The sequence below is a fragment of the Armigeres subalbatus genome, chromosome 1 (assembly GCF_024139115.2).
Source record: "Armigeres subalbatus isolate Guangzhou_Male chromosome 1, GZ_Asu_2, whole genome shotgun sequence".
Classification (NCBI taxonomy): domain Eukaryota; kingdom Metazoa; phylum Arthropoda; class Insecta; order Diptera; family Culicidae; genus Armigeres; species Armigeres subalbatus.
The window spans coordinates 212,916,862-213,177,440 of NC_085139.1; the positions used below are offsets into that span (position 1 = coordinate 212,916,862).

The 260,579-nt window shown below is 42.6% G+C and overlaps 6 protein-coding genes across 9 annotated transcripts; 2 read left to right on the plus strand and 4 right to left on the minus strand.

The window, feature by feature from the left end:
* The first annotated feature begins 1,662 nt into the window (after positions 1-1,662).
* LOC134205749 (multifunctional protein r) lies at positions 1,663-99,803 on the plus strand. Its single transcript, XM_062681313.1, has 8 exons — positions 1,663-1,958; positions 2,425-2,843; positions 28,711-32,270; positions 32,332-32,436; positions 96,828-98,846; positions 98,937-99,221; positions 99,283-99,381; positions 99,441-99,803. The coding sequence occupies exons 2-8, from the start codon at positions 2,432-2,434 to the stop codon at positions 99,636-99,638; spliced, it is 6,678 nt and encodes a 2,225-aa protein (XP_062537297.1). The 5' UTR covers positions 1,663-1,958; positions 2,425-2,431; the 3' UTR covers positions 99,639-99,803.
* On the minus strand, positions 18,843-19,885 carry LOC134205751 (uncharacterized). Its single transcript, XM_062681315.1, has 2 exons — positions 19,111-19,885; positions 18,843-19,052 (listed from the first exon to the last, which is right to left on the minus strand). The coding sequence occupies exon 1, from the start codon at positions 19,708-19,710 to the stop codon at positions 19,228-19,230; it is 483 nt and encodes a 160-aa protein (XP_062537299.1). The 5' UTR covers positions 19,711-19,885; the 3' UTR covers positions 18,843-19,052; positions 19,111-19,227.
* Positions 53,318-75,442, minus strand: LOC134210660 (uncharacterized). Of its 2 annotated transcripts, none has more exons than XM_062686850.1 (4): positions 74,914-75,442; positions 56,043-56,180; positions 54,099-55,977; positions 53,318-54,032 (listed from the first exon to the last, which is right to left on the minus strand). In XM_062686850.1, exons 1-4 carry the CDS (start codon positions 75,291-75,293, stop codon positions 53,469-53,471), a joined length of 2,961 nt encoding a protein of 986 aa, XP_062542834.1. In that variant the 5' UTR covers positions 75,294-75,442; the 3' UTR covers positions 53,318-53,468. The 2 variants fall into 2 exon arrangements, with proteins under 2 accessions (XP_062542834.1, XP_062542825.1); XM_062686841.1 differs by having other exon boundaries at positions 53,318-54,050.
* On the minus strand, positions 99,696-200,094 carry LOC134205752 (uncharacterized). Of its 2 annotated transcripts, none has more exons than XM_062681317.1 (3): positions 199,255-200,094; positions 100,160-100,283; positions 99,696-100,098 (listed from the first exon to the last, which is right to left on the minus strand). In XM_062681317.1, exons 1-3 carry the CDS (start codon positions 199,304-199,306, stop codon positions 99,960-99,962), a joined length of 315 nt encoding a protein of 104 aa, XP_062537301.1. In that variant the 5' UTR covers positions 199,307-200,094; the 3' UTR covers positions 99,696-99,959. The 2 variants fall into 2 exon arrangements, with proteins under 2 accessions (XP_062537301.1, XP_062537300.1); XM_062681316.1 differs by lacking the exon at positions 199,255-200,094 and adding an exon at positions 180,910-181,075.
* Positions 200,095-218,917: 18,823 nt separating this feature from the next.
* LOC134210675 (uncharacterized) lies at positions 218,918-221,119 on the plus strand. 2 transcript variants are annotated; one of them, XM_062686872.1, is made up of 3 exons: positions 218,918-219,381; positions 219,460-219,944; positions 220,029-221,119. In XM_062686872.1, the coding sequence occupies exons 1-3, from the start codon at positions 219,036-219,038 to the stop codon at positions 220,713-220,715; spliced, it is 1,518 nt and encodes a 505-aa protein (XP_062542856.1). In that variant the 5' UTR covers positions 218,918-219,035; the 3' UTR covers positions 220,716-221,119. The 2 variants fall into 2 exon arrangements, with proteins under 2 accessions (XP_062542856.1, XP_062542847.1); XM_062686863.1 differs by having other exon boundaries at positions 218,920-219,944.
* A 14,211-nt stretch (positions 221,120-235,330) lies between these two features.
* LOC134210684 (protein singles bar) lies at positions 235,331-249,796 on the minus strand. Its single transcript, XM_062686885.1, has 3 exons — positions 249,249-249,796; positions 235,657-235,809; positions 235,331-235,594 (listed from the first exon to the last, which is right to left on the minus strand). Exons 1-3 carry the CDS (start codon positions 249,606-249,608, stop codon positions 235,517-235,519), a joined length of 591 nt encoding a protein of 196 aa, XP_062542869.1. The 5' UTR covers positions 249,609-249,796; the 3' UTR covers positions 235,331-235,516.
* Between the last annotated feature and the right edge of the window lie 10,783 nt (positions 249,797-260,579).

Sequence of the window (260,579 nt, forward strand, 5' to 3'; positions counted from 1 at the left end):
GGGCTTTGAGCAGGCTGAGCAGGCTTTGAGCAGGCTGAGCTTGAGCTTTGAGCACAAGGCAGCAGGCTGGCTGAGCCGGGGCTGAGCAGCTGGGGCTGGGCTGGGGCAGGCTGGGCAGGCTTTGAGCCAGGCTGAGCAGGCTGAGCCAGGCTGGGGGCTGAGCTGGGGCTGGGCGCAGGCTGACTGGGGCTTTGACGGGCTGGGACTAGCTTTAAGCAGCTTTAGCTTAGCTGGCAAGCTTTAGCTTAGCTTTAACAACACAACAGCTTTAACTTAGCTTTAGCTTAGCTTTAGCTTAAGCTGGCTTAGCTTTAGCTTAGCTTTAGCAACTGCAACAGCTTTAGCTTTAGCAGCTTTAAAGCAGCTTTAGCTTAGCTTTAGCTTAGCTTTAACTTAGCTTTAACAACAGCTTTAGCTTAGCTTTAGCTTAGCTTTAGCTTAGCTTTAAACAGCTTTAGCTTAGCTTTAAGCTTAACAGCTTTAAGCTTAGCTTTAAGCTTAGCTTTAAGCAGCTTTAGCTTAGCTTTAGCTTAGCTTTAGCTTAGCTTTAGCTTAGCTTTAGCTTAGCTTTAGCTTAGCTTTAGCTTAGCTTTAGCTTAGCTTTAGCATAGCTTTAACTTTAGTCGAGTCAAGTACGAGACACTGAAGACGGCCTTACTGTTGAGGTCGAAATACGTATCTGTCAAGGTACAATTAAGTGGTGGAATTAAATGGGATTGTACAAACTCGTCTTATGACAAGTAAAAATTCTTGTTTATTTTGTATGGGACCCCCCTTTCTAAACAGGGGAGGGGTCTCGAACCATCTTACAAACCTTCCCCGGCTCCAAAAACCTCTGCATACAAATTTTTACGCCAATCGGTTCAGTAGTTTTCGAGTCAATAAGGTTCAGACAGACAGAAATTCATTTTTATGTACATAAGATATAGATTGAGAAAGTAATTAGAATAAATTCTTCTACTTACTGGCATTACATTCCCACACTGGGACAGAGCTGCCTCGCAGCTTAGTGTTCATTAAGCACTTCCACAGTTATTAACTGCGAGGTTTCTAAGCCAGGTTACCATTTTTGCATTCGTATATCATGAGGCTAGCACGGTCGATGATACTTTTATGCCCAGGGAGGTCGAGACAATTTTCAATCCGAAAATTGCCTATACCGGCACCGGGAATCGAACCCAGCCACCCTCAGCATGGCCTTGCTTTGTAGCCGCGCGTCTTACCACACGGCTAAGGAGGGCCCCTTATTAGAAACCTAACAATATACAGCCAATGTTCAAAATATTATACCCGTCTTTTCTATTCGTATTTCGTGTAGATATCTTATCATTCAGTTGCTACTCATAGATTTTTAAAGCTACATATCATCAAACAAACATTTTACGTCCTTAATTGCAATACTACCCACACAACCGTTTACATACTTCTTGTCCACAAATCCTCTGATTGCACCGCCAGTTAGATAGGCACAGGCACCGGACCTCGCCTCGAATCCTCGAGCCGAATCACCAACACTTTTTCGATTCTTTCTCCCTGCTGCAGGCTTCTTACCTTCCATCGAATCTAATCAACTCTTGGTCTCCGTTTATCACCTCTCTCTCCAGAGCCGGCATATAATAAAGTGCACGCAGCAACGGGGATACTCGCTTGCTAGACATTGATTCACTGTTCAGTCCGATCACGACTGCCAACCGGTTCGGAACTGTGTTTAGAGACTCTTCTCGTAGAGACGCCAGTGCCACGTGTTTTGCTAGTTTTTGCATTTTTCGTGCCATTCCGTGAAGTTAAGCTACCATTTTTAGTTTGTATCTGAAGCGACTGTTTCTGTGATCCTTATGATATAAGTTTCAGTTCTACAATTGCTACGTGTTTCCTAAATTTGGAAGAAACATTCCGTGTAAGTGCATAGACATTGAAGGCTAACTAAGTATTCGAAAACCTGTTTTTCACAACCAACGGTAAGTGTAAAGGCGATAATTTCCAATTTTAAACTTCAAAGTTAAATTTTAGTAATTCCGTCTACTTAAAATCTCAACAAGATGTATCGAAGATGCAACACCGCAATAAACTTGATTAGGTTAGCACTATCGTAATAAATTTTCTCATCAAGTTGCTCTAACTTATTTGAATTCACTCGCACCATTGCGATGCACCGGCTTGACTTTGTGTGCGGGAAATACAGCGTTCAGTCGAATGTGTGTGTTATTTGTTTACATTTTTTTTCCGTAATTTGCAAAGAGAAGCACACACAAACCAGCAACGTTTGTTTTCAAACAATTTGGATGAATGGAATCATATGTTTACTATGCGGTTACTATCACACTTGTTGCATCTTGTTTATGGTCATGCGATGTTGTTGACCACGCTGGATGGAGTTTTTCATTTGCAAGTAATTTAACCCTTATATTTATGTTACGCTTTCAGGACCACCATGCCCGCTACACTGGTTCTGGAGGATGGGACCGTAGTGCACGGTGAGAGTTTCGGGGCGGAGGTGGACTCCGATGGGGAGGTCGTCTTCCAGACGGGGATGGTCGGTTATCCGGAATCGATGACCGATCCGTCCTACCATGAGCAAATATTGGTGCTGACCTACCCGTTGATCGGGAACTACGGCATTCCGGATGAAGACCTGGACGAGCGTGGGTTGATGTTGCACTTTGAGTCTAATAACAAGGTCTGGACTTCGGGGCTGGTGGTAGGGGAAATATGCGAGACACCGTCGCACTGGCGGAGTAAGCTGACACTGTCCCAATGGATGAAGAAGCATGGAGTTCCTGGGATCAGTGGAGTCGATACGCGAGCGTTGACCAAGAAGATTCGGGAGAATGGAACGATTTTGGGTAAGTGTTGTTCTTGATAGAACTTCAAATTATTTCTATTCTACACACACACACATTTAACAAATGGTCGCATGAGATGTCTAATGGAACGTACACACGGTCAAGCAGTTTGACCAACATAGACTCCACCTCTCGTTTATTCAAACATCCATCAAGTTTCACTAACAGCGACACGAACAATCATTTTATTCGTCCAACAATATCACACACGAACGACCGAAGCGCCAACTTGAGCACCAACCATCAAAAAATATATGAGGGTTTGTGCAACTTCACTACAAATGCTCAAACATGTTCGGCGAACCTTGACTCCACCCCGACAACTCAAACCAAAATCAAACCGTTTTAATTTTTTCCAACCGAACCGCCAACTGTCAAATGGTTGTTCGAACAACTTCACACACGTTCAAACAAAGCAGCAACCGAAGCGTTTTCTTGGGGGCGGAGTTAATGTTCGTCAAACTGCTTGACTGGTGTGTACGTTGCATAATAGGAGGAGATATACGTGCTTGTCCCTTAGAGTGGGGCACCACCTCACTTCCCCCATTCCTCCATGGTTGGGTTTATCTTCGCTGAACTAATTTATTCTACTTACACTCCCGGCCAATAGTTTAGGTTCACCCTCGAAAAATATAGGCAAAGTTTTTGGTCGTATTTTCGCCGGCTTACATCCGATTTTGGGTATTATTAGCTCGATGCAAAGAATATAAGTAGATCTTGCATCGTAGGTATTTGAAACTAACAATTTTCAATTTTTTATGTACTGAAATATTACATTAAGATACAAATTTTTTTATATTTATGTTGTAAATATTAGAGGATTTTTCTTAGAATTGATCCCACGAAATTCGAAATGAAAAGTGAAATGGAACTCAATTCTAATCATCTTTGAGGGGTATTGATGATTTTTCGGCGGACAAATTTTGATTTATTTAAAAAAATCAAAATGTTTAGTCAAGTCAAGTACGAGACACTGAAGACGACCTGACTGTTTAGGTCGAAATACGTATCTGTCAAGGTACAATTAAGTGGTTTAATTATGTGATTGTACAAGCTCGTCTTATGACAAGCAAAACCAAAAACTTGTTGGTGAACCCAAAGTTTTGGCCGGGAGCGTATATGCAAAAAAAATTGTTTTGTTCTGTCAATCCTGCCGAACTACTTGGAACCAGTGTTCCAAATTTCGTCTCATTCATTTGAACGATGAAAAGAAAATCAACTCAGTAAATGTTTGCCCCTATCGTTTTTCAGACTGTCTCAATACACGGTAACCGTAAAATACTCAGTAATTAGTACAAAATACGCAATATGATAGTCCCAACTGGGACTATCCAATAAATGGGTATAACTCTTTTACTCGTAAATGCGTATTCCAGCTATACGTTAAAAATTGCGTACTTTTAATTACTTCACGAAATACACTCATGAGTGAAATTAACGCATTTTCAGTAAACAAATGCATGCATGGGTGAGTTTTTTGGTTCATCGAAAATATTAAACGTTAAATTTCTTTCAGGCAATTTATTTTAGACGTAAAGAAGGAAAAAACACATTGTATTCTTTATTTAAAAATGGTTAGGATAGGGTTCGTGATTCCTTCATTATACGGTGTACCAACTCCTTCGTCTTCGATCAACGCCCGATCGTGGCTGTAATTTTTTGCATGGCTGTATTCACATTTTAATGTTCTTCAATCGTTTGAAGCATGCAAAGCTCCACAAATCTGCTCATCGTTAACCTTTCCGTCCCCAACGTCTGTTTTTAAGGGCTTTCAAACATCTAAACTGCTGTAAAAATCGCGTTTCTTGACCGATTCTTTCGCAACAAGCTGAATTTCATCCGGATGGATCCCAATTTTCGATGTATACTAGCTTTGAGGTTATCCACAGTACGGTTCAAGAATTATTCCAGATTCCGTTGGGGTCAGCTGTCCCCAGAATAAGTGGCCATTTGCAATTTTAAGTCAAACCAGGTCGTGCGACACATCAAACTTCATGATTTCACAAAGCAATAATGGGAATTATATTATTGGTGTTCCTGGCATCATAGTTCAGCAAGTCAGTTAAATTGTTGAGACGTTCTGAAGTGGTGCATATATGCTTTTTCCGTCTACCGTTCTCGGAAAAGGCGGTTTTCCTCGTATGATCTAGCCTTTCCCATTTTTATTAAATGGAACTCGTTTTCGTACCACTGCTTGAATCGAACTGGATGATGGTTGTATAACTTACAACAAATGATGCACATTGTTGTTTAAATGTTGGTTACTTCTTCTTCTTCTTATTGGCATTACATCCCCACACTGGGACAGAGCCGCCTCGCAGCTTAGTGTTCATTAAGCACTTCCACAGTTATTAACTGCGAGGTTTCTAAGCCAAGTTACCATTTTTGCATTCGTATATCATGAGGCTAGCACGATGATACTTTTATGCCCAGGGAAGTCGAGACAATTTCCAATCCGAAAATTGCCTAGACCGGCACCGGGAATCGAACCCAGCCACCCTCAGCATGGTCTTGCTTTGTAGCCGCGCATCTTACCGCACGGCTAAGGAGGGCCCCTAACTACCTCACTAACTACCCAGTACAAAAAAGGACAAAATTGTTTCAGCGCGGTATTCTATGTTACTAACTATTATCATATCTAATAAAAGCAAAATCATCATACAGATTGTAGTTACTTGTCTGTGATATTTAATATTCATACTTTGGTATGATTAGGAGATTGAAGTGCAATAGTTCTATAATTTGAATACTGTATTTTGGTTGTATTGTCTATTTTGTTATTGATATTAGAACAATGTTATCTCTAACATCCTTTGCTATTTTTTTTTTGAGGTTGCAAATTTCATATTTGATGAAAATTTATTTGGATGTAATCAGGAGGAAATTCACGGTATATATGGTTGCATATTAGTGAAATATCGAACGCAAAAATCATTAAATTTGTAACTGCTATAACTTTCGATTCCCTAGATCAGCGGTTCTCAACCCTTAGAACTTTTGCATTAATTGAATTACCCCAAATTTTTTGGTGTGAATAAAAATGAACGTAACTGAAAATGGACCTGAAAACTAACGGCATATATCCCTAACAGCTCTCCATAAAGTAGGCTGAAATTTTTATTATTCCGTGCAACTTTTCAATTCACATCAAGTTTAACCATCAAGCTTCCTACAGAACTATTGGAGGCTTCTGAGCCCCGAACCCCTTGATAGTAGGCTTCTGTACCTTTTGAAGGGAGGCTTCCGAACCTTTTGAAATGAGACTTCCGATTCTTTTAAAAGAAGGTTTCCGAGCCCTTGGAAAGAAGTTTCCGAGCCTCTTAAAAGGAACCTCCCGAGCCTCTCGAAAAGAACCTTTTGAGCTTTTTGCAAGAAGACTTTCGACCTCTAAAACTAACCTCCAGCCGACCAAGCCTCTTGAAGAAAAGCGGCCAGGCCACTTAAAACGAGGGTTCCGGGCCTCTTGAAAGAAGGCTTCCGGGCCTCATGAAAGTAGACCTGCGGGCTTCTTGAAAGGAGGCTTCCGGACCACTTGGAGAAGGCTTCCGAGCCTCTTGAAGGGAAGATTCCAATCCTCTTGAAGGAAGCCTTCTGAGCATCTTGAAAGGAGGCTTCTTCCGACCATCTTGAAAGGAGACTTTGAAAGGAGGCTTCCAAGCCTTTTGATAGGAGGCGTCCGGGCCCCTTAAAATGAGGCTTCCAGGCCTTTTGAAAGGAGGCTTTCGGGTTTCTTAAAAGGAAGCATCCGGACTCTTGAAAGGAGGCTGTCGGGCTTCTTAAATAGAAGCTTCCGAGCCTATTGAAAGGAGGCTTCTAGAAAGGCCTTCGAGCCTTTTGAAAGGAACCTTCCGAGCCTCTTGAAAGGAGGCCACCATCCCCACACCCCCCCCCCTCCCCGCCCCTTAAAATGATGCTTCCAGACTGTTTGAAAGGAGTCCTCCAGGCATCTTGAAAGGAGTCATCCAAGCCTTTTGAAAGGCGGCCTTCAAGTAGCTTGGAAGAACGCTCCAGAGAAGCGTAGAAAGATGCTGCCAATCTTCTTGCAACAAAAAAAAAACCTTCATGCCCCTCAAACGAAGGCTTCCGAATTCTTGAATTCTGGATTTTAGTTAAGAAGCATAATCCTAATATATTCTTCAACATTTTGTTTCGATTTCGAAGTAGACTACATAGAAGAGTTTTTTAAATTTGTTCATTCGTTCAAGCTTTTGTAACCGTAGCCCTTGGTTGTGGAGGTCAGGATTCAATCGGCTTCGCTTTGCATATTATGTACAAGACAATGTTTCGAAATAAAAAAATACACAATTATCAGAACATTATCAATATTTTGATTGGAATGTACTAAGTCCGCCATTACGCATTTTTGTCCGAGGTACCCCCTGGGGCTAGCAAAGGTACCCCCAGAGGTACATGGACCCCAGGTTGAGAATCGCTGCCCTAGATGAAATATTTTGAAATTTTCATAGCAGACGCCTGGATATTATATATTTCGAAAGGCGAGTTTAGAATGCTTGGACATTTTTTTCGTTAATAACGGTCATAGGCACACCGTGTCAATTGATTCAAAATAGGTCGTACGACACCTCAAACTTCATGATTTTACGAAGCAATGATGGGAATGATATTTTTAGGGTGCCTGTCCCACTCGGATTCAATCCAGCCACATCGGTCACAATCCGGGGACCAACGGAATGGCCATTTTCTAAATTGATTCAAAATAGGTCGTGCGACTAAGGGGCCCTCTTTAGCCGTGTGGTAAGACGCGCGGCTACAAAGCAAGACCATGCTGAGGGTGGCTGGGTTCGATTCCCGGTGCCGGTCTAGGCAATTTTCGGATTGGAAATTGTCTCGACTTCCCTGGGCATAAAAGTATCATTGTGTTAGCCTCATGATATCCGAATTCAAAAATGGTAACTTGGCTTAGAAACCTCGCAGTTAATAACTGTGGAAGTGCTTAATGAACACTAAGCTGCGAGGCGGCTCTGTCCTAGTGTGGGGATGTAATGCCAATAAAAAAAAGAAGAAGAAGAAGAAAGTCGTGCGACAGCTCAAACTTCATGACTTTACAAACCAATGAAGGGAATGATACAAGGGCGTAGCCAGAGGGGGCAGGTTGGGGCAAAACAACTCGAAAAATTTCGGACTCAAGAATTCACACAGCTCCCCTGGGAACTTCAAAATTCGAGAATACAAACGGAATTTCCTCCCAAAAATCCGCTAGAAGTTTCTTCAGAAATTTATGACAGAAATCCTCCGATTTCGCTCCATAATTTCACTTGTAAATCTATAAGAAATTCCTTCGGAAATTCTTTCAGGAACTCTTCCTCCAGGATAACTTTCATGAGTTTTTCCGGGAATACCTCCATAAATTTAGTAGCGAAATCCTCTAGGATTTCATTCTGGAATTTTTCCCGCTATTACTTCAGAATATCCTTCAAGAATTCACCTAAAATTATCTTCGTCCATGTATTTCCTCGGAAATTCTTCCAGATATTTTCCCGGGAATTGCTTCAGGTACTTCTCCAGGGATTCCTTCAGGAATTTCTCCCGAAATTTTTCCGCGGAGTTGTCCTAGAATGCTTTCCGGACTTCACTAGAAATTTACTCCAGAATTTCATTCGGATATTAATTTGAGAGTTCTTCCAAGATATCATTTAAGAGTTCTTCCAGGAATTTATTCAGAACTAACCTCCGGGAATTCATCCGGTAATTTCTTCAGCATTTCATCTGGGAATTTCTGCATTAATTCCTCCTGGTATTTTTCCGGGAATTCCTTTAGATATTTATCCAGAAGTTCCTTCATGAACTTCTTCAAAAATTAGTTCACGACTTCCTTGTAAGAATTCTTCCGGAAGTGCTTGTGGGAGTTCCTCCGGGAGGTCTTCCAGGAGTTTTTCCAAGAGTTCCACCGGGAATCCCTTCAAGAACTCCACAGGGAATTCCTGAAGGATTTATGGCAGGAATTTCATGGGAAATGGGATTTCGGAAGTTCCTTTTGAAATTTAACTCCGAGTATACCAACGGCTGTTCCTCAGAAAATTCCTCCGGGAGTTCCAGCAGTAGCTCCTCCGGGAATTCATTCAGGTTTTGTTTTGGTAATTTGTCTACAAAATACTCCAGAAGTTCCTCGGAGAATTTCTCTGGGAGTTCCTCCGGGAGATCCTTTGAGAATTATTCCAGGAGTTCCTCCTGGAATTCTTACGGAAGTTCATTTGGGAGTTCATCCAAGAGTTCTTACGAGAGTTACTCTAGAAATTCTTCCTGTAGTTCTTTAAGAAATTCCTTCAGAAGTTTCACCGGAAACTCCTCCGAAAATTCCTCTGAAAATTTCTCCGGAAATTCCTCCAGAAATTCCTCCGGGAGCTCCTCTGGAAATTACTCCAGGAATTCCTTCTAAGAGAAACACTCAGATGAACTGCCGTAGAAACTTCCGGAGGAATGCTCATAGAAACTGCCGGTAGATCTCCCGGAGGAATTCCCATAGGAACTGTGGAAGAGCTTTTTTTTATCGAGATTTCGGTAAACTTTACCGAGTCATCGGTAATCATTACCGAGGTCTCGGCAAAAACTCAACTTTGCCGAATTTCGGTAAAATATTGACTGAATTTCGGTAAAGAAATTACAGAATTTCGGTGAAAAAATAAACAAATCTCGGCTGTTGGAAACTCGGCAAACCTTTTGCCGAGGTCTGCAAAATAATTTAAGTGTGTAAATGATCTCCTGAAAAAAGCCTGCATGATTTTCTGGAAGAGCTACTATTGGAACTCCCCGAGGAATTCCCGGATAAACACCCGGATGAATTGCCTTTGGAATTCCCGGAGGAATTCTTGAAATAACTTCCGGGAGAATTTTCAAATGAATGCCAAAAGGAACTGCCAGTGAAACTACCAGAAGAATTATCGGAAAAATTCTTGGATCATTCATCTTATAGACAAATCTCTTCTAGCTGAAACCTTTCTAGGAGTATGTAGCTGGATCATCATCATCATCAGAGGAGCTCCCAGAGAAATTCTCGGTGGAGCTTCTGAAAGAATTTCAATATAAATTTCTGAAGAAGCCTAAATGAATTCCAGGAGGAAATTCTGGAGAAATTCCCGGAAGAATTTTCAGAGGAACCCCCGTAGGATCTGCCGATAGAACTACCGGAATAATTCTCGGAGAAAATCCTGCAGGAACTCTTTGAGGAACTGCCGGTGGAATTCCCGAAGGAACTCCAGGAGGAATTTTCGGACAAACTGCTGGAGGATTTCCCAGTAGATGTCTTGAAGTTTCCACCGGAATTCTTTCAGGATTTCTTTGGGAATTAATCTAGGAATTCCTCAGAAAATTCCATTGTTGATTTCATTTACGGTATAATTTCTATATACATTTTCGGTGGAATTCCTGGGTCCCTGGATTGTGACCGATGTGGCCGGATTGAATCCGAGTGGGCCAGGAACCCTAAAAATATCATTCCCATCATTGCTTCGTAAAATCATGAAGTTTGAGGTGTCGCACAACCTATTTTGAATCAAATTAGAAAATGGCCATTCCATTGGTCCCCGGATTGTGACCGATGTGGACGAATTGAATCCGAGTGGGCCAGGAACCCAAAAATATCATTCCCATCATTGGTTTGTAAAATTATGAAGTTTGAGATGTCGCTCGACCTATTTTGAATCAATTTAGAAATGGACATTCCGTTGGTCTCCGGATTGTGACCGATGTGGCCGGAATGGATCCGAGTGGGCCACGAACCCTAAAAATATTATTCCCATCATTGCTTTGTAAAATCATGAAGTTTGATGTGTCGCACGACCTGTTTTGACTTAAAATTGTAAATAGCCACTTATTCCGGGGACAACTGACCCCAACGGAATCTGGAATAATTCTGGAACCGTACTGTGGATAGCCTCGAAACTAGTATAAATGGAAAATTGGGTTCTATCCGAATCGTTTTTACAGCAGTTTAGATTTTTGAAAGCCCTTAAGGCTCCCCTAGACCCAAGCGATTTCATCGCCGCGACGGCGACAACTAATCGTCGCAATTCCATCGTTAGGTAATGTTCCATTCACGCTTCCATACCAACGGCAACGGAATCGTAGTCGCTAAGCGATAGAATCGCGTCGCGATCGTCGGGTCGCATGTGTTTGGGGGAACCTTTAAAAACAGACGTTGGGGACGGAGAGGTTAATGAACCGGATTTCGCATGCTTGTGTGTGAAACTGCTTGATATTTATTTTCGATTCATTCAGAGTACGAATGTGAGCTGAGCAGCCGGTCACCGGGCAATGGGTTCCTGTTGATGTTACAATGATTATCAAAAAGAGTGGAAAATCCAAATACAAAATCAAAATTCTTACCCGAAATCCTCTCAAATTGCTACAATTTTTTCAATTTTTGATAACTTTCTCCATACGGACGGCACAAATAAATGCAAAATGGCGAGCACATGAATGAAAAACGGCATGGTACTTTTTTACGCATTTTCAGAATGATGATAAATTTATGAAAATGCATATTTTCTACTCCCTATTGAGAAGTTAAAAAGAAGTCATTTTATGACGGATACAGTAAAAGATATTTTAGTTACTAAAATATCTTTTGATACAGTATAATCTAATATTGAGGGAAAAGTACTAAAAAATAAAAAGAGTGTGTTGCGGTTACCGTGTAGAGTATAGTGCCTGTTGTCATTAAGGGCAAGCCACCCGGAATCCAAAACTAATCTCACTTGCGTTTTGAGGGCACCCTACTCAATACGGAAGCAACGCACAACTGTCATTTTTATTATTTCATGCATGCTGCGATGCATGAAAGCTGAAACACGATTGCTTTGTAAACGATTCTTCATGCTAGGTATAACTCAGTTTTTAATGTCTCTTAAGGTCACTCCTGACGGAATCCAAGTTCCAAAGTGCTCGCGTTTTCGGGAGCACACCACTCGATTCCGAGGCGGCGCATAACTGTCATTTTTGTTGATTTAGCTTTGCTGCGTCGCAGCATGCCTAAAATAATAAAAATGACAGTTGTACGTTGCTTCCGTATCGAGTGGTATGCCCCCGAAAACGCGAGCACTTTTAAACTTGGATTCCGTCAGGAGTGACCTTAAGAAAAATATTTATTGCTATTTTGAGTGAACGTCTAATGAACCATTTGCACCATAGTGATTTTCAAGTCCTTTGTTTGGCGCCCTTTTCTACCACGCGGAGTGTTGCTTTGGTTTTTAGGCCGTACACTTTATATCCAGGTTTTTACGCTAGCCATAAATTACCAAGGGGTGAATCAAATTTGACGTATGCCGTGAACTGAATTTTAAAAATGATATCTTGGTAGCCATGAATCAGAGTCTGAAGATCTGTCATGTTTACTTTCACCAAAACATGTTATGAAAATCGAGTCCAAATTTTCGAGGATAGATTTGTATTTCGTATGATTTCAAATATGAAACTAATTTCATTATTTCTAGGGCAATTGCAGAACTAAATATAGAATACGAAGGTTGCGATCTGGAAACTACATTTAGGAAATCCGAGAAAGGAAACTGCGAGGAAATACGAGAAAGGAAGAACGGAACATTGTATCTGTTCCACCGGATGAAAACCGTTAACCAGCACGATATAATGTAGGCTCGATGGTGGAATGAGTTTAAGTTGTTATTGGGTTATGTAATCAATTGTCGCAAGCACTAGACAAATAAAGGTCCAGATTGTTTCGCATTGGCCAATACACTATTATGAGACTTCGGATTTTTCTCTGTTTGATCTGGATGTGAAATGCGAAGTTTTAGTTTTCTTAGAATCACGAATCATGTGATGAGCCATGCCTCTTCTGTGCATGCGTGATTAGTATCCCCATGTGACATTCTCCTTGGTTAATCGTATTTAATATGGCTATCAATTAATACCTAATAGCCCATTTTTCTTGTGTAATTGTTCCCGTACTAACTGTCTCAAATAAATCTCGAATCGCATTCGTTTGAAAGTTTTGGTCATCCGTGAACATAAATAGGGGTGAATTTCAGACCGTTCTTCTTTCCATACGCTTTTTCGCGATCAGTGCATACTGCACCTACTTCACTTAAGAATTCAATTCAATAAAATGAGTGCATCTGCACTAGTTCAATAAATTATGTTCCGGCAATAGAATGATCTTCGCAAACTTGCTATTAATATTGATTACCAATCGATTATCAACAAATCAAATGTAAATAAAATTGTTACAAAATATGCAGTCATCCTGTGAAAACACACAATGAAAGAACAAAACAAATTACGTTAATTTACAATGTTATGAAAACTCATATGTGAATATGTACGTTATGTGGAAGATATTGATTTGGAAAATGTATTGGAGGTAACCACTTTCCCTTCGATGGGACTCGAACCCATGACCCTACAGTACGCTATGCGGTCGGGTCTGAGCTTGACTACCGACTGGCAAATAGCTTACACAACCTCACTTGATCAGTACCGTTGCTGATGAAGAATGTGTATAGCCGCCAGACATTCTAAATACTCACGCTCCTCTAATGTGGACGTGTACAATACACATGTGGAAGTATTGGCTTGATAAATGGATTGCGAGTGATATGACTATGCGTCCAATTTGGGAATCTCGAGCTCGTTCAGTAGCCGCTAGGTTGCGAAGGCCGACGGAAGTCCTTCGTAGCTTAGTTGGTTAAATCACCAGTCTAGCGTACTGTAGGGTCATGGGTTCGAGTCCCATCGAAGGGAAAGTGGTTACCTCCAATACATTTTCCAAATCAATATCTTCCACATAACGTACATATTCACATATGAGTTTTCATAACATTGTAAATTAACGTCCAAGTCGGGTGGTTTAATCCCCGGAAATAAGCAATTACCTTTGATTGAACCAAATTACGTTGTACAAATGATGTAGCAGCAATAGAATGTGATGGTCTTATATTATTGAAATTGTTGCCGAGATGATCAATGATTGAAAAACGTGGGAAAACATTATGATTTTTACTCCAGAAACATGCCAAGTTTATTTTTATGGACACCTAAAAAGAGTAGAAGAATTGAAAATATGTTTTAATGGAACAATTGATTGAAAGATCAAACCATTCTCTGGGATACGTTCAAATTTTGAACAAAATTATGACAGTTGTAATGTTTTCATTGAAAAATTAAACTAGTCACAGATGGCTAAGATCCATTTATAAAAATTATAGTGGACACATCATATGTCAAAAGGGGTGATTCAAAGCATTATGGCACTGTTGCGTAAAAAGCTAGATTATTTATTAAGAAAATCTAGCTTCAAGTTATTTTAAAATGTATATTCTTACTAAGTTTTCAATATACAGCAGAACTGCTCTGGCTAACAAATCTAAACAAATCAGATGATATTACTAGCTGTGAGCAAACGGCTTAAAAACCAGACGTGTTACTGGTAGTGCGAGTAAACGGCTCGATTTTTGTTTTAGCTGATATTTGAATGGTTATTCAATTAACCTGAATTTGCTGTTATAAAATAACCATTTATGTTTAGCATACTGCCGTAATCTGAAAAAGTGACGTATACGCCATTTTCCAAAAATGGTGTTTACGAGTGCTACTCATCGAGCTCTTTAACAGAAAAATGGAAAATATGCATGTTGTAAAATGGCTGTTACGTTACTTTTATAGATTACGGCAGCATAGACATGTTTATGACAATGAAATAAGTTTCTATTTCAATTGATGAATTAAATTAGTCATAGAAAACTTGAACCTTATTTTTCTCGGTTCAGCAGTGCTGGCTTTTCGCCCCTAATCATATGTTGCTCGAGAGTTGTGCGTTGCTTCCGTATTGAGTAGAGTGCCCATTGGAAACACGAGTAAAATTAGTTTTGGATTACGGGAGGCTTGTCCTTATAGAGATTGTATTCTATATCTGATCATTCGAATGACAGGTGTTCAAAAAAAAAATGAAAACATTAATGAGAATATGTAACAGGAGGATATATAATATGAGGATAAAACATACAAAAAACAACAAGAGCGGTTTTCGTGATGTTTTTATAACAATTGGACAATAGAAAGAGGGGTTGTCTCAGTGAGCGTTACGTAAATTAAGGGGGGAGTCTCGTCACGCGTTACTTGCTGTTATATGAGGGGCGAGGGGGTTCAAAATATCGATTTTTAGCGTTACGTAATTCACAAACCTAAACCAAAGTGGATAAGCGTTTTTGGGCATGGCCGGAATGGGTTCGATGATGCACGGGCTTGGTGGTCATATGGCTACCGCTTCTGCCTCATACGCAGGAGGTCGTGGGTTCAATGGTAGGCCCGTTCCATTCTCCTACTTTGTATTTTTTCATATATTTCTCATGTTCTAGCAATCGCTAGGTAACTGTTAGAATTCGAAATGAGCAAAAAAGTTCGTTTCTGCATCCAATTACAATACTACAGCATCCTTTCATTACTATCACATTGGCAACCCGTTAACCAAGACGAACCTCTGCCATAAAACCTAACCCCTAGATTCCAATAAAATTCCGCAGAAACTCGTGGCGAGTGCAGAGGTGTTCTCGGCTTGCAGTGGGCGAATGACTGCATCATCAAATCCTTCCCATTCCCGATGACCGTGAGGACGTGGCCAGCGCCGTTATCGACTTTCCAAAATACTAGAGCTCTCGGACTGTGCACATTGAGGTTGGAGTGCAAATCTCATGCTTCCATCCATTGGTTCCCTGTGCAATTGCGATTGTTCTGGTCGATCACGGAGTAGCAACTACGAAATGCACGGTCATCCTGCTAAAAAAATGGCCAGAATAGGTTCGATGAGTGGAAGCCGGAAATCAATGTTTGGCGCCATTTTTTGAATTCAAGACGGCACACTTCCGGTTAGAGCTGTGCTTCGCCGCCGACGATTTTTTCACCGTTGGCACCGTAGAAAACTAATCGGTGTGCAGCCGTTTGAAAATTGAACAATTATGCAGCATTTATTCTCATTTCCTTAAAATCTATTAATCAAAATCGATGGATGGTTGGTTACATAGTCCCAGCTACAGCATGAAGATGATTTCTAGTTTGAAACAAGCACACAAAAAAAATAATATCAATAACTTTTGGTTATAAGAAGTTTTTCTTGCTTTAATGGAACATTCGAGTTTCAGAGGAATTCCTTTTACTTCTATACGTTTCAGGAATTTGCAGAGGAATTCCTTTGAGGAACTTATGAAGGCATTTCATTGAGAAACACTCGGAAGAATTTCTGGAGGATATTTTTAGTGTTTTTGGGGTTTCAAAATCGGGTCGAAAACGTGATAAAATTGGGGGTAGACAAAATCCGGGAGTGACAAAATCGGGTCAAAATTGAAAGGGTTTCCGATCGTTTTATCAAACCGGCCGTTTTAAATTTCAAAATAACGCCAAACATCGATTTCCGGCTTCTTTTCATCGAGCCCATTCCGGCAATACCCATATTGTATGGAGTTTTGTACTCTGCAAAACGATCGATCCCACATCCATAAATCTATTCTACGTGTTTTCCATTCAAAAACTCAAAGATACAGCCCATTCGGATTGAAGGCATCATCGTTATATACCCAATCCAGTCCAATAGACACATACGCATCATGTAAATCTAATTTTCTCAAATACGAGATGTTCATGGTACTCCAAAACGCTCCCAAGTTCAACTCAAAGTATCCACCGGACAACCAAGGCTTTTTACAAAACGTTCCCAAGTTCAACCTAAAATATCTACCAGACAATCAAGCCTTTTTGCAATGCTCTTATCTTTAGCATATGTTTAATATGTCCAATAGAAATAATGTAAACCCAATTTTCTGGAACACGAGGTGTTCATGGTACTCCAAAACGTTTTCGAGTTCAGTTCAAAGTATTTACTAGATGAATCATGACTTTGGCAATGTCCTCATCGTTAGTGTGTACCAAATTCAGTTCAAATAGCATAGGATCCAATCATTTTAGATTCGTTCAAGTATATAACATGTTCTGAACTCCAAGGCGTTTTGAAGACCTTGAAATAGTTTACGTTTATTCAAAACTCGATCTATTTATGTCTTCTGATCACATCATAGATATTTTTTTACATATATTTCAACTTAGGACATTTTGTTTGTAAACATGTTTCTTGATGCATTCGAGGATATGTACTCCAGAATAGTTTGGACGGCCTAGTTCCGAAAAAGTATTTCAACGATTTTTCAGTTATATCAGAACGCTAGATAACAATGTAATCCTTCGTCCTGAACTAATAAAGACCAAACAAACTCACATCTTGTCACTTTTTTTTTCGATGAGAGGAAGTCGGTGAAGAGAACCCCATCTTGTTAGTTACGGCCTTATTATCGTTAGTGCTCGAAATATTATAGATGTAACATTTGACCAAAAACTATCCCAAGTAAGTTTACTTAAAAATAATTAAATCTCTAAAAAATGATTGAATTTTCTTGTTGATAAAACCAGAATAATTTTGTTGACGAAATCGGAGCGTGATAAAATCGGAACGTGATAAAATCGCAACATAGGGTATCTGTTCCTATATCAATAACAATAAGGCAATGTGCATATGAAATGCATTGATTTCTCATCCAATAATCAAGAAACATGAGAATAATTATGCTCGGCTCATGTAATTTTTTATTGAAAACAATTTGGTAACTTCAAAAATGAAATTTTCATCACATTATAGAAGTATTTAGCTAAAAAACATCATCACCGCCATGCACCTATTTCAATAACATTCAAAAACAGTTAATCCTATGACTGTACCTATATCAATAATACTGTTTCCAACATAAAATACGCACACTATTACTTGTGTGTATACGTTACGATATGATTGCAGTGATGCCGAATTCTTCAATGTTTTGTAATTGAGTTAAAATATAATTACAAAACTGCTGTTTTTGTTGCTGTTTTACATCTTATCAGTTCAATTTTGTGTTTGTCACAATTTATTTTTTCGATATAATTTATTTTACAAACATAAGAGTTGAATTTCACAGTGAAAGTTCAATCAAGCGCTTTGAAATAAAAATCTAGGTCGGCAACCCTTGAGAGTACTGCAAGCCATGTAAACAGTTTGGAATACGGACAAGGATAATTTAGACGTTGTTCGAAATAAACCTATATCAAACTATAGGAAATCGCGTTGGTTTTTAAAATATAATTATGTTCATAGTGAAAATGTGATGTGCTTTATGTGCTGTGAAGTGAATTTTGAAGGGATAGAATTGTTTTAGCTTGAAATTGAGTGGAAAACAACGGCGTGAAAACAGATGAATCTGCTAGTAGCAATCGAGCAGTGCATCAAACCATCAGTTCAGAGGTAGGAAAATGAAAATAAAAGTGCTTTATAATTTTATAATTTTATCTTTTAATAATTTGATTCTTGTGAATTAAATCATTACTTAAACAAAATCTTGAATAATATTCCAAACATTCACGAATGTGTTCCATCCATTATCTTGTACATACGATGTGAGAAAGTGTAATTAAATTGATTTTTTATTTGGTTTATCAACGGTTGGGATTAATATATGTATGTATATTTATCTGAAACGCTTGGTTTTCGCCTGCGATGGAAGCGTACGTGGCAAAGTGAGGAGAATGTCAAGAATTAATTAATGATTTTTCGCTAAGCCTCCATCATTTGGAATACATTTTCAGTCTTATCACTGCACTGCTACCCTCGCATTCGTGCTGCTGTGTCCACTTCACTGCATCAAATTTTGTCGAACCGCTCTTTGCAAAATCCCGACCAAAATGGCTCGGGCGCAGTAAGTAGTAGTAAAATCTATTTTTATTTCCCAAATTTTTGTGAGGAGAGTGTTGAGGATCATCCTCAGGAACTTATTTTGAACTCGTTGGAGTTTCAGATGATGAGTTTTTGCGCAGCTCTCCCTGTTACTTATGTTCTTCGGACCTCCTTACAGAAACGCAGATTTTTCTTGGTTGCGTATCTTAAAGCTATAAATCAATTTTATTAGATGAATATTCGAGTTCTCAGATTACATCTACTCACATTCGGTCGCCTCTACGTATTCAAGCTCAGCTGATTTTTGCGCCTTTTCCAGTAAGGTAATGTACTAGACCTAATTACAACATAGTTATGAGAAACACCGAATTGCTGGTATAGAACAAATCCTACTTACAGTGCCAGTAGTAAGAATACCGGAACCTGACCAATAATATAAGTTTCACTTCTATAAATTCTGGGATGTCGATCTCCTACTTTTAGGTTACCTTGAGGAAACATTAGATTATTTGATTATCGATATAGGCTAAATCCATATAAACTCACAGTATTGCTAACAGGAAAGTAGATCAAGTTCAGAAGCGAAATACCAGTGAAAAATAATATTATTACGTTTATGAATTCAATTTACGAAACTACAATATTCATATAGGAGCCACGTTATCAAAGCATCACTTTGTTATCATCTGTTTTCGCTATTCCATGACATTCGTTTCGCTGCTGTCGAGGTTGACGGTTGACGTTGACGGTATCCCTTTGTTGAGAGAGCCGGATTGCCGGAGGGATATTGGCCGTGCTGCCAGTGGTCGCAACATCCCCCGACCCGTGACGCACTTCCGGTGTACCTACCGACTCTGCGTTACCATTACCTTGCACCTGGAGTACTGCCAGCTTGGAAACTGGTCGCCGGAACACGCCTTCCGTTGTCTGTACCCAAGCCTGACGAATCCGGCCATCGCGTCCAGGGATCGTCGTTATGACCCGGCCTCTCAACCATCCGTTGCGTTGACCTTCGTTTACAATCAGCACGAGATCGTTCTTTTCCAGGTTTTTCGTCTCGCCGAACCACTTGGTCCTATTAGCGAGAGTCGGCAGATATTCGTTCATCCATCGACGCCAGAATTGATCCATAAGCTGCCTAGCCATGTTCCAATTGGTACGGGTCACTCTTGTTGGTTCCGCTAGTGTTGTTGGAGGCTGGATGACACCGTTCGAGCTCAACAGGATAAAGTGATTCGGAGTTAGTGCTTCCTGGCTGGGGCTTTCTAGAGGAATTGAAGTTAACGGTCTAGAATTTACTATAGATTCGGCCTCGGCAATAACCGTTAACAGGGTTTCGTCGTCCGGGTTACGATCGCTACATAAAGAGCCTAAGGCCACCATCGTCGGTACCTGCATGCCAATCACAATACGCCACAGGTTGTTTTCTGCTTTTATCAGCTCTTCTTGTTTCAAATGACCGGTGACCAGAATTTGCTTCTTACTTTTGCGATAGCAATTTCCAACGTAACGGTAAACGTAAGCTGCTACTCTCAACAGCCGTTCCCATTTGGAGAACCGATTGAACCGATAAATATCCTCAATTTGTCGTTGTTGTTGGTGAAGCATACAAGGCCGTATGTCTTCATCTGTCTCCAACGACTTCGTAGAATTTTGCTCTGGCCATTTGGTCTCTAGTTGGTAGAGGAAATCGGGCCCTTGGAGCCATCGAGTGGTGCAATCAGTGCTGGGTCCCCTTCCCCACTTGGTTGCCTCGTCGGCCGGATTAAGCTGAGTAGGAACATATCTCCAATCCTTGGATTCCGTCTTGTTTAAAATTTCCCCTACTCGGAATGCCACAAATTGCCGGTACCGACGTTGCTGGGACTGAATCCAGGCCAGCGTGGTTTTCGAGTCTGTCCACATTACTCGATTGCAGATTGGTAACGTGTGGTACCCCATCACTGCCTTGGAAAGCCTTGCCCCCAGAAGTGCCCCCATCAATTCCAGGCGTGGCACTGACAATGCTTTCAATGGTGCTACTTTCGCCTTCGCCATAGCTAGTGTGACGTACGTTTTTCCTTTAATTATGGCTCGGAAGTAGGCCGCGCAAGCATATGCATCCACGCTCGCATCCGTAAAAACATATAGGTCCACCATACCGATCCCCGTGGATGAGAATTCTGGAAGTAGGCTCGGAAAAGTTTCATCTGACCTACCTTCTTGAACAGCTTTATCCATCGCGACCAGCGCGCATGTACAGCTTCTGCGATCTCTTCATCCCATTTGGTTTGGTCGCGCCAAGTATCCTGGATGATCATTCTTCCCTGGATCGTTATATGTGAAAGGATACCTTGTGAGTCAAATAAACTCATGACGCAACGCAGTACGTTTCTCTTCGTTGGTACAATGCCGTCCAGCTGAAGCTCCGTGGAAAACATAAGGACGTCTTCATCCGGTATCCACAAAAGTCCTAGGACTCGTTCTACTTCACCTTCTGAATCGATTTTGATGATTTGCTGCTGTGGATTTTCGGAATCCCCGACCATTTGCAGAAGTTCATTGCAGTTTGAATGCCAATTTCTAATCTGGAATCCTCCCCTTGCGTGCACCTTTTTAACCTCGAGTGCTACCTTGATTGCTTCCTCTACCGTATCGAAACTGTTGAGATAGTCATCAACATAGTGCTTTTCTATTATTGCCTTCGCAGCCTCTGGAAACTCTGCCTTATGCTCATGCGCGTTGAGGTTCTTAATGGGCTGTGCTTGACAGGGTGAGCAGGTAGTCCCAAAATATCCAACTTCCATCACAAATGTCTTCACAGGTTGCGACAGGTGGTCGCGATAAAGGAATCTTTGGCTGTGCATTCAGATCGCCGCAAACGGCTAGTGGTCTCTCCGAAATTTGCACAACACCGAAGCGAGGGGAGTTAACAAATCTGGCCCCTTTAGCAGCATGCTATTCATGGAGATATCTCCGACCTTCGCCGCGGCATCCCAGACCAGCTATATTTAACTTGGTTTCTTTGGTTTTCTCACGGCGCCCAATGGCAAATACCACACTCCGCGTGGATCGATAAATTCTTCCTCCTGTTTCGTTACTTCGTGATAGTAGTTGCTCTCCAGGTACTCTTTGATCTGCCGCTGTACACTGTCCTTCAGCTCAGGGTCTTTTTTCATCCGCCTTTCAAAGCATTCTAGGCGACGCATTGCCATAGGAAAGCTGTTGGGAAACGCCACGTTGTCATGCCGCCACAATAGACCAGTCTCAAATCTGTCCGAAACACGTTTTGTCGTTTGTTCCAGCATCCATCGAGCCCGTTTGTTTTCTTCCGATTCTGGTCCTTTGTCTGCTGAAATGCCAATACTCTCAATCGTGAAGTGTCGTTTGACCAGGTCGTGCAAATCTTGATCGGTTTGGTATTCTCGTCGGCACTCGCACACGTGCAGCGTGAAGTTCATCGTCTTCTCTTCCTCAGTTGTGTACCCATAGATCGACCAACCGAGACGAGTTTTACAAGCCAGTGGATCGCCTAATTGACCTTCGCGTAGGTTTAGTGTTGCTGTAAGACTGGCGTTATTCGACCCAATCAGAATACCCGGTGTGACCCTTTCGTAGCTACTGATTGGAAGCCCTCGGAGATAAGTGTGCTGTCGCGCTATTTCTTTATAATTGAGCGTTTGCCTAGGCAGATTGAGACTGGCAACTGTTCTTACGTCATTCATAACAAACTTTCCGCTTTTTCCTTCCCCGGAGATCATAAGCTGTACCCGCTGAGAATTCGGTTCCTGTCGAGTCACGTTGCTCGTCCACGTGAGACAAAGGGGTAGAGATTCACCATCGTCTATACCTAATCGCTCTGCAATAGACTGTTCGACCAGTGTCATATCTGATCCGTCATCTAGGAAAGCGTAGGTTTCCAAAGAGTTCCCTTTCCAGAATAGCTTCACGGGAATGATCCGGAATAACGTTGATTGCTTAGTTGCATGATGCGCATTCCAACCATCTCCTGACTGCTCATTCTGCTTAACTGACTTCAAGGCTTCCTTAGGTGAGAGTTGATGTTTACGAGCACCATTGTGCAACAATTGGTGGTGTCGTTGCTGACACCCATCCACACCGCAAACAGTCTGCAACTTACATGGCCGTCGTCCATGTTTCCCTAGACATGTTCGACAAAGATGATGATCTTGAATCGTCTTCCAACGGCTATCAGTTCCCCATTTCTTGAATACGGCGCAATCTTTTACTTTGTGATGAGATCCGTTGCACGCCAGGCAACGAACTTCCTTAATTTCCTTCTTATCCGACTCCTCTTCTTGTTTGTACTCTTTCATTTGCAACTCGCTCATTGCGTGAGTATTAAGAAAGTTCTTGTCTCTACTACGCTCCTGTCGCGCCGATTTCGTCGGCTTGGTATCTGAAGTAAATGTAACGTCGGAAGCAGCGGCTACAAGCATAGACATGAATCCCGCAAACGTGCGTAGATCGACCGCCAGGAACTGTTGCTTGTAAAGCGCCCAGTTTAGACGCTGCTGTGCTGGTATTTTCTCGACTAATTCACGTAGAAGGACTGGGTTACACAGGTGTGCTACTTGACCAGTTGCCTCAATGTGGTCGCATAAATTCTGGACCGCCATTCCAAAAGTGATCAGCGACTCTAACTTATCAGGCTTCGGCGAGGGAGTATCGCGTACCTTGTCCAGAAGCGTTTGAATAATTAGTTCTGGTCGTCCGTATAACATATACAGGGTAGACATTACTTGGGGAACACACGCCGGTAGAAGAAGACGACTCTTCACTGCATCAAAGGCTTTACCCTGTAGTGCACGTTGGAGGCGTGCCAAGTTTTCTACTTCAGAATACCCACACGCATTTGTCGAATTCACATAGGCGCTGTAAAATAACGGCCAATCTTCTGGATCTCCACGAAATGGGGGAAGATCTCTTGACATTACCTGTCTTGCCAGCAGCTGATTTTGCGTAGGGCCCACCGCGACTGGTAGTGGAGGTGCCCTTGCCGCCGCGTTCATGAACGGGAATAGTAGAGCGGGTTTACAGTAGGTTCCCACCCAAATAAGCCTGGGAGAAAAGGGTGCTGGTTCATACCTGGGAACATTGCTGCCACCGACATTCCACCGTAGGATTGTGCTTGCGGAATCGAAGCTGTTGGTACTGTTGGACAGGCTGTCACTACATTTGTCAAGTGAGTGTTTCTTAATCCGTACATCGGAGAAATTTGATTATTAATTGAAAACGTACTATGTTGACGAGTTTGCCCAATAGCAGTTTGCGGATATCCAAGCAGGTGAGTAGATGGCGTCGTGGGAACACTAGCTGAAGACGGAACTGTAGAAATCTCTCGCATTACTCGGAATGCCCAGAATTACTGACGGAAGAGTCTGATCCAATATATTCCGATTTGCTAAGCCCGCAGTTGTCGGAGTAGAACTATTGTTCAGCAGGGCCATATCAGGTGTAGTTACCACTGCTCCCATGCTTACTGGTGTGATAGACAGATTTTCCATCTCGCCTATCATCCTTCCCAGCCAGTTTCCTCCGCTATTTGTACCAACTGCCACGGGTTGCTCCTTAACTGGTGCGCCAGCGATGACTCCTTGCATTGCATTATCCGCAATTTGGGCCAGTATTGCCTTCTGTTTTTCCAACTCCCTTTTGTGGTTTTCCTCCATCTGCAGCTCGAGCGACATTCGCTGTTGCTGAACCCAAAGAAGATTTGCTCTAGCTTCTTCCGTTAGCAATGATTGACCGTAGCTTGTCGCACCTGTCGTGGTGATCGGTTGAAATCCGGGTGGAACCACTGAGATACCAGGAAATAAGCCAGATGAAGCGAACGATGACGCGGCGGCATGCGCTTCGGAAGCGGACAGTGGACTTCCGATGTTCGTTGTCAGCGACACCATGGGAGAAAATGACGCTACGGTCGAGAACGATACAGTGCCTCCAGTCGTTAGCACGTTGGAAACCGAGGCTGACGTGTTAGGGGTCTCAGTCACCGCAATGTCGCTTCCAGTCAACTCGTCGATTCGTGTTGATGAAGGCAGCCCCGAGCACCTTGCACACATCCAGCTAACATTAGCTACAGCCGACGTCACTCCCACGCAGCGGTAATGGTACCACTCTTGGCATACTGCGCAAAATACCATGTCGTCCTCGCTGTTCGATTTCCGGCATATGTTGCAATCGTAGAGCTCCGTTTCAGGCATCTCTTTCTACCGCACTCAGGCGAATCTTTAAGCTTTTGTTACTTATGTTCTTCGGACCTCCTTACAGAAACGCAGATTTTTCTTGGTTGCGTATCTTAAAGCTATAAATCAATTTTATTAGATGAATATTCGAGTTCTCAGATTACATCTACTCACATTCGGTCGCCTCTACGTATTCAAGCTCAGCTGATTTTTGCGCCTTTTCCAGTAAGGTAATGTACTAGACCTAATTACAACATAGTTATGAGAAACACCGAATTGCTGGTATAGAACAAATCCTACTTACAGTGCCAGTAGTAAGAATACCGGAACCTGACCAATAATATAAGTTTCACTTCTATAAATTCTGGGATGTCGATCTCCTACTTTTAGGTTACCTTGAGGAAACATTAGATTATTTGATTATCGATATAGGCTAAATCCATATAAACTCACAGTATTGCTAACAGGAAAGTAGATCAAGTTCAGAAGCGAAATACCAGTGAAAAATAATATTATTACGTTTATGAATTCAATTTACGAAACTACAATATTCATATAGGAGCCACGTTATCAAAGCATCACTTTGTTATCATCTGTTTTCGCTATTCCATGACATTCGTTTCGCTGCTGTCGAGGTTGACGGTTGACGTTGACGGTATCCCTTTGTTGAGAGAGCCGGATTGCCGGAGGGATATTGGCCGTGCTGCCAGTGGTCGCAACACTCCCAGACCGGCATGACGTAATCGATCACAGGGAGGATGATTTGCTTGTAAACAGCAAGCTTATTTTTCAAGGACAATGACGAACGACGGTTGATCAAGGGTACAGCCGTTTCAACAAAACGTTACACTTCGTCACCGTCTTGTCAACCTGTTGCCTGAATATAAGCTTGCTGTCGAGGGTCAAGCCAAGGTAATTGACCTCATTGACCCATTCCACAGTCGTGCCATTGAGGATGATTTTATAGTCCCCAGGCGGAACATGTTTAGGGAATTTAGAGTGGGGGAAAATGATGACCTGGGTCTTCGTCGCGTTGATACAGATCTACCAGCTGGTTAGGTACTCTATCAGGGCATCCAGGCCTCGTTGGAGTTTTACCGTTGTAGACGATGGAGGTGTCATCTGCGACCAGAGACAGAATGCCGCCTTCTGGAGGTTCTGGCATGTCGGAGGTGAACAGATTGAAAAACAGGGGCCCGAGGATACTGCCCTGGGGAACGCCTGCGACGATGTTGTGCGCATTGGAACTCGCTCCGCTGATTGAGACCCGGAATGTCCTTACCGACAGGTAATTGTTAATGATTTTCACCAGGTAGCTGGAAAGATTGTAGCGATGTGGTTTGCACACCAGGCAGTGGCGTAGCCAGATAATTGGCCTGGGGGGGGGATGGTGGTTTCCAAACATTTTTTTTCGGAAAAAAAAATTCTTCTAAAAATTTTGTCTCTGGGGGTTTATGTCCAAAACCACCCCCGTGGCTACGCCACTGACACCAGGCCATAATGCCATAAATTGTCAAATGTCTTCTCGACATCGAGTGAGGCCATGTTGGATGTTTTTGAGACAAACTTGTTCCGTCTGAGGACGTTGGTAACTCGAGTCAGTTGGTGTACGGTTGACCGACCGCGTCGGAAACCAAACTGTTCCTCGAGCAAGATGTTGAGATTTTCGGCAGACTCAAGTAATCGATGATGAATAGCTTTTTCGAATAGCTTGAATAATCCTGAGAGAAGGCTGATGGGACGATCACTTTTGGGGGAGGATCCTTTTCAGGCTTACGGATGGGGATGACTTTCGCTGACTTCCAGGACGATGGAAAGTAGCTGAGTCGGAGGCACTGATTAAAGATCAGCGAGAGGTGCTCAAAGAACGGAGCACTCATGTGTTTGAGCTCAAGATTCAGAATGTTATGGAAACTTGGGGGCTTCATGTTCTTCGATGATTTGATATAAGCCGTCAATTCGCCTGCGGAGATCTCCAACTCCTCCGAGAAGTTGTTGGGAATAAAATGGATGTTGTTAGCATGCTCATGAATGGCTGCTTCGTGTGGACTGATGATGTTCTGTCCAAGTTTGTGCGAGCTGACAAAGTGACGACCTGTTTCAGCGACCTTCCCAGCGGTCGGGTCTGAGTTTGACGACCGACTGGCAAATAGCTTACACAACCTCACTTGATCAGTACAGTTGCTGATGAAGAATGTGTACAGTACAGCCGCCAGACATTCTAAATACTCACGCTCCTCTTATGTGAACGTGTACTATACACATGTGGTAGTGTTGGCTTGAGAAATGGATTGCGAGTTATTTGACTATGCGTCCAATTTGGGAATCTCGAGCTCGTTCAGTAGCCACTAGGTTGCGAAGGCCGACGGAGGTCCTTCGTAGTTTAGTTGGTTAAAGCACCAGTCTAGCGTACTGTAGGGTCATGGGTTCGAGTCCCATCGAAGGGAAAGTGGTTACCTCCAGCTCCAATATATTTTCCAAATCAATATCTTCCAGATAACGTACATATTCACATATGAGTTTTCACAGCAATTTCTTGTTAGACAAAGTTGTAGCCACATTTAAGCGCTATAAGTTCGCCATACTTGATAGTTGATAGCTAACTACTGAAAAAAGTTCTGGGAAAATTATAAAAAAGAATGCAAATGACATTTTACATCACTGTTCGCGTCTTTCACAGGCATCGTTGCATTCATCTTCGCCCCGCTTAAGCGAAGCGAGATATCGTAGAGGAGGCGAATGTCCCCGGTTGCGGCGGCTCTCTCCTTCGTCGGCCAGACAGTCTGCCCACGCTCGCTTGTCCCGTCGACATGAGCGTTTTACTTCCTTCTCAAGAGCCGAGTATCGTTGACGGGCTAAGAATTTGGTTCCTCTGGTTTTTGATCGCTCTATCGCGGCTTTGGCTTCTCTTCGCTCCTCTATCTTTCTCCAGGTTTCATCGGTGATCCATTTTTTTTCTCTGGGTGCGCAGTTCGCCCAGATTGTTCTCGCTGGTGGCGATGAAGGCATTCTTGATGGCGGTCCATTGGTCTTCCACGCTGCCACCTTCCGGAATATCTGCAGCACGCGTATCCAGTTCTTCAACGAAGGACCGTTTCACCGTGGCATCTTCTAGTCGGCGTGTGTTGAACCGTCATCCAACTCTCTCCTCCTGCCGACGAATCCGCGCAATGCGTAGGCGTATTTCGCCGATGAGGAGGTGATGGTCAGATGCGATATCGGGACTACGTTTATTCCGTACATCAAGAAGGCTCCGTTTCCATTTTCCTAGCAGCACTACACAGACCGATTTGGTTGCAGCAACTTAAATACGACCAAATTCAATTGTATGTAACATGTGTGTTGCTCGGGTTGTTGCATGAATGCAAAGCTGACCTTTGGTAGTTCCTTACAGCTCAAATGGTACAGCATAGATTCACTTATAATGACTGTCAGTGTTATGCTGAATCATTGTCAGGCGATAATGATTGCAATTTTCATGTGAAAACTTCTCACGTGAAAACAGTAGCCGGCGACAACTTCTCAGATTATGTACTCAAACGATAATATACACAGAATTTTCATTCAAACATTAATGTTTACTATGATCAGCTAATTGTCAACAGTCCCGTTATATCTTCTATTTGGCGTTATGGTATCATGGTAGTAAGGAAAAAGTGTTCAAAATGTAACGGTAATTGCTTCAAATCAAGATACGATTTTCAAACGATTCTTTATCGCTGGCGAGTTTTTATCACATGATAATTCAAAAGTAAGATCGCGGATGAGTTTGATCATCCTTGATTTTTTGAAAATTTTATTTTTTCCAACACCGGTGACTGTTATCGTCTTTCATGGCAGACTAACTTGATTCACTTCGTATTTCTCTTACACATGAAATCGTTATCAAAGGCTTTTCTATACTAAAACTTATTCTTTTATTCTGAGCATGACTTTCTTTTCCTATCTCCCAAAACAGGCAAAATCGTCCAGGGCCACGTGTTGAGTGCCGCCGGCATCGCATTCCAGAACCAAAACCTACGCAATCTGGTTGCTGAAGTTTCTCTCTCCAGGGCGGTCTCCTACAACGAGTCAGGATCGCCCCGAATTTGTGCCATCGATTGCGGGCTCAAGCTGAATCAGGTCCGATGCTTCATCAGTCGGGGAGCTCGCGTCGACGTTGTCCCGTGGAATGCCCAACTGAATCCGGAGAACTACGATGGTCTGTTCCTGAGCAACGGCCCCGGAGATCCAATCATGTGCAAGGACACCGTTGCCAACATTCGGCAGCTGCTGGGGGAGGGATCGGTAGTGAAACCGATCTTTGGGATATGTTTGGGGCATCAGCTGCTTTCCACGGCTGCGGGATGTAAGACCTACAAGATGAAGTACGGAAATCGGGGTCACAATCTGCCGTGCATTCACAAGGGAACCAAGCGGTGTTTCATGACGTCACAGAATCACGGATTTGCGGTGGATGCGTCGCGACTACCCGCCGGTTGGGAAGAACTGTTTACAAATATAAATGACCATACAAACGAAGGAATCGTTCACACAACCAAACCGTACTATAGTGTTCAGTTCCATCCGGAGCATACAGCAGGACCTGAGGACTTGGAAGTATTGTTTGACGTATTTTTAGACACTGTCAATGCATATAAGGCTTCGGGATCGGATAATCAAACAGTGAAAGAGCGGCTGAACAAAGCATTGGCTTATCAGCCCAAGCAGGAGATCGATACGACTCGTCCGAAGAAAGTGTTGATTCTAGGATCCGGAGGGTTGTCGATTGGTCAAGCAGGCGAATTCGATTATTCTGGGTCACAAGCTATTAAAGCGTTGAAGGAGGAGCGGATTCAAACCGTGTTGATTAATCCGAACATTGCGACCGTGCAGACATCCAAGGGCTTGGCCGATAAGGTTTACTTCTTGCCATTGACGCCGAATTACGTAGAGCAGGTAATCAAGGCTGAGAGACCAGGAGGAGTTCTACTAACGTTCGGTGGTCAAACCGCCTTGAACTGTGGTATTGAACTGCAGAAGGCGAAAATTTTCGAGCGATATAACGTTAAGATCATGGGAACTCCAATCACTTCGATCATTGAAACCGAAGACCGGAAGATTTTTGCGGATCGAGTGGCTGAAATCGGAGAAAAGGTTGCACCATCGGACGCAGTGTATTCGATTCAGGAAGCTCTCGACGCCGCAGAAAAGATTGGCTACCCTGTGATGGCTAGAGCAGCATTTGCTTTGGGGGGTCTCGGGTCTGGTTTTGCCAATAATCGGGAGGAGCTGAAGGTGTTGGCACAGCAGGCGTTAGCCCATTCGACCCAATTGATCATCGATAAATCCCTCAAGGGTTGGAAGGAAGTTGAATATGAAGTGGTACGCGATGCGTACGACAACTGTATTACCGTTTGTAACATGGAGAACGTGGATCCGCTGGGAATCCATACCGGAGAAAGCATCGTGGTTGCTCCCTCGCAAACTCTGTCCAATCGCGAATACAACATGCTTCGTACAACGGCGATTAAGGTTATCCGTCACTTCGGAGTTGTCGGAGAATGCAACATCCAGTACGCGTTGAACCCATTTTCCGAAGAGTACTACATCATCGAGGTAAATGCTCGTCTCTCCAGAAGTTCGGCCCTGGCCAGTAAAGCAACCGGATACCCATTGGCTTATGTGGCGGCGAAGCTCGCTCTATCCATTCCTCTACCGGAGATCAAAAACTCAGTGACGGGAGTTACGACAGCGTGTTTCGAACCCAGCCTGGATTACTGCGTAGTCAAAATGCCGCGATGGGATCTTTCCAAGTTTGCCAGGGTAAGCAAACATATCGGAAGTTCTATGAAAAGTGTTGGCGAAGTTATGGCAATCGGACGGAAGTTCGAAGAAGCTTTTCAGAAGGCATTGCGAATGGTGGACAATGTGAATGGTTTTGACCCGTACTTGATAAAAATGAACGAACAGGAGTTGAAGCAACCGACTGATAAGCGAATGTTTGTACTGGCGGCAGCGTTGAGAAAGGGTTATACGGTTGATCAAATCTACGAGTTGACCCAGATTGACCGATGGTTTCTGGTGAAAATGAAAAATATTATCGATTTTGGACAGCGGCTGGAAAAGTTATCGGCGATACCGGAGAAGGATATGCTTTTGGAAGCCAAAAAGATCGGTTTCTCTGATAAGCAGATCGCGGAGTTGATCAAGAGCACGGAGCTGGCGGTTCGGATGCAGCGTAAAGATACGGGAGTGTTGCCGTTTGTAAAGCAGATAGATACGGTGGCAGGAGAATGGCCAGCGTCTACAAACTATCTATATTTAACGTACAATGCTACCAATGACGACCTTGACTTCCCCGGACAGTACACAATGGTTATCGGATCGGGTGTCTATCGTATTGGAAGCTCGGTAGAATTCGATTGGTGTGCTGTTGGGTGTTTACGAGAGTTGCGGAATCTCGGGAGAAAAACTATTATGGTCAATTACAATCCGGAAACTGTTAGTACGGATTACGACATGTGCGATCGTTTGTACTTTGAGGAGATTTCCTTCGAAGTAGTCATGGATATTTACGATATTGAACAACCGGACGGAATTATTCTTTCAATGGGTGGTCAACTTCCGAATAACATCGCCATGGATTTGCATCGTCAACAGGCAAGAATTCTGGGAACATCGCCCGAATCTGTGGACGGAGCTGAAAATCGATTCAAGTTCTCCCGTATGTTGGACAGAAAAGGCATACTTCAGCCTCGCTGGAAGGAGTTGACTAATCTTCAATCAGCGATTGACTTTTGTGAAGAGGTGGGCTATCCCTGCCTGGTCCGACCATCTTACGTACTATCTGGAGCTGCTATGAATGTTGCCTATTCCAACCAGGACCTGGAAACATATTTGAAGCATGCCTCCGATGTAAGCAAAGAACATCCGGTGGTGATCTCCAAGTTCTTAGTCGAGGCTAAAGAAATCGACGTAGATGCTGTGGCTGCGGATGGTGAGATCCTGTGTATGGCCGTTTCTGAACACGTCGAGAACGCTGGTGTTCACTCCGGTGATGCTACGTTGGTAACTCCACCACAGGACATCAACCACGAAACTTTGGAACGCATCAAACAAATCGCTAGGGATATTGCTGCTCTATTGGACGTAACGGGACCATTCAACATGCAGCTTATTGCGAAGAATAACGAACTTAAGGTGATCGAGTGCAACGTGAGAGTATCGCGATCCTTCCCATTCGTGTCCAAAACGTTGAACCACGATTTTGTAGCGATGGCCACGAGGGTAATCGTCGGGATGAGTGTGGAACCTGTAGATGTGCTGCATGGGTGTGGAAAGGTGGGCGTCAAGGTTCCACAGTTCAGTTTCTCCCGTTTGGCCGGAGCAGATGTGATGTTGGGGGTGGAAATGGCATCGACCGGCGAGGTGGCTTGCTTCGGAGATAATCGATACGAGGCGTACCTCAAAGCAATGATGTCAACCGGTTTCCAGATACCGAAGCGAGCCATTTTGCTTAGCATTGGCAGTTTCAAGGTTAGTCTGAAAGTGGATTGTCTCGATGTAGAAACTGTTCAAAAGGTTCAATATTTTGCAGCACAAAATGGAACTTTTGCCTTGCATCCGTATCCTGCACAAGATGGGATACAAGCTATACGCTTCGATGGGAACCGGAGATTTCTACACCGAACATGGCGTTGACGTAAGTAAAGATTCTATGCTAATTTTTAGTACTGTACTGTGTTGAAATTTAGTTATAATTTTAAAGTTTCCCAGATGTTTTATATAACAGAATTCCTACGGTTATCATGGTGCCTGAAATGGTCCGATGTTTATAATGAAACGCGAAACGAGTAATTATTTACAGGGCCACACAGTATTATACAGTAATTGATCTAATTAGTGAAGTGCGATTTCTCATTCACTCGCGTGAGGAAGTAATGCTAATTTTTTTTTTTGCAATTCCGGATCATAATATCTGGTTTTACAGTTCGTGCAAAAGTGATAAAAAGGCTTTTTTTTTGCCAAAGACATTGGTGCTTTAATGGTCATGGTGCTTAAAATCCATTATAACACATGCTATAATGGAAAACCAAATTTTTTACAGTAGTCACATGACTACATTTTACTCTATTGGCTTAGGCGCGTGTTCAAATAGTGTATTTTTTGCATTGCATAATAAATGAAATAGCACAGACAAACAGACATAACATTCGTAAAATTTCCATCGTTGACTGATTTGCTGGTCATTTCAAATAATCATTAGTTGGCAAATCGATCATTTGTGGCACGCGCATCGTTTTTGCTCGAGTTTGACGTCTGCTCACTATCGTCATCTGGTTCGTGATTTGCCCAACTAACTAAAATCAACAGATGTCGTTAGTGCTTGAACGACGATGAATTTGATGAGTAAATGTTCAATGTGTTATGTCTGTTTGTCTGTGGAAATAGTTTGATGGGCATGACATCAAATTTATCGAAGGCAGGTTCATGTATCGCTTCTTGGTTTGTCGAGCCACGCAATGTGGCACGATATCATGGAATCTGATTGTTTCGCATTTTGTGTGGCATGGCGATGTCTTGTCTTGTCTTGTCTTAGCACATACACAGCCAGTATTGAGAAGCATCCTGAAAATGTCAGTTGTATTTCCAAGCATTTTCTTGTCAGCATCAATATTTTCATCATATCACAAATATGACACAAATATTGATACGGCCAGGCCCACCATGCAGGCTTGAAATTCACAATCAGATTATTTAGTAATGAATAACATGATCAACGAAGAGTTTTGAATTTACGAAAGGAAGAAACGAGGACAGCCGTACCAACCGTTTCACATTTAGGGGGAAAAATGATTGACGAATCGTTGGGAGTGACTTTTCTAAGAATATTAATGTACACTCCTTGGGTCCTCGACGTCTTGGGATGGGACACAGTTTTTAGTCTAGTGCCCTGGCTTATACATTGATGGGCAAAAGTAATCGCATAAATTAAGATAGATTTCTATGAAAACATGACAAATACTTATGTACATCAGTGTACATATAGGCTTACCCAAGTAACATTTTTAGTTTTTTAACGCTCTTGAAGACCATTATTTACTCTACAAGAGTGCCTTAAAACCATTATAAAACCAAAATGTTACTGGGGTAGACTTAAGCGCCATTACTCGCTCTCTGAAACGAGAAAAAGAAACAAAAGCGATGAAAATCAAGCGAAAACTCATTGACGATAAAATTATACCATATTTTTACTCACACTCCATATTTTCCGTCCTTGGAATCGTTTTTTTAACTACTCCCGTCAAAACACAGTTTATTGAAATTGCTTACCACAAATTACCATTTACTTTTTTCGTGAAAACTTGTGGTAAGCATTTTGTGTGGCATGGCGATGGGCGATAAACTCGTGAGCGCCAGCTCGCCAGATAATTCAATTTTGCTCCGCCAATTTATCCAAAGCTGCCTTCATGCAGCGTATCCGCCGAACGAGTGTTGGGAACCAGCAGGACGGGAACTGCTTTAATGCAGCGACCGACGGAACTGCTTTAATGCAGCGACGAATGCCAATCAATAGCCAAGAAAATTACCATTAACTTTTCTTAGCCCTGACAAGGGCCAAAAATTAAAACTTTTGCGGCAGCTGGCGGACCGAGGGAGCTTCTGGCTAGAAACCAAAACACAAACACGAGATTTTTCTAGAACATTTTATTCTTTTATGTTCATACAACAAAACACTTTCTTTAGCCAGTCTTAGCTCACACTGATTATTTATTTATTTATCAAACTAAGGCCGGAGTGGCCTGTGCTGCACATAAAAGTCTTCTCCATTCAGCTCGGTCCATGGCTGCACTTCGCCAGCCACGCAGTCTGCGGAGGGTCCGCAAATCGTCCTCCACCTGATCGATCCACCTTGCCCGCTGTGTACCTCGCCTTCTTGTTCCCGTTGGATCGTTGTCGACATTCTGGCTACGTGCCCGACCCACCGCAGTCTTCCGATTTTCGCGGTGTGAACGATGGATGGTTCTCCCAACAGCTAATGCAACTCGTAGTTCTTTCGCCTCCTCCACGTACCGTCCGCCATCTGCACCCCACCATAGATGGTACCCAACACTTTCCTTTCGAAGACTCCCAGTGCGCATTTGTCCTCTACGAGCATCGTCCAGGTCTCGTGTCCGTAGAGAACTACCGGTCTTATAAGCGTTTTCTAGATAGTCAGTTTGGTACGGCGGCGAACTCTATTCGATCGGAGCGTCTTGCGGAGTCCAAAGTACGTACGATTTCCAGCCACTATGCGTCTCCGAATTTCTCTGCTGGTATCGTTATCGGCGATCACCAGTGAGCCCAAGTACACGAACTCTTCAACCACCTCGATTTCGTCAAGACTGATAGAAACTCGTGGTGGGTGGCTTACATTGATCTCTCTTGAGCCTATTCCTATCATGTACTTCGTCTTCGACGTGTTGATGACTAGTCCAATCCGTTTAGCTTCGCTTTTCAGTCTGATGTAGGCTTCCTCCATCTTCTCAAAGTTACGTGCCATGATATTAATGTCGTCGGCGAAACCAAATAACTGGACGGACTTCGTGAAAATTGTACCACTCGTGTCAATCCCTGCCCTTCGTATTACTCCCTCCAAAGCGATGTTGAATAGCAGACACGAGAGACCATCATCTTGTCGTAACCCTCTACGGGTTTCGAAGGAACTCGAGAATGTCCCTGAAACTCGAACTTCGCACATCACCCTTGATCAACCGTATCAGTTTATCCGGAAATCCGTTTTCGTGCATTAGCTGCCATAGCTGGTCCCGATCGATTGTATCATATGCGGCTTTGAAGTCGATAAATAGATGATGTGTGGGCACGTTGTATTCGCGGCATTTCTGCAATACCTGACGTATGGCGAACACCTGGTCTGTGGTAGAGCGTTCACCCATAAATCCCGCCTGGTACTGCCCCACGAACTCTTTTGCAATTGGTGTTAGTCGACGGCATAAAATTTGGGAGAGTACCTTGTAGGCGGCGTTCAGCAATGTGATTGCGCGGTAGTTGCTACAATCCAGCTTATCGCCCTTTTTGTAGATGGGACACACGACACTTTCCATCCACTCCTGCGGCAGAACCTCATCCTCCCAAACCTTGGTAATCACCCAGTGCAGCGCTCGAGCCAGTGCTTCACCACCGTGTTTAAACAGCTCTCCTGGTAGTTGGTCAACTCCAGGGGCTTTGTTGTTTTCAGCCGGCCGATCTCCTCCTGGATTTCCTGGAGATTCGGAGCCGGAAGTCGCATGTCCTGCGCGCGTGCTCCTAGGTTCATTACCATACCGCCACCGTTGTCTGCCATATCGCCATTCAGGTGCTCTTCGTAGTGCTGCCGCCACCTTTGGATCACCTCACGCTCGTTCGTAAGAAGGTTCCCGTTTATGTCCTTACACATATCGGGCTGTGGCACGTGGCCCTTACGTGAACGGTTCAACTTCTCATAGAACTTTCGTGTGTTATTAGCGCGGTACAGTTCCTCCGTCTCTTCACGGTCTCGATCTTCCTGCTGGCGGTTTTCCTCCGGAAAATCGAATTGTGTCTGTTCCGCGCCCGTTTGTATCGTGCCTCGTTCGCCCTCGTGCGGTGTTGCAGCAATCTCGCCCATGCTGCATTCTTCTCCTCAACTAACTGCTCACATTCGCCGTCATACCAGTCGTTTCTCTGATCCGGAGCCACCGTGCCTAGTGCAGCGGTTGCGGTGCTTCCAATGGCGGATCGAATATCTCTCCAGCCATCTTCGAGAGATGCTGCGCCTAGCTGCTCTTCCGTTGGGAGTGCCACTTCCAGCTGCTGCGCGTAGTCTTGGGCTAGTCTACCGTCTTGTAGCCGCCCAATGTTAAGCCGCGGCGGACGACTCCGACGCGTGTTGATCACCGTCTAGAGTTTTGAGCGCAGACATACTGCGACGAGGTAGTGGTCGGATTCAATATTCGCACTGGGGTAAGTGCATACGTTCGTGATGTCGGAGAAGAATTTACCGTCGATTAGAACGTGGTCGATTTGGTTTTCCGTAACTTGATTAGGTGATTTCCATGTGGCCTTGTGGATATTCTTACGGGGGAAGAAAGTGCTTCGGACTACCATTCCGCGGGAGGCTGCAAAGTTTATGCATCGTTGGCCGTTGTCGTTCGATACGGTGTGCAGACTATCCGGTCCGATGACCGGTCTATACATTCCTCCCTTCCTACCTGAGCGTTCATGTCACCGATGACGATTTTGACGTCCCGCAGTAGGCATCCATCGTATGTCTGCTCCAGCTGCGCATAGAACGCTTCTTTCTCGTCGTCGGATCTCCCTTCGTGTAGGCAGTGCACGTTGATGATGCTATAGTTGAAGAAACGGCCTTTTATCCTCAGCTTGCACATCCTTGCGTTGATTGGCTGCCACCCAATCACGCGTTGGCGCATCTTTCCCAGCACTATGAAGCCGGTTCTCAGCTCGTTGGTGGTGCCACAGCTTTGGTAGAAGGTAGCCGCTCGATGGCCACTTTTCCACACTTTCTGTCCTGTTCAGCAGATTTCCTGCAGCGCTACGATGTCGAAGTTGCGAGGATGTAATTCATCGTAGATTATCCTGTCGCAACCCGCGAAGCCTAGCGACTTGCAGTTCCATGTTCCAAGCTTCCAATCGTGATCCTTTATTCGTCGCCTAGGTCGTTGCCGATTGTATCGAGTCGTATTATCTTCTATGTCGTTCGTAATAGTTGTTTTTAAAGGCGGCTTATTGGGCCTGCGCAAACCTCCTGTCTCGTCGGAGGGCCGTCGTGTCAGGGCTGTTTAGCGTCCCACCTAACACCAGGACTTGGGCTTGTGCGCTTTGGCGGAGCCTACTTGCGGATACATGAAGCTTTTTATAGAGGTGTAACAGGGCCCACTGTCAAACCCCACCACATCCTAGGCAGGCGCCCTTAGTCATAATCCCTGCTGCCCCCAGCAACGTCCCTACTCAAGGCCTTTTCCAAATGGTAGAGCTTAATTAGTGGTGCGTCGTTCGATCTGTCCACCACGTCCTTGAACATGACAATAAACTTTTTCCACTGCACGCCATTTGCCATCAAAACGCGAAATGGCACGAGGAAGCGACTGTTGCACAACCAGCGGTTGCTGATTCTGGAGTGGTTGAGCATTCACGGGAATTTCGTTAAGACTCTCGATCCATGTTTCGAGAGTAAGGCAAATATTGTCGTGCAATCAAATTCGTGGTATCAAATTCGAGGTACTTACAGTCTTGTTCCTTTCTCTTATTTATTTATTTATTTGCTATCAACAGGCTCAATTTGGCCCCAATGATGTTTAACTTATACTATTATAATAATCATACACACAATATATTTTACAAACATTCAAGACAAAAGCAACTTTACCGTTAAATAAGAAATTATGACTTTACATATGTACAAATAATATTAAAAAAACGACACAATTCTGTTCCTACGGCTCCCAGTAATTAAATTCATGATGAACGAATTGCCGAAACTGTAATCCTACAGGCCATGTTGATGCGAGTAGAGCCTTTTCCCTGTATTTCCAATTCACTCCAATCTTGTAGGAGACGTATCGTAGACTTTCGTTGTTAATCCAATGCGGTACTACACAGCAAATAGTTTTGAAAATTCAACGACGTGTAAAATTGTCGCTTACCCCAATAAACGAAATAACATTCGATATTCAATTAAATTTGACTGTATTTTACAAGCAAGCACCGTTTAAATTTATTTCGATTGAAAAGAAAAGTGAGATCGATTGAATGTTACGTTTATTTGCATGCTCCAAATATGTGCATTAAAATACATTTAAAATCACAACATATTTTTATCTGTGTAGTCTAACAATTTGAGGTTGATCTTCTAATTGCAACGAGTTAGATACCATTTGTCGCATAGTATCACTGGAAACGTGTTTTGCCGCTCTCGTAAAAAATCCAAAACGTTCGGGGACTAGTGGAAACTTTCTGCGTTTGATCCCACCATCAGCTGAGATGTATCGTTGAACGAATTATTTCGATTAATGTTTCCTTGCGGTGTGGATGTAGATGGCAGAACAGTGTTATCACTTATCCATTGGCAACCACTGTTAAACGTCCGCGCAGTTTATCGAAGCTCTCTTTAATGCTTGAAATTTCCGCCTGAAGTTCTTGCACAACGAGATCGATTTCGCTGTCATTCGTTTTGTTGTCATTTACTTTTCCTTGCACAATTAGATCAGTTTTTGATGATGCAGATTGTTGCTTGCGAAACGAAGACAGGCATTTATTGCATAGCCAGAGTACGTTGTCGAATTCTAAACAAACTCGTAACTGGTAGGGATTCATCTTCGCGCAACTCAAATGATACTTTTTATAGCATCCATCACAAACAACTCGCTCTTCTAAATTGCCAATGTGAAGAGCACACTCACTGCAACCAAGATTCATTGTGTAGCAGCAATAGGATATTGTTCCACAAATTTCGAGTTTTTAGCTTCTACCAGCGATGTAAGGCAATGGTATTCTGTTGTGTTCTGTTGTAGTTGATAACGGGAATGTTTTAATCGTGATTTTGATCAATATATCAACAGCGTAAAACAAAGCGCACACGCAATTCGTAACACACACTTACACTTCACATTAGGTGAGGTGATCGCCATGATGCGTTCATGGTAATCTGTAAACTCCTTGTAGGCTGCCTTCACCTTCTTCTGATGTACCTTGATCTGCGGCTGCGTGATTTCCTCTTGCACGAGTTGGATCATGATATTTTTCACATCCGTCAGCTTTCCTTTAGCTAAGCCACGCATGCGAACGAGTGTGTCCCATTCTTCCACTGCATCCTCGTTGTTACCACTAAGCATATGCGGTATTTCGAAAAAAATTGTTTCAAGTGGTTCGAAACGAAATTCCGCGGAATTTCGCGAAATTTGAGCATGGCGAAATCTGATTCTATGATTTCGTTTCGTTTCGTTAATTTACATAAATTTCGCCATCAAAAACTAGCTTATAACGAAATTTAACGGAATTTCTAAACTGATTTAAAGTAATATCATACTTCAAATTACTCAAAATTTCGGTTGCGCCACTGAAAAAATCAAAGAGGCTATTTTTAAAGTTATTGAACCAGACTGGTGGCAAGTGAACACTCAAAATAATTGTCACTTTAATTCCACTATTAAAAGTCATGTAAACTTTAAAAATCGAAATATTCATCGGCCTTACTGGAATCAAATAAAACTTACTAAAAGCTCAGGTGCATCTTAAAAACAAATGTAGTGGAATTCATTAGAAAACATTGAAAATAATATGTATATACTCTTCTAGTGAATTCTACTCCAAAATGAATGTATGAAAAATATATGAGTGGGGTTCTCAGAGCAGAAATGTATGTTTATCAACTATCGCTAATGAAACATTTTGCAAAAGCATTATGAGAACGATTTGCGAAGCAAAATGTTTGAGTATGAAATAGTTTTCAACTCCCATTTTTGCTCTCGTCCGTTTCTAGTGGACGGGATACACATCACTAATAGGGATACTATAGAAAAAATTATCAAAGTTTCACTTAAATTTTAAGTAAATGGCCAAACAAAAATTCACTTAAATTTTATTTTATTTTCTAGTGAATTAAGAATAATGAGTGCCATCACTAATAAATCATTTAACTTTTACACACGAAACTACATGGAAAATATCTGCATATGTTTTCAAGTAGCTTCTAAGTGAACATTATTTTGAGTGAACGTTTTTCAATATCTGATGATGGCTGAATGGAGTAAGCCGAAACGTTATTAAAAACAGAAATTGTGTATTTTTCATCACCGATAAAAATCAACAAACCAGAAAATATAAAGTTTTACGGTGACCGAAACCCCACCAAATTTTTAAATTGTGTTTCCTATACAAGTTTTTATTTATATTGTCGCCTACTATTTACGTAACCCCATTCCGAGTCGACAAATAAGATAAACTATCCAATAGTGGAGGAACTAAGCATGTTCCAACAATATTCATTTCCCTAGAATTAAACGAAATTTCATTTCACTTACCTTAGATATACATTCGAAAGCGTTCCCCATCATTTGTACCATTGTTTTCTTACGCACAGATAGAAAAATCCTGAAAAATCCACTGAAATTTACGCTAAAAATCATGCACATAAATGGAACACCAACATTAGCGTAATTCTATACGGGATATAGCCTAAATGTATACAATATTCGACGTGAATCGTCAATATTGCATACAAGTTGTAAGCAATCTTGTTAGCAAGAGGACAATTTCAGCGTAGAATAGCGTAAATTTTCGCATGTCAAGTTTTACGCGCTGTTTATTTTTCATTACTTTTTTCTGTGCGGGGCTCGCAACTATAGGAACACTACCGCAAGTATTGGTGTACATGCGAAAATTTAGTGAGGAATTTTCCAGATATGCATCAGTTTTTGAAGATAATCAATGCTGTTTTCATTTGCTTTGTATATTGAAATGTTTGTATATTGGAAATGTTCAACAGAAAACGAAAAGCATCTTAAACAAAATTTTTAGGTTATCATATTATTAATGAAAATGTAAAAATGTCGTATTGAACGCAATTTTTAGTACGTCAGGTTTAGAGTGAATATGTTCGTAAGGGGCTGTCCACAAACCAAGTAGATCGAAATTTCACATTTTCAAGCCCCCTCCCCCTAGCAGACTTTTGTAGACTTTTCTGAAACTTCGAAAAAAATCATGAAAATTGCAAAGGCTTTCCTACCAAAATTACAAATATTTCTTTTTGTGGAAACTCAAAAAGTGGGAAATTCAAATAATTTCTTGTGCAAATTTTGAACAATTTCTTTGAAGATTCCGTTGATTTTCCATCGTATATTCCAAAGGATTTTCATTAGAACTCCCGAAGAAATTGCCCTGAAATTTACGAAGAAAATCCGAAGATTCGTCGCGAAAATTCCGTAGATTTTCCGAAATTTAAAAAAATCCCGAAGACTTTCCACAAAATCTCCAGTGATAATTGTGAAGGGTTTCTCGCGGAAATTATCCTTACATGTTCCAAAGAATGTCTTTTGAAAATTCCAAAGACTTTTTCTTGGATATTCAAAAATCCTTCCTTTGCAAATTCCAAAAAAAAAAATCCGTTGTAGTACGACACAAATTCGTTCCCTTACAATTTCTAAAAATAACTTGTTGATTTTCAAAAAAGTTCTTGCCGAAAATTTCCAGTAGAATCTGCATTGAAAACTATTTGGAAATTTGGAAAAAAAAAGTTGGAAAGATTTTGAAGAATACTTTGGACAATTTTCCTGCCCAACACAGAAGATCGTGGATTCCTTGCGTCCTTGACGAAGTCTTTTCTCGGGGTCTCTTTCTTACTAAAGGCCTTCACCTGCACTTAAGCAGTAAGCCAGGTTTAAGCGTATGAATAAGCACCGTTCAAAAGCATGAAGAAGGCCCTAAGAAAAACAAAATGTGCAACATTTCACATTCAAACTACAATTTGAATCGTACTTGACTCGACTTATTGTTTGACTATTCACAAAATATGTATGTAACATCGCAGAGTCGTAGGTATTTCTAGATCTTTGTATGGAATTTGCCAAAGTACTGTCCAGAGCAGCTGTTTCTCGCACTTAAGGGGAAACAAAAACTCAAAGGTGCAGCCCAATCGGGTTGTACGCAAAGGTGACGTTGAACTACGTGGCTGTATGTAATGTACAGGTTTTAGATTTTTCTGTTCGATGAGAGAAACCAAAGCAAGCGTTTTTCAAGCCCAGGTTGAATCTGTTTAGCTATATATGTGGACAAAGAATCAGAAGGAATAAATTTTGACTGTTACGCCCTTTTCAAATGTTGGTCTAGATTTATCCTGCGGTCCTGAGATTGAGTGAGCATTACGCACTCTGGTCATAGATATAATTATCAAGATGTTGGGGTCAGAGCAAATTAGTACTCATTTTATGATTTCTCAGTCTAAAACCCCGGTGGCTCTTACAGAAAAACACATCGTGAAAGCTGGGCTGATAATGGCGTTTGGTGGTCTTCCTATGGAGGAAGTCAGAGTAGACGCGATAAATCTCCTCGTTTGTCGGGTGAAGATCACTGCGTCCAGATTTTAGGACTATTGTGATATACCCTTTTACTGTGAAATACGCAAGTTATCTCAGTAACATGTTTGTCACTGAGATACCTTGGTATCGACTGAACTCAAGACCATCTATTATTGATGAATAGAGATCCTGAGTTACAGTATGTGACTCCCCCATTCTGGCGAGACTAGCTTTATGAAGCCAACCACGTCCTTGGGGGATAAGATCCATATGTCAGCAGGCCCTACAAAGGGCTTGCTGAGAACTTTGAACCTACGTTGGGTGAGTGCACTGCAATAGCAGAGGATGTGTTCTGATGTTTCTCTCTCCGCGTCACAGAAGCGGCAATTTGAGGTTTGGATTGCTCCGATCTTTTGTAGATGGTATCTGCAGGGGCAGTGTCCAGTTATTAGACCGGTGTAGATGTTGAGATCCCTTTTGTTGAGACCTAATAGTTGTTGGGTTTTCTTGGGGTTAATCGTTACGAGCCTTTTGGATTGGCTCGTATGGGGAAAGTGCATTCCAGTTTGATGTGATTTGACTGACCATATATTTGTTCAGTTCCATTTTTACAGAGCAGTCTGAGATCCCGCAGAAGGGCTCAGGGCCAATGAACCTTTCATTAGATCCATTCTGGCTAGCTCATCAGCAATCTCGTTTCCCTCTAGACCCGTATGTCCTGGGATCCAATATAGGTAGACTCGATTGCGTATGGATAAGTATTTCAAAGCCAGAATGCATTCCCACACTCAGGTATCAGGTATCAGAAATGTCGGCTCAGGCGGCACGTTCCCCCTAAATGGGAGATTTGTGCCTCGCCATAGTATATAGCCTTATCATCATTTACCTGTCAGGAAAAGGAAAAGGGATGGATAGGGTGGAAAGAATTAGAAAAAGAATAGTGTGTGTGTGTAATAATCAGAACACCTTTAGGAGATGTACTTGAATAACCCGCCATGCGGAAAATTGAGCAATTTAGCTCATAATAGATGGAACCCGTAGTTCAAAATAGTTGCAGTAAGCAACATTCAGAGGCTTTAATTAATGACCTTCATTAATTACGTTTTGTAGAGCTACTTTTAGTAGATAAAGCAGGTTTTCTCTGCAGAAGTACATCTACATGCACTTTGTTGAACCCATAGTTCAAGCGAAAGTTTTGCTTGCGCAAAATATCCAGAGAAGCGTCATCAATACTACAGAATATCAGCTTGTTACTTTCTGTCGTCTTCGTCTTGAAAACCTTCCAGCGATCTGCCGAGAGAAGGGTTTTGAAATTTGATTCTTTTCAAAACATTTGCGTCCCGTAGACCCTCCTTAGAGTCCCAGGGAATATTTATACAGATTTTATTCTGATGTGCAGCAAAGGGTTCAATAGTGAACCTGTATTCTCCAGCTTTGTCGTTGATGGCATGAAGCTTTTCAAGCAGCCAGTTATAGCTGGCTCGTTCTCCGGAGAGAACCAAACCACACCAAACCTCAAGCCAGATCCCCTAAAACTAGGGGTAAACGAAGAGCAGGGTGAAGAATAAAGGAACACATTTAGATCCCTCAGTAGGGCGTTTTTCAACGCAGGTGTATACTGACCTTTCTCAAGCGGAACTTGAAAGCGCCGTTGAGCAATATTGAGGGTTCCATCCGGAACAATAGAGCACGATTCAAAAGATGATTCTGTATTCAAAAACACTATCACCAGAATTAATTACATCGACAGAGGACAAAGCTAGTAAGCCTGTTTTTACGCCACTGCAGTCACCAGTTTTCGGAAACTGGGGCTCGACATCCATAACCTTACCAGACTGTGTAGTTTCGGTGCACTGCAACTGCAGCCAGAAGCGTTGTTGGAAGCCATTTTGATTTTTGAACCGGAAAAAAAATTAGGAAAAAAATCACGAGTTTGCAAACTTAAGGTGTTGTTTCGATGAAAATCACCAAAGCAAAGAAAGAGACTAACACTCAACATTCAATTGCCCCGAAATTAGATGCATTAGTATATAGAAGTATTGTGCTGTCACACACACAATAGCAATAAGCTTAAGAGTATATGAAATGAACTCATAATGTATTACAATACATGTAAGATAATACTTCAACTTATGTTAAGTTACAATATATGATTTACACAAATGACAGAAAAAAAAAATCTAATTGACCAATACTGTAGAACAAGTCTATTGGAACTAACACAAATTGTTGTTTTTCCACTGTAACATTGCTCATACACACATTACTTCATTTGTGAACAATGTTCAAACGTTGTTGAATAATGTCCAACATATGACAACGTAGCCAGTTGTACATCCTATGCATATTACATAACGGTCAGAAGAATAACCTGCTAAGTGTCCATAGCACATTATAAAACTAACATCGATCACTTCGACGTTTGCCAAACGCAAATTGAATATACAAATCACCATTAAGCATACCTGAATTCCATTCCAATACTACAATGATGATAATTTGTTTTATTATAAGCACCAGTGTAGTTACAGCGGTACAAGAGATGTCATCCGATATGACCAAATGGACATCGAGTGAACTTATTTTCTACACACATATCTTCCGTCGCATATGCAACCATGACACAGATACACTGCTCGATACTGTAATAATACAACATCTATAAACACAATAGCATTGTGAACAGATCACTTATTTGTGTAGCATACATGCTATTTTGTTGTGGTTTTTCACAAATACAACTATTTGAACCAGTCGGCAAATGCCATTTGTAATATGGAAAATTTGCTAAAATATTTAACAAAACGGCACTGATTCACCTTTTTTAAGCACTTCAGAAAGCAGGAATAGATATAATTGAATTATAAAACTTTAATCGTCTATTAAACGCACTACAGTCATTGACGAATGCTACAGTTTCGCTTCACTGTAATTATTCCTTCCAAAGGAATAGATAAATACGTCCACTACCCACTATGAGTAAACTACTACACACTAGCTTTGAGTTACAAGTGTAGTTATTAAGCAACTTAAGTGCCGCTTGGCTGTCAGAGAAAATACATATTTTTGCAAATCTATACTTTCTCCTCAGGCATAATAACACGCATTCTAATATTGCATATATTTCCGCCTGAAATACTGTGGGCCACTGTCCTAAGTGGACAGAAATTTTGTTATAGGGCCATAGATTCCGGATCCTGTCAGATTATTCATTTTCGAACCATCTGTGAAGAAATTTATAGAGCCTGTTGGAACGCTGGGTCTACCTCCTTCCCACTCCTGGCGGGAAGGAATGAACACATCGTAAGGTAAGTCATAATTGACTACCGTTTCCATCCAGTCACTACAAATTCCTATTGCGGGATTTATGGCAAATTCATTTAATATGCTGAGGTGACCCGTAAGGTCTCCCGACAGCAGTGTTTTGTTCTCTTTAACCTTAGAGCACTTTTTTCCGCTTCCAGCTTTATGAATTGATCTAACCGGGGCAGGTGAAGCATTGCGTCTAGGGCCAAAGTGGGAGTACTACGAACTGCACCAGTGATGGCTATGCAAGCGGTGCGTTGGATTTTGTTGAGCTTAGCCCTTGCAGCAGCCTCATAAGTTTTAGGCCACCAGACAAGGGAAGCGTAAGTTGTCCTGGGACGGACAATGGTTTTATATATCCACATCATCATACTTGGTTTTAGGCCCCATCTTTTACCAAGGGTTTTTGAACAAACCCAAAGTGTATTGAGACCTTTCTGCACAACTGATTGGAGATGAGAGTTCCAATTAAGCTTTGCGTCGAGTATGACACCTAGATATTTTACTTCACTTGAATAAACTAATTGTGTTTGATTCAAGAAAAGGGGTTTCAGTTGTACCTTTCTCCGTTTGGTGAAAGGGATAATGGAAAGTTTTGTAGGATTTATGCCCTAGTTGATACTTTTGACACCAGGAAAAAGTGTGATTTAGGAACTTGAATTGCATTCTTTCCACGATAACACTTTCGAATTTGCCTCGTACAATAATGACAACGTCATCAGCATATCCAACCACTTCGAAGCCTCTTCTCTCTAAGCTGTCTAGAAGCTCATCCACCACCAGTGACGACAACAAAGGAGAAAGCACTCCGCCTTGCAGACACCCCTTGTTGCTTTAACAGTGATGTATGAACCGCTAAGCTCAGAGGAGATTTTCCGATTAGCTAGCATAGCATGTACCCAGGTAACAATGCATGGGTCGAATTTTCTCCTCAACATTGCTGACCCTATAGACGAATAAGAAGCGTTATCGAATGCGCCCTCAATATCAAGAAATGTTACAAGAGCAATTTCTTTTTGCATTAAGTGTTTTCGATTTTTGAACTACCGTATGTAGTGCCGAGATCGTAGATTTTCCACTTTGATAAGCGAATTGGTTTTTGACAAAGGCATTGCTTTCATAAATTTGTGATTTATGTACTCGCATAGTACCTTTTCCATAATTTTGAGCATTACAGAGGATAAACTTATCGGCCTGAATGCTTTGGGGTTGGTTTAACTCTCTTGCCTGCCTTCGGAATGAAGACAGCCCAGATTTGACGCCAATCGTTAGGTATGTGCCCCAAAATCAGACTCGCCTTAAAAATCTCAACCAAGGGTGGAACCAGTGTTTTCTCCTCTTTTTGGATCAACGCTGGAAATATTCCATCCATGCCAGGAGACTTAAATGGCTCGAAAGATCTCACAGCCCTCTCAACCCTGGCCCGAGTGAAAGCTTCCTTTGCAACCTTTATTGCGTCTTTTTTAGACCCAGAAACCCATGATTGGATCTCTTGTGGATCTGAGACAGCAATTCCAGTGCCTTGGTCGCCGATGCTCGACTCAGGGATTGAATCAGGAAGTGGATCTTTAACAATTCGCTCAGTGTATCGCTAGGCTCTACAGTGAGCGAACCATCCGTCTTTCGGAGGCTACCCACACCATTGGGTGGTCTTTTGAAAGAGTTTTTGGAGTCTGGCCACTACGGGTGTATTCTCTATGCTTTCACATTAGAATCCACGATTTCCGTTTGGCTGACCTTATTTCTTTGTTGTAGTTCGTCAGGGCCTTTCTGTATAGGCTCCAGTCGCCGGTTCGCTTAGCACGATTGAACTCCTACGCGCAGTTTTCCTAAGCTTCTCAAGAGTTTTATTCCACCATGGAACATCTCTACTCGAACTAGTTGATTTAGTTGGACAGCTCTCTTGGTAGGCGTTAAGGATTTTGTTTTTAATGGATTTGGACGCATCTTCCAATTGTGTTATGGACTTGATGTGACTTTCTATGATGTACTCTTCGGATCGTAGGATAGCTGAGTAGGATTCCCAATCAGTTTTCTTAGGATCTTTAAACGTTTTTTCCATCGTTAGACCCCTTCCCATTCGAAGATGATGTGTTTATGGTCTGACATTGATATTTCTTCAGAAACATGCCAGTTTTTATTTTATCAGAGATAGACCGACTACATAGAGTCAAGTCCAAAACTTCCTGACGAATGGAGTTTTCAAACGTGGGCTTGTCACCAACATTACAAATGTCAATGTTCTTGGAAGAGAGAAACTGTAACAGGTACTCACCTCTGGTGTTTATATTGGTACTTCCCCATACGGTGTGATGTGCATTTGCGTCGCACCCTATGACGAAGGGGATGTTGTGTCGGTGGCTGTAGGCTACGAGCGCAGCTATTTCTGGAGGAGGGATTTCGTCCACGTCACCTGGGAAGTATGCCGAGACCACCAAGATCTCTCTACTCCCTCTGGCGGAAGGTACCTCCATCGACCGCTACGATGTCCCTTTTTATGAATTCTGAAATTGGAAAGTATTTACAGTTGTTATGTAATAAAATAGCCGCTATAGGAGAAAGCTGGCTGTCATCATATACCAACTTACATGAGTGTTGTGGAATACCTTGTATTCTGGATTTATTGACGCGTGGCTCTTGAATGAGGGCCACGGTTAAATTCTCTTTGGTGAACCTCCGACAGAGGACACCCGTGGCGCTTCTCAGCATGGTGGAGGTTCACTTGCAGAACTTTAGTCGCCATTTCCGGGGTTCCCGCTTTTTTCCGGACGACGACTGTCCGGCTTTTGGATGTCGCGGATCATCAGGATGTCGTTTGGTATTACAGTCTGGGTTTCTCTCTTCCCTGTAGCAACCTGGCCCGCCAGTTTCGCCTCTGTGGTCAAATTGTCGCTTTTTGGACCCCCTTTGCCCTGTTTAGATACCTTTGGTTTGGTACCACTAGAGCAGGGGGTCGCATGTAAGCTTCGAGCTTTTCCTTTAGAGGCGGACAGACTAGCCTTTATGGTGCTTTTGACGCGATAAATAAGTTTGATAATAATTATTATTCCTTCGTGTGAGTTGCGTCGGACTTTGGACACCTAGGAATCTGCAAAAAAGAACCGAAGAAAGCTTCCCAGAACACATCCACTGCAGCACTGAAAAAGACTCCGAGCTTCTCTACTGGCATCCATAGTCGTGAGCGAGATGCTGCCGTCAAACGCCCCCAAGGTTTTGAGAGAAAACGCGCGTGTAAGTTAGCTGAAACGAACTGCACCAGCTGGTGCAGCCCTATAAGTTGCATTAATTTGACTTCTATGCTTGCTTGAGGTCTCCAGTTAGCCTTGCGAACAAAGGTTCAGAAACCGGAGATGGCGGAGTTTGATTCTCTATCCAATCTATGATATTTTCGGGTGGGAAACATTCTCGACACCCCGAGCATAGTGTATTCATTGTATTTGTCACACAAGATACATACTCAATACTCATGCAATATCGGGCATATAAAGCTTTCATTTAATAACTAAAACAATGCTAATAGATTACTTTGAAAAGCAGGCCAAGTTCCAGTTGAAATGTAGTGCTATGGAAGAAAAAGCTTGTGATACACTTACGAGATTGACTGATTCACCGAAACCTAAACTGCTAAATATTATTATTATTGCTAAACTGTTAGCAAGTTTTCAATACTAAATATTATCATACCTAAATATTGTAACACACTGGAGTCGGTTTTTACGTGGAGGTTGTGAGCCGCGTGAATTAAAACAACGTAAAAAACCACGTAAATCCCAAAATGTGTCTGAATGAGCCATGGAAATCCCGAAATTCTAGTGAAAACAAAATCGCATAATAAGCGAATCGTGTACAACAACCGCGTAAAAAATGACTTCAGTATACATTGGTTATGAAGCGTTGACTCTTTCTTGATCGAATGGTCCAAGAAAATTGAAAATCCATCGAGAAACGGCTGAGATATTAACGATCAAAGTCTATCATATTTTCGTGACGTTTTTGGATTTTTCGAAAACGTAAAGTGTACCCCAATATAGAAAAGACAGACGTAGTTCTACGTCAAAAACCACTACACAAATCTGTATTTTTTGAATGAGTGTTTGTGTTGCACTACTACAATTACAATTTTTCGAAGAACCTAAAGAGATAGACGACACAACGCCGGTGGTAAATCATTCAGAAAGCTCTTTTAATCTCTCAACTTTTCTTGAGCCTTAATTGAAGAAAGCGACGAACTTCATAGAACATCTCAGAAAGGGTGATTTAAAAAACATGACAAATCGTGACAAATCATATCTCGCGCATAGCTTCATAAGGGCGTAACTGCATTGATTGATTTCTCTTCATCGATTTTTTCTTTCGTTAATAACGCACAAGATTCAAAGCTACAACCATGATTGTTGCTTCTGAAGAAAGATGCAATCATCCTTTACCACCTAAAACTATAAAATCCATACCAAACTGTCCAAATTCGCTGCGTTGTTAAAAAGAAAGCGCGAGATAAACAAATTTCAGATGGTTAGCCACGTATGAAGTGGATCGATCGATGATCGGATTCACTATCGAATCTTTGATAGCTCGTGCTGGTTGTATTACGGATACATTTTGCTCATCTGTAGGACGATATGGAGTATGCATCAACATTATCAATTAATAAGAGTAAATAGAAATAAGAGTTTTAACAGAATTATATCCGTTAAGTGCTCATCACATGTTACAGATGTTAATCATCGCCAAGAATGTAAACATTGTGAACATCAGCATCGTAAATACGTAAGCACCCTAAATTTCCTTCCTTTCCTACTGTATTATTGTATTCCCTAACCTCGACCAAACCGCGAGTCTTTCGGTTTCCCAAAACTAACATTATTGTCTTATAATCATGAAAAATTGTATTAAAACATGATTTCGGCTCCGTAGCGCTTCACGACAAATGAGCCTTCCAAATAAACGATAATTTAAAAAAAAGCTCATCACTAGAAGAATTTCAAACTGATATAAACTAATATTATTCGGGGGCGTATGCTTTACGATTAATACCTTTGAAACCGCTTCCATATCCTGCTTCTTCTGTTACTAAAACTCTATTAGTTGCGTAACAGTTAGGCCAATACAAATATTTGAAAACAATTATGTCTCCCCCTCAGATCTTCTTGCCCAAAAATAGTATTTTGAGGGGTGATTTTGAGTATTTTCAAAAGATTCTTTGACAAATCCAGGGAATTTTTTGTTTTTTTTTATTATCCACCGAAAATCCCACCCACCCTCGAGCAGTGGGAAGTAATTTTATTTAAACATTTGTAACGGCCTTTTTCGACTTCCAAAAATTTAATTTAAATTCCTTACATGAGCAATTCAACAAAAATTCTGCGGAAAAAAATAAAATTTCGTTTCGTTTCGAAAAATTTCAAATTAAATAGACCTTGATTTCGTATCGTTTTGTGGTCTCGAAAATGAATCTATATTCCGATTCGTTTCATTTCGAATCAACCTAGACATTTTAAATTTAGTTTCGTTTCGTTTCGCCAGGAAAAAGTGTTCTATCGCATACCCACTACCAGCGGAAGCACCGGTCGCATCACTTTTCTGGGCCTTTATAGGCGTTTTTTTCGTCGGTTTTTTTTTCGCCAGTCATTCCACCCGATCAATCTAGCTGCGTTTGCTTCACCAAGCGATGAATGTGCACCAATTCCAAGCGATGGGCATCCGGTTCGATCGGACCAAAACATGTAGCGTCATGTTGCATTGGACTGTAACTTCTGCTGGGTATTCCGGGGTGGAGCAAGAATCCAAAGCTGCCTCCATGCAGCATATTCGCCGAACGAGTGCTGTTTCCCCATTGGAACCAGCGGGATGGGAACTGCCTTAATGCAGTGACCGACGGTCCAGCGACCAATGTCAATCAATTGCCAAGAAATTTACCATTAACCCTTCTTGGCCGAAAATTAACTCTTTTGCGGCAAGGCTCTGCTGCTGTTGCCGGTCTTAGCTCAGCACTGCTGCGATGTCTTCTAGGCTGGGCTGCTTCTCGATCTTCTCCTTCTGTTGCTTTGGTGCCATGCCGTTTCATTTCGATCCGGACCGTTGCAGTTTGTTCTGTTAAACTATATTTCAATTACAAGATAAAGATTGTTGCTGTCGTCGCTGTCCGGATCCCGAATGACCCAAAGAACAGCCCATGACATAAAGAAAGCAGAATTATGCCAAACGTCCATTATGCCTAACATACGTTATGCCTAACGTCCATTATGCCTAACGTACTTATGCCCAACTTATGCCAAACGCTTTCAACATTCGACTACATTTCCATTTGACTAACTGTCCATTCGACCAAGTGTCCATTCGACTAAATGTTCATCCGACCAAATGTCCTTTCGACTAAATGTCATTTGACCAAACGTCATTCGTCGAACTGTGGCAAAAATGTCTAAGATGCCAGCCCTAGCCCTGTTGATAGGGACCGGAGAAACGAACATAGGGAGTGAGTGCTAGTAATGGACCTTCTGAACCGAATCCCAAATTAAACGCTGGAATCGACTAGTTTCTGCAAACTTCTGTCGGGTCGGCTTCATATAACAGAATAGCAGTTCCATACATTTGTTATGGACAGGGAAGGAGAAATTTAGTTATATTAACTAATTTGTAAATGTAAATTAACTAAAGGGTCTATTACTAGCACACAAGGGGGGGGGGGCTCCATTATAGGCACAAGGAACATGTAAATCAAATGGGGGACCATAAAACATATATAAACAAACTCGACGTCGCGTATTATGGACCCGGGGGGTGGCCATAATAGGCATGCTAGTTACATCATTTTAAAATTCTTTCTCTATTGGTAAAAATGAATGTTTTGGCAAGCTTTATGTACGAAACACGAGCTGGTACTTGTTGCTTGTCATCTGGTGCAGCAGAACTACAATTTGTCAAAAGGCTCGCTCTAACGGAGCGACTGAAGTAAATTTTAGTCGGTAAGAGGTCCATTACTAGAACTCACTCCCTTTTTTTGTAGCCGCCTAATGCATTTTTGCTAATCAGAATGACTTGTGCTGTTTCACGAAAAAAAATTGGGTTTGTCCAAGAGTAGAAAGAATAAAAAACCATCAAAAAAATTGTTTGCGAGCATTTCGTTTTGTGGAGTAGGCAAACCAATTTCCATCACTGTTTGTAAGTTGAAAAATATCACGGAATGTATCATACAAGAAGACACAAGAGGTATAAGTAAATCTACTTTTTATTTAGAGCTGCACAAATCTTCTCATAACTATTCAAAAGTGTTTCAATATAACACAAAGCATTTTCGATATCACAGAAGTTGGTCTAAAAATGTATGTAATCACTCAATCAAGCCAGTTATATAATTCAAAATCTTAGCTCATAGCATTCATGCGCTGATGGTCATGTTCCCCAGAAGCATCGATATGTCCTCCTGCTCGTCGGACGTCGAAGCCTGTGGAGATATCCGTGCCGCATGGTGAACTTGCGCCGTGGTTGCCACCTGGCGTGGCGAACGTTTCCTAACTCTTTCCGGTACTTGCCGAGGGCTGTCCTCTGGTGAAAACGAATCCGGACTCACATTGCTGTACGAGGGGCGGCCTTTGCGTCCAGCCGGCTTAGGTGATGACTTCATCCGCAAGCGTCGCTGCTGGGGACTCTGCACCGAAGAGCTGGCTCTTTTCGGTAATGCAGGACGGTAAGATCCGTTGCTGATCGCCTTTTGGATTTCGTTCCTGAGACTGAAGATCTTCGATAGAAATAGACGGGACTCTTCAATGCCATGATCGTCGGCGAGGAGGCTGCACAGGCGCTCAGCCTGTTTCAAATAAATTAGGCCTTGGTTGAGCGATCTGAAAACGTACGAAACTTGCGCCATCTCGATGAAATGTTGCACGAAAACGTTGTAGATCAGCTGTCGACGCAGGTTCTCCATGTGCTTCAGTGGATTGAACTGAAAATTAAAACGGAACTGAGTTAAATGTTGTTGACACCGCCGTTATGCGCTTTTGATACTAACCATCAAATCAATAGAATCTATCGAAGCCTTCCTCTCATCCAGCTGCTCGATCTTCCTCTTCTCGGCTTCCATGAATCGAACGATTCTCGTTCTCTGCTTTCGGGATTCAACCTCCTGCTTATTAAAGTACGCAATCGATCCGACGGCAACCTCCTTTTCTTGATCTTCCGTTGCGGAGTCTTCAGCAGCCAAATTTTCATCCTCATCTCGGAAGCGAGGATTGATAATTTTCAAAGGATTATCGATTATCATCACCGAGTAGATTCGCTTAATCTTCAGCTTCGGGTAGAATGTCGTCTGACCGGCGGGCAGTTTCATGTTCCTCAAGGCCACCATCAGATGCATGACGGGGTTCTCCGTGATCCGGAATATACGTTTGTGCAACTCCACCAGCACCCGCTCCGGGATGTTTTCGAATAGGTTTCGACTGGGCAGGAAGAAATCCGGAAGCTTGTGAGTTTTAATGCGATCCAAAAGTCCATTCAGAAAGCGAAGCAAAGCTTCTCCAATGTAGTCCTCAGGCCACGCAGCGTAGTTGCTTTCACACTGCCAGAAAAGATGTGCCCGCAGATGTTCGTTGCCAAACATGTTCATATTGGTGATGAGAGTGGGATCAACAAAAGTTTTCAGCAGTAGTTTGGTGAGCATATAGATCTTGACTTGAGTGTTGGTGAGGCAGCTTTCAAGGTAGCGTTCTGCTTCCGGAAAGACGATTTTCCACTCCAGCTGACGATGACGATTGGTGCCCACTTTTGGGGCATACCCTGTGGGAATTACGTGACACCCGAAAGATTTGATTTTCTGAATCATCGGTGCCGTTGGCCATTGGAACTTTTGTTTGGTCAAAGGGTTGACTTTGACTTCTCGTTTACGTTCGATCCATTCCGCGGCTTCCCGAGGCCAAGGACAAACAATTGCCGGGATGATTTCCCATTGGTCACAGTAAATGACGGCACCTCTCCAGGTGGCATTGTCTAGGCTATCCTTTTTGATTCCTAAGTCGTATGCAAGGGTCTCTTGGAAAAGGTTTATGAAATATGCCAAAAATCCCTTTGAGTTCAGATATTGTTTTTGTTCGGTGATGTATTCCGTTTGACTAGACTTCATTGGAAGTCCATTTTTAGCTAGGTATAAAAGTTTATCAGCATCCGATTCATCATCAGAGTAGTACCCTTGATTCAATTCGGAAGAGCAGTTGATCGTTGTTACGCAGTAATCCGGCAGCACAGTCGTACTGACAGGTTGATCATCACTCACACTCTTCATAACGCTAAGTGGTTGATGAGTGTTTATTGCCGTTATGTACGCGTAATCATATTCGCTGCTCGGAGGTGACGTGGAACCCGTAGAAGTTGAAGGATTGAGCAAAAAGTTTGACCCGTAAATTCCTCCTCCATTTGCCAATTTTGGCAATTTCATAGCTATGCTATCTCTAAATTTGAGTTTTCCAAAGTTGACTATCGGTGCATTGTTCTCGTCATCGTCGTCATCATCTTCCTCGTCCATAGTATCGCTGTCGCTGGTGCTACTGGACTTCCCATTCTGTTGCTTCGGTAGATTACTTTTCAATCCACTGGACTCCCCGTATATGCCTGCATTGGCTCGGTCTATGGCATCCAGCGGTGATGGGTTGTTGGGTTTGATGTACTCTACGCTTTTCAGTTTCACATATCCGTAATGGACGTTTGCGCTTCTTCGTTTACTGGATGATCTAATTTTTTCATCTAATCCGTCTTCCAGCTCCAGTTTGTACACCGGAGCATCCGTCAGGATGCTGTAGACCGAAGTCTCCCCAGGATTTGAAATTTCAATGTTTTCGTGAATGACGTAGCAGGTTTGCGTATGTAACGACTGTAGTGAGTTCTTCTGAGGGCCGTGTCTAAAAATAATATTGAGTCAGTGATCATTATTAGTTCTAGGAACAATTGTTTCAAAACCACTTACTTGGCCAAAAATTTGACTCTTTGATCAACTGCGTCCTGAAGTCTATCCGGCAGGATGACCGTTTTGCAGTGGCGGGATATATTGCCATTGCGATTGTTTTCTTCACGTCGGTTCCTTTCCACGGCATCCCACATGTCTCTGTAGAGTAAATGAATAAGAAAGGGCAAATCGATGAGATAGTTGGCAATTAGTGGAACATTGTTAATGGCTGTGATAAGGAACTGCATTGATAAGCAGAAGACGACGCAGGCGACGTCATAGAACTCAGTGACGATATCTTCATGGGTTTGGGTGTTTTTTTACGTGCGATATGTTCATGAATTGGTGACTGTGTTGACATTAGGAACGCGTGGAATTACGAAACCTGCGATAACATGAGATTTTCATTAACTTTGTCGTCAGGCTAACCTTCATAACATGTGTACCATGTGATATTTTACTTAAAGGTATGCTTCTTACGTTTCCCTGTCTAGACGTCGAAAGAATGTGGCACGACGCAATATTATTCAATGGACCGTTATGATTCCATACCCATTGGAGTATTGCTGAAACGAATATGAAGTGTTAAAAGAAATAGTTTGGTGTATCCAGCATTATGATTTGTTTCTCTGTGAACTGATAAGTGCAGTCCTTTGGCCAATCCTTAGAGAACACAGAACGTTATCGTGAAAAATTCTGCTATTCTCTGGCCAGCGAGGTAAACATTATGTTCCTACACTTGTCGTGTAGGACGAGTTCGTACTATCCCATTTAATTCCACCACTTGATTGTACCTTGACAGATACGTATTTCGACCTCAACAGTAAGGCCGTCTTCAGTGTCTCGTGCTTGACACGGCTTGAGTCGGATCGGGGTTATTAATCGTTAATTTATCCTTATCGCCGATAAAGTTGATTGTGTTCAACGTTATCGGTTGCTGAGATAAAGATTAATCAACTCAATAATTACACTGGTCGACGTTGCTCATGTGTTGCATTTGTAGTTTGAAAATTCCGAGATTTTTTGGTCACAAAGTAGGAAGGGGATCATCGCTTTGACGGCGTTGAAGTCACTTCCATGTTTGCATGTTCAGATAAGTCAAAACACTAAGTTATTATGATAATCTAAGTTATTACGATATCTTATTGACTCCATGAGTGTTTTTCAGGCAAAAATGACACTCTTAGGGGAAACGATAGGTATACCTATAGATATTGCAAAAACTGTTTAGCAGCATATAAGCATAAAAGCAATTTTAGATTGTTCTGGAGTTCAGATCATTTGGTCTAGCAGGTCAACTACGCCTGGTATCCAATCGGAATCAACTCAGCATGTTCATACAAGTCCTTTGATTCCTTGCGAATTATGTGCAGCTCAAATTAGTTTGATGCAGATGTTGTAGGCTCTTCAAACTGTTCAGAAAGAACGATTGTCGTATGGCTGCCATTGTGTAGTTTACTGATTATGGATCGACTGTACGTTTAAATTTTATTTATTGAAAAGCTACTTTGTCCTATAATTATTACAACGAGTGTTTATGACAATCCCCGTGTCGAAACGTCGGGTAAATAAACACTCGTTGTAACAATTGCAAGACTGAGTAGTCGTTCAATAAATTAAAAAAAAACTGTTCTACAAGGTCAACAACGCTTACCCAAGTAATCAAAAGTTCCTTTAGGAGTACGTTTTTCGCTCAAGCAGCTCAGTGAAGCTGTTTAAGCGACAAACGTACTCTTAAAGGAACTTTTGGATACTTAGGTAGTTTCAAGGCAAATACATGTCTAAACAAATTCCTATAGCCCTTGCATGTTATGTGCAGTCTAAATTAACTAATTGCATATGTTTTAGGTTCTCCAAATTGTTCTGAAATTCAGATCATTTGGTCTACAAGGCCAACTACGTCTGGTATTAAACCAAAATCAACCCAGCATGTCCATACAAGTCTTTTATGCATTTGCCTATCATATTCAGTTCAAATTAGTTTGATGCAGATGTTCTAGGCTCTCCAAATTGTTCTGAAGTTCAGATCAATTGGTCTACTAGGTCAACTACGCCTGATAATAATCCAAAATCAAACCAACATGTCCATTAAGGTGGCTCAAAAAACACTTTTTCCAATTTTTTGATGGTCCGCCCTGTTATTATTATTTATTCAAACTAAGGCTGAAGTGGCCTGTGCGGTATATAAGAGTCTTCTCCATTCGGCTCGGTCCATGGTTACACGTTGCCAACAACGCAGTCTACGGAGGGTCCGCAAGTCATCTTCCACCTGATCGATCCACCTTGCCCGCTGCGCACCTCGGCTTCTTGTGCCCGTCGGATAGTTGTCGAGAACCATTTTCACCGAGTTACTGTCCGACATTCTGGCTACGTGCCCGGCCCACCGCAGTCGTCCGATTTTGGCGGTGTGAACGATGGATGGTTCTCCCAGCAGCTGATGCAACTCGTGGTTCATTCGCCTCCTCCACATACCGTCCGTCATCTGCACCCCACCATAGATGGTACGCAGCACTTTCCTTTCGAAAACTCCAAGTGCGCGTTGGTCCTCCACGAGCATGGTCCTGGTCTCGTGTCCGTAGAGGACTACCGGTCTAATGAGCGTTTTGTAGATTGTCAGTTTGGTACGGCGACGAACTCTATTCGATCGGAGCGTCTTGCGAAGTCCATAGTACGTACGACTTCCAGCCACTATGCGTCTCCAAAATTCTCTGCTGGTATCATTTTCGGCAGTCACCAGTGAGCCCAAGTACACAAATTCTCGCTTAACTTTTCAAAAGGACCTAAGTAACATTTTTTTCATGAATTAATTTGAATAGCGCAATCAACAAAACAACATGAAAGCTTTCGATTGCGCTATTCAAATTAATTCACGAAAAAATGTTACTTAGGTCCTTTTGAAAAGTTAAGCGGGAATTCTTCTACAACCTCGATTTCGTCACCACCGATACGAACTCGAGGTGGGTGGCTCACATTGTCTTCTCTTGAACCCCTTCCTATCATGTACTTCGTCTTCGACGTGTTGATGACTAGTACGATCCGCTTAGCTTCCCTCTTCAGTCTGATGTAGGCTTCCTCCGTTCTTCTTCTTATTGGCATTACATCCCCACACTGGGGCAGAGCCGTCTCGCAGCTTAGTGTTCATTAAGCACTACCACAGTTATTAACTGCGAGGTTTCTAAGCCAAGTTACCATTTCTGCATTCGTATATCATGAGGCTAACACGATCTATTAGGGTGGTTCAAAAAATCGATTTTGCTCCACAGTGCTCATCTGATTCTTTACCATGTTCTGAGTGTCCTCTGAAAATTTGAGCTCATTTGGATTAAAACTGATTTAACAAGCCGTTTCAAGTTTGCATGCAAATTAGTATGGGGAAATTTATTTTTTCATTATACTGTTAATGATGCTTCCCCATCAAGCGCATGTTAAAAGAAAACCTACATAGTTAAAAGGGATACTCGACAGCTTTTACTCAGTGAAAACCGCATGTTGATTAATCGTCTGCTCACATTCGCCGTCATACCAGTCATTTCTCTGATCCAGGGGCACCGTGTCAAGTGCATCGGTTGAGGTGCTTCCAATGGCAGATCGAATATCTCTCCAGCCATCTTCAAGAGACGCTGCGTCTAGCTGCTCTTTCGTTAGAAGTGCCACTTCCAGCTGCTGCGCGTATCCTTGGGCTAGTCTATCGTCTTATAGCCGCCCAATGTTAAGCCGCGGCGTCCGACTTCAACGCGTGTTGTACACCGTCGAAAACCGCAGACATACTGCAACGAGGTAGTGGTCGGATTCAATATTCGCACTGCATTAAGTGCGGACGTTCGTGATGTCGGTGAAGAATATTCCGTCGATTGAAACGTGGTCGATTTGGTTTTCCGTTTCTTTGTTAGATCCGCCCTATTATTCCAAACTATTTGACGCCTTGATGCTATAGACAAAATTTCAGCAAAATTGGAAAACATCGAAAAACAGTAATGTGTAACTAGCTAGCACCATTTACGATGAAGAGCTATGATACTCATCCAGTTCCTGTAGAATTATATACCGGATGTTATGCCAAAAACCACGAGAAGATTATAGTTTACCCGACGAAGTTATTAGTTTTTTACTGAAGTGATGTACTGCCCATGATCGTATATTTGTAACATTTGCATTTCAGCTGATTTTGTAATTCGTTTGTCAATTTTCAATTTCCAGCCTCCCACAGATAAGCAAGATAGTGAAGCCTATTTTACTGTTGTGGGATTAGATGCAGTAAATTGAGCTTTCTGAACGATTCACAAGCTTTTTTTAATTTATCTATCTGCTGAGGGTAATAAAATGGATATTGGTGTTGAACTCACTCCGTACGAAACTATCAAAGTAAAACAAAGGTGTTATTTTACTTAGATCAAGTCGTACGGAGTGATTTCAACACCAATATTCGTTTTAATACCCTCAGCTGACAGATATAATAGAAAGCTTTCGTCCAAGCGCTAGCTTGATGGAAGAAAGCTCTTTTTCATTGAGTAACAAGCAAATTAAGGAGAAAAACGCCCAAAATGCTGAGCAACACTGTTCTAGGTTCTACAAAATGTTCTGGAATTCAGATCAATTTGTCTACGCCTGATTTTTCTTCTTCTTATTGGCATTACATCACCCACCGGGACATTGCCAACTCGCTTCTAAGTGTTCATTCAGCACTTTCACTGTTATTAACCACGAGGTTTCTAAGCCAAGTTACCATTTTTGCATTCGTATGTCATGAGGCTAACACGATGTCCAGGGAAGTCTAGACAATTTCCAAACCTAAAATTGCTTAGATCAGCACCAGGAATCGAACCCAACCACCCTCAGCATGCTCTTGCTTTATAGCCGCGCATCTTACCGCTAGGCTAAGGAGGATGCACCCAACTACACTTGGTATCAAACCAGAATCAACCCAACATGTCCATACAAATATTTTATGCTTTTGCATATCATATGCAGTTCAAATTAGTTTGGTACAGATGTTCTAGGCTCTCCAAATTGTTCTGGAGTTTAGATCAAGTGGTCCAGCAGATCAACTACGCACTCTTATAGGTTCTCCAAATTGTTCCGGAATTCAAATCATTTATAGTAACAAGTAAAATTTTAAATTTTATAACGCTCCTAATGATTTTAGGCTCACGGGGTCATACATAAAAATAGGTGTATAAAGTCGCACGATGTATAAAAGTGAACACTATCAAAATGCTTGAAATTAACTCTCCTATCAGGGAAAAATATCAGGCATGGGCGATCAAGGCCCTACGACAACCTAGAACGTCATGAACATGGTGAAGTTACGAAGGTGGAAATTTCAGGTGTATTGACTACGGATTGTATTGTTTCAAATTAAGATATTTATTCAAACGATTGTATAACATTTCGCCGAAAACTATTTCGCGGAGTTCATTTTCGCGGTGGAACATTTCGCGGAATAACAATAACGGTTTGTACCTTATCGCCGACTGATTTTGGCGGAATGTACTACTGCGCGGAAAATTAATAATGATAGCCTAGTATTCATTCAGCATTTCCACAATTATTACCCGCGAAGTTTATAAGCCAAGTTACTATTTTTTTTTGCATTCGTATAACACGAGGTTACCACGATGAAACTTTTGACCGGGCCAGAAGTTGAACCCAGCCTCCTTCAGCATAGTCTTTCTTGGCAGCCACACAACTTCCCGCGCGGCTAAGGAAGGCCTCCCAGAATATGTAGAAGAAGGGTTAAATCAAATGTAATTGCCTATTTTCCGGATATTAGGCAACCCGACTTGAACAATAATTTACAATGTTCTGAAAAACTCAGATGTGAATATGTATTTTATGTGGAAGATTATGATTTAAAAAATGTATTGAAGGTAACTACATTCCTTCGATGGCACTCAAACCCACGAGCCTCAGTACTCAACAACTTGGGTTCAAGTCACATCTAAGGATAGTAGTTACCTCCAATACATTTTTCAAATCATAATCTTCCACACAATGTACCTATTGACATCTGAGTTTTTTAGAACAAGTAGAAGAAGTAGATTTCAAAATTCCAATTGCCCCCTCACAAATCCTTTATAATATCTGGCAGACGGACCAGATATAATAAAGGGATTATCTCCTCTGTTTATTTTGTAACGGATAGACGTTTTTATGAATAATCTTTTATTTCTTCCTTTCGTCTTATACCGAGAAAACGAATTCATTTAAATATGGCATTTTATTCTCTCCTTGCTTTGTACCGGACAGGCGCTACCATTTAAAGAAGGCATTACCCTTTTCTTCGCCTTATATCGAGCAGATTCGTGCTTTGAAAGGAGGTTTTATTAATTCCTTTCGCCTGATACCGGGCAGACGCATCCATTCAAAGAAGGCATTACCAGTTCCTTTCTCCTTATACCGGGTAGATGCATCCATTTAAAAAAGGCGTAACTCCTCCCTTCACCTTATACAGGGCAGACGCGTTCTTTTAAAGAAGGCATCATAAGGACAGGACAGGAACACCGTCTTCGACCAGAGGTCGTACAGACTGAGCACTTAACACTCAAACAACGAACAGGACACATAACACCCAGTGGAGAACTTTTCGATCACGAAAAGTTTTCTCCTTACCGGGGCAGGAATCGAACGCACACTTATGATGTCCGATTGACGATTGACGTCCCTAACCGTACGGCCACGAAGCCCACAGACTATTATCAACTCCTTCGCCTTATACCGGGCAGATACATTCATTTAAAAAGGCGTTACTCCTTCCTTCGCTTCATACCGGGCCGACGCGTTCTTTTAACCCTTTATAAGGCAGACGAATCTAAACAATATATCAACAAAAACAACAAGAGGACACAATGTTGACATGGTATTAAACCCAAATGTATGTTTGTTATACATTAAACAGTTCAGAAACATTGAAAAATTGGTGGCAATACAGTTGCCACTGCCCGTCAAGCGAGATAACAGGCAATAAAAAAATAAATAAAAGATTTTTTTAAATTAGGTTTTACGTAAAACCAGTCAAATCAAGGCACGTTACTTTTTTTGGTGAAGAGTCCTAATCGGAAAACGCATTATAAGTGAAAAAGAAAATTTGAAAAAAAAACACAATTTCGTCAAAAATCCAAAAAACCAAATATAAAGAAAGGTAAAGCTTTTTTCACGCTAATCACGTAATAATCTAACACAGGAGATTCAAAATAATTAATACCAACGGGAAAAAATATATGTTTGTCGTCTTTTTAACGAATTATGACTGAAAATCCTTTTTCCACTCGAAACTTACGATTTGTTCGTAAAAAAAACTGTTCTCAAATTGACATTTCAATTTTTTTATGGCTTAAATTTCATCTGGGGTGCAAATAAAGCCACTACATGGGAAATAATAAGTAGAGATTTTGTTGATAAATAGAAAACATATAATTTTGTTGGTGGCAATATAGTTGCCACTGCCTTATAAAGGGCATTATCAATTCTTTTCACCTTATACCGGGCAGATGCATCCATTTAAAGAAAGCGTTATTCCTCTTTTCGCTTTATACCGAGTAAAAGTATTCATTTAAATATGGCATTATATCCTCGCTTCCCTTTGTACCGGGTAGACGCTATTATTTAAAGAAGCCATTACCCCTTCCTTTGCCTAATACCGGGCAAATTCATTCTTTTTAAGAGGGTTTTATTATCTCCTTTCGCCTTCTACCGGGCAGATGCATCAATTCGAAGAAGGCGTTACTCCTCCCTTTGCCTTATATCGGGCAGATGCGTTTTTTAGAAAAGGCATTTTAAACACATTTTGCCTTATACCGGGAAAACTATAGATGGTCGGGTTTCGGGTTTTGAAACTCTTAACCCGACGGGTTCGGGACGGGTTCGGGTTTGAAAAATTAGTACAATATCGGGTTCGGGTCGGGTACGGTTTTTTAATGTCCGTTTTGGGAACGAGTTCAAGAAAAAAAAAAATTTATTCAGTTTAGTTAATTGTCAGGCTAGTTCGTTGTTTGGGATTACATTTTTTTATTAAAAAAATATCTTTGAATTTTGAATTTTTGGGCAAAACTTTAGTGTAGGCTTAAATAATAAAATTTTGTCGGGTTTATGTCGAGTACAGATTTACGAATGCAAAAATTCTCGGGAACGGGTCGGGTTCGAGTTTGATATATTTTTTTATTCCGGGTTCGGGTCAGGTCTGGATTTGAAGGAATAATTTACAATAATTTACAAATCGGGTTTGGGTTCAGGTTTGCAAAATGTGAAACCCGACCATCTCTAGGGCAGACGCATCCATTTAAAGTAGGCATTATCTTTTCCCTTTGCTTTATAACGGGCAGATGCGTTAATTCATAGAAGGGACTACTTCCTTTATTATCTTTATACCGAGCAAACGTGTCCATTTCAAAAAGGCATTGTTTTCTCACTTTGCGTTATACCGACTGGATGCGGTCATTCAAGAAAAGCATTACCTTCTTTCATTATTTAAATCGCAATCCAAAAGAATTTAGCCCAGATTGTATGTAATTGAGCAGAAATCGGTAAATATTTTAATGATAATTATTCGAACTGAATTCCGCCAAATAACATTCCGCGGAATGATTTTCGGTGAAAAGGTACATTCCCCGAAATGTCTTTCGAAGATTTGGTACATTCCGTGGAATGTCGTACCGCGAAAAAAAATTCCGCAAAGTGTTTTTCCGCGAAATAGTATACAACCTATTCAAACGTATGCGTAGAGTTACTGTGATGTGTAGTAAACTATTTTTCAACTTCCTTGGACGTCCTAGGTCATCAAAACATTCCTTGAGTTCAGGACATGAAATCTACAGCTGCAAGAAAATCGTTTTTCAGTACTCAAAGCTTCAATATGCATTCAATTATATCCATAACACCTCCGAGGAGATCAACGGATATCGTAAGATATTTTTGAGATATTCTGGCCAACTCAACCCAAGCAGGAGCGACGACCTTGATAACAGAAATTGGTATGGTATAGACTTGCATAAGAGGTGAAATACCAAACAATAATTCCAAAAATTAATATGCAAAATACTTTAAGCATAATATGCTTAGGTATTTCAATACCAAACGTATGGTGACTCCTATTATTCGGTTCTATTTGATGCTCTGATGCTCTGGACAAAATTTCAGCCAAATCGGTCAACGTTTGGGCAGTTCTAAACTCGTTGGAAGTTTATATGGAAAAATGTATGCAGAAACATCCAAAAACAGTGATTTGCAGTTGGACGGCACAATTTACGATCAAGAACCATGATACTCATTCAGTTCTTGTAAAATAAAATACAGAATGTTATGCTGAGTTTATTACGCAAAGATATTAGCATTTTACTGGAGTGTTGTAGGGGTGAATTTATTTCTTTTCAAAGGTAAAAGAAACGAAATTTGCTCAAACCCCACTGCACTTGAACAAAGTTTTTCCCATACTAATTTGAGCCACCCTAACCAAACGAATAATAATTTGTGATGCGTTTAATATTGTAATAACAGAGTATGCCTAAAGTATTGTGCCTATAAATTTTTTGAATTATTTTTTGGTATTTTACCTCTTTTGCAAGGCTAGTTCATAACAGAGTAAGGTATTATTGAGGTAATTTCTGCTACTCGGGAATCTACCTTTGAGATCAAGATTTAAGATATTCAGCTGGAAGAAAATCGTTTTCTAGTACTGAAAGTTTCAACAATCAACATGCATTCAGTTATATATCCATTACACCTCCCGGGAGGTAAATGGATATCGTAGGATAGTTTTAAGATATTCTGGGCAATCCAAACTATCCTGGATCTCGAGACTTCCCGATCAAGAGAAATTGGCTCAATTATATCTAATTCTGTTATTTATACAATACTCTGTTATGAACTAGCCCTGCATAAGAAGTAAAATACCAAAGGAATAATACCAAAAAATCATATGCACAATACTTGATCCATTACATACTCAGGTATTAAATTGAATTTCAATACCAAATGCATAACCAATTATTATTCGTTTGGTATTGAAATGCCTAAGCATGTTATGCCTTAAGTATCCTGCATGTAAGTTTTTGGTATTTTTTTTGGCATTTTACCTCTTATGCAAGGCTAGTTCATACCAATTTCTGTTATCGAGGTCGTCGCTCCTGCTCGGGTTAAAATCTACAGCCGCGAATGTAGCTCTTTCGTCACTCAAAGTTTCTAAATGAATCATTTGTTTGAGAAACTGCATATATCCATTTTACACAATTTCGAGAAAACAACAATAAACTATTTTTGAACAAATTGAAACCGAATCTTTCGTTTTCTTCGATACAGATCAATAGTTACTCAACACCCTGGGGCACTTCCAGTGCGAAAACTGTAAGCAGTACTCCATTGATTTTCAAAGTGCGTGCAGGCATGTAGTTTCTCAAACAAACGAAAAAAAAATCATACGTTTATGAAAAAAAATACGTAATAAATAAGAATACGTATTCTCGGACCACAATATATAAAAATCTCATTTTGGCCAAAAATGTAACATATGCACTATGCAGTTTTTCAAACAAACGGTTAAAACATATTTAACCATGGACAGTACAGCTCCTGGATGGTTGTTGCGATTGTACGGAGAGCTTGAGAATGCCCGACGTTTGTCTGCTGTAAGCATCGGTTAAAATGCCTCCCGCAACAGATAGTCAATATACATCGTAATATAGTTTTTATATTTTCTTCATCATCTAATTTTTTGAGGGCTATAGCTACTTTAAAGGCTTCTCCTGTTGCCCAAAGTTTCGATATGTTTCCAAAAATGTGCGTCAAATCTCCTGTAAGACCAAAAGATATTGTAAGATAGTTTTTAAATATAAAGCTGTATAAGCCAATATAATATAAACAATAATAAAGCATGTTTGCACTGTGACAGCGTTACGTGCAACTGTACGGATTTTTCAAATGCTTACGGTTACCTGGAAAATCTACTGCTGTGCCTGTAGATCGCAAGTTCTGAACTCAAGGACGGTTTGAATAACCCAGAATGTCCCAAAACCAACCCACCATAAACGAAGAAAAGTGCGAGCTTTCGAATAGAACTAATAGATTGAAAAGCGGTTTGCTTCATTTTGAAATATTTGCATATGAAAAAAAAAAACATATTTTTCATAGAAAAACTCAAATAACTTTTTTGTTAGATAGATCCGTGGTTCTATAACAAAAATGTGCGTCTTCAAAAGTTCTAAAAGTGTTCAGAACTAAGTTTTTGCGAGAAATAGATGTATAAAAAGTTATGGGGAGAAATTTTTAGGGACCGCTGTAACGTATTTATTGAAAAAGCTCATAACTTGTGAACCATAAGTGATAGAAAAATGGTTTCTTCGGCAAAGTTGCTCAACATGAAATGCTCTACAACTTTGTGGAACATTGCACAATTCTATACCGAAAAATTGAAAAGTTGATATTATGAACTTCTGAAATATAGATACCACCCTAATTTCACTACATGGAGAAAAATCGTCAAAAAATATGATTTTTTTTTCCCGAAGACCCTATATATCTAAAACTCATAGTTAAGGCGCAAATATTTTTGTCTTGCTAGATTCAACTCTGGGACCATTGTGCATTGACTCAATACTGCGATGGGTGCTTTTGTGCTTCGTAGACTCCGTTAGCGGTTAGGTTCATAGGCTCCGGTTCCGGATCTCGAGGAATTCCAGGAAGAGATTGGCCGGCTGAAGAACAATAAAGTCCCTGGGGTTGACCATCTAAGGAAGGTTGACATGAAAGGAAGAGGTTCAAGAGAAGTAAACGTGAGCCACTGACTATCTACAACACGCTTATTAGACCGGTAGTTCTCTACGGACTCTCTGCAGACTGCATGGTTGGCGGCGTGCATCCATGAACCGAGCTGAATGGAGAAGACTTTTGTGTACTGTACAGGCCTTAGTCTGAGGATACCGATGGTAGTCAGATCGTTTTTGTTTCTTGCAAATCTGATTAAATTGTTATTTTGCTAAGTTAGATTAATTATTTTAGAATATATCGTCTAGCTCAACCCTTTGTAAGGGTATGTGGCGGGACCATCATCATCAATTCTGTCGACATACTGCATGTAAAGATAATTGTTGAGCGATCTGTATGTATCACTAGTAGCTTGAAAACGACGCTTTTCAAGTGGCGTTCGTAGTCTGCGGTAGTGACGCAGGCATGCATTTTCTCGCGTTTTAGCGAACAGAGTCTACCGTTCCCCCAGGTTGGCTTCGCAGGTAAACGCCTTTTCGGAACGTTCGATGAAAGTCACTTCAAGACAACTTCGGAAAACATTTAAACAACATTGTCAACATCAACATTAGTGAGAATTCTGGTCCAGTCGACATGCTCTAAGAAGTTATGTAGTGAGGCAAAATCGATGCGCTTGAAGTCCAATGGAATAGTGTTTGATCGAATAAAAGCTCACTATCGGTAACGATGAGTGTAATTTCAAGAGGTTAATAAAGCGACAGCAGCTTCAGTTACAACACAGAAATCGACGTTGGTGAACACCAAATCTAATATATTGTTCCAGGGATTAATTTCTTGACAATACTGTTATAAATTCAGCTAGTAAGCAGGCGCTCGCCAAACCAACGCTACTGGGTTCAACAATAACAGAGCTCTGGTCAATCTGTTTCCACACGAGGTTAGCTTGATTGAAATCACCACAAACAATAATCGAATCATCATCGCATGCGCAGTTGAGGGTATCACTATGATAGCATCGGCGAAATGTTTAATGATCAGATAGCTAGAACGGAATTCTTAAGGAATGTATCCGGGACAAATAGAGACGAATCCGCAACTCGAACCCAAAACAAGCTTTAGATCTTTCACCACACGGAATTGGCGATAAGAGAAGCTTCCGATGAACGGCGATGAGGGCACACAAAGTTTCTCTTTTTCGAGCTCGGCAAAATGTAGCTCAGTAAATTAAAAAACTGAATCTCGGCAGAAAATTTTGTTTATTACTGATTTTCAGCAAAATATTTACCGTATCTCAGCAACCGATACGTCACTTTTACTGATATTTCGGCAAAAATCATGTTTGCTGAAACTCGGCGGAGCTCACCTCGGGAAAATGAACAAAAAATGGTGAGATCTCGACGAAAAATATTAAGTGTGTACCACCTCCTGATTTCTTGTGGATATTAGTTGCGTCACGACCGTTTCGGTAGATTGCCTGGTTTTCGCCAAATAGCTGTACTGACGTCACAGTTGCATCGAGATTCGTCTCCACAAGAACGATGATGTCGTACTCGTATCCATTGACGGCTTACATACGCATTACAAATGATCATCATTTGAATTCCAAACCGTTTTTTCCAAAACTATTACAGTCGGCTCTCTACATCCCGATGTTATATATCTCGATATCTCTCCCTATGTCGTTGATTTCCTCAGCCTTTTCAATCTACATACATTTGGGCTTTCTACATCTCGATAACCTCCCTATCTCGATATCTCTCTAACTCGATGTGTTCTGATCATATTGTGTTTAGAATGCACACTCCTTATGCCGCCGTGTTCAACTTTTTAGGCGACTAAACCCAAAAAGGGTGACCTGACTGTATGCGATAACTGGCGAGGCATTTTGTTGCTGTGTACCGTTCTCAAAGTTCTATGCAAAGTAATCCTAGCCCGGATTCAGGAGAAGATCGATGCGACTCTCCGGCGGAAGCATGCCGGATTCCGTGCCGGAAGATCCTGTGTGGACCATATTGTCACGCTCCGTATTATTCTGGAGCAGGCCAACGAATTCCAAGAGTTCCTTTACTTGGTATTCATTGACTACGAAAAAGCTTCCGCCCGTCTCAATCACGAGAATATGTGGGGCACCCTGAGACGCAAGGGGGTTCCTGAGAAAATCATCGGCCTCATCGAAGCACAGTATGAGGCCTTTTTGTAGAGAGCTGCACAATGGGGTCCTGTCCGACCCTATCCGTGTCGTAGCTGGTGTGAGGCAAGGATGTATTTTATCACCGTCACTGTTCCTCATCGTAATCGATGAGATTCTGGTAGGTGCGATTGACCGTGAACCAAACCGCGGGCTGCTATGGCAGCCTATAACCATTCTTCGAATTGGCTGATGACGTTGCACTCCTCGCTCAACGGCGCTCTGATATGCAGAGTAAACAAAACCAAATCGTTGGATGTAAACACGGTGACCACTTCCAGTTTCACAGTAGCCGAGCAACCAGTGGAGAATGTTGAAAGCTTCCAATATCTTGGTAGCCAAATGGCGTCAGACGGCGCTACCAAGATTGACATAGGCGCACGGATCAAGAAGGCAAGTGCTGCCTTTGCGAGTTTAATAAATATTTGGAAAAACAGGCAGATAAGTTAACGCACCAAAATACAAATTTTCAACTCTAACGTGAAATCTGTGCTGTTATACACTAGCGAAACATGGTGTGTATCAGTGGAGAACAGAGGCGCGCCAACCTTTCAAGACGTGGGTAGGACAAAAACTGGAATACTAAATGTATAAAATAGTTCTATGGAATTTCTGAGACTTTCCGGAGATCGTCTCGGATTTCAAGAGATTTTTTCGGACACCCTCAGATAAGTTATAAAACTTCCTATGACTATTAGGAGAATCATTACATTTCCAGCGTTTAGAGAACATTTCAAAAAGCATGTCTTGCAATGCAATGCTTACGAATTTCCAAAAGTGATCATGGATTCCTGTAAATTTTATAAAATATTGGTAGATTTGAAGCAAATATCACTAACTTCTAGGAATTTTAACCTTTAGAAATCTTCAGAAACTTCACTATGATCTACCAGTAAAGCTTATGATCGTCCAAAAATCTTTAAGGGTGCTCAATAATAGTATAGAAGAATGTTACTCCGAATGTCAGACTTTTTTCTTTCTAACTTCTAAGATTTCAATTGTAATTATATACTATATATGTGATTCCTACAGATTACAATAAATTCTAAGAAGCCTTCAGAATTCTGCTTCTCATAGGCCTTCTACCAAACATCCGGATATGCTACAATCATCATTAACTGCTTCATATTCGCATATTTCTGCGATTGTTCTCTCAAATCCTAAATACCAACCTTTATTCATATGGATTGTAGGGTTCTAACCAGTTACGGACAAGCAACCATTGACAAGTAAAAGCAGACTTACCTAAGTTAAGGTAAGCTATATCCTTGTTTAAAAATTCAACATTTGATAATTCACAGTCAGCCCTATACAATTTCAAAAATTCTTTGAGCCTCCTTGAACTAGCAGAAATAATTACGTACTTCCAGAGAGTTTTCAATAATTTTATGAAAGAGCATATTTTATTAGAAACTGCAAGACTTCTTGGAAAATCTCAATACATCATTGAGCACTTTTTGAAATGAAAAGAATTCTTCATATATTCTGAGGAGCCTTACGGATTAGTTTTCTCCTTTACAAGTCCTGGAAACCTTCACGATTGTCAGTTTAACCTCTGATAAACTTTTAATCTTCAGATTAACTGTGAAACGTTTTAATAATATTTTAAAAGATCTGGAAATTAAAATAGGGACACGGCAGGTATTTCCGTCCATCGTCATAGGGGCTAAAACCATCGAAAGGAACGTCCTTTAGCTAGAACTCCACTATAGCAGAACGTATCTCCTGAGCTTACGATTTGATACGGATGAGTTTGTTAAAAAAGTTTCTCTTTTATTGGTTTTCGAGACTATGACGAAAAGACGAAAATACCTGCCTGAACCCTACCTAGTATTGATAGTAATTAGATCTTTTAGTTATCCATATGGTATGTTCTTACCACAATCATGGGTAGGATCAGGGTTTGCAGAAATCGCTCTCAATAGATAAATAACAACGATAAAAAAAAGAGAAAAAGAACTGTTCCGAATCATAACAAGCCATGATAACAAATTTATCAAAGTGCAAAAAAACAGAATCGGATAGGCAGCCCCCACAGAAAAATGGTGATTCTCGCTTTGTTTTCGGTCCTTTCGTGTTGATTACTGTTTCGTGTTGGTGTAGAACAAGTTGAAACGCATCAAAGCCAGTGCTCTCCGCATTTGGAGCTTTCTAAAAGAAATTTATCATGGAGTATAGCATCCCGAATCAGTTCTCTATCATGAAAGCTTGGGAAACAAGTTTCTTGCGGTATGCTACATATCGTATAATAAATAAGATAAGTGATAAGTGAGAGACTTGCTCTTTCTCTTTAGGATTCAATCTCTGGGTAGGACAATGCTTCGACTGTCCTACCCAGGTATTTTCATGCGTAGGACATGTCCTACTTGTCCCACCCACTCCCGGCGCCACCTGGAGAACACTCAACGGCTGCAGGTGTTCATCAACAGATGCCTGCGGTATATAATTCGGGCCTGGTGGCCTCACAACTGGATCTCAAACAGCGAGTTCCATCGTCGTTGTCACCAGAGGCCGATAGCAACAGAAATTCGGGATCGGAAGTGGAGCTGGGTCGGCCACACTCTACGTAGGGGCGGAAACGAAATCTGTAAACAAGCATTAGACTGGAACCCAGCGGGACATCGCAGCAGAGGCAGACCCAGAGGCTCTTGGCGGCGAAGCCTCAATAAAGAAATAAAACGTCGACCGAAATCTAACCTGGGAACAGGTTAAAGCGATAGCTGGGCAACGCTCAGGATGGAAATCTTTCATGTCGGCCCTTTGCACCACCGGAGGTGTACAGGACCCCTAAGTAAGTAAGCTTATTTGAAGCTCTGGGCGCATTTTTGAAAGAAATTTATTTTTAGGGATTGGGGATGAGGGATATTTTTAGGGATCAGCGTTTCAGCTGCAAATCATTAAGTGGAACTTAAGTGAAATTTTTAATAAACTTTTTTAGCCGCATGGAACGTCTGGTGACTGCAGCTCAATTGCAACGATGGCATTGATAGCTGTCACTGCAGCCTAAGATCAACGTCAGTAAACATATTCAGAATTTCAAAGTTAAATAAATTACAGTTCACGTAATCCTACATCCGATTGGCGGTCGTGACTCGTGACCTTTTACTTTTTTTTTTATCAATAATTGTCATAGGATAGAACCTGCATAAAATTTCAAGCTAGGTTTTCTTCGTTATTTTATTCGGTAGACCTTCTACTGAACGTTTTGGTAGTTCTTCCAATCACATGATTCTTATGTAGTTTTTAATTTACAATTTTTCATAAATTACGTGCATGGTTGCAGCACGCTCAAAATAAACTACTCAAAATTGAGTCGAATCCGACTCATTTTCAATAAAATTACTAAACTAAACTAAACTACTAAACTACTAAACTACTAAAAATTTGAGTAAAAAAAAACTGATTCAGTAAAATAATGGTATCAAGAACGGACATAACAGAAAGTCGATGCTCCCTTTCATAGCATCGTGTTGTGAAGGAGGATAGTACAACTACAAAGGTGAGGGTTGTTTTTGCGCCTCGGCTCGAACAGTCTGTCCCTCAACGATGGGTTGCTCGGATTGTGTGTGGCGATTTTCGGAGTTTAAACAAAAGGAAACACAGTCTAGCTATCGAACAGTTACTGTTAAGTATTTCTAACAAAATACTGAATATGTTCTACTCACGACTCGGAATGAATTTATAATGGATTTATAATGATTGACTTTTGATTCTATTCAGCGACGCAGCCAGTTATGCATATCCATCGAGTTTCAGACCTGCTGTACCCGCATATTTAGAGAGTAGGAGGTTGAGGGTTCGAGTCGCTTCAAGACACGAGGATTCTTTTTCGCAAATTCCATATCAATTCGTCCATTTCGAAACATGTGCTGTGCACAGCCAAAATATTTTACAAAAACATGATTTTCGAACGGCCGAGTTGCCGAATAATATGCAATTAATTGTACAATTATTGAGTTTTTTGGCTACATTTTGTTATTTCTCAAGATACAATGTAATAAGAGTTTTGACCAAAGCTACAATCTGAAATGGCCATACGCCATTGTTGGGATTCTGTTTCTTGTTTCTAATCATCTGAAACAAAAAAATGTTCGGAAGACTGTAGTGCTCTTACGAATTGGAATTCCAAATCACCACTGAGCACCACAACATGCTTTTTGGCATCTGAAGAGCTGTAAAGAAATTCAACATAGCCATGATGTCTGTACTCCGTGAGTTTCATGCCAGAGTTCAGCGATTCGATGAGCACTGCGTATCGATTATTCGTCAAGTTAACATGAAGACATTTTCATGACCGTACAATGCCATTGTAACTTAGGTGAATCAATACCACAACTTCTTCATTATGAAAGACCAACAAGAGATCTGAATCACTGAAATTCCTTTTATGTTTTAAAGATGAATCACTTTAGTCGAGTTCACATGCCAAATTTTCGCTATCAATCCAATCATCCAGAATCGGCTACGTTCTATTATTGTTTTCGACACTTGACACTTGTTTGCACAAACTATATTCCGTTATCACACCATTTCCAGCTCATTCGTGATAGCACTTCACAGCGGTGAAGCACTCTACGCTGTTGACCCTCATTGATCTATCAAGCATTAATAACCATAGCACACATGTAACTTGTCAGCGGACCCACACTGATAACGTAGATCTATACTTTCACCGAAAACCCCTTTTGTTGTTGCTGGCATTTATCGGCCATCGAATGTTTAAACTGAACTCCAGCCCCATTCGTTCCTTTTTTTTGCAAAACTCTTGAGAACATCTTGTAGAACACATTGTCGTCAAACAGGCGGAACTGATAACGCGCGTCCTCAGTTTTTGATATTAGTACGTGAGCACACACGCGACACTCATCTTCAGCTTCTTTGCCTGCTGAACTGAGAAAAATCAAACCAAATGTTCATCAATTCGGTTCATTTTTGCACTCGCAATGATTTCATTCCTCCATAAATAACTTTTTCTTCCGTATACCAACTACACTTCCCCAAAATGAGCTCTACCTTTCGAAATTTCCGCAGAACTGCACCCCCAGCAGAAGCTGATTAAGCACGAAGATATCACTATTGAACGCCAGCTGATCCTTCATCCGCCGGATCGCTTCCGAGTCGTAGTCACTCTCCTCCAGCTGTGCTTTCGATTTGCGCACGATCGGCGGCGGTTCGGTGTCCTTGAGCAGATCGAGTTTCGATTTCCGTTTCTTCTTGTTGTTCTTCCGCTGGGCCCGTTTGGCTTCCTTCTCGGACCGTTTCCGTTGCTTTTCCAGCTGTTTCAGCTCGGCAGCTCGCTCCTTGGCATGCTGTTCGCGACGCTTCTTACGGTCGATTTCCGCTTCCCACGGGTTGTTGGGGGTTTTGGGCTCCTTCGACGTGGAATGGCCCATCGCGGCGGATAATCTACGACAATCGGTACAATATCTATGCTGGTAAACGCGAGTGGGGGTCAACACCGACAACGGCGACAGTAGCACGAAGACATGATCACTGGGCGGATAATCGAGGACCGATTCGGACGCTGGATGTGACACGAAGGAGCGAGCTTTACAAACTGAATACGTGGTTTGGTAATTGGTTGCTTCACATTTTCCGTACCGTTCCCGTTATCAGTTGGCAGCTCGGCGGACAAGTGCACAGATATCGTGGTGGGAGGAGGGCTCCGCGTCTGGACGATGGAATGCGATAGCTGATGGAAAAGTGCACCGAGTTGTGTGGGTGATGATGCCATCTTTGTCGCACTGCTTTTCGCTTTTTTTTTCCTTGTCAGGTACTTGGGTGATGTAAGGTTTCAGTTTTGTAGAATTGATGGTTTTCAGATTTACCATATAAAATATGTTTTGAAATAATGAATCTTGCACCTGCATGAAAGCCTGATTTATAAATGTGCATGTGTCTGCAATACTCTGTTTATTCAACTGAAAATATTGAATGATTTTGGGTTTTTATTTCTGTCAATACGAAGTACGATGCTTAATGAGAATAGATAGTTCAATGTTGATCAATGTGATAAACTTGGCAAAATTTTAAGAGTTTTCAGAACTGATTGTTATAAGACAAGGTTAAAAGAATACTAGATGGTTGCCATTCCCTTTGCAGTTTCAAGGGCATTCATTAAACGATGTGTTTAATAGCATTTTGAAAATGTATCTCGAAGCTTACTCACTAGAAGCATTTTCAACTTGAACGATTATTGTGTCAACCTTTCTTCTTTAGTACATCGAGTTAGGGAGGTATCGAGATAAGGAACACATTTATAGTTCAATCAAAGTTAATTGCCTATTTCCGGGGATTAGACATGAGATATGATTGATATTTTTCAAGAGAAAATCCTTAGAATTAAATTGTCTACAACTTTGTAGAATAGTTAGACCTTCTTCTTCTTCTTCTTCTTGGCATTACATCCCCACACTGGGACAGAGCCGCCTCGCAGCTTAGTGTTCATTAAGCACTTCCACAGTTTTTAACTGCGAGGTTTCTTAGCCAGGTTACCATTTTTGCATTCGTATATCATGAGGCTAGCATGATGATACTTTTATGCCCAGGGAAGTCGAGACAATTTTCAATCCGAAAATTGCCTAGACCGGCACCGGGAACCGAACCCAGCCACCCTCAGCATGGTCTTGCTTTGTAGCCGCGCGTCTTACCGCACGGCTAAGGAGGGCCCCAATAGTTAGACCTAGGGGGATCAAAATTTAAAAAAAAAACGGTCACCCTGATAGCAACTTACACCAAAAATAGATCTTTTCTTGTACATAAATTCGTCCCAAGACGACAAAACTCTAACGCTGATGGATTTCGAATTATCGAACTATGTCGTGAAATTCGGCGAATCCGACCATTGCAGAGTGGCGAAAATCATTTTACTATTATTTTTTTTTACAATTTAGCCTAATTGTGTCTTCCAGATAAAAACATTAGTAAATAAATGCGCTTTCAGGAGGTATTCAGCTCTAAATTAAGACGAAATTTTTTTTCGCTTCACAACATTACGAGCTTTATGTTTTCACAAAAGTTGTAGCAAAACTTCTTCTGAAAATCTTTGTCGAAAACGCCAAGTTTGTAATTTCATATTACTGTTTATGCCTACAAGTTTTAATCATGTTCATCATATAAGCATAGATGCATATGGAGACGCATGGTGCATTGTTTCATCAACTCCTTGGGACTAATTTTTTTGTGCGAAAATTAAAGGTTTATAATATTTTGCATACCGGGGAGAGCAAATTTGCTTGAAATTATGTTAAATATCTTTGCTGTGCATATGCATAGCACATGTAGCGAAATGGACAAATTGATATGAAATTTGCGAAATAGAATCCACTCGAACCCCTAACCTCCTACTCTCTAGATAGGCGTGATAACCCCTACACAACAAGGCCACTTAAAGGTGACATTTGCGGAGAAGCCATCTGAATCCGAGTACCAACCTGCTCCGTGGCTAGCTCTTTTTGCAAATTGAATATCATTCGGATGCTTGATTTGTCCAATTGTCACATGTGCTTTACTGCTGTATCCTTGTTCTTTCTTCCTTTATTCGTCTTCTTTTCTCCTGCTTTCTTCTTCCTTTACACATAATGCCTTCTTTCTTCTTTTTCACCATTCTTCCTTTTTCCTCCTTCTTCCTTGCCCTTTCCGCCATCCTTCTTACTTTATTCTTTCCTGCTTCTTTCTTCCATCCTACTCTCTACTTTTTCTTTCTGTTTTCTTTTTTCTTTTCTTTTTCTCCCTTCTTTATTATTTCAACATTTTGATTTCTTGTATTTTCCTTCTTTTTTCATTCTTTTTTCGTTCTATCTTCTATTTTCCGGTTTCTTCCTTATTCTTTATATTTCCTTCCTCCTTCGTCCTTTTTTCTTCTTTCTTTTCTCTTATTTCTGCTTCCTTATTCTTTCCCCTCTCTTCCTTTTTCTTCTTCCATCACGGTTCTCATTTCTTTCTCCCGAGCAGCACACATGTGGCACAGCAGTTTCTGGAACTTATATACAACTGAATTTAGTTACATTTGAGTTGCAACAACCAAATCGGTCCGACTTGTGCTGCTAGGATCTCACTCTCACTTCTCACGTTACCTTTTTCGCTTCACATTCTGCCCAATGACTATTCGGCCTCATGACCTTCGCCCTAATGACCGGCGGGGAAATCATTCGGTAGGAAGCCAACTGGCTGAATGCCACTAGGCCGAAAGATGTTGGGTCGAACAAACCATTAGGCCGAATTTCATCAGACAAAATGGACATATGACCGAATGGGTCAAACGGCGAAAATGTCGTTCCGGTGAGCAAGTCATAAGGCGTCCATGTATGTCATTTGATGGAAATGGTCGTTTGGCCAAACAGGTCTTGTGGCTGAAAATGTCGTTCAGCCGAAAATCTCATTTGGCTGAACAGATCATATGACCAAAAATGTCGTTTAACAGAACGCATTTGGTAAAAAAGTCGTATAACCAAAAATATTACTTGGCCGAAAGGGTCATACGGTTGAAAATGGCGTTTGACTGAATAGATCATTGGGCCGAAAATTTCCTTTGACCGAAAAGATTATTTGATTAAGGGGGGTCCGTAGCGTAGTTGGCTACACGTTCGCCTTATAAGCGAATGGTCATGGGTTCGATTCCCATCATTTCCACCAAACCCTCGTCAGTCGCCGGATCCGCAGCCCATACGGTGGCAATTGGGGTACGCGCCTTACCGTCACGGCTGCCTGATGACGACTGACAACTTGTTCTTCTCGGAGCCATTCCTTCAACGTTACCCGGATAAAATGGCAACGATCATTGGATACTCGACATGGACAAACGGACACAATGGATTCACGACAAGGTGAACTGGCAACGACAACAATAACGAATAATGGATATCTAAAAATAGATTCTCTGTGGATTCTGTACAGCAGAATACCATAGTAGATCACGCCACAGTAGCGGTTAAGAACACAGAGTGCCTACCAAATAAATATACGAATAAACAAAATTATTGGAAGTGGGAATAAAATAAACGGTAAAACGGTGAGAAGCGGTAAATAAAAGTGAATAGTGAGACGTTCTCATTTCGCACTTCTCACTTTTTAAGGAGTGAGAAGTGGAAGTAAGACGTCTCACTCTTCCATTTCCAATTTTTTTGCATCTCATTTCTCACTCATCGCACTTCGCTCGTCTCACATCTCACATGTTTAGCAAAGAGCGAGAACGTAGCATTTCTGAACTCTTTCTGGTTTGTTATGATTTGAAGAGGGTTTTTTTGCCTATCTTTCATTGTTGTTCGTTATCTAGAGCGATTTCTGTAAACCCTGACCAATACTCACTTTTCATTTGCCAGTTAGAATGATAAATAGGTGAAACGTTTTCTCACAAGATGTGCAAATGAAATATGTGATGCCTCACCTCTCACTTCCCTCATCTCATTTATTACTTTTTACTTCTCACTTGATACTTGTGAGATATGGGAATTGAGAAGTTATAAATGAGGAGTCTTATTCGTTACACCATTTTCTCTTTTCTCATTTCATAATTATCATTGTAATTATTCACACTTTTTACATTCACTATTGTTAGGCAAATCAACATTTGGGCTAATTGAATTTATCTCTCTTTTTTTCGTGTTGGGTAATACTGCGACCAGTTTTTACCCCTTTTTGCCTTTCTCGTATACTATGTATGTATACGTAAAGGCTATATATTCGCTCCAAAAAAATACTTTTTATAGTATTCCTGGAGACCCATAGTGTTATATATCAATCGACTCAGTTCGACGAATTGGGGTAATGTCTGTGTGTGTATGTGTATGTATGTGCGCAAAAAGTCTCGCCCATTTTTCAGGCACTTACCCTCAACTGATTTGCTCGCAACTGATTTGCTTGCATTCGACGAGGAATCCTGCCTATTGAAAATTGTCCATATCGAACTATGGACTTGGAAGTTATGGCCAATTTTTTTTATGAAAATGCATGTACCGAAGTCTAGCTAGCAGTCTAGGGCACATATCATTAATTGTTCTGCTCGCAACAAATTGCATTCGACGCGGAATCCTGTCTTATTGCTTCTTATTGAATATTGACCGGATCGGACTATGGGCTCCATTAGGCCAAAATACATTTTCTCAAGACAAAAACAAATGGAAAAGTCTAGATCACTTTTTGCCACTTATCCTTAACCGATTTGTGAACAACAAGTTGCATTCGGCTGAAATTCATGTCTTATTGCTTTCTATTGAAAACTGGGCTGATAGGATCAGAAGCTATGGTCAAAATACATTTTTTACGCAGAAAAGGCGTGAAAAGTCTCAAATTTTCCAAGCTGTTTCCATTAATTCATCAGTCGGCAATAATTGCGTTCGGCGGGGAAACGTGTCCCATTGTGTTCCATTAAAAATTGGGCTGGTCGGATTCTGAACTTTGGAAAATATACTATTTTTCACAAAAAAAAAACAAACTTTTTATAGGAGGCCCGGAGACACATTTTTTTTTCGAAAAATATGGATTGTATTGAAAATGACCATAAGAGTTAAAACCAGAATATTAGGTACTTAAAACTAACTCATTTAATCGATCGAATAGAGATCTGAAAATAGGCAAAGCCGCGTAGTCGATAGCAGTTCTATTCGGCTGTCACGTATTTTTCCAAGAATATTAAAAAATGTGAATTCGTAACTAGTGAAGTCTCAATAGAATATCAAGTGGCATCGACAAATACAGATTGAAAATTTTCTCAAGTCACGTTCCTTTGGCACAGAAATATTCCATCCAGGAGAGGCGGGGCAACTTCAATGTTCATAGAAATGAGCGTTTTTTTGTTGCTTTTATTTTTCTTAATTTCGAATATTATTCATAACTCTTTCAATTCTATTCCCGTGGATATAATTAAAGCCTTGAAATATTATTCAGACAGCCAGTCACCCAGTCACATTTTTGGTGTTCTAAATGGCGATGAAAGTTGTTGCGACAGGTGATGAGATTTCGGACCATCCGTTTAGTAAAACTCTTCTTCTGTTGAGTTGAGTTTGCTTTTAGCTGTAAATTCATTTATTTTAATTAGTTTTAGGTTACATTTTGCATAGGTTTAAGTTTTAGCATATAGTTCATAGGCTCAATAAATTCAACTAGCCGTAAACATTAGTAATTAGCATATAAATCTATGTCTTACATTTTTAGTCTTTTTGCGCACAGATAGAAAAAGTTGTTGAAATTTACACGAAAGTAATGCACGTAAAGGGAATGCCGAAAAGAGCGTAAATTTAAACGATATTATTACCTGAATGTATGCAATTTGTATTGCATTATGTCACTTTTTATACGAATAAGTAGCATAATGCTATGTAATTTGCATACATTTAGGGTGAACTAGTTGGAAAAGATCCCTGTACGCCCAGAATAGTGTAATTTTCCACGTCTTCATTATTTACGCGCTGATTACTTTTCATTATTTTTTTCTGTGCGTCACAATTCCTGTCCAACAAGTGTTTTTCGTGTATTTTTGTCACAAATTGTGTCCAACAAAGTAATTTCACCGTTTTGTCTTTCTACGTCTGCTGTCTAACAATGCTGAATTCTATACTGTTTACGTGTTTCTGCTATTCTTCATATCGACGGTTGTCGACACTCATCAGTTGGTACTTCTGGCCCCAAAGAGACATTTTTGGGTGATAGGATACCGTCCTGAACATTCCCCGACCCGTATTGCTCCGTGTCCTCACGAGCAGTATCCGCCACTTCCAGGACGGCCAATTTCACAACTGGACGCCGTAGAATACCTGTAGATGTTTTGACGTTGGCACTTCGACATCTGCCATCCCTGCCAGGGAACACTCGCAAAATGCGACCTCTGATCCACCCATTACGAAGTCGGTCATCTACGATCTTCACCAAATCTCCGGCCTCCACCGGTTTGGTGTCTGTGAATCATTTGGTTCGTTTGGTAATGGTGGGAAGATATTCCCTTATCCAGCGCGTCCAGAACTGGTCTAAGAGCCGCTGATATAAGAACCAGTTGGAACGCAATGATAGCTTATCGTTGATCAGTTCGGATGAAGGTTGATTCTTGCTTAACAAGAGGAAATAGTTTGGCGTTAGCGACTCGTGTTCCTCAGTCTCGATGGGCATGTAGGTCAATGGCCTCGAGTTCACCACAGATTCTGCTTCGACCAGCAATGTAACCAAAGTTTCTTCGTTTGGCTTACGCTCAACAGACAGCGCAGCTAGAGCACATTTTACGAACCGAACAATACGTTCCCAAGACCGCATGTGTGGTGAAGCTGGTGGGTTGAACCGCCATTGAGTCGTAGTATTGGTGAAAGTTGAGGCCAAATTGTTGTTAATACCTTTTATCTGCTCCCTTAATTCGCCGCTGACTCCGACAAAGTTGGTTCCCCGATCACTATATATCTCCGAAGGTGCCCCTCTCCGTGCTACGAATCTCCGTATCGCCATTTTGCAACATTCTAATGTCAAGCTTGTAACAAGCTCGAGATGTATTGCTCTGATAGTCAAGCAAATGAAGAGCGCGACCCACCGCTTGATTTCCTGTCTGCCTTGTACGATTAACAGCGGACCAAAGTAGTCAATTCCTACGAAACTGAAAAGGTCTCACGTAGGGAGTAGCTCGGGCAGCTGGTAAAGGTGCCATCCTTGGAGCTGCTGGAGTCGCCTTGAACACCCTGCACCAATAACAGCGCTTCCGAGTCCTTCGAAATGCCACCCTCATTTCCGACACGTGGAATTTCTGTCGCATTTCATTAACCGCTGTCTCTGAGTTGGTATGGTTGAACCGCCTATGGTACGAATCAACAATCAATGAAGTTACAATATGGTCCTTTGGCAGCACTACGGGATATTTGTACTCGAAAGATGCTTCAGGATAGCCGGCAATCCGACCCTCCATTCGAACAACTCCGCGGTCGTCTAGAAAAGGCGATGACTTGTACAGTTAGGCTAATCTGCAAATTGTGCGCTCTGCATATTGAAGTTCGTCTCGAGAAAGTATTGGCGATATATTAGTAATCTCATTGCGCCTCTTCCGCTTCAGTTGTTCGACAAATCGGTGAACGTATGCAACCGTGGCACGGCAAATGCTGGGTAAAGCGTACCATTGGTACTTCGCGTACCTGAAGGAATAAAATAGACCCAATCTCGCGGTCCTTAGCCTCTTACCCAGCAACTCCGGGCAGCCGGGATACGAGCAACCTTAGGGAAGATCGGGTAACCAACCCCGGTGGGCACTATGGTCGTATGCTGACAGGGAATGGGGGGTTTGCTCCTCTCCGGAGGTGCAAATCTTATTGAGCGTCTGTTCTCCATGTTAGGGGCGGCTGATCATCGTCCGAATGCCAGCGAGGGACTCTAAGTGAAACTGTGCACCATGGTCCACCGGAAATAAGGAGGAATGGTCCTCCGGAAATTTAGGGGGTTTGGTGTCAGGCCCTGCAAGCCAGCCAAAAAAAAAACACACGCAATGAACAATCAATAAGAGAGTACGGACCGGAACCATCGGCGAAGACCCCACTGCGACGAAAAGGGACTAGCGATTGGAAACTCGGTTCGTGGAACTGCAAATCTCTCAACTTCATCGGGAGCACACGCATACTCGCCGATGTGCTCAAGGACCGTGGATTCGGCATCGTAGCGCTGCAGGAGGTTTGTTGGAAGGGATCAATGGTGCGAACGTTTAGAGGTAATCATACCATCTACCAGAGCTGCGGCAATACACACGAGCTGGGAACAGCTTTCATAGTGATGGGCGATATGCAAAGGCGCGTGATCGGGTGGTGGCCGATCAATGAAAGAATGTGCAGGTTGAGGATCAAAGGCCGGTTCTTCAACTTCAGCATAATCAACGTCCATAGCCCACACTCCGGAAGCACTGATGATGATAAGGACGCATTCTACGCGCAGCTGGAACGTGAGTACGACAGCTGCCCAAGCCACGACGTCAAAATTATCATAGGAGATTTGAACACTCAGGTTGGCCAAGAGGAGGAGTTTAGACCGACTATTGGAAAGTTCAGCGCTCACCGGCTGACGAACGAAAACGGCCTTCGACTAATTGATTTCGCCGCCTCCAAGAATATGGCCATTCGTAGCACCTACTTCCAACACAGCCTCCCGTATCGGTACACCTGGAGATCGCCACTGCAGACAGAATCACAAATCGACCACGTTCTGATTGATGGACGGCACTTCTCCGACATTATCGACGTCAGGACATATCGTGGCGCTAACATCGACTCTGACCACTATCTGGTGATGGTAAAACTGCGCCCAAAACTATCCGTCATCAACAATGTTCGGTACCGACGACCGCCGCGGTACGACCTAGAGCGACTGAAGCAACCTGATGTCGCCACTGCATACGCGCAGCATCTCGAGGCAGCGTTGCCGGAAGAGGGTGAGCTCGATGGGGCCCCTCTTGAGGACTGCTGGAGTACAGTTAAAGCAGCCATTAACGACGCAGCGGAGAACAACGTCGGGTATATGGGTCGAAGTCGACGGAACGATTGGTTCGACGAAGAGTGCAGACAGATTCTGGAGGAGAAGGACGCAGCGCGGGCGGTCGCGCTGCAGCAAGGTACCCGGCAGAACGTGGAACGTTATAGACGGAAGCGGAGACAGCAGACCCGCCTTTTTCAGGAGAAGAAACGCCGCCTGGAAGAAGCGGAGTGCGAGGAAATCGAACAGCTGTGCCGTTCTCAAGATACACGCAAGTTCTATCAGAAGCTCAACGCATCCCACAAAGGCTTCGTGCCGCGAGCCGAAATGTGCCGGGATAAGGATGGGAGCATCTTGACGGACGAACGTGTGGTGATCGAAAGGTGGAAGCAGCACTACGAGGAACATCTGAATGGCGCTGAGAGTACAGGCAGTGAAAGTCAAGGCAGCGGAGGAGATGACTACGTCAATTCAGCGGACGATGGAAGCCAACCAGCCCCCACCTTGAGGGAAGTTAAGGATGCCATTCAACAGCTAAAGACCAATAAAGCAGCTGGTAAGGATGGTATTGGAGCTGAGCTCATCAAGATGGGCCCGGAAAAGCTGGCCATTTGCCTGCACAAACTGATAGTCAGAATCTGGGAAACCGAACAGCTACCGGAGGAGTGGAAGGAAGGGGTTATATGCCCCATCTACAAGAAAGGCGACAAACTGGAGTGTGAGAACTTTCGAGCGATCACCATCCTTAATCCGCCTACAAAGTGATATCCCAGATCATCTTCCGTCGTCTGTCACCATTAGTGAACGAGTTCGTGGGAAGTTATCAAGCCGGCTTCGTTGACGGCCGCTCGACAACGGACCAGATCTTTACTGTACGGCAAATCCTTCAAAAATGCCGTGAATACCAGGTCCCAACGCACCATCTGTTCGTTGATTTCAAGGCGGCATACGACAGTATAGACCGCGTAGAGCTATGGAAAATTATGGACGAGAACAGCTTCCCTGGGAAGCTTACCAGACTGATCAAAGCAACGGTGGATGGTGTGCAAAACTGTGTGAAGATTTCGGGCGAACACTCCAGTTCGTTCGAATCGCGCCGGGGACTAAGACATGGAGTTGACATGGACATTGTCGGCCGAACATTTGCAAAGGTGGCAGAACTGTACACCCGCCTGAAACGTGAAGCAACAAAAGTTGGACTGGTGGTGAATGCGTCAAAGACAAAGTACATGCTTGTGGGCGGAACCGAGCGCGACAGGGCCCGCCTGGGAAGCAGTGTTACGATAGACGGGGATACCTTCGAGGTGGTCGAGGAATTCGTCTACCTCGGATCCTTGCTAACGGCTGACAACAACGTTAGTCGTGAAATACGAAGGCGCATCATCTGTGGAAGTCGGGCCTACTACGGGCTCCAGAAGAAACTGCGGTCGAAAAAGATTCGCCACCGCACCAAATGTGTCATGTACAAGACGCTTATAAGACCGGTTGTCCTCTACGGACATGAAACATGGACAATGCTCGAAGAGGACTTGCAAGCACTCGGAGTATTCGAGAGACGGGTGCTTAGGACCATCTTTGGCGGTGTGCAAGAAGACGGTGTGTGGCGGCGAAGAATGAACCATGAGCTCGCCCAACTCTACGGCGAACCCAGTATCCAGAAGGTAGCTAAAGCCGGAAGGGTACGATGGGCAGGACATGTTGCAAGAATGCCGGACAGCAACCCTGCAAAGATGGTGTTCGCTTCCGATCCGGCAGGTACGAGACGGCATGGAGCGCAGCGAGCGAGATGGGCAGACCAGGTGCAGAACGATTTGGCGAGCGTGGGGCGTATCCGAGGATGGAGAGATGCGGCCTCGAACCGTGCATTGTGGCGTCAAATTGTTGATTCAGTGTTATCTGTTTAGATGTTAACTAAATAAATGAAAAAAATGAACCAGAGACAATTATGGCCAAACGTTCAGATTTCTCGAGCGCCATAGATGGTTAAATGAAAGGAAGCAGCTTTGAATCCCAGTGAATTGTTAGGTTTGCTTGTGGCTTGAATGTGGCTTCCAGTTCGATTTGTTTTTGTAATTTCTTTCCTTGATTTTCTTACAGACTCTTTGTTCAACAATACTGTCGAAATTAACCTTTTGTCTGTGCTCTGGGGTCAATATGACCCCAGGCCACTTTGAGTGGCTGCCATTTTTTTAGTTTTCAACCGATTCTCCTAATTTTTGGTAGTTTGGTAAAACTCGCCGAGATCTGTCTCCTAGGTGCAAATTCGCTTGAAAAATCTTGAAAATATGCGCTACAGTGTACTTTTTTCAAAAAACTTACGTTGTCTGTGCTCTGGGGTCAAATTGACCCCAAATTGAAATTGCTATAACTTTTTTAATGTTTGGCCAATTTTGGATTTTTGGGGCTGTTTCGAAAGATAATTTAATCATCTTTCAGGTCGTTACCAAAGATTGACTATAGGTGGGCGGGTACATCGCGGGGCGGGGTTTTCGTAAAAAAGGGTACAAAAACGGTGATTTTTCATGCTTATTTTACTTATATCTGAAAATCCTACCCATTTTGAACTGCACCTTTTCAAAAAGGTTATTTAGGAAGGCGTGTGTTTTGACATGAGGCGTTGATTAATTTAGAGCTTGGTCGCTAGGTGGCGGTATATTTGAATTCATTAATTAAGACTACTCCAGTAATTCCGATATATGGAATTTTCCTCATTGTAAATATTCTCATCACACAAATTTGAAACTTTGTAGAGATGACATCTTTAACAAAGTTCGTCTGGTGGGAATGGACTGTCATGTGACGGAATAAATAATTAGGAAATTTACAAATAGGCGGCGCTAGCGTACTTGCAATATTCTTGCATATATGAAATATTGCTTTAGCTTGAGATCCCTCATACCTACACCCAAGTTGTATTCGGCAACATTGTTTAGGATGTCTAGCACTACAAAGCGGTGCTCAATATAATAAGCACTTTTTCAAATTTTTAAATTTGTGCGATAAGAATATTTACACTGAGGAGAATTATATATATCGGAATATCTTAAGTAGTCTAAAATAATGAATTCAAATGTACCACCACCTGGCGGCCGAGTTCTAAACTTATCAACGCCTCATGCCAAAGCACATGCCTTCTTGCATAACCTTTTTAAAAAAGGTGCAGTTCAAAATGGATAGGATTTTCGGATATAAGTAAAATAATCATGAAAAATCACTGTTTTTGTACCCTTTTTTACGAAAACCCCGCCCCGCGATGTACCAGCCCACCTATAGTCAATCTTTGGTAACGACCTGAAAGATGATTAAATTATCTTTCGAAACAGCCCTTAAAATCCAAAATTGGCCAAACATTAAAAAAGTTATAGCAGTTTCAATTTGGGGTCAATTTGACCCCAGAGCACAGACAACGTAAGTTTTTTTGAGCACAGACAGAAGGTTAAACGAAATTTAAAAACTGCATTTCGGTCACTAACTTTGCAACGGCCCAAAGCAGCAGCAATCTCGATCGTGACTACATTTTTCAACTGTGGTTTGGTACTCCGGGTTGATTTAGAAGGACCTAAAAACACATAAAAACGCAAAGAAAATAGAAAAACTGTTTGCATGAATGCTTTGTATTTATAATAGAATTATAGTTCAATTTAAAATATAAAATCAGTAAAATTTGCTATAACATAAAATATAAAGTATTCACTACTAAATTTTTTTTACTTACCAGGTATGTGTAAACTTTCTCCACTAGTACAAACTGAAGGGAATTGACTCGCTTTATGTTTCAGTTTATGACGAATCACTTGCTGTTAAAACATTAAAGCCTCTTTGTTGGCTTTTCTCACAAGTTTTGGTTGGATCTGATACATTTTCCGCGTCGAATTTTGTTTGTTTGGTTTGTTCTTCTTCAAAGGTACTGGTCGAGATAGTTTCTGTAAGGTACGGTTCATTCGTGTCTCCAGGATTCTCATCTGCCTCCTCAAAGTCACTGCATGAAATAGTATCTGTGGGTCCACGTGTATTCGTTTCTTGATTGTTGGTCCGCTGTCGCTGTTCTTGCAAGTAGCGCATTGCTTGCTTTTCCAACTTGTGCTTCCGTTTTACTGTCAATAGTTTGCTTTTTTGCAGCGTGGCACTCTAGATCGATTTCAATTCGCGCTGATGGCTTTCTTCGGAACTTATGAAATCTTTGTATTTTGACGATTTTTACCTTTCCTCGTCAAATGCGCCAACTTTTTGTATATAAAAATAGCTGATCACAAGACGAATCGAACAAAGATAAGACACATTCCAGCGTAACGCGACACCATGAGGAGCCGATATTCAGAGAGAAATTGGGTCTGCATTCGAAAATTAGCTTCGGGGGCATATGATTAAACAGGTTTATAATAATCCTCACTAAATTTCCTTTCTGATAGAATATTCACTTTAAGATTTCTTGCGTTGAATATAGTAAATAAAACGCGCTGCATTTCGTAACGCGACACCATCGCTGAAATGAACTTTTTCGTCGTTTCCAATGCAAGTGCGTTTTTTAGCTCTGGTATATGGTTTGAAATTCGGGCAGCAGGGACTATGTCCAAGGGCTTGACGATCCCTCCCCAGGCCATCTGCGAGTTGTGGCGCCTGCCTAGGATGTGGTGGGGTTTGACAGTGGGCCCTGTTAAACCTCTATAAAAAGCTGCATGTATCCGCAAGTAGGCTCCGCCAAAGCGACCGTGTGCCGCTCAAAGCGCACAAGCCCAAGTCCTGGTGTTAGGTGGGACGCTAAACAGCCCTGACACGACGGCCCTCTGACGAGACAGGAGGTTTGCGCAGGCCCAATAAACCGCCTTTAAAAACAATCATTACGAATGACATAGAAGATAATACGACTCGATACAATCGGCAAAGACCTAGGCGACGAATAAAGGATCACGATTGGAAGCTTGGAACATGGAACTGCAAGTCGCTAGGCTTCGCAGGTTGCGACAGGATAATCTACGATGAATTCCATCCCCGCAACTTCGATGTCGTAGCGCTGCAGGAAATCTGCTGGACAGGACAGAAAGTGTGGAAAAGCGGGCATCGAGCGGCTACCTTCTACCAAAGCTGTGGCACCACCAACGAGCTGGGAACCGGCTTCATAGTGCTGGGAAAGATGTGCCAACGCGTGATTGGGTGGCAGCCAATCAACGCAAGGATGTGCAAGCTGAGGATAAAAGGCCGTTTCTTCAACTATAGCATCATCAACGTGCACTGCCCACACGAAGGGAGATCCGACGACGAGAAAGAAGCGTTCTATGCACAGCTGGAGCAGACATACGATGGATCCCACTGCGGGACGTCAAAATCGTCATCGGTGACATGAACGCTCAGATAGGAAGGGAGGAAATGTATAGACCGGTCATCGAACCGGATAGTCTGCATACCGTATCGAACGACAACGGCCAACGATGCATAAACTTTGCAGCCTCCCACGGAATGGTAATCCGAAGCACTTTCTTCCCCCGCAAGAATATCCACAAGGCCACATGGAAATCACCTAATCAAGTAACAGAAAACCAAATCGACCACGTTCTAATCGACGGTAAATTCTTCTCTGACATCACGAACGTACGCACTTACCGCAGTGCGAATATTGAATCCAATCACTACCTCGTTGCAGTATGTCTGCGCTCAAAACTCTCGACGGTGATCAACACGCGTCGGAGGCGTCCGCCGCGGCTAAACATTGGGCGGCTACAAGACGGTAGACTAGCCCAAGACTACGCGCAGCAGCTGGAAGTGGCACTTCCAACGGAAGAGCAGCTAGGCGCAGCATCTCTTGAAGATGGCTGGAGAGATATTCGATCCGCCATTGGAAGCACCGCAACCGCTGCACTAGGCACGGTGGCTCCGGATCAGAGAAACGACTGGTATGACGGCGAATGTGAGCAGTTAGTTGAGGAGAAGAATGCAGCATGGGCGAGATTGCTGCAACACCGCACGAGGGCGAACGAGGCACGATACAAACGGGCGCGGAACAGACAAAACTCGATTTTCCGGAGGAAAAAGCGCCAGCAGGAAGATCGAGACCGTAAAGAGACGGAGGAACTGTACCGCGCTAATAACGCACGAAAGTTCTATGAGAAGTTGAACCGTTCACGTAAGGGCCACGTGCCACAGCCCGATATGTGCAAGGACATAAACGGGAACCTTCTTACAAACGAGCGTGAGGTGATCCAAAGGTGGCGGCAGCACTACGAAGAGCACCTGAATGGCGATATGGCAGACAATGGTGGCGGTATGGCAATGAACCTAAGAACACGCGCGCAGGACATGCGACTTCCGGCTCCGAATCTCCAGGAAATCCAGGAGGAGATCGGCCGGCTGAAAAACAACATAGCCCCTGGGGTTGACCAACTACCAGGAGAGCTGTTTAAACACGGTGGTGAAGCACTGGCTAGAGCGCTGCACTGGGTGATTACAAGGTTTGGGAGGATGAGGTTCTGCGCAGGAGTGGATGGAAGGCGTCGTGTGTCCCATCTACAAAAAGGGCGATAAGCTGGATTGTAGCAACTACCGCGCAATCACATTGCTGAACGCCGCCTACAAGGTACTCTTCCAAATGTTATGCCGTCGACTAACACCAATTGCAAGAGAGTTCGTGGGGCAGTACCAGGCGGGATTTATGGGTGAACGCTCTACCACAGACCAGGTGTTCGCCATACGTCAGGTATTGCAGAAATGCCGCGAATACAACGTGCCCACACATCATCTAATTATCGACTTCAAAGCCGCATATGATACAATCGATCGGGACCAGCTATGGCAGCTAATGCACGAACACGGATTTCCGGATAAACTGATACGGTTGATAAAGGCGACGATGGATCGGGTGATGTGCGTAGTTCGAGTTTCAGGGGCATTCTCGAGTCCCTTCGAAACGCGTAGAGGGTTACGGCAAGGTGATGGTCTTTCGTGTCTGCTATTCAACATCGCTTTGGAGGGAGTAATACGAAGGGCAGGGATTGACACGAGTGATACGATTTTCACGAAGTCCGTCCAGTTATTTGGTTTCGCCGACGACATTGATATCATGGCACGTAACTTTGAGAGGATGGAGGAAGCCTACATCAGACTGAAAAGCGAAGCTAAACGGATTGGCCTAGTCATCAACACGTCGAAGACGAAATACATGATAGGATGAGGCTCAAGAGAGGTCAATGTAAGCCACCCACCACGAGTTTCTATCGGTGGTGACGAAATCGAGGTGGTTGAAGAATTCGTGTACTTGGGCTCACTGGTGACCGCCGATAACGATACCAGCGAAGACGCATAGTGGCTGGAAATCGTACGTACTTAGGACTCCGCAAGACGCTCCGATCGAATAGAGTTCGCCGCCGTACCAAACTGACTACCTACAAAACGCTTATAAGACCGGTAGCTCTCTACGGACACGAGACCTGGACGATGCTCGTGGAGGACCAACGCGCACTGGGAGTTTTCGAAAGGAAAGTATTGCGTACCATCTATGGTGGGGTGTAGATAGCGGACGATACGTGGAGGAGGCGAATGAACCACGAGTTGCATCAGCTGTTGGGAGAACCATCCATCGTTCACACCGCGAAAATCGGAAGACTGCGGTGGGCCGGGCACGTAGCCAGAATGTCGGACAGTAATCCGGTGAAATGGGTCTCGATAACGATCCGACGGGAACAAGACGGCGCGGAGCACACCGGGCAAGGTGGATCGATCAGGTGGACGACGATTTGCGGACCCTCCGCAGACTGCGTGGTTGGCAAAGAGCAGCCATGGACCGAGCTCAATGGAGAACACTTTTATGTGCAGTACAGGCCACTCCGGTCTTAGTCTGGTAATAAATAAATAAACCATTTCGCTACCACCACCACTAATGAACCCACGTTGATTGCCAGCGACCATATACTTCATTTTACTGGTATTGATCGTGAGTCCAATTCTCGCTCTCTTCCTCTTAAAAGGCACAAAAGCCTTTTCCACGACACGGCGATCAATCCCGGTAATATCGATATCGTCCGCAAATCCCAGGAGCATATGAGATCTTGTGATAATAATACCGCTTCTTTGCACACTAGCTCTCCTAATCGCTCCCTCGAGCTCTATTTTGAACAGTATTTATACTTCATAATTTTTCAAAAATATTAGTTTACAATTCCCAAACACCTTTGTAGAAGACGACAACTGGCTCTCGACATATTGGTATCCAACCCTCGAACAACTTTAAAGAAGACTAAATCTAAATCCCACAGATCCGAAGATATCGAAGAACTGATCTCCCATATACACTAGTGCCGCCTTACGGCTGAATTCTGAACTAAACAGTTTCTCAACAAATTGGTCTCCAGTCTTTGCACAACTTCGTAGAAGACAGAAATTTCCTAAAACCCATAGATCCCTAAATATCGAACCAAACTGGTATTTTCATATACACTAGCGCCGCTAAGAGCATCATTATCGGTCGCGAGCATTTTAATCACCCGCGTAGCGCTTTCATTTTAGTTTCGTCACTCGTTTCCGTATCGGTCACTATTTTCGGCTCTCAATATGGTTGCCGTATTCCGTACCGGTGACGTTTGACAGTTGACAGTTCATCAAATAGCAGCGCTCTTATCGTGCTACCAAATTTGGTCACCTGTCAGTCGCGCTACTGTTATAGCAGCGCGTTCAGTAGCGACCGGTAAAGTGTCAAGTAATGATACTGCGCTGCCAAACGGCTTAAACTCACCACCGGTAATCTTGCTCTAAGTAAGAGAATTTCAAATCATTTTTTTTTGACTCATGGGGCCACATGGGATTAAAGATGGATTTAGAATGTTTTTCACTAGGGGTAATGACGGCTTTGGCAGGGGTTTTTTTTATGACTGATTATGCTCAAATTTGGCCCAAACATTCTTTGCATATCAAAGAATATTGTGGCCAAATTTCATAAAATTCGGTCGACAAAAACCCCCCAGCCAATAATAGAACAAAACCTGCCAAAGCCGTCTGTTCCCCTACGCCAGGGTTTTTAGAATTGTTATAAGAAACATTGCGCCATTTTTTGAGAAAATTGACTAATTTCACTGGTGTTCCGTTGGTTCCGGATCTTCCGGAGGACCAACAGAACATCCATTGGACTTAAAAAATGTCCTCAATGAGAGTATACATATATCCCCTTTATTATTTTCCCAAAAAAAATCAAATTGATATCATTTGAATTGGCTTCATTATAACGGATTTTCGGCCTGTTTTACTTTTTACAACACGCGAGTATTTATCGACTCAGAATGAGGTTATGTAGTAGGCGTCAAAAGACAAATTTTTATAATTTATTGCCGATTTCACCAATTTGAAGAGTTATGTGTAGATTGTGATTTGCCCGCTTCTTTTTCTCACACTCACTCTCATTTCGGGTTGATCAATTTTTGTTACTGAAATTTACCCAATTATAACCCATTACTCGTTAGTCACATGTAAGCGTGTATACTAAATCGATTCCCTCCATGATTTGACGTCTATTTGTTTTCAGATTGAGCACTCACACACAAATATCAAACATGGAAAATCAAACTTTTTTGAGAGTATTGAGTGTGAGAAAAAGATGACTGTGAGAAAAAAATCTCGCAAAACTCTTATAAAGTGCAAAAAGCGCAATAAAATTTTGAAAACAGCTTCATGATTTTGTTTAGCGGCGCAGCCGAAATTTAGGATAATATAAAGCAAGCTAGAAGTTTGGATTTGCTTCGAAATTCCGCGAAATTTCGCTAAACGCTAGTTTTTTCCAGCGAATTTTTTGTAATTTACCGAAACGAAACGAAATCAAGAAATCAGATTTCGCCATGCTCAAATTCCGCGAAATTCCGCGGAATTTCGTTTCGAACCACCTGAAACGAAATTTTTCGAAATACCGCATATGCTTAGATACAGGGGTTAGACAAAAAGGTTGAGATAGGTAAAATTATGTCGAAATTCAAATCAGCATAACTTTGCGTAGAATAACCCAATTTTGATAAAACCAGGACCATCAGAAGCGGGCACTCTTCTAATATACAGTCCCCTTGCGAAACCCGAGATTGGTCCTTGGCCACCGGAGATGTTCCGGGTTTTCCAAGAGTATGTTCAAGATGCATTTTTTCTATTGCTTGTCATTTTATGCGACGTTTTCTCCCATCGTGTTTTATGCTATTTCCAAAAACTAGAACTAATATGCCGACCAATCGTGGCTGTAGATCAAGAATCCATTAAAACTACGCAGAGATATGGCCATTTTCGTGAAAACGGTTCTGGGAACATGATGAAATATTTCATATGGTAACAGATAGGAATAATGCAAACATGAGTATTTCACTTCATGGCTTTGCGAGACGATGATTACAGAAACATTTCCAGAATGATAGTGCCCACTGCCACCCTTATAGCAGGTTCCATGGGACTTCCAGAACGGGCCGGTTTTGGCTCTGTCTGGAACTATGCATATATGGGTGTCAAAATTGATGTTTTCCCAAGACGATGAATATAGGATATTTATTAAAGATACATTATGATGACTATAAGACTCTCTGGCCAATTTGTAACAGGTTCCGGGTGTTCTGCGAAAGTGACATTTGTTCAGGGTGTATGGTCAGTCCCGTTCCTTTTTCAAGAAAATGGCCATATCTCTGCGTATACCTAACGGATTTTCAATCTGTATTAGTTCTAGTTTCTTAGGAAAGCATAGAACGTTATGGCAGTAAACGTCACATAAAATGACAAGCAGAAGAAAAAAATGCATTTTTAACATACCCTCGGAAAACCTGGAACATCTCCGATGGCCAAGGGTCATTCTGGAATTTTGTGAAGGGGCAGTATACTAGGAGAGTTTCCGCGTCCGATGGTCTCGGTTTCATCAAAATCGGATTATTCTACGCAAAGTTATGCTGATTTAAACTTCGACAAAATTTTGCCTATCTCAACCTTCTCGTCTAACCCCTGTATGGCTGCCTCAATCGGCGGGCGGCAGCTTGATTGGCCCCTTCTATACGGAGATGACGGGTGCCTGGTCGAAGACGGAAGCAACAGTAACAGCAAAGATGCCCGCGTTAGGGTGCTGGCGGTAGCTTGGCAGATTTTTTCTACACGAAGGATTCAGGACGAATAGGCCCAAGTCAATTAACTTTACCGTTCCTTAGCATGGTAAATTACCGCTAACTGGACTAGCGTGACTAATAGCGATCGGCAAAACGGCCACTCGGTACTGCTGTGAAGTCTATCGGGTTCAAAAAATTTCCCGGGGCACGATCCGGCTGGCAATAAAGGCATAAAGGATTCTGGAGTCTCGTTTCCTTCTCGCTGTTCGGCTGTTCGGCCACATTGAGAGTTGACGTAAAGTCAATGTTAACTTCTCTCTCCTAGCAGCCAAGATAACTGTGTGGTGTCGACAGCCAGTTATCTGGCTAAGAATAACACTACGGATTACCTGTTCCAGTGGTAAAAGTTCACCATACAGGTGACCCCTAATTCTCGATGTGATGCGGCTTTATGCTTACCATGCCTACGAATGAATTGTTAGGAGGGTCTAAAAAGGGTGGGGTTATGAGTATGTTTTTATTTAGTTTTTCAACAAATTGTCACCTATATGGATTCGGTTTTTGCGTTATACACATTGTAGTCTGTGGTTCGTCTTTAACTTTCTTGATAAGATACCAATTTGGTATCTTTCATCGTTCAATTTCATCGTTGCTGTTTATGTTGATGCTGAAGTTTTGGAATGTTTTATCTTAATTCGCAATGGCTTCAGTTCAGTAGCTCAAATCAATCTACAGCGTAAAAGAACAGCAACGATTAATCTTTGTAGACTTATGCAAATTGGCAAATCCCAGGTAGCTTTGCTGCAGGAACCCTATTTTCGCAAGGGTACTTTCTACCTTGGTAATTAAGCGAACCCGGTTGTTGCTGCCATCAGGAAATACGTCTATTGTTCGGTTTATTTACCACATGATGAACCATTCCCTACGGATGCTTTCTTACGGGTTGTCATATTTTGCATTTCGAAAGGCCTTCCTCCTAATAGTCGGCAGTGATGCTAATGCTCATCACATCATCTGGGGTAGCTCGGATATCAATCTGAGAGGCTCCAGCTTGATGGAATACTTAAGTAGTACCGAGCATAGTTTACTTAACATAGGCAATCGCGATAGGTTTCGGCGGTATATCGAATTATGCATATTTTTTTTAAGCTCTAAATATCATTTTGATCTTTTCTTTTTATATACATAAAAATGAATTTCTGTCTGTCTGAACCTTATAGACTCGGAAACTACTGAACCGATCGGCGTGAAAATTTGTATGCAGAGGTTTTTGGGGCCGGGGAAGGTTCTTAAGATGATTCGAGACCCTTTCCCGTTTTGGAAAGGGGGGCTCCCATACAAATGAAACACCAATTTCTTCATAACTCGAGATATTATCAGAGAATAAATCAATTTTAGGCGAAACGAAGTTCGTCGGGTCTGCTAGTTATTAATAAAATTAAATCATCATTTTCCCTCTCATTTCAGGTGGAATGTGTACAATGGACGTTCGACGCAGCCGTAACCGGCGAAGACAACGGTAGCGTCGGAGAGCTGAGACATCTGGCCGAATTTCTGGCCAACAAGCAGTTCGACATGGTTATCAATCTACCGATGAGGGGTGGCGGAGCCCGCCGTGTTAGTTCATTCATGACCCATGGCTATCGCACTCGCCGGCTGGCAGTTGATTACTCCATTCCTTTGGTTACGGACGTCAAATGTACTAAGCTACTGGTGGAGGCAATGCACCGAATAGGGCGTGCTCCACCGATGAAAACGCACACGGATTGCATGTCTTCGAGAACCATGGTCAAGATGCCCGGTTTCATCGATGTTCACGTGCACTTGCGAGAGCCAGGGGCGACTTATAAGGAGGATTTCAGTTCAGGAACTGCAGCGGCGTTGGCTGGAGGTGTCACCTTGGTGTGCGCTATGCCCAATACGAATCCACCGATCGTGGACAGACAATCATTCCAATTGTTCCAAGATCTTGCTCAGAAGGGAGCCCGATGTGACTATGCATTATTTGTCGGGGCTTCCTCCACTAACTTCTCCAGCATCAGTGAACTCGCACCGCAAGCTGCCGCTCTAAAAATGTACTTGAATCAGACATTTACCACCTTGAAGCTGAACGACATGCTCGTATGGCAGAAGCATCTATCGAACTGGCCTAAGCGAGCCCCACTGTGCGTTCATGCTGAAAGCCAATCTACGGCTGCCATAATTCTGCTGGCATCACTAGTTGATCGCCCAATCCACATTTGCCACGTGGCCCGAAAGGAAGAAATTATGATTATTAAAGCAGCGAAAGAGCGAGGCATCAAGGTCACTTGCGAAGTTTGCCCCCATCATTTGTTCCTCTCCACTAATGACTTAGACAGAATTGGCCGTGGAAAGGCGGAAGTTCGACCGGTCTTGTGCAGTCCAGAAGATCAACAGGCTCTTTGGGACAACATGGATGTCATCGATGTGTTCGCTACCGATCACGCGCCGCATACAAGGGAAGAGAAAGAGTCGGACAACCCACCTCCCGGATTCCCAGGGGTAGAAACTATTCTTCCTCTGCTACTGAATGCCGTCAACGAAGGACGTCTATCTGTGGAAGACCTGATTGCCAAATTCTACAAAAACCCTCGCAAAATTTTTAGCCTTCCGGAGCAACCCAACACGTATGTGGAAGTTGACTTCGATGAAGAGTGGGTCATTCCGGATTGTCCTTCGCAGTCGAAGGCTCGCTGGACGCCATTTGCCGGAATGAGGGTGAAGGGACGCGTCCATCGGGTAGTGCTACGTGGTGAAACTGCCTTCGTTGACGGTGTCGTGCTGGTCAATCCAGGTTACGGCCAGAACGTTCGCGAGTGGCCGCTGAAGAAGCCAACGGTTACACCTTCGGTGGAAAAGATCAACACTTCGCTGGACGGGTTGGATCTGTTGTCGATTACGAAATCGCTGGATACCAGCCGACAAGCTGCGGATTATTGGGAAACGGACGGTCATACGAACGATGTGTTCAGTAAGCTGTTGGGTGAGGGTAGCAAGTCGCAAGCGAATTTGGTTGATCCGCTGTTGAGACCATATTCGCCGATGCCGCGAACGCGTTGTGATTCCGTGAGTAGCTACTTCAAGGAGACAATTGCAAGTGGTCCGGGAATAGTGAAGGAACGGATTATCGTCGGGAAACATGTGCTGAGCGTGGATATGTTTAATAAGGAACATCTGAACGAGATATTCAACGTGGCGACAACGATGAGAGGCCGGGTGCAGAAGGATCGTCCGCTGGACGATTTGCTGCGGGGAAAGGTGATGGCTTCGGTATTCTATGAGGTCAGTACTCGAACGTGCTGCAGTTTTGCTGCGGCCATGCAGAGGCTCGGAGGTCGTGTGATCTACATGGACGAGACCAGCTCATCGGTGAAGAAGGGTGAAACGCTGGAAGATAGCATCCAGGTCATGTCCGGCTACGCTGATGTGGTGGTGCTAAGACACCCTGAACCGGGTGCTGTGACGGTAAGTTCGATATTCAATCTTAAAAATTATTTACACCGTATTATGCTTCAATAATTAGGAAACTTAATTATTATGATGTTCTATTTGTAGCGGGCAGCCCATCACTGTCGTAAACCGTTAATCAACGCTGGGGATGGAATCGGTGAGCATCCGACACAGGCTCTGCTGGACATTTTCACCATCCGTGAGGAAATCGGTACCGTCAATGGACTAACAATTGCCATGGTCGGTGATTTGAAGCACGGCCGTACGGTGCATTCGCTGGCTCGTCTGCTAACGTTGTACAACGTCAACCTCTACTATGTTTGCCCGGATAACTTAGGCATGCCGAAGGATGTGATTCACTTCGTCAAATCTAAGGGCATTCAGCAATGGGTAAAAAATTGTATCTGTTATATACAAGCGGTCCAACTTAACTTTAATCAAATTTTTGTAGTCTTGCACCGCCCTGGAAGAAGTAATCGACAAAGTGGATGTTCTCTATATGACCAGAATTCAACGAGAGCGCTTTGCCTCTGAAGAAGAATACAAAGCCGTAAGTAGTCTCCGAAGCTTTTCCGAACATATTTCATTCAAGCAAACTTTCTTCCACAGAGCTGTGGCCGCTTGGTGCTGACTCCGCACATCATGACCCGCGCCAAACGCCGAATGATTGTGATGCATCCCCTTCCGCGGGTGTTCGAGATCAGCAAGGAGATCGACATCGATCCGCGGGCGGCCTATTTCCGCCAAGCCGAGTACGGCATGTACGTCCGCATGGCCCTTCTGGCCATGGTACTCGGAAAGTGTTAATCAGAAGAGGATCGTTTCTTTCTTCTATAAATTATTATGCACGTGCCACAAACCCAATCAACAGTGATCCACCGCAAGCAGCGGATGGTAGTTTTAATATATGCTCTATGAATATAATATACACTTTATCATGGTTTTCTAAATGCTATCACATAAAAACTAGAACTGCGATCAAATCAATGGAATACAAAAGAACGCCATTAGACATAAAAACAGCTTACATACAAAAAAATACACATTACGTTTTCAAGGGGTACCGGTAATATCAGATTCAGTCTAAAACAGGATTATCTCGTTGAAGTTCGTCAACAGACAGATTGTTCAGATTTCCGTAACTATATCCGAGGTAATGATCACCGTAGAACTTCGACAACTTCGACAGCTGTTTGCATCGATTGGCTTAGTGATGGTAAAGATTTCCGTCGAGTTTCTTTGGTTCCCAATGTTGTTGGTGAAGTGTCTGTAAAAGTCACCAGAAGTGAGCGATTCGTTCTAGTATTTCTCAAAAATTGTGTAATTACCTTTTTCTGCGACTGATTAGTGCAATCAGGGTGATGAGGATGATGCATGCAACGACAACGCCAAGTCCAACGGCGGCCAAAGTGATTTCCGGATGGGCCTCTCCATCCATCGATACCATCGGAACTGCGAAAGATGTAGAACAGGCTTATTACTAAACAATAAAGAAAATTTCCAGTAGGTAATAGTGACTCATTAGCAGGGCCGGATTTACGGTAGAGGGAGCCCAGGGGCTATACAATTGTGGGGGCCCAGTCAGGAAATAATAAAATATGATAGATTCGTTTGGGTAATACATTTATTGAAAATTCAAACAGCGGTCGTTAAATATACATCCCTACCCGATTACTCAAAAAGGCTTTCTGCGACTTTTTTTCTGTTGGAATGAATCATTGATATGATCGACATTTATTTCTTTCAAAACCTCGTTCTCAATGCTTAACAAAGTTAAGTTGACTAACTTCTCGTTAGTCAATGATGTCCGCAATCTATTTTTTACGAACTTTATAGCGCGTAATTTTCGCTAGCAGTTCCGCTCACCGATTCGTGACCCAGCTCGGCTTAAGCGCCACTTCAAAGAGGACCGTCCGTCGCTTTTAATATGCCCGACGAAACCCAACCTCAGGGCGGGTTTTATTATGTGTCTGAGCTATAAGGGGACCATCTGTTGGGAATAAGGGAAATATTCTGCCTCAAGGAACCCGAAGAAAAAAAACACCACTCACGAGTTATCCTCACCGGACGGACTTCTTTTCTTCCCAAATCGTATGACCGTCTAGGACACGTGAGTGCTGAGGCTGATTTAGCGGGCAGCCCAACCTGGAGTACAACACTGAACAAAAACTACAATTAGAACGACGCCGAAAACATGAGAAATCCTTCGGGCTTCAATTATCGTTACATGGAAGCTTTACTTAACGGAAACGCATTTATTCAACGGAAACAAGTCAGATATACATTTATTGTGGTTTCGATTACCTTAGGTTTTCATTCATAAATTGTTCCTTCCTCACTCTCTACTCTTCACTTCATTCTTCCCTCTTTCACTTCCTAGCTTCCTACTTTTGTGCGGTTTTCTATTTCTGGTTCTAGCGATAGCTAGCCAAGACTACCGGTTGTGATGATCGAGCTCGTGTGTGTGTGGAGATATGCATGCATGCTTGTTTTCTACTCACGGTACCGTAGTCTTTGCAGCTTTCCGGCCGGCAAGTGGTCCTATACCGACGAATGGTGGCCGGGGCGATGATGATGAACTGCGCTTAAGGTGATTCCCAGACGGACGGCTTCCGTGCTAGTGCTGCGAATCATGCCGACAACGGAGTATGGCGCTCGCATTCGACACGGGGACGTCGATTTCGTGGACGGTTTCCACGGGTTGGGGTTTACAAAAAAAGGGTTTGCTCTGCCGGAGAATCGAACCTCCCTTTCGAGATCTCCCCCGATCCGGGACCCTTGACGATGAAGCGTGGGGTCGAGAGCGCGCTTGGCGAAAAGTTGCGGTGTGCCAAGCTGGCCTGGATATCGATAGAATCGATCCTAGACAAGAAGCCGTCGAGCGGCTGTTTCGACGCAATCAATTAAAAATCTCCACACAAACATCACAATGAATTTACCTTTTCTACACACAATTCGCACAAACAAAAAGTTGACCGCACGTCACCTTTGACCCTACCGTTGAACTTTAGGCTACACGGAAGGAACAGAATTAATTTTAATTTAAACCTTAAGCGTTCTCACATTTAAACGTACCAAATTAAACACACCGGGACACTAAGTACATATAAGTACTAACTACTCGCACTCTCGCCTCCTCCACGGTTCAAGTCAAAGTGAACGAGTAAAAGTCCAAAAAGTCCTCAGATTAAATGCGACTGTCACTGTCTTCGTGGCCGGAAGTGCGACAAATCCTCGAAGTGATTCAACGACCTTTTCGAACAATCAACTCTCATCAACCCTTCCTTCGTGTCACCTGAAGCTACATCTCTTTCACACTTATGCGTGAATAAGTGAAAAGCTGAATAAGTTCGTTTGTCGGCTCTGGAGCAAGATCTGCTGGATAAGCTTCTACTAGCTTTCGAGATCCAACCTCGAGGGATGAAGGAGACGCATCCAAATCCGACAGAAACTCGAACAAGTTGCATACCTTCAAAAAATTATAAATTGTTAATCAAAATATATTTTTAATTTTTAATAAATAAGTATAAAATTACCTGTTTGTATGCCCCGCCCATTCTGCCAGAGATTTTTTGAGCTGATCGATTACGGGATAGAAGGCATCCACCTTGATTTTTTCCTGAGGCGTCGTATCCTTAACAGTCTCAGCATGTTCTTTTCGACCAGATACGTCAAGTCGAACGTTTTTTGTTCTTGAACGGTTATTACGGTAGTTTTGTGCTCCAGACACTGATTTTCCTGTTGCTTCATATTCCTTATACATTCCTCGTTTTGCTTCTACGTATTCAATCAAACTTAATATTGAGTTGACAGCTGGTTTCAAAGCTGTAGAAGGATTTTGCAGTAACTGGCTAGTCGCATCAAACCTTTCTAGGATATCGTACCAGAGCTGTGTGTAGATAGCGTTCTCGAGAAGGTACATTTTATTGTAAAGGTAGGAAGCTTCATTTTTCACCAAATATTTTTCTTCTACGTTCTCTGCGATTGTTCGTAGAGTGTTTTTGATTTCTGTGTAACCGTATAGCAAAGCTTTTATGGCATCTGCTCCACAAGACCAGCGTGTGTCACTTAGGTTTTTCACAGTTTATTGTCGTTCGGTTCTTGACAAATTTTCAGTTAATATTCGGAATCGGTTAGTTGAATTTGTGAAGAACGTGATCAAATTTTGAATAAAGTTGAAAAAGTCAACAGTGAACAAATGTTGGCTGCTGACTTTCCAATCAAATTCAACGAATGAGCGCAACATGGAACAAAAAACGCATATGGATTTTTCTGCAAAATAACGCCTGCAATGCTTTGTACTTTCCTGACATGTTCGGTGCATTGTCATATGACTGTCCTCGACAATTTTGGAAATCGATTTTATGAGCCTGCAAAAACTCAAGGAGAGCATCAACCATCTGTTGTCCAGCATGACCACAATGAGGAATAAACGTTAAGAATCTTTCGACTGGTCTAATTCCTTCCAAATATCTCACTACCACCGTTAACTGATCAATATGTGATTCATCTGGCGAGGAATCAACTGAAATAGAATAATACTTCGCTTGCTTGATCCTACCCGTAATTTCATCAAAAACTTTGTCAGTATATCGATGATATTTAGCATTAGCATTAGCATTTAGCAGTTCGCACAAATTCGTAGGTGGTACAAGCCAAGACTATTGTATGAGAGAAGCATCACTTTCATCCGTTACCACAGATATTGATTTGGGACTAATCACTAGCTCTTAGATGGAAGCAATGCGCTCTCCAATAGTCGAGATCTGTCCTGGCCACGTCCTTGCGAATGCTGAGGAGAGGGAAGGATGGTTAGTTGGACACTTACTTAAAAAAGATGCAGAGAACTCTACGACCTCTCATAGGTGCCACGGGAGGTTTTGGGTTTGTGTGGAAGGTTATAACAGTAGGAACCGTTTTGGTATAACGCGAAACACAGAAAGAACTGAGATAGAAATACAAAGTAGGAAAGGGACAAGCCTGGAATTGAACCCACGACCTCCTGCTTAAAAGGCAGAAGCGGTAGCCACTAGACCAACGAGCTCGTCCTTTGTCAGTATATCGATGATATCATCACAAATAGTAGACGATAAATAGTTAGCATGTCCACTTTTCTTATTGCCATGCGCCTCCATATGACGTGCCAAAAACGGGTCATATTCGGCAATAAGTTCAAGAATTCCCATATAATTTCCATGTTTCGCTGAACCAAACAGCTCATTTTCGCCACGAAATGCTAGACCACGTTGTGCCAGAATCAAGTTATTGCACTCACAACTCTCCTTATAACATCACGCCAGTAGTTAGCATTTTGTAGTTCCTGTGACAATAATAATTCTTCGATCATGAATATCGAATATCAATAGAATTGCTAAACTTACCTCTTGTTTTATCATTTTATCAACTCCAAGACTTCCAGCTCGTAAAGAAACGGAAACGGATGATTCCAGATGAGACTTCGATGTTTCGTGTAGACTTATTTTTTCTAGTGCTCGCTTCCAATTGCAGAATCCATCACTAGCAAAATTCGATTGCGAAGCTCTCATCATAACACACAAAAAGCAGTAAAGTTTTCCACTACTCGGCGAGAAGCAAAGCCAGTTTCTGAAAACCATTTCATTTTGAACCTTCCGGTAAAACAAAGATTTTGTGCATTTTCTGAAGCCAGCAACGTCACCCCTTTCCTGGTTCACCGAATAACTTTCGAATAATTTCTCATCACAATGATGCAGTTCACCAGGTCCTTTTGCGATCCAGTGATCAACCTCTTCGTCATTCAATTTAGACCACATTCCCATATCATTTTCGTAATTTGAAATAACATTCACATCTGGAACAACTTTAGAGTTGCAAGATGTGGAACTGAGCATCAACTCACCGACATTACCGCATCTTGAATCTGATTCGGCGGCACTTGTTACTCCAGCAACATCCGTCGTAAAAAAAGAACTTATTTTTGGTGTTTTTGAAAGAACTTTTTCCACTTTCTTATTTTTTTCATCGTAGCAGGCTTGGTAGTCATATGGCTACTGCTTCTGCCTCATACGCAGGAGGTCATGGGTTCAATCCCAGGTCCGTTCAATTCTCCTACTTTGTACCTTTCTCTATATTTCTCATGTTCTAGCAATCACTAGAACTGGAAATGGACTTCCATACCGTTAGTAATAATTTATAGTAATTATTAGTAATTATTCCTATACCTTCAACTTGAGTATTCTAACAGTAATCTGCTAGAATTGGAAATGAACTATAACGCTCGTTTCCTACATCCAATTGGAAATTCCATCAGTTGACTTCTCCTACCTATCACATTGGCAGCTCGTTAACCAAGACGGACCTCTGCCTCTCTAACCTCACACAAAAATTTGAATAAATTCCGCATGAACTCGTGGCAAGTGCAGAGGTATATTCGGCTTGCAGTGGGCGAGTGATTGTATCATCATTTCCTCCCCCTTCCCTACATTGACTTGCATTCTGACGTGGCAGGCGCCAGTATGACCTAACAAATGAGATCGCCAGTACTTGTACATTGAAGATGTGTGCTAGTCCCAAGCAAACATCTGTTGGTTCCCTGTGCAAAAACAGCTGATCTGGTCATAATGAAATAGCATACGAGCAGTCAATCAAGCTCAAGCTTTCTTATTTTTTTCATCGTAAATTTTTCTTTTCTCCGCTCCACTTTTATAATTTCTTGGTACTACGTGACGATCGCCCATTTTCTTGGTCTGGCAAGAACCGGTGTATAAAACGATCAGAATCAGAAAAGATGTTGAAAAAACAAACGCGTATGAAGCATTTGTTCAATGCACTTCCGTTCTTGAGCGAGAGAAACTACCAACTGAACTGAAAAGCCGACGATGATCGAATGTGACGTCAACAGGTAAACTTAATAATACAGTTCTGAATAACATCGCATCGGTTTTTTTTTTTTAATATGTACACGTCACACAACAGGCTAATTTACACCCCAGGAAATTTTTTGATTTTGGTCCCCGTGCATTTAAAATGGGGCCGGGATTCTGATTTTCGCTAACATCGCACATGAAAAAACATGAGGAAAAAATCCGCGGACCGAATTCCCAAGGCGTGAGGCTACCTTAACCATAGTGAAACGACAATTAGTATAACTTGCGTTGCATGATTCTTCTGGAAGTGTTGGGTAATGTACTGTATCTTATGTAGTTTCATAATACCGGTATTGAATGCCGTGAGTCAGGACGCTGCCAAACAAAAAAATGTAAAATTACGTTTTACTCAATATAATTTAGCATAGTTCACTATAATTTCATAAGGAAATGCCACATAAACTTTTTGAGCATCCCTAGATATCTTTGGAACGGTTTACTATGTTGGAAAACAAAACACGTTCAAAATGACTATATTTCAGCTATTTCTCAAACGATCTTGAACCGATTTTTTTTTCATAAATGTGTTCAAAAATTATTCCTGAGACGATAGATAACGTATTACAAACATTATTCCTACATTATTCCAAACATTATTCCTATTCCAGGTTCTCCACATCAAGCCCACATATGTCCGTAGAGCCTATGGGTATAACTTGCAATTCAATCATGCCTCTAACATGTAATTTAAGTTCTCCAAACTGTTCCGGCGTTCAGATCAATTGGTATACCAGGTCAACTACGTTCTGTATCACAACGACGTCAACCCATTAATCTCACACATGTCAATAAGGCCTTTGTGTATAACTTGCAATTGGGTTGTTTAGGGGTATATATGTTTTTACATATTCTGAATCTGCATAAAAAAACTGAGCCTAACCCCAATTTTTCAGAATAATTGAATCCCCGGAACTATTTTTAATTTGCTTTTTAAATTTATATGAGAATAAAAATTTGTTCTTATGCTGCATGGGCCAACTGTCATTCTATGAATGTTAGTGTCTTTCTATCGATTGAAATGGCTTATTGTTGGCTTGTTGTTTAGCTCAGAAAAATATAGAGTTTTTTGTAGTTTTTCTAATCTCGACATATTTTTATTTTGTTTGTTAACCTTTTATTTACATTTCGGGAATTCCTCCGGAAGTTCCTCCGGGAATTCCTCCGGAAGTTCCTCCAGGAATTCCTCCGGGAATTCCTCCGGAAGTTCCTCCGGGAATTCTTCCGGAAGTTCCTCCGGGAACTGAGTTTTTGTTCCTCCGGGAATTCCTCCGGAAGTTCCTCCGGGAATTCCTCCGGAAGTTCCTCCGGGAATTCCTCCGGAAGTTCCTCCGGGAATTCCTCCGGAAGTTCCTCCGGAAGTTCCTCCGGGAATTCCTCCGAAAGTTCCTCCGGGAATTCCTCCGGAAGTTCCTCCGGGAATTCCTCCGGAAGTTCCTCCGGGAATTCCTCCGGAAGTTCCTCCGGGAATTCCTCCGGAAGTTCCTCCGAATTCCTCCGGGTTCCTCCGGGAATTCCTCCGGAAGTTCGTCCAGGAATTACTCCGGAAGTTCCTCCGGGAATTCTTCCGGAAGTTCCTCCAGAAGTTTCTCCGGAAGTTCCTCCGGAAATTCCTCCGGAAGTTCCTCCGGGAATTCCTCCAGGAATTCCTCCGGTAATTCCTCCGGCAATTCGTCCGGAAGTTCTTCCGGTAATTCCTGCAGAAGTTTCGCCGGGAATTTCTCCGGAAGTTACTCCGGGAATTCTTCCGGAAGTTCCTCCGGTAATTCCTTCGGAAGTTCCTCCGGAAATTTGTCCAGAAGTTCCTCCGGTAACTCCTCCGGGAATTCCTCCGGAAGTTCCTCCAGGAATTCCTTCCGGAAGTTCCTCCGGGAATTCCTCCGGAAGTTCCTCCGGGAATTCCTCCGAAGTTCCTCCGAATTCCTCCGGAAGTTCCTCCGGGAATTCCTCCGAAGTTCCTCCGAATTCCTCCGAAGTTCCTCCGAATTCCTCCGGAAGTTCCTCCGGGAATTCCTCCGGAAGTTCCTCCGAATTCCTCCGGAAGTTCCTCCGGGAATTCCTCCGGAAGTTCATCCGGGAACTCCTCCGGAACTTCCTCCGGAAATTCCTCTGAAAGCTCCTTCGGGATTTCCCCCGGAAGTTCCTCCGGGGACTCGACTTCCAGAAGTTCCTCCAGGAATTCCTCCGAAAATTTCTCCGGAAGTTTCTCCGGGAATTCCTCCACAAGTTCCAACGGGAATTCCTCCAAAAGTTCCTCCGGGAATTCCTCCGAAGTTCCTCAGGGAATTCCTCCGAGGTTCCTCCGGTAATTCCTCCGAAAGTTCCTTTTGTAATTCCTCCGGAAGTTCCTCCAGGAATTCCTCTGGAAGTGTCTCCGGGAATTTCTCCGGAAGTTTTTCCGGGAATTCCTCCGGAAGTTCCTCCCGGAATTCCTCCGGAAGTTTCTCCCGGAATTCCTCCGGATGTTCCTCCAGAAGTTTCTCCGGGAGTTCCTCCGGAAGTTCCTCCGGGAATTCCTCCGGAAGTTCCTTTGGGAATTCCTCCGGAAGTTCCTCCGGGAATTCCTCCGAAAGTTCCTCCGGGAATTCCTCCGGAAGTTCCTCCGGGAATTCCTCCGGAAGTTCCTCCGGGAATTCCTCCGGAAGTTCCTCCGGGAATTCCTCCGGAAGTTCCTCCGGTAATTCCTCCGGAAGTTCCTCCGGGAATTCCTCCGGAAGTTCCTCCGGGAATTCCTCCGGAAGTTCCTCCGGGAATTCCTCCGGAAGTTCCTCCGGGAATTCCTCCGGAAGTTCTTCTAAGAATTCCTCGGGAAGCTCCTCCAGGAATCAGGTGACTTTAGAGCTCAAAAAATGCACTTTTTGCTGCTGCTGCCGGCTCGAAGTGAACTTGATAGAAGTAAACAGTCGATGCGTCATTAACTTCGGATGAAGTGTAAAAAGAAATGGCGAGAAGGAGAAGCAAAATTTTGACAGCAAAACATTTTAAATTAATTTTATTTCATACTTTAGAATTTAATGCAAGAAATAGCCTTGCTGTATTTTTTTTGTCTATTTACTTAATTTTCTAATTTTCTGATTTTCGAAACCTCCAACCTTTAAATTTAAAAATTTTGAAGTTTTCAAGTATTTATTTTTATTTTAAGTTATTTTTGCGTATTTTTTTACCAAATTTTCTAATTTTACAGTTTTCAAGTTTCTAATTTACCGTTTCCCGTCATTTTTTTTAAATAGTTAGGGGCTTCAAAAAATATGAGTTCTTTGGGAAAGTTGACTTTAAATAAGCCAAAAAATCGCCTGAGCCAATAAAACGAAATAAATTTTTTATGGGTAGGGTCAATCTTCCTATTTTTAAATTTTCCAGTTGTACAGTTATAAAATTATATTTAGTTTACTATTCTTCAACTTCAATGATTTTAATTTTGAAAAAATCGTTAATAATATAATTTAAAAATTCTAAACTTTCTTAACTTATACTTTTTTTATTTCTAAATTTTTAATAATTAGATTTGTTGTTTATAATTTTTCACATTTCAAATAATTTAAATTCAACCGTCTAAGACGAGTTTAGTACTTTCCATTTAATTCCACTACGTTTTGTTATCTTTGCAGACTCGTATTTCGACCTCAACTGTGAGGTCGTCCTCAGTATCTCGTACTTGACTCGACTTGCCGAAGAAGAAGTCGAGTCAAGTACGAGACACTGAAGACGACCTCACAGTTGAGGTCGATATACGTATCTGCAAAGATAACAAAACGTTGTGGAATTAAATGGAAAGTACTAAACACGTCTTAGACGATTGAATACATTCCACTAAAAAGAGCTTAAAATATTTTTTTTAATTTAAGTTTTAAAATTTTTAAATTTTAGAATATTTGAATTGGAAAATTTTAAATACTTGAATTTGATTTTCTCTTATTTAGTAATTTAAAATACAGTAATATCCCGATTTTATCCCCCCCCTGGTGAATTTTTGGGTGATAAAACAGGGTATGTGACAAAATTGGAAAAAAAAATATTTCCATTTTTTTTTCATTCATTCCACAAATATGAACCATTTTATCCCTTGGAAAAGCCAAATGCGTGAACGGTAACCGTTATTTCTTGTCGAAATTGATTACAGAATATTTCGCAGGTACTCAGAAGTCGTTCGTAATAAATTACAGGCGGTGAGAGTTATTTCATGGAAATCAATGTTGTTTATGGTATGATTTACGAAAATAAAAAGAATGACAAATTTTTTTGGGGTGAAAACATCGGGTCAAAAACGTGACAAAATCGGGACGTGATAAAATCGGGTCGAAAACGTGATAAAATCGGGGGTAGACAAAATCGGGGAGTGACAAAATCGGGCCAACACTGTATTTCAATTTTATCCAATTTCTTATTTTTCCAAACTTTCAATTTTCCAATTTTAAATTTTTGAATTTTTTTTAAATACAGTGAGCTCTCCCTAACTCTATGTTCTGTAGCTCGATATTTTCCCTTACTTTATAAATTTTCTAAGTGGAAAAAAAATTTCCAGTGCATTTTTACCTTGATAACTTGCTATTGTAAGAATCATTTTACGTGCACGAGATATACGATGCCGGGTCATTTGGCCGAATGCGGTTTGGACTTAGATTGCGAGTAATGAAAAATGAGAAATGATAAGTAAGTGGTAAGAATTACGTGGGACAAGCACTGCCGTTATCTGAAAAAGTGACGTACGTAACAAATTACAACCTACATGAATTCCATTTTTCTGTTAAAGAGCTACTCGTTAAAATCATTTTTGGAAAATGGCGTATACGACACTTTTCAGATAACGACAGAGCAGGAAATGTATTGAGAAGTAAAAAGTGCGAAGAAAGAAGTTTGAAATGCAAAATTTGAAGTGAGCAGTGAGAAAATAGATGTGAAAAGTAAAAAATAAAAATTTGAAGTTAGAAGTGAGGAATTCGAAGCGAGAAGAGCGAAGTGAGAAGTGTGAAGTGAGAGGTGTGAGGAGTAAGAAATGAAAAGTGAGAAATGGGAAGTGAGAACCGAGGAGTGAGAAGTGAGAACTAACATGTGACAAGTGAGAGGTGAGATCCTTATTTTTTCTCTTTCCTTTTTCCTCTATGCTTGATTTTCCATTTTTAATACTTGCTTGTTCCTTCTCATCACTTCATTATTCCGTCTTTCTTCCTTCTTCCTTATTCGTTCTTCATTCTTCCTTAATCGTCATCCTTATTCTTTCTCTATCCCTTTTCTTTCTTCCTTATTCTTTCTCTTCCCTTCATTTGTCTTCTTTCATCTTTCTTCTTCTGTCTAATATCTTACCACCCATTATCACTTTTCAACATCTCGCTTTCCACTCTTTAATTGTTATCTCTCACTTTTCGGTTCCCTCTCTTCACTATTCACTTGGAACATCTAATTTCTCACTTCAATTAATATGGAAAAAAATAACGACATTCGGCCAAATGGCGATCCAACCATATCTCTACATGTTATGAAAAATGTTTGATATTTTGGAGAAAAAAAAATGTTCTCTATATCGATACCTCCGTAACTCGATGGTGCCTTCAATATCAAGTAAGGGGAGTTCACTATATTTTAATTTCCCAAATTGGTTTTTATTTTCAGTTATCCAATTTAATTTTCAAAGTTTTCTAATTTTACAGTTTTGAATGGTGCAATTACATCCAGCTTCCTAGAGGGTCATAGTTTTGCCGGTCTGCCGCACGATGTTGTTCCTACGGTGTCCGAATAAGAATTAGCTCATTTTTGCATCGTTTAACAACTGATTTTATGTTACTAGCTTGTGATTGGTTGATTCTGCTGTTTTCAGTCGGAAAAGATTAATTATTTTTCAATTGTTTTACATCCAAAAATAATTACATTTAAAAATATTATAAATAAATATTAGCATTAGCATTTTACGGTGTAATTTGTAGATTGAACACTATAGTGATATCCATATTTTTCTTTTAAAATCCACATATAGAATGCTATCAGAAATCCTTTAATGTTTGTACCTTGACAAATACGTATTTCGATCTCATCAGTAAGGCTCGTCGAGTCAAGTACGGGAAACCGAAGACGGCCTTACTGTTAAGGTCGAAATACGTATCTGTCAAGGTACAAATAAGTAGTCGAATCAAATTGAATTGTAAATACATTCCACTAAAAGCTCAAAATAATTTTCTTACCAAAAGCATGAGGATTACACCTACTGGCCACGCCCATCTTCTCCGTAACTAGGAAGAGGAAGGAAATGTCGATGTGGTACTGACCTAAGAGAGGCCATTGACTTAGCGACACCCTCATAAGTACCTCGCAGTTTGGTATTGGGAAGGGTATCCGTTGGATCAGAATTTGCCTGAACCTGGCAATGTGGTAGAAAGAGGTCGAACAATTTTAATATTAAACCAAGGGCTTAGAAACCATGAGCTTATTTCCACACAGACAGAAGGCAACAAATTCGCTCAAGGGTTTGCTACTTGAGTAGCTATATGAAGGTTATTAGGCACAGTATGTTGAAAACAATTATAATAATAGAACATAAATCGTTCTTCAAAATTTACGAAACAGTTACATTGCTTCTATGTTATAGTGATTCGATACACTTCGTGCAGATTGCATGCTTCGTTGAACGATTTCTCCAATATCGCTTGTTCTAACAACCATCCAATAATTAAATTAACATCTCCATCATTCGTAACGACAGACCCCTGCCTCACGACATTTGCAAACAAGGTGCTAAATTAAGCTGTTGTTACCTTCATAAGAATCATATCTCTCAACCATAAATCTTTATACGCTTATGCGCACCGCGCAATCCGGCACTGACTGGTGTTATAAACTTCAAGCTTGCGGTTGTTTGCAAACAAACGAGTTGAAAAACCTGCTGCCGAGCAGCGAGCAGCCAGACAGAGTGTCACCACCATCGAAAACCATCAACAGTAGTATCGTTTCTTGAGCACCGGTTTCACTTTCAATCCAACGGTTCTCTGCCTTCTCGATTGGAATTAAATAACATAATGCCTAAGTAGGGGGATAATCGTTCAGGATTGCTGAAATGTTTTTTGATATTGTATTTTAATTTTGAACTGTATTTTACTGCGTTCGATTTGCATTGTTGATTATACTTGATTATGCTTTAGGCTTAAAGATGAGACCAGAAAAGTATATTAAGAAAAATCTAAACTTGTGTGGTTCGTCATTTGATCACTGACTTCGCGTTTTATTTGCAATCGTCCCATTTTAGATCACTTTCCCCTATTTTTGCAGACAACCGACGATAGTGATTGTGAGTGCGGAGGTGAAAAGCCACTCCAGTTCTGAACACAAACAACTGGTTAAGATCGATTTCCTGTTGCGCCGATATCTGGTTTGCGAGCCCACGCGTAGATATTCAGAGCGGAAAAAGGTCATAATAGTTACGATATTCGTTGCAAAACTGATCGACAGTGGATCAGCATCGATCATATTCTGAATGGCGGACAACGATGGTTTGCTTGAGCTGGATATTTACTATTATGACCAAGCGACAAACATAGTATTGAAGCTATTGATAAATTGAGGTTTCCGGCACATCAGTCGCAAGCTAAGTTGTAATCATTCAACTAATTATTGGCTTAATATGCCATTGAGTTGTTTCAGCCTCTTACGATCAATGACTTCAAATGCCATCCATCACGGTCCATCTCTTTGAAACGTACAACCTTATTAAACTGTCTTAGTTATCATGCTGAGAAATCTGAAAGCATTTGAGCTGAAAGAGTTTCCAGAAAGAATTCCTCTGGTTCTCGACTCTAAACAAGCAAACAGCGAACCTTGGCTTTGAAGGAAGTCGTCCCCGGGATAGCAGCCAGCATCGTGCAGTTGCTGATGTGGCAAGCAGTTGACGCGGGCCATACGATTTACTCAACCTTAATCGTAATTTTCACATTTGGAAATATCATATGAACCCGCCGGAAACGATAACGAACATATCTGCTGGAGCCGTTTTCGAGTTATGTGGATACGAACACAGACCATTTTATTTTTATTATAAAGTAGATAGATAATAGTTATGGTCTATTAAAAAGAGTTCCTTCAAAAACGCAAACCTGGATTCCACAAGAGATTCAATCAGGAGTTCCTTTTAAAATTCCTCTAAGATGTTTTACTGGAATTCCCGAAGAAATCCTAATTCCCGAAAAAATATTCCAGGAACAGCAGTTTCTCAAAAGTGATTGACGGCGGCGTGAATCAATGAATTTTCAGGAAATTATCCTCCACGAATTCCTCCAGGGATTCCTCGGGAAATTCCTCCAGGAATTCCTCCGGAAGTTTGTCCAGGAATTCCTCCGGAAGTTCCTCCAGGAATTCCTCCGGAAGTTCCTCCAGGAATTCCTCCGGAAGTTCCTCCAGGAATTCCTCCGGAAGTTCCTCCAGGAATTCCTCCGGAAGTTCCTCCAGGAATTCCTCCAGGAATTCCTCCGGAAGTTCCTCCAGGAATTCCTCCGGAAGTTCCTCCAGGAATTCCTCCGGAAGTTCCTCCAGGAATTCCTCCGGAAGTTCCTCCAGGAATTCCTCCGTAAGTTCCTCCAGGAACTCCTCCGGAAGTTCCTCCAGGAATTCCTCCGGAAGTTCCTCCAGGAATTCCTCCGGAAGTTCCTCCAGGAATTCCTCCGGAAGTTCCTCCAGGAATTCCTGCGGAAGTTCCTCCAGGAATTCCTCCGGAAGTTCCTCCAGGAATTCCTCCGGAAGTTCCTCCAGGAATTCCTCCGGAAGTTCCTCCAGGAATTCCTCCGGAAGTTCCTCCAGGAATTCCTCCGGAAGTTCCTCCAGGAATTCCTCCGGAAGTTCCTCCAGGAATTCCTCCGGAAGTTCCTCCAGGAATTCCTCCGGAAGTTCCTCCAGGAATTCCTCCGGAAGTTCCTCCAGGAATTCCTCCGGAAGTTCCTCCAGGAATTCCTCCGGAAGTTCCTCCAGGAGTTCCTCCAGGAATTCCTCCGGAAGTTCCTCCAGGAATTCCTCCGGAAGTTCCTCCAGGAATTCCTCCGGAAGTTTCTCCAGGAATTCCTTCGGAAGTTCCTCCAGGAATTCCTCCGGAAGTTCCTCCAGGAATTCCTCCGGAAGTTCCTCCAGGAATTCCTCGGAAGTTCATCCAGGATTTCCTCCGGAAGTTCCTCCAGGTCTTCCTCCGGTAATTCCTCCAGGAATTCCTCCGGCAGTTCCTCCAGGAATTCCTCGGAAGTTCCTCCAGGAATTCCTCCGGAAGTTCCTCCAGGAATTCCTCGGAAGTTCCTCCAGGAATTCCTCCGGAAGTTCCTCCAGGAATTCCTCCGGAAGTTCCTCCAGGAATTCCTCCGGAAGTTCCTCCAGGAATTCCTCGGAAGTTCCTCCAGGAATTCCTCCGGAAGTTCCTCCAGGAATTCCTCCGGAAGTTCCTCCAGGAATTCCTCCGAAGTTCCTCCAGGAATTCCTCCGGAAGTTCCTCCAGGAATTCCTCGGAAGTTCCTCCAGGAATTCCTCCGGAAGTTCCTCCAGGAATTCCTCCGGAAGTTCCTCCAGGAATTCCTCCGGAAGTTCCTCCAGGAATTCCTCCGGAAGTTCCTCCAGGAATTCCTCGGAAGTTCCTCCAGGAATTCCTCCGGAAGTTCCTCCAGGAATTCCTCCGGAAGTTCCTCCAGGAATTCCTCCGGAAGTTCCTCCAGGAATTCCTCCGGAAGTTCCTCCAGGAATTCCTCCGGAAGTTCCTCCAGGAATTCCTCCGGAAGTTCCTCCAGGAATTCCTCCGGAAGTTCCTCCAGGAATTCCTCCGGAAGTTCCTCCAGGAATTCCTCCAGAAGTTCCTCCAGGAATTCCTCCGGAAGTTCCTCCAGGAATTCCTCCGGAAGTTCCTCTAAGAATTACTCCGGAAGTTCCTCCAGGAATTCCTCCCGGAATTCCTCCGGAAGTTCCTCCAGGAATTCCTCCGGAAGTTCCTCCAGGAATTCCTCCGGAAGTTCCTCCAGGAATTCCTCCGGAAGTTCCTCCAGGAATTCCTCCGGAAGTTCCTTCAGGAATTCCTACTGAAGTTCCTCCAGGTTTTTCCCTGGAAGATCCTCCAGGAATTCCTCCGGAAGTTCCTCCAGGAATTCCTCCGGAAGTTCCTCCAGGAATTCCTCCGGAAGTTCCTCCAGGAATTCCTCCGGAAGTTCCTCCAGGAATTCCTCCGGAAGTTCCTCCAGGAATTCCTCCGGAAGTTCCTCCAGGAATTCCTCCAGTTCCTCCAGGAATTCCTCCGGAAGTTCCTCCAGGAATTCCTCCGGAAGTTCCTCCAGGAATTCCTCCGGAAGTTCCTCCAGGAATTCCTCCGGAAGTTCCTCCAGGAATTCCTCCGGATGTTCCTCCGGAAGTTCCTCCAGGAATTCCTCCGGAAGTTCCTCCAGGAATTCCTCCGGAAGTTCCTCCAGGAATTCCTCCAGAAGTTCCTCCAGGAATTCCTCCGGAAGTTCCTCCAGGAATTCCTCCGGAAGTTCCTCCAGGAATTCCTCCGGAAGTTCCTTCAGGAATTCCTCCGGAAGTTCCTTCAGGAATTCCTCCGGAAGTTCCTCCAGGAATTCCTCCGGAAGTTCCTTCAGGAATTCCTCCGGAAGTTCCTTCAGGAATTCCTCCGGAAGTTCCTTCAGGAATTCCTCCGGAAGTTCCTTCAGGAATTCCTCCGGAAGTTCCTTCAGGAATTCCTCCGGAAGTTCCTTCAGGAATTCCTCCGGAAGTTCCTTCAGGAATTCCTCCGGAAGTTCCTTCAGGAATTCCTCCGGAAGTTCCTTCAGGAATTCCTCCGGAAGTTCCTCCAGCAGTTCCTCCGGAAGTTCCTCCAAGAATTCCTCCGGAAGTTCCTCCAGGAATTCCTCCGGAAGTTCCTCCAGGAATTCCTCCGGAAGTTCCTCCAGGAATTCCTCCGGAAGTTCCTCCAGGAATTCCTCCGGAAGTTCCTCCAGGAATTCCTCCGGAAGTTCCTCCAGGAATTCCTCCGGAAGTTCCTCCAGGAATTCCTCCGGAAGTTCATACAGGAATTCCTCCGGAAGTTCCTCCAGGAATTCCTCCGGAAGTTCCTCCAGGAATTCCTCCGGAAGTTCCTCCAGGAATTCCTCCGGAAGTTCCTCCAGGAATTCCTCCGGAAGTTCCTCCAGGAATTCCTCCGGAAGTTCCTCCAGGAATTCCTCCGGAAGTTCCTCCAGGAATTCCTCCGGAAGTTCCTCCAGGAATTCCTCCGGAAGTTCCTCCAGGAATTCCTCCGGAAGTTCCTCCAGGAATTCCTCCGGAAGTTCCTCCAGGAATTCCTCCGGAAGTTCCTCCAGGAATTCCTCCGGAAGTTCCTCCAGGAATTCCTCCGGAAGTTCCTCCAGGAATTCCTCCGGAAGTTCCTCCAGGAATTCCTCCGGAAGTTCCTCCAGGAATTCCTCCGGAAGTTCCTCCAGGAATTCCTCCGGAAGTTCCTCCAGGAATTCCTCCGGAAGTTCCTCCAGGAATTCCTCCGGAAGTTCCTCCAGGAATTCCTCCGTAGTTCCTCCAGGAATTCCTCCGGAAGTTCCTCCAGGAATTCCTCCGGAAGTTCCTCCAGGAATTCCCCCGGAAGTTCCTCCAGGAATTCCTCCGGAAGTTCCTCCAGGAATTCCTCCGGAAGTTCCTCCAGGAATTCCTCCGGAAGTTCCTCCAGGAATTCCTCCGGAAGTTCCTCCAGGAATTCCTCCGGAAGTTCCTCCATGATTTCCTCCGGAAGTTCCTCCAGGAATTCCTCCGGAGGTCCTCCAGGAATTCCTCCGGAAGTTCCTCCAGGAATTCCTCCGGAAGTTCCTCCAGGAATTCCTCCGGAAGTTCCTCCAGGAATTCCTCCGGAAGTTCCTCCAGGAATTTCTCCGGAAGTTCCTCCAGGAATTCCTCCGGAAGTTCCTCCAGGAATTCCTCCGGAAGTTCCTCCAGGAATTCCTCCGGAAGTTCCTCCAGGAATTCCTCCGGAAGTTCCTCCAGGAATTCCTCCGGAAGTTCCTCCAGGAATTCCTCCGGAGTTCCGCCAGGAATTCCTCCGGAAGTTCCTCCAGGAATTCCTCCTGAAGTTCCTCCCGGAATTCCTCCGGAAGTTCCTCCAGGAATTCCTCCGGAAGTTCCTCCAGGAATTCCTCCGGAAGTTCCTCCAGGAATTCCTCCGGAAGTTCCTCCAGGAATTCCTCCGGAAGTTCCTCCAGGAATTCCTCCGGAAGTTCCTCCAGGAATTCCTCCGGAAGTTCCTCCAGGAATTCCTCCGGAAGTTCCTCCGGAAGTTCCTCCAGGAATTCCTCCGGAAGTTCCTCCAGGAATTCCTCCGGAAGTTCCTCCAGGAATTCCTCCGGAAGTTCCTCCAGGAATTCCTCCGGAAGTTCCTCCAGGAATTCCTCCGGAAGTTCCTCCAGGAATTCCTCCGGAAGTTCCTCCAGGAATTCCTCCGGAAGTTCCTCCAGGAATTCCTCCGGAAGTTCCTCCAGGAATTCCTCCGGAAGTTCCTCCAGGAATTCCTCCGGAAGTTCCTCCAGGAATTCCTCCGGAAGTTCCTCCAGGAATTCCTCCGGAAGTTCCTCCAGGAATTCCTCCGGAAGTTCCTCCAGGAATTCCTCCGGAAGTTCCTCCAGGAATTCCTCCGGAAGTTCCTCCAGGAATTCCTCCGGAAGTTCCTCCAGGAATTCCTCCGGAAGTTCCTCCAGGAATTCCTCCGGAAGTTCCTCCAGGAATTCCTCCGGAAGTTCCTCCAGGAATTCCTCCGGAAGTTCCTCCAGGAATTCCTCCGAAGTTCCTCCAGGAATTCCTCCGGAAGTTCCTCCAGGAATTCCTCCGGAAGTTCCTCCAGGAATTCCTCCGGAAGTTCCTCCAGGAATTCCTCCGGAAGTTCCTCCAGGAATTCCTCCGGAAGTTCCTCCAGGAATTCCTCCGGAAGTTCCTCCAGGAATTCCTCCGGAAGTTCCTCCAGGAATTCCTCCGGAAGTTCCTCCAGGAATTCCTCCGGAAGTTCCTCCAGGAATTCCTCCGGAAGTTCCTCCAGGAATTCCTCCGGAAGTTCCTCCAGGAATTCCTCCGAAGTTCCTCCAGGAATTCCTCCGGAAGTTCCTCCAGGAATTCCTCCGGAAGTTCCTCCAGGAATTCCTCCGGAAGTTCCTCCAGGAATTCCTCCGGAAGTTCCTCCAGGAATTCCTCCGGAAGTTCCTCCGCAAGTTCCTCCAGGAATTCCTCCGGAAGTTCCTCCAGGAATTCCTCCGGAAGTTCCTCCAGGAATTCCTCCGGAAGTTCCTCCAGGAATTCCTCCGGAAGTTCCTCCAGGAATTCCTCCGGAAGTTCCTCCAGGAATTCCTCCGGAAGTTCCTCCAGGAATTCCTCCGGAAGTTCCTCCAGGAATTCCTCCGGAAGTTCCTCCAGGAATTCCTCCGGAAGTTCCTCCAGGAATTCCCCCGGAAGTTCCTCCAGGAATTCCTCCGGAAGTTCCTCCAGGAATTCCTCCGGAAGTTCCTCCAGGAATTCCTCCGGAAGTTCCTCCAGGAATTCCTCCGGAAGTTCCTCCAGGAATTCCTCCGGAAGTTCCTCCAGGAATTCCTCCGGAAGTTCCTCCAGGAATTCAACCAAAAGTTCTTCCAGGAATTCCTCCGGAAGTTCCTCCAGAAATTCCAAGGAAGTTTCTCCAGGAATTACCCGGAAGTTCCTCCAAGCATTCCCTCGGAAGTTTTTCCAGGAATTACCCGGAAGTTTTTCCAGGAATTCCCCGAAAGTTCCTCTAAGAATTCCTCGGAAGTTCTTCCAAGAACTCCCAGGGAAGTTCCTCCAAGAATTTCTCCGGAAGTTCCCCCAAAAATTCCTCCTGCAGGAATTACTCCGGAGGTTCCTCCACGAAGTTCCTCTACGAATTTGCTCCGGAAGTTTCTCTAGGAATTTCCTCCGGAAGTTCCTCCAGGAATTCCTCCGGAAGTTCCTCCAGGAATTCCTCCGGAAGTTCCTCCAGGAATTCCTCCGGAAGTTCCTCCAGGAATTCCTCCGGAAGTTCCTCCAGGAATTCCTCCGGAAGTTCCTCCAGGAATTCCTCCGGAAGTTCCTCCAGGAATTCCTCCGGAAGTTCCTCCAGGAATTACTCCGGAAGTTCCTCCAGGAATTCCCCCGGAAGTTCCTCCAGGAATTCCTCAGGAAGTTCCTCCAGGAATTCCTCAGGAAGTTCCTCCAGGAATTCCTCCGGAAGTTCCTCCAGGAATTCCTCGGGAAGTTCCTCCAGGAATTCCTCGGGAAGTTCCTCCAGGAATTCCTCGGGAAGTTCCTCCAGGAATTCCTCCGGAAGTTCCTCCAGGAATTCCTCCGGAAGTTCCTCCAGGAAATATTTGAGGTGATGGCTTTCAGTCTTCTTATGCTCAAAAACGGGTTTTACGTTTTTATCCGACGTTTCGGTTACATATATTGTACCTTTATCAAGGAGTCTGTGGACAATGGTGGATTATGTTGTATTGATGTTGTATGTTGTGTATGTTCAGGATTACTTACTAACTAAGTCCTGTTTTATTGTTACATTGTCTTAGCATAGAACGTTTTGTCACAACTTTATGTTAACTGCAATAAACGAGAAACACTGATTGTAACAGGCGCACTCACTGTGTAGGTGGTCTTCATAAATTTACTTACATCGCCCCTCTATTTTTCGGTAGGGGCTGCGAAATTGAATTTATCCGGGCACCAGGAACTATCGTGTAGTACGTTTTAGCGCCACTTCTATTCTGTTTGTATCGAACTGTGTTGTGATGGCGTTTCTGTCTGTCTGTTTGCTCTATTACACTGATTGTTTTTGAATGTGTGGAGTATGCCGGCATACGTACTGCTGAGGTTGTCTGTGTCTGTGCGCTTGTTGACTGTGTTCTGTGTGTTTATAATATGGCATGTTTCTAGAATGTGTAGATTTTGTTTCTTAAGACTAGAGTCTAGAACGTGTGTGCGATCGAATGCGAAAGCATGATGGTTCTCGATGGAATGATCGAGTAACGCTGTTCGTTCTCGCATTGCTGCTACCTCCTGATCTTCTGCTGATTTCCCTTGATCCCACATAGTTTGTAATCGGTTGGAACAGGAGCGGTGGCAATTCTTGTTTTCAGCTTGTTTGACGTCATCCCCACGTAACAGGCTGAACAGTTCTCGCATGGGATCCTGTATATGACGTTTGATCGATCGTTCTGGTCTATCTTGTCCTTCACCGGGGGTAGCATGTTTCCGACGGTCTTCTCATTTTTCGCACTAATGGTGACGTTTGGGTAATCTGTTTTCAAGCATTTTTGTATTTTGCTTGATAACTGCCCCACGTGCACCATAGATCTGTATATTGTCTCGCTCGGTGCCGTGATGTCGTCGTTGTTGGTGGTGTTTATTTGTCGTTCTCGTGATCGTTCGATTAGGCGATTAATCACTCGTGTGGGGTAATCGTTTAATTTCAGTTGGGAGAAAGAATAATGTTGTGTGTTTGTCTTGTGTCGATGTTGGTGGAGAATGTTTTGACGCGTTGAATGAAATTCATTGCTACATTGACTTTCAGTCTCGTGTTGTGTGCAGAATGGTAATTGAGAAACCTACCCGATGCTATGGGTTTCATGTACCATTCTGTTTTGACTGTTTGGTCGTTCTGTCGTACTAGAAGTAAATCTAGAAACGGGATTCGACCGTCTTTTTCAGTTTCGACCGTGAACTGTATTTTGTCATGGTAGTCATTGAATGATTTTCTCACCTGTTCAATTTTCTCCTTGGGTACCGCTAGAATCAAATCGTCTACGTATTTTCTCAGTACCGGGATTGGGAAATTGATTCTTGCAGTTACCGTGTCCAGAAGAGCCTCCATTACTAGGTCCGCAATGGTGGGGGAAAGTGGATTACCCATCGCTGTTCCGAACACCTGTTGGAAATATTTCCCTTTGAACCGGAAGTAACTACAGTCTATGCAGAACTCGGTAATCTCAAGGAATAAGTCCAAATTGATGTCGGTGTTTTTCTTTATGTTGTCCCAGTCGTCGATGACGTCACGTATCACTAAGTCCTTGGGAATGCATGTGAACAGTGACACTACGTCCAAGGATATTAGGACGTAGTCAGGAGGAAGCTGCACGTTGTTTATTAGTTGGCAGAACCTGAACGAATCAGTTACGTTGTACCTGCCGACGATAGATTTTTGAATGATCTTCCCCACGAATTGCGACAGTGTGTACGACGGTGACGTCATACACGGTACCACTGGTCTAAGTGGTAGGCCCTCTTTTTGTGCTTTTGGGGCACCGTATATTCGTGGGGAAGTAGCTTTGTACGTTTTTAACCGCATTTCCGTGGCACGGTCGACGAGTTTCAATTCCGCTAGCCGTTTAGCGAATTCGTTGTTGCGTTTCTGGTATGTTGATGTTGGATCTCGATTTAACTTCCGGTATGTGTCTTCGTCGTCGATCATGTGTTGCAATTTCCTATCGTAGTCCTCTCGTTTCATCACGACAGTCTTATTTCCCTTATCGGCTTCGATGATGACTAATTCCGGATGTTGTGTCAGGAATTCTCTGGTTGCTTTCGTTGTGGTCCGATAGAAATTGGTTGTCGGATCGTGTTTCTCCTTTCCTCTTTCTGCGTGGAGAAAATTCTGTATTTGGTTCGCAACCGCACACCTGTTGCGCTCCTGGATTTCCTCCACCCTGTTTGTTTGAATGATGCTCTCCACATCAGCTATCAGGTGATAAATAGGAAGTTCGTTCATGTTCGTGTATGGGAGCGCAAATTTTCTTCCCATACTTAGTAGCAGCTCGACATCCTTCGGAATCGTGACGTCGGTGCTGTTGAGTAGCGATTTTGCGTTGCGGCTGGGCGTCTTGCTGACGGTTGATTCCAGCGACCTTTGGATGATTGTCTGAAATTTCCTATTTGTCCTGTTGGAGCTACTCCGGACGAGTCTGTCAGCGTATGACCGTTGGTTCTCGAAGAAGTGATTACATTCCTCCTCCGGAACGATTTGTTCGATGTGGGTTTTGAGGTTGGAGATGTTCTGTTTGTGTAGTTTTATTTTATGGAATGTGTGTTTGATTTCCGGATCGGAACAGCGATGGGTAATCCACTTTCCCCCACCATTGCGGACCTAGTAATGGAGGCTCTTCTGGACACGGTAACTGCAAGAATCAATTTCCCAATCCCGGTACTGAGAAAATACGTAGACGATTTGATTCTAGCGGTACCCAAGGAGAAAATTGAACAGGTGAGAAAATCATTCAATGACTACCATGACAAAATACAGTTCACGGTCGAAACTGAAAAAGACGGTCGAATCCCGTTTCTAGATTTACTTCTAGTACGACAGAACGACCAAACAGTCAAAACAGAATGGTACATGAAACCCATAGCATCAGGTAGGTTTCTCAATTACCATTCTGCAGACAACACGAGACTGAAAGTCAATGTAGCAATGAATTTCATTCAACGCGTCAAAACATTCTCCACCAACATCGACACAAGACAAACACACAACATAATTTTCTCCCAACTGAAATTAAACGACTACCCCACACGAGTGATTAATCGCCTAATCGAACGATCACGAGAACGACAAATAAACACCACCAACAACGATGACATCACGGCACCGAACGAGACAATATACAGATCTATGGTGCACGTGGGGCAGTTATCAAGCAAAATACAAAAATGCTTGAAAACAGATTACCCAAACGTCACCATTAGTGCGAAAAATGAGAAGACCGTCGGAAACATGCTACCCCCGGTGAAGGACAAGATAGACCAGAACGATCGATCAAACGTCATATACAGGATCCCATGCGAGAACTGTTCAGCCTGTTACGTGGGGATGACGTCAAACAAGCTGAAAACAAGAATTACCGGCCACCGCTCCTGTTCCAACCGATTACAAACTATGTGGGATCAAGGGAAATCAGCAGAAGATCAGGAGGTAGCAGCAATGCGAGAACGAACAGCGTTACTCGATCATTCCATCGAGAACCATCATGCTTTCGCATTCGATCGCACACACGTTCTAGACTCTAGTCTTAAGAAACAAAATCTACACATTCTAGAAACATGCCATATTATAAACACACAGAACGCAGTCAACAAGCGCACAGACACAGACAACCTCAGCAGTACGTATGCCGGCATACTCCACACATTCAAAAACAATCAGTGTAATAGAGCAAACAGACAGACAGAAACGCCAGTTCGATACAAACAGAATAGAAGTGGCGCTAAAAACGTACTACACGATAGTTCCTGGTGCCCGGATAAATTCAATTTCGCAGCCCCTACCGAAAAATAGAGGGGGCGATGTAAGTAAATTTATGAAGACCACCTACACAGTGAGTGCGCCTGTTACAATCAGTGTTTCTCGTTTATTGCAGTTAACATAAAGTTGTGACAAAACGTTCTATGCTAAGACAATGTAACAATAAAACGGGACTTAGTTAGTAAGTAATCCTGAACATACACAACATACAACATCAATACAACATAATCCACCATTGTCCACAGACTCCTTGATAAAGGTACAATATATGTAACCGAAACGTCGGATAAAAACGTAAAACCCGTTTTTGAGCATAAGAAGACTGAAAGCCATCACCTGAAGATCGTAGTAATCATAGGCATCGGACGGTTTTTTCTGTTATGCGCATTGCTGTCACTTTTTAATATTTTTTTAAGTTAAAAAATAGTTTATATTACAAATAAAAGTAACTGTAGAAAGTGAGGACGTGGAATTCCTTAGTGCTGAAGAAAGTAGCTCTGAGGCTGATCAACATCACTGCCAAAATTAAGCAGTATTGAAGATATTTATCGGGAGACAGAAGCTCTTGGTCAAGAGGGTACATCAGATGTCTAGACCGGCTGGAGCTGGACGATAGTTGACCAAAAATTGCAAGCTGGTCCAGATTTGGATGTCACCGCCCAGTACACAACATGTCTGTTATTTCAAGATACCCTCCCAGTTGAAGAAGAAGCACCTTGAGAATGCTCGGAAGCACATTGTAAATTGCAAGTTAGTGTCCACATTGCTGCTAGACTGAAAAACATGACCGCGATGGCAGTTGGATATAAGATAGTACTGTGGACTGCGAGACTTGTGGCGACAAGAAGAAGAGCAGTGAATTACGGAAGCCTATTTTACCTATTGTTGGTTTTCGCCACAGAATCAGAACAGGGCAAACGGTGGGAGCATCGCGAGCTGATTACGATGGTGCATTTTGATGCGCATTACTTTCCCCGCGGTGGTAGCCCAAATTAATCACTATCACCAGTGATCAGTAGTGGCGGAAGATGAGGTCCTGCGGCAAACCCTTACGATGAGCAACACTGATGCGATAATTAACCAATTATTTTCCGGAATTCGAATAGGAAAAAAATGGTACTTGTAAGTCCAATCTGAATTAGGTAAGTACATTTACATCCATCTCTATCGATATATTTTCATCATACTTTGCCTTTAACGTTCGATTTTCCATTATTCGATGTTCCGCTTTTGTACATCGGAGACACTCAAGAAGGCAAATAGTGAATGTCATACAAAATTATATTTCTTTGTTACCGCGATAGTATGTTTCAACTCTCTAAGCTCTTATGAGCAGTTCTTTTCACCATCTGCGGAGTTGTAATTGATTTTAAGGCAATGTATAGCGTATATTAGGACCATACTTATATATATATATATATATATATATATATATATATATATATATATATATATATATATATATATATATATATATATATATATATATATATATATACATAAACTGATTTCACTAAATACGGTCTGAGTTCAACGATGTATATTTATGATGTATCATGAATATAAATCTTGATCCCGGAAGTATAAATATATTGCATATATCCATTTGATATCTGAATGTATTTATGCGGGGCTTACTGTTAGTAATAATGACCTCGGAGTGGACATGAAATACCAGGCACTCTGAAATGGGTCACTGGAGCTGCAGTAGAGCTAGCACCTTCTAACTCCCGGATTAAATCTGACTGTTTTAACAGACAGCTTTTTCCGTAACATCACTACCAGACAGTGAGGGTTAGTTTGTATACACACACACAAGAAGACTGAAAGCCATAACCTCAAATATCACCATCATAGTCGATCTCTCCTAGAAAGTTCCTCCAGGAATTCCTCCGGAAGTTCCTCCAGGAATTCCTCCGGAAGTTCCTCCAGGAATTCCTCCGGAAGTTCCTCCAGGAATTCCTCCGGAAGTTCCTCCAGGAATTCCTCCGGATGTTCCTCCGGAAGTTCCTCCAGGAATTCCTCCGGAAGTTCCTCCAGGAATTCCTCCGGAAGTTCCTCCAGGAATTCCTCCGGAAGTTCCTCCAGGAATTCCTCCGGAAGTTCCTCCAGGAATTCCTCCGGAAGTTCCTCCAGGAATTCCTCCGGAAGTTCCTCCAGGAATTCCTCCGGAAGTTCCTCCAGGAATTCCTCCGGAAGTTCCTCCAGGAATTCCCCCGAAAGTTCCTCCAGGAATTCCTCCGGAAGTTCCTCCAGGAATTCCTCCGGAAGTTCCTCCAGGAATTCCTCCGGAAGTTCCTCCAGGAATTCCTCCGGAAGTTCCTCCAAAAAAGTCTTTCGGAACTCTACGGAGTTCCTCCAGGAATTCCTCCGGAAGTTCCTCCAGAAATTCCTCCAGAAGTTCCTCCAGGAATTCCTCCGGAAGTTCCTCCAGGAATTCCTCCGGAAGTTCCTCCAGGAATTCCTCCGGAAGTTCCTCCAGGAATTCCTCCGGAAGTTCCTCCAGGAATTCCTCCGGAAGTTCCTCCAGGAATTCCTCCGGAAGTTCCTCCAGGAATTCCTCCGGAAGTTCCTCCAGGAATTCCTCCGGAAGTTCCTCCAGGAATTCCTCCGGAAGTTCCTCCAGGAATTCCTCCGGAAGTTCCTCCAGGAATTCCTCCGGAAGTTCCTCCAGGAATTCCTCCGGAAGTTCCTCCAGGAATTCCTCCGGAAGTTCCTCCAGGAATTCCTCCGGAAGTTCCTCCAGGAATTCCTCCGGAAGTTCCTCCAGGAATTCCTCCGGAAGTTCCTCCAGGAATTCCTCCGGAAGTTCCTCCAGGAATTCCTCCGGAAGTTCCTCCAGGAATTCCTCCGGAAGTTCCTCCAGGAATTCCTCCGGAAGTTCCTCCAGGAATTCCTCCGGAAGTTCCTCCAGGAATTCCTCCGGAAGTTCCTCCAGGAATTCCTCCGGAAGTTCCTCCAGGAATTCCTCCGAAGTTCCTCCAGGAATTCCTCCGAAGTTCCTCCAGGAATTCCTCCGGAAGTTCCTCCAGGAATTCCTCCGGAAGTTCCTCCAGGAATTCCTCCGGAAGTTCCTCCAGGAATTCCTCCGAAGTTCCTCCAGGAATTCCTCCGGAAGTTCCTCCAGGAATTCCTCCGGAAGTTCCTCCAGGAATTCCTCCGAAGTTCCTCCAGGAATTCCTCCGGAAGTTCCTCCAGGAATTCCTCCGGAAGTTCCTCCAGGAATTCCTCCGGAAGTTCCTCCAGGAATTCCTCCGGAAGTTCCTCCAGAATTCCTCCGGAAGGTCCTCCAGGAATTCCTCCGGAAGTTCCTCCAGGAATTCCTCCGGAAGTTCCTCCAGGAATTCCTCCGGAAGTTCCTCCAGGAATTCCTCCGGAAGTTCCTCCAGGAATTCCTCCGGAAGTTCCTCCAGGAATTCCTCCGAAGTTCCTCCAGGAATTCCTCCGGAAGTTCCTCCAGGAATTCCTCCGGAAGTTCCTCCAGGAATTCCTCCGGAAGTTCCTCCAGGAATTCCTCCGAAGTTCCTCCAGGAATTCCTCCGGAAGTTCCTCCAGGAATTCCTCCGGAAGTTCCTCCAGGAATTCCTCCGGAAGTTCCTCCAGGAATTCCTCCGGAAGTTCCTCCAGGAATTCCTCCGGAAGTTCCTCCAGGAATTCCTCCGGAAGTTCCTCCAGGAATTCCTCCGGAAGTTCCTCCAGGAATTCCTCCGGAAGTTCCTCCAGGAATTCCTCCGGAAGTTCCTCCAGGAATTCCTCCGGAAGTTCCTCCAGGAATTCCTCCGGAAGTTCCTCCAGGAATTCCTCCGGAAGTTCCTCCAGGAATTCCTCCGAAGTTCCTCCAGGAATTCCTCCGGAAGTTCCTCCAGGAATTCCTCCGGAAGTTCCTCCAGGAATTCCTCCGGAAGTTCCTCCAGGAATTCCTCCGAAGTTCCTCCAGGAATTCCTCCGGAAGTTCCTCCAGGAATTCCTCCGGAAGTTCCTCCAGGAATTCCTCCGGAAGTTCCTCAGGAATTCCTCCGGAAGTTCCTCCAGGAATTCCTCCGGAAGTTCCCCCAGGAATTCCTCCGGAAGTTCCTCCAGGAATTCCTCGGGAAGTTCCTCCAGGAATTCCTCCGAATGTTCCTCCAGGAATTCCTCCGGAAGTTCCTCCAGGAATTCCTCCGGAAGTTCCTCCAGGAATTCCTCCGGAAGTTCCTCCAGGAATTCCTCCGGAAGTTCCTCCAGGAATTCCTCCGGAAGTTCCTCCAGGAATTCCTCCGGAAGTTCCTCCAGGAATTCCTCCGAAGTTCCTCCAGGAATTCCTCCGGAAGTTCCTCCAGGAATTCCTCCGGAAGTTCCTCCAGGAATTCCTCCGGAAGTTCCTCCAGGAATTCCTCCGGAAGTTCCTCCAGGAATTCCTCCGAAGTTCCTCCAGGAATTCCTCCGGAAGTTCCTCCAGGAATTCCTCCGGAAGTTCCTCCAGGAATTCCTCCGGAAGTTCCTCCAGGAATTCCTCCGAAGTTCCTCCAGGAATTCCTCCGGAAGTTCCTCCAGGAATTCCTCGGAAGTTCCTCCAGGAATTCCTCCGAAGTTCCTCCAGGAATTCCTCCGGAAGTTCCTCCAGGAATTCCTCCGGAAGTTCCTCAGGAATTCCTCCGGAAGTTCCTCCAGGAATTCCTCCGGAAGTTCCTCCAGGAATTCCTCCGGAAGTTCCTCCAGGAATTCCTCCGAAGTTCCTCCAGGAATTCCTCCGAAGTTCCTCCAGGAATTCCTCCGGAAGTTCCTCCAGGAATTCCTCCGAAGTTCCTCCAGGAATTCCTCCGGAAGTTCCTCCAGGAATTCCTCCGGAAGTTCCTCCAGGAATTCCTCCGGAAGTTCCTCCAGGAATTCCTCCGGAAGTTCCTCCAGGAATTCCTCCGGAAGTTCCTCCAGGAATTCCTCGGAAGTTCCTCCAGGAATTCCTCCGGAAGTTCCTCCAGGAATTCCTCCGGAAGTTCCTCCAGGAATTCCTCCGAAGTTCCTCCAGGAATTCCTCCGGAAGTTCCTCCAGGAATTCCTCCGGAAGTTCCTCCAGGAATTCCTCCGGAAGTTCCTCCAGGAATTCCTCCGGAAGTTCCTCCAGGAATTCCTCCGAAGTTCCTCCAGGAATTCCTCCGGAAGTTCCTCCAGGAATTCCTCCGGAAGTTCCTCCAGGAATTCCTCGGAAGTTCCTCCAGGAATTCCTCCGGAAGTTCCTCCAGGAATTCCTCCAAGTTCCTCCAGGAATTCCTCCGGAAGTTCCTCCAGGAATTCCTCCGGAAGTTCCTCCAGGAATTCCTCCGGAAGTTCCTCCAGGAATTCCTCCGGAAGTTCCTCCAGGAATTCCTCCGGAAGTTCCTCCAGGAATTCCTCCGGAAGTTCCTCCAGGAATTCCTCCGGAAGTTCCTCCAGGAATTCCTCCGGAAGTTCCTCCAGGAATTCCTCCGGAAGTTCCTCCAGGAATTCCTCCGGAAGTTCCTCCAGGAATTCCTCCGGAAGTTCCTCCAGGAATTCCTCCGGAAGTTCCTCCAGGAATTCCTCCGGAAGTTCCTCCAGGAATTCCTCCGGAAGTTCCTCCAGGAATTCCTCCGGAAGTTCCTCCAGGAATTCCTCCGGAAGTTCCTCCAGGAATTCCTCCGAAGTTCCTCCAGGAATTCCTCCGAAGTTCCTCCAGGAATTCCTCCGGAAGTTCCTCCAGGAATTCCTCCGGAAGTTCCTCCAGGAATTCCTCCGGAAGTTCCTCCAGGAATTCCTCCGGAAGTTCCTCCAGGAATTCCTCCGGAAGTTCCTCCAGGAATTCCTCCGGAAGTTCCTCCAGGAATTCCTCCGGAAGTTCCTCCAGGAATTCCTCCGGAAGTTCCTCCAGGAATTCCTCCGGAAGTTCCTCCAGGAATTCCTCCGAAGTTCCTCCAGGAATTCCTCCGGAAGTTCCTCCAGGAATTCCTCCGGAAGTTCCTCCAGGAATTCCTCCGGAAGTTCCTCCAGGAATTCCTCCGGAAGTTCCTCCAGGAATTCCTCCGGAAGTTCCTCCAGGAATTCCTCCGGAAGTTCCTCCAGGAATTCCTCCGGAAGTTCCTCCAGGAATTCCTCCGAAGTTCCTCCAGGAATTCCTCCGGAAGTTCCTCCAGGAATTCCTCTGGAGTTCCTACAGGAATTCCTCCGGAGTTCCTACAGGAATTCCTCCGGAAGTTCCTCCAGGAATTCCTCCAGAGTACCTACAGGAATTCCTCCGGAAGTTCCTCCAGGAATTCCTCCGGAAGTTCCTCCAGGAATTCCTCCGGAAGTTCCTCCAGGAATTCCTCCGGAAGTTATTCCAGGAATTCCTCCGGAAGTTCCTCCAGGAATTCCTCCGGAAGTTCCTCCAGGAATTCCTCCGGAAGTTCCTCCAGGAATTCCTCCGAAGTTCCTCCAGGAATTCCTCCGGAAGTTCCTCCAGGAATTCCTCCGGAAGTTCCTCCAGGAATTCCTCCGGAAGTTCCTCCAGGAAATCCTCCGGAAGTTCCTCCAGGAATTCCCCCGAAGTTCCTCCAGGAATTCCTCCTGAAGTTCCTCCAGGAATTCCTCCGGAAGTTCCTCCAGGAATTCCTCCGGAAGTTCCTCCAGGAATTCCTCCGGAAGTTCCTCCAGGAATTCCCCGGAAGTTCCTCCAGGAATTCCTCGGAAGTTCCTCCATGAATTACTCCGGAAGTTCCTCCAGGAATTCCTCCGGAAGTTCCTCCAGGAATTCCTCCAGAAGTTCCTCCAGGAATTTCTCCGGAAGTTCCTCCAGGAATTCCTACCGAAGTTCCTCCAGGGATTCCTCCGGAAGTTCCTCCAGGAATTCCTCCGGAAGTTCCTCCAGGAATTCCTCCGGAAGTTCCTCCAGGAATTCCTCCGGAAGTTCCTCCAGGAATTCCTCCGGAAGTTCCTCCAGGAATTCCTCCGGAAGTTCCTCCAGGAATTCCTCCGGAAGTTCCTCCAGGAATTCCTCCGGAAGTTCCTCCAGGAATTCCTCCGGAAGTTCCTCCAGGAATTCCTCCGGAAGTTCCTCCAGGAATTCCTCCGGAAGTTCCTCCAGGAATTCCTCCGGAAGTTCCTCCAGGAATTCCTCCGGAAGTTCCTCCCGGAATTCCTCCGGAAGTTCCTCCAGGAATTCCTCCGGAAGTTCCTCCAGGAATTCCTCCGGAAGTTCCTCCAGGAATTCCTCCGGAAGTTCCTCCAGGAATTCCTCCGGGAGGTCCCCCCAGGAATTCCCCGGGAGGTTCCTCCGGGATTTCCTCGGGAGGTTCCTCCGGGAATCCCTCGGGAAGTTCCTCCGGGAATTCTCCGGGAAGTTCCTCCAGGAATTCCTCCAAGTTCCTCCAGGAATTCCTCCGGAAGTTCCTCCAGGAATTCCTCCGAAGTTCCTCCAGGAATTCCTCCGGAAGTTCCTCCAGGAATTCCTCCCAGTTCCTCCAGGAATTCCTCCGGAAGTTCCTCCTCCAGGAATTCCTCCGAAGTTCCTCCAGGAATTCCTCCGGAAGTTCCTCCAGGAATTCCTCCGGAAGTTCCTCCAGGAATTCCTCCGAAGTTCCTCCAGGAATTCCTCCGGAAGTTCCTCCAGGAATTCCTCCGGAAGTTCCTCCAGGAATTTCCTTCCGGAAGTTCCTCCAGGAATTTCCTTAAAAGTTCCTCCAGGAATTTCTTCCGAAGTTGCTCCAGGAATTTCTTCCGGAAGTTCCTCCAGGAATTTCTTCCGGAAGTTCCTCCAGGAATTTCTTCCGGAAGTTCCTCCAGGAATTTCTTCCGGAAGTTCCTCCAGGAATTTCTTCCGGAAGTTCCTCCAGGAATTTCTTCCGGAAGTTCCTCCAGGAATTTCTTCCGGAAGTTCCTCCAGGAATTTCTTCCGGAAGTTCCTCCAGGAATTTCTTCCGGAAGTTCCTCCAGGAATTTCTTCCGGAAGTTCCTCCAGGAATTTCTTCCGGAAGTTCCTCCAGGAACTCCTCCGGAAGTTCCTCCAGGAATTCCTCCGGAAGTTCCTCCAGGAATTCCTCCGGAAGTTCCTCCAGGAATTCCTCCGGAAGTTCCTCCAGGAATTCCTCCGGAAGTTCCTCCAGGAATTCCTCGGGTTCCAGGAATTCCTCCGGAAGTTCCTCAGGAATTCTCCGGAAGTTCCTCCAGGAATTCCTCGAGTTCCTCAGGAATTCCTCCGGAAACTCCTCCAGGAATTCCTCCGGAAGCTCCTCCAGGAATTCCTCCGGAAGTTCCTCCAGGAATTCCTCCGGAAGTTCCTCCAGGAATTCCTTCGGAAGTTGCTCCAGGAATTTCTCCGGAAGCTCTTCCAGGATTTCCTCAGAAAGTTCCTCCAGGAATTCCTCCGGAAGTTCCTCCAGGAATTCCTCCGGAAGTTCCTCCAGGAATTCCTCCGGAAGTTCCTCCAGGAATTCCTCCGGAAGTTCCTCCAGGAATTCCTCCGGAAGTTCCTCCAGGAATTCCTCCGGAAGTTCCTCCAGGAATTTCTTCGGAAGTTCCTCCAGGAATTTCTTCGGAAGTTCCTCCAGGAATTTCTTCGGAAGTTCCTCCAGGAATTTCTCTGGAAGTTCCTCCAGGAATTCCTCCACGAGTTCCTCCAGGAACGCTTCCGGAAGTTCCTCCAAGAATTTCTTCCGGAAGTTCCTCCAGGAATTCCTCCGGAAGTTCCTCCAGGAATTCCTCCGGAAGTTCCTCCAGGAATTCCTCCGGAAGTTCCTCCAGGAATTCCTCCGGAAGTTCCTCCAGGAATTCCTCCGGAAGTTCCTCCAGGAATTCCTCCGGAAGTTCCTCCAGGAATTCCTCCGAGTTCCTCCAGGAATTCCTCCGGAAGTTCCTCCAGGAATTCCTCCGAAGTTCCTCCAGGAATTCCTCCGGAAGTTCCTCCAGGAATTCCTCCGGAAGTTCCTCCAGGAATTCCTCCGAAGTTCCTCCAGGAATTCCTCCGAAGTTCCTCCAGGAATTCCTCCGGAAGTTCCTCCAGGAATTCCTCCGGAAGTTCCTCCAGGAATTCCTCCGGAAGTTCCTCCAGGAATTCCTCCGGAAGTTCCTCCAGGAATTCCTCCGGAAGTTCCTCCAGGAATTCCTCCGGAAGTTCCTCCAGGAATTCCTCCGGAAGTTCCTCCAGGAATTCCTCCGGAAGTTCCTCCAGGAATTCCTCCGGAAGTTCCTCCAGGAATTCCTCCGGAAGTTCCTCCAGGAATTCCTCCGGAAGTTCCTCCAGGAATTCCTCCGGAAGTTCCTCCAGGAATTCCTCCGGAAGTTCCTCCAGGAATTCCTCCGGAAGTTCCTCCAGGAATTCCTCCGGAAGTTCCTCCAGGAATTCCTCCGGAAGTTCCTCCAGGAATTCCTCCGGAAGTTCCTCCAGGAATTCCTCCGGAAGTTCCTCCAGGAATTCCTCCGGAAGTTCCTCCAGGAATTCCTCGGAAGTTCCTCCAGGAATTCCTCGGAAGTTCCTCCAGGAATTCCTCCGGAAGTTCCTCCAGGAATTCCTCCGGAAGTTCCTCCAGGAATTCCTCCGAAGTTCCTCCAGGAATTCCTCCGGAAGTTCCTCCAGGAATTCCTCCGGAAGTTCCTCCAGAATTCCTCCGAAGTTCCTCCAGGAATTCCTCCGGAAGTTCCTCCAGGAATTCCTCCGAAGTTCCTCCAGGAATTCCTCCGGAAGTTCCTCCAGGAATTCCTCGGAAGTTCCTCCAGGAATTCCTCCGGAAGTTCCTCCAGGAATTCCTCCGGAAGTTCCTCCAGGAATTCCTCCGAAGTTCCTCCAGGAATTCCTCCGGAAGTTCCTCCAGGAATTCCTCCGGAAGTTCCTCCAGGAATTCCTCCGAAGTTCCTCCAAGAATTCCTCCGGAAGTTCCTCCAGGAATTCCTCCGGAAGTTCCTCCAGGAATTCCTCCGGAAGTCCCTCCAGGAAATTCCTCCGGAAGTTCCTCCAGGAATTCCTCCGGAAGTTCCTCCAAGAATTCCTCCGGAAATCCCTCAAGGAATTCCTCCGGAAGTCCCTCCAGGAATTCCTCCGGAAGTCCCTCCAGGAATTCTTCCTCCAGGAATTCCTCCAGAATTCCTCCGGAAGTCCCTCCAGGAATTCTTCCTCCAGGAATTCCTCCGGAAGTTCCTCCAGGAATTCCACCGGAAGTTCCTCCAGGAATTCCTCCGGAAGTTCCTCCAGGAATTCTTCCGGAAGTTCCTCCAGGAATACCTCCGGAAGTTCCTCCTCCAGGAATTCCTCCGAAAGTTCCTCCAGGAAATCCTCCGGAAGTTCCTCCAGGAATTCCTCCGGAAGTTCCTCCAGGAATTCCTCCGGAAGTTCCTCCAGGAATTCCTCCGGAAGTTCCTCCAGGAATTCCTCCGGAAGTTCCTCCAGGAATTCCTCCGGAAGTTCCTCCAGGAATTCCTCCGAAGTTCCTCCAGAATTCCTCCGAAGTTCCTCCAGGAATTCCTCCGGAAGTTCCTCCAGGAATTCCTCCGGAAGTTCCTCCAGGAATTCCTCCGGAAGTTCCTCCAGGAATTCCTCCGAAGTTCCTCCAGGAATTCCTCCGGAAGTTCCTCCAGGAATTCCTCCGGAAGTTCCTCCAGGAATTCCTCCGGAAGTTCCTCCAGGAATTCCTCCGGAAGTTCCTCCAGGAATTCCTCGAAGTTCGGAATTCCTCCGGAAGTTCCTCCAGGAATTCCTCCGGAAGTTCCTCCAGGAATTCCTCCGGAAGTTCCTCCAGGAATTCCTCCGGAAGTTCCTCCAGGAATTCCTCCGGAAGTTCCTCCAGGAATTCCTCCGAAGTTCCTCCAGGAATTCCTCCGGAAGTTCCTCCAGGAATTCCTCAGGAAGTTCCTCCAGGAATTCCTCCGGAAGTTCCTCCAGGAATTCCTCGGAAGTTCCTCCAGGAATTCCTCCGGAAGTTCCTCCAGGAATTCCTCCGGAAGTTCCTCCGGAAGTTCCTCCAGGAATTCCTCCGGAAGTTCCTCCAGGAATTCCTCCGAAGTTCCTCCAGGAATTCCTCCGGAAGTTCCTCCAGGAATTCCTCCGGAAGTTCCTCCAGGAATTCCTCCGGAAGTTCCTCCAGGAATTCCTCCGGAAGTTCCTCCAGAATTCCTCGGAAGTTCCTCCAGGAATTCCTCCGGAAGTTCCTCCAGGAATTCCTCCGGAAGTTCCTCCAGGAATTCCTCCGATTCCTCCAGGAATTCCTCCGGAAGTTCCTCCAGGAATTCCTCCGGAAGTTCCTCCAGGAATTCCTCCGGAAGTTCCTCCAGAATTCCTCCGGAAGTTCCTCCAGGAATTCCTCCGAAGTTCCTCCAGGAATTCCTCCGGAAGTTCCTCCAGGAATTCCTCCGAAGTTCCTCCAGGAATTCCTCCGGAAGTTCCTCCAGGAATTCCTCCGGAAGTTCCTCCAGGAATTCCTCCGGAAGTTCCTCCAGGAATTCCTCCGGAAGTTCCTCCAGGAATTCCTCCGGAAGTTCCTCCAGGAATTCCTCCGGAAGTTCCTCTAGGAATTCCTCCGAAGTTCCTCCCGGAATTCCTCCGGAAGTTCTCCAGGAATTCCTCCGGAAGTTCCTCCAGGAATTCCTCCGGAAGTTCCTCCAGGAATTCCTCCGGAAGTTCCTCCAGGAATTCCTCCGGAAGTTCCTCCAGGAATTCCTCCGGAAGTTCCTCTTCCCCCAGGAATTCCTCCGGAAGTTCCCCCAGGAATTCCTCCGGAAGTTCCTCCAGGAATTCCTCCGGAAGTTCCTCCAGGAATTCCTCCGGAAGTTCCTCCAGGAATTCCTCCGGAAGTTCCTCCAGGAATTCCTCCGGAAGTTCCTCCAGGAATTCCTCCGGAAGTTCCTCCAGGAATTCCTCCGGAAGTTCCTCCAGGAATTCCTCCGAAGTTCCTCCAGGAATTCCTCCGGAAGTTCCTCCAGGAATTCCTCGGAAGTTCCTCCAGGAATTCCTCCGGAAGTTCCTCCAGGAATTCCTCCGGAAGTTCCTCCAGGAATTCCTCCGGAAGTTCCTCCAGGAATTCCTCGGAAGTTCCTCCAGGAATTCCTCCGGAAGTTCCTCCAGGAATTCCTCCGGAAGTTCCTCCAGGAATTCCTCCGGAAGTTCCTCCAGGAATTCCTCCGGAAGTTCCTCCAGGAATTCCTCCGGAAGTTCCTCCAGGAATTCCTCCGGAAGTTCCTCCAGGAATTCCTCCGGAAGTTCCTCCAGGAATTCCTCGGAAGTTCCTCCAGGAATTCCTCCGGAAGTTCCTCCAGGAATTCCTCCGGAAGTTCCTCCAGGAATTCCTCCGGAAGTTCCTCCAGGAATTCCTCCGGAAGTTCCTCCAGGAATTCCTCCGGAAGTTCCTCCAGGAATTCCTCCGGAAGTTCCTCCAGGAATTCCTCCGGAAGTTCCTCCAGGAATTCCTCCGGAAGTTCCTCCAGGAATTCCTCCGGAAGTTCCTCCAGGAATTCCTCCGGAAGTTCCTCCAGGAATTCCTCCGGAAGTTCCTCCAGGAATTCCTCCGGAAGTTCCTCCAGGAATTCCTCCAGGAGTTCCTCCGGAAGTTCCTCCAGGAATTCCTCCGGAAGTTCCTCCAGGAATTCCTCCGGAAGTTCCTCCAGGAATTCCTCCGGAAGTTCCTCCAGGAATTCCTCCGGAAGTTCCTCCAGGAATTCCTCCGGAAGTTCCTCCAGGAATTCCTCCGGAAGTTCCTCCAGGAATTCCTCCGGAAGTTCCTCCAGGAATTCCTCCGGAAGTTCCTCCAGGAATTCCTCCGGAAGTTCCTCCAGGAATTCCTCCGGAAGTTCCTCCAGGAATTCCTCCGGAAGTTCCTCCAGGAATTCCTCCGGAAGTTCCTCCAGGAATTCCTCCGGAAGTTCCTCCAGGAATTCCTCCGGAAGTTCCTCCAGGAATTCCTCCGGAAGTTCCTCCAGGAATTCCTCCGGAAGTTCCTCCAGGAATTCCTCCGGAAGTTCCTCCAGGAAGTTTCTCCAGGAAGTTCCTCAGAAGTTCCTCCGGAAGTTCCTCCAGGAATTCCTCCGGAAGTTCCTCCAGGAATTCCTCCGGAAGTTCCTCCAGGAATTCCTCCGGAAGTTCCTCCAGGAATTCCTCCGAAGTTCCTCCAGGAATTCCTCCGGAAGTTCCTCCAGGAATTCCTCCGGAAGTTCCTCCAGGAATTCCTCCGGAAGTTCCTCCAGGAATTCCTCCGGAAGTTCCTCCAGGAATTCCTCCGGAAGTTCCTCCAGGAATTCCTCCGGAAGTTCCTCCAGGAATTCCTCCGGAAGTTCCTCCAGGAATTCCTCCGGAAGTTCCTCCAGGAATTCCTCCGGAAGTTCCTCCAGGAATTCCTCCGAAGTTCCTCCAGGAATTCCTCCGGAAGTTCCTCCAGGAATTCCTCCGGAAGTTCCTCCAGGAATTCCTCCGGAAGTTCCTCCAGGAATTCCTCCGGAAGTTCCTCCAGGAATTCCTCCGGAAGTTCCTCCAGGAATTCCTCCGGAAGTTCCTCCAGGAATTCCTCCGGAAGTTCCTCCAGGAATTCCTCCGGAAGTTCCTCCAGGAATTCCTCCGGAAGTTCCTCCAGGAATTCCTCCGGAAGTTCCTCCAGGAATTCCTCCAGAAGTTCCTCCGGAAGTTCCTCCAGGAATTCCTCCGGAAGTTCCTCCAGGAATTCCTCCGGAAGTTCCTCCAGGAATTCCTCCGGAAGTTCCTCCAGGAATTCCTCCGGAAGTTCCTCCAGGAATTCCTCCGGAAGTTCCTCCGGAAGTTCCTCCAGGAATTCTTTCGGAAGTTCCTCCAGGAATTCCTCCGGAAGTTCCTCCAGGAATTCCTCCGGAAGTTCCTCCAGGAATTCCTCCGGAAGTTCCTCCGGAAGTTCCTCCAGGAATTCCTCCGGAAGTTCCTCCGGAAGTTCCTCCAGGAATTCCTCCGGAAGTTCCTCCAGGAATTCCTCCGGAAGTTCCTCCAGGAATTCCTCCGGAAGTTCCTCCAGGAATTCCTCCGGAAGTTCCTCCAGGAATTCCTCCGGAAGTTCCTCCAGGAATTCCTCCGGAAGTTCCTCCAGGAATTCCTCCGAAAGTTCGTCCATGCATTCCTCCGACGGTTCCTTCAGAAATGCCTCCGTAAGTTCCTCCAGGAATTCCTCCGGAAGTTCCTCCAGGAATTCCTCCGGAAGTTCCTCCAGGAATTCCTCCGGAAGTTCCTCCAGGAATTCCTCCGGAAGTTCCTCCAGGAATTCCTCCGGAAGTTCCTCCAGGAATTCCTCCGGAAGTTCCTCCAGGAATTCCTCCGGAAGTTCATCCAGGAATTTCTCCGGAAGTTCCTCCAGGAATTCCTCCGGAAGTTCCTCCAGGAATTCCTCCGGAAGTTCCTCCAGGAATTCCTCCGGAAGTTCCTCCAGGAATTCCTCCGGAAGTTCCTCCAGGAATTCCTCCGGAAGTTCCTCCAGGAATTCCTCCGGAAGTTCCTCCAGGAATTCCTCCGGAAGTTCCTCCAGGAATTCCTCCGGAAGTTCCTCCAGGAATTCCTCCAGAAGTTCCTCCAGGAATTCCTCCGGAAGTTCCTCCAGGAATTCCTCGGAAGTTCCTCCAGGAATTCCTTGGAAGTTCCTCCAAGAATTTCTCCGGAAGTTCCTTCAGGAATTCCTCCGGATGTTCCTTCAGGAATTCCTCCGGAAGTTTCTCCAGGAATTCCTCTGGAAGTTCCTCCAGGAATTCCTCCGGAAGTTTCTCCAGGAATTCCTCCGGAAGTTCCTTCAGAAATTCCTCCGGAAAATCCTTCAGAAATTCCTCCGGAAAATCCTTCAGAAATTCCTCCGGAAGTTTCTTCAGAAATTCCTCCGAAAGTTCCTTCAGGGATTCCTCCGGAAGTTCCTTCAGGAATTCCTCCGCAAATACCTTCAGGAATTCCTCAGGAAGTTCCTTCAGGAATTCCTCCGGACGTTCCTTAAGGAACTCCTCCGGAAGTTCCTTCAAGAACTACTCCGGAAGTACCTTCAGGAATTCCTCCGGAAGTTCCTTCAGGAATTGCTCCGGAAGTTCCTTCAGGAATTGCTCCGGAAGTTCCTTCAGGAATTCCTCCGGAAGTTCCTTCAGGAATTCCTCCGGAAGTTCCTTCAGGAATTCCTCCGGAAGTTCCTTCAGGAATTCCTCCGGAAGTTCCTTCAGGAATTCCTCCAGAAGTTCCTTCAGGAATTCCTCCGGAAGTTCCTTCAGGAATTCCTCCGGAAGTTCCTTCAGGAATTCCTCCGGAAGTTCCTTCAGGAATTCCTCCGGAAGTTCCTTCAGGAATTCCTCCGGAAGTTCCTTCAGGAATTCCTCCGGAAGTTCCTTCAGGAATTCCTCCGGAAGTTCCTTCAGGAATTCCTCCGGAAGTTCCTTCAGGAATTCCTCCGGAAGTTCCTTCAGGAATTCCTCCGGAAGTTCCTTCAGAATTCCTCTGGAAGTTCCTCCAGGAATTCCTCTGAAGTTCCTCCAGGAATTCCTCCGGAAGTTCCTCCAGGAATTCCTCCGGAAGTTCCTCCAGGAATTCCTCCGAAGTTCCTCCAGGAATTCCTCCGAAGTTCCTCCAGGAATTCCTCCGGAAGTTCCTCCAGGAATTCCTCCGGAAGTTCCTCCAGGAATTCCTCCGGAAGTTCCTCCAGGAATTCCTCCGGAAGTTCCTCCAGGAATTCCTCCGGAAGTTCCTCCAGGAATTCCTCCGGAAGTTCCTCCAGGAATTCCTCCGGAAGTTCCTCCAGGAATTCCTCCGGAAGTTCCTCCAGGAACTCCCCCGAAAGTTCCTCCAGGAATTCCTCAAAAGTTCTTCCAGAAATTCCCCGGAAGTTCCTCTAAGAATTCCCCAGGAAGTTCCTCCAGGAATTCCATCGGAAGTTCTTTCAGGAATTCCCCCGAAAGTTCCTCTAGGAATTCCTCAAAAGTTCCTACAGGAATTTCCTCGGAAGTTCCTCCAGGAATTCCCCCGGAAGTTCCTCCAGGAATTCCTCCGGAAGTTCCTCCAGGAATTCCTCCAGGAATTCCTCCGGAAGTTCCTCCAGGAATTCCTCCGGAAGTTCCTCCAGGAATTCCTCCGGAAGTTCCTCCAGGAATTCCTCCGGAAGTTCCTCCAGGAATTCCTCCGGAAGTTCCTCCAGGAATTCCTCCAGGAAGTTCCTCCAGGAATTCCTCCGGAAGTTCCTCCAGGAATTCCTCCGGAAGTTCCTCCAGGAATTCCTCCGGAAGTTCCTCCAGGAATTCCTCCGGAAGTTCCTCCAGGAATTCCTCCGGAAGTTCCTCCAGGAATTCCTCCGGAAGTTCCTCCAGGAATTCCTCCGGAAGTTCCTCCAGGAATTCCTCCGGAAGTTCCTCCAGGAATTCCTCCGGAAGTTCCTCCAGGAATTCCTCTGGTAGTTCCTCCAGGAATTCCTCCGGAAGTTCCTCCAGGAATTCCTCTGGTAGTTCCTCCAGGAATTCCTCTGGTAGTTCCTCCAGGAATTCCTCTGGTAGTTCCTCCAGGAATTCCTCCGAAAGTTCCTCCAGGAATTCCTCCGGAAGTCCGGAAGAATTCCTCCTGAAGTTCCTCCAATTCTCCGAAGTTCCTCCAGGATTTCCCCCGAAAGTTCCTCCAAAAATTCCTCCAGAAGTTCATCCAGGAATTCCTCCGGAAGTTCCTCCAGGAATTCCTCGGTTAGTTCCTCCAGGAATTCCTCCGGAAGTTCCTCCAGGAATTCCTCCGGAAGTTCCTTCAGGAATTCCTCCGGAAGTTCCTCCAGGAATTCCTCCGGAAGTTCCTTCAGGAATTCCTCCGGAAGTTCCTCCAGGAATTCCTCCGGAAGGTCCTCCAGGAATTCCTCCGGAAGTTCCTCCAGGAATTCCTTCAGGGATGTAAAAGCAAATCGTAAAGGGATTCCGAAGCATATCTTCAAGGGATTCCGAAGCAAAACATCGAAGGTTTTCCAAGCAAATCGCGAATGATTTCGAAGCAATTCGTCGAAGGATTTCGAAGCAATTCGTAGAGGGATTTCGAAGTATATCGTCAAGGTAGCCCGAACTAAATCTTCGAGGAATTCCGAAGCAAACCGTGGATGTATTTCGAAGCGAATCATTGAATGATTGTCGACGGATTCCGTGGTAAAACGTCGAGACTCCGAATACAATCTTCGAGGGATTCCGAAGCAAATCTTCGAAGGATTCTGGAACAAATCGTCAAGGAATTCCGAAGCAAACCCCCGAACGATTCCAAAATAAATCTTTCAATGACTCCGGAGAAATTCCGAAGCAAATCAGCGAGAGATTCTGAAGCAAATCTTTCATGGATTATAGAGGGTATCCCTTACAGATTTCCAAGGATATCCCTTGACGATACTGAAAGGAATCCAGCGTGTATTCTTCTAGATTCCGGTTTTAATACTTCGATGACTCTGAAAGGAATTCTTTAGAGATTCCAATGAAAATTCTTCTCGGATTCTAACAGGTATTCCTCTCGGATTCTGATGAGAATCCTACTCGGATGCTGATGGGAATTGTGGAAATTATCATGCTGCTAGGCAAGCGGAAGTCTGTTGGAACACCACTCCAGTCCGTGATGGCTTCTTCGTTTTTGTAGTGCATAATTATGTACGAAGTGTAACATATCTTTAAAACATCATTCCTACAAATGTCACGTAATGTTTGGGTGTTTCGAAGCATTAAAATACAAAGCCGATAATTTTGCTTCATGCTACGTGTAAGCACCATTTCAAGAAATATCTGGGTTCTGTTGGTCCGGTGTGTACTATATCAAATACAACTATGCCTAGAGTACACATAGCCTTCCATCAAAATTTTGACCGCCGGGTGTTTTAATAAACATTCTGCTACTCCAAAATAAACAAATAGACAAAACATGTTTTTGTTCAGATTTTTTTGCTTCGGTAGTACGCACACTGCCTATATTATAATCTCGTCTTCTAGGTTTTTACAGATATTCCACTAAAGAAGTTCCAAACGTATTTCATCATTAATAATATGCCGTGTATTATATCGCACATATATAGCGAATATGGTGTAACAGTTTGCTCTTCTAATTCAAAAACATGTGATTATCGTACCCTCATTTCACGATCCAGCTGCATGACATAACCATGCTAGCTATAATATTTTATTTAAAATCAGCTAACCACAACCAGCTGCCTTACCCTCTGGTTAGCAGAGCATCTTCACGCAAACACGTAACGTCAGATTACTTCGTGAAAAGCTTTTGATGGACAGCTGCAATTAAATTACTCCCACAATAAATCACGACCTTTTGTGGTGATTCCACACCAGTCGGCTTCCAAGAAAATTGTCTTATAAGAATTATCAATCTACCTAACTAGGATCATTTAACCCATATTATCCCAGCGACCTAAATAGAGCAGCTATTGTGAACTAACGAAATACTTCCGGGCGTTAATGGGTAAAATGCGAAACACTCCACCCACACGTGTGGAGATGCACCGGTCCAGAAGAAATCAACCGTCACTAGCGCAGGCAGTGAGACCTTATCAGCTCGTTAGTCCCCACGTCCCTGTGTGGCCGTAGTCCGGACGTGTCTGTCAAGAAGAAATGACACGTCTATTAACTGGAAATCTCTTCCACCAACAACCTGCCGGGTACTGCTGACGAGGCAGCCTTTGTCGGAACAGGCTCATTTAAGTCATTCATAAATTTCGTTAACCGCAAAGGCACGACACCGCGGTATAAATATTTGCACGCACCTTGCCGAGACGATACCTCCGAGGTAGCCAATCCAGTATTATAGCCATAATAACTAGCTCGCGGAGCTCTCGCTGGGAGCAAGTTCTTTGTCACGTCAAGGCGTTCAGCCACCGGAAAGTACGCGGAACTTTAAGGAAAAATGAGTAATGATAAGCAGATTCTCTTTGGCTGATTCAAATGCGAATACGGCGCAAAACTAGATTGGTTTTCTTCTCAACCGAAGGTTAAGTTGTCCTGGATGTCATTTCCAGTCCATAAAAACGTCAACGTGTTAATTAACGCGTGCCTTATTTGATTTGGACTTGATTTATAGAAACGATATACAGCATTGCGCGGTGGCTATAGAATCTAAGATAAGGCCGTGTAACGGATTCCGTCAATCGCTGCTGCGCGTACCAATTCTATAAATCACTAAGGAGATCTGGTCTGATTTATCATATCCGCGCGGGGCCCATCGTCTGTAATCGAGAACGAAACGGTGGTAATGAGTTGCACGTTTTACTCTTTATTAAATACGCAGCCAAGCGCCAGTCTTCGATCGGCGGTGGCGCCGTTGCTGCCGCCGCCGTGTTGACATTTTGCACATCGTTTTTATAAGTCGCGTGTTCTCGATCGCACTCTCGCGAGCGCGCGCCCGCGATCAAATACTTTATCGGACGTCAACAGCCCAGAAACGCGTATTCTACGACAGTCAATGAACCGCTTATGGTAATGCCGCTGTTTTATCTATTTGCGGTTTCTCGAACTTAAAAGGTTGTCGACCGAACGCGGCTGGATCGATAATTAATAAATGTGAACACAAATTGACACTTCCGAAATAGATATGTGATTCATCATTTCCATTTCCAACTTGGGTTAAAACTTTGTGATTCTGTCTGGGATGGAAATACGAAGTTCGTGCAAGAGCGTATACCGCCTTTTATACATTGCAACACGATAATAGAGAGCTGATGAAACTACATAGCGAAAAATTTGATTAGTTTTTGTCACTATGATGTCCATTTAGACATAATTGTCAGTTCTGAAAGATTTTAAGTTTTTATCGCTGTGCATTCACGCATTGCAAGAATAAAAGAGAAATTTCTTCAACTTCAAAGCGTTAACCCTTGAAAGCCACTAATCGTATTTCAAGCTGCCAGACATCGAAACAAACACTTCTTGCCCTCAGCCCTTTGGAAGTTTCCGAGTCCCCTGTCGCAATCGGGCTCCTTCCGTCAACGAACATTTTGTAACCGTTCGGCTACAAAATCCTTGGATTTATTTATAGTTATTAACATTAATGTGGCCGGCTGGGTACCCGGGTACCTTTTCGGAATTCATTTCACGATATCTAAATGATTTTTCATAGCAGGACGTTGAAACTCTGTCAGATCCGCAAAAATGACGATTAAGATGGATTGTAGGGGTCAACGGAAATTTGGATCAAGAAGGGTGCAGGAAGGGTACCCGGGTACCCACGAAACTGAGATTCCTGTATCTTTCTTGTAATGCTTGTACCAATTTCAACAGTTTCGGGCTCATTCGATACCATTTTTTTTCTTTGTCGTGCTGTTGTTGGTTGGTTAGAGGTCCAGCCACACTGATGTTCAGAAAATCCGGATTTCCAGAAACTTGTCCTGATTCGGTAATACTGACGTTGGATTTCGGTATCAAACTTCTTGAAATTTCCATAGCAGGTTGGTGTTTTGATTATCTTGGGCCCATCAGACGTTTGAACATTCTAGTGACTATTTCAGAACAGGTTCCAAGAGGGGTCGAGAGAGTCATAAGCATTTTTCAATGGAACCCCAACAATATGGATATCGAACTTCTTGAAATTGCATCACCAAATTGCTTCTTACTGTTCTAGGGCCACCAGACAGCACGACCTCAGAAATTCCATTCCAGGACGAGTTCCTCGTGGGGGAAACACTTTTCAATAGATTCCAAACATAATGGGAATCATTTTTTTATTATATTTTCTAATACTAATACCTGTGCAGTACACAAAAGTCTTCTCCATTCAGCTCGGTGAATGGCTCAATGTCGCCAATCACGCAGTCTACAGAGGATCCGTCAATCGTTCTCCACCTGATCAACTCCTCACTGTGCACCTCGCCTCTTGTGCCCGTCGGAAAAGGTTCCCAGGAGGGTCAGGAGGGTCAATCTTCTTGAAATTCTAGACCAATATTTCTTTGTCCACATATATAGCTATATATATATGGACAAAGAATCAGAAGAAATAATTATATAATTATAATTTTTGGCTATTACGCCTTTTTCAAATGTTGGTCTAAAAATGATCTAAGGGTCTTTCTCATCTTAATTTTTTATCTATCTTACCACTCATTGATCTCTGTGATTCCAAAAGCTCTCCAACACCCAGAGAACTGTTCAATTATTGTCATTTGCCCCAGTAAGATGCGACTATTCCTAATCACTCACTCATTGACCCCAGGTGTCGGGAGGACATTTGGACCATCCGAAGCAGTGTTCAGTTTTCGAATAGCATTATGAGAACAAAATCATTTTCAAGAACTACACATTGATCCCTGAAGACCAGTAAGTGGTCCTCCGGAAGTTCCAGATCAGCCAAAGAAGTTGCCGATTCCGATCATTTGTCTTAAAAAGCAGCGACTTTTTTTTTAATAAAATTGAGTGTTGTAGCCATGAGCAAGCAAAATCAGTACAAGAACTCATTCATTTCGGATGGCCACTAAGTGAATCTTCGAAAGTTCTGATACATCCGGAGAAATGGCCAAATGAAGAAGTTCGTCGTTTGAAGCTGCGATTTTTATAAATCGATTAATGACGTAATGTGAGTGCAAAATCGGGCTGCAAAATGGTGGGTTGACATCAAGGAAGGAGCGCCCAACAGAGCTCTGGTCCCCACAAGTCCCTATCTCACGCTTCCACGGGTCGTCCGATGACAAAAGACCGCCAGCTAAGGGTTGTGTACTTAGCTGGTAGTGCAGCCTGGGCACTGTTGTCCTTCTGACATCAGCTAGAGTGAGAAGGTACGCCTCGAGCGTCTGTTCACCAGGAGGTGCGGCTCAAACAGCGTCTGCCTGGTACCCAGCGGCTGATTAACGAAATGCTGTATCGCGTCAGCTATACCTAAGGTGGCAGCCCCATCATCGCGATGTAGGTAACGCGACCCCGGTAAGGTAGCTTACTGAAGCCTCTCAAATACCACGAAAAATGGAGATAGAAGAAAAAGAGAACGTTATTTTTGGCAACCGACCCGGCAACGAAATAAGGACTATGATTGGAAACTCGGTACCTGGAATGTCAGGACCCTAAATGAACCTGGACGAGTGAGTCTTCTGGCTCGTGAACTGCAGAAGGTTGGAGTGAACGTGGCTGCTATTCAAGAAGTCCGATGGCCTAGATCCGGAGAACGTGAATTCCGAGCCGTGGACCCCACGACCAATACTGCATTCAAGTATAACATCTATCACAGCGGCGGTGAAAAAGCAGAGCATGGAGTTGGTTTCGTAGTGATGGGCAAGCAGATGAAGCGAGTGATGCGGTGGAAACCCATTAGCGAACGAATCTGTGTGTTGAGGATACGGGGCAAATTCTTCAATTACAGCCTAATCAACGTTTACGCACCGACAAACGATAAATCCGACGACGTGAAGGACACGTTTTATGAATGTCTTGATAAAGCCTATGGAGAGTGCCCAAAGCATGACGTGAAAATTGTTATCGGAGACGCTAACGCTCAGGTCGGTAGAGAGGACTTTTTCCGTCCCATAATCGGTAGGAAGAGCCTTCACTCCGCCACCAATGACAACGGCCTACGGCTAGTAAATTTTGCTGCTGCCAGAGGGATGGCCATCAGTAGCACCTACTTTGCACGAAAGAACATCCGAAAGCACACCTAGAGACACCCAAATGGTGAAACTTGCAACCAGATAGACCATGTTCTGGTGGATGGGCGCCATTTCTCGGATGTTATCGATGTGCGGACATTCAGAGGTCCGAACATTGACTCTGATCACTATCTCGTTGTCAGTAAAATTCGATCACGGTTGTCAACTGTATCGAACGAAAGATCACAGCGAACGATGCGTTACAATATCCAGCGATTGTCGGCGGAAGGAGTATCGGCTGAGTACCGCCAGAAGCTCGACGAACGGATAAGTGCAATCAACGTTAGCGACAACATCAACGATCTGTGGGAGTCGATCCATGGAGCGGTGAGTACAACAGCACGAGAAGTGGTAGGCACTGCACAGAGGCGACCCAGGACGGGTTGGTTCGATGTGGAGTGTCAGAGAGTGACAGACGAGAAGAACGTTGCCAGAAGCCGGATGTTGGTGTCAGGTACCCGATCGAATAGAGATCGGTACAAGGAAGCAAGAGCAGCCGAAAACGAACCCACCGCAGGAAGAAAAAAGAGTACGAAGAACAAGTGATTAGTGAGGCGCAGGAAAAATGGAGCAGAACGATATGCGGAGGTTTTATGAGTCTGTCAATGGCGTGCGGAGAAAGACAGCGCCATCTCCCGTCATGTGCAACGACCAACAAGGGAATTTGCTGTCAGATAAAACTGAAGTGGCTGCCAGGTGGAAGCAACACTTCGAGACTTTGTTGAATGGAGGAAGTGACGGTGCATCGGTGAACAGAATAAATATTAGCGACGATGGACAAGCTGTGGAGTCACCTACACTAGATGAGGTTAAAAAAGCTGTGAAAGAGCTGAAAAACAATAAGGCTGCGGGGAAGGACCAGCTCCCGGCTGAACTTCTCAAACATGGCAGTGAGCAGCTTTATGAAGTTCTGCACCATATTATGTCGAAAATATGGGAAGACGAGGAAATGCCTGCTAGCTGGTTGGACGGCCTCATTTGCTCTCTCTTTAAGAAAGGGCACAGACTGGAGTGCGCCAATTACCGAGGAATAACCCTCCTTAATTCGGCGTACAAAATTATGTCCCGTATTCTGTTCAACAGATTGAGACCGCTCGAAGAGTCCTTCGTCGGCGAATACCAAGCAGGTTTTCGTGAGGGCCGATCAACGACGGATCAAATGTTTACCCTGAGACAAATCCTTGATAAATTCCGGGAGTACAACTTGCAGACACATCATCTGTTTATCAAGTGTATCAAGTGTAAGGGTTGCGGATGAAATATCGACGTCATTTGTTACCTTAGATGAATTAAAGCAGGGTGATGCACTCTCGAACCTACTGTTCAATATAGCGCTCGAGGGAGCGATTAGGAGAGCTGGTGTGCAAAGAAGCGGTACCATTATCACAAAATCGCATATGCTCCTGGGATTTGCGGACGATATCGATATTATCGGAATTGATCGCCGTGCCGTGGAAGAGGCTTTTGCGCCTTTTAAGAGGGAGACAGCGAGGATTGGACTCACGATCAATACCAGCAAAACGAAGTACATGGTCGCTGGCAATCAATGTGGGTTCATTAGTGGTGGTGGTAGCGAAATAGTGCTGGATGGTGAAAAATTTGAAGTGGTAGAAGAATTTGTGTATCTTGGCACATTAGTGACGTGCGATAATGATGTTACCCGCGAGGTTAAAAGGCGTATTGCAGCTGCAAATAGGGCTTATTACGGACTTCGTAACCAGCTTAAGTCCCGTAGTCTGCAAACGAAAACAAAACTCGCGCTGTATACTACTCTGATTCTTCCGGTGGCTTTATACGGCCATGAGATATGGACGTTAAAGGAGGCTGATCGGAGAGCTCTCGGAGTGTTTGAGCGTAAGGTGCTGCGGACAATACTCGGCGGTAAACAGGAGAACGGTATCTGGCGGCGTCGCATGAATCACGAATTGTACCAGGTGTATAAAGGGCTGGATATTATTAAGCTTATACAACACGGCAGACTACGGTGGGCTGGTCACGTTGTTCGTATGCCGGAAGAACGTCAAGCGAAGATAATATCTAGTAGAGAACCCGGAAGAGGCCGCAGGCTTCGTGGAAGGCCGCGTACACGATGGCTTTTTGCAGTTGAAGAGGACCTGAGGGCGCTCAATGTTCAGGGCGACTGGAAGCGATTGGCCCAGGATCGAGTCCAGTGGAGAAGGATACTCCATTCGGCGTAGGTTCATCGAAGAGCTGTAGCCCATCAAGTATCAAGTATCAAGTAAGTGAGTGCAAAATCAATAAATAGAACACTCTTCGACTCCGGATGGCCAATAAGTGGCCCTCCAGAAGTTTCAAAACATCCGGAGAGGAGGACAATTCTGTAATTCCGCAAAGAAAACAATAACTTCAAAGATCCCTTATTGTAACATTGTGAGAGAAAAATCATTGTAAGGACAGCAAATTGAACCTGATTGACTATCAAGTGGTCCCATGGAAGTTCTGGAGTACTCGGATCAGTGACTAAACCTGAAATTATCCTAGACTGCAGTAACTTTTTATACGCCATTTGCTCTAGCAACTTGAGAAACAAATTCCACTAAGTGGTCCTCCAGGCATTCCGGAACATTTAAAATTCGTTCTCAAAAAGTACACCCAACCGGCGGTTGTTAGATTTTCTAACAATTCTGTATAAGAATCTACCAAAACCTGTATAAGAACTGGGCATATGCGAAATTGTTAGATTCTTATACAAAAAATGTAAGCTATCAAACAAATATTGTAAGAAAAGCTTACAAAATTGTTAGATTCTTATACAATACTTGTATAAGAATCTAGCAATTTCGTATATGCCCAGTTCTTATACAGGTGTTGGTAGATTCTTATACAGAATTGTTAGAAAATCTGACAACCGCCGGTTGGGTTAGTGAGTAGTTCAGAAAACAATTTTTGTATCAAAATGAGAGCAAAATCTTTACAAAAACTATACAATGACCCCGGGAGGCCACTAACCCGGGTATAAGCCATGAACAGAATAACAAAACATGATATGAACTTAATTGATATAAAAGATAAAAGAACAGGCAAAAATATTTAAAAAAAATGCGCCAAAATATTATTTAGATATCAATATATGACATGGATAAGAACAAACTAATGGCACATGATATTGATCACTTCTTCCAAATAGTATAACATTATTTCCTCATTGCTATCCTAGTGCAAAATATTGATATTGTTGTCTGATCTTTTACCTCTTTTATTAGTCATGCCCATATCTTTTTTTTTGTCTTTATTGGCGAGACTTTCAGCCCTTGGCTGGCGCGTCTCGAGTATGTCATTTTGCTATCTAATCAACATTTGATATTATTGAGATACTCTTGAGATACTCTGGAACACCTGGAAAAGTAATCAAATCTAGAAATTTGCCCAAGAAAGTTGCGACTATTTTTAACGTACTAGAAAGCTGTAAAACAAACCAGTTTCTCTATCGAGTGAAGGAGCTCATCTAGCTATAGAACTCTGATTTTTTTTCCACCCAAATTATTTTTTTATTTGTACGGAACGTAAGAAAATTGCAGACTTCCCCGTCCTCCCATAAGTACTTACGTAATAAGCACACAGTTAAGAAAAATTCGGTGTAGCATTTCGGCCAGCTTTAGCAAACATTTAGAGAAAGTCGTCTAAGACGAGTTAAGTAACTCCATTTAGTTCCACCAATTATTTCGATATCTTTGCAGATACGTATTTCGACCACAACTGTGTGGTCGTCTTCAGTGTCTCGTACTTGACTCTACTCGACTTGGAGTTACTTAACTCGTCTTAGACGATTGAATCTTCTTCTTCTTATTGGCATTACAGCCCCACACTGGGACAGAGCCGCCTCGCAGCTTAGTGTTCATTAAGCACTTCCACAGTTATTAATTGCGAGGTTTCTAAGCCAGGTTACCATTTCTGCATTCGTATATTATGAGGCTAATACGATGATACTTTTATGCCCAGGGAAGTCGAGACAATTTCCAACCTGAAAATTGCCTAGACCGGCACCGGGAATCGAACCCAGCCACCTTCAGCATGGTCTTGCTTTGTAGCCGCACATCTTACCGCACGGCTTAGAAGGGCCCTAACGTTTAACGTACTAGAAAGCTGTAAGACAAACAAGTGTCTCTATCGAGTGAAGGAGCGCATCTAGTTATATAGAACTCTGATTTTTTTCCACGCAAATTATTTTTTATTTGTACGAAGCGTAAGAAAATTGCAGACTTCCCATCTTCCCATAAGTACTTATGTAATAAGTACACAGTTCATGAGAAAAAAATCGGTGTAGCGTTTCAGCCAGCATTAACAAACATTTAGAGAAAGTTTTCATAATATTGTTCTATAGGACACACTACTTCTCGCAGTTAATTCAGATTGCTATAATATACGGTTCCGAAGGAATACCTGGAGGAAATTCCGGAGCGATTCCTGGAGAACCTTCCGGAGGAATTCTTGGCGGAATTTCCGGAGGATTAACGGAGGAGCTTCCGAAGGAATTCCTGGAGGATCTTCCAGAGGAAGTTCTCCAGGAACGTTCGCAGGAATTTCTGCAGGAACAGTCTTCCGATTTTCGCGGTGTGAACGATGGATGGTTCTCCCAACAGCTGATGCAACTCGTGGTGCATTTGCGTCCTCCACGTACCGTCCGCCATCTGCACCCCACCATAGATGGTATGCAGCACTCGAAATCTCTCAGTGTGCGTTGGTCCTCTAAGAGCATCGTCCAGGTGGCGAACTCTATTCGATCGAAACGTTTTGCGAAGGAAAAAGTACGTACGATTTCCTGCCATGATGTGTCTCCGAATTTCTCTGCTGGTATCGTTATCGGCGGTCACCAGTGAGCCCAAGTACACGAATTCTTCAACCACCTCGATTTTGTCACCACCAATACAAACTCGTGGTGGGTGGCTTTCGTTGTTCTCTCTTGCGCCTCTTATTATGTACTTCGTCTTCGATGTGATGATGACTAGTCCAATCCGTTTAGTTTCGCTTTTCAGTCTGATGTAGGCTTCATCCATCCTCTCAAAGTTACGTGCCATGCTATCAATGTCGTCGGCGAAACCAAATAACTGGAAGGACTTCGTGAAAATCGTACCACTCGTGTCAATCCCTGCACTTCGTATTACCCCTACAAAGTGATGTTGAATAGCAGACACGAAAGACTATCACCTTGCTGAACCCTCGGCACGTTTCAAAGGGACTCGAGAATGCCCCTGAAACTCGAACTACGCACATCACCCGATCCATCGTCGCCTTGATCAACCGTATCAGTTTATCCGGAAATCCATTTTCGTGCATAAGCTGCCATAGCTGGTCGCGATCGATTGTATCATATGCGGCTTTAAAGTCGATAAATAGATGATGTGTGGGCACATTGTATTCGCGGTATTTCTGCAATACCTGACGTATGGCGAACACCTGGTCTGTGGTAGAGCGTTCACCCATAAATCCCGCCTGCACTGCCCCATGAACTCTCTTGCAATTGGTGTTAGTCGGCGGCATACAATTTGGGAGAGTACCTTGTAGGGGCGGCGTTCAGCAATGTGATTGCGCAGTAGTTGCTACCATCCAGCTTATCGCCCTTTTTGTAGATGGGACACACGACACCTTCCATCCATTCCTGCGGCAGAACCTCATCCTCCTGAAACTTGGTAATTACCCAGTGCAGCGCTGTAGCCAGTGCCTCACCACCTCCTGGTAATTGGTCAACTCCAGGGGCTTTGTTGTTCTTCAGCCGGCTGATCTCCTCCTGGAATTCCTGGAGACTCGGAGCCGGAAGTCGCATGTGCTGCGCGCGTTCTCCCAGGTCCATTACCATACCGCCATCTTCGTCTGCCACATCGCCATTCAGGTGTTCTTCGTAGTGCTTCCGCCACCTTTGGATCACCTCACGCTCGTTTGTAAGAAGGTTCCCGTTTATGTCCCTACACATATCGGGCTGTGGCACGTGGCCCTTACGTGAACGTTTTAACTTCTGATTCAACTTTCGTGCGTTATTAGCGCGGTACAGTTGTTCCGTCTCTTCATGGTCTCGATCTTCCTGCTGACGCTTTTTCCTCCAAAATATCTAGTTTTTTTTCTATTCCGCGCCCGCAGTGCTTCCAATGGCAAATCGAATATCTCTCCAGCCATCTTCAAAAGACGCTGACCGTCGAGAGTTTTGAGCGCAGACATACTGCAACGAGATAGTGGTCGGATTCAATATTCGCACTGCGGTAAGTGCGGACGTTAGTGATGTCGGAAAAGAATTTACCGTCGAATGGAACGTGGTCGATTTGGTTTTCCGTTTCTTGATTAGGTGATTTCCATGTGGCCATGTGGGATATTCTTGCGGGGGAAGAAAGTGCTTCGGACTACCATTCCGCGGGAGGCTGCAAAGTTTATGCATCGTTGGCCGTTGTCGTTCGGTACGGTATGCAGACTATCCGGTCCTATGACCGGTCTATACATTTCCTCCCTTCCTACCTGAGCGTTCATGTCACCGATGACGATTTTGACGTCCCGCAGTGGGCATCCATCGTATGTCTGCTTCAGCTGTGCGTAGAACGCTTCTTTTCGTCGGGTTTCCCTTCGTGTGGGCTGTGCACGTTGATGATGCTATAGTTGAAGGTTCGGTATTTTATCCTCAGCTTGCCCTTCCTTGCGTTGATTGGCTGCCACCCAATCACGCATGGGCGCATCTTTCTCAGCACTATGAAGCCGGTTCCCAGCTCGTTGGTAGTGCCACAACTTTGGTAGAAGGTTCTCTGCAGCGCTACGACGTCGAAGTTGCGGGGATGTAATGTCATCGTAGACTAGCTTCGTTTCGCCTAAATTCTCTGATCAGATCTCGAGTTATGAAAAACATGGTGTTTCATTTGTATGGGAGCCTCCCTTTTCAAAGCGGGAAGGGGTCTCGAACCATCTTAAGAACCTTCCCCGGCCCCAAAAACCTCTACATACAAATTTCCACGTCGATTGGTTCAGTAGTTTCCGAGTCTATAAGGATCAGGCAGACAGAAATTTATTTTTATGTATATAGATTATCCTGTCGCAACCTGCGAAGCCTAACGACTTGTAGTTCCATGTTCCAAGCTTCCAATCGTGATCGAGTCGTATTATTGTTGCCGATTGTATCGAGTCGTATTATCTTCTACTAGCTTTATGTACCCGGCCTTGCTCGGAATTTCCAGTTTGGGCCGCAGTTTTTTTTTTCACAATCGGAAAACGATAAAACCAATTGGTCAACAGGGTAATTGTGTTTACTTATTGATACTTCATCATTTGATTAAAAGAAGGCTTTTAGAAACACTGACTGAAAAAAAGGATCGTGGGTTTGAATAGCCATATTCCGAGCAAACGTCTATTTCTAAAGAAGGAAAAACCTCAACCGATGCATTATTCCAGGCAAACGCATATTTTTAAAGAAGGGATCACACCCACCATTGCCTTATTCCGGGCAAATGCCTACATTTAAAGAAGCAGTCACATCCATCATTCAGCTTTTCGCTGGGCAAACCATGATTCCGATGAAGGGTAACAATAACCATTGCTTTATACCCAAATGCATGCTTTCTATGAAAGATTTTACTGATGCTGTTCATAATTATCTCAAATGCTTTCATGTCGAATGACCTTAGGCCAAATAGTGTTATGTTAATGACCAGCTTCATTCAGGGAAATGTCATATTCTTGGATATGTGTATCGGGAAGTATCGTTTTCGGGAAATATCATTTTCGTTAAAGTCATTTTTCGGAGAATGTTATTATCGGGAAAATGTTATTGTCGAGGTCTTGGTATTTTTGAGGAATTCGGGAAATTTCGGAACATTGTACAATGTCAAAGAACCTCGGATGAACTAAATACGACGGATTTTAAATTAAGACGTTTTCTAAACAATAGTACCCCAATAACCTCCCGCATTCCAAAAGTCCCTCCCAGCTTGTCTATAATAGTTTCCTTTGGGTAGAAAATACGTGTTTACAAAATGAAAATAAAATACCCCTCCTCCCATAACCTCCCTCTTTTCCAAAGAGCATTCCCGACCACACTATCGTCGCCTCCTTAACATGAAGAATATGTGTTCCAAATTTGGTTGAAATCGGCCGAGGGGGTTAGAAGTTATACTGAGTTGATCGAAAACTAAGCAATACCCCTCCCTGCACACTCTCCCCTTTTACAAGAGCATGCTTAACCCCCCATTGTCGTCTTCTTGAGAAGAATGTGTGTACCAAATTTGGTTGAAATCGGCCAAGGGGTTCAGAAGTTATACTGAGTTGATAGATAACTAAGCAATACCCCTCCCCGCACACTCACCCCTTTCTCCGAAGAGCATGCAATCGTCGTATCCTTAAGATAAAGAATGTGTGTTTCAAATTTGGTTGAAATCGGCCAAGGGGTTCAGAAGATACACTGAGTTGATCGATAACTTAGCAAAACCCCTCCACCACCCCCCCCCCCCTTTTCCCAAGAGTATCCCCAACCACACTATCGTCGTATCCTTAACATGAAGAATGTGTGCTCCCCCCCTTTTCCAAAGAGCATCCCCAACCACACTATCGTCGTATCCTTAACATGAAGAATGTGTGCTCCAAATTTGGTTGAAATCGGCCAAGAGGTTCAGAAATAACACTGAGTTGATCGATAACTAAGCAATACCCCTCCCTCCATACCCTCCCCCTTTTCCAAAGAGCATGCTTAACCCCCCTATCGTCCCCTTCTTGAGATAAATAATCTGTGTATCACATTTGGTTGAAATCGGCCAAGGGGTTCAGAATTTACACTGAGTTGATCGATAACTAAGCAATACCCCTCCCCCCAAACCCTCCCCCTTTTCCAAAGAGCATGCTTAACCCCCCTATCGTCGTCTCCTTAAGATAAAAAATGTGTGTTCCAAATTTGGTTAAAATCGTTAAATGGGTTCAGAAATTATGCTGGAACATACATACAAACATACAAACATTGAGTTTTATATATATAGATGTTGTTTTGTTGCATGCTTATTTGTAAATCATTATTATTCGCCTTGCACAAATTAATGTTATTTTTTACATGTTCAGAACACGCAATTTAAGAATGGATTGAAGAAATATATTATTTTTGTTCACCGATGTAATCCACATCTATCAAAAAGCGTCGTTTTTAAACATTCATGTACTAAGTATTAAATTTTTCGAAGAACTCGTTAAAAAATTACACATTGGATCAAATTCTTCAAAATCATCAACTTGTATTTAGGTTCTGAGAGGCACTAAGTAAATTATTCAAAAAATACAAATTGCCGAATATGTCATTTGAATTGACCAGTATAACCGCGTAACGCTGGGTAGACACCTTTGTGTGGTGTGTTTCGGTGTAAAATCTGCCACACAAGATACATACTCATGCAATGGCGGGCATAAAAAAGCTTCCAATTAATAACAATTGAAACAATCAGAACCGAAGTATAACGTATAGTATTGAACGTAGTTATCAATATAAGTCTATTGAATAATACAATTGACTGCCATTAAAATATGACCTTCTATATATGGAAATATGTGAGGTGCACACTAGAGTTCCGGTGTCAAAAAGTATGGTCAAAGTGTCGTCCCAGTCGTTTAAGGGTTAAAAAAGGGTTAAAAAAATAACTTGTATGCAACGATTTGATATGCTTTCAAAATATATAATGGTGTATAAGATGCACCGGATTGACCCTAGACAAATCTGGTTACTTTAATTTATTATGTTTTGACCAAGGATGTTTATATCATTTAGTAATTTGAGTGCGATCATGTAGTAGTTTGTCAATTACTTATTTCAGAGGATCAATTTAAAAAAAATGTGGTGAACCTCTAGTATGATTGTTTTTATACAACTCTGCCTAGCAATTCGCTGTTTGATTTCGAATAATAAGGGAGCTAAAGCGCTAGTAGTAACTTATACTAAATGATAACAAAATATTGAGTATTTAGTTCAAATTACTGCAACTTCGCTTTAATTTCGTTATTAGTGGAACTCAAACAACCAACAACAAGACAGAGTTGTAGAAAAACCTTCGCACTAGATGGCCACCATACAACTCATTTTGAAATTTAGCCCCTGCATTGAGTTGTAAACGAACTACTAAATGATCGCAGATTACTAAATGATGCGTTTTACAACCTTGATAGTTTAGTAAACGATCAATCTTTCTCTAAGCACTGTTTTATGCCCTCTGATGATCCTTATTCTACAAATTGCGCCGCGGAGTACAATTGGTACCCAAGAAGGTCAAATGTTCACACTTAATCGGGCTCCATCCACGATATTAATTGGCAAATAGGCCATGGCACACAAGCGTCGAAAATCAAAAGTCATTCTGAGTACAGCAGTTTTTGGGTGAAATATTATTGAGTGGTTGCCATTGAGCTGTCAACCGTAGGCGCAGTACATAGCATCGTTCTCGTCATTTGAACTACTGTTTTTTTATTGTCACTAAAGCTGTGATTGAAAAAAATCTGTAACAATTGCAAAATCAAAAGTTGTGTTTTGTCATATTGGATGTGTCTTCGTCCAACAGTAATAATTGAAAACATCAGTTTGTGACAAATTAAAACCTGGATAGAACAGAGAAAGTTATGAATGTCATTGTGAAAACATTATTGTAGCAAGTGTATTTGGAGTACAGATTTCGATCCATGATCACCATACGATTAACGGATGTTACAATTTGGCGCCCAACTAGTGTGAAACATTTCCAAACACGTCTGCTCAATTCTAGACTCGTGCGCAAATTGCAGTTTTGTTAAGCTTGGGATTTGTTCAATCTCATTCCCCCTCACGCACCCCCCGGCAGATATCCAGCGCTATATTGCCACTGTAGCGGTAATGATTGAGCATTGACGCTGCCGACACGCCTAGCTGCGTGTCGCTGACTCAGCAGTAATTGTCGGTGGAGAAATGGTGCTGGGTGACAGTGATCAAGTAGGCATTGTAATGTGTTAACATTAAAATGCAATTTGAATATTTGAAACCAAATAGTGTCTGAACATTTAACGAGCGATCACGTGCAATGCATATCACTTGCTTCAAAAGAATTATGTTCAGTCATTGCATGAGTAATAATTCCAAATTGAACCCAACGACGTTAGGAAATTCCACACAAAAGTATACTACGGAAGAAAGACACCGACTGTTGAGATGACTGAAACTAGTTGACCTTCTATCAGAGACCATTGCTTGTATTGAAAATGCAATAAGTGGCAGGTCTCTGCGTCTTTTTATTGCTTTTCTCGCAGACCGCATCGTGCTTTCGTGCTGTGCGGTTCTTTCTCTCTTTGCGGAAGGAAGTTTTTAATACTACCCGAAGCTATTTTAATTTCAACGGTGCTTCTTAGCGCTATTTGTACCCACTGATCCCGTTACGATCTTTGCAAGGACCCGTGCCTTCGTTTTACGTTGGACCCGTTTGCGGAAGTAAAATTCCGACAAGCGGTGGTAATCCTGCAGGGACACCGTTCTGGGAAAAAACCTCTTAGAAGGTCACGTCTCCACGCTCAGCAATGAGTATTAACAAAAACAAGAGGAAGGGGAGTCTCTGAATTCTCCACTTCCTTCAAAGAAACAAGGTTTCAAGACCGTCCTGCCCAAGCGCGGAAAAAATAGAAGGAAGCTGGAGAATTCAGATATTCCTTCTAACTCTAATATCGGAAATAATTCTTCTCCAATCGAACTGAGCAATCAGTTCGATTTGATTAATGAAAATTATGAAATTGAGCAAATCGAATCTACCTCTAGCCCAGGTGATTCGATTCATGCGAAAAAGCAAAGGATTCCGCCAATTGTGGTATCTGTTGCCGAGTTTTCTGGCTTCCGGAATGAGATTTTGAGTAACCTTCAGGGGATCAAGGTTTCATTTCAGATTGCTAGGAAGGGTGACTGCCGCGTTTTGCCGGGATCGCTTTGACGATCGCAAACGTCTTCTTCACTATTTAACTGAAAAGCGCCATAAATTCTTCACATACGACGACAAAACTGAGCGATTGTTCAAAGTCGTCTTGAAAGGTCTCCCCAGTGATGACAAATCACTGGATGAGATTAAAATTGAAATTTCTCAATTACTTGGATTTTCACCAGTCCAAGTAATTAAGATGAAAAAGAAATCCCATTCTGGTACTTCCCAGAGGGCATTTCTCAAGAATTTTATTTAGTTCATTTTAACAAAAGTGAACTAAATAATATGAAAAGTTTGGAAAAGGCCTGTATTATGTCTCATGTCCGTGTTACATGGGAACATTTCCGCAGGCCTGGGGGAAATTTCCAAAACCCTACCCAGTGCCGTAAGTGCCAAAAGTGGGGTCATGGAACCAAACATTGTCACATGGATGCTAAATGCATGATTTGTGGTGGAACCTCTCACGCCAAGGACGCATGTCCTGTGAGAGAAGATTCCAATAAATTTAAGTGCGCAAACTGTGGGGGCAATCATAAATCCAATTTCTGGGAATGCCCTTCACGCAAAAAGTTTTGAATTCCCGTGCAAAATTGATGACGGAAATTCCAATCGGATCCCAGATTCGACGGGTAGAAGTTTTTAAAACGCTCAAATTTCGAAACCGGTTACCGGTCGAGCAATTCATACCCACCACAATTCACAAACAAATTTTGCCGATCGTCAACGGCAAGCACTTCAGTAAATTCCAATTTTTCCAATGTACCTACGTATGCAAACATCGCTGCTGGTAGACAAAATTTCTCTTCTCAAAATGAGGTTTATACCCATGTCCCAACGGAAAATAACGGTCATGTTGCCGATTCAGGTATCATGACTGCTTCCGATTTTGATTTTTTTAACTGAACAATTGCATCACATGATTGATGCAATGTTCAAAGCAAATACCATTCCAGAAGCTGTTCAGGTTGGTATAAAGTACACACAAAAAATTGTTATCGGACTCCGTTTCAATGGATCCAAATAATTGTGTGAAAGTTCTAAATTGGAATGCCCGCTCACTAAAGGGTAAGGAAGATGAATTATTCAACTTCCTTTCAGTTCATAATGTGCATATTGCCATTATAACTGAAACGTATTTAAAACCAGGACTCTCCATTAAAAGAGATCCAAACTATTTCATCTACAGAAATGATCGTCTTGACAGCGCCTGTGGTGGGGTCGCCATTGTCATTAATAGACGTATCAAACATAAATTATTTTCTTCGTTTGAAACCAAAGTTTTTGAAACCTTGGGAGTTTCTGTTGAAACAAATTTTGGACAATTTTCCTTCATTGCAGCCTACTTGCCTTTTCAATGCAATGGGCAGCAAAAGAATTTGTTGAAAGCTGATCTTTAAATTCTGACTCGCAACAAATCAAAATTCTTCGTAATTGGTGACTTCAATGCCAAACACCGTTCATGGAATAATGCTCAAAGCAATTCCAATGGTAAAATTTTATTTGAAGATTGTTCTGCGGGACATTATACTATTCAATATCCCAATGGACCAACTTGTTTTTCTTCCAGTCGAAATCCTTCTACAATTGATTTAGTTTTAACGGATTCAAGTCAGCTGTGTGGCCAATTGGTAACTCATGCTGACTTTGACTCTGATCACCTTCCTGTGACATTTGAAATCTCACAAGAAGCCATTTATAATCCAATCAGCTCTACTTTTAATTATCATAGAGCTGATTGGGATTTATATAAAACGTATATCGATAGGAATTTTGATGTTGATATTCCTCTCGATACCAAAAGTGATATTGATAATGCTCTCGTATCTTTGACAAATTTAATTGTCGAAGCCAGAGGCATTGCAATTCCGAAATGTGAAGTTAAATTCAACTCCATTATTATTGACGACGATCTTCAGCTACTGATCCGTCTTAAAAATGTGAGAAGAAGGCAATACTAGAGAACTCGTGCTCTCGCGTTGAAAGTTATTTGGCGAGCTTTGCAAAATGAAATTATAAAACGTTTCGCTATTCTGAGCAATACCAACTTTGAGAATTATGTTTCGAAGTTGGATCCTAGTTCGAAACCCTTTTGAAATTAACAAAAATTCTTAAAAACCTCAAAAGCCAATTCCAGCGCTTAAAGAGGGAAATAAAATTTTATTAACAAATGGCGAAAAGGCTCAAAAACTTGCTCAGCAGTTCGAGAGTGCCCATAATTTTAGTCTAGGTCTCACTAGTCCAATTGAGGATCAGGTTACACGGAGCTTCGAAGACATTCTCAATCAAGAGATTGTTTTTGACCCTTCGTTAGGAACCAATTTGGATGAAGTGAGATCTATTACTAGAAAATTTAAAATATGAAAGCCCAGGTGATGATGGTATTTTCTACATACTTATCAAAAAACTTCCTGAGAGCTCTTTATCATTTTGGTTAATTTATTTAACAAATGTTTTCAATTGGCATACTTCCCAGATAAATGGAAAAACGCCAAAGTTGTTCCAATTTTGAAGCCGGACAAAAATCCAGCTGAGGCTTCTAGTTATCGCTTAATCAGTTTGCTTTCTTCAATAAGCAAACTGTTTGAAAAGATTATTTTAAATAGAATGATGGTTCATATTAATGACAATTCTATTTTTGCTGATGAGCAATTTGGTTTTCGCCATGGGCATTCAACCACTCATCAGTTATTAAGAGTTACGAACTTAATTCGGCTCAACAAATCTGAAGGATATTCGACTGGAGTTGCTCTTCTTGATATAGAGAAAGCATTTGACAGTGTTTGGCATGAAGGTTTGATTGTAAAATTGATGAATTTTAATTTTCCTCTGTACATCATTAAACTGATCCAAAATTATTTATCAGATCGCTCACTGCAGGTAAACTATCAGAATTCTAAATCTGATAGATTACCTGTAAGGGCTGGTGTCCCCAAGGCAGCATACTGGGCCCATATTGTATAACATTTTACTTCTGACTTACCTGATTTACCACCAGGGTGTCAAAAATCTTTGTTTGCAGATGACACGGGCCTTTAAGCCAAAGAGCGAAGCCTTCGTGTCATTTGTAGTAGATTGAAAAAAGTTTGGATATTTTCTCCACTTACTTGCAAAAATGGAAAATTTCCTCGAATGCTTCCAAAACTCAGCTTATAATTTTCCCACATAAGCCGAGAGCTTCTTATTTGAAACCTTCTAGCAGACATATTGTCACTATGAATGGGGTTCCAATTAATTGGTCTAACGAAGCTAAATATTTAGGACTTCTGCTAGATCAAAAATTAACTTTTAAAAATCACATTGAAGGCCTTCAAGCCAAATGTAACAAATATATTAAGTGCCTATATCCACTTATAAACAGAAAATCAAAACTTTGTCTTAAGAACAAACTTTTGATTTACAAACAAATTTTAGACCTGCCATGTTGTATGCTGTGCCAATATGGACTAGTTGCTGCAATACCAGAAAGAAGGCACTTCAGAGGATTCAAAATAAAATTTTGAAAATGATTCTGAAGTTGCCTCCGTGGTATAGTACCAATGAACTTCATAGAATTTCTAATATTGAGACATTGCATCAAATGTCCAACAAAATAATTTACAATTTTAGATAAAATCGTTGCAATCTTCTATTGCAACGATTAACTCCTTGTACCCTTAGTATAAAATAGGTTAAGTTTAGTTTAAGTAGAAAACATTGTAATTCCTACATGGTTCAATTCAACCAGAGGAAAAAATTCTAACTGCTAGAGGCAATTGAAATGTATTAATAATAACTAAAAGCGTAACATAGCAAATAAGGATGATAGTGTTAAGAAAACACGAAAACACCTAGTCTAAGGAATGAATGCATGTATTAGATAATTAGCAAATAAAATTAGTTAAAAAAAAAAAAAAAAAAAAAATTGCTTTTCTCGTATGCTAAATATATGTAAAGGCTGAATGTTCGCTCCAAAAACAAACTTTTTATAGAAAACTCGGAGATTTAGAGTGTTACAAGCAATCGACTTGAATCGACAAATTGAGGTGATGTCTGTGTTTATGTGTGTATGTGTGTCACACTCACTCTTTTTGCCTTTCTCGTATTTCTTTGACACTTTTTCTTGACCGATTCGCTCGCAACAAGTTTCATTCGACGGGACAACTGGTTTCATTGTTTTCTATCAAAAATGGGTCAGATCAGACTACAGAATCAAAAGTTCTGGACAGAATACGGCTTTTATCAAAAAATCACGCAAAAAAAGTTTCATTCATTTTTTATCTTATCTAATGCAAGAGAAAGGCACCAACACCACTAGGTGAATCAATCAGGGTTTCAATTTTTTTCAAATAAATTCAGTGATATGTTCAACCAGTTTTGCCAACAGCATCCAAAATAGTTTGCAAGCGTAATGTCTCGCCAAATCTCGAATGAATGTAAATAGTGGGAATCAGCCAATAATATCTCCATAACATGACTACTTTTAAATCAGAGACGTAAAAACGTTACGCAAGGTATCGTCGTTCAAAGCGTAGGAGACATGATTGACATTTAGGCTTCTCGCGTAATCGGAGAGGTACCTCTAGTAACTAAACTTGTACGAGTATGGTACAATATAATGCATTCGAACCCCGCGTATTTCTGATGCACAAAGCATGGTACATATACTTAGATCGACCATTGGCTACTAGTTGATAGGGAAGGATGGTTTTAATCAACCTACAATCATAAAGTTCAATATGAACGATTCCACATTGTTTAATTCATACTCATTATTGTAACAGTTAAACAATCATGTGAAGTGCAATTCATGCAATACTTCCTGTCCGAAATGATAACAACCGACCCCCTGCGGTTTTCCATAAATAAACATCCCACCTAGAACAGGTGCATCCCGAACGTCATCATTTTTCGCGTTCCTGTCGTAATCCAGACACACATCAATTATTCCACATGTTTAATACTGCCCCCAGTCTGTTCGACAATAACACACAGGTATGTAGCTAAGCTTGTAAACATACAGTCGTCGAACTTATCCGGTACTTAGGCGCAGTAGAATAATGACACGTTTCCCGTCGTTCCCGATTTTTCATATAGCATAACTAGGATAAGCGACCCAGAAGCTGCGAGTGCTGCAAAGCAGCAAAACAAATTCCTTCATATGTAGTTTATTATTAGAACCGTACGCTAGTGGATTAATCTTTCATCAAAACAAGGAAATCATTTTCTATAGTTATGCAATAGTTTGGTAAACAAATTTAGTTTCGTTAGTTTCAACCACATTTTAACCTTGAACTTGAAATGATTAAATAAATGGCTTACGAATTTCGACGTAATCGCTTGATTGCTTTCAACTGCTGTGTCAGTGACTGCGATGCGTAGTTTCCAGAGTTCAACGTTAAGGGAACACTTTAGCATCTTCAACGCTTGAGCGTTAACCCTAACTGAAAGCGAAGAACCCTTATCGTGTTTGGGCGATCTCTGGATAGAATAGGCATTGCGCTAGGAAAATTATTGCGGCATTGTTTGTTTTCGTAATGAGGCAAGGTAATTTCGATTTTTCCATCCCTCCTAATGGCTCATTCAAACGCATTGCAAGTCTATCTTCTTTAAGTTGATAATTGAGAAAATGCATCATAAGTACCTGAAATGTCTATAGGAATTTTTTTAGATCTTTCATGCATACGAGTTACTTGATTTTATTCTATCACTATCTACAGTCAAAGGTGGAGGTGGCTCTTGGCAAGTAGGTTAGTATCTTTCAGTACAAAACAAACAATATTAGTGCTTTGAACCATCCCAGCAAACAATTTAGGCTGAATAAGCTAATTTTTTAGCTGCAGAGGACTATTTTTGATTGAAAAAGCACTCCATCAGCTTCCAATGTTTGTTGGGATATCTTGATAACGATTTTATTCCGATACGAGAAGTATTTAACGATACAAATACAAGATTCCGAATCTGTTAAAGCTTTCTAGAATCTGTTGTCGACGCGTGGTGAAGGAAATAACCAGTCCTCCACAAAATACTATTTTATTATTTATTCAAACTAAGGCCACAGTGGTCTTCAAGCGTAGGATTTCCAATCTGGAGTTCGATTCTTGGCCCGGTCAAGAAGATTTTCGGATGAAAAACATTCTCGACTCCATGGGCATAGTGTATCGTTTGTCACACAAGATACTCATGCAATTGCGGGCATCGAAAAGCTTTCAATCAATAATTGAGGAAATGCTAACAGAATATTTCAAATGCAGGCAGTCCATCACTTTGTACAATAACATCGTAGAAATATCCATAAACTGTTTTCAATAGTTTTGAAGACCACGAATCCAGCGGCCCCGGAGTACCGATCGAATATTAATACGCAGCAAGCGAGAATGCCTCAAAGCATGGAAATCTAGTACACAAATTATTGCTCCGCAGGATTTGAAGTCAGTTATTTGCCTACTACAAAAATTACTTTTTTTGTTGGCCAACGAACAGAAATATCTTGGGCTTCCAAAAGGAATTCGTTTGTTCAGAAGCCCAAATGAATTTCTAACAAAAGTTTGAGAGAAATTCGTTCGAAACCCTAAAAGATTCCTGTACGGAGGTCCAAAGGAATTTCGTTCAGAAGCCTAAAATGATTATTTAAGAAACTCAAATAATTTCGTACATAAGCCCAAAATAATTCTATTCAATAGCCCAAAAGAATTCCGCTCGGAGGCTCATAAGTAATTCCGTTAGGAATCCCAAAAGAATTCCATCCAGAACGCCAAAAGAAAATCGTTCGAAAGCCCAAAACAGCTCTCCTAGGAAACCCAAAAAAACGCACAGAAGTTTTGAAGGATTCCATTCGGAATCCCAAAAATTTTGGTTGGAAGACCCAAAAAATATTTCGTTTGGAAGCCAAAATGAATTCCATCAGTAGTTAGAATCAATTTCGTTCGAAAACCCAAAGAAATTTGATTATAGAACCCCAACAGAAGTCAGTTAGAAAGTGTCAAAAGGATTCCGTTCGGAAGAAGATTTTATTTCGTTCGAAGGCCAAAAGAGCTCCTTTCGGTGGTCTAAAAGAATCCTGTTCGGAAACCTAGAAAGATTCCGCTCAGTAACCCAGATAAATTCCCAGCCCAAGTAATTCCGTTCGTAATTAAAGTAGAATTTCTTCGAAAACGAAGAAGATCCGCTAAGGTGCCCAAAATAATTCAGAAATAAAGAAGGATTCCGATCGGAAACCCAAAGAAATTCCGTTCGAAGGCCCAAGAAAATTACATTCAGAGGGCCAAAAGAATTTCATTCGGAAAGGGTCATTTTTTGCCGAATGCCATTTGGCCGAAGGCCACTAAGCCGAAAGTTGTTTGGCTGAACATACCATTTGGCCGAACAGACCATTAGACCGAAAGTCATTTGGCCGAAAGGGTCATATAGCCGAATAGGTAATTTGGCCGAATATGCCATTTAGCCAAAAATGATTTTCGTACATAAAATGTTCGGCCAAATGTCCTATTCGGCCAAATTTCGTATCCGGCCAAATGTCATAAGGTACCCCGGGGCAAGTGAAAATAATGGGTAAGTTGGATCAGACCGCATCGTGCTTTCGTGCTGTGCGGTTCTTTCTCTCTTTGCGGAAGGAAGTTTTTAATACTACCCGAAGCTATTTTAATTTCAACGGTGCTTCTTAGCGCTATTTGTACCCACTGATCCCGTTACGATCTTTGCAAGGACCCGTGCCTTCGTTTTACGTTGGACCCGTTTGCGGAAGTAAAATTCCGACAAGCGGTGGTAATCCTGCAGAGACACCGTTCTGGGAAAAAAAACCTCTTAGAAGGTCACGTCTCCACGCTCAGCAATGAGCATTAATAAAAACAAGAGGAAGGGGGAGTCTCTGAATTCTCCACTTCCTCCAAAGAAACAAGGTTTCAAGACCGTCCTGCCCAAGCGCGGAAAAAATAGAAGGAAGCTGGAGACTTCAGATATTCCTTCTAAATCTAATGTTGACATTGTTTCTTCTCCTATCGAACTGAGCAATCAGTTCGATTTGATTAATGATGAAATTGAGCAAATCGAATCTACCTTTAGCCCAGGTGATTCGATTCATGCGAAGAAACAAAGGATTCCGCCAATTGTGGTATCTGTTGCCGAGTTTTCTGGCTTTCGGAATGAAATCTTGAGTAACCTTCAGGGGATCAAGGTTTCATTTCAGATTGCTAGGAAGGGTGACTGCCGCGTTTTGCCGGGATCCTTTGACGATCGCAAACATCTTCTTCAGTATTTAACTGAGAAGCGCCATAAATTCTTCACATACGACGACAAAACTGAGCGATTGTTCAAAGTCGTATTGAAAGGTCTCCCCAGTGATGACAAATCACTGGATGAGATTGAAATTGAAATTTCTCAATTACTTGGATTTTCACCAGTCCAAGTAATTAAGATGAAAAAGAAATCCCATTCTGGTACTTCCCAGAGGGGCATTTCTCAAGAATTTTATTTAGTTCATTTTAACAAAAGTGAACTAAATAATATGAAAAGTTTGGAAAAGGCCTGTATTATGTCCCATGTCCGTGTTACATGGGAACATTTCCGCAGGCCTGGGGGAAATTTCCAAAACCCCACCCAGTGCCGTAAGTGCCAAAAGTGGGGTCATGGAACCAAACATTGTCACATGGATGCTAAATGCATGATTTGTAGTGGAACCTCTCACGCCAAGGACGCATGTCCTGTGAGAGAAGATTCCAATAAATTTAAATGTGCTAATTGTGGGGTAGAGTGGCTCAAAAAACACTTTTTCAAATTTTTTGATGGGCCGCCCTCTTATTCGGTTCTATTTTATGCCCTGATGCTCTGGACAAAATTTCAGCCAAATCGGTCAACGTTTGGGCGGTGCTGAACTCGTTAGAAGTTTATATGGGAAAATGTATGCAGAAACATCCAAAAACAGTGATTTGCAGTTGGACGGCACAATTTACAATTAAGAACAATGATACTCATTTGCTCAAACCCCACTGCAAAGGAATGCTAATAACTTAGCCGGGCAAACTCGAATCTTCTCGCGGTTTTCTGCATAACATTCTGTATTAAATTCTACAAGATCTGAATGAGTATCATAGTTTTTCATCGTAAGTTGTGTAGTCCAGCTGCAATTTACTGTTTTTGGTTGTTTCTGCATACATTTTTCCATATAAACTTCCAACGAGTTTAGCACCACCCAAACGTTGACCGATTTGGCTGAAATTTTGTCCAGAGCATCAGGTCATCAAATAGAACCGAATAAGAGGGCGGCCCATCAAAAAAATTGAACAAAGTTTTTCCCATACTAATTTGAGCCACCCTATTGTGGGGGCAATCATAAATCCAATTTCTGGGAATGCCCTTCACGCAAAAAAGTTTTGAATTCCCGTGCAAAATTGATGACGGGAAATTCCAATCGAATCCCAGATTCGACGGGTAGAAATTTTTCAAACGCTCAAATTTCGAAACCGGTTACCGGTCGAGCAATTCAAATTTTGCCGCTCGTCAACGGGTAGCAAGCACTTCAGTAAATTCCAACTTTTCCAATGTACCTACCAGAGCCGTAGCGTGGACTCCCGGCGCCCTTGGCGAAATCTTTTTTGGGCGCCCCTCTCGTATTAAGGAAAAATGTGCAATATTTCACAATCCAATAACATTTTGAATCTCACCTTAAAGTTTTATATTTTTTTATTAACGAGATTTTCTTCACTATGTTTGCTCATCTTGTAGAACAATAAGGTTAAAAAGTTTAGTGGATTGAAGATGCTTCATATAACAAGCAATATATTAGGCGGTATGTCCCTGGAAAGTTTTTAAATTTTGTGACCTTTTACACTAATTTGCAAAATATGGTAAGAACTTGGTAGAGTCGTGGACAATTCTGGATCCTCGTATGAAATCTGTTGGAACATCCAGGCTGAAAGATCATTAAAATTGCTGAAAGTTATTTACTTACAGCTCATAGTGTCCTAACGGCTGTTTCTTGCTCTTAGTGGAAGGAACTGACGTACTTGCAAATACATAGCAGAGAAAAGAGATTTGAAAATCATGACAAATCATATACTAATGTCCAATGGTTGGAACAAGAAAATCCAACTCTGAAGTGAATCGATCGATGATCGAAATCGCTATCGGATTTAGGAACAAGAAATGGATGGATATGGATGTTGGGTCAATAACATCCAACTTTGAAGTAGTCGGAATCGACATCGGAAGCAGTACGGCCAGGAAGTGAGGAAATGAGGCTATGAATGCTTTGATAGCACATGCCTTGGCACATGTTGTATGTATTGCGGATAAATTTTGCTAATCTATGAGAGCTTTGATAAATGATAACCAAAGTAGTAATTTAATTATATTTATTGAACGGCTATTCAGTCCTGCAATTATTACAATGAGTTTTTTTATTTACCCGACGTTTCGACACGGGGATTGTGTCTTTTTCAAGTGGAAAATATTTTTGTTGTTTGTCCCTTGAAAAAGGCACAATCCCCGCGTTAAAACGTCGGGTAAATAATAAAAAAAACTCATTGTAATAATTGCAAGACTAAGTAGCCGTTCAATAAATATAATTCAAACGCACAGTCGATCCATAATCGGTAGTCATTTAATCAAGGCACATTATCACTGCTTATCGTAATGCCGCCAGGTCAAATGCGTCCATGATGATATATTTTCGGACTAAATGAAGTTTTTCTGAATGAAATGAGAGTTGTCTTAAATCTACACCATCCTTACATTTACCTCATCCCGATATAAGTCCCGATATAAGTCATAATTTGGTGGCAGTTTGTGTCTGAAAATGGCAACAATCCGATCTACAATTTTCAAATAACTTTTTGAATAAGTACAAGTATAAGTATTCTAGACTTTTTCTTGGCCCCTTGTAGACGGTTCCAAAAGGCTCAGAGAAACCGAAAGGGCAGTCAAAGTTAAGACCAAATCATTCGACTTGTTTATTTGAGATAGAAGAAAGATTAGATTTCTTGAAATTTCTCCGCCATAGACCTTTAGACTTTATGGTCGGTTTGTTATTATTTGGCCATGTAACGAATAAAATTGTTCTGTTTCCCATACCGTGATTCTTGATTCTGGCGCCCCCTGAGGGCTGGCGCCCTTGGCGGGGGCCAACCCGGCCAACCCCACGCTACGGCGCTGGTACCTACGTATGCAAACATCGCTGCTGGTAGACAAAATTTATCTTCTCAAAATGAGGTTTATACCCATGTCCCAACGGAAAATAACGGTCATGTTGCCGATTCAGGTAGCACGACTGCTTCCGATTTTGATTTTTTAACTGAACAATTGCATCACATGATTGATGCAATGTTCAAAGCAAATATCATTCCTGAAGCTGTTCAGGTTGGTATAAAGTACACAAAAAAATTGTTATCGGACTCCGTTTCAGTGAATCCAAATAATTGTGTGAAAGTTCTAAATTGGAATGCCCGCTCTCTAAAGGGTAAGGAAGATGAATTATTCAACTTCCTAACAGTTCATAATGTGCATATTGCCATTATAACAGAAACTTATTTATTAACTCGTCTTGACAGCGCCTGTGGTGGGGTCGCCATTGCCATTAATAGACGTATCAAACATAAATTATTTTCTTCGTTTGAAACCAAAGTTTTTGAAACCTTGGGAGTTTTTGTTGAAACAAATTTTGGTCAATTTTCCTTCATTGCAGCCTATTTGCCTTTTCAATGCAAAGGGGAGCAAAAGAATTTGTTGAAAGCTGATCTTCAAATTCTGACTCGCAACAAATCAAAATTCTTCGTAATTGGTGACTTCAATGCCAAACACCGTTCATGGAATAATGCTCAAAGCAATTCCAACAGCAAAATTTTATTTGAAGATTGTTCTGCGGGATATTATACTATTCAATATCTCAATGGCCCTACTTGTTTTTCTTCCAGTCGAAATCCTTCTACAATTGATTTAGTTTTAACGGATTCAAGTCAGCTGTGTAACTCATGCTGACTTCGACTCTGATCACCTTCCTGTGACATTTGAAATCTCACAAGAAGCCATTTATAATCCAATCAGCTCTACTTTTAATTACCATAGAGCTGATTGGGATTTATATAAAACATATATCGATAGGAATTTTGATGTTGATATTCCTCTTGAAACCAAAAGTGATATTGACAATGCGCTCGTATCTTTGACAAATTAGATTGTCGAAGCCAGAGGCATTGCAATTCCTAAATGTGAAATTAAATTCAACTCTATTATTATTGACGACGATCTTCAGCTACTGATCCGTCTTAAAAATGTGGGGCGAAGGCAATACCAAAGAACTCGCGATCCCGCGTTGAAAGTTATTTGGCGTGATTTGCAAAATGAAATTAAAAAACGTTTCGCTATTCTGAGAATAATGTAGAATAATGTCTCGAAGTTGGATCCCAGTTCGAAACCCTTTTGGAAATTAACGAAAATTCTTTAAAAAAACCTCAAAAGCCAATTCCAGCGCTTAAAGAGGGAAATAAAATTTTATTAACAAATTGCGAAAAGGCTCAAAAACTTGCTCAGCAGTTCGAGAGGGCCCATAATTTTAGTCTAGGTCTCACTAGTCTTATTGAGGGTCAGGTTACACGAAGCTTCGAAGACATTCTCAACCAAGATAATGTTTTTGACCCTTCGTTGGGAACTAATTTGGATGAAGTGAGATCTATTACTAGAAAATTTAAAAATATGAAAGCCCCGGGTGATGATGGTATTTTCTACATACCTATCAAAAAACTTCCTGAAAGCTCGTTATTCTTTTAAATTAATTTATTTAACTAATGTTTTCAATTGGCATATTTCCCAGTTAAATGAAAAAATGCCAGAGTTGTTCCAATTTTGAAGCCGGACAAAATTCCAGCTGAGGCTTCTAGTTATCGCCCAATCAGTTTGCTTTCTTCAATAAGCAAACTGTTTGAAAAGATTATTTTAAATAGAATGATGGTTCATATTAATGACAATTCTATTTTTGCTGATGAGCAATTTGGTTTTCGCCATGGGCATTCAACCACTCATCAGTTATTAAGAGTTACGAACTTAATTCGGCTCAACAAATCTGAAGGATATTCGACTGGAGTTGCTCTTCTTGATATAGAGAAAGCATTTGACAGTGTTTGGCATGAAGGTTTGATTGTAAAATTGTTGAATTTTAATTTTCCTCTGTACATTATTAAACTGATCCAAAATTATTTATCAGATCGCTCACTGCAGGTAAACTATCAGAATTCTAAATCTGATAGATTACCTGTAAGAGCTGGTGTTCGCCAAGGTAGCATACTGGGGCTTATTTTGTATAACATTTTCACTTCTGACTTACCTGATTTACCACCAGGGTGTCAAACATCTTTGTTTGCAGATGACACAGGTCTCTCAGCCAAAGGGCGAAGCATTCGTGTCATTTGTAGTAGATTGCAAAAAAGTTTGGATATTTTCTCCACTTACTTGCAAAAATGGAAAATTTCCCCGAATGCTTCCAAAACTCAGCTTATAATTTTCCCACATAAGCCGAGAGCTTCTTATTTGAAACCTTCTAGCAGACATATTGTCACTATGAATGGGGTTCCAATTAATTGGTCTAGCGTAGCTAAATATTTAGGACTTCTGCTAGATCAAAAATTAACTTTTAAAAATCACATTGAAGGCCTTCAAGCCAAATGTAACAAATATATTAAGTGTCTATATCCACTTATAAACAGAAAATCAAAACTTTGTCTTAAGAACAAACTTTTGATTTACAAACAAATTTTTAGACCAGCCATGTTGTATGCTGTGCCAATATGGACTAGTTGCTGCAATACCAGAAATAAGGCACTTCAGAGGATTCAAAATAAAATTCTGAAAATGATTCTGAAGTTGCCTCCGTGGTATAGTACCAATGAACTTCATAGAATTTCTAATATTGAGACATTGCAACAAATGTCCAACAAAATAATTTCCAATTTTAGACAAAAATCGTTGCAATCTTCTATTGCAACGATTAGCTCCTTGTACTCTTAGTATAAAATAGGTTAAGTTTAATTTAAGTTGGAAACATTGTAATTTTTACATGGTTCAATTCAACCAGAGGGAAAATTCTAACTGCCAGAGGCAATTGAAATGTATTAATAATAACTAAAAATATAACATAGCAAATAAGGATGATAGTGTTAAGAAAACACGGAACACCTAGTCTAAGAGATGAATGCATGTATTAGATAATTAGCAAATAAAATTAGTAAAAAAAGAAAAAAAGTGATAATCACCATTTTTCTGTGGGGGCTGCCTATTCGATTCTGTTTTTTCGCCCGTGTATACAAGTTTGATAAATTTGTTATCATGGCTTGTTATGATTCAGAACAGTTTTTGCCTCTCTTGTATCGTTGTTCGTTATCTATTGAGAGCGATTCCTGCAAACCCTGGTTATAACTATGTGATATTTTTCCGTTTACGGTGCAAATATTCTATTTATTCTACGATAGGTCAACAAGTTTTGTTTTATGTTTTGTTATTTTCAAATTTCGATTTACATTTACAGATTTTCAGATAAATAAAGTACTTAACACATAAATTGGCAATTCCGTTCTATTACAAATTTACAACACTGCGCATTGCCTGAATAAAAAACTTTCTTTTAAAGTACTGATTCATGTAATAATTTGTAACAGAGAAATATTCATTCGAATGGGGAACAAAGATTTGCTTATCCTTTCCACCTAAATCATTTGGTACATAAGAAAGCTAATGGGAAGCAAGACAAGAACCAACTAAACAGTAAATCGGCTGTTGTCTTGTGTTCATATCTGCTAATATTATAATCCATTTCTTGTTGCAAAAAACAAAAGTCCGACAAGCAACCAAACTCCTTCCATGATATGAAAATACGACGATTCAGAAATAATATGAACATTATATATTCCTTCAATTAGTTTAGTTCGACAGTATAAAACAAAATAGGTCCCACTTGCCTCGTTTGAAGGGGTAAGTGGATCCTACAGGTGAATTCCTTTCCTTCATTACCAACATTTTTTGTAATTGAATAAATGGCTTCCAACACGTCTACACTTCAACAACGGAAGCATATAATGATGTATCTGTGGTTAATGTTCTTAAATAACCTGTTTGCAAAGTATGCGTTAACAATTTTGCTGAACTAGCGTTTTTTTAGGTCCCGCTTGCCCCGGGGTACCTTATTCGGCCAAATATCCGATTCAGCCAAATATTTTATTCCGCCAAATGTCCTATTCGACCAAAATTTTTATTCGGCCAAATGACCTTTTCGGTCTAATGTCGTATTCGGTCAAATTTTCTATTCGACCAAATGTCCTATTCGGTCAAATGTCATATTCAGCCAAATGTCCTGTTCGGCCAAGTGTACTGTTCGGCCAAATGTCCTATTCGGCCAAATGTCCTGTTCGGCCAAATGTCCTGTTCGGCCAAATGTCCTTTTCGGCAAAATGTCCTCTTTCAAATGTCGGCCAAATGTCCTATTCGGCCAAATGACCTATTCGTCCAAATATCCTATTCGATCAAATGTCCTATTCGACCAAACATCCTGTTCGGCCAAATGTCCTATTCGGCCAAATAGCCTATACGGCCAAATGACCTATTCGGCCAAATAATCTTTTCGCCCAAATGACCTATTCGACCAAATGTCTTATTAGGCCAAATGTGCTGTTCGGCCAAATAATCAATTCAGTCAATACTGTTCGGAGACCCGTGAAAGTTCTGTTAGCAAACCGAAAAAAAAATCCGTGCGAAGGCCCAAAATTATTACATTTAGTAGCCCAGAAGAATTCCAATCAGATTCCTAATAGAATTCTGTTCAGAAGCCTTTAAAAGGCCCAAAGGAATTCAGATCAGAAGCGAAGACGAATTCCGTTCTAAAGGCAAAAAGAATTCTGTTCGAAGGCCTATAAAGATTCCGCCCGTAAACGAAACAGCATTACGTGTTGAAGTCCAAAAGAATTCCGTTCAGTAAAATGAATTCTATTCAAACGGATTCCGTTCAGAAACTCAGAAGAATTCCATTCTGAGTTCCGTCTGTTCGGAAGTCCAAAAGTATTCCATTCGGAAGCCCAAAAAATAGCTAGGAGACTCAAAAGAATTTCGTTCGTAAGCACAAATAATTTAGTTTGGTAACCTAAAAGACTTCCGTTCGGAAGCGCAAAATAATACCGATCAGAGGTCTAAAAGCATTCCATTCAGAGACCAATCGAATTCTTTTTATAATCCCAAAAGAACTCCATTCGAAGGTTTAAATGGTATCCATTCGGAATACCAAAAGTATTCCGTTAAAAAACCCAAAAGAATTCCGCTTACGAGCTCAAAATAATTCTGTTCAGCGTTCAGAAGCCCAAAAAATTGATTATAAAGCCCGGAAAAATTCCGTTCAAACGCCCAACAGAACTCTGTTCAGGAGCCCAAGGGAAATCCGTTCGTAGTTCCAAAATGAAGCCAGGATTCCATTAGGAAGCCCAAAAAGAGTTCTATTTGGAAACACCAAATAAAAATTGTTCGGAGGGTCAACAAATTTCGTTCAGAAAGAATTTTATTTAGAAGCCCTAATGAATTCTGTACGGAAGACAGAAGGAATTTCCATGGGAAATTCCAAAAACGATCTATTCGGAGGCGTTAATAAATTCCTACGTTGGTCCAAAAGGATTCCGTTCGGAGGCGCAAAAGATTTCGTTCGTTCGAGAGTGTAAAAGGATTCCATTCGGAAGCCCAAACAATTCCGTTTGAAGAACTCAAAGGCATTCCATTTGGCTGCCGTCTTCATTCAAAGTTTCAAAGGGATTCCGTTCGTAAATAGAACATTGGGAAACCCAAAACAATTTCGTTCGGAAGCCCAAATACCCTAGCAGCACAATTCACGTTAATTTGTTTGCAGTATAATATAACCAAATTTAGTCATAAATGAGTCTCAGAAACTGCTTTACAACATGTGTGTTGCTCAGGTAATTCCATTAGTAAGCCTAAAACAACTCGATTCGTAGGCCCAGGAGGATTCCGCTTAGAAGTCCAAAATAATTCCGTTGAGAAGCCCATAGTAATTCCATTCGGATACCCAAAAGCACTTCGTTCGGAAACCAAGAAAAAAATGCGAGAGAAAGCCATTGTTTATAAGCTCGGAGACCCAAAAAGGTTCTGTTTATAAACTCAGAAAAAAAAAATCCGCTCGGAAGTCTAAATAATCCGTAACGAAAAAATGCTGTTCGGAATCCCGGAAAAGCCATGCGGAAGCCCAAAAGGATTCCGTTTAGTAGCCCAGAAGAATTCCGTTCAGATTCCTGATAGAATTCTGTTCAAAAGCTCAAATTATTTCGTTTGGAATCCCAAAAGACTTCCGTTCGGAAGCGCAAAAGAATGCTGGTCAGAAGAATTCTGTTCGGAGAATTCTTTTCGGAATCCCAAAGGACCTCCGTTTGAAGGTTTAAATGGTTTCCATTTGGAAAACCAAAGGAATTACGTTCAAAAACCAAAAAAAAATCGTTTATGAGCTCATAAGAATTCTGTTCGGAGTTCGGAAGCCCAAAAAATCCGTACGAAGTCTAAATAACTCCGTTCCGAAAGAATGCTGGTCGGAGGCGCAGAAAGGTTTTGTTCGTAAAATGAATAAAATCCATACAAAAGCCCAATGGGTATCTCGAGCTCGTTCAGTAGCCGCTAGGTTGCGAAGGCTGACGGAGGTCCTTCGTAGCTTAGTTGGTTAAAGCACCAGTCTAGCGTACTGTAGGGTCATGGGTTCGAGTCCCATCGAAGGGAAAGTGGTTACCTCCAATACATTTTCCAAATCAATATCTTCCACATAACGTACATATTCACAAATGAGTTTTCATAACATTGTAAATTAACGTCCAAGTCGGGTGGTTTAATCCCCGGAAATAGGCAATTAACTTTGATTGAACTGAATAAAATTCAGTTTAGAAGCCCAAAAACTTCCGTTAAGAGGTCCAAAAGAATTCAGATCAGAAGTGAAGACGAATCCCGTTCAAAAGGCCTAAATAATTTTGTTCGGAGGCCTATCAATATTTCGCTCGTATACGAACAGCATTACGTGTTAGAGCCCAAAAGGATTCAGGAGCCCAAAAGAATTCCGTTCAGAGGCCCAAAAAAATGCTGATGGATTCTTTTCCAAAGGATTCCTTTCTGGAACTCAAAAGAATTCCATATAGAATTCCGTCTGTTTGGACGTTCAAAAAAATAGTTCGGAGAGCCGGATTTCGTTCGGAAGCGCAAACGAATGCCGGTCCAAAAGAATTCCGTTCGGAGGCCAATAGAATTCTATTCGGAATCCCAAAAGAACTCCATTCGAAGGCTAAAATGGTTTCCTTTCGGAATACCAAAAGTATTCCGTTCAAAATCCCAAAATAATTCCGTTCCGCAAGATTGCGTTCGAACGCTCAAAAGAATTCCGTTTAGAAGTACAAAAGAATGCTATTTGGAGGCCCATAAAGGTACTGCTTGTCAACCCAAAAGAATTCCGTTTGGATGCCCAAAAGTATTTCATTCGGAAGTCCAGGATACCTTTCAGTAGCCCCGAAATTACGTTCAGATTTTCAAAAGAATTTCGTTCGGAAACACAAACTAATTCCGTTCGAAAGCTAAGAAGGTTTCCGTTTGGCAGCCCAAATAAATTCTGCTCGAAACTCAAAAAAATCCGTTCGAAAGTCCAAATGGATTTCGTTTGGAAGAAGATCTCCGTTAGGAAGTCGAAATAATTATGTTTGGAAGACTAAGAGAATTTCTTTCGGAAGTCAAAAAGAATTCAAATCTTAAGCCCAGAAGGCTTCCGTTCAGGTGCCAATAAGAATTCAATTTCAAAACCATTAGAAAAGAGGGATTTCGATCGGAATCCCAGAAAAAATCGTTCGGTAGAGGAACAAAGTTCCGTTCGGAAGCCGAAAAAAGCTCCGTACGGAAGGCCAAAAGAATTCCACTCGAAAGCCAGAAAGGATTGCATCCGGATGCTCAAACGTATTCGGTTTAAAAGCCCTAATGGATCCAGTACGGAAGCCCCTGAAGATTCCGTTCGTAAACACGGGGAAATTCCATTTGAAGGATTCGGTTAGCAATTTCCAAAAAATCTTCTGTTCGGAAGCCCATACAAATTCCGTTCGGAGGTCCAAAAGGATTCCATTTGAAAGCCCACAAGAATTTCATTAGAAAACCCTAAAGAATTCATATCAGAGGGCCAAAACAGATTTGGTCGAAGAACAAAACGAATTCTCTTCGGAAATCCAAAAGAATTTTTTTTCGGAAGCCCGAAAGAATTCCATTTATAAGCCCAAATAATTCTTTTAGGAAGCCTAAGCGAACTCGGTTTGCAAGCCTAGAAGGATTCTATTCAAAAGTTCATGATAATCTAGTTTAGAAAACAATTCCATTCGGAAACCCAAAAACCTGTTCCGATACCAAAACGGATTCCATTAGGAAGCCTAAAATAATTCCGCTCGGAAGCCAAGATAATTCAATTTGAAAACTCAAAAGTCTTCCGTCGTGAAAATCAATAGGACCCCGCTCTGAGGCTCAAAAGGATTCCGTTTTGGAAGCGTAGAAGAAGTATTCAGAAGCTCAATAAGATGTCTTTTCACCAGGCCAGAAGAATTCTATTTGGAACCCAAAATCTGTATGTGAAAAAAAGAATTTCTTTCGGAAGGCAAAATAATTCCGTTCTTAAAACCAAGAAAATTTCTTTCGGAAGTCAAAAATAATTCAATTCTTAAGCCCAGAAGGATTCCGTTCAGGTGCCAACAAGAATTCCATTCAACATAAATTCTTCGGAAGCCCACCAAAGTTCCGTTCGGAAGGCCAAAAGAATTCCGTTCGAACGGATTGCATCCGCCAGAACGGATTGTATCCGGAAGCTCATAATAATATTGTTTAGAAGCCCTTATGAACCCGGTACGGAGGCCCATAAGGATTCCGTTCGTAAGCCCAGAAGAATTCTGTTTGGATGCCAATTAAATTCGGTTATGAAGCTTTTGAGTTTCATAACCGAATTTAATTGGCATCCAAACAGACTTCTGAATTCTGTTCAGAAGCCCCAAAAAATTCCGCTCGGAGAAACCAAAAGATTCCCTGTGTCCGTTTCGGAGTTCAAAAGAATTCTGTTTGGAAACCAAAAAGATTTCGTCCGTAAACCGAGAAGAATTTTGTTCGGAGTCATAACAGAGTTTCATACGGAAGCCCAAAAGAATTCCGTTCGGAAGCTCATAAAGATTCCGCTCAAAATAATTTCATTCAGAAAGCCCAAGAGTATTTCCTTTGGAAGCCCAAAAGTAGTTAATTTGGAAACCTTCTTAGTAAAAACAAATGGGCTTGGGAACGTACTTCTTCTGAGCTTACGAACGGAAATTTTTCGGACTTTCCGAAGGAATCCTTCTGTTCCAAGCGAAGTCCTTTTGGATTTCATAATCAAATCTTGTACTTACGAACGAAATCATTCTAGGCTTCTGAACGGAATTCTTTCAGACTTCTGAATTGAGCCCGTTTTGCCTTCCGGACGTAAAATATGTGGTCTTCCAACAGGCAAACTTTTGTGCTGGGCCCCGAATGCAAATCTCGAAGGATAACATTCGGAATCCCAGAAGAATTTTCTTTGGAATCCCAAAAAAATCTGTTTGCCTTTCCAAAACAATCTCTTTGGATCAGAATAGAATAAAGGAACAACGAAAAACAAGTGTATCTACCTTAGGTTGGTTACAGCGTCGATACACCTATGCCTGGCATATTGTAGAGCTCCATATTCGTTGGTCTGGGCGATGTTCCTCCAGTTTCCCCGAACGTTTTGGGTCCCCAGGTTCGATTCCACCGCGTGCAGCCAGCGTGTTCGTGGCTTTCCACGAAGTCGCCGGCCTCTATCCGGTTGTCTGTTCGCTATTCTTTCTTCCGACATTCCCACCAAGTGACCAGCCCACTGAAGTCTGACAAACAAATTTAGTAAATAATAAAATCATAATAAATCTATCTATCGGATATGTGCATCCATTCTTGGAGCTACCGGTAAATTTCTTTACATTTGCTTAACTCTTGGAGTAGGCATAGCGTTAACCATACGTTTAAACCAGGTTAAAGGCCTAGACGGAGATTGAGAAATTGACCCTGAGAAAAAATGTTTCCCTCTAATGGCTGTTCTATTATATCAAGATGTTTTCGAATAACTTATATTTTGAACTAAGTAAAGTCGGACACCACTGTAACTTCGTCAATTTCAAAACTGAACCTAGCTTTCACGAAGTGGGCCTGAAGTAACAAATCGATCTTGTATGGAGAATTACTATGCCATCTCTGTAGTGTATCTTACTAACCGAACAAAAATATTATATGTATGTATAACTAAAACAATATCTCTTTAATAAAGAACTAAAATAATGTTTCATAAAACAAATCTTCCATCTATGACTTGGTGTGACTTTCACATATTTCAAATGTTTCGTTAGATAACTATGCTGATGTTGGTAATCACTTACTCTAGAAATCAAAAATCGAACGTTTACCCAGCCCTTGTAATAATTATTACTATGTACATTGTACAGGCCTAAAATGGAGAAGCAAATGTTCCAAATACGAAACGACGAGAAGTGTTGTGGTCAAATTTGGCCTAGGCATTGTATAAACTTAGCTTTTTTAAGCAGTGTTTCAATCTATGAAAACCCCCTAATGGCTAACAATAGAATGAAATTCGTCAAGGATATCATTTTTCCACATCTTTTTGGTTTTGCGTGTTCGTTTTTAATTTAGTCATTGAATAAACTCATAATAACCTCCCTGCCTGACACAAAGATATTAATTCTCTACGTTTCGTGCATAATAAAACTGGCCGAAATTATTCAGTGATTCATGATTCGTCGGAGCGGTAATTTGGACGATGTCAGCTCGTAACTACTTGATCGGTATCTGTTTATTGTTCGATTATTCGAAAATGCATTTTTTTGTGTGTCACAGCCATGGGAATAACTTTTGCATTTTTTCTTTATTTTCTTTCGTATTTTGCTTTTCAATTCAATGCCTAAAATGACCTAATTGGATCAAACGCTTGGTTTGATCGAAGAGCTGGAAAATCGAACTTTAAAGGCGCAAGTGTAGCCGAATTCTGATTTACAAATATGTTTTGGCATATGCTTCGTTATCTTAAGACTAAATGGACATTCACTACATGTAGGAGAAATACATACAATGGTTCCTCCCTTCCTTACTCGAGATTAAAAGATGAACAAAAGAAGTTTGAGAGATGAAATAATCAACCCACAATCAAAAGCGTCCTCTTCGGTTTGGTAATCCCACATCTCTCAAAAGCTTGAAGACTTCTCTATATATAACAATGCACAAAACATTATAAAAATTATTTATCACCACAATCGCTTGCACAGCCCATTAGCGGAGTAATTATATTACAGCATCTGCATTCTGAACATTCCCTGAAGCCACCTGAAGCTATTACTTTGAATATTATTATCGGTAATAGACGTTCAACACTTGATGTGACGCAACCTGCGAGCTTCTCTCGACAGCGTAATGTTCTGCCAGGCATCGCGCCGCGCCAGTGTAAAAATTACCTTCTACGGCATTCTAAAAGTAACGTACCACAACAAAATGACTGCTGCCGCTGCTTTGTCAACCTGGGGAAATGTTCAACTCGCACGCTAATTGTCGATGCAAACATCGTCCCATTTTCGCCATTCGCCAAACGAGGTACGAATCAGAACAATATTGCTCCAACAACATCGACAGCACAAGAAGATAGCCTCGCCGGCAAACGGAGCACGCATTTGAGACAATTCGATTGCTAATCAACGATGCAGAAAGGTGTATAGGCAGCAAAGAAGGCACACAAGAGCAACAATCTTCATTACTGACTGGTGGTAGATGGTTCTTTAACCTATTCGGTCCCAGTTTTTTGCATTTCGCTTGTTGAGCGAATCTTTTTGGAACCAGAAAAATATGTGACTTGCATGATGCAGTGTATTCGACAGATGCAATCACTCCATTAGATATATTTATTTTTATTGCGGATTTATTACAGTAATTAAGCTGATTAGCAGTATTTATAGCGCACTCGTAGTTGTCAGTAAGTCTCTTTTGAATCAAGCGTTTATTGAGCTTATGAACACAACGATAATCGTAGCAAAAAATGTAGCAAATCCAATTTATTACGTTCATATTGGCAGCGTTGAATTTCTCGCGATTCTCTTAACCAGCCACTGTCATAAACGTTTCAAACGCATTTTCACATCACATTGAAACAAATTTTGCAGCGATCACTGTCGCATTGTTTTGGAAGCATTCATGTAATCATGATGCAGTAAAATCGAGCATAATAGTCGCGTATGTTTAGAACAGCCTTAACTTTGTGACAGTTAGTCATCATCAACACACCACTTCATTGGCTGAAAGTTTTCTGATTTTTTTTTCTTGGATTAACTTGACCTAAACAAAGTAACATGGACTTATCAAAGTAATAATTAGCGAATAAATGTCTGTTGGTCCGAAAAAAAACTAATGCTAATGAAGCTAATACGATTTGCGGATCCAAAATTGGTGCTAGCCTTGAAAATAGATTAATATTCGAATAGAAAGGTAGAGAAGGAAGATCCAATATTTACATAAATTCCTGAAGCGTTTACGATGTTTTTCAAGACTAGCTGCAACTCAAAGATGCCTTTAAAATGTGTTTGAAAAATGGTCCTGATGTTAAATAACGCATTCGTCCGGATAATTTTTACGATGTGAGATTTAGCGTCACATTGTATGTTTCATCAAACTCTATTCTAGGTTGCAGTAAATTAACAACAGAAATTATTGTTTTCCAAAAATAGCAGTTTTACAATATAAACAAGGAGTTGTTATTAAGGGTATGCGATAAGGCACTTTTTCCTAACGAATCGAAACTAAATTTAAAATGTCTATGTTGAATCTGAACGAAACGAAATATATATTTACTTTCTAGGTCCATTTAATTCGAAATTTAACGAAACGAAATTTTAATTTAATCCCGCGGAATTTTTGATTAATTTATTTTACATTATGTACGCAATTCTGATTTCATTTTTGCCTTTCTCTCCGAAAACGGACTTTTCATAGAAGCCTCTGAGACCCATAGACCCATAGTTATATACCAATCGACTCAGCTGGACGAACTGAGCACATGTCTGTCTGTCCATGTGTATGTATGTGTGTATGTGTGTGTGTGTGAATGTGTGTGCACAAAAGCTTAAAAAGCATTAGACAACTTTTCGCATAGTAATCCTTAACCGATTTTCTCGCAAAAAGTTTTATTGAATTGAATTTGAAAACAGTCGGTCATTGCAGTTAACAGTTATTAAGAAAATGATACATCGCACCCAACATTTTTTTTTGTTTGGGTGAACCACTGCTTCCATTTAATTGTACTTTTATAGTATATCCGTGTCATTTGTTTAGTGCATGTCTTCTGCTCCATCTCTATTGAGAAGAAATGAAGTAGTCGTTTTTTATTCAAATATTTTTCATACTTAATGTAAGGTTCCTTTAGATAAAGGTACCGCTATTTATACCCATAAAAAATGGCTTATACCAACTCTCAAAGGCGCGCCCTTCAATCAGTTTCGGCTCAACAATAAGTGGGATAATAGTGATTTTGACCATGCATCAGTACTGAGGTTCAAACATATTTTTTAGCTTCTTCTTATGAGTTCCGAATTCGTTTTTGTACAGAGATCTAATTTCATTGCGTTTGGCATTTCTGAATCTCACCTTTACGCAGAACTCTAATCAGTCAGAGGGTTTAGCAGATCTACCAAATTCGTATCCGCTTTTTTCCTAATTAACCAGCGCTCTGGAGCTAGCCTAGCCCTAGTGTTGGGTGGGACTTTAATCAAATTTGACCCGACTGATCGAGCGTCTGTTCACCAAGGAGGTGCGGCTCCAACAGCGTCTGTTCTGGCATCCAGCGACTGAGTATGAAATGCTATTCCCCGGAAGCTATACCTAAGATGGCAGATCCATCCCGGTGGATAGGGAGCCTTGGGCCAACAACTTACTGTTCCCGAAACATCGATTTGTTCGAGAGTCCGATAATGAAAGAATACGGACTGATTTTATGGCGACGACTCTTAGCGCGAAACAACGGACACGAATAGGAACATGGAACGTTTTAACCCTAGCCCAGCAGGGTCAATTGGAACAACTTACTAATGAGGCACGCCGCATGAAGCTTCAGATCCTGAGACTGAGTAAAGTCCGTTGGCCAAATTTTGGAGAACACAGAACGCCGTCGGGACAAGTTCTGCTATACTCTGGTTCACGAGGTGAACACGCTCTCCGGCATCACGTAGTTGGCTTCCTACTAAGCGCTCAGGCACACTTGCGCTTAAGAAGTGGGAACCTATAAGTGAAAGGATGATCGTTGCCAGATTTAGAACACCGGTCCGAAACCTTACTATAATCCAATGTTCTGCGTCAACCGATGCTGCCGATCTGCAAGACAAAGAGAACTTCTACAGTCAACTCAATGCCGTCGTAGATAGAATTCCGAAAGGTTATATCAAGATCTGTTTGGGATCCGACAACTCGAACCATGAGCGCATTATGGGACGCCATGGTCACGGAGAAATGAAACGAAAACGGAGAGATGTTCGCAGATTTTTTTGGTAACAACGACATGGTGATCGTGGGATCGCTCTTCCCTCATCGACTGGTTCACAAGGTCACTTGGGTCTCCCGTGACGGCTTTACCGAAAATCAAATCGACCACATCTGCATCAGCCGAAAAAGGAAACGAAGCCTTCTTGAAGTACGGAATAAACGTAGCGCCGATATCGCGTCTGATCATCAACTCATCATCGGCGAAATACGCATGCGCATTGCGCAGATTCGTCGGCAGGAGGAAAGACCTGGACGACGATTTAACACACTTCGACTGGAAGATGCCACGGTGAAACGGTCCTTTGTTGAAGAACTGGGGACGAGTGCTACAGATATTCCGGAAGGTGGCAGCGTGGAAGACCAATGGACCTCCATCAAGAATGCCTTCATCGCCACCAGCGAGAACAATCTGAGCGAACTGCGCACCCAGAGAAAAAATGGATCACCGATGCGACCTGGAGGAAGATAGAGGAGCGAAGAGAAGCCAAAGCCGCGATAGAGCGATCAAAAACCAGAGGAGCCAAAGTCTTAGCCCGTCAACGATACGCGGCTCTTGAGAAGGAAGTAAAACGCTCATGTCGACGGGACAAGCGAGCGTGGGCAGACTCTCTGGCCGACGAAGGAGAGAGAGCCGCCGCAACCGGGGACATTCGCCTCCTCTACGATATCTCACGACGCTTAAGCGGGGTGAAGATAATGCCTGTGAATGACGCGAATGATCAGTTATTGACCGACCCAACTGACCAGCTGAAACGCTGGTTCGAGCACTTCGAACAACTTTTTCAAGTGCCAGCCAGGCCATCACCAACTCGGCATGATCTGCCTAGGATCCGACGTATAACACGCGTCAATACCGAAGCTCCATCACTGCTAGAGATTTAAACAGCCATCCAAAGCATGAAATCGAATAAAGCCCCAGGGGTCGACCGCATATCAGCCGAGATGCTCAAAGCTAACCCCATGACATCCGCTCAACTACTGCATCGTTTATTTCGTAATATCTGGCACACCGCAACTTTCCCGGTCGACTGGATGCAAGGTATCTTAGTGGAGGTGCCCAAGAAGGGTGACCTGACTGTATGCGATAACTGGCGAGGTATTATGTTGCTGTGTACCGTTCTCAAAGTTCCTTGCAAAATTAGATTGTACGACAATTCCCCGAAAACCAATTCCCCGAATGCAATTTCCCCGAATGTAATTTCCCCGAATGTAACAATTCCCCGAATGCAATTTCCCCGAATGTAACAATTCCCCGAATGTAACATTTCCCCGAATGGAACAATTCCCCGAAAATAAAATACCTCTTGCAAACACATCTTCGCAATCCATTGTATGCGTCCGAAAAAAAAGCAGTGTTCAAAGATACGTTCAAGAGTGTTTCATTGGAGATTATCAGCTGAATAGCCTTTGGTAGTATTTGATGTACTTGATCCTCCAAGATGTGTTGTTGAGTTATAAAGATGTCAGAGTTTAGTGTTTTCTAGGGTAGTTTATTTTTTCCTAAAATAGTATCAAACTGCAATTCCGATTGAAAGCCTTTTGGTAAATATTTTTCCTATCTTCGGAATTAAACCACCGACGAACCGACGTGTCACCCCATGGAAAATAATTCAAATTTACTGCCCACGACGCCATGATGAAAAATCATCGAACACTATCGCCACCTCCATAATGGCTCGCGAAGTTTTCATAGCTCAGCCACCAAGCTACGTGTATTAACATAGCAGCGGAGTTGTGTCTTAGCTCTTTTGACAGGAGCGATCGCCCGCAAAATCGAACGACCGTTAAAAAGTGTGAGACGATCAGAGAGCGCCAGTGACACGTCGGTTCGTCGGTGATTAAACTTCTGTCCTGAATAAACCGTCTTCAAAGATATAAGGTAATGGTAGATGTTAATCCTCGTAAACAAAAAAAAATGCGTTTGTCCAGAATGACGCAATGGTGAATGTGATTCCTTCTTTGAAAAAAATGTATCTGCTCGGAATAATGCAATGGTAAATATGTCCCTTCTTCAGTGGGTGTTACACCAGTTAATGTTTTTTCTTCGTTATTTAATAACATATATCTGCCCTGAATATGATAGTGGGGGATGTTCTTTAAAAAAAGGCATTTTTACGAAGTAAGGAAATGGTGGATGTGGTCCTTCAAAAATAGGCGTTAGCTCGAAATAATGCAAAGATGAATAAATTGAGCATGAGAATAAGGGCTAATCTGATCTCTTATTTGGATGCAGGCGAATTCGGCCAGAATAAGGAAAAAAATATATAAGATCCCTTATTACGCATATGTATTGAATGTATTATATTTCACCGAAAAACATTTTGCCGAATTCATTTTCTCAATATAGTGTTAGGCGTACTGTAACTTTCGCGGTATGACTTTTGATGGATTATACCTTTTTCAGAATGACCTTTGGAAGAATCTCGTTTTTCAAAATGCTATATTAAACAAATTGGCATATCTTAGATAAGTGTGGTGTAGTATAGCAGCAGGTTTGAAGCATATAATTGCTCCATATCATTCATATTTTATACCTGGTAAGCGAGCTACTTGCTAAACAAACGAATTATTTCCTCTTCTTGCTTTATTGCAGACAGAATTTCTGTCTCGAGAGGCCTTATACCGGATAGACGAGTTTATTTAAAGAAGGCATTATCTCCTCCATTCTCATTACAGCGGACAGACGCGATCATTTAAAGAAGGCATTGTATCATTCTCCAGACAAACGAATTCATTTAAAGAAGGGGCAATCCATCATCTTTGCCTTATACCGGGCAAATGTGTTCATTTGAGGAAGACATTATCACTTCCTTTCCCCTAATACCGGGCGATGCTATCATCTAAAGAAGGCATTATCTCCTACCGTATTATACTGGACAGACGCGTTATTTAAGAAGACATTCCCTTGGCTTCAAACCGGGCAGATGCGTTCATCATACCGAGCAAACTTATTAATTTATAGAAAGCATTATCTCCTCACTTCGTCTTATACAGACCAAATGCGTTCATTCATAGAAAGCATTGCCTTCTTTCAGTGCATTGTCTTCATCTTAAATGGCTCTAAATTCTACCTGAAACTTAGCCTGTTTTCAACTTAGTGTTCTATTATTAATTACACAGTTATTGAAAGCTTTCCCGTATCTTCCTACCCTGAAGCATCTTAGGCCGAACCGAGAATCGAACTCGCAACCTCCGGATCCTCAATCATACCCATCGCCTTATGCCGCACTCAAAAAGAATTCGGGGAAATGTTACATTCGGGGATTTGTTACATTCGGGGAAATGTTACATTCGGGGAATTGGTACATTCGGGGAATTGTTATTCGGGGAAATTGCATTCGGGAAAATTGCATTCGGGGAATTGTTATTCGGGGAATTGTCGTACAATCGCAAAATTATCCGATCCCGGATTCAGGAGAAGATCGATGCGACTCTCCGGCGGCAGCAGGCCGGATTCCGTGCCGGAAGATCCTGTGTGGACCATATTGTCACACTCCGCATCATTCTGGAGCAGGTCAACGAATTCCAAGAGTCCTTTTACTTGGTATTAATTGACTACGAAAAAGCTTTCGACCGTCTCAATCACGAGAATATGTGGGGCGCCCCGAGACGCAAGGGGGTTCTTGAGAAAATCATCGGCCTCATCGAAGCACAGTACGAGGCCTTTTCGTGTAGAGTGCTGCACAATGGGGTCCTGTCCGACCCTATTCGGGTCGTAGCTGGTGTGAGGCAAGGATGTATTCTATCACTGTTACTGTTCCTCATCGTAATCGAGGAGATTCTGGTAGATGCGATTGACCGTGAACCAAACCGCGGGCTGTTATGGCAGCCTATAACCATGGAGCACCTAAACGACTTCGAATTGGCTGATGACGTTGCACTCCTCGCGCAACGGCGCTCTGATATGCAGAGTAAGATCAACGACCTTGCCGAGCGCTTCTCTTCGGCAGGTTTAGTCATCAACGTCAACAAAACCAAATCGTTGGATGTAAACACGGTGACTCCTTCCAGTTCCAAAGTAGCCGGGCAACCAGTGGAGAATGCTGAAAGTTTCCAATATCTTGGTAGCTAAATGGCGTCAGACGGCGGTACCAAGATCGACATAGGCGCACGGATCAAGAAAGCAAGGGCTGCCTTTGCGAGTTTAAGAAATGATGCACCACGAAAAGGTGTCTACCCAGCATTACAGGCTCCGTTAACTGCCTGGCTAATTGTTTCACCCCCCCAGGCCATTCATCCCCTCGGCACGGGTCGCCTGACACCTTGGGATTCGGGGTTAGGGGTGTCTTATTGTCAGCTTCAGTGTTATACCGAGCCCGGCGATATGACCGGATTTACACCGTTACGCACTACTTCAGAGTATCCATATCCAAGCGTAACGGGAACAGCATAGATTACATGGAGACCATCGGTGTCTGTTCGTTTGTTTACAGTGTTCTTGTGGTTTGTTATGTGACACATTTCCGGAAATTTTGGTGTTTGTTTTTTTATTTATTTATTTATTTTGCTTGTATATCTTCATTTGACTATATATGTCTCTATGACTATATCTGGTAGGGAAAAGCCATAAATTAGCTTAAAAACCCTGCATCTTTTTTGAACATACATTATTACAAGTAGAACACATTATAATAGCAAAAATTAGTCTAGTTAATAAATAAATCACATTCAAGGTACACAAATCGCTTAAAACTAACACATTATATACAAATATTATTCACGGATTTGGTTGCTTAAGGTGACACGGGAAACACTAACAATCATCAAATGGTCATCATTTTCATCATTGAATGCTTAACTTTTTTTCTACAACAAATATGATTTTGAAAAAGTATCACCGGTGCGTGCTTACTTGCAATCTACATGGTGATACATTTACAGTTACATTTGGTTACATCAAACAACTGAAAAGCGAAATACGCCGCTCCAAAATTGCGAAGTGATAATGCTAGAAGAGACGAAAGATAGGAGAAATAACACGGTGTTTAGTGCCTCCCCGAGTCATCTTAATCAGTGTCCGAAGTCAGCTGCATTGACATCGAAGTCGTAGCGGTCGAAGAATAGATTTAAAGTCGACATCATGCTCAAATTGTCCATAGCGGCTGTTCCTTGCACTCCATTAAAAGAACTGACGACGTATTAGAGATCGCTCTGGCACAAATACATTCGTTGAGCAAAGCAGGGGCATCAATCTCATTCATAAGGATCTTTGCGATAAAAACGGCTTGCATATTTGACCTTCTCTTCTCTAATGTTTCGATACCCAAAAGTGTGCATCGGTGTTCGTACGGTGGGAGGTTCGTAGCGTATCTCCAGGGAAGGCCTCGAAGAGTATTGCGGACAAATTTCCATTGAATTGCTTCAAAACGGTCAATCCAAATTCTGTTGTAAGGACACCAGACAAGCACTGTTGACTCCTGTATAGAGCGTACAGGAGCACAATAGAGAGATTTCAAACACAGCGGGTCACGAAACCCATCAGCAAGCCTCAGGATGAAACCAAGCTGTCTATTTGCGCGTGCTATCACATCTTCGTAATGAGGGCGGAACGATAGTTCAGAATCCAACAAAACTCCGAGATCTTTAACTATGTTGAGGCGTTCAAAAGTATGTCCGACCAAAGAATAATTTAATAGAATCGGCTGTCTTTTCCTGGTATACGATATTGTACTACATTTGGCCACACAAAGCTAGAGAAGGTTTCGCTTGCTCCATTCTTCAAATAAGGTCAACAGATTCTGTAGCTCCAGACAATCTCCAATGTTTTTGATGACGGAATAAATTTTCATATCATCAGCGTAGAAGATGCGTTTTCCTCTAGGCACTACAAGACCAGCATCGTTGATGAACAGGGAAAACAAGAGAGGACCCAAATTACTCCCTTGTGGAACACCTGACGTGATTGCGATAGTCCTGGAGTGCGCTGCACCTAGCCTTACTTTCATTGATCTTCCCGTCAAGTACGATTCAAACCAATTGATGAGTCATATAGAGTCCGAGTTTCTGCAGTTTACGCAGAAGTATCCTATGATCAACGCAATCGAAGGCGGTTTTCAAATCCGTATATACAGCATCCACTTGAAATCCAGCATCCATTGATCGTACGCAAAGCGACGTGAATTCGACTAGATTTGTGTTTACGGAACGTTTCGGAAAGAATCCGTGCTGCGCCGTTGAGATCCAAATACTTGTGCATAGTGTTGGTTGTCGAACTTGAAATAACTTGAATCTATGCAAAATTCAATTATTTCGAGGAACAAGTCTAAACAAATGTTGGTGTTTTTCTTGATTTCGTCCCAATTAGTTATTATGCTGCTGATAACTTGGGATCGAAGTGAATAATGCCTTCACATCCAATGAAATAAGGACGTGGTCTTCCGGTAGGACAACATTGTTTATGAACTCACAAAACGTGAACGAATCCTGGACGTTGTAAGAGCTTACCAGCGATTGTTTTAAGATCTTACCTACGTATTTTGACATGTTGTATGATGGGGCCGTCATGTTTGGTACTACAGGTCTTAGTGGTAATCCAGGTTTGTGGGCCTTGGGTTGTCCGTAGATTCGTGGGCACACAGCGTTGTATGTTGTAAGGTGCCTCGCGGTTCGATCATCGATAAGATCTAGGTTCCATAGTCGTTTCAGTATAGAGTTGTTTTGTCGCTTATATCGTAATGTTGGATCTCTGCCAATAGGACTGTATGTTTTCCGATCTTATAGTAGCTTATGCATCTTTTGTTGGTACAGTTCTGCGTCCATCAGAACCGTTTTATTGTCTTTGTCCGATTTCAGTACGAATATTGTTCCGTTGTGGATGGCGTTGGCGTTGTAAACTGGTGTATCCGATTCTTCTACGATCTGTTGGGTTTTCCCCATTATTCTGCAGAATTCTCGAAATGTGTCACATAACAAACCACAAGAACACTGTTAACAAACGAACAGACACCGAAGGTCTCCATGTAATCTATGCTGGCATTCTCCAAGAGATGTGAAAAATCCAAAAAACAAGAAATTAAGGTGAAGGTGGGTTGAGTACCAATACAAAGCTTTGGAAGTATTGGTACAATAAAAACTGTCATATACTGTAGTAGGAATGGTGTCGTATTTATAAAATAACACAGAATATTAGTAGGGTGGTTCAAAAAACGACCCGGCTCCACCACGCTCACTCAATTCCGTCCCATGCTCCGAGTGTCCTCAGAAAACCGATTTAAACAAAAACTTCAAGTTTGCAAGCCAGTTCAAGTTTGTATGAAAACTAGTATGGGGAACTAAACCTTTCATTACACTGGTTGCAGCGCCTCCCCTCCAAACGCTGACAAAAAGAGAACCCACATAGATGAAAGCAACATTACAGAAACTTCACTGAACGAAAACTGCACGGCAGGAAAGTTCCATTGATTACGTACCGCAAATATAGAATTTTATACTCCACTCACCCGTCACACTTTTTGTATGAAGCATCTGCCCCTGGTGCGATAGTGTAGACTAGACTAGACTAGAAGTATTGTACTTCAAGTTGAAAACCGAAGTGAGCTCTCGCGACAATCGAGTTTTCTCCGGTTTCCTCTTGTCGCAACTACGTCGCGACTAGTGCGCATCATATCGCACGGCGGTAGCATAGATGCGCACTAGTCGCGATGCAGTTGCGACATCAGGAAATAAGGAAAACTCAATCGTCGCGAGAGTTCACTTCGGTTTTCAACTGGAAGCACAATATCTGCTCCTGGTGCGATAGATATCACAGACAAATTCTGGGTTTTTTGTTGAATTGTACGTTTCACTGATGCTTTCTGAGAAGCCTAATTATCATGCGAAAAATTCGCAACCTCGATTAAAATTGACTCCCAACTATTGGAACGACCATTCAATATGGATTGTCTATGGAGTTGAAGCTCTTGAGTATTTCATCCAGTCATATGGTCTCCCCCCTCGCTAGCGCCCAATGACGGAGTGCCAGAATCAGAATAATGTTAAATTCAACCTCGCCATATCAACTGTCATACAAAACTGAAACGACTTGTGCACGGTAAGCCTCTATTCAAACCAACCCAAACGATTGGATGACACCCAATTTATAAATCATAATCGACTGAGCGTGGCGGAGCAAAATTATTTTTTGAACCACCCTACTTATTAGTTTGCTGCTGCCGGTGCCTGTGCATCGCGGTGTTTACATTCGCTCTGCGATCAGTTTTTAATCGTTTTTTCGGACAAAAATAGCAGTTTATATTAAGTTTTCGGTTTAAACAAGTGACTGATTTCGAAAAGTGATGTTTAATTTGCATTCCATCAACATTTCGGGCTGCTCATGTGCGGAGAAGTGAGTAAAAACTTGATTTTTTCCGTGCCCTTTGAGAAGAAGTGAAGTGCAGTGATAAACCCACCAAATCGCGAACGGCTATTAAATTGGCACGAAACTGCTGATTTATGATAATATTCGAGCCGAAATACATAGGACTCTTTGGATAAACATGTCCATTATCATGGGAAGTGAATAAATATGCTGTGAACAGGTTAGTAATTTCAATATTAGACTTTTGTTCAATGTTGTTCGATGCATCCGAATGTTTGTGGGAGAAGCGGGAGGTGTGGGGTTGACCCGTGGAAGGTCCGGTGCCATATTGACTGCCATCGTGGTACTCTTCCAACTATGTCCTTAATGTGAAACTGAAATCTACGAAATTATAAACAACACACTAACACTAACAAACAACACATGATAAAACAGCCGCCACCATAAAAATTACAACTACCAAAATTGTTAACAATCACAAAGTTTCCACACAAACATTGATGTTACGCAGAAACACGTAGAAACACGTGTAGGCGATACAACAATAACATAAAAATACCTATCGCAGCGCTCGAGATTAAATTACAGTTCAGTAGCGATCTTAGTGAACCCAAAATTATCGACACAGTAGCAGTGAGTAGACTAGTAAGTGGTACCAATTCTTCATAGAAAAGACTAAAATTAAACTATATTTAAGGGGGAATGAAGGCTGGCAATACACCACTACATAAATCTGTATTTTTTGAAAACATAATCACAATTTTACGAAGAACGGAAAGAGACAGACGACACACCGCCGGTGGTGAATCATTCAGAAAACTGTTTTCTTTAACCAACTTTCCTTGAGCCTTAAAGCCGGGGTGGGCACCAATTTGCTTAATCAGACGAACGTATATGGAACATGTCTATGTTTTAACAAAAAAACGAGCCTCTGTAGGTAGTAGAATTAGGGTGCTGAACCGACAAAAGATATTATTTGAAATATTTTTTAGATTCCTTGAAAAAGGTTTCATTGAAAACCGAAACCGTCGGATGTAAAGGCAAACTCGTTTTTGCTGCTTTTACAGACTGCCAAGGCTGAAAGAAATTCCTAAAGCTAAACTAGCATTAACATTTAGCAATTCGCACAAGTTCGTAGGTGGTACAAGCGTGGACTATTGTATGAGAGTAGCATCACTGTCATCCGTTTGGGACTAATCATCATCTCTTTGATGGAAGCAATGCACTCTCCAATAGTCGAGATCTGTCATTTGGCACGTTCTTGCGAATGCCGAGGAACGGGAAGGATGGTTACACGCAAAAAAATGTTGCGGTCAAAACTACCATTCCGAAGGTTATTTTAAGCAGCAGATAACAAACTCGTTTGATTTTACCATGCGCACAGTAAAAATCAACCTTGGTCCTGGTGGTAAGTTGTTACATGAACTGAATCAGTGGTGAATTTATCTCAATACATGGTTACCTTACCTGAAATTTCATAGTAATTTTAAAAACAAGGCGTAGTCTACAAAATATTAGTTTTTACCGCGGATTTTTTTTTCTGTGTAGTTGCCCTAGTAGCACACTTTCACTTGTTTTGGTTGCAGCAACTCCAATATGACTAAATTTAGTTCTATATAAGTCATTCAAAGTTCTCCAAATCATTCTGGAGTTCGAACCAAATGGTCTAACAAGTCAACTGGGCTCAATACAGAGTTAATAGCATGATCGGGGCAGCAGGGACTATGTCCAAGGGTTTCACGACCCCTCTCTATGTCCTCTGTGAGAGTTGGAGGGTCTACCTAGGACGTTGTGGGGTTTGGCAGTGGGCTTTGTTAAATCTCTACAAAAAGCTACTTGAATCCGCAAGCAGGCCCTATCAAAGTGACCGTGCGCCGCTAGCCCAGGGAGTGCCAATTGTCATGGGGAGTGTCCCTACCTCGATAGGGTAGTGCGTGTGCTGCTTCAGCAGAGAGCGAGTAATCTCACCACTATTGTCACCTCGAAGCACGGCAGAAGTTTGAGTGTGGACTGCGCATGCTGAGGAAGGAGTGTCGTAGCGTAGTATTGTTGATTGGTCCCTACATACCGCTATTGACACCTCGAGGCATGCCAGTGGAGTGTTAGGGTGAGCGCCCAAATAAGACTCACATGGAACGAGTGACATTTGCAGAAGCTGCTTCTGAAGCGTTGAATCCACACACCCAAAGTGAGGCACAAGTGGTGCACGGGGAGTGCCCTTACTTCGGTAGAGTAGCGCGTGGTCTACTTCGGCAGAAGAGAGAGTGATTGGCCTGTGCTAGGGAGGAGTGTCGTAGCGGGTCACCATCACCCCGTGACATGACGGAAGTTCGTGCATAGACTACACATGCTGAGGTAGAAGTGTCTTACAGGCAGTTACCGCTATTGACGCCACGAGGCATTTATTAGAGTGAGCATCCAAGTAAGTCTCAAATGGTGTGAGTGCCTTTGTGAATGTATACATTAAGTACAGCCTATCCTCCAGAAGCAATGCTGGAGAGCTGTCCGGGGGAAAATTAGGGTTGGAGCACAAGAAGGGTTTAGTGGGTGAGAGTCCCACACTCCGGTACACTGCCATGTTGTTTGTCAAGCTACTACTACTACGCGTGTTCTGAGTCAGCTTTACTCGTTGTGAAAAAAGAGTTAATAGCATCCCATGGGGTCCATACCTGCTTTTAGAGGCCATGTGCATGATTTAAGAATTGGAAATGTCCTAACAGCATGTTTTAAGTTCTCCAAATCATTCTGGAGTTCAGGCCAATTGATCTACCATGTCATCTGGGCTCAATACCAAATCAATAGCAACTCACACAGGCCCTAGATATGTCCAAACCGAATGTTCTAAGTTCTCCAAATCATACGGAAGCTCAGACGAATTGGTCAACCTAGTCAAATGGGCTCAATACAATGACAATAGCATCTCATGGCATCTATTCAGGCCCTTAGAGGCCATGCGCATGATTTGCGATCTTCTTCTTCTATGGCTCTACATTCCAACTGGAACTTGGCCTGCTTTTCAACTAAATATTCTATTAGCATTTCCTCAGTTATTAATTGAAAGCTTTTCTATGCCCGTCATTGCATGAGTATGTATCTTGTGTGACAAGTACAATGGATACACTTTGCCCAGGGTGTCGAGAATGTTTTCAACCCGAAAACATCCTAGACCGGGCTAAGCATCGAACTCGCCATCTCCGGATTGGCAATCTTACGCCTTTGCCCGCAAGGCTACTGGAGACGTCATAGAATTTCTAATATTGAGACAGTACAACAAATGTCCAATAAAATAATTTTTAATTTTAGGCAAAAATCGTTACAATCTTCTCCTGCAACGATTAGCTCGTTGTACACTTAGTATAAATTAGGTTAAGTTTAGTTTAAGTAATTGTAGTTTAAGACATTGTAATTCCTACATGGTTTATTTCAACCAGATGAAAACTAACTGCCAGAGGCAATTGAAATCTATATAATAAAAATGAGTTGAGTTTTCCTTCCTGACGATTTAACTCGCGAACGGGTTGTCCGATTTGCAAGATTATCTCCCTAATCGATTCGTTTTGGGATTCGTAAGGTTTGTATATACAAAAAGTTGATGAATTTAATGGGGAAACGTAAAAGATCATTAGAATACAATTTTTGGTGAGTTGTTGAGGAAAACAAAACAAACGCACGGATATTGATCTAGAGTGCGATGCTGCAAATAGTTAATTGTGACATTTGCAACACCCGGGCGAAACTGGGTTTCTTTCGCTAGTGTATTAAAAATTTCTAAAAATGTATCAAAGCAAATAAGGATGATAGTGTTAAGAAAACACGGAACACCTAGTCTAATGATGAATGCATGTATAAGATAACTAGCAAATAAAATTAGTTGACATAGTCAAGCTCACTCGGCGGCAGGGGCAGTTCATTATCGCCGGAGACCTGAACGCAAAGCACCAATCGTGGGGAAACACCGTCTCAAACCGGAACGGAGTCATTTGGTGCAACGACGAGCTAAAGGGCCACTACACCATCCTGAGCCCTGACAGCCCTAACCGGTTGACACAGTCCGGGCTCATGTAACGCTCGACATCTTCTTTACGAACATGAACTATCACTTCTCCCAGTCGGTCGTCTTCCAGGAGCCCAGCTCGGACCACTATCCGGTAGTGCCGGAAGTTGGAACCTTGGTGAATCGGCACGAGCTAACCCGGCGTTACTATCACCAAGTCGACTGGGGTCGGTTTCAACGGTGCGTGGACGAAAACATCGACTACCAGCGGCTCCCGGTGTCATCCGACGATGTTGACGAACAGCTGCTCGCCGGCAGTACCAACGTACTGGACTGCCTGCGCTTAAGACCCGGTACAATCGCATGACCAAAATTATCCAGGCTAGAATGGTGGACCTTAAAAATAGTGATTTTTCCAATAAGATCCGCGTTCTCCCAGACTGTGCTAAGCCGTTCTGGAAGCTAACCAAAATTCTAAAATCCTAAGCCTCGGCCCATTCCACCTTTGACCCCACTAGACAACAATGACCATAAGGATCGCTTGATAACTCCTGCAGAGAAGGCAGACGAAAGAGGTCGCCATTTCGTCAGCTCACACAGTCTTAGACAGAACATCACCAGTCCACATGAAGCAGCCATCAGCGAGCATGCGAACAACATCCATCTGACTCCAAACGACTTCTCGGAACGAATTGACGGCCTATATTAAATCATCAAAAAACATTGTGGCCCCAGGCTTCGACAGCATCCTATATCTCGGGCTCAAACACATGAGTGCTGCATTCTTCGAATACATTTCGCTGATCTTTAATCAGTGTCTCCGACTCAGCTACTTCCCATCGTCCTGGAAGTCTGCCAAAGTCATTCCCATCCGGAATCCTGGGAAGAATCCTTCCTCTCCAAAAAGCTATCGTCCCATCAGCCTTCTTTCAGGGTCATCCGAGCTGTTGTAAAAAACCACTTTACCACCGTCTACTCGAGTCTGTCTTGTTCAAGAAATAGTTTGGTTTCCGACGCGGTCAATCAACCGTACACCAACTGACACGAGTTACCAACGTCCTCAGACCGAACAAGTCTGTCTCTAAAACATCCGCCATGGCCTTACTCGATGCTGAGAAGGCATTTGACAATGCATGATGGCCTGGTGTACAAACTACATCGCTACAATCTTCCCAGCTACCTGGTGAAAATCATCAACGATTACCTGTCGATAAGAACATTCCGGGTCTCAATCAGCGGAGTGAGTTCCAATGCGCAGGCGTCCCCCAGAGCAGTATCCTCGGACCCCTGCTTTTCAATCTGACACCTCCATCGTCTACAACGGTAGAGTGATCAGAGCGCTAGTGGCAAAACTCCAACGAGACCTGGATGCCCTGACAGAGTACCTCAATAGCTGGAAGATCTGTGTCAACACGGCGAAGACCCAGGTCATCATTCTCCCCCACTCTAAATCCCCTAAGCATTTTCCGCCTTGGGACTGTAAAATCATCCTCAATAGCACGACTGTGGAAAGGGCCAATGAGGCTTGGCTTGACCTTCGACAGCAAGCTTATTTTCCGACAACAGGTTCATAAAACGGTGACGAAGTGTTACGTTTTGTTTAAACTACTGTACCCTTTGATCAACCGTCAGTCGTCATTGTCCCTGAAAAATAAGCTTGCTGTCTACAAGCAAATCATCTTCCCCGTGATCGAATACGAGAGCTGCGCAAAAACTCATCATCTGAAACTCCAACGAGTTCAAAATAAGTGGCTAAGGATGATCCTCAACACTCCTCCCAGGACTCAAACTTCCGAGGTCCACCGTCTGGCCGGGATCAAAATATTACAAGATCGCTTCGATGAATGTGAGGAAAGGTTCAGGGTCCGTTGCTTGCACTAGTTCCAATTTAGGTTATCAAATTATTATTGTAAATATTAGTATAGGGGAACTGTTCCGATCTCCACCTCACTGAACATATATTCATCTCATCGCGAAACAAAGAAATATAGCACCATTTTCATCGCTTCTTTTTGTCAACATGCTGAAAAACATCACAAAAATAAGAAACAAATCAAATTGTTTTCCATTGCTTTGTTTTTGATGGGATGAATATCGGAGCCATGAGATGAATTCTAGGAGCACTTCCCCTATATAGTAGCAGTGTTGGTAGAATCATTCTCAAATCTCACTCACAGAAGCCTCATGCACGAGCTGACTCGCTTGCTATTCTGCAAGGAAAGCATCATGCATGAGTTTTGCACGCAAAATCAGATCGTTTTGCTCATTCGCCGAAAAATGATTTCGCTCTAAAAAGTGTCAATACCCAATCGAAGCGTATTTTATGTTTACGTATGAATTTGTTATCCATTGGTTTAAGCAAAGAAAGTTATTCTGCTGAATTAAACGAAGAAGAACACGCAATGATGCAAATCGCGAATCGAATCTTGGACGATTCTCTGGGCCGTAAATCGGGTGAGGTTTGCCTCGCGCTTGATTTGAATCGTGGATGAGATTTGAGAATTTGAGTTTTTAGTTAGGTTATCAAATTTCCAAAATAATCAAAACCTAATATGGCTATTCTGAATCATTAGATAAACTTGTAAATTACATTTGAATTCCAACCATTGCTATTGAAAAAAACAGGCTATATAGCAACTAAATATCAAATTAAATTACAAATCTGTTTATCATCATGTATTGAAATTTTATATTTTATCATAGCTACATCCATTTTCAAGATTTTTCTCACTAATACCAACTGTTTTTGCTTCTGCTTGCAATGAATTTGATGCTTCTGAAATTGTGACACCTGCAATTTGTGATCAGTGACAAAATCAATCACAAATCATTTTTGTGTGGCGCCATTACTTAATTCTATTGCCTCTCGACATGCGAATCAAACGAACCAAGAGCACCACACCACCATCAATTAATTTGTTTTGGTTGATTCAATCGCTCGCAGCACAAACATTCACTTGCAACCGACCAAAAATTGAAGTAACTCGGAAGCTGCCATATACCAGTAATTACTCACCTTCGTATTCTTTCACCAGCTTCGCGCTGAATTCTTGCGGATCGTTTTCCATAATGATTTCTTATTGCTTCCGGTCGGATTTGTTCTACGTTGATACGAAAATTGCGCTATTTCTCGCAAACAGGCCACCCGGCTTTTCTTCGTTTGTTTTTGGCTCGATAATTTTTCTGATTGTCGACTAACAACACGCGCCCATACAAATGTTCCGATCTAGCGTTACGAGGCCGGGTCAAACAAACTCACACAGCTGTTTTTCGAGTGGACGAGTCCGCGGAAAGAAAACAAGCCGTTTTATTGGTCGGTTGTTGTTTTCCGTTTTCCCGAAATTGACACGAGCTCTATTTTTAGGGCGCCAATGTGTCCGCTTGATCGCTGATCTGCTTCCACTTTCACTGATTTTCCACAACAATCCGTTGTGTAGGCTTGAATAATCCGCAGTCGATTTAATTAGCACCTTGAAACTAAGCTTTCCATATAATGGCCTATTGTTCCTGTCTTCCTTCACTAGGTCAGAAATGCAATCTTGCTTACGTCGATTGTGCTAATTCCATCACCTCTAGTTTAGATCACAAAACGATTAGCACGCCACTCAGAAATCACTTTCTTCGTTGGAATGCCGCTATTATCTTGTCACGGCAAGAAATGGCCTTACCTCCAACACACTACGCTATTCGTGTATCAGATCCCCAGCATCGATCGCGATGTTCTAAGAATGGGACCTTCGATTCAACGCCGCGCAATTCTTGATGGATCTCTGAACTGAGTCGTCGATCGTCCGGTGCGAGACTGAACGTAAAAATCGCGCCCGTCTCCGTCTAGATACTAAGGCAATGACAATGACTGATCACCGCACTGACGACGGCGACGACAACTACTAGCAATAGTTCGCGCAGCATCATCGCCACCGCAATGCTGGTCGCGAAAGCGTGCGCGGCCGATGATTGTTCTTGAAATTTGCGCGCGCGTGAATGTTCTCTCTCTTGCGCCACGTGCTGGTTTGATTCTCTTCTGTGATTTGAATAAATTAAGAAGCATGCAATGCTCCGCTCTCGCTCATTCAATCACCGGCAACAAATGAACGTTTGTTATGGTTTTTACCTTTTCTACAATTAGAGAAGAGTTATGATTTGGGATTTCGACGCAATTATATTTTCGATATTAACTTTCATAACATTGATAAAACCCGTTGATTCAAATGAGCCATATTCAAATTAGAAATTATCAACACTGATAAGTGGATTGATCACTGAGTGAACATTTGCGAATGAAATCACGCAACCACACTCGATGTCGTGTCCACCACACTCATGAAGATGCGGTGCAACATGACAAAGGACTGCAATTGTATCAACAGTGAGGTATGTAGTTGTACGAACACCTCGATTCCTTGCAAAATTTCTTAACATTAGGTAAAATTGCTATGCGTACAACAAGAAGATCGTTGATTATTGACTAGTCGCAGAAATTACCTTTAAGAAAAGCAATAAGCAATTAGGGTAAAGTGCCCAATAGTGGGCCCTTAGTAGCGGAATTTAAAATTTGATGACATAGGGCGTGGAAATATCATTTTTTTCAAATCACATTTTTAAATCTCATATTATCTAATAACATTTTCCTCAGCTCCTTGATTGATACACACATAAATCACTAAATGACGTTATTCGATGAAATTAACATTTGAGGGTCTGACTGAAGTTGCCCTGTAGTAGACTCCCTTGGGGTCTATAATAAGAAATTGCTTTCCTTTAGTCGACACTCCATTTGATTTCCGTGTTTCGTTTCGAGTTGTTCGTCTTCCCTATTATGGTATGCATGAATGTATGTATGTATTTAGCCACCATCCTAGCTGGAGTCTTGCTCTGCATGTGGTTCCACTTAACAGTAACAAATTTCAATACCATTTTGAATTCAACATATTGCTGTATTTACTTACTTACTTATGGGTCCTTATGCTCCATCACGGACCAGGTGTTCGCCATTCGCCAAGTACTGCAGAAATGCCGCGAATACAACGTTCCCACACATCATCTATTTATCGACTTCAAAGCCGCATATGATACAATCGATCGGGATCAGCTATGGCAGCTAATGCACGAACACGAATTTCCGGATAAACTGACACGGTTGATCAAAGCGATCGGGTGATGTGCGTAGTTAGAGTTTCAGGGTCATTCTCGAGTCCTTTCGGAACGCGCAGAAGGTTAGGGCAAGGTGCCGGTCTTTCGTACCTGTTATTCAACATCGTTTTGGAGGGAGTAATACGAAGGGCAGGGATTAACACGAGTGGTACAATTTTCAATAAGTCCGTCAAGCTATTTGGCTTCGCCAACGACATAGATATTATGGCACGTAACTTTGAGAAGATGAATGAAGGACTAGTCATCAACACGTCGAAGACAAAGTTCATGTTAGAAAGGGGTTTAAAAGAAGACAATGTGAGCCACCCACCTCGAGTTTGCATCGGTGGTGACGAAATCGAAGTGGTAGAAGAATTTGTGTACTTGGGCTCACTGGTGACTGCCGAAAATGATACCAGCATAGAAATTCGGAGACGCATAGTGACTGGAAATCGTACGTATATTGGACTACGCAAGACGCTCCGATCGAATAGAGTTCGCCGCCGTACCAAACTGCCAATCTACAAAACGCTCATTAGACCGATAGTCCTCTACGGACACGAGACCTGGACGATGCTCGTGGAGGACCAACGCTCGCTTGGAGTTTTCGAAAGGAAAGTGCTGCGTACCATCTATGGTGGGATGTAGATGGCGGACAGTCCGTGGAGGAGGCGAATGAACCACGAGTTGCATGAGCTGCTGAGAGAACCATCCATCGTTCACACCGCGAAAATCGGACGACTGCGGTGGGCCGTGCACGTAGCCAGAATGTCGGACAGTAACTCGATGAAAATGGTTCTCGACAACGATCCGACGGGCACAAGAAGGCGAGGTGCGCAGCGAGCAAGGTGGATCGATGAGGTGGAAGATGACTCCGTAGACTGCGTGGTTGGCGACGTGTAGCCATGAACCGAGCCGAATGGAGAAGACTCTTATATACCGCACAGGCCACTTCGGCCTTAGTCTGAATAAATAATAATAATTTCATTTATTGAACGGCTACTCAGTCTTGCACTTATTACAACGAGTTTTTTATTTACCCGACGTTTCGACACGGGGATAATTATGGGTCCTGTACACCTCCGGTGGTGCAAAGGACCGACTTGGAAGATCTCCATCCTGAGCGATGACCAACTATCGTTTTAACCTGTTTGCAGGTTAGATTTCGGTCGACTTCTTTTATTTCTTCATTGAGGCTTTTGAGGCTCTGGGTCTGCCTCTGCTGCGATGTCTCGCTGGGTTTCAGTCTAATGCTTGTTTACCCTACATGGCCGACCCAGCCCCACTTCCGATCCCGAATTTCTGTTGCTTTCGGCCTCTGGTGACAACGGCGATAGAGTTCGTTGTTGGAAATCTAGTTGTGAAGCCACCAGGTCCGAATTATATACCGCAAGCAACTGTTGGGCAACTGGGATGCAAATTGGTAGGTTGACATCAAGGAAGGAGCGCAAAACAGAGATCTGGTCCCCACAAGTCCCTATCTCACGCTTCCACGGGTGATGACAAAAGACCGCCAGCTAAGGGTTGTGTACTTAGCTGGTAGTGCAGCCTGGGCACTGTTGTCCTTCTGACATCAGCTAAAGTGAGAAGGTACGCCTCAAGCGTCTGTTCACCAGGAGGTGCGGCTCAAACAGCGTCTGCCTGGTACCCAGCGGCTGATTAACGAAATGCTGTATCGCGTCAGCTATACCTAAGGTGGCAGCTCCATCATCGCGATGTAGGTAACGCGACCCCGGTAAGGTAGCTTACTGAAGCCTCTCAAATACCACGAAAAATGGAGATAGAAGAAAAGGAGAATGTTATTTTTGGCAACCGACCCGGCAACGGAATAAGGACTATGATTGGAAACTCGGTACCTGGAATGTCAGGACCCTAAATGAAACTGGACGAGTGAGCCTTCTGGCTCGTGAACTGCAGAAGGTTGGAGTGAACGTGGCTGCTATTCAAGAAGTCCGATGCCCTAGATCTGGAGAACGTGAATTCCGAGCCGTTGACCCCACGACCAACTTCAAGTATAACATCTATCACAGCTGCGGTGAAAAAGCAGAGCATGGAGTTGATTTCGTAGGATGGGCAAGCAGATGAAGCGAGTGATGCGGTGGAAACCCATTAGCGAACGAATCTGTGTGTTGAGGATGCGGGGAAAATTCTTCAATTACAGCCTAATCAACGTTTACGCACCGACAAACGATAAATCCGACGACGTGAAGGACACGTTTTATGAATGTCTTGATAAAGCCTATGGAGAGTGCCCAAAGCATGACGTGAAAATTGTTATCGGAGACGCTAACGCTCAGGTCGGTAGAGAGGACTTTTTCCGTCCCATAATCGGTAGGGAGAGCCTTCACTCCGCTACCAATGACAACGGCCTACGGCTAGTAAATTTTGCTGCTGCCAGAGGGATGGCCATCAGTAGCACCTACTTTGCACGAAAGAACATTCGAAAGCACACCTGGAGACACCCAAATGGTGAAACTTGCAACCAGATAGACCATGTTCTGGTGGATGGGCGCCATGGGAGCAGAACGATATGCGGAGGTTTTATGAGTCTGTCAATGGCATGCGGAGAAAGACAACGTCATCTCCCGTCATGTGCAACGACCAACAAGGGAATTTGCTGACAGATAAAACTGAAGTGGCTGCCAGGTGGAAGCAACACTTCGAGACTTTGTTAAATGGAGGAAGCGACGGTGCATCGGTGAACAGAATAAAGGAAAGGACCAGCTTTATGAAGTTCCGCGCCATATTATGTCGAAAATATGGGAAGACGAGGAAATGCCTGCTAGCTGGTTGGACGGCCTCATTTGTCCTTTCTTTAAGAAAGGGCACAGACTGGAGTGCGCCAATTACCAAGGAATAACCCTCCTTAATTCGGCGTACAAAATTATGTCCCGTATTCTGTTCAACAGATTGAGACCGCTTGAAGAGTCCTTCGTCGGCGAATACCAAGCAGGTTTTCGTGAGGGCCGATCAACGACGAATCAAATGTTTACCCTGAGACAAATCCTTGATAAATTCCGGGAGTACAACTTGCAGACACATCATCTGTTTATTGATTTCAAGGCGGCGTACGATTCAGTGAAACGGAATGAATTATGGCAAATTATGCTTGAACATGGTTTTCCGGCGAAACTGATACGGCTGATTCGTATAACGATGGACGGATCGAAATCAAGTGTAAGGGTTGCGGATGAAATATCGACGTCATTTGTTACCTTAGATGGATTAAAGCAGGGTGATGCACTCTCGAATCTACTGTTCAATATAGCGCTCGAGGGAGCGATTAGGATGGTGTGCAAAGAAGCGATACCATTATCACAAAATCGCCTGGGATTTGCGGACGATATCGATATTATCGGAATTGATCGCCGTGCCGTGGAAGAGGCTTTTGTGCCTTTTAAGAGGGAGACAGCGAGGATTGGACTCACGATCAATACCAACAAAACGAAGTACATGGTCGCTGGCAATCAACGTGGGTTCATTAGTGGTGGTGGTAGCGAAATGGTGCTGGATGGTGAAAAATTTGAAGTGGTAGAAGAATTTGTGTATCTTGGAACATTAGTGACGTGCGATAATGATGTTACCCGCGAGGTGAAAAGGCGTACTGCAGCTGCAAAGTCTTATTACGGATTTCGTAACCAGCTTAAGTCCCGTAGTTTGCAAACGAAAACAAAACTCGCGCTGTATACTACTCTGATTCTTCCGGTGGCTTTATACGGCCATGAGACATGGACGTTAAAGGAGGCTGATCGGAGAGCTCTTGGAGTACTCGGCGGTAAACAGGAGAACGGTATCTGGTGGCGTCGCATGAATCACGAATTGTACCAGGTGTATAAAGGGCTGGATATCATTAAGCTTATACAACACGGCAGACTACGGTGGGCTAGTCACGTTGTTCGTATGCCGGAAAAACGTCAAGCGAAGATAATATTTAGTAGAGAACCCGGAAGAGGCCGCAGGCTTCGTGGAAGGCCGCGTACACGATGGCTTTTTGCAGTTGAAGAGGACCTGAGGGCGCTCAATGTTCAGGGCGACTGGAAGCGATTGGCCCAGGATCGAGTCCAGTGGAGAAGGATACTCCATTCGGCGTAGGTTCATCGAAGAGCTGTACTGCCACTAACCGCGAGTCGAGCACATCTGTATAAGAACGTCATATACAGATGTGCCCGACTTGCGGTTAGCGGCAGTGTAGCCCATCAAGTATCAAGTAAGTAAGCAACTGTTGATGAACACCTGCAGCCGTTGAGTGTTCTCCACTGATACACACCATGTTTCGCTAGCATATAACAGCAAAGATTTCACGTTAGAGTTGAAAACTCATATTTTAGTGCGTTCACTTATCTGCCTGTTTTTCCAGATATTTCTTAAGCTCGCAAAGGCAGTCCTTGCTTTCTTGAGCCGTGCGCCTATGTCGATCTTGGTACCGCCGTCTGACATCATTTGGCTACCAAGATATTGGAAGCTTTCAGCATTCTCCACTGGCCCGGCTACTGTGAAACTGGAAGCGGTCACCGTGTTTACATCCAACGATTTGGTTTTGTGGACGTTGATGACTAAGCCTGCCGAAGAGGAGCGCTCGGCAAGGTCGTTGAGCTTACTCTGCATGTCAGAGTGCCGTTGAGCGAGGAGTGCAATGTCATCAGCCAATTCGAAGTCGTTTAGGTGCTCCATGGCTATAGGCTACCGTGACACGTTCGGCTGCCGTTTGGTTCACGGTCAATCGCATCTACCAGAATCTCGTCGATTACGATGAGGAACAGTAACGGTGATAGAATACATCCTTGCCTCACACCAGCTACGACCCGGATAGGGTCGGACAAGACCCCACGAGAAGGCCTCGTATTGTGCCTCGATGAGGCCGATGATTTTCTCAGGAACTCCCTTGCGTCTCAGGGCGCCCCACATATTCTCGTGATTGAGACGGTCGAAAGCTTTTTCGTAGTCAATGAATACCAAGTAAAGTCTTGGAATTCGTTGATCTGCTTCAGAATGATGTAAAGCGTGATAATATGGTCCACACAGGATCTTCCAGCACGGAATCTGGCCTGCTGCCACCGGAGAGTCGCATCGATCTTCTCCTGAATCCAGGCTAGGATAATTTTGCATAGAACTTTGAGAACGGTACACAGCAATATAATGCCTCGCCAGTTATCGCATACAGTCAGGTCACCCTTTTTGGGTACCTTCACTAAGATACCTTGCATCCAGTCGACCGGGAAAGTTGCGGTGTCCCAGATATTACGGCCAACCACTTGAAATGCTAATAATGATGTAACAAACAAAAATCAGAAATAAACGAATTTAAGTTAAGAAAAAAGGGCAAGAGGTCATTCTTACAACGGATGGCATGACCCAGAAGAGGCCCGGAAGCCTCCTTTCAAGAGGCCCGGAAGCCTCCTTTCAAGAGGACCGGAAACCTCATTTCAAGAGGACCGGAAGCCTCCTTTCAAGAGGCCCGGAAGCCTCCTTTCAAGAGGCCCGGAAGCCTCCTTTCAAGAGGCCCGGAAGCCTCCTTTCAAGAGGCCCGGAAGCCTCCTTTCAAGAGGCCCGGAAGCCTCCTTTCAAGAGGCCCGGAAGCCTCCTTTCAAGAGGCCCGGAAGCCTCCTTTCAAGAGGCCCGGAAGCCTCCTTTCAAGAGGCCCGGAAGCCTCCTTTCAAGAGGCCCGGAAGCCTCCTTTCAAGAGGCCCGGAAGCCTCCTTTCAAGAGGCCCGGAAGCCTCCTTTCAAGAGGCCCGGAAGCCTCCTTTCAAGAGGCCCGGAAGCCTCCTTTCAAGAGGCCCGGAAGCCTCCTTTCAAGAGGCCCGGAAGCCTCCTTTCAAGAGGCCCGGAAGCCTCCTTTCAAGAGGCCCGGAAGCCTCCTTTCAAGAGGCCCGGAAGCCTCCTTTCAAGAGGCCCGGAAGCCTCCTTTCAAGAGGCTCGGAAGCCTCCTTTCAAGAGGCCCGGAAACCTCCTTTCAAGAGGCTCGGAAGCCTCCTTTCAAGAGGCCCTGAAGCCTCCTTTCAAGAGGCCCGGAAGCCTCCTTTCAAGAGGCCCGGAAGCCTCCTTTCAAGAGGCCCGGAAGCCTCCTTTCAAGAGGCCCGGAAGCCTCCTTTCAAGAGGCCCGGAAGCCTCCTTTCAAGAGGCCCGGAAGCCTCCTTTCAAGAGGCTCGGAAGCCTCCTTTCATGAGGACCTTAAGCCTTCTTTCAAGAGGCCCGGAAGCTTCCTTTCAAGAGGCCCGGAAGCCTCCTTTCAAGAGGCCCGGAAGCCTCCTTTCAAGAGGCCCGGAAGCCTCCTTTCAAGAGGCCCGGAAGCCTCCTTTCAAGAGGCCCGGAAGCCTCCTTTCAAGAGGCCCGGAAGCCTCCTTTCAAGAGGCCCGGAAGCCTCCTTTCAAGAGGCCCGGAAGCCTCCTTTCAAGAGGCCCGAAGCCTCCTTTCAAGAGGCCCGGAAGCCTCCTTTCAAGAGGCCCGCAAGCCTCCTTTCAAGAGGCCCTAAAGCCTCCTTTCAAGAGGCCCGGAAGCCTCCTTTCAAGAGGCCCGGAAGCCTCCTTTCAAGAGGCCCGGAAGCCTCCTTTCAAGAGGCCCAGAAGCCTCCTTTCAAGAGGCCCGGAAGCCTCCTTTCAAGAGGCCCGGAAGCCTCCTTTCAAGAGGCCCGGAAGCCTCCTTTCAAGAGGCCCGGAAGCCTCCTTTCAAGAGGCCCGGAAGCCTCCTTTCAAGAGGCTCGGAAGCCTCCTTTCAAGAGGCTCGAAAGCCTCCTTTCAAGAGGCTCGGAAGCCTCCTTTCAAGAGGCCCGGAAGCCTCCTTTCAAGAGGCCCGGAAGCCTCCTTCCAAGAGGCCCGGAAGCCTCCTTTCAAGGACCCGGAAGCTTCCTTCTTCGCAGATGCTCGGATGTCTATTTTTAAGGAGCTTGGAATTTATCTTTCTAGGAGCGTTCAAGAAGCTTAGAGGCACCATTTTAAGGTGCTCAGAAGTCTTCTTTTAAGGCTCTATAAACCGTAATCAATTTGATGATGAGAATGATTTTGTTCTCATTCGCACTAATACTAATGCAATTTTAGCCAAAATTCAATATTTCACTGCTATTCACCAACTTACCTCTGTCAACGTATTCATTTCATTTATTTAGTTAACATCTAAACAGATAACACTGAATCAACAATTTGACGCCACAATGCACGGTTCGAGGCCGCATCTCTCCATCCTCGGATACGCCCCACGCTCGCCAAGTCGTTTTACACCTGGTCTGCCCATCTCGCTCGCTGCGCTCCACGCCGTCTCGTACCTGCCGGATCGGAAGCGAACACCATCTTTGCAGGGTTGCTGTCCGGCATTCTTGCAACATGTCCTGCCCTTGGTACCCTTCCGGCTTTAGCTACCTTCTGGATACTGGGTTCGCCGTAGAGTTGGGCGAGCTCATGGTTCATTCTTCGCCGCCACACACCGTCTTCTTGCACACCGCCAAAGATGGTCCTAAGCACCCGTCTCTCGAATACTCCGAGTGCTTGCAAGTCCTCCTCGAGCATTGTCCATGTTTCATGTCCGTAGAGGACAAGCGGTCTTATAAGCGTCTTGTACATGACACATTTGGTGCGGTGGCGAATCTTTTTCGACCGCAATTTCTTCTGGAGCCCGTAGTAGGCCCGACTTCCACAGATGATGCGCCTTCGTATTTCACGACACTCGTTGTTGTCAGCCGTTAGCAAGGATCCGTCAACGTATATGCATGGTATTTTCATATGAATTTTGCACTCACCTAGCTAATTAAGTATTAATTAATTGACTGAAAAGCGCTTAAAACTGCTTTTTTCCTAGACAAATTTTTGTATACTAATTGTACACACACCAACAACGATCGAAACACACACATACACTTATTTTGAACATTCACTCAGTTTTTCACTTGTTCTTTTCTCGCCGTTTTCTTGATTTTGTCACAACTAAACATAATTCACTACATAACTTTCACTTTCACGTCTTTGATGTTGAAGACCAATTACTTCACTTCATGTCGAAAAACCAACGAAAACCGCTTAAAAAAATTTGAAGTGAGAGACGAATTTGACGCCCGTATTGTGAATGTTGCCAAATTCGGAACACCCAAATTCACTACCGCATTCGGTGAAATAGTGCGCTCAAAATCTCATCAAAGCAACTTAGAAATATCAAAACAATACATCGAATATGCTAGTCGACACAACTTTATGCATACAACTTTATGCATATACAAGAAAAGAATCATCATTTCATCGTTGCCAGATTTATTTAATCAAATAATTATTGCGGTTTGTCGAATTAATCAAATCAACCAGAAAAAAAAGAAAGGGTTATACAAGCTTCTGTTGGCAGGGTGGAAAATGGTTGACATTTATTTTTACCGTACCATTCATCCTACCATGCAGTGAAAAAAAACAAAACCACGGCAGCCGCAGCAGCAGCCACGACCAAGCAGACATAGGGTAAATCACTACTTGGGCCTATGGACCCGGTTCCCGGCTCACTACACAGAAAACTAATGATTTATACTGTTTGGAAGCCGTAGGTTTATGATTGATAATTTTTAAAAAGTCTCCCATTTATTTTTCACAATATTCAATATCTTTCAATCACTTGTTTTACTCCTAATTGATCCAATTGTAGAAAATAAAAATGTAGATTTCAAAATCTCACTCTCCGATGCCGCACCACTGAGCCGGAGTGATTCTTTCCACTTTTACAAAACGGTATCATCAAACAAACACCTACCTGAAAATCGTCCTAGTGCTCGTTACAATCATTGCTTCAAGCTTTTAATCACCACACCATAATGCTCCACACACGCACTTCAATCTAATCACTAGAACGTATCACTAGAACTTATATAAACATAATTAGAATACATTTAAAAATGTATTCTCAAACCGAACAAAAAATCACCTCGGCCCAAAAACTTCTAGCCGCACCGTGCTGCCAAAAGGCCAGGAGAATGAAAATGATCCTTCATCGTTGATAGGAAAACTGTTGTCGCTATCATGTTGTCGCTAATATGTTGACGCTATCATGTTATTTATAATTTTCTCGATTTCAAAAGGTGAAAAAAATATTGTTTTCAAGTATTTGGAAAAAATTTGGATGAGTAAATATATCTTCTCAACCAAATAAAAATGATTATGAATGATACCGTCTGGCATCTTGTTGTCGTGGAACGTGCATATTTTTGTTTACGTCGCATTTTCTACCGTCCCGAGAGAGAATGAGAGAGAAATGTTGAGAGATTGAGTGAAATTTTGCTTAGGCCGGGAACTGGTTTTGTGATATGCCGAATGGAAATCGCTATGACTGAAATGAGTGCTGCACCTCGTTAATTTAAATCAAATAAAAGCTTTCTTGAACGATATTTAGCACGAATAGCTATTTTTTAAGCAGAAGTGAACCCCAATGCAGTATTATACAGCCCACAAAATTCAGGAAAAGTTGCTTCCTGTCATAAATATCAATTGAATAATGCAGTCGTACGCATGTTAGGCCGGGAATGGGGTAAGAAACCCTACTTTCACTATTTTCTCCCCCCCACAATCAATTTTTTCGTAGAATAATTTCTCAACGTATAATTGGTTTTGGTGGCAAATATACATTTCATTATTCCTTACTCATTTTATATATTAGAACTAAGCATATGCGGTATTTCGAAAAATTTCGTTTCAGTTGGTTCGAAACGAAATTCCGCGGAATTTCGCGGATTTTTAGCATGCCGAAATCGCATTTCATGATTTCGTTTCGTTTCGTAAAATTACAAAAATTTCGGTAGGAAAAACTAGCTTCTAACGAAATTTAACGGAATTCCGCGGAATTTCGAAAACAAATTTAAACTTAAACCGTTCTTTATTTTATCAAAAATTTTGGCTGCGCCGCTAAACAAAATCGTTAAGTTGTTTTCAAAACTTTAGGTTATATATTTTTGCCTTTCTCGTATACTAAGTATACGTAAAGGATATATGATCACTCCAAAACCAAACTTTTGATAGAAGGCCCGGAGACCCATAGTGTTATATACCAATCGACTTAGTTCGTCGAATTGAGGTGATGTCTGTGTGTGTGTGTGTGTATGTGTGTGTGTGCGCAAAACTACTCAAAAAATGTCACTAATTTTTCGGGCACTTATCCTCAACCGATTTGCTCGCAACAAGTAGCATTCGACGCAGAATCCTGTCCCATTGTTTCCTATTTGACATTGGCCAGATCGAACTATAGGATCGAAAGTTATGGGCAAAATACAAAATCACACGAAAAAATCGCGTAAAAAATGTCACTCATTTTTCGGGCACTTATCCTTAACCGATTTGCTCGCAACAAGTTGCATTCGACGCAGAATCCTGTCATATTGTTTCCTATTTGAAATTGGCCAGATCGGACTATGGGATCAGAAGCTATGGCCAAAATACAAATTCATACGAGAAAATCGCGTAAAAAATGTCACTCATTTTTCAGGCACTTTTCCTCAACCGATTTGCTCGCATTAAATTGCATTCGACGCAGAATGTCTCATATTTTCTTATTGAAAATTGGCCAGATCGGACTATGGGCTTAGATGTTATGGTCAAATTACTATTTATTGCGAAAAAGAGTTCAAAAAAGTCTAGCTCACTTTTTTAGCACTTAGACTTCATCTATTCCCCAAGCAACACAAGCTCAACAAATCTGGTTGCAGTAACCATATTGTGACTGATTCCGGTCATATATAAGTTACTGTGATTGATGTGCAATATGTGTGCTTCTCAGGTCGCTCGCAACAGATTACATTCGACGCAGAATCTTGTCCCATTGTTTCCTATAGAAACTTGGCCGGATCGTACAATTGGGTCAAAAGTTATGGCGAAAATACTAATTTTAAAACTATGTTTGTGTTATTTGAGATTTTTCCAATCCTTTTGAACGAACGAGAAAGGCACCATCACCGCTAGGTGGATTAATCTGGGTTTTTTCTATTAATACGTATGCAGTTTTCTTCTATAAAACGTCTTCAGTGTTTCTAAGTTTCAAATTTATATTTTGTGATATTTTTTACTATTTGTACAATATGAATGCGGAATCGATTGTGTTGCTGCTGGTCATGGGACGGCATCTTGTAGATGCTGATCACGCCAGCTAGTGTGGGAGAACGCGAAGTGATAAAACTAATGTCTGCAGCGAAGAGCACAAAATTATTTAGTACGGAATCGATCGTATTGTAGAAGCTTATTAAACGAAGCACATTGAATTGTGTTGGATTGATTTGAAACACAGTTTTCGTCTTCATGTTTTTAAAATAACTTTGTTTACAATAAATATTCAGTCGCTTACCTAGGGGCTTCACATGAATTACCTTCTCTACTAACCAACGATTCCTTTCCCGTAGCGCTCAAGGAGATGCAGCGCATTCCTCGGTCTTTTGTAACAGCGGTTCTCAACCTGGGGTACATGTACCCCTAAGGGTACTTTTGCCGGGCCCAGGGGGTACCTCGGATGAAATGCTTAATGGCGGATAAATTACAATTTTAATCCAAACTTATTGATAAAGTTTTGTATTTTTTTTTATTTCTAAACTTTGTCTTGTACATAATACGGTAAAGGATGTATTTTGGACCACCCTTACAGGGGCTCTTATTTTGGACCACCAAGAGGAATTTGCACTCAGTGGTCCAAAATATGAGCCTTCGAACTGGTGGTCCAAAATACCTCCCTTATCCTATGAATGACGATCAGTAAATCATGGCCTATTGAATCCTGTCATTCACAACCAGTGCAATGGATGAAAAGATGTGGGACAAAAGATCAAAAGGGCAAAACCTAGAATGAACAAATTTTAAAAATCTTCTATGCAATCTACCGGGTCAAAACAGAATGTTGAATAATATGTTAAGAATATGATTCTAGAGTCTACAGATTCGAAAGCCTCCATTTGAAGAAGGAGGAAGCCTCCTTTCAAGAGGCTCGGAAGCCTCCTTTCAAGAGGCTCGGAAGCCTCCTTTCAAGAGGCTCGGAAGCCTCCTTTCAAGAGGCTCGGAAGCCTCCTTTCAAGAGGCTCGGAAGCCTCCTTTCAAGAGGCTCGGAAGCCTCCTTTCAAGAGGCTCAGGAAGCCTCCTTTCAAGAGGCTCAGCCTCCTTCAAGAGGCTCGGAAGCCTCCTTTCAAGAGGCTCAGAAGCCTCCTTTCAAGAGGCTCAGAGCCTCCTTTCAAGAGGCTCAGAAGCCTCCTTTCAAGAGGCTCAGAAGCCTCCTTTCAAGAGGCTCAGAAGCCTCCTTTCAAGAGGCTCAGGCCTCCTTTCAAGAGGCTCAGAAGCCTCCTTCAAGAGGCTCAGAAGCCTCCTTTCAAGAGGCTCAGAAGCCTCCTTTCAAGAGGCTCAGAAGCCTCCTTTCAAGAGGCTCAGAAGCCTCCATCCAAGAGGCCCAGAAGCCTCCTTTCAAGAGGCCTCAGAAGCCTCCTTTCAAGAGGCTCAAGCCTCCTTTCAAGAGGCCTCAGAAGCCTCCTTTCAAGAGGCTCAGAGCCTCCTTTCAAGAGGCTCAGAAGCCTCCTTTCAAGAGGCTCAGAAGCCTCCTTTCAAGAGGCTCAGAGCCTCCTTTCAAGAGGCTCAGGCCTCCTTCAAGAGGCTCAGCCTCCTTTCAAGAGGCTCAAGCCTCCTTTCAAGAGGCTCAGAGCCTCCTTTCAAGAGGCTCAGAAGCCTCCTTTCAAGAGGCTCAGAGCCTCCTTTCAAGAGGCTCAGAAGCCTCCTTTCAAGAGGCTCAGAAGCCTCCTTTCAAGAGGCTCAGGCCTCCTTTCAAGAGACTCAGAAGCCTCCTTTCAAGAGGCTCAGAAGCCTCCTTTCAAAGGCCTCAGGCCTCCTTTCAAGAGGCTCAGAAGCCTCCCTTTCAAGAGGCTCAGAAGCCTCCTTTCAAGAGGCTCAGAAGCCTCCTTTCAAGAGGCTCAGGCCTCCTTTCAAGAGGCTCGGAAGCCTCCTTTCAAGAGGCTCAGAAGCCTCCTTTCAAGAGGCTCGGAAGCCTCCTTTCAAGAGGCTCGGAAGCCTCCTTTCAAGAGGCTCGGAAGCCTCTTTTCAAGAGGCTCGGAAGCCTCCTTTCAAGAGGCTCGGAAGCACCTGATGTAAGAACTTAATTTTAATTGGGAAGTTTGAAAAAATTAAAATTTCAGAAAAGTTTATGGAGAGTAGGGTGGCTCAAAATACACTTTTTCAAATTTGTTGATGGGCCGCCCTTTTATTCGGTTCTATTTGATGCCCTGATGCTCTGGACAAAATTTCAGCCAAATCGGTCAACGTTTGGGCGGTGCTAAACTCGTTGGAAGTTTATATGGAAAAATGTATGCAGAAACATCCAAAAACAGTGATTTGCAGTTGGACGGCACAATTTACGATTAAGATCCAACTGTAATTCTCTGTTTTTGGATGTTTCTGCATACATTTTTCCATATAAACTTCCAACGAGTTTAGCACCGCCCAAACGTTGACCGATTTGGCTGAAATTTTGTCCAGAGTATCAGGGCATCAAATAGAACCGAATAAGAGGGCGGCCCATCAAAAAAATTTGAGAAAGTTTTTCTCATACTAATTTGAGCCACCCTAATGGAGAGCCATATATTCCGTTAGATTTCAGGTCCATTTTTGATATACTTGAAGAGCTACAACTATTTTCATTTACAGCGGTGAGAATGCGGTGATTTATCACAGACTGCCTCTTCTGTTATTATAACTCTATTGGTCGTAAAACAGTTATTTGACTTCAAAAAAGTGAAATCCGAATTGCGTACATAATGTAAAACCAATTCAATCAAAATTCCGCGGAAAAAAAATGAAATTTCGTTTCGTTTCGAAAAATTTCGAATCAAATGAACCTTGATTTCGTTTCGTTTCGAAGTTTCGAAAGTAAATCCATATTTCGTTTCGTTTCGATCCGAATCAACATAGACATTTTAAATTTCGTTTCGTTTCGTTTCGTTAGGAAAAAGTGTGTTATCGCATACCCTTAATTAGAACTAATAAATCAGTATCTGTAGCTAGCACTCTTTCAAGGCTGTGTGCTACAGCCTAATTCAACTCAATTCTGTTCTATTTGCACTGCGCACAAGAAAGTGTGGATGGATGACACGAGACTCACGCAGCAGCAAACAAACAGTCTGCGGATGAAGAATAAAAAAGACATAATTTCGTCCTACATTAATTTGGGAAACTGTCTCAGTGTGCTCGGTGCACGAAATTTTACCGGATAAAATGTAAATATTCGGAGAATCAAAGTGTTTTACTGTACTTTCCCCAACACTGTATGTTGAAAGCCCAGTGGTGTATGAAGAATTTTAAAATAAGTTTCCATATATTAAATATTTCATAAATGCTCAAAAATAAACATTTTGTTGCATCTGGCAACATTATGTAGCAGCTGACAAACTTTTATCACCCCATTTCCACCCACCTCAAATTTTCGTCACTTTTTCGTACTAGTTGCATCACCAATACTAACAAGCAATAACGTCATTAATGTTCAAAACAGAGTTATGGAGTCTTGAGCCTTAAGTGGCTCGAAAGCCGCCTTTCAAGTTTAGGGATGAATGACCGCCTGAGTTAATATCCCTCAAAAACAAACCATCACCATCAGCCCTTCAAGAGGCTCGGAAGCCTCTCTTCAAGAGCTCGGAATAATCAAATTTCAGCCAACTTTATGGAGAGTCATATATTCCGATAATTTACAGTTTCATTTTTCATATAGCTTAAAAGTTACTCTTATTTTCATTTACAGCAAAAAAAGGAGGTACCGTCGTCGGGGTGACATTGGGTCAAATGGGGGTGAGAATGGGTCACTGTTTCAACTACTTAGAATGCTTGAATGTATCTCCGGGCAAGAAGACTCAAATATAAGAGACCTTTTTGAACGATGTTGCTATCCGACCTCCAGGCTGCCGGTGAGAGCGATGACCCATTCTCACCCCCAGACCCATTGTCACCCCCGATGGCGGTATCTCAATTAATTAAAAAGTGCGAAGGGGTACCTCTCAAGAAAAAGGTTGAGAACCGCTGATATAGAGGGTTTTGCAATAGAGTAGGGTAACGGTTTTTGAAAATTAATAATCAGAATATATATAAATGAATTAAATTCTTGCTCCATCGTCATTTAAATAAAATGTGAAGGCCACCCGAATAAAAAATATTATAGGAAAACAATATTTTTTACACTAAATTAATGATTTCGTGTGTGTTACTTCTACGTGAAGCTAAACGATTAACAATGATATGGAAATGCTAATATCATCTTCCAAACTTGGACGTACATGTTCATGATAGCATTAGAGGCGAAAGTATAGAATTGATAGTTCCCCGTTAGGATACGGCAGGCATGAAGAATGTTTTTATAGAAGTCGATTTGAAAGCGAGCGGAGGGCAATATTTGCGATGGCACATATCACACGACCTTCCTTCTGCCAAGCTCCCGTATGAAGGGGGAGGGAAGAATATCAGTGTGGAAGCTGATATATCTCCACTGGCAAAAGGAAGGTGGTTTGACTTGCTCATATGCCATCGCGTGCGGAAGAATTTGCTATCGACGAGTACTGTCTCCAAATTTTTAAGGGGTCGTACACATATTACGTAAGTATTATTTCTGGGTTTTTCGAACTCCTCCCCTACTCCCATGTAAGATTTTTTTCATACAAATGATTTTTTATTTATATGGTGCATAAGAAAATGACGGACCCCCCCTCCCTCCCTAAGTGCTTACGTAATATGTGTACGGCCCCTAATATGACATCAGCATTTAGTCGAATAGGATTTTTATTGCACAGGTTCTGTTTTCGCAATGAGAAATAATTTTAGAATAGGGACGTTCCGATACTTCCGATATATCGGAATATCGATATTTTTGTTTCGATATCCGATATTTTTGTATCGATATTTTGTTTTCAATATATCGGTAATATCGATATTTTTGCTTTCGATATCGATATATTGAATCCGAACAAAGCTACAAAAAAATAATTATTGCACTGTACATATTTGGTAAAAAAAAACTTAATGGATTGGAATGTCGTATTTTTAATGGTTTAGATAATTTTTCTCGGAACATGTGGTGTGAAGTGTGCGCTTCCATCACAAATAGTTTTGACAACTTGACACTTTGCATTGACACGCGTTTTTTTTTTCCAAGTTCGTTTATTTGGTAGGCTCAGGCGTGTATAACACTTTACGGAGCCATGGTTCTTTGTGATATATACAATCAATATCATTTTATTATACAGTTAATAAGAGAGGGGAAGGAGCCAGCGTACTCGTGGTGACTCGAGGTTAGTTTACATTGTGTAGGGATGGACGGGGCTTAGGATTTGGGATAAGGAAATTTCAGCTTCTCATCCGGGCATTTGGCGATTGACACGCGTTGTGTAACATTTGCCATGCCACTGGTCCTTGAATCCTTTCACGGATTCAATTATATATTTGACGTGTTCTTATGATAAATTAGATGAATTAACTTTAGAAACCAAGAAGATATTTATGGAAATAGAAAATTAGAAAAAAATGAAAACATATGAAAATTTCCTTTAGAAATTCAAAAAAATGCCCTGTAGGAATTAAAAAGAGTTTCCTTAGGAAGTTCTAAATATGTCTGCAAGCTTTCTGATGAAATTTTGATTTTTTTTTTCTAATGAAAGTTTTGGAGTAAATGAGATTTTTCTGCCGAAACTCAAGGAAACTTCGTGTGAAACAAAAACATAATTTCTCGTGAAAGTTTATAAGAATTATCTCTTTTAGTTAAGAATACTATTTTCACGTGAAAATTCAGATTTTCCTTGAAACATTAAATTTAAAAAAAAAATCCGTCAAAATTCTGAAAAGAGAATTTTCTGCTGTTAAGAATCAGAATAACCAGAGGAGAAATACAAAAAAATGTCTCGAAACTTCAGTTGATTTTTTTGAGTGAAATAGTGAGTGATGTCAGTATCATGCCAAAAACGCCGCCGCTACCAGTTGAAACTACGACGAATGCCGCTACCGATGATTCTTGAACTGGCACACTCTAGAAGCAGTTTGGATTAGGTAATAGATAAAAAGTTTAGTTTAGTTTATTTAAAATAATCACGTGAACTTTTTTCATCAATTTCTAATAATTATTGCAATTAGGGTGATATGGTAATACGACAATAATTGAATTACTTCAACAAATATATTCTAAATATTCTCATTTCTGAAATATCATATGATTATCCAATATATCGATATTTTCATTCCAATATATCGGTGATATCGATACTTTGATTCGATTATCATATCGAATCAAATATCGATATTTTGAAGTATCGGAACGTCCCTATTTTAGACCACCATTCGGGCGTTTTGCCCCAGGCCTATTTTTAAAACATTTTTTAAATGCGTTAGAAAGCCATGAAAACCTTATTGTTTTGAACAGGAGAGCATTGTGAAATGTAGCTGGATTTGTAAATTTTGCACCTACACGTTGAAATGGCTGGGTATTTTTGTTTATATGGGCGAAACCATCGAAAAAGCTTAAGGGGTGCATTTTGGACCGTTCTCCCCTACAAACAGCTCGATACCTGATTATAAAATCTAGCAGATCACATCAATAGGAAAATAACACCAAGTAAGTCGAGAAAAAAGAAGAAATTGACAATTATGATGAGTATCAGTTGCGCTGTAGCCTTTGTTGTGAGTTTGAGTTTGTGTGTCACAAATAACAATTCTCCACAATGTGTGCTTTACGTGTAAATCATATCTTCGATCTCCCGGAGGATTTGTTGCAGCACATCATCTCCTTTCTTCCGCTGAGTGATCGTAAATCCGCATCGCTGGTATGCTCGGTATGGCGCGATCAAGCCTTTTCCTTCACAAGCATGGACTGCGTTAAACTTTGTGTCAAAGAGCTGATGGTCGAGAACCGTGACTTCGATGTATTGCTCAAAACTACGCGGCGCTATCGGCATTTGGTGTTGACTTTTGGACATCGTCCGTGCAACAATCTTGATCTGGCCAGGGTGATGAAACTCGTAGCGAGATTGGGAGACAGCATTCAAAGTTTCATCCTACTGAGTGACTGTACGGCAGTTCAGTTGCAACAATTTTTGATACATTTCCCCAAATTGAAATTGATCATGGCAAATATAATTGACGCAGATAACGAAGCAGCTGAAAACGAACAATTTCCAGTAATGGAATACTTGAAGGAGATTCGTGCTAGAAGCAAAACGCTCAAAGATCTTTGGCCGGCAGCTCCGAACATTCGAAGGCTGAGTGTGCACTTTTCGAACAGGGAAAATAGTCTGAATCAATCGTTGGACATCATGGCTCGATACGGGCCGCAGCTACAATTTCTGGAGCTGTGTGCATCCTTCATTCGCGTACGTTTCGATCAGTTCAATTTAGGCCAGTTGCAAAGCTTGAAACTATGGAACGTGAACACTGATCGTGACGAAGAGCTGCTATGCAAAATGTTTGAGAAATTACCTCTTCTGCGCACGGCTTTTCTTCACTTCAGCTTATCAGCGGATTTGCTGCGAGTAATATGCAGTGAGTGTCCTCGACTCGTCAAACTGCGAATCAGGGCCGATAAGTTGGATGGCGACAGTGTGAGATACGTGAATAAGCTGAAGGGCTTGCGGGTGAGTATCGAATAGGATTTTCATTGTTTTCAAAAGCTTCGCGCCAACTCTTTAATAGACTATTTTTATTTTCGACATTTGTAGGTTCTTTTCGTCGATGGACACATGAAATCGGATTTCCTTGATGATTGTTCTGTCATGAACAGTGTTGAATACTTTTCCCTATCCAAAAATCCTCTCGTGAATGATGGGGTCCCTATAGATCGGTTGAGCAATGTATTTCCAAAGCTGAGGATTTTGAGGATGGACCTTTCCTACGGTTTGAAAATGAACGAGATGCTGGCTTGGAATATTTGTGACAGCTTCGAGCACCTGAAGTGCTTAATCATCGACGGCATGCACATGTGCACGTTTGGTACCATCGAGGAAGTTTCACCGTTGGCCTTCCTACAGCTGATGCAGATGACAAGTTTGGAAGAACTCACGCTGAGTTGCATGCGGTGGAATACCAATAGGGCCTTGCGCCAGGTTCACTTCGAATGTTTGTTTACCAGTCTGTTTCATGAGCATTTCGAAAATTGTAACGGGGAAGGAAGACCGAGCAATGTTAGACGACTTACGTTGAAAAACTGTTACCGTATGACGGGGGATAGTTTGCCGATTGTTGTACGACGCTTTCCAAAGTTGCGGTATTTAGAAATTGGTCGATGCCGGATGCTGTTGAAGGAAGATGCACATGAAGATTCTATTCGTCAATCGCTACCCGACTGTGAGGTTCGCATTGTTGGGTGGGAGAGATTGAATGGACCCATAATCAGGTCAGTAGACTGATGCCATAAGTAAGTGTTTGATTATGATCATGTATTAATTACAAGAGCGACTTTTAACAACCCAAATCCTCAACCCTCACCCCATTCCCCTCATCACCTTTTTACAACGATGATTTGTTAGCGTTAGAAGACGTAAGATCTCCCTACTTCTATTCCCACAACCTTACGTTATTAGTGCGTAGTAAGTAATAAGTAATAGATATTCAATTAAAAATTCGAACCTCAAAAACATTTTTAGAAAAATTTAGTTGTAATAAACAAGCATCAAATTATCCTACATTGAAAATAGATCAAGTTCACCGGAACGAAATATTTTTTATACATTAGACCAGGAACAAAATCATCAACTACAATCAATATTCTTGTGCCATATATAAAATGAATAAACCACCTGAACATTAAGAATCGACAACTTATTTTACTATATAAAAGAAAACCAGTTTATATTTGGGGAATATGTTAAATACTTCGTTACTTCAATATGCTTTTGATGATTCTAATCATCGTTATTAACCTTCCTACAGTGCTAAAAAAACTCACACTTACGGTGTTCAGGTCATATTGACCCGGATTTGATTTAGCAATATCTCAGGTATTTCTAAGCCAAATTCACATGATTATATACCAAAATAATCGTCAGCTCATAAATTTTTCGAAACTGACATGAGATTATGAATCGACCACACCTACATTATGTAATCGTCAGAGGAAGGATCGTCAGTTGGACACTTTTATATGGACGAAAATTGCACACGAATACAGGCCCTTAGAGACCATGCGCATGATCCACGATCTATAAATGTCCAAACCGGATGTTCTAAGTTCTCCAAATAATTTTGGAGTTCAGACAAATTGGTCTACCAGGTCAATTGAGCTCAATACAAAACCAATAGCAACCGATAGTGACCTTACAGGCCCTTAGAGGTCATGCGCATGATTTACGATTCAGATATGCCCCACCCGGATGTTCTAAGTTTTCCAAATCATTCAGGAGTTTCAGACGAATTGATCTACCAAGATCTGGGCTCGATACAATTTGATGATACTATAACATAAAGAAGTATTAAGTACTGTCCATTTAATTTTCGTTATCTTTGCAGATACGTATTTCGACCACAACTGTGTACTTAATTCGTCTTAGACGGTTGAATATATTCCACTAAAAGAGCTAATATATTTTTCTGATAAAGAAGTAGCATGTAGCTTACCTTTCTTCCCTCAGGGGTTGACTACTCTGCTATTCGAGGGTTGCTCGCTAGTTTGGCTCACACCGCCGGTAGCTCTTCTCACGACGTCTATATTGGTCGCCGGTCTATGGTCGCTACAATGCGGTCCCGTGGCGTGGCGTCCGGGCACTCACAGCTTTTTGTCAAGGTGTAAGTATCTATGTATCCACAGCACTGATGCGAGATATTATACGTAGGGGGAGGACACTTTCCGACTTTCACTCAAAATGTCGAATGTCGGTCTAAATACCGGAAAGTCGTCAACGGGGAATTGAAGCGGATTCCAGGGCTTTACATGCCTCAAGGAGGAGCGGGTCATTTGGCATACAGGTATTTGGCATCAAGCAATTTGGCATAACGCCATTTGGAATACAGTCTTTTAGCATAATAACTCTTTGGCCTAACGGTCATTTGGCATAACGAACATATAGAATATTTTTTGGTGTTCATAAAATTAGTTAGTAGACTAAATGGTGCTGGAAAAAAACTCGAATGGTGAGTATAACACAGCTCGATAATAATATTTAAAAAAAACTTGATTAATCCACCCAGTAGTGTTGGTGCCTTTTTCGAGCAAAAAATACTAAAAAATATGAATGAGTATTTTTTAGCGTGTTTTGGGCATAAAAATAGTATTTTGGCCATAACCTCTGATCACATAGTCTGGCCAATTTTCATTAGCAAACAATGGGGCAGGATTCTCCCTCGAATCATTTCATTTATTTAGTTTACATCTAAACAGATAACACTGGATCAACAATTCGACGCTACAATACACGGTTCGAGGCCGCATCTCTCCTCCAGGGTTGCTGTCCCACCTTCTTGCAACATGCCCTGCTCATCGTACACTTCCGGCTTTAGCTACCTTCTGGATACTAGGTTCACCGTAGAGCTGAGCGAGCTCGTGGTTCATTCTTCTTGCACACTACCAAAGATGGTCCTAGACACCCTTACTTATGGATCCTGTACACCTCCGGTGGTGCAAAGGGCCGACTTGAAAGATCTCCATCCTGACCGTTGCCCGGCTATCGCTTTAACATGTTGCCAGGTTAGATTTCGGTCGACTTCTTTTATTTCTTTATTGAGACTTCGCCGCCATGAGCCTCTGGGTCTGCCTCTGCTGCGATGTCCCGCTGGGTTCTAGTCTAATGCTTGTTTACAGGTTTCGTTTCCGCCCCTACGTAGAGTGTGGCCGACCCAGTCCCTCTTCCGATCCCGAATTTCTGTTGCTATCGGCCTCTGGTGACAACGACGATGGAGCTCGTTGTTTGAGATCCAGTTGTGAGGCCACCAGGCCCGAATTATATACCGCAGGCATCTGTTAATGAACACCTGCAGCCGTTGAGTGTTCTTCACTGATACACACCATGTTTCGCTAGCGTATAACAGCACAGATTTCACGTTAGATCCTAAGCACCCGTCTCTCGAATATTCCGAATGCTTGCAAGTCCTCCTTGAGCATTGTCCATGTTTCATGTCCGTAGAGGACTACCGGTCTTATCAGCGTCTTGTACATGCCACATTTGGTGCGGTGGCGAATTTTTTTTCTGACCGCAGTTACTTCTAGAGCCCTTAGTAGGCCCGACTTCTACAAATAATGCGCCTTCGTATTTCACGACTAACATTGTTATCAGCCGTTAGCAAGGATCCGAGGTAGACGAATTCCTCAACCACCTCGAAGGTATCTCCGTCTATCGTAGCACTGCTTCCCAGGCGGGTCCTGTCGCGCTCTGTTCCGCCCACAAGCATGTACTTTGTCTTTGAGGCATTCACCACCAGTCCAACTTTTGTTGCTTCACGTTTCAGGCGGGTGTACAGTTCTGCCACCTTTGCAAATGTTCGGCCGACAATGTCCATGTCATCCGCGAGACAAATAACCGGCTCTCCGTATGACACCTTCTAGCGCAATGTTGAACAACAGGCACGAAAGTCCATCACCTTGTCTTAGTCCCCGGCGCGATTCGAACGAACTGGAGTGTTCCCCCGAAATCTTCACACAGTTTTGCACACCATTCACCGTTGCTTGGATCAGTCTGGTAAGCATCCCAGGGAAGCTGTTCTCGTCCATAATTTTCCATAGCTCTACGCGGTCTATACTGTCGTATGCCGCCTTAAAATCAACGAACAGATGGTGAGATTCTGACTATCAGTATATGCAGACAAGTGGCTAGCTTTCCGGGCCCCTCTTGATGAGCTCAGCTCCGATATCATCCTTACCAGCTGCTTTATTGGTCTTTAGTCATCTCCTCCGCTGCCTTGACTTCCATTGCTTGTACTTTCAGCGCCATTCAAATGTTCCTCGTAGTGCTGCTTCCACCTTTCAATCACCATACGTTCGTCCGTCAAGATGCTCCCATCCTTATCCCTGCACATTTCGTCTCGCGACACAAAGCCTTTGCGGGATGCGTTGATCTTCTGATAGAACTTATTTCTTGAGAACGGCACAGCTGTTCCATCTCCTTGCACTCCGCTTCTTCCAGGCGGCGTTTCTTCTCCTAAAAAAAGCGGCTCTGCTGTCTCCGCTTCCGTCTATAACGTTCCACGTTCTGCCGGGTACCTTGCTGCAGCGCGACCGCCCGCGCTGCGTCCTTCTCCTCCAGAATCTGTCTGCACTCTTCGTCGAACCAATCGTTCCGTCGACTTCGTCCCACATACCCGACGTTGTTCTCCGCTGCGTCGTTAATGGCTGCTTCGACTGTATTCCAGCAGTCCTCAAGACCCACCCCCAAGGGGCCCATCGAGCTCACCCTCTTCCGGCAACGCTGCCTCGAGATACTGCGCGTATGCAGTGGCGACATCAGGTTGCTTCAGTCGCTCTAGGTAGTACCGCGGCGGTTGTCGGTACCGAACATTGTTGATGACGGATAGTTTTGGGCGCAGTTTAACCATCACCAGATAGTGGTCAGAGTCGATGTTAACGCCACGATATGTCCTGACGTCGATAATGTCGGAGAAGTGTCTTCCATCAATCAGAACGTGATCGAATTGTGATTCTGTCTGCAGTAATGATCTCCAGGTGTACCGATACGGGAGGCTGTGTTGGAACTAGGAGCTGCGAATAGCCATATTCTTGGAGGCTGCGAAATCAATTAGTTGTAGGCCGGTTTTGTTCTTCAGCTGGTGAGCGCTGAACTTTCCAATAGTCGCTCTAAACTCTTCCTCTTCCCCAACCTGAGCGTTCAAATCTCCTATGATGATCTTGACGTCGTGGCTTGGGCAGCTGTCGTACTCACGTTCCAGCTGCACGTAAAATGCGTCCTTTTTGTCATCAGTGCTTCCGGAGTGTGGGCTATGGACGTTGATTATGTTGAAGTTGAAGAACCGGCCTTTGGTCTTCAACCTGCACATTCTTTCATTGATCGGCCATAGAGATGGTCGGGTTTCACATTTTGTAAACCCGAACCCGACCCGAACCCGATTTGGAAATTCCTTTCAAACCCGGACCCGACCCGAACCCGGAATGAAAAATCTTATCAAACCCGAACCCGACCCGTACCCGACAATTTTTGCTGTCGTAAACCCGAGCTGGACCCGAACTAATTTTTTGGCGGAAAACTCAAACAAGATATTTCATATTCTCTTTACACCCACAAGAGTTTAGTCCCAAACAACGAACAAGCCTTAAATTTATCAGAAACGAATAAAAAAATATTCAATACTTTATTTCTCAAACTCGTACCCAACCGAGACCCGACATTTTATCATCTCACAAACCCGTACCCGACCCGAACCCGACATTGTTCCAATTTTCCAAACCCGAACCCGACCCGAACCCGTCGGGTTTGGGTTCGGGTCGGGTTTCGGGTTTGAAACCCCGAAACCCGACCATCTCTCTCGGCCACCACCCGATCACGCGCCTTTGCATATCGCCCATCACTATGAAAGCTGCACCCAGCTCGAGAGTGTTGTCGCAGCTCTGGTAGATGGTAAGATTACCTCTAAACGTTCGCACCATTGATCCCTTCCAACAAACCTCCTGCAGTGCTACGATGCCGAATCCACGGTCCTTGAGCATATCGGCGAGTGCTCCCGGTGATGTTGAGAGATTTGCAGTTCCACGAACCGAGTTTCCAATCGCTAGCCCTTTTTCGTCACAGTGGTCTTCGCCGATGGTTCCGGTCCGTACTATCTTGTTGATTCGTTGCGTGTGTTTTTTTAAAGGCTGGCTTGCAGGGCCTGACACCAAATCCCCTAAATTTCCGGAGGACCATTCCTCCTTATTCCCGATGGGCCATGGTGCACAGCTTCACTTAGAGTCCCTCGTTGGCACTCGAACGATGATCAGTCCCCCTAACATGGAGAACAGACGCTCAGTAAGATTTGCACCTCCGGAGAGAAGCAAACCCCCCCCCCCCTTCCCTGTCAACATACGACCATAGTTCTCACCGGGTTTGGTTACCCGATCTTCCCTAAGGTTGCTCGTATCCCGGTCAGCACCACGAGGAGGTAGGGATAAGAGTTGTTGGGTAAGAGGCTAAGGACCGCGAGGGGTTTATTTTATTCCTTCAGGTACGCGAAGTACCAATGGTACGCTTAACCCAGCATTTGCCGTGCCAATGGAACGTGTTGCGAGTAATTCGGACAGTTCTAAGTTCTAAAAAAGCGTCTACAAAATTTGTAGACATACACACATGCACAAACACACACAAACATACATCACCTTAGTGGGGGCAGCAGGGACTTTGTCCAAGGGCTTGACGACCCCTCCCCATGGCCACTGCGAGTTAGACCGGGACCATCGTCCCTAACCCCTAATCCCAAGGCGTCAAGCGACCCGTGCCGAGAGGATGCATGGCCAGGGGGGTGAAATAATGAGCTAGGCCTCTAACGGAGCCTGTGGGGTACCTTGGCACCCTCCACAGTAATTGTCCCTTACCGCGCCATGCTGGGCTCTGGCGTGGTGGACCTCTTTTGCCGAGCAACTCGTGGGACCAAAATGGAAAACCAAGTCAATTCTTCAATTAGTGGTAGTAGTGTAGGCGCCAACCCCTTCGCAAGAGGTGGGTTGTTCAGGTCTCCGCCTAGGAGGCCAGAGGCAATAGTCGGCATCTCAGTGCGCAGCGCCAGCGTGGGTCACTCAACCTTCGTCTCGGCTAGAAAAACGCCGGTAGGGGTTATTGACGGCCCATGGCTTGTGGAGGCGATGAACCGCAAACGCGATGGGCTTTCGGCCTTCGAGGTGGCGACGGAAAAGCTGGACGCCATCATCGACTTTGCGTCATCGAAGCATAATATCAGCAAGGACCTCAAGAGGAGCTTGCAGGAAACTTCGAAAGTCGATGCTAGACGCCAAGCTGGAGAGGGCGGTCAAGACGGCCAAGTGTAAACCCCTGAAATCGGTGGAGTCGAGGTCTACCCAGACTGAGGCCCAAGGATTCGCGGACTCGGGCAAGGTCGAATCGACCGAAGGCGTGCCAGCGAAGACGGTGGTACCAAAGTCTACCCAGACTGAGGCTCAAGTATTTGCGGGTACGTCGGGGGTGACTGCTCCAACGGAGCAGACACAAAAACGGGGGAGACAGTCTCCAGGGGATGAGCTCCCTGGGGGCCGCTCCAAAACGCGGAGGATTACTACCCCGAACAAGGGTAGTGGGGCTGGGAAGCTGAACCGCGGCCAGGTACCTCCAAAACCGGGTGAGGAAGGACCTGGGAAGGTCCGTCCACTCAGGAAAAACGGTGGTAAGGGGTTACGGCAGGCTGAAAGTTCTCAGCCGCACCAGACCAGGGAAATAGCGGGGGATGACGCCTCCTGGACCCTAGTCAAGAACAAGAGGAAACCGAAGACGTCATAGGCCGAAAAGAAGGCCCAGGCGAATGAGGGTAGCAAGAAGTCTAGGGTAGGCGCCAATCGCTCCAGGGGCAATGCCCTAGTCATCACGGCGGACGAGGCTAAGTACTCGGACGTTTTGAAGGCGATGAGGAGTGACGTCAAGCTCGGTGAACTCGGCGCCGACGTACGTCGAATAAGACGAACCCGGATGGGCGAGATGATCCTTGAGCTGAAGCGGGGCGTCTCGCAAAAGGGCGCCGCCTTCAAGAAGTTGGCGGAGGAAGTTCTAGGCGAGACGGTCAAGGTGAGGGCACTCACTACGGAGGTGAATCTAAGGGTTAAAGACCTGGACGAGATCACCGAAGTCGAAGAGCTCGTCACGGCACTGCGGCGACAGTGTGAAGTGGAGACGTCCACCGTAGTCGTTCGGCTACGGAAAGGTCCGGCAGGGACGCAGGTAGCATTGGTTTGGCTATCTGGCAGGTAACGCAGCTGGCTTGCTCGGCCTCGCCCGAGTGTTTGGTGTGCGCAGGTTTAGAGGAAACGGCGGAACACGTGTTGTTCGTGTGGTCACGCATTGCGCGAAAACTTGCCACATGTGGTCTGGACACTACCCCGGACAACCTAGTTCGGAGGATGTGTAAAGACGAAGTTGGCTGGAACGCCGTTTTATCGGCTATCGCCCATATCGTCTCGGAGCTACACAGAAGGTGGCGCGTGGACTCAAGGATGGCTAGTTCAGGCGCAAATAAGAGGTGGTCCAAGGGATCGGAGTCGGCTTCATGGGTCATACCGGTGGTCATGCTCTGTGGTCGAACTCGATCCTTTTATCGAACAAGTGGCCGCGCGGAGAACAACATGGTATCGTCGCTTTCGCGGCGTCGGTCAACCGGGTGGGTTCCGAGCCCGAGGACTGAAAGGGGTCCTCGTCAAGACTGGGGCAGGCGTAGGCACCGCGTCGGCAAGTCCCTCTGTGTGCTGGCGAATAGGCCCTATCGCAGAAAGGTCAATTTAGGGTGCACGCGGCATCATCATTCTTGATATCAGTCGTGCAGAGTGAAGCAGGCGCGAAGTCGACCCTTCCCACCTTCCGAGGACATAGGGCGTGGTAAGGCCACCTGGAAAGCCGGCAACGCGCTGGCACGATACCATGGTGTTCTTCTAAAAAAGCGAGTTACGATGTTCAGTGCTGCAGTGCTGTGCCCTTTTCAGTCAGATGTAGGCTTCCTCCATCTTCTAAAAGTTACGTACCATAATATCTATGTCGTCAGCGAAACCAAATGACTGGACGGACTTCGTGAGAATCGTACCACTTGTGTCGTTCCCTGAATTTTGTATTACACATTCCAAAGCGATGTAGAATAGCAGACACGAAAGACCATCACTTTGTCGTAACCCTCTGCGCGTTTGGAAGGGACTCGAGAATGCCCCTGAAACTTGAGCACATCACCCGATCCATCGTCGCCTTGATCAACCGTATCATTTATAATGTTGTGAAAACTTATATGTGAATATGTACGTTATGCGGAAGATATTGATTTGAAAAATGTATTTGAAGTAACCACTTTCCCATCGATGGGACTCGAACTCATGACCGTACAGTACGCTAGACTGGTGCTTTAACCAACCAAGCTACGAAGGACCTCCATAGGCCTTCGCAACCTAGCGGCTACTGAATGAGCTCGAAATTCCCAAATTGGACGCATAGTCAAATCACTCTCAATCCATTTGTCAAGCCAATACTTCTACATGTGCATACCCAAGCAGCATATTTCCAACAGATTTGATTGCAGCAACTTCAAAGTAACTGCAATCGGTCACAAATAAGTTGCGGCAACTAAATTGCAACATGTGTGCTACTTGGGTAGTACACGTTCACATTAGAGGAGCGTGAGTATTTAGAATGTCTGGCGGCTACGGCTTGAACTAAACCGTATCAGTTTATCCGGAAATCCGGAAAACCATGCTCGTGCTTTAGATGTCATAGCTGATCCCGATCTTTTGTATCATATGCGGCTTTGAAGACGATGAATAGATGATGCAGGTACGTTGTATACGTGGCATTTCTGCAACACCTGACGTACGGCGAACTCCTGGTCCGTGCCAGAGCGTTCGGCCATGAATCCCGCCTGCTACTGCCCTACGAACTTTCTAGCAAATAGTGCTTGTAGGCGGCGTTCAGCAATGTGATTGCGCGGTAGATGCTACAAACTGGCTTATCGCCCTTTTTGTGGATGGAATACACGACGTCTTCCATCCACTCCTGCGGCAGAACTTCATCCTCCCAAACCTTGGTGATTACCCAATACACCGCTCTAGCCAGTGCCTCACCACCGTGTTTAAACAGCTCTTCTGGTAGTTGGGCAACCCCAGGGGCTTGGTTGTTTTTACAGCTGGCCGATCTCCTCCTGGATTTCCTGAAGATTTGAAACCGGAGTTCGTATGTCCTGCGCGCGTGTTCCCAGGTCCATTACCATACCACCATATGTCTGGTACATCGCCATTCAGGATGATTTAACTTCTCTTTCGAAGGACTTTCGCTTGTGTCGTGCGTCGTTCGCCCTCATGCGGTGTTGCAGCAATCTTGCCCATGCTGTATTCTTCTCTCCCACTAATTGATCACATTCGCCGTCATACCAATCGTTTCAATGATCCGGGAGCACCTTGCCTAATGCAGCAGTTGCGGTGTTTCCAATGGCGGATGGAATGGCTATCCAGCCATCTTCAAGAGAAGCTGCCCCATGCTGCTCTTCCGTTGGGAGTGCCACTTCAAGCTGCTGTACGTAGTCTAGGACTAGTCTACCGGCTTGTACCCGCCCAATGTTTAGCCGCGGCGAACGACTCCTACGCGTGTTGTATACCGTCGATATTTGTTACTGTACGTGGTAACAATAGTCGATGCACTTGGATAAAAAAAATACTAATCAAATTTACAATACCGAAAGCACTGTGAAACTGTGCATGAAGTACCCTGAGACTATCTTAGACCTACGGGCTTGCTCTCAAGCCTCAAGGCGGATCAACAACTCCCTGTCAATAGCATGTAACATGAGACCCCTGAACTGTGTCGCAGGGCCGGCATGCTACTAGGTAATTCGGAGGGGCTACGCGGAACAACGGGTGTACAAACTGTGGAATTTATTTATTGTAATTTTGTGTAAAATGACTATGACTGTTTATTTGAAGCTAGTTAGTAGTATTATAATTTACTGACTGGGCTATTGCACTTTAAAATCAATGATGGGTGGTTTTCTGGTTTTTCATTGTTCGGTACGTACCGGTGGTGTCATTGGACGACGTTGGCGAGAGCTCGCAGCAACAGGTGCGTTGGTAGGAAGATGGCGGGTTGGTGACTTGAACGGCTCAGGGCAATGGCGAGGTCGGAGGTTGCCTTGAATGGTCGAAATGGCAGCTTGCCACTCGCAAGGACGCTTTCGAGGAAACTTTGGCGTGCCCTTCGTTGACGCAATCGACGGACGAGACCGTATTGGCCACGCCGAGAAGGGTTCTTTCCGGCGGAACTGTGCCAGAAATCCTTGATGGTTAGACTGAGATCCAACGCGGACGTTGACTCGGTAGATCGTGCTGCGTAAGGTCGCCAATCTAGCGAATGATATAAACGAACAAAAGGTCCTATGGACCAGAATGGATTAAAACTCTTTCTCCGGGCTTTTCTGGTAGTCCAAGTTACCTGAACGAACTATTAGGGGCTGAGGCACTATAGAGGCTTTCACGGCTTACTTGCACGGACGCCAATTTCCTAATGACTAGTAATCTGTACCCTAGAGGTATGCAGACCTTTTTCTTTTCCATCGAGTTTTCCCGCCCAATCGTTCATGCTTCCATTATCCTTATCCACTCCTTCCATGTCGACCAACATGTCCTTCTCCCCCTTTATACCACAGTTGATCATCATCACCCATTCATTCCTACTTGCCCATTATTTTATTTTACAATTCTCACATTAACAATTTAAGCTTTACACAATTTTTACATTATAAAATTTTCCAATTACATTTTTTTACATAAATAACTTTTACATAAACAAGGTTTACATTAACATATTTTGACTATTCCTACTAAATTTAAAACAATTTCTAAAATCAACTCAACAGTTTCAAGACAAGACACACAAATTGAAATAAAATCTATGAGATATGTAACTGAACGGTTACAACCCCAAAGGTAAAATAGGTATTAAGTGAAATGCCTTTTCTACCTTACTAAAATCCACCGTACGGCTCACATCTTGCCGGCGAACGCGACGATGGCACCCCGACCGGCGAAGCCAAGGCACAGAGGAGAAAAGGGAGCACGAAAAAGGAGCGAACAATTGGACTGGACAAGGAGTCGAGTAGAAGACACAGAAGAAGGAAGGCCTAGGTTTTATTTTATTTTTTAAAAATTACCATATAGCAACATAACTAATCACATATAGATTTTCAATTTATGCTACTATGCAACGTCTAATACCAATAACTACATACTGAATAAGATATTTATATTCCGCTTGAATGAAGAAAAACTTTTAGTTTTGTTGTGTGGAGGTGCCCCTGAAAGTGTTTTGACACGTTTTTGAGAAGTTTGGCCGAGGAAGTGGTGGCCTGAATCCCGAGTTTGATAGGGACGGAAGCTGCCGGAAGCTTTGCAGTGGAATTTAGGTGTGTGCAGTACACTACCAATCCAACCGGGAATCCCGCCACGTGGGTCGACGAATTGTTAGATCCAGATCCGTGGAAAGTGAGCTGAGGGTAGCCGTTATCTTGGACTACAGATCCGGCGCCCGGTCCGCTGTTTCCCAAATTCGCTAGTCCGTGCTGGGAATTGGCACAATTTGGCCGGAGAAAAGTTGTATTCGAATAGCCAAACCGGTTTTCGCGAAGAATGTTACCAGCCCGCTGCCCGCTTCCCCCGGACGGAAATCACCCTAAGGGAACCGCATCCTTGTCCAAGCGCAGACAGTCCAGTTCTACATCGCGGAGGGGAGCCGAAGAAGACTATCGGCCTACGGCACGCTCCCTCCGGTCGTTGCCAGCACTATTCATACAGCGACAACGACAAGGAACGGCAATGCTAAAGGCCACGATCCCTACCACGACCGAAGTTTACTGCCACCATCCAAAGGTATGTCGCTTGTCTACATCTGAAAAAAACATCAGCATCTATTGGCCGCAACGCTATACTAACCCCAAAATACTAACCTTAATACCTGATAAAATAAAAATAAGTATAAAATGTTCATCTAATTCTTTCTTTCTGAACATTGAAAAGTTCTTGGTGCATGCAAGTCCGTTAGTTTTCCCTGTACCGTCTGTGTGTCCCTTGAGCAGGTAGTACCCCGACCCTGAGTAAAAAAAATCCCCAAAAGCTGAGCTAGTTGGTTGACCTGAGGACGTCCACTCCGCAGGCGTACGGATGCCAGTAGGAAAGATATAGTTACAGAGTTTTGAGCGCAGATATACTGCAACGAGGTAGTCGGATTCAATATTCGCATTGTGGTAAGCGCGGACGTTCGTAATGTCGGAGAAGAATTTACAGTCGATTGGGACGTGGTCGATTTGGTTTACCGTTTCTTGATTATACATCGTTATACATCGTTGTCGATCGATACGGTATGCAGACTATCCGCTCCGATGTCCGTTCTAGACATTTCCTCCCTTCCTACCTGTGCGTTTATGTCACCGATGACGATTTCGACGCCCGCAACCATCGTATTGCTGCTCCAGCTGTGCATAGAACTAGGGGTGATCGGGGCAATATGGGCCACCTAAGGAAATCGTTCCGAAAAGCGCTGAAAAGCTCAAAAAAACATCATTCAAATGTAGTTGACTTATACTAGAGAATGTTACCTTTCATATAACGTCGATGAATGACGAAAAATGCGTTTGGAAATTGTTGGAATGCACTTTTGAAAATGTATTAATTTCAATGTGTGTTCCCGACTATACGGGGCAATATGAGCCACCATTTGGGGCAGTATGGGCCACCCATTCAAAACGTTTATTTAGGCGAAACAAGTATCGTAATATGGAAGAATATGATATTCCTACAACAGTTGTGAGTATTCCATACCAAATAAAATTAAAAAACCGCACAACAGCGGACTGAACCGATTTGCCACTCTTCACCGTTTGAACAGCCACATTTCAATTGGTTAATGGTCATTTTTTCTGTTTCAATCGCAGTAATGCGCTGTTGTAATTTTTCCGTAATGAATCTTACATATATGTATAATATTCTTGTATTGGACTACTGAAATTTGAACTTGTTCGTATTTTAAGGCCTGATATCTTACTCTGTACTGTACAGGTATGCCCATATTGCCCCATAGAGACTGGTTTTGGGAAAAAAAAAGTTTTATGATAAATTCAGATTTGTATCAATACAAACATGTGTGTACAATATTCAATTTTAATATATCTTTTGAGTGTGGTGTATTTTTGACCTGTATTTTAATCAGTTTTGTGTCAAAACCTTATTTATAAACTTCAAATCTTATAATAATTTTGCCTATGCAGCGAAAATATACATTTTCAAGTGTATTTTCATGTTTGAATTGAATTTTAATGCGGTTTTCACGTTGATGCATATGTGTAGCATCCTCTTAAAGATCATATAACTTTTACATGATAAAACTTGTCAATAAGCTCAAAATGAGGGTGGCTCATATTGCCCCGTATGTTCATATTGCCCCTACTACCCCTACATACCTCAACGTTTGAAGCGATTTTTCTTGCTAAACAAAGACGTTGAATTTTCAGATGCAGGTAAGTGATTGAATTTATATTAATATATGTGCGTAACTATATATCGGGAAGTACTTATTATAGGTTCATCTTTTTGACTTGCGTTTTTTATTTCTTCCCATGAAATACACTTTGTTCTCTCACGTGACAGCCATCGCGTGCTCGACAATGTCGGCACCAGGTCTAAGATATGCAGCGAACTGCCCGCACCAACGCAGCTCACCCGACGCTAACAAGGTGTGTCCGTCGATTCACTCTCACTTTAATCAGATTTCAATTGGATGATGCCGCCGATAGGTTCTGGTTACAGGATCAATTAGGGTAACGAGACGTAAAATTGATCGCAAGTAAATTATTCCAAGTAAACTCATAATTTTTAATGATGTTGCACTACATAAGAGAAAATGTATTGCGAGTTCATTCGATACAATTCGTAAATAGCTGATGTTGGCTGATGAACATGCTCTTAGCCTGTGAGATATATGTACCCAAGTCTGTGTCACGATTGACAGGTTTCAGCAGCTTAACGACATGTTTAAGGATGATCAGCGTGTCACCCACTATATTTCTTGATTTAATTGTTTGTAATGATACCTCACCGCTAACCATTTCGTCCTTGCAACTCATGTCACTTCGGGCGTCCCAGTTTTGTTCGAGAGTTTATTGCTATTCAATTCCTGTTTTTACATCGATTTGTCTCAGAATCACTCCGAGCTTTGAAACATGGAGTTTCCTAAAGGCATCAGCCAATCTGCAAAGTAATTGCTTCTTATGTGCAAATCTTACCGCTTGATTTTGCATTGAGGATGGCAGTGGAAAAGGCAGTAAAGGATTCTGGCTGTGATATACATAATAAAAGCGATGTTACAACCGATTGAACGCTATTGTTTGCGTATACTACTCATCTGTCATCTAATACAAGAATGCATTTTATAATTATAACCTTATTACAATAAATTACATTTAAAGAGACCATTTATGTTAACATATGTATATTGCACTTGATAGAGAAATAAATACAGCACTTGTGACCAAATCTCTGGAAGTTCTCCGTTTCTTTTTAAGAATATCCTTTCAAATGCCGAAACGCGACGAATGCATCCAAACCATACACGATTCCAACTATTGAGCCCATGTACTAAAAAAATTGAAATATTCATGAACATTTTTGGTTCTGACTATTATTTCTGGAAAACTCACATAAACTGCAGTCATGGCAGGATAAGCACTGTGTACTCCACCGGTGGTTTTGAACAGCAGGAATTTGGGATACAGCCACACGTTGACAGCGAATCCCATGTATGAGGATGCGCTAAGGTATAGAAAGCACGATATCCCGTTGTACATTACTTCCTGGAAAGGGAAAATAAAGAAAACGTTCACGTACGATCATAATATGGACCCTAGAGGACTCTTTACTAGATTATCTTAACTGAACCCCATATAGAGGGAATAAAATGTTTTAAAGGATCATCTAGCCTATTTAAAGGGATGTTGGGGCTCTGCCTACTAAAAAAATTAAATTCATAGAGCATTTTTTTGTTCTTTTTTATTTTTGAAATTTTTGGATATTTGAAGAAAATGATATTTAGATATACAAAAAGTATACAAAACAGTTGACTTATTTTGGGATATTTAGAAAAAACAGTAGAATTCTTAACTAAGAAATCTGGGACACATTTCGATCTAAATCGGAGTATTTTGGAGAGACATCGAGGGGTTCACTTGAAAGGCCTGGAAATCCGACGGCTGAATATCAATCAGTAAATTGAGATAATGTATGTCTGTATGTGAGTATGTATACGCTGTGTCTTGGTATGTGTAGTTTTGTTGTAAAAATTGCCTCAATCGATTCGCACACAGAAGACGATGTATTCAGCGGAGGATTCCAGTGATTATCTTGGAAAATGAGCCTAATAGGTCAACGTGTTTTCAAAATACTGTAATTTTATAAAGTGTACACACGCAAAAAAAAGCGTTCATGAATTCGTGAACTGACAAGTTCATGGTGTATTTTTTCGTGAACAACAGCCACGGATTCGGGAACAAAGTCACGTTTTCTGGAACGTTCTGGAAAACGTGATTGGTGTTCCCGAATCCATGATTTAAATCACGGCGTATTTTTGCTGGTTCACGAATTCGGGAACGCTTTTTTTGCGTGCAGAAAAACACATTTCTGGCACTTATACTCATCTAATTTGCTCACAACAAGTTTTATACGACGGGGATTTCAGCATTGAATACAAATAAACGTGAATGATGGGATATATCCACCTATCAGTGCTCTTTTTAACTTTTCTTATAAGAAATTACCTGGAATTATACATTTTTTCATATGGCTCTAACTTGGAAATGTGCAAATATGTGCACCCTGAAAGATCTGATGGTGCTCTAAAATATGGTAAATGTAAAGTAGCGGCGACAAAAGACTTTTTTCATTGTCAAAATCGTCGAATTTTAAAATTTTCAATCAAATCGGTAAGAACAACAAGAGCTTTTTTAATGAATGTAAAATATGCTATAGGAAGGTTTCAGTATGACTAATAAAGTAGAACATATCATACGGTGTTATCACTCGCAAAATTTTAGATCTTTCAAAAAAAGATCTTAACACATACACAGGCCATTGCCTGAGCCGATATCACTTGAAGCTGTTAGGAAAACTTCAAGATGATGTATGTCGTTTCTGCGGCACACATGTAGAAAACTCGGAACATCTGTTATGCCATTGTCCGGCAATTTTTAGAAAGAGATTACAGCTCTTCAACAAGGGGCTGATAGAACCCTCAGAAGTTTGGAGAACAAGTCCCAATATGGTAGTACGATTCATCAGAACCATAATACCGCATTGGGATAACGCTGGTAGTCAAGGTAATGTAATTGCTCTAAATAGTAATGATGCGTCAACTTGACAAAACTAGATCAAATGGGGCATATATCACAATAGATCTAACAAATGGTCGCAGTGATTTTTAATCCCAACAATTACCCAACAGGGAAAAAAATCATACGGTGTAGATATGTTTTTTCACGCATTTTTAGAATACAAGTTTTTCACATTTTTCACTAGGGTTACTTTGACGCCTCTCCAATATAGTCTATTTACTTTTTTATAAGATCAATAAAAGTATACAATTTACCAGCGTAAGTAACGGGGAATGATTGGCGCAATTCGATATCTAGTGTGAGACAAAGAAGGATAAGCAGCTACAATTTCGATTAGATGAATTTCTAATTCTATTCCTTAAAGTTAAAATCCAACAATTTGTTATTTTAAAGTGGTAAACTAGAATTTGTTCAACCGTCCAAGACGAGTTTAGTACTCTCCATTTAATTCCACAACGTTTTGTTTTCTTTGCAAATATAAATTTTATCCCTATTGTAATATTTAAATCACTGGGCACATACACAACCACGAATTACCTTTAGTTACAAATTTACGGGCAGTTAACGTAGAAGACAACAAATGTTAAAACAAAAAACAAGAAATTAAAATAAAGCAATTTCAGCTTGTAGCCTACTCAAAATAACGATTTAGCTGGTTAAGAGTCCGAAACGTGACAGTCTTCGTAACTATTGTAAAACCCTCAGTAGATAAAATTGAGCTATGATAAATTGTTTTGTCATTTTTTCCAATCAGAATTATAACAGCAATACAATAATATCCCGATTTTATCACCCACCTGGTGAATTGTGGGGTGATGAAATAGCAAATGTGACAAAATCGGTGTTTTTTTTCACGGCATGAATCAGTTTATGCATTTAAAACGCAAAATTCGTGAACGGAACCCGTAATTTACTGTTGCAAAGACTTACAACATTCTTGACAGGTACTCAGCAGAGTCTATTAGATAGAGTTACGCAAAGAGGATCTTCTTACACTTATTCTGAATGATACTCTTGTTATTCTGTTGCCAACCTTCACTTTTGTTCAACCCTTCAAGTGACTTCACGGGAGCGTTCACTTCTAAAGCTTTTTAATTCAATAACCTAGTCACCCACAGAGTGCAAACACGTGAGTTTCTTGTTGCTACTTTATTGGGGAATGTATTGATGTTTTTTAAGCTGTTTCTAGATCAAATCTAATACATTTCAGTTAGCGCGTTTTAATTCGCCATAATAATCATTAGGCGATAACAATACTTCCGCCTCACCAACAAGCATTTATTTACTTTGCTCGATAGGTGGACGGTTTGACAGTTCAATAGGTAGATTTGGCTTCACTCTTTGCGCAACTCTATCCAGCTTTCCACGTTCGGTAATGGCGGCTTATCGGTGTGTAAAAATCAATTGCTCACTGTACTGTTTGACACTAGCTGGAGGAAAGCCCACTGGCGTTCCTGGGTGAGGGGAAGGGAAAAAAGGCCTTTTCGACAGTGAGTTTTCCTCCAGCTAGTGTCAAACAGTACAGCGATTGATTGATTTTTGCACACCGACAAGCCGCCATTACCGAGCGTGGAAAGCTGGATATATAATAGACTCTGGTACTCAGAAATGATACATAGTAAACCACAGGCAGTGAAAGTTATTTCATAGAAATTTGGTTTCTCTGCCCTGCAAAGGTAAATTTCGGCCCCGCCACTTGGAGAATAATTCTGTAGAATAGACCTTGCAGAATGCAAGATTTGGCGCAAAGATTTGTTGTGAAAACCGGATTTTTTTGGCTTTGCAGAAAAGAGAAGCCAAATTTCTATGAAAATACGAACTTTTGTGAATTAAATTCCGTTTTTCTCAACAAACGAACGTGCGAAATGGAATCAAGCAATTCACATGCATTTTACAAGGCCCATTCTACAAAATTCAAACTTTATTCTAGAAGTGAGGAGCCGAAATTCAGCTTTGCAGAGGAGAGAAATCAAATTTCTATAAGAAAATTATTTTGAGCTTTTTAGTGGAATGTTTTCACCTGTCATAAGACGAGTTTATACAATCCCATTGAATTCCACCACTTAATTGCATCTTGACAGATACGTATTTCGACCTCAAAAGTAAGGCCGTCTTCAGTGTCTCGTACTTGACTCGACTTTCTATGAGGGCAAATTTCTATGAAAATACGGACTTTTGTGAATTAAGTTCTGTTTTTAGCAACAAATGTATGTGCCAAATAAAATCCAACAAACCGCATGCATTATGCAAGGCGTATTCTACGATTTTCAAACTTAATTCTCAAAGTGAGAAGCCAAAATTGAATTTTGAAGACCAGAGAATCCAAGTTTCCATGAAAATACGTATTTTTTTAAATAAATTCCGTTTTTCACAACAGATGAACGTGTCAACTTACTTAGATCATGTACGATTTCTTCTATATAAGTCAAACCTCATTCTCAGAGTTGTAAGCCAAAAACCAGCTTTACAGAACAGAGATGTCAAATTCCCATAAGAATACGTAGCTTTGCGAATTCAAACCCGTTTTTCTCAAAAACTGGACGTGTTACAAAAAATCTGAATACATGACTGAATTCAGCGAAGAAAAATCTTTCAAGCCTACACTGAAAATGGTTGATGGGAGCAAAACACTGTTGACTAGTGATTGAACATAGAATCACAACATGATATATTTTTTTTATTCTCTCCTGCTTGGGTAGTGAGAAGTGAATACTGAGAAAAGGAAATGTACTGTACAATAAGAAGTGAGCAGTGAGAAATGAGAAGTGAGTAGTGAGAAGGGAGATGTGATAGATGAGAAGTGAGAAGTAGGGGGAGTGGTGAAGAAAACAGAACTGAGAGATGATTGGGAAGTTAAAAGCGACATGTTAATAAGTGAGAAAAGAGTGGTGAGATATTGTACAGAACGAAAAATGAAAAAAGAAGCGAAAGAACAAGGAAGAAACATGATAATGAATAAAGATTAAGGAAAAAAAAGGAATACGGATGAAGAGAGAAGAAAAAACGAAGTAAGAAGGAAGCAGAAACTAGGTTGAAGGAAGAAGAAGAAAATACGAAGAAAGAAGGAAGAAAAAGGAAGAAGGCAGAAAGAAGAAGAAAGAATGAAAACCGGATAAGGAGGAACCAAGTATTGAACTGTTACTTTTGAAAAATTACTTTAATAAAGCATGAACAATAATAAGGCAGAAGGAGCAAAGAAGATGAAAGAAGGTAGAAGGCAGAAGTAGGAAAGAGAATTCGTTGATGAACCAACAATTTGACTAGAGGTGTGCGCCGGTCCAAAAATCGTCGGCGGCGGCGGCGTTTTCGTCACGCCGAAAGCCATTTCAGCCGGCGGCGTGAATCGGCGTGGAGATTTTTAACGTTTGTTTAAAAAAAAAATTCTGCATTTTTTTCTGGTGTTTTCTAGACGGGAGAATCTTTTGCATTTCGTCGGAAAAATCTGATGAACTCTGAAAAATTCTCTGAGTTTCTCCAAAATATTAATTTGAAAATTATTTTCGGACTTTCAATGGCAACTACTTTGAAGTTTCGATAATTCTTCTTTATAATAATTTCCAAGGAAGCACTGTGGAATTTCCAAGGAAAGTAGTTTCAGTTTCTAAAGTAAAATGTTCGGAAAATCCACGGAAAGTTTCTGTTGAGTATTCTTCAAAATTTACAAAGAAAATTCTTAAGATTTCCCTCGGGAGATTATTCAAAATGTAGACATCAACGAAACAAAATTAGATTTCAACGGCAAATTGTTCTAAATTTTCATAAGAAATTCATTGGAATTTGCACGGGATTTTTTCAAATTTTCTATGGAAAATTATTCGGAATTTCTGAGGTGAATGTTATGGAATTTACCAAAATTATTCAGAGCTTCTACGTGTTTTTTTAACGGGAAACCGTTTGGTATCTCAACGAAAAAGAAAAAAAATTTTTTTTGGATTTCTACAGGGGATTCATTGTATTGTCCATAAGAAATTCGTCGGAAATTCAATGAAAAATTATTAAAAAGAAGAAGGGTCGTTTGACCGAAAATTATTTGGCGAAAGCCGAAAGACCGAATAATACGTTAAGTCAATAATTATCCAGCCGAATTGTATTTGGTCGGGATTCTGCCAAACCGCACCAAGCGCCTTTTTGACTGGCTTGTGATATTTGGTTCGCAAAAGGAAAACGGAAAGTATTTTATGTCAAATCATGCGTACATTTGTTGTAAGATATCCTTAGTTATGGCGTTGAACGATGTCCGATGTGATTTATGATCAATTGAATCTGTTACACGAAAACTTTGGCAATAAAATTGGAAATTTTTCATTGGCGCCTGGTGTGATTTGACAGAACCTCGACCATTTGATCGAAATAAACGTTTGGTCAAAACGGTTATACAACGTAAAACAGTTTTGCCAAAAAAAATGGATTTGGCCAAAGCAACGTACGGCCGAATTGGTAATTTGGCCAAAACAGCACTCTTCCCTAATACGTCATTTGGCTGATATAGTCGTTTAGCTGAAAAGGTTATAAGGCCGAATATGTCGTTACGCCGAAATGGATGTTTCACAGAAAGGGTCATTTGATCGAAAATGTTAATTACTGAACGGTAATATGGTCAAAAATATCCATTATATCCAAATATCCAAATATAATTTTACCACACCTGAATTTCAACCATATTGATTCATAGGGTTAAAAAATATCGCGGTAATACCAAAACGATTTTTTTGGCAAAACATTGATTTTATAATTACTGGAAAACTACAACTCTTAGTGTACAAGTATATTCCGCAAACTTTTTTGTATACGCGTTTTTGCTGAATAAGTCATCAATTTACAACCTATAGAATTCAAAATATTAAAAAAGACTAATTTTTGCCAAAAAACTCATTTTGGTATTACCGCAATATTTTTTTAACCTATGAATCAATATGGTCGAAACTCAGGTGTGGTAAAATTCAAGTAATATCTGAGCTTTGGTCAAATTTTCAGCAAAATTGGTTCACACGCAATCAAGATCTAGATCTCCAAAGTTGACCATTTTGTATGGAAAACGGCTAGTGGGCTTTTTATTATGCCGGTCACTGTAGTTTGTTCGGCCAAATTACATATTCGGCCAAACACCTTTCGGCCTTGTGTCTATCGGCCAAATGGCCCTACCTGTCGTTTGGCCGAAAATCATTCGACGAAAAGCCATTTATTCGAATGACTGGTTAGGCCAAAAGTCTTCTAGCCAAATTCCATTAGACCAAATTAAACGTTTGTCCAGGTTTGACCAAAAATGACATTTGGCAGAAAGCGATAAACAGCCGAAAGCCTCATTCGGCCGAATTGGTAATTTTACGGAAAATTTGTTTTTCTCTAACAGTTTTTTTTTTGCTAAAAATGTCATTTGGCCAAAATAGTCGTTTGGCCGAAAAAGTCCTTTGACCGACCAGATCATTTGGCCGAAAATTTAATTTGGTAGAAATGTTCGTTTGGCAGAAATAGTCCTTTGGCTGCATTTCTTCTGCATTTTCTGCCAATGTTGGCAATGTTGCATTCTACAAAATGGCTTTCTGCCAAAAGACTCTTCACCGTTCAAAAAAATCTATTTCAACGATATTTTTTTGGATTTCAACGGGAAATCCTTCGAAATTTACACTCGAAGTTTATTTTACTTTTCACGGTGGTATTTTCGAAATTTCAACGGAAAATTGTATGGAATTTTTAAGGATATCATACCAAATACCAATTCCACGAAAAATTATCTGGAATTCTAACAGGATCAACCGGAAAAATCTACGGAAATTCCATTGTATCGTTGGATTTCTTCAATTGTGGATCTCTTCAATTTTGAATCGGCGTGAAAAATTATAGACCAACGGCGTGAAAATTTTAAACGGCGGCGCGACGATGCAAAAATGTCGGCGGCGGCGGCGTGCCAAAAACTGTCGGCGGCGGTGGCGTGGCGCGGCGGCACACACCTCTAAATTTGACGCCACCATATACGGTTCGAGGCCACATCTCTCCATCCTCGATTGCGCTCCATACTCGCCAAGTCGTTCTGTATCTGGTCAGCCCACCCATCAAAGAAGAAAGAAGGAAGAAGAAAAAAACCAAGTAGGAAGAAGAAAGTGAGGAAAACAAAGAAGGAAAAAGTTTGAAGGAAGAATAAAGAAGAAGAAATAAGAAGAAAGAAAATAGAATGAAGAAGGAAAAAAGAAGAAAGAAGAAGGAAAGAGGAAGTAGGAAAAAGGAAAATATACGAAGAAAGAGGGAAAAAAGAAGGAAGCGAGAAGTAAAACCCTAATTAATCCACCTAGCGATGTTGATTTCTTGTGCAAAAAAAAGTACGAGACACTGAAGACGGCTTCTCAGTTGAGGTCGGAATACGTATCTGGAAAGATTACAAAATGAGGTGGAATTAATTGGAATAGTACTAAATTCGTCTTCTGACAGGAGGAGGAAGAGATGGAAGGAAGAAAATAGAAGATACAAAATAATTGAAAGAAGGGTGAAGGAAGAATAATAAGGAAAGAAGGAAGAAGAAACAAAGAAGAATTAAATAATAAGAAAGAAGGAAGGTGGAAGAAGAAAAATATAAAAAAGATGAAAGAAAGAGAAATAGGAAGAAAAGTGGAATAAGGAATAAGAATGTTGAGAGAAGGAATAAGGAAGAAGGTAGAAAAAACATTTAAGATGTAAGAAAGAAATAAAAAGTAGCAAGCTGGGAAAAATGAAAAAGGAAGAAGGGCAAAGAAGAAAGGCGAAGAAAAGGAAAGGAGGAAAAAGGAAGTAGATAGAAGGAAGAGGGGAAAAGAAAGGAGGAAATAATTAGGAAGTAAGAGAGTAAAAGTTAGAAGCAAAAAAAAGTTATAAATTTTATAATTAAAATAAAATGAAATCTGAAGAGAAGGGAAAGCGAAAATAGAAAGAAGAAAGGAAAAGGACATTGGAAAGAATAAGGATTAATTAGAAAATTTTCCATTCTCACATCTCACTTTTCACTTCTTATTCTTCACTTCTCATTTCTCATTCTTTACTTAACACTTCTTACTTCACATTACTCACTTCTCATTTCTCATTTGTCAATACTCCGTTCTCACTTATCACCTCTCACTTTTCTCTTTTTCACTTCACACTTTTCACTTCTCATTGTTCAATTTTTCACTTTTTACTTCTCACTTTTCACCTCTCAATTCCCACTTTTATTTTTATACTTTTCACTTCTCACTTCTTACTTTTCGCTTTCCAATTTTCACTTCCCATTGTTCCCTTGGTCGACTTTTTGCTTTTCACTTATTATTTTTCACTTGTCACTTCTAGCTTCGACCTTTTTACTTTTCACTACTCGCGTCTTATTACCCAACGAATGTATGAAATTCATACTAATCACTTTTGATTACTCATCTTTCATTACTTGCAATCTAAGGATTCTTTTTCAAAGAGTTTTCAATCCGGAAATAGCTAGTTCCATTCTTGTTTCGTTGAAATAATTCATGCAGTTAGCGGGAAAAGAGCTCGTATTCGGGCTGGCAGCACCCTCTCAGATTTCAATGAAACTTTCTGGGCATGTATAGACTTGGTCACAAGAAGCCACTTTGTTTCATTAAAACCTGAGAGGGTGCTGCCAACATTTGTTCGAGCTGGCGCGAAATCCCTCAACTTCTGTAAAAATGCTTAGCCAAAAACCAGGCCAAGTTTCAGTTGGAATTGAAAACCATTGAAAAGGATGAGAAAAATGTTAAATTGACATATGGAAAGCACACACTGTCGGTTGCAATAATCGTTAACTTGAAGTGGGGTTACTGCTTCTTGGAATCATAACATGTACCCAAATCAAAAACAGTCGAAAACAACGAATTTAAGCGCAAATTCTGTTGTTTCTTATTTTGGGGATTTATTTTAGTAGTGAGCGCACATGATGTCATTAATAAATGACACAAATTTAACCGTTTGTTGTTTGCAAATAATACTAATATAGAAGCATATCATTACTCCATTTGCTCAGATGATGATGGTTTGTTTTTGAGGGATATTAACTCAGGCGGTCATTCATCCCTAATCCCATTTGCTCAGGTTGCCGTTTTCCTTTATGTAGAGGAAGAGGTTCGGTTGTGGGCACCGTTCGGTTATGGTAATCTCTACCTACATATCTTTTGACAGATAACAGATGCTGTCATTCTGACAAACGTCATTTGTTTGCTATAGTTTTTTTTATTCATGTATTTATTTGGTAGGCACTCTGCGTTCTTAACCTTTTGTCTGTGCTCAAAAAACTTACGTTGTCTGTGCTCTGGGGTCAAATTGACCCAAAATAGAAATTGCTATAACTTTTTGATTGTTTGGCCAATTTAAGATTTTTTGGGCTCTTTCGAAAGATAATTTAATTATCAGAACGTCGGCTCCAGGGGCACGTTCACCTCAATTTGGGAGATTTGTGCCAAGGTCTTTTAGGTCGTAATGATTGACTATAGGTGGGGGGTACCTCGCGGTGAGGGGTTTTCGTAAAAAAAAGGATACAAAAACAGTGTTTTTATTCTTATTCTGAATTCTTATATCTGAAAATCCTACCCAATTTGAACTGCAGTTTTTCAAAAAGGTTATGCAGGAAGGCGTTTGCCTTGACTGAGGCATTGGTTAGTTTAGAACTGGGCCGCTAGGTGGTGGTATATTTGTATTCATTATTTTAGACAAATCAAGATATTCCGATATATGGAATTTCCTACATTGTAAATATTCTAATCGCAAAAATTTGAAATTTGTTAAAATGATGTCTTAAGCAAAGGTTGTCTGGTGAGAATGGACTGTCTTGTAACGGAAAAAATAATTCGGAATTTTACAAATAGGCGGCAAATTGGCTGATCTTTGGTTACGCGTGTAGACTCAATGGCCTGATCTCCAGGGTTTTCTTGGATAACCTTAAAAATATTCTGTGAATGATTTCTATTATTTGCATTGCTGGAGCTGGTTGAACACAAAGAAAACTTTTGGTGGACTGTACCACAACATTCATGTTTCCAAAAAATGCTACGAACCAAAATACATCAGATCTCAGATGGAACAGAATATTCAAATTTAACAGCTCACGAGAGCCGCATCTTGAAAGAAGTGCTCATTATATTGAGCACCGCTTCGTAGCACATAGGAGTACGCAGTGTAAAAGCGTGGCCAAAACTATGCTAATCATTTTGTCGGCTGTAAATGCATTCAATTAACAGCCAAAGCGTATTTTTTGTTTTTGTGCTCTTTGTATTAAACTAGTAGTGAAGTATGACCACCGGCGGCGTCAGTTGTTGTTATTAGGTAGAGCACCACTTGGCGTAAGAACGCTGCCTTTGGGAACTACAGCGTGCTTGCGACGAGTGGTGCCTTCCTCTGACTCTGTCATTGAGTATGATTTTTATGTTAATTTAAATTCTTGGATTATTACTTACTAAGATTTCCGAAGATGTGCTTTGTTTGTTCACTTCGACCATATAAATTTGTCATCGGATAATGTTTAAGTCCCTGGATAATGTATTGATATTACAATCAATGGAGCAGATCAGATAAATTCGTTGCACTGTAGTCGCTTTATTTCTTAACAACCTTTTACATCCGAAAAATGCGTATGCTTTTCATCAAAGTCTAACTCTTCTTTGAAAGCGAACTAATTTATGAGCTTTGTGGCAAAAATCATAAATATTTATTTTTTTCGCCTAGCTTTTCATAGAAAAATTCACTATATTCAAATAAAAACAACTCACGATTGCGTGAGGATGCGTGAAATGTTTTTCATGGAGCTTATTGAGGAAACTCCAATATTTCCAACGTTGACAATTTTGTTGCTTGATCGGGTTTGGAACCTAATTAAAAGTTTAATTTTGTAAAACATATTATTGAAAAAAAGGTAAAAAAAAGCTGGCAATTAAAATCATCATTTTGGATCACCTAAACACAATTTCAGATCGAATCATGCTTGGAAAGGATTTTACATACCCTCATTATTGGTGCCTATATTGATTTTCATCTTAAAAATCAATAAAAACCCAGAAAAACACGATAAAACATGAATATTTTTTTATGGACAGTTGCGATAAAACTAGCATGTAAATTATGGTGAAGTTTTGGCAGCTAGCATTGCTCACAAGTAATCAATATTGATACATAAATCCCAGGGCAAGTTAGTATTACTATTTGAGAGTACAAAAACGAAAAATAATATACAACTTGGGTGTAGGTACGAGGGATCATAAGCTAAAGCAATATTTCAAACATGCAAGACTATTGCAAGTACACTAGCGCCGCCTATGTGTAAACTTCCTAATTATTTTTTCCGTCACAAGACAGTCCATTCCCATCAGACGAACTTTGTTAAAGACGTCATCTTTACAATTTTCGAAATTGTTCAATAAGAATATTTACAATGTGGAAAATTTCATATAATCGGTATATCTTGAGTAGTCTTAAATAAAGAATTCAAATATACCAGCGGCCAAGTTCTAAACTAATCCATGCTTCATGTTAAAGCACACGCCTTCCTGCATAACCTTTTTGAAAAGGTACAATCCAAAATGGGTAGGATTTTCAGATAAGAAGTAAAATAGGCATAAAACAAATACTGTTTTTGTTCTCTTTTTCACGAATCACCCTCCCCGCGAGGTACCCGCCCACCTAAAGTCAATCTTTGGTTACTGAAAGATGATTAAATTTTCTTTCGAAACAGGCCAAAAAATCTAAAATTGGCCAAACAATAAAAAAGTTATAGCAATTTCAATTTGAGGTCAATTTGACCCCAGAGCACAGACAACGTAAGTTTAAAAAAAAAAGTATATTATAGCGCTTATTTTCAAGATTGTTCAAACGAATTTGCACCTAGGGGACAGATCTCGGCGAGTTTAACCAAACTACCAAAAAATAGGAGAATCGGTTGAAAACTAAAAAAATGGCAGCCTTTCAAAGTGGCATGGGGTCATATTGTCCCGTGGCCTCGGGCCCCCACAAATCTTATGTATCAAAACCAACCTTTTTTGTACATTTAGGGGCCCCCACAAGCTGTTGAATGTTGGCCCCGGGGCCCCCTTCTGGCAAAATCCTGCCCTGGTTATGGGCATCCTCATTTTATTGACAAATGAATCAATGTCGATGTAGTTGTCCCCTAACTTATTTTAAATGACGTTTTATGCAGTTTTAATAATTAATTAGATATAATTGATTGAAATAATTCTATTTATATTTTTGTTTTTTGGGTATGTCCACTTTTTGGAACTAAGCGTTAACCGATTTGCTTGCAACAAGTTGCATTCGACGGTGAATTCTGTCCCATTGTTTTCTGTTGAAAAATGATCAGATCAGACTATAAGATCAAAATGTGTGGCCAAACTATTATTTTTTTCATTATGAACGAGAAAGGTAACATTACCGCTAGGGTGATTAATCAGGGGTTGTTTCACTGTGATGCATATAAAAGAATGCAATAAACAAATCAATGGAAGAAATGAAATCCATTTACCTAAAGTGCGATTTTAACCCCTCCTATATGTGAATGTTTTCAATATCATCCCTAATGCACTAGGCATCATCACTGCTATGTGAATGGATCAGAGATATTAGTGCCTTCTGGCTATTAGAGTAAATTATTCATTTTCCTTAAATTTAGGTGGTTTTTATACTTTCTTCTTTATTTTTAGCCTAGTTTTCAAGGGACCCCCAGCGAACAACAAAATTGAAATGCCCAAAAAATGACAATTTTGCGAAATTGTCATAAAAAATCAATATAATTTCTTCATTAGTTGAAGGGCTATTCGTCTAGTTTTCCATTGGTATACAAAGGCATAAGATCAATTGGACCAAAAACAAAAGGGTGCCCACAAACCGAACCTTTTCCTCTACATATTGCCTCTAAGCTAGCTCATCGAAATTTAACCCAAAACCAGCACTGAAACGGGATTACCACTTACGAATATCGACTGCCGCACCAGGTGAAACGTCCGTGCCGAAATAGCGTAGCACAGCAGCAGGATCGAGGTGGTCGTCAAACACGCCGAAACCGTTGTCAGAAACCCATGGAACGCCTCCCCAATATCCTTGGCACTGTCCATCCCAAACTGAATCAGCAACGTTTGACAGAATGATCCCAATATGATTTCGAAAATCTTCAGTATCCCATTCTTGGACATGAAAAACTCCAAATTCACACAAGTACAAACACGACAGCAGCCTATCCGAATGCCACGATTTCGCGGTTCGTTGAAGTGTCCTCCCCCACCACGTGCCGCTCCAGACGAACCGTTCGGCATTCGAATTACGGTGGGAGGCATTTCTGTTGTCAAACTGCACTAAATAACAGTGATCGCAACTCGTCGCGCAACCAACGCAACGGATAAATTTTCCGGTATTTATAGACCAGACACGCACGCACGCTATCCACTTTTCACGGTGTCTCACGATTTTTCTACGAGACTCTGTCCAAAGACTGTGTCATCGCTGTTCAACTGCTTTCCTCAGACTGCGGTGGCATCCTGCGGGTCGTGAAAGCAAAAGGAGATCACCTACCTCGAAATTTGTTCCGTTTGTCTTAATGGGTGGTGCTTCTTCTTGAAATTCTGCTCTGCTGAACCAAAATGCATTAACATTACCCATTTTAATTTTGGAAATTGGTAGACACGAGGAAGTGTGAATGTCTTACGCGCATCTTCCAGAGTCATATCATTAATATCTAAAAATATCGGTGTTAAAAGCGCGCTTATCGGCGTCGCGAAGATAACTGGGACGAATGAACTCCACAGTTTCCCTCCCGTCGGAATAATTTTCCGCGCATTGAGATCTACCAATACCATGGTTGGAAATTCTGAATCACAGCTAAAGCAGCGGATGCTGCTGCCATTCCGGGAGATCAACCACGCTGTCAGTTGTGAAGACATGTGAGAATGGATGTGATGCTCGTTGGTTGCGGGCACGCGACGCATCATATTCATAAAAATAAGATGCACACAGTTCATTCTCCTTTCCTTCTTCTACGGTAGGAACGCGCCTACGGTGAATCTTCTCGGATGCTGTAGTGTGGCGACTCATATAACGCCTTGCTAGCTGCAGACGTTATACGATGGTTCGACTGTTGCGCTATTTAGTCTGCAGGGAGTCTTCCCTCACACAATATGCGTACAAATGTTGCACTCGGATAGGTCGATAGTGACGACGCCCGGAGAACTATTGGAGGTCAGGTATGCGCTTCGTCACATGTGTTGCCTTTCTAGTGCTGTTTTTTGGGATTTGTTTTGGTTTAGATATTCCCGATCTTGCACATGTCGAGAGGGAGTAGTAATGTAGTAATAATGTGAGTATGGAGGGTCGATTTATTTATGTTTACATCCGTTGGAATCAATTAATGTGGCGTTAACTCGGCGGAAACGCTAGAGGCAGATAACATTGTGGCACATTCTGATTATCTTGAACGCTTCTATATTATATGCCCTACAGTGGGATATTCAGTTGAACGTATACTTGATAACATGGGATAAACCATCGAATTTATCGTGACGAGAGATGGTCAAAGCGAATCACATCGTTGAACAAATCAGATCTGGGTCATTCAGACCAATAATCCGACTCTTTCATACGGATCAGATCTTTCTAACAAAGCGTAAGAAGAATGCAAACTGGTGAAATGATTGTCATTTTTGACACTTATATTCAATTATTCACTCTTCTCTTACTCACAAGCATTTATAACATGTATAGAGAGCCTACACAAACTTGTATTTTGTTATTTCCTAACAATCGAATAGATAATTTGCTGATCAGATGAACCGGATCTTTGAAAAAGTGAGCTACGAATCATTCACTCACTTTAAAGATTCGGATCATTTTAACGTTTCCAGATCTGAAGAATTGGGACCAGTGGCGTAGCAACGGGGGGCTACGCCACTGATTGGGACAACATGAATATCTAATTATAACTCACCTGTCACAAGACGAGTTTATACAATCCCATTGAATTCCACCACTTAATTGTATCTTGACAGATACGTATTTCGACCTCAACAGTAAGGCCGTCTTCAGTGTCTCGTACTTGACTCGATTATAACTACCGGTCCCGTTTGTCACAGCTCAAGTTGTATTAGATGTTAACGATGCATAAAGTTCTTTCAAAACTAAGTAATAAAGTGTAGCATTAACTGATTGATCTTCCATTCCATCTATTTGTGAAACGAGAATAAAATTTGATAAATTTCGTTTCGTGGAGCTTCCGGAAGGTGAGGATATTCAGGAATTTTGTGTATTATAATGATGAAAAAATAAATAAATAAAAAAAAATGAATAAAGAAATAAATCCATCTAACAAATTTGCTAAATATGAGAATCTTCACCAAGGGATTTCAGTAATTAGATATTTGCTTTAAAAAAAATAGTAGGGCATCAATTTTTTGAAGAAGATCTGTTAGCAATCATTATGGGTTTTTCTTCTATTCTTAAAATAGTAATTAAATCCAGATTGGTCCAGAGTTTGACTTTTTCTTGATCTACCTACTTCCGATGACTATTATGACCATCGACCAATTCACTTAAAAGTTAGACTTAGTCCAGACGAGCCTCGACAAACTTATTCCATAATTGATTTATTTCTCGATTCGACGAGGTTGACACTTCGTCTGCAATCCGAATACATGATTTCGTTGCACTGGAGGTCCCCAGAAGCATTGTGAGTAAAGGCGTAGGATTGCCAATCCGGAGATGGCGAATTCGATTCTCGGTCCGGTCTAGAATGTTTTCGGGTTGGAAACATTCTCGACTTCCTGGACGTAGTGTATCGATTGTACTTGCCACACAAGATACATACTCATGCAATGGCGGGCATAGAAAAACTTTCAATTAATAAGTGATAGGGTAAATCACTACTTGGGCCTATGAACCCGATTCCCGGCTCACTGCACAGAAAACTAAGGATTTACACTTTTTAGAAGCCGTAGGTTTATGGTTGATAATTTTAAAAAAGTCTCCCATTGATTTCGCACAATACTCAATATTTTTCAACCTTTTTTTTCACTCATAATTAGTCCAATTATAGAAAATAAAAATTTGCCTTCCGAACAATCACTCTCCGTTGCTACACCACTGAGCCGGAGTGAATCTTCCCACTTTAACAAATCGGTATTTTCATATAAACACCTACTTGAAAATCGTCACAGTTCTCGATACAAATATTGCTTGAAGCTGTTAATCATCACACAATAATTCCAAACTCACGCACTTTAATCTTTTCTATTTGTTTGTTTCACTAGAACTAATATAAACAAAATAGAATACATTTAAAAATGTATCCTCAAACCGAACAAAAATTCACCTCGGTCTAAGAACTTCTAGCCGCACCGTGCTGCCAGAAGGCAAGGAGTCTTTTTTAGTATGAACAAAATCCTTCAACGTTCATAGGAAAACTATCTAATTAGTTGACCGCATCATGTTATTTGTAATTCTCTCGATTTCAAAAAGTGCCAAAAATATAGCTTTAAAGCGTTTGGAAGTAATTTGGATGAGTGAATATATCTTTTTAACCAAATAAAAATTATTATAAATAATACCATCTGGCATCATGTCGGCGTTGAACGTGCTTATTTTTGTTCACGTCGCATTTTCTACCGTCCCGAGAGAGAATGAGCGTAAGGTGTTGAGAGATTGAGCAAAATTTTGCTTAGGCCGGGAATCGGTTTGGAAGTGGGCCGGAAATGAAATCGCTATGACTGAAATTAGTGCTGGACCTCGTTAATTTAAATCAAATAAAAGCTTTTTCAAACGATGTTTACCAAGAAAAGCTATTTTTAAGCAGAAGTGAACCCCATTGCAGTATTGCACGGCACACGAAATTTAGGAAGAGTTGCTTCCTGTCATAGATATCAATTAAATAATGCAGTCGCATGCATGTTAGGCCGGGAATGGGGTAAGAAACCCTAATTAGGGTCTGTCTCATTTGGAGAATTAAAAATAAAAGTGACAGTTCGAAAATTTAGCAAATAACCCGGTCATAAAAATGGCTGGTGCTACCCAGCAATTCCAATAAGACATCGATGCAAAATTATTCGATATCTGTCAAAAATAATCATGCTCTGCGAGCAGGGTTATTCGATAATTATTGAAATGTCACTTTTAAGTTTAATTTCAGTTTAATTCTCCAAATGAGACAGACCCTTAATATGCGTTAAACATTTAGGACGAGTGCAAAATTGAGAAAATGAAAATTGTGTAAAAACAGAATTCAGTGTATTACATTGATGCATCACACAAAAATGGTGATCTCGAACCGCTTTATCCCATACTTTTTGCTCTAAGTATCAGAGTTTTTCTTAATGATTTATCACGCTTTCACACCCCTTCTCGCTCATTTTATGTTGGGCACCATATTTTTTTCGCACAGTTGTGTAAAACAAGTTGAAATGCATAATCAGAACCGGTACCCTCCGCAATTGGGGCTTATTAAAAGAAATTTATCATGGGTTGTAGCCCCCCGAATCAGTTCGTTATCGTAACTGCTACCGAAAAACGTCTCTCACGGTATGCTTCCTATCGAGAGTGTATTCAGACGTGATTAGTGAGAGATTTTCTCATTCTCCTTTCGATTCAAACCCTGGTGACTGCTTAGGCAGTTGTATAGTCTGGCATTGGGGTTTTAGATTGACTTCACTCTAACTTTTACCTACTCAGTGACTAAGAAAAATTATATTGCCCTCACTTTTTTCCCCATGGAAATTAGGTGCTTCTACTTTATTCCAGTTTGCGTTGGCCATGCTACGTTTTGACAGGGCAACGTTTTGACCTACGCCGAATGGAGTATCCTTCTCCACTGGGCTCGATCCTGGGCCAATCGCTTCCAGTCGCCCTGAACATTGAGCGCCCGCAGGTCCTCTTCAACTGCAAAAAGTCATCGTGTACGCGGCCTTCCACGAAGCCTGCGGCCTCTTCCGGGTTCTCTACTAAATATTATCTTCGCTTGACGTTCTTCCGGCATTCGAACAACGTGACCAGCCCACCGCAGTCTGCCGTGTTGTATAAGCTTAATAATATCCAGCCCTTTATAAACCTGGTACAATTCGTGATTCATGCGACGCCGCCAGATACCGTTCTCCTGTTTACCGCCGAGTATTGTCCGCTGCACCTTACGATCAAACACTCCGAGAGCTCTCCGATCAGCCTCCTTTAACGTCCATGTCTCATGGCCGTATAAAGCCACCGGAAGAATCAGAGTAGTATACAGCGCGAGTTTTGTTTTCGTTAGCAGACTACGGGACGTAAGCTGGTTACGAAGTCCGTAATAAGCCTTATTTGCAGCTGCAATACGCCTTTTCACCTCGCGGTAACATCATTATCGCACGTCACTAATGTTCCAAGATACACAAATTCTCCTACCACTTCAAATTTTTCACCATCCACCACCATTTCGCTACCACCACCACTAATGAACCCACGTTGATTGCCAACGACCATGTACTTCGTTTCGCTGGTATTGATCGTGAGTCCAATCCTCGCTGTCTCTCTCTTAAAAGACACAAAAGCCTCTTCCACGGCACGGCGATCAATTCCGATAATATCGATATCGTCCGCAAATCCCAGGAGCATGTGCGATTTTGTGATAATGGTACCGCTTCTTTGCACACCAGCTCTCCTAATCGCTCCCTCGAGCGATATATTGAACAGTAGATTCAAGAGTGCATCACCCTGCTTTAATCCGTCTAAGGTAACAAATGACGTCGATATTTCATCCGCAACCCTTAAACTTGATTTCGATCCGTCCAACGTTATACGAATCAGCCGTATCAGTTTCGCCAGAAAACCATGTTCAAGCATAATTTGCCATAATTCATTTCATTTCACTGAATCGTACGCCGCCTTGAAATCAATAAACAGATGATGTGTCTGCAAGTTGTACTCCCGGAATTTATCAAGGGTTTTTCTCAGGGTAAAGATTTGATCCGTCGTTGATCGGCCCTCACGAAAACCTGCTTGGTATTCGCCGACGAAGGACTCTTCAAGTGGTCTCAATCTGTTGAACAGAATACGGTACATAATTTTGTACGCCGAATTAAGGTGGGTTATTCCTCTGTAATTGGCGCACTTCAGTCTGTGCCCTTTCTTAAAGCGAGGGCAAATGAGGCCGTCCAACCAGCTAGCAGGCATTTCCTCGTCTTCCCATATTTTTGACATAATATGGTGCAGAACTTCATAAAGCAGCTCACTGCCATGTTTGAGAAGTTCAGCCGGGAGCTGGTCCTTCCCCGCAGCCTTATTGTTTTTCAGCTCTTTAATAGCTTTTTTAACCTCATCTAGTGTAGGTGACTCCACAGCTTGCCCATCGTCGCTTACATTTATTCTGTTCACCGATGCACCGTCACTTCCTCCATTCAACAAAGTCTCGAAGTGTTGCTTCCACCTGGCAGCCACTTCGGTTTTATCTGTCAGCAAATTCCCTTGTTGGTCGTTGCACATGACGGGAGATGGTGCTGTCTTTCTCCGCACGCCATTGACAGACTCATAAAACCTCCGCATATCGTTCTGCTCCATTTTTTCCTGCGCCTCACTAATAACTTGTTCTTCGTACTCTTTCCCGACACCAACATTCGGCTTCTGGCAACGTTCTTCTCGTCTGTCACTCTCTGACACTCCACATCGAACCAGCCCGTCCTGGGTCGCCTCTGTGCAGTGCCTACCACTTCTCGTGCTGTTGTGCTCACCGCTCCATGGATCGACTCCCATAGATCGTTGATGTTGTCGCTAACGTTGATTGCACTTATCCGTTCGTCGGGGTTCTGGTGGTACTCAGCCGATACTACTTCAGCCGACAATCGCTGGATATTGTAACGCATCGTTCGCTGCGATCTTTCGTTCGATACAGTTGATAACCGTGATCGAATTTTACTGACAACGAGGTAGTGATCAGAGTCAATGTTCGGACCTCTGAATGTCCGCACATCAATGACATCCGAGAAATGGCGCCCATCCACCAGAACATGGTCTATCTGGTTGCAAGTTTCACCATTTGGGTGTCTCCAATTGTGCTTTCGGATATTCTTTCGTGCAAAGTAGGTGCTGCTGATGGCCATCCTTCTGACAGCAGCTAAATTAACTAGCCGTAGGCCGTTGTCAGTGAAGGCTCTCCCTACCGGTTATGGGACGGAAAAAGTCCTCTCTACCGACCTGAGCGTTAGCGTCTCCGATAACAATTTTCACGTCATGCTTTGGGCACTCTCCATAGGCTTTATCAAGACATTCATAAAACGTGTCCTTCACGTCGTCGGATTTATCGTTCGTCGGTGCGTAAACGTTGATTAGGCTGTAATTAAAGAATTTGCCCCGGATCCTCAACACACAGATTCGTTCGCTAATGGGTTTCCACCGCATCACTCGCTTCATCTGCTTGCCCATCACTACAAAACCAACTCCATGCTCTGCTTTTTCACCGCCGCTGTGATAGATGTTATACTTGAATGCAGTATTGGTCGTGGGATCCACGGCTCGGAATTCACGTTCTCCGGATCTAGGCCATCGGACTTCTTGAATAGCAGCCACGTTCACTCCAACCTTCTGCAGTTCACGAGCCAGAAGGCTCACTCGTCCAGGTTCATTTAGGGTCCTGACATTCCAGGTACCGAGTTTCCAATCATAGTCCTTATTTCGTTGCCGGGTCGGTTGCCAAAAATAACGTTCTCTTTTTCTTCTATCTCAATTTTTCGTGGTATATGAGAGGCTTCAGTAAGCTACCTTACCGGGGTCGCGTTACCTACATCGCGCTGGTGGGGCTGCCACCTTAGGTATAGCTGACGCGATACAGCATTTCGTTAATCAGCCGCTGTGTACCAGGCAGACGCTGTTTGAGCCGCACCTCCTGGTGAACAGACGCTCGAGGCGTACCTTCTCACTCTAGCTGATGTCAGAAGGACAACAGTGCCCAGGCTGCACTACCAGCTAAGTACATAACCCTTAGCTGGCGGTCTTTTATCATCGGACGACCCGTGGAAGCATGAGATAGGAACTTGTGGGGACCAGTGCTCTGTTGGGCGCTCCTTCCTTGATGTCAACCCACCATTTTGCAGCCCTCTGTCTTGCAGTCGCTACTCTTACTTACAGGAATCTGATTGCTGCAGAAAATTCATGCGAATGATAGCCACGGTAGCGAAATAAGAGAGAATTAATACTGTACCAATGCATTAATGACAATCCTCATGGAACCCGCACAACTGTCATTTTAATTATTTCACGCATGCTGCGACGCAGTAAAGCCATAGATATAATTATCAAGATGTTGGGGTCAGAGTAAATTAGTACTCATTTTATGGTTCCAGTGTTCTAAACTTTGCGGTACCAGGCGGTACCCAGTAAAACTGAGCAACCTTTTGGTTTGAATTTGAATTTGTGCTAATTCTGAAAGTCGTCATGGGGATTTTCGAAGTTGTTTATTGTTTATTATTTCGCGATGTTTCAGTAATATGGCAAATTGCAATGATTAAAAAAATGTTTTCTAAAACTTTATAATCTTTATAATATTCTTGTTTTTAGGGTATATTTCGGTACTATATTCAAGATTGGATATGCTTGCTAGCTCCTTTCAGGAACGGAGATAAGAGTCAAGCTACGGAATGAAGAGGATACCCCAGTATTAATAAAACTTCACGAGAAATTTCCTTTTCAGGGGACCTTCTGGAGAAATTCCAATTCTAGAGGAATTCTCAGAGTTTTCTAGAGGGTTTTTGGGGGTTTCCTTGTAGGAATTGTAGGATAAATGTGGACATTTTTGGAGAATCGCTTCTAGCCGGTTGGTGACATGAATTCGATGCTTTATGCGCCGCATTTGATGACGATAGATGTTGCCGGCGAACAGCGCCTCGTTTGAAGACCTTTGGACTTGCTACTCGTTTCACTTCTTAGGCGACGATCAAAGGTGCCGCCAAATAACAGTCTTGAAGGGTTTACTAGACGATATGCCGGATTCGCGGCTCGGTTTGATGAAGATTGGATTTCCGATGGAATTAAATGCAAGAGATGTTTTCTTTGTACTGAGACAGTCCATTTACAATAACGTTGGCAGATACATAATGGATTACATACCACCGGCGGATTTGAAACGTATAATTGCTGAATTCTCGCTTAACTTTTCAAAAGGACCTAAGTAACATTTTTTCATGAATTAATTTGAGTACTGCAATCAAAAGCTCTGTTGCTCTGTTGATTGCGCTATTCAAATTAATTCATGAAAAAAATGCTACTTAGGTCCTTTTGAAAAGTTAGGCGAGAATTGGACTGGTTCTGGCCTCGTCTCTCCCATTTTCCCCCCAGAACGATAAAGCAGTTTCCAGGTTTCTGTTCAGACCTGAACTCAGCAATTAATCACTCTCATCAATGACACTCTCAATTCATACTTATAATAATATTTTTTTCTTTTGATCTTGGAGCACGTGGTTAGAACATTTATTCAGGATGTGTAGTTATTCCAAGTATATCTTATTCCACAATTGTTGAGGCATTAGCTGTAATTGTTTTACAATTGCCGTAATATTACTAAAGGAAACTATTGTATAATATTACTGAAAAATATTATTTAGCATCCCACGCTCGGGCACTTTTCAACCCAAATCCTCTTTCAACATTTGATCAGTACTTCTATCCTTTGTGCGCCGTATGAAGTATAAATGTAATTTATACGTCTGAATTGAAATGATTACAGTATTTTCGTGTTACTGAACTTGACGATTGATTTTGTTCTTCAGGATGCGTGATTGAGTGTTTGTAAAGTTTCTTTCAAATGTGGCAGTCTCTACCTTACAGATTGCGGCTTAGTTCAGTTCGAAATACAGGCCGGGCCACAGCTGTTGACGCGCAGTTTGCCGCAGTAAAATAAATTGTGAAAAGAATCGAACAAATCGGATTCGTACGGAAGTATCAGTCGTCCATAAACACAACTACGGTAGGGGCAGTAGGGGCAATATGAACATACGGGGCAATATGAGCCACCCTCATTTTGAGCTTATTGACAAGTTTTATCATGTAAAAGTTATATGATCTTTAAGAGGATGCTCCACATATGCATCAACGTGAAAACCGCATTAAAATTCAATTCAAACATGAAAATATACTTGAAAATGTAAATTTTTACTGCATAGGCAAAATTATTATAAGATTTCAAGTTTATAAATAAGGTTTTGACACAAAACTGATTAAAATATAGGTCAAAAATACACCACAATCAAAAGATATATTATAATTGAATATTGTGCACATATGTTTATATTGATACAAATCTGAATTTATCATAAAACTTTTTTTTCCCAAAACCAGTCTCTATGGGGCAATATGGGCATACCTGCATAGAACAAGATATCTGGCCTTAAAATGCGAATAAGTTCAAATTTCAGTATTCAAATACAAGAATATTATCATATATGTAAGATTCATTACGAAAATTTACAACAGCGCATTACTGCGATAGAAACAGAAAAAATGACCATTGACCAATTGAAATGTGGCTGTTCAAACGGTGAAGAGTGGCAAATCAGTTCAGTCCGCTGTTGTGCAATTTTTTCATTTTATTTGATATGGAATACTCACAACTGTTGTAGGAATATCATATTCTTCTATATTACGATACTTTTTTCGCCTAAATAAAGGTTTTGGAAGGGTGGCCCATACTGCCCCAAATGGTGGCTCATATTGCCCCGTATAGTCGGGAATACACATTGAAATCAATACATTTTCAAAAGTGCATTCCAACAATTTCCAAACGCATTTTTCGTCATTCATCGACGAAATATGAAAAGTAACATTCTCTAGTCAACTACATTTGAACGATGCTTTTTTGAGCTTTTCAGCGCTTTTCGGAACGATTTCCTTAGGTGGCCCATATTGCCCCGATCACCCCTATGCCATAACACGGCCATCATGCCTGGTATGAGCATCATGACACGAAAGAAGCACCTAGGGTCTCCTGGTGTTAGACGGGTCCCGCTACACAGGATCGTCGGATCCTGGACACTCAAGCACACATTATTTCCGTCGGCATATTTAGTAAAGGGATAGAGAAACGGAAATATTAGTGCTGTCCAATGAGCAGCTCGAAGCTGTTCCCGTACTGCTCTTTCTTTTTCGTCAACAAATGGACATGAGAGGGATGGGAACAACTTCGAGCTGCTCATTGGACAACACTATTATGAACGCATGCTTTCCGTGGTTCAATTAGTGTCCAACCAGAAGGCTGGACGAATGGAGCCAAAGCAATTGGTCAGAAGTAATGGGGTTTCTTACTCTGATGTATA

Coding starts and splice junctions, on each gene's coding strand:
- LOC134205749 (XM_062681313.1), top strand. CDS start 2,432: ATGCCCGCTACACTGGTTCTGGAGGATGGGACCGTAGTGCACGGTGAG. Junction 2,844..28,710: donor GGAGAATGGAACGATTTTGG/GTAAGTGTTGTT, acceptor CTCCCAAAACAG/GCAAAATCGTCCAGGGCCAC. Junction 99,222..99,282: donor CTAAGGGCATTCAGCAATGG/GTAAAAAATTGT, acceptor AAATTTTTGTAG/TCTTGCACCGCCCTGGAAGA.
- LOC134205751 (XM_062681315.1), bottom strand. CDS start 19,710: ATGGCTAGGCAGCTTATGGATCAATTCTGGCGTCGATGGATGAACGAA.
- LOC134210660 (XM_062686841.1), bottom strand. CDS start 75,293: ATGGGCCATTCCACGTCGAAGGAGCCCAAAACCCCCAACAACCCGTGG. Junction 56,181..74,913: donor TTCTGCGGAAATTTCGAAAG/GTAGAGCTCATT, acceptor TTTACTCTACAG/AGACATGTGGGATGCCGTGG. Junction 55,978..56,042: donor AGAGTCAAATTTTTGGCCAA/GTAAGTGGTTTT, acceptor TATTATTTTTAG/ACACGGCCCTCAGAAGAACT.
- LOC134205752 (XM_062681316.1), bottom strand. CDS start 180,988: ATGTTTGCATCGACAATTAGCGTGCGAGTTGAACATTTCCCCAGGTTG. Junction 100,284..180,909: donor GCAGCAGTCATTTTGTTGTG/GTACGTTACTTT, acceptor CATCTTTCGCAG/TTCCGATGGTATCGATGGAT. Junction 100,099..100,159: donor CTAATCAGTCGCAGAAAAAG/GTAATTACACAA, acceptor TGACTTTTACAG/ACACTTCACCAACAACATTG.
- LOC134210675 (XM_062686863.1), top strand. CDS start 219,036: ATGTGTGCTTTACGTGTAAATCATATCTTCGATCTCCCGGAGGATTTG. Junction 219,945..220,028: donor ATAAGCTGAAGGGCTTGCGG/GTGAGTATCGAA, acceptor CGACATTTGTAG/GTTCTTTTCGTCGATGGACA.
- LOC134210684 (XM_062686885.1), bottom strand. CDS start 249,608: ATGCCTCCCACCGTAATTCGAATGCCGAACGGTTCGTCTGGAGCGGCA. Junction 235,810..249,248: donor TGGTGCGGCAGTCGATATTC/GTAAGTGGTAAT, acceptor TTCCCTTTCCAG/GAAGTAATGTACAACGGGAT. Junction 235,595..235,656: donor CTGCCATGACTGCAGTTTAT/GTGAGTTTTCCA, acceptor CAATTTTTTTAG/TACATGGGCTCAATAGTTGG.